The 210,149-nt window shown below is 33.3% G+C and overlaps 6 protein-coding genes across 19 annotated transcripts; 5 read left to right on the forward strand and 1 right to left on the reverse strand.

Annotated features, from left to right (window-relative positions):
* Positions 1-3,484: 3,484 nt before the first annotated feature.
* LOC143239741 (zinc finger MYM-type protein 1-like) lies at positions 3,485-8,574 on the forward strand. 2 transcript variants are annotated; one of them, XM_076481174.1, is made up of 2 exons: positions 3,485-3,629; positions 4,535-8,574. In XM_076481174.1, the coding sequence occupies exon 2, from the start codon at positions 5,664-5,666 to the stop codon at positions 6,144-6,146; it is 483 nt and encodes a 160-aa protein (XP_076337289.1). In that variant the 5' UTR covers positions 3,485-3,629; positions 4,535-5,663; the 3' UTR covers positions 6,147-8,574. The 2 variants fall into 2 exon arrangements, with proteins under 2 accessions (XP_076337289.1, XP_076337290.1); XM_076481175.1 differs by having other exon boundaries at positions 3,488-3,629.
* A 265-nt stretch (positions 8,575-8,839) lies between these two features.
* On the forward strand, positions 8,840-17,270 carry LOC143239740 (uncharacterized). The gene is made up of 2 exons (XM_076481173.1): positions 8,840-13,380; positions 14,152-17,270. Exon 2 carries the CDS (start codon positions 14,176-14,178, stop codon positions 15,199-15,201), a length of 1,026 nt encoding a protein of 341 aa, XP_076337288.1. The 5' UTR covers positions 8,840-13,380; positions 14,152-14,175; the 3' UTR covers positions 15,202-17,270.
* A 2,413-nt stretch (positions 17,271-19,683) lies between these two features.
* On the reverse strand, positions 19,684-104,927 carry LOC143239737 (sodium-independent sulfate anion transporter-like). Of its 10 annotated transcripts, none has more exons than XM_076481167.1 (22): positions 104,803-104,876; positions 99,300-99,367; positions 94,996-95,237; positions 91,997-92,192; positions 71,479-71,564; positions 67,682-67,761; positions 65,981-66,035; positions 62,657-62,747; positions 58,955-59,142; positions 58,250-58,322; positions 56,577-56,621; positions 50,581-50,641; positions 49,989-50,044; positions 44,621-44,761; positions 44,086-44,144; positions 42,704-42,790; positions 42,233-42,338; positions 36,110-36,189; positions 34,524-34,589; positions 25,950-26,037; positions 24,572-24,737; positions 19,684-20,317 (listed from the first exon to the last, which is right to left on the reverse strand). In XM_076481167.1, exons 4-21 carry the CDS (start codon positions 92,169-92,171, stop codon positions 24,592-24,594), a joined length of 1,683 nt encoding a protein of 560 aa, XP_076337282.1. In that variant the 5' UTR covers positions 92,172-92,192; positions 94,996-95,237; positions 99,300-99,367; positions 104,803-104,876; the 3' UTR covers positions 19,684-20,317; positions 24,572-24,591. The 10 variants fall into 10 exon arrangements, 9 of the variants coding, with proteins under 9 accessions (XP_076337282.1, XP_076337281.1, XP_076337280.1 ...); XM_076481166.1 differs by lacking the exon at positions 104,803-104,876 and adding an exon at positions 102,728-104,346; XM_076481165.1 differs by lacking the exon at positions 104,803-104,876 and adding an exon at positions 99,473-99,989.
* LOC143239739 (uncharacterized) lies at positions 100,152-124,086 on the forward strand. 2 transcript variants are annotated; one of them, XM_076481171.1, is made up of 5 exons: positions 100,152-100,390; positions 116,206-116,299; positions 116,653-116,812; positions 117,619-117,774; positions 122,920-124,086. In XM_076481171.1, exons 1-5 carry the CDS (start codon positions 100,152-100,154, stop codon positions 123,324-123,326), a joined length of 1,056 nt encoding a protein of 351 aa, XP_076337286.1. In that variant the 3' UTR covers positions 123,327-124,086. The 2 variants fall into 2 exon arrangements, with proteins under 2 accessions (XP_076337286.1, XP_076337287.1); XM_076481172.1 differs by lacking the exon at positions 100,152-100,390 and adding an exon at positions 112,631-112,891.
* Positions 124,087-140,541: 16,455 nt separating this feature from the next.
* Positions 140,542-161,371, forward strand: LOC143239742 (solute carrier organic anion transporter family member 74D-like). Of its 3 annotated transcripts, XM_076481176.1 has the most exons (9): positions 140,542-141,663; positions 144,118-144,204; positions 146,293-146,478; positions 147,598-147,762; positions 149,225-149,420; positions 149,509-149,656; positions 151,467-151,642; positions 158,269-158,333; positions 160,939-161,371. In XM_076481176.1, exons 1-9 carry the CDS (start codon positions 140,976-140,978, stop codon positions 161,229-161,231), a joined length of 2,004 nt encoding a protein of 667 aa, XP_076337291.1. In that variant the 5' UTR covers positions 140,542-140,975; the 3' UTR covers positions 161,232-161,371. The 3 variants fall into 3 exon arrangements, with proteins under 3 accessions (XP_076337291.1, XP_076337292.1, XP_076337293.1); XM_076481177.1 differs by lacking the exon at positions 147,598-147,762 and having other exon boundaries at positions 140,548-141,663; XM_076481178.1 differs by lacking the exon at positions 158,269-158,333 and having other exon boundaries at positions 140,548-141,663; positions 160,939-161,125.
* Positions 161,372-168,564: 7,193 nt separating this feature from the next.
* Positions 168,565-191,471, forward strand: sta (stubarista 40S ribosomal protein SA). Its single transcript, XM_076481179.1, has 6 exons — positions 168,565-168,720; positions 177,133-177,295; positions 182,449-182,813; positions 183,119-183,247; positions 190,086-190,205; positions 191,241-191,471. Exons 2-6 carry the CDS (start codon positions 177,163-177,165, stop codon positions 191,391-191,393), a joined length of 900 nt encoding a protein of 299 aa, XP_076337294.1. The 5' UTR covers positions 168,565-168,720; positions 177,133-177,162; the 3' UTR covers positions 191,394-191,471.
* The last annotated feature ends 18,678 nt before the right edge of the window (positions 191,472-210,149 follow it).

A 210,149-nucleotide genomic window follows, 5' to 3' on the forward strand; every position in this document is an offset into this window, starting at 1 on the left:
AACATGGTGATTGGTGTTCCGCAAGATATATTAGACAATTAGTATGTTCTGTGTGTAATTGTTATGATATTGGTTGTCATGTAATAAATTCTGACGGAAATATTTACATAAACAAAACGTCCTGTCTTTGATGTATGCTAACTGAAATGCCCCGAGAATACATAGTTAATGTTTAATATGGCTGTATGATAAACTTACACAAATAGTAACAAAGTTTTATTATTGACATTTACATTTTAGGAACGTACAGTTTCATTAAATACACAAAAAAATGTATTTAACTAATACGTGTCAATACATGTTTGCAATTTTGTAAAGTAAACCATCTGTTTTAAGTACATTGTAAATACACAGATTGTAACAATGTAATATAATTGACTTTTATTTTAATAGTATTTTCCCGTGAACATTAAATATATTCTAAATACGTAGATAGTAACAATATCTTATAGTTAAGTTCTATTTTAATAAAAGTTTCCCGTAAATAATAAATATATTGTAATGTCAAACGTTTAAATAGAATAAGACGAAAATTCTAAGTGGACTGAAACACTCTGATAGTTTTCTACCACAATATGTAATAATGAGTAATAAAATAATCATTTAAACATTATGTGAAGAATTGTGTTTATTGACTTTCAAGTTTTAGTAAAACTAATTAAAGTATGGTACATATATGTAGAGTTCATGGTTAAATATATTGTGTAGAGATAGATATTGTAGTATAATCGAGGTCTAACTGAATACATTTAGTGATCTGCAAAAGTGAATATTAATCTTATGTTGAGTGTATTATTAGTTTAATGTAGTGATTCTAGTGACTGATGTCTTGTATGTGATAAACACTGAGTTGTATGATTCATGAAACCAAAAACTTTAATCACGTGGTTTATAATTTATGATCCTTGAACTAGTGAGCCAGTTACTGCAAACTAAACTTGGTTATTCTAATCGTACGGTTTTTCCATCAGTCTTATCAGTAGCAACACTTTGAACAGTGACCATCCTCTCTTCTTAAGTTGTTTGAAGTGTAGGCGATAATGACATCAATATTTCTGTAGCGGTTTTGTATATTCTACGTATGTGAGCACTTAGTGCTCTTTATAATTCTTAAAAGTCTGTGTCCAGATTGTATGCTTGTGAAGTAAAGTTAAACTAAATAAGATCGAAATAGTGTGGGTTCGTCAGTTTTATGAATTTATAATATAATTTAGGGAAAGAATATAAACGATCAACCAAATCTAAGCCACTGTGTGATTTCCTGATAGTTTGAAAGTTCCGATAGTTTAAATAATAGTAATTAGAACATTCAAAAATTTATGTAATCTATACTTTCACAGGATGTGTATTCATTTAAAGGTGATAACTGGCTATATATAAAATGGTCGTACTAACAGTAAGGGATTTATTTATTATATTTAATTGTAGCAAATTGTATTATTAATTTGTAAAATAATAGTTTTAGCTTTATTAAATCTAGATATTTATCATACCTGAAAGTTATGCCAAAGTATATTTGTTAAAATCCTTCAGAAAGTTCTTAAAATAAAAGTAATTAAATATATAAATATGAGAATGTCCACCTTTGTAAAACATGATATAAAATAACGTGTAGAGTATTACGTCAAGTTAATAGGTTGTTCGGAAAATAATGGTGGATTTTAAATTTTAACTGTAATAAGATATAAAAAAATTCAAAAGCAACATTATTAATCAAAATAGGAACCTAATGAATCTATACACTTTTGTTAACGAAAAACAAGATTATTTATACCATAACAACAAAACTCTAAAGTCCTAAAACTTCAAAATTCTTCAAAGTCATTCTTTACTGCTCTGTTATTGAATCTTTTGCCATGTTAAAAGTTATCCAAATGGTTGAGAGAATGGTATTCAGTGGGTAACAAGTCTGGGAAGTAAGGAAGATGAGGCAATGTACAGTGAGTAACAGGTCTTAGGCAGCCCTGGATTGACCATTAAGCAAAACTGTTTGTTTGTTTGTTTGTTTTGAATTTCGCGCATAGCTACTCAAGGATTATCTGCACTAGCCATCCCTAATTTAGCAGTGTAAGGCTAGAGGGAAGACAGCTAGTCGTCACCACCCACCACCAACTCTTGGGCTACTCTTTAACCAGCGAATAGTGGGATTAACCGTCACTTTACAACGCCCAAACGGCTGAAAGGGCGAGCATGTTTGGTTGACGGGGATTCGAACCCATAACCCTCAGATTACGAGTCAAGTGCCTTAACTACCTTGCCATGCCAGGCATTAAACACGCGCTTAGGGCACCAAGGAAAGAGGGCACCACAAAGTTTTTCTCCTAACTATCGTGCCCTTAACTCTTTTACTGCTACACTCAACTTTAGTCGACTTTTGTAATTGTCCTTATCTGCCGTGTTCGACTTTCCTCTGTATTGCTGAAAAACGTTTTCTTTGGCTCAGTAAGTGACTAAAGTTTCGAGAAACTACTAAACTCTGTATCTGAAGTAAGAAGTCGTTGATTTGCGAGTTATTACTGTAAAGAGCAGAACAAAATGTTGATAAAATTTCAGTTAAAAGATGATCGTATGTTATGATGTCTGAACTTGAAGATGAAATATTTTTCTCAATCATTCCTTCTGTTGTGGCTATTTATAAGAAATTATAGACAGTGGAACTGTTTTGTTTTACCTTTTACTGCTTTATTCAGTCATATCCACAGAAAAATGAGAGTATAATACCACAGAAATATAAGTCAAACGAAATGGTGACAGATGTGTACAGAGACGTGAATGGTTTTATGTTTTTATTGGCTTCTGTTTTCATACGTATTATTTTCGTTATTGTTTAGTTTGTTTTAGTTTTATTTACGTTAGCATTGCATTATTCATGTGTGCTTTGTAATATTGTTATAAGTGTATTTCTCACTGAAGCTTTTCTGAGTCGTAATTTTTTTGGCTTCAAACAATTTGCTGTGAAAAAAACCTCCTTTGTGTGTGAGTACATACTTTGAAATTTATTACACTAAGAAGTTTAGAAAGGAATGCCATTGTAGCAATGCCACCGTCCATAGATTACATATAACCTATAAGAGTATTTGGGTATGTATGTGTTCCCTTGTTTTTATCCCCATTCATAAATAGCCAACAAAATTTTGTCGTATATACCACTTTTATCTCCAAAAATGGAAATCACAATTATATTCTCCTTACTTCTTCCTTGATCATATCCTAACGTCTTATAACCCAGCCCGGTCCTTTGGTGATATTTTTTTTATGAGAAACGAACAATCCAAGACAGGAACACAGAGACAACGACGACAAACGTTTAGATGTAATTAAACTATTTTGCGTCCATAAATTCAGATTAGTATGTGCTCTATTACATTTCTGAAAAGCTGGGAACATAATTGACTGATCGGAACAGTTTAACTGCGATAATTCGACTTTTTAGGGCAAATTGCGTAAGACTTCGACGTGTATGAAAATGTAATTCGTAACGTTGTTATGTATACGCTATACTACCAGTAGTAGTACAGTACTGTGGCACCGTGGTCATACGAAGATTTTGTAAAGAACCGACAAATCAACAAAATTAATTTATAATTGTCTGAAAAAATGCATGAATTGAATAAGTTCATGTGAGCGAGGTTAGTACTGAGTACTTGACTTAACGTTAGTGGCCTCAGTTAAAATGTATTAGCATTTAGGCCTAACATTACCGTTGTCTGAGAACCGAGTGACATTAATGTTAGGCCTAAATACTGTAAGTAGTTTGGTGTAAGTGCACTGGAAATGCTACTGTAGCCTGGAATAATGGGACATTCCCAATTTAAGGCAGTCGCTTCGCATTTGCCTTCGCATCCAGGTGTGCAGATAAAGTTTTAGACATATGCCTATTTTGTTGATGTAAGGTATGTTGGCTCATCTAAAGATCCCAGGTCAAAACTGAGCTCAAAGTTGAGATTACAACTCGTTTTACATATACAGTATTTGATTAGTATTAAGGTAATCTAGCCTAGGCCTAACCCAGTATTTTGTAGTTCAATGTGCAGTACAGTTTACAATTGATTATATGGTATGTATATATACCAGTACAGAATGATCACTGTATATAGGCTACTACAGTATGTGTTGTTTATGACAAATTATTTTGGAATACTTTTTGGCTCACAATGGATTTGTATATTACCATTGACATTGCTTCTTGCATACAGCTACCATAGCAATAATCATAATACAACTTTTGCAATGACTGAAAATTAATTTTCCTGAAACAGATTGAAGCCAGTTTCGAATCAATTAGAGACTGGTCTCAAATGGTTTTCAACAAATCAGTAAAGGTATTTATGAATTCATGTTTATGTCCTGATGGACCCAGGTCCCAGGATAACTTTCTTGACAATCTCTGTCTAGCTGTAAAACTAGTGTTTAGTATGTTTGACTATCTTACCAATATTTTTCTTTATGAATAGCAGTGGTTTTTGAATCATTATAACTATGCATGGTCCATATTGTTTTGTGTTTTTTTTATTTTTGTTTCTGTATTTTTCAGACTACAAGATGAAATGTGTTCAATTAAGTGGTGTACAAAAGAGAAAACTGACAAAAAAAGGATTTGGATTTAGTGGCCAAGACTGGAAAGTTGACTAATTTTTTTCGCTTAACTTACACAACATGATCCAGATCAAAACCCATCTCCACCATCACAAGTTACTTGTATTGCATATAACTGACAAGATTGAAGTTGAACCAAGGTCCACACCTACAAGTACAACTTTGTCCACTTCAAGATCAGAACATCATGATGACGTTGAGGTGTCACAGGCTGGTTCAACTGGCACAAGTCTCACAACTGATCTCGCTTTGTCTGTAAATTCTCTTTATCTCTAGTGTTAATGTTGATGCAAGTTGCTCTACAAGACAGTCTGAAGTTGAAATAATTGCTGAAAATGAAAATCTACTGGACTGTGGTAAAATGTTTTCAGTCTACAACAGATGAAAAACTAAAACAAAAGATTCAGGATTGTGGCTTGATTTCTCTGCTGATGATGTGGCTTATTTGGTTGTGGACCCACCAACTGTCAACACTGAAATGGCACATTTGGCAAATCTTGCTGGACTTTCAGTAGTGGCAAACCAATGAGATACTGTTCACAAAAACTGTTCTTTGGGGTAAAAGCCAATGGTGAGCAATACAAGAGAGAGTGGTTATTGTATTCACCATCAACAGGATCAGTTTACTGCTTTGTTTGTGAACTTTTTGCCCCTAAGTTTTCCTAGTATTTTGTTGAAAGAGAAGGATTCAGTGATTGGCAAAATAACATTGTAATTGATCATTAGAAAGAAGCACTACTCACCAAGACTTTATGCTAATATATTTAACTTGCAGACAATGTTTAGGCTTGCAAGAAAAGTTCGAAAAACAAATTAGAGTGCAGTTTACTGGGAACATGTCTTTGAGTGTGTAATAGTTGCTATTTGTACATGCTGAACATGCCCTGACTTTTCGAGAAACAGGTGAAAAATTTGGTTCACTGCAGAATGGGAATTTTTTAGGGCTGCTTGAGCTTGTAAGTCAGTTTGATCCATTTTTAACAGGGCACATTTCAAAATATGTAAATTCTAGAAAAGGAAATTCTTTTTACTTGTCCAAAACCACCTGTGAAGAACTCATTGAACCAATGACTCAGAAGGTCCACATGTTCATTGTTGACAAAGTAAATTCTTCTGGCTATTTTAGCTTGTCAGTTGACTTGATGCCAGATCTATCACATACAGATCAGTTAAGTGTTGTACTTCAATACTTAAAAGATGGGCAGTCTATTGAATGCTTTTTAACCTTTATGGAAGTGAAAAGCCATACTGGTGAGGAAATTGCACACCAGGTATTGCAGTATTTACATGAAGGTTGCAAACTTAATTTTTCAAAATCTAGTGGTCAGTCTTACAACAATGCTGCTAACATGTCTGGGCATTATAAGGGGATGCAGAAAGAGATTTTAGAAGAAAATAAGTTTGCCATTTATGTGCCCTGTGCAGCCCATTCACTAAATCCAGTAGGCCAAAGTGCTGTTGACTGCTCTCAAGTGGCAGTTAGTTTTTCTCTACAATGCAATTGCTCTATACATTTTTTTCAGCTCAACCAGCTGATGGAAAATTCTTAAAGCTTGTCTTGGAAATGAAAATGTGTTAAACTCCCTCTCTGATACCAGATGGGAGGCACAGCAATTTTGAAGTCTTTCTTTAAGATTTTGGAAGCTTTAGAATGTCAAGTTGAAGACCAGTCACAAAAGGGAGACATTAGAAGAGAAGCAGACAATATTACAAATAAAATGCAAGAGCTAGAATTTGTTTTTATATTGATCATTTAGGATGAGATTTTGTAAAAGTTTCATAAAGCAAGTCAAGTTCTGCAAACTAAGAATGTGATCTTAAAAACATGTGAAGATCTGTACAGGTCTTTACTGTACACTTGTACAGTAACTGTAGTTGCTGAGCAACTACACACTTTAAGGGATGACTTTGAAAGATTTGAAGCAGTTGCAAAGGAAATACTACCAGATGTTGATTACATCTCAAACTCGCAAATATGTCAAAAAGAAGGCACTCAATGACAGAAATGCACAAGAAGTATATCTGAATGCCAGAGACAAATTTGGTATCACCATCTTCTGCACAATTGCTGACAAGCCAGAAACCCAGTTGAGAAGAAGAAGAGAGGTGTACAAAGAAATAACAAACAGGTTTTCTTTCTTAAGTGATGTACCAAATGATGTCACTTCAACTGCTGAAACTGAAAGGTACACTCAGTGTTCCCAAAAGTTAATTGATGCTTACCAAGAGGACTTGGATACTAATCTCTACCGAGATTCAGCAGTTTCACTCATACATGCGCTGTAAGTTCAGTGCAGCAAAAATTGTAAAAACCAGATTCAGCCATGCTGTACTTTATAAAATAATTTTAGAAGACAAAATTGAGTGTGCATTTCCAAATGTAGACATTGCATCACGTATATTTTTAACATTAATGGTCACAAATTGCACGGTTGAGCATTTATTTTTTCAACTCAAGCATATTAAAAATCCCAACAGAACAACTGTGCTTCAAGACAGGCTAGACACCTTGTCTTTGCAAAGTATAGAAGCAGATTTGTTATGCCAAATTAGTTTTGAGGACTTGATCAAAGATTTTGCAATTAAAAAAATCTGTAAGAAAACTTTACAAAATTTAAATGAATGTTAAGTAAATAACTTGCTTACAGGGTTTTAAGTTCAAAGTGAAAAATTGTTAACACCAAAGTGAGAATGTTTTTTAATAAAAGGGTTTTGAGTAAATTTTTCATTTTTTTTAACATCAAAGTGTGAATTTGTGATTATTAAGGTGAGAATTTTTAACATGAAAGTGTGAATTTGTTAACATCAAATTCAGAATTGTTAAATCAGAGTGAAAACAAATATACAGTAAAAATAATCATTTCTAAATAAAAGGCCTCAGTTATTGCTTGATTTTGATCCATGCCCATTCTGTTAAATAAATAAAATAAAAATAGTTTTTATTTAATACAGTTGTGGGGTCTGACCTGGAAGAAAACTGAAGAAGGGTTATAAATTTTCAAACTTTTATTTCATTTTCAGCACTTACTGAGGCTTAATGTCTTGTCAGTTAAGCAATGAAGGGGGTGTCATTGTTGGGCTGTGCTTAGAGCATCAGTTACCCTTAATCCGGCTCTTGTCTGGGGAGTAAGGAGGATGAGGCAATGTTTCGTAGCCCAATTTGTTGAGTTTCTTCAGCGTCATTTGAGTAACATGTGACCGAGTATTATCATGAAGCAAGATTAGTCCTCTTCAATGCACTAGTGTTGGCATTTTTTCACACAATTTTTTATTAATTTCTTCCAATTGTTGACAGTAAACCCTCACAGCGATATTCTGACCCTGGTGGAACAAGCTGTAATGAATAATACTGGTCACGGATCATACAGTGACCCTAATCTTCTGTTGGTGAAACTTTAGCTTTGGGAAGTTTTAGACCCTCGTCACGGTTGAGCCATTGCGTAGGCCACTTTCTGTTGTCGTAAAGGATCCACTTTTCATCACAAGTGACAACGCGATCAAGAAATTGGTCATTTCTTTTGAACAAAATCAGCATATAGCACAGTTCAAAACGGCGATTTTTCTGATTTTCATTGAGTTCGTGTGGAACCCAGTTGTCGAGCTTTTTCACTTTTCCAATTTGCTCGAGATGGTCCGAAATTGTGGAAATGCAAACACACAATTCTTGTGTCATTTATCGAACAGTGTGGCGCAGGTTTCTTTCCACAAATATTCTCAGTTGGTCGATTCCAACAGAAAAAGGAAGTCCTCTGCCCTACTTATCTTCAAGACTCGTATCTCCATTACGAAACTTTTGGAACCAACGCCGTACTGTACGTTTGGAGGTGGTTCGTTTGTCCCATTTTTGGTTAATATTGTGACCTGTTTGCAATGCACTGTGACCAATTAGAACGCATGCAAAAAATAATGCGCAACATTTTTCTCCATCATCAATTGTAAGGGTTTGAAATAGTGGAAATAAAGTTTTAGAAAAGAATAGCACTAATGAATGGAAGAAATCTTTAGTTTGTCAATGGTATATATGAAGTCGTAAAACAGACAGGTTTCTTAATCTCTATAAATGATTAAAATTTGATATAAAATTCCGCTATTATTTTTCGAATAACCTGATATAAAGTCAAAGTAGTTAAAGTGTTATTACATAATAAACGTTTTATTGACAGTGTAACTGTTTGTATAAATTCAAGTTAGCAAAGTATGTTTTATTTTATATATTATATCACTGTTTTTAGTATGGTTTAAACCTACAGTTTGGAATGTAGTAGCTGTTCAAAAATGAAGCCACGTGGTCAGTTGCTAGTTAAGTATTATATTATGTACACTTGAGTTTGTGGATTTGGTACCAAAATTTGGGCAAAAATGTCCGACTCAACACTGTATCTTAAAAAAATCTGGAGGCAAGGTTCTTCGCTTTGACCCTTGATCTTTACTCCGTAATCCCGTCCATGCTTTAGTCAAAAACAGACTATATTACCTGGAAGATTTGTTTGTTTTTGAATTTCGCACAAAGATGCTCAAAGATTTCGCACATAAAAATAATTAGGAATTCAGTGATCAGGAAACAAAGCAGTGTTATAAATATCAGAAGAAATGACACCCATGTTTCTTCTATTAATTACATATTTTACTATTCATATCTCGTTATAAAAATTAATGAATGTTTTCTTTAAAAAAAAAGTTTTTTCTGGGAATTATTGCACAGGAGAAGCATAGAGTTTTATCTTTTTTTGGAATTTCGCACAAAGCTACTCGAGGGCTATCTGTGCTAGCAGTCCCTAATTTTGCAGTGTAAGACAAGAGGGAAGGCAGCTAGTCATCACCACCCACCGCCAACTTTTGGGCTACTCTTTTACCAACGAATAGTGGGATTGACCGTCACATTATAACGCCCCCACGGCTGGGAGGGCGAGCATGTTTGGCGCGACGGGGATGCGAACCCGCGACCCTCAGATTACGAGTCGCACGCCTTAACACGCTTGGCCATGCCGGGCCTTTTTCCTGGAAGAAGGAAACATTAAACTTTTGGTGACTTTCAGTCATGAGACACGTCGTTCGAGCGGTCTATCAGATTATTCTAAGAAACTGGTGCCCGCAACTCGAGAATGTGTGTTTTTCATCAAGTTCATTTTAAAGACTTACAATCAACATCTACTAATCTTTTCGTTTAGTTACACAAGGGCTAACTGTCCATAATTTTGAAATTTATAGACTAGGCGGAAACCACTTTCAACGCAACCCTTGCGCTAGTGTAATCGAATATTAGGATCTGACTTTAACTGTTACAGCCCGAAAGAACATCGACCCCTGGGTTTACATTCCAGCATGTTGACCACCAGGTTAGAGCAGGATGTAGGGCATGGACCCCTGGGTTTACATTCCAGCATGTTGACCGCCAGGTTACAACAGAATGTAAGGCATGGACCTCTGGGTTTACATTCCAGCATGTTGACCATCAGGTTACAACAGGATGTAGGGCATGGACCCCTGGGTTTACATTCCAGCATGTTAACCACCAGGTTACGCCTTGTCTTGTGTTCTTAAGAAAAGTGGCAGTCATGTTAAGACAGCTCGCGTCATGTCTATAAAAACAATTCAGACAAATATCTACTTATATTTTATGTACAAATTGACTGTGAAGTAGATTTTATAACACAACACACATCTTACGTGAACCTATGTTTGTTTGTTTTTAATATCGCACAAAGCTACTCGAGGGCTATCTGTGCTAGCCGTCCCTAATTTAGCAGTGTAAGACTAGAGGGAAGGCAGCTAGTCATCACCACCCACCGCCAACTCTTGGGCTACTCTTTTACCAACGAACAATGGAGTTGACCGTCACATTATAACGCCCCCACGGCTGGGAGGGCGAGCATGTTTGGTGCTATCGGGATTCGAACCCACAACCCTCAGATTACGAGTTGAACGCCTTAATTCACCTGGTCATGCCGGGCCATGAATCTATGTAGACTTTATAAAAAAAAATTAACCAAACGCTAATACTTAACAATTGATCAGGGATTCAAAAATTAAAAAACAAACAGATCAGACCATCGCTTTGGGATTACAACTCGTAGACTAGGTTAATGGTGTGGGATTTATAACAACTCTAAATTAAACCACTGTGCAAGATTTATAGCAACATAATATTAGAACAGTGTACTATTTATAACAATAACAATGATAGATCACTGTCTATGATTTATAAAACAATATCAGATCGTTGTGTATGATTTATAGCAATATCATACTACTGAGTATGACTTACAGCAATATCAGAGCACTGTGTACGATGCAAAATCATAGAAGCAGCCATTTTTAGCTTAAAGTGTGAGGGTAAATGAAGTAACAACAAATATCTATTAAATCTATAAAGTAAATGCACATATTAATTATTACTCAAATTGTTATTTTAATTGTTTGTAGTGTATCAAACATCCATATGCAAAGAAAAGCTAAAAAACTATGAAGACATGGTCTAAAGATGTTTTATGACATAACCAGGTTTCATTCGGTCACCTGGACACTTACCCCTTTTCCCCCCCTCCTCCCCGTCGGCTGGCCTGCAAATAACTGAAAAACTGATTAATAGAACGAACTTAATGGTTAATTTGTTAATATAAAACTTGGGGATAAAATATCACACTTTTTCTTGCCTATTGTTAGGGAGAACAGCAATGAGTGCCAGTTCGTTTATTTCTTTCGCTAATTAGGTTGGACTGTTCTTGATAGTAACTATTATTTCCAAGTTGTATATTTTATGGTAGTAACTGATACTTAAGTTGTAACAGTTTTGTTTGGACTAAGCTTCAAGTTATCAACTTATTCTTCTGTCAATGTGATGAGAGTAAATATACCTCAAATGAAAGAAATTAGTTACATCTCAACGTCTCTTAGTAAAATATTTCACAAACCTGTGACAATAGCTCGAGGTGATTTATGACTTTCATATCAGAAATTTTTGTTAATAAACTTGTGTCATAGAACTGAAGAAACATAAAGAAAGCAAAAATTATCAAAATTTCTTAAACTGGTTTATAAAGTGAATTCACTATTTGTTGGAAATGTTTCTAAATTATTTTAAAAATACTAAAACACGCTAGAGAACGATAAGGTACGTTTTCTCAATGGGGCAACAAGTACACTGTGATTGAAGGAAATTTAGCGAGGGTTGGATGTGACCTTGAGCAATTATTGTGTGTTATTCTACGTTTAAAAATGATTGAAAGTGTAACAATGTCTTGAAAATGTTGAGTTCAACATATTATCATGTTTATGTATTGGAACTAAACTTCCAATCGTCGATATATTTGTCCGTTTTAAATTGTGAACTGTCTCTTTCTCACATAATGATTATCAATAATGAATTATGCTGGTTAAATTATGTTTCTTTCAAATGTACATAATCTAAAGAAATTTTCTGGACTCATGAAAACTCATAGGGTATCCAAGATTGTTGTCCAGAATTTCTTACGACAATATAATAAGCATAAATTTTTGGTAGATCATTCTTGAAAGCTCACTTTATTTCTTGCTTATAAAGTTAAATTAATTTAATTTATCCTTATCTTCTGCAAACTATCCTATCGATTAATTGTACTATACATCTTCTATCGTTTATTTGACAAAATTGCATTAAACATCATAAACAACTTGGCAGGTCGTGGGTTTAAACATGTTTGCCCTTTGCACCGTGTGGTTTCAGACGTTTAATGCGTTTGTTTGTTTTTTGTTTCTTTGTTTTTGAATTTTGAACAAAGCTACTCGAGGGCTATCTGTGCTTGCCGTCCCGAATTTAGCAGTGTAAGACTAGAGGGAAGGCAGCTAGTCATCACCATCCACCGCCAACTCTTGGGCTACTCTTTTGCCAACGAATAGTGGGATTGACCGTACGTTATAACGCCCCCACGGCTGAAAGGGCGAGCATGTTTGGTGGACCGGGATTCGAACACGCGACCCTCGGATTACGGGTCGAACGCCTTAACCCACCTGGCCATGCTGGACCTATTTAATGCGTCATAACCGTTTAAAGTAACGAAGTCATACAACATTGTAGAAAAAGTACACGAATTTCATAAATTCACTGGCGTACATAAAGCTATTAAATATTTCTTATTGCCCAAGTAAACAATAATTGACCCCAAGCTGTTAATTTAAACCATCTTAAAAATACAAGGTAACCTATTAAGCTACTGTGTAAAATGCTCTTAAAACTTGTGAAAAAATGTAACATATTTTATAAAACATATATTATAATAAAGCGAGGCTTATTCAGCTGATACATGGACACACACTTACCAAGGAATGTATTGAGCACTAAATCCCTTCACGAGTTTTGATATTAATTTTTGCTAATAATTTGACCTTTAGAAAACGACATATAACGTTATATTCAGAACATAATATTTATGCATAAACAAAATTGTACATTAGTAAAAGTTATTCTTGGATTTTCACACCGAGAAAACTTATCATTTTGTTTAAAAATAAACTGTCATTTGATAGTCAGATGTCGCTCTAAATTCACAAATGATATGTGCGGATTAGATATGTGAATTGAATTTATGATATTAATTACAAAGGTTTCGTTTCATAAGAGTATACTATAATTAAATCGTTCGTGAATAAGAACGTTATTTGTATATTTTACAAAATGAAGGTCTAGAATAAAATTAATCAAGTTCGTGGTGGGCTTGCCCATTTTTATTTTGCTCATCTGGAGAATAAGGCGTAGGCATAATGAGTATTTTTTAGTAGACGTTTCTTCACGCTGAAATCATGCGCATAGTAAGTTCTAACATAAACAGATCTGTAGTTTAGTTTAAGCTGTATTTAGTATGTATACTCCGATATGTAACTGTATATAGGTGTTGCTAACATTGACAGGACCAGCTTCCTGAAAATTTCCAACTTGAAAATGAAATCAGAATAACATAAAATTGAAAATATATTACAAATTCATTTTAATTTAAATATGCTAGGTGTTAGATATCGTTGTGTTCGGGGATAAAGTACGTTTTTAAAAATTAAGATACGCAATGTTAAAACGTAGATTACATTAAAAAATGTTAACTGAAAAATAAAAATGATTTAAACCTAATCTGTTAATTAACTGGACGTATATTAGACTAATATTCCAAACTACCAAAGATAGTTTAACCAATACTGTGAAGACATTGTATAGGTACATTCAGGTTTGCTAGTTGTTATATCGCCAAATGTAACAATGAAATTTTATTTTATATTAAATTATATATCTCCAACAACGTGATAAATTTTAATTGTGCTGTAACTTACCCACTAGGTTCTTCAGTATGACAGAAAAACATGATTCTCAGGCAACGTGAATCTGTTGATTGAAAGAGATGTAGTGTAACTAAATAGAAATATATTTATTAAAACTTGATTGATCCATTATGCTATGATTAGACTGATAGCTTTAGTATTATTTTTGGTAGCATAATATATCTCTCTTGTGGTATATGTTCATATAATGTACTGCTAGGGCTTGGTTTAGTGTATGAGAATTAAGATTGTAACCAAATTGCCATTTTATAGGGGCATTAGTGAGCAGAAACCATAATGCCTCACCATCACTGCTGCGTCATTGGATGTAAAAGTGACAGCCGTTACAACTTTCCTGACCAAAATGGTACACTCCTTAAGTTTTTTGGTATTCCAAATGTAATAACAAGGAAAGATGTCCACAATAAGTGGCTGGAAGTGATAAGAAGACCCAGTCTAAATGTTTCTCGAAATACACGAATCTGTTCTCGACATTTTGTAGATGGAAGACCCACTGTAGAACATCCATTTCCAACTGAGAACCTTGAACCTTCCTCAGAACGTGACATCTGTCTTAACACTACTAATGTTGCACATCCAACAAAATTTGGCCAAAGTTCTACAAAATCTGAAAAACCTAGAGATCATGTTAGCAATGAAGGTTACGAGAACTTTATTGATTCAGCATCTTTGAAGAAACCAAAGCTAGATAATAACTTTGAAACCAACACTTTCCAGTCATTATATGCTGAATTTAAAACTGATGATGACATATATTTTACCCAACCGGTTTTGTGTGAATACAAGTCAACACAAACAGATTCTATAACCAGACAAACACAGTGTAAAAGTATTCAGACAGTGAATGCTCACAGTATAGAGTTTGAGTCAAGAAGCGAAGTCTGTTCGAGCCTTAAAGATACTCAGTCAGTGTTTTCTCCTTTTGTGCAGGTAAAGTTTCCTGTTCCATGTAATGTAACATTTTTGAAAGATGACAGGCACCAGTTTCACTTTTACACTGGTTTTGAAACCTATGCAGAATTTCAAGATTTTATGGAAAAAATATCTCCAAGGTTTGACATTTTTGATTTTCACTCAGACTTTGGAGAGCAAAATGGCCATGAGTTGAGTGAAAATCGCAGCACTAATTTGGTGAAAGAACTCTCTACATTATCACTAGAAAATGCTCTTTTACTGGTTCTAATGGTTAAGAACTTGAGTCTACAGTTCCAAGATGTTGCCAACAGATTTCAAGTGTCTGTATCCACAGTTCAGTATCTAGTAGAAAAGTCAAAATTATTTCTAAACAAACATCTTGCATAAGTTTATGACAAATGTATGAAGCATAAAATATAATTTATAATTTTAAGTGACAATGAGATAAACTAAAAATGTTCCAAATGACAGATGGCACAATATAAAAATTGATTATTTACTTAAGAAACTAGAAGGTTGTATCTTCAATTTTGTAAAAAGTTAAAGAAAAACTGGCCAAATTAGTAACAAGAAACTGAATATGTGAATTTTGTTTGACTTGTGATTTGGCTGTGTCTTATGACTATTATATTTTAACAAGTGAATGTCAGAAAAGATTGAAGTCAAGTGATATTTGGTTCATTTCACAGGTTTTTAAATTTGTTGATAACAGTGTTAGTAATTCTACTTTAATAATGCTTTGTGTTTCCTGTTATGTTATTAAAACAAATGTTATGTGTGTGTTTAATAATGTTTGTTATTCTTTACAGAATTTTTGTACACACACTTCATATTAGTTGGTGTTTTTGTTGGCTAAATTATTATTTGTGACTCAAGTATTTTGTATCTCATTACCAACACTACTATACCTAACAAGTACTGTATAAATTATTTGATTACTTGTATTTTAAACTTTTGCACAGATATTAGATAACTTATTTGATTACGAACCTTGTTACAACTGTATGTGGTTTAACTGAAGTTACGACTTCTAACTGTTCTTTATTGAGTTCACATTTGTTTTATATCAATGTTTAAACCAGCTGTATAGAGTCAATCCATTCAAATATCAGTATTATGAACATTTCTCTGTTCATTATATATACCTAAAGTAGTTGTGTCTTACTTTAATTTATGGTTTGGAAGATTATTCTGAAATATATTCATTTTCTGAGAAATTATTTTAAATTACAAACATTGTGTTTGAGACTGATAAAAATACTATACTTTCTAAACACTACAAGCTGCATGTATGTGTTGAGTGTTTTATTATGTTGTTTATGTATGCTACCCATAAACAACTATTAAAATTGAGATACATGTGTTGGTATGGTTATTAGAGAAGGAAGGTTGGCCCCTTAAAATGAATACTTTTCCAGTTGAGGGGTGGTTGCATGAATTACCTTATTAGTCAATGTAGTCCATCACAGAGACCCATATATCTCCTTCCCTTTATAACCTTTCACTCCATGCTTTTACTGAGAGCCAAACATTGTATCTAAAAGGCCATTTCTAATAAGCTAAAGAATGTGTGGGTTTTAGAAAATAAATGTATTTTCTTTGTTATGTCTGTGGATCAGGGAACCAAAGCTTATCTACAACTGTTTGTAAATATGTTCTCTTCTCCCATATTGGATACATGGGTCATCACAACAAAATGAAGTTCTACATTCAGTTTTATAATTTGTTATGTCATCTTGTAGCCAAAGCCTATCAAATAAGGTTGATTACAGTTTGAAAATAAACCTCTTGTCATTACAACTTGTGTATGTAAGTATGGATCTAAAACTTCATCAAACCTTTGATTATATTAAGTTCTCTTCACTGTTGCCTCATTGTAATGAACCACAGTTACCTTTTTGTCACCTTGGTGATACTGCATACAGACAAACAAGGAGACTATGTAACAAAGACAACAGGCACAGATACTTGTACTGAGTTGTGCATGGGTCTGGCATTGACATTAGTGACTGGCACTTCGTATCAGAGAAGGCTGACAGGTACAGAGAAGAAAGTACCTTTTCTCTACCAAATGTGACTTGTAGGTACCATGAAGGGAACAAGATGTTTCATTATCTCCTACTTATTTATATTCCTCTCCTAGTGGTGCGCACAGCACAGATAGTCCATTGTGTAAATTTTTGTCTTAAAAATAAACTTTATTTATTGAATTACTAAAAGAAAATGATACCATTATAAAGTGAATAAAGATGCTATCATTTGTATTATTTCTGATTTTTTATGTTCATATAAAACTGAATAAACATGAAATATGTAGGTAAATCTGTATTGCCATCAGTTTATTTCTAGATTATTTTATTTATGTTTTTGTTCTTCATAAAGTGATTCATTAACAATATTTTATTCAATGTTTTGGGATTAAATATTTTTATCTCCAAATAAAAATATATGATGAGCTATTTTAAGACATTTTATTGTTCATGTACTATCACTCAAGTATCTTCTGTAATACCTTTAAACATTTACTTGGTAAGGAAGTCCAAAACATGTTGGACCTGTATACAGGAAAACATCATTAGTGTGCCAGAGTTAGTCTATATAAGTGATTAGGTCCTTTTGGATATTTAATGTATATAAGATCCAATGGGAGAATAATGGATTATTCTGTTTCTAATTTCATCTTATTTTTTACATTTTTTTACACAGAACTAAGTCTGCTGTCTTAAACAATTTTAAATTTGCATGTAAAAGAAAGTTGCCTTAGTAAAGATATATTTGATATTCCTTTAAAGAATTCTTTAATGATGAACTACCAGAGTTAGGTTGTGTTCTTTTTCTCTAAAGAATTCTTTAATGATGAACTACCAGAATTAAGTTGTGTTCTTTTCCTCTAAAGAATTCTTTAATGATGAACTACCAAAATTAGGTTGTGTTCTTTTTCTCTAAAGAATGCTTTAATGATGAACTACCAGAGTTAGGTTGTGTTCTTTTTCTCTAAAGAATACTTTAATGATGAACTACCAGAGTTAGGTTGTGTTCTTTTTCTCTAAAGAATTCTTTAATGATGAACTACCAAAATTAGGTTGTGTTCTTTTCCTCTAAAGAATGCTTTAATGATGAACTACCAGTGGTAGGTTTCGTTCATTTTGAAAAACAAACAAACAAAAATAGCAAAATGTTTCCATGATGATATGATTTCATTGATGATTAATAAACATTTTTAATCAACATGTTTATGATATCTTCTCTAATAGTGTATGAAAGTAAAGGAGATCATATATTTTGATTAGAAAACAAAAGTCAACTGTTAAAATGATACACTAGATTTTTCTTCAATACCACATGTTCACTTAATGGCTTTAAATTAAATTTTCACAGCCAATAAAATGTAATGTTATTTTAGTGTTCCCAACCAACAGAGAGTAAAGCACATTACATATATTTGTTGATGAAGATCAGTTTAGTTATTGTTCATGGAATATATGGTTATCCCTGATCAAAATTTAAAATAACTGGATTTTATTGTCTTACAAATAAGAAAAGTTTTTGTCAAAGCTGTCTTTGTCTGGATGATATTTACCCAAACTTCTAACGTGCTAAGGTAAAAGTGTGTGTGTGTGTATGTGTCAAGCAAGATTCTCATAGCCCAAGTGAAAGGGTAAAATGTAATTAACTGTTGATTCAGTAGTTTGTTCTAAGTACCTGGAATAACACAGACACTACAATGTTTCGATCTTCCTAGGTCATTTTAACCCGAAGATGACCTAGGAAGGTTGACACGTTATTCTCTCCTTATCAGTAAAAGTGTTAATACCCATACCAGCCATTCTGAAACACATTTTTATTTCAAGTGGGTTTCTCATCATCAAGAGGTATACTAGAAATACTGTATACTTCATACGAGTAGGAAAGAAAACATGAAACAAGCAAACATAAATAAATCAAATAGTAAATCAAGGTAATTATGTTTATTTGAGCTTGAACTGTATGTGTTGTGGCCAGAGAGGTTCTTTATACATCACAGTGCAGTACATCAACAACCAATTATTGAAGTAATATATACAGGAGCTACATACACCTCTAGTTCTTACAAATAGCATGTAAAGGGAAGGATGATTTTGGTATGAGAATATGTAGAGCTGTACAAAAGCTATATGTAATGTTCATTACAAATTTTGAACTGACAAATTAGATAAGGCAACTGGTTAACAACCAATTCTTGGGCCACTCTTTTCTCAGACCATCATCCTTATAATGCATTCAGAACCCCCAATGTGCAGAATACAATTTTGATTGTTAGGTAATATAACAAGAAATACAAACCCACAAATCAACATTCTGACATGCTAATCGCTGGGCCAAAGTTGCCTTGTAGTAGAAAAAAAATCACCTGGTTGTACACAAAAATATGTGTACCACCTTATCATGGGCTTACCTTCCAGAATAAAAATCTGATCATACCATAAAAGTATTGTCTCACATTATCATGGGCTTACCTTCCAGAATAAAAATCTGATCATACATAAAAGTATGTGTACCACCTCTTTAGATGGGCTAACCTTCCAGGGAATGGATCTAGACACATCAAGAATGATACACTCCGATTATGTGAATAAACTTGAATAGATGTGTTTGAAGCTAGTTGTGGAACGTGGATAGAGGAACACACACGGTTTGGATTCAACCAAAGAGCGGACACTGAACTGGTATCGAATATTACTGTTAAGGACCCATGTGAATATTTAATGTTATATCATTTTTGTTGGAAGTAAACAGATGTCTTGATTACACAGGGCATGAAATTGCTACATAAATCAAAATACTACTGGTTATTTTTTTATGTTGGCTTCTTTTTAAACAAATTACTCATTTTACAAGATCAAAAAATAATTTTATTGATCATAAAAAATCAAACATATCTCAGTATATCTTCACATGGAACACAGGTGAGTTGTGTTTAAATAACAGTTACATCACAGTAAAGAAGATAAAAACAGCAGTGAAAAGAATTATAGATAAAATCAGAAAGGTTCAAATGGATTAAAGTAACATTAGAAAAGAGTGTTACAGTTTAAAAGAACAGATATACACAGTACTTAATCAATTATCTATATTCATATGTATTTTGAGATGTAATAGTTTCCCTGGGAAACATTCACAAATACAGTTATATAACTAACTGACAGTTAGAAGTTTACATCAGAGACACCAACTAATTACCATAAACTTTAGTATTATGATACCATTCTGCCAAGAAAAATATATTTTGTATATAGAAATATATATATTAAAGTTTATTGTCACCTACATTTATTTTTACTTACCATATAAAGTTTAATAATAACATGTATTGGGAACTGATTTAAACCTGAATATATTTAGCACAACTGCTTCTAACGATTAAACTGAAGACTGATCAAATAACTGATTGATAGGTGAGTAGCTGATAAGGCATGGACCCTGAATATTCTTGGATTAATACAAACTATGTAGAAACAGCCCTCTGAAGGAAAAAAGGAAAATGAATTGGTTTAAAAAAAAACTGACTCAACAGAAGAATATATATAATAATTTAACCCTACTCCAAAACATATTACTGGATATGAGATATTATTACTTGATATTTTATTATCTGTCTTCTTAAAAGTATACAATTCTTTAAATGTTGAAACTTTGTTCTTCTCGAGAAATCCTAAATTTAAAAAAAAACCTAACAATCAGATAAAATTAAGTTTAGAAACAGTTTACATGGGAGTGAAGTTGAAGAAAATATCTCTTATGTTACATGTATCCTCCCCACAGTTTAAATATAAATATCTTTTTACAAAACTGTTTATCAATATAAAATGAGATTAAACTATACTTGTATTATTCTAAGTACTGAAATATGAGATTCAACTGGTATTATTGTAAGTAACAGTACTGATATACAATGAGATTCAACTATATTTGTATTATTGTAAGTAACAGTACTGATATTTAATGATATTCAACTATACTGGTATTATTGTAAATTGCAGTTCTGATATATAATGATATTCAACTATACTGGTATTATTGTAAGTTACAGTTCTGATATATAATGATATTCAACTATACTGGTATTATTGTAAGTTACAGTTCTGATATATAATGACATTCAACTATACTGGTATTATTGTAAGTACTGATATATAATGATATTCAACTATACTGGTCTCAGATCAAGCAAGACATGCTGATATCTCTGCCATTATGTTTTTCAAGAAGAAAGGATCAACTACACCAGCTGGTAATTGTCAACGTTCTACCGTCGCACCTTACGCCACTACAAGTCTCTACGTTCATCACTGAAGCCAAGCCAGGGGCAACCATCGAACCTTCCAGGACCTGAATCCTATGCCAGGGTGGAATTCTCATCCAGCCTGCCACTACCACAGACCAAGTTTATCTATGCCAGCCATGGAACACTGAAATTAAAGTAAGTTGTTCCCCAACCAAAAGTCCTGTTAGTCTTTTCTTGGTATTACTCAGGGGCATTGAAATCAAACTAACCACAGAATCTCAAATCCAGGCCAAGTTACATGCTGCACATTGAATTTTATCCAGAAACACTAATCTACCTACATACTTCATGAAGACAGTGACAAAGTCGAAGTACAGTGCTGACTGTATTTTACGTAACAGACATTACTACCACATATTTCACTTTAGAGCCAGATGCCTGCATCGCCGACCTTTCAAATCATGGTCAAACAAAGTGCCCAGACAACCAACGGACAACTACGGAAATACCGCCTAGTCCAGAATCAGCCAGAAAGAACATGAATGCAGATACAAGCAACTCAACCCCGAAAACAACAAGTCCCACTGGTAACAACATGCCAAGATTTAACAATTCAAGGAAGACAAGTGATAGTTCATGCCAGACCTCAGTTCCTGTTTCACGGAATTCAACCACCAGCCACACTCAGACCATTCACAAGACAACTTTCGATGACGTCAGTTCAAACAGAAAAACAGACTACAATCACTTAGAAGAAACAAACGAAAAATTACAAGAAGAAACAAAGCATCTCAAACCAATGAAGAACAATTACATGAAGAAGAACAGCCAGTTGATTCACCACCAAGCTCACGTTTCTCTCTATCACCACTGGGCATCAGGTGTGAATGCAAGTTCAACCTGAAGTTCCTACCTGTTCCACATGACTGCAGCTAGCAGTTTTCCTAGTCACCAGATAACCAGTCACATGTATACCACTGCCACAATCCATGTTTTCTTTTTATTCCTGTTTCTCTTCCCATGCTACTTCTAGGTACGGTCTGGGTAGATGTTTTGGTTTCCAGGCCGTGAAAGTGGGTTTTCTCGGGGTACTCCCGTTTCCCCCCACAGCTAAAATTCTGGCATTGGATCTGTAGATCCCAAACAAGGCAACATTCTTGCCTAGTCCTGAAAGGAGCCGTTTTAGTCAATTTTAAATCAATCTCTACTCAGTGTGTAGTAATTACTAGCTGTCAGGTTATTCTGACCACGGGCTCAGGCCTTGCTCACTTCCCTTATGCTGCCCTCGTCCAGATCTCCCTTCTCTCGTGTCATTTTCATATGCCCCACCTCACTTCTTCTCCTTAAAGAAATTAAAACAAAATAAAGATAAACTTCCATGAAAATTTCAACAATCTTTCACATGAGGGAATGAAGAGGAACCACAACGTTCCTGACCACGCCAGTTGGAGAGAATTCTTCAGACTTCTCTCTCTAAACTAAACCCCTGCTGCGTTCGTTTGCGTTTGCTTGTATTATTCTAAGTAAGAGTACTGATATATAATGAGATTCAACTATACTTGTATTACTGTAAGTAAGAGTACTAATATACAATGAGATTCAACTATACTTGTATTATTGTAAGTAACAGTACTGATATATACTGAGATTCAACTATACGTGTATTATTGTAAGTACTGGTATATACTAATAATGTACTTGTACAGTGACATTATTACAGGTTGTAAAGTGTTGTCTATTCATGTATAACTGCAGTGATATTATTGCAGGTTGTAAACTTGTCTATTCATGTGTAACTACAGTCACATTATTACAGGTTGTAAACTGTTGTCTATTCATGTATATCTACAGTCACATTATTACAGGTTGTAAACTATTGTCTGCTCATGTACATGTACAGTCACACTTATTTAATTTAATAGAGATATATATTAACATGTATATCAATATATATTATTAAATGTATATTAACATGAACATATATTTCAGTTTAACTGATTCAAGTCATCTTTGTTGATATAAGTTGAGGTAAACAATGAACTGTAAGAATTTCACATTTGTTTGTACACATGCAACTTAACCTGGCCACTCTTAGCGTACATGTCACTTAACCTGACCACTGTTAGTATACATGTCACTCAAACTGACCATCATTAGTATATATTATCACTTGACCTGTTCATCATTAGTATACATGCCACTTGACCTGGTCATTGTTAGTATACACGTCACTTGACCTGATCATCATTAGTATATGTCACTTGACCTGATCATCGTTAGTATACGTCACTTGACCTGATCATCGTTAGAATACATCACTTAAACTGACCATTGTTACTATACATGCCGCTTTACCTGATCATTGTCAGTTCATGTCACTTAATGTGACCATTATTAGTACACGTCACTTAACCTTACCATTGTTAGTATATGTCACTTAACCTTACCATTGTCAGTATACGTCATTTAAACTGACCACTGTTAGTATACATAATTTAAACTGACCATTGTTAGTTTACGCAATTTAATCTGACCATTATTGCTATATATTAACTTGACTATGGTTAGTATACATTTGTTAACTTGACCATTGTTAATAAACATATCACTTAAACTGACAATTGTTATTACACATTCACTTAAATTAACCAATTTTATTATACATGTCACTTGACATGATCATTGATAGTATGCATGTCACTTGACCTGATCATCGTTAGTGTACATGTCACTTGACCTGACCATCGTTAGTGTATATGTCACTTGACCTGACCATCGTTAGTGTACATGTCACTTAACCTGACCATTGTTAGTATACATCACTTAATCTGACCATTGATAGTATGCATGTCACTTGACCTGATCATTGATAATATGTATGTCACTTGACCTGATCATTGATAGTGTGCATGTCATGTGACCTGATCATTGATAGTATGCATGTCACTTGACCTGATCATTGATAATATGCATGTCACTTGACCTGATCATTGATAGTGTACGTGTCACTTGACCTGATCATTGATAGTGTACGTGTCACTTGACCTGATCATTGTTAGTATTCATGTTACTTAACCTGACCACTGTTAATATACATGTCCCTGAACCTGACCTTCATTAGTATACATTGTCACTTGACCTCCTCATTGTTAAAATACATATCACTTAACTTGACCATGATTAGTATATGTCACTTAATCTGACCATTGTTGGTATGTATGCTATCTCACCTAACCATCATAGATATACACGTCACATAACCTGACCATTGTCATTATACACATCACTTAACCTGATATGTGTTAGTATATATGCCATTTCATCTAGTATTAAGATGGCTATTATTGCTGTGTTGATTTCTATATGTATTTATAGGGTTATGTTCTTCATGTACATGTAGATTCTATGAACCTGCTATTATGTTTACTGAATAATTTTCATATTTCAGTCTATAATTCAGTTCATTCTTTAATAAGTATAAAGGGTTCTTACTGGAAAAAGAACAAAACTTATCATGGTTCTTCATCATTATCAAACTCTTGTTCTAGTTCTCCAGTACTCATAGAACCACAACAAATAAAGTGAGTCTTCTTGCCATTTCTATCTTCATCTCTGGTGTCAACGTGTTGAACATTTTCAGATTTACTCCTGGTATAACCTATAAGATTAATATTTTCTTTTCTCACATTCTTGCTGGCAAGATACTGCACTGTCTATTACTATATTAACTCATGCTGTATTCTATCTAGACTGTCTATTACTATATTAACTCGTGCTGTATTCTATCTAGACTGTCTATTACTATATTAACTCGTGCTGTACTCTATCTAGAATGTCTATTACTCTATTAACTCATGCTGTACTCTATTTAGATTGTCTATTACTATTTTGGCTCATGCTGTACTCTTTGTAAATATTCTTTTAGTGTATTACATAGTGCTGTAATCTTCCCAAAGAACTTGTGTTTTTACCATAGTTCTAAGTGATCCTAAAGACAAACATTTTACCCAGCATTCCTTATTGATAATTAGAAGTTACGAGATCAAATCACATAATTAAACTATATAATACATCTTGCTATACATATGTACATATCATTATACTATATAATACATCTTGCAATACACACATATATCAAATTATTAAAGTATATAATACATCTTGTTATACATGCATACATTACATTATTAAACTACATAATACTGTTGCTATATACACATACCTAATATTAGTAAACTATATAATACATCTTGCTGTACATACATACATCAGATTATTAAACTACATAATACATCTTGCTATTCATACAAACATCAGGTTATTAAACTACATGATACATCTTGCTATTCATACAAACATCACGTTATTAAACTACATAATACGTCTTGCTATACATATATACATCATGTTATTAAACTACACAATACATCTTGCTATACATACATACATAATATTAAATTACATAATACATCTTGCTGTACATACATACATAATATTATTAAACTACACAATATATCTTACTATATATACATACATCACGTTATTAAACTATAATACATTGTGGTATACATTCATACATGACATTATTAAACTATATAATACATCTTGTTATACATATATACACCACGTTATTAAACTATATAATACATTGTGGTATACATTCATACATGACATTATTAAACTATATAATACATCTTGTTATACATATATATACCATGTTATTAAACTATATAATACATCTTGCTGTACACATGCATATTATCAAACTATGTAATACATCTTGTTATAAATACATCAAATTATTAAACTATATATCTTGTTATACATACATCATATTATAAAAGTATATAATACATTTTGTTAAACATACATTTAATGACATCTTGAATTTGTGCTTCTGATTTACAGTAGTAGAAAACTGATGGCTGTGTTCCTAGAATTGTCCTAGTGAGTGATGGCTGGAAAAGAGAATTTAATTTGTTATAAAAATTCAATATATCAGCTTGTTCAGTCACTAAACAATCACACACTGACTAGCTACATAATAACATTGTACTATGTTACTTTTGCCTGTTCTTTATGTTTGGAAGTAAACAAAAAGCACTGCCTCATTGGCTGTAATGCCACCCACCACTTTGCTGATTACTGTCATGTTCACATTCAGTAGTAGAACATCAGAAGGATATGAGAATAGTTAAAATTATCTCTATTTACTTCAGGTAACAGCTGCTCTTCACCAAAAATAAACACAGACTTTGTTCTCTGAACATCAAGGAAGTCAATGAATTATTAAGTAAAGCTTGATGGTAGAAAAGTATGACTATTACTTGATGATGAGAAACACATTTAAAATAAACCTTAACCTGAAGATAACCTAGGAAGGTCAAAACACTGTTCTCTCATTATCAGTAAAAGTGTTAATACCCATACCAGCCATTCTGAGATACAATGTGACTATTATTTAGTATACATCAAATATTGTTCCTTGCTGGGTCAGCAGAAAGTTTACAAACTTTCAGTGCTAAAACCTTTGATCTGATCCCTGTAGAGGTTGTTTGGTTGGTTTACTTGGCAGCTATTTGTGCAAAACAACTAAAGAACTTGGCTGTTTAGACAAAACAACTGCTGAAAAAAAACACAAGTAAAAACATTATAAAATGTAAAAATTATTTATAGTAAAAAATCAAATAACATACAAAAATCAGGTAAAAAAACCTAAAAAAGTAAAAAGACTAATGGCCATTAAAAATTTAAAAATGCAAGTAATGTGGCAGTGTCATCATTGCCAATGGCATTGTCCAGTGTCAGAGGTAAACTCATGAAGAAAACATCTAAAATGGTGTATCTCATGGTCATGATGATGGCACAACAGTAAAATGTGGGCTGTTGTTATGTGAGTGTCACAAAGGCAACTCATTGGTGGATCAGTCCTGTATATAAAGAAAACAGTAAGTTAAAAACTATGACTAATGTGTAACCTCATAAGGATATCTTCTTCCTTCTGATCATTACAGAAACAAGATGGCCAAAGTAAAACAGAAGGTTTAATCTGAAAAGCTTGTTATCACATTGCTCACTGCAAGTCAACTGGGACCACAGGCATGGCAGACGTACTTAGCTGTAGTGTCAGCAAGCTTGTTTTCACAAATACCAACATGGTCTGGTATCCAGAAAACTGAAGAGAAGTAGCAAATAAAGAAAAATCAGAGAGACAGTTTTGAATATCAAAGATGATAGGATGAGAACAAATGTAAAACAATTTCTGGGCCAGTTGAGAGCTAAGAGAGCTGGTAAAAACAGTATAAATGGTGTACTGAATAGCATCTTGATGATCCAGGAAATGGTATACAACTCAGTAGTGTACACAGAAACTGCATAGGGGATTCTGTAAGAAACCACTGAGCCACAACAACCCATAGCAGAGCCCAAAGATTTAACTGATTTTGACCCATCCTTATAACTGGGAATAGAAGAATAGTTTGAAATATGTTCAGCAAATAAAAGATGGTACTTCCAATCAGGAGTATTTGCCTTCCTCAGATGATTCAAAGAAGGGTCACAGGTAGAGATAGTAATAAGCCATGGTGGGATGGGCCGACCAGTAGAGACAGCACCATCATACAAGAACAGTTGTGTCTGGATACAAAGGCTAAAAAGAAGAATGTCATATCATCTATTTCAAAAGAGCAGAACTCACTGAGGAAGGAAGACAGAATCCCAAATGGGATGCTATGGTATGAATTAGGGTTTGAAGCATACTATCAAGAAAGTTGCAAGCAGTGAATGTAAAGAGGTTTGTGGGGCTCAATGTACAAACCCTGGACTGGAAAAGTGCAGAAAGCCCCTGGGCAGAGCTGAAAATCCAGATGGTTAACAGGATCCAACATCTTCAAGACTGAGGTCCTGACATAACCAAAGACTAGAGCCTCATAATCCAGTTTGGACCAAATGAGGACATGATACATCTTGAGCAGAGAACATCAATCTGTTACCCAAGAGGTGAAAGAGAGGACATGGATGAAGTTCAGTGCTTTCTTACATTTGACACATAGCTGCTTGATGTCAGCTTATGGTCAAAGATAAGTCCCAAGAACATTTGTCTTGGGGAACATGGGAAGAACACCATTACTGAAATGGAGGTTCAGGATCTTGGTGAATACCCTGTGGACAGCAAAAGCATATGCAAAAAGTTTTGGAGAAAGAAAAGGTAAAACCATTTGCTGTGGTCCACTTCAACAAAAGATTGAAGGCAGTCTGAAGCTGCCACTCAAACTTGGGGAAGTCATCAACATAAAGCCCATTTACAACTGTAGGGAGGAGTTGTCCACTAATGGCATTAATCTTCACATTGAAAATTGTGACCTCTAGACACAGCTCTGATGGACTCCAAGTTCCTGTGGAAAAGAATGAGAAAGTGTCCAGTTCACACAAACTTGAAATACCTGGCTCATTAAAAAGTTATAAATAAAAGTAGGTAAATGGCCATGCAACTCTCATAAGTGAAGGTCTCTCAAAATGCCATACTTCCATGTAGTGTTGTAAGCCTTCTCAAGGTAAAATAGTATGAAAGTAAGACATTGTTGCTTGAGAAAGGCTTTCTTGATCAACACTTCATGTCAAATCAGGTGGTCTACAGTGGAGCACTGTTTTTGGAACCCACAATGGGTAGGAAATAGGAGATTGTTTGATTTGAAGAACCAAAGAAGATGAGCATTAACCATCCTCTCTAATACCTTACAGAGAAAGGTCATCAAAACAACTGGATGATACTTGGAGGAGTAGAAGGAATCTCTGAATCCTTCCCAGGCTTAAAAAAAAGGATGACAATAGCTCAACATCAAGCATTTGGAAAAACATTCTCCTACCAAATCTGGTTAAAAACAACCAGAATCATAACGAGAGAGAGAGATCATACAGCATCTCACAGTACATATCATCGGATCCAACCAACGTACTGCCAGATCAATGAAGAACAAGTTTGAGTTCCACCAGTGTAAAGGGGCATTATAGTTGTAGAAACAATTGGCCCAAAATGAAAGAGGCAATCACTTTGCCCAAGATTTGATGGCCAATAAGGCAGAAGAAGAAAGAGAAGAGCTAAATGCCCAGGAAAAGTTCTCACTAAGATAATTGGAGATGCTCCAGGCATCAACAACTTTCTGGCCATCAGAAAACAGGATTAAAAGTTAATGGGAGGTACACTGCCTACTGACCTTCCAAATCTCATCCCATATGATTTTAGAACTGGTGATAGAACAGATGCTAACTGTGAACTTAATCCAAGGTTTCTTCTAGCTTTGATGTCTTACCTGCCTGCTGGAAAGCAGTGTCTTCTCTGCCTTTTGGCTGGCAGGACTCTATCAGGTATGAGAATACCATGGAAAATGTGTTGAGATTCTAGGAACAGATTGAGCAGCTACCTGGACAATACAGTCGGCATACAGACAACAGCAGGATCACATTCTGAGGGAGAAGTAAAAGAGGGCAACTTGGTCTTGTCCAGCTTATACTGAGGCATGCAGATTCCTACAAAATGACAAGAAAATGATTACTGCCTTGTGAGTTACTGTCACCCTATAAGAAATTGAAGGGGAGCAGACAGAGAGATCAATAGTACTAAAAACTGACTAGGCCCTTGAAAAGAAACACCAGTATTGAAGAGAGAAAGGTTGTGATCCAAGAGCATACAACCCCTCCCATCAATATCAGCATCACCCCAGAGGGGATTATGTCCATTAAAGTACTCCAGGATTAAAAAAGTGAGATAGCAACTCTTCAATGAGAGCATCAAAGTCTGACTGATCATAGATCTATCTCTCCAGGAGACAGGTAGAGAAAACAAATAGTGATGGTATGATCCACAGAAACTCAGATGGCTTTGGCCTCCAAGGGTGCATTGAGTGGCAAAGACAGGACAGGCATATGTCGGAAGAACAGAAGTGCTACCCCTTCATGCACTCATTCATCAAGCAACCTGTCATTCCAGTATAAAGAAAACTGCCAAAAGGTGACTGTATCAGCAGGTTTCAGAAATGTTTCCTAAAAGGAAAGACGTGCAGAATGATAAGAATCAATCAAAGCCTTAATGTAATCCACATCAGAACAGAAACCTTGACAGATCAATTGTATTAATGTCTCCATTTTTACTTAGTTGGTGGAGAACCTTTCTGTTTTTGACCACATTGTTTTTCTTTAATAGAAAGAGGTCTGTCAGCCTCCATGAATTCTGTCCTGAGTCATTTTGGCAGATCTCTGTCAGTAGACAAAGATTCCAGTGACTGAGAGCATGAACAAATAATCATTCTACACGTTGGAGCCAAAGAAGGTGGACCCAAGCAAATGCCAGAAGTCAGGACCATAGGAAATGGACCCAGGCAGTCTCTGGAAGGAATGGTGAGGGTGTAGACATGAGTAGACATTGACTTGTCAACTTGCTTATCCAAAGAGGTCAAAAGACTCTTCACATGATTGGAGAACAATTTTGTTGGAAGCATGGAATAATCTGTCTGTACTCCCACTGAAGCATTGGAACTCAGTGCAGCAGAACATGCCCACGATGGAGTTGGGGACAATAACTTTCAAGCCTTGAAGTTAGAAATGCTGTTAATGGTTTTTAAATGCTGTACCTCTTTCTTCTCCACCCACTTAGCGAAAAACAAAAGTAAGAAGGGTGGAAACTACTTCAGTTAACACAGTGTGGTTACAGTTTGAACTCACAGGCATTGTGGTCTTTGAGCACACATCAAAGAACCATGACATAATGCACTTAAATTTCCAAACCACTGGCACTGAAAACATTGGAAATAACAGTTTAGGGACAGGTGGATGTGGTGATGTAAGCATCAAAGTTAAAATGTTGGTGAGCAGCATAATACCTTCCTTGCAAGTGGAGATATGGCACACAGCAGAAATGCATTGGCTAGAGAAACCAGTGAGGATCTCTGACATGGGGATGTTCTTCAAATCTCCCCCAATGATCACTCCTGAGGAGGAATTCAGAGTAGCATGGGGAGTAACCTCAGTGTATATATCCCCAGTAGTCTTAGAATTCAGAGGAGTTCACTACGTTTTGGGGTAGATGTTTCCTACAGGATGTCCCTAGAATATAGCTACTTGATGGACTTGAGAGAGCCATTAAGCTCCTCTAATCCCTTCTCAACAAAAGGGAGACATCTATCCTAAGTATTTGTAAGATAAGGAATAAAGGATTAAAAATTGAGGTAAAGGATCTTATGGTATTGGTGACTATGTAACAGTTATCAATGTGTGGTTGTTCACTTTTAAGGTGTTGTTCTGTTTTTATTCTTTCAAGGATTCAATTATCTATAATAAATAGACGAAAATACAGTGTCCACTGACTCCACCCACCATGGAGTTTTACAAAGTAATGTCAGAGTTTTGTGAGCACTGTATCCAAACATTAGCATCATATATAATGTTCACAACACCCACTGAGAATGCTGAACATTGGTACTTGTTTGACCTTAGCCCAACAGGACTAACTGACTGATCCTGGGAGGGGGAAATCCATCAATAGGAATTCAAGGCCAATGTGGAGTGTTGAGGTTGGACCCCTCAAACCCCAGGATCCTCTCCTCCCTTTCACAAGTCACCATGCACTGCAAACACAACAAGGGAACACCACAGAGAACACAGCAGATAGCTCAATGTGCCTCTGCACTAAAAACAACCAAGTAACTTTAAAAATTATTTTGTGGTAAGCTTAAAGAGGTTGATATCAAACAAACTTAGTTTGATTTGATGCTGAACAAACTATTATTCAGTATTTCATCTAGCAATGAAATGTTAAGAAGATGATGGTGTGGAAATATTCACTTTTGATATTACATAAACCTTAGATTACTAAAACCATAAAACTTGGACTTCTTCTTTGAAAGTCAAAATAAACAAATATTTTCTTTACTTAAATTACATTTAACAGCATCTGCAGCTAGCTACAGTTGTTTCATCAAAGTGAACTGAACAAGGCTCTTTGGTTAATGCAATGAGTGTTTAAGTAATTCATTCAATCAAAACTTGGAACAAATGTTTACATTTTCTTCATAATTTTAACAACTGGTAAAACAGTATTCATAAGAGCAAAAAAAAGAAGAAAGACTTACTACTGAGATAACACATTTCAATACTATTTGGGACTGTAAGTTAATAAAACATAAAAACCAACTAACAACAAAGTTTAAAACAGATGTAGAAAAACAATGTTATTAAATCACAATATTTAAATATTACCATACCAATAGACAACACATGTTGGCATTCTTCAGTATTATATATAAAGTTTTATTTATATGTTTATGACATGTATATTTCTGTGGTCAGTTTCTGAACATATTTCTTCTGATGTTTCTCAACTTTTTGGCACTTTTAAAAGTACATTTGAATGTTTTTCTTCTGAAAAATTTTCTAAAGTATCTGCTTTTTAATTTTATTTCTTGTCTGTATAAACTCTTCAAACCTATGACATATGAAATATATTATTTTATCATATGATTAACTTGAAATTAAAATATACGAAAAAAAAATCTTCCATGATGTTTCAGTTTCTATTCCTTAATAACAAAAACCAGATTAACAGGCCTGGTATGGCCAAGTCAGTTAAGGCGTTCAACTTGTAATCTGAGGGTCGAGTGTTCGAATCCCCATCACACCAAACATGCTTGACCTTTTAGCCGTGGGGGTGTTATAATGTGACAGTCAATCCCACTATTCCTTGGTAAAAGAGTAGCCTAAGAGTTGGTGGTGGGTGGTGATGACTAGCTGCCTTTCCTCTAGTCTTACATTGCTAAATTAGGAAAGGCTAGCGCAGACAGTTCTTGAGTAGCTTTGCATAGAATTCAAAACAAACCAAACCAGATTAACTTTATGAAACAGAACAAATGGAAGGAATAAATGTAGAAGCTTCCAATCTACATAAATAATATAGAGTATTTACAGTTATGGAAGTAATATAGGAATGTTATAGTTATGTAAATAATGTAAAAGTTTTACAAATAAATTTCTAGTAACATAAAGTTTACCTTGATATAGGTAAAGATAATAATTATAAATAAGTTCTAGTAACATAAACTTTACCTTGATATAGGTAAAGATAATAATTATGAATAAGTTCTAGAAACATGAAGTTTTCCATGACATGGGTAAAGATAATAATTATAAGTAAGATCTAGTAACATGAAGTTTACCTTGATATAGATAAAATAATAATTATAAATAAGTTCTAGTATCATAAAGTTTACTTTGATATAACTAAAATAATAATTATAAATAAGTTCTAGTAACATAAAGTTTATTTTGATATAAGTAAAAATAATAATTATAAGAAAGTTATAGTAACATAAATTTTACCCACATATTGGTAAAGATAATAATTATATGTACATTCTAGTAACATGAAGTTTACTTTCAGATGAGTAACGATAATAATTATAAGTTCTAGTAACATAACCTTTACCTTGATATGAGGAAAGATAATAGTTATAAGTACATTCTAGAAACATAAAGTTTACTTTCAAAGGAATAAAGAATAATTATAAGTACATTCTAGAAACATAAAGTTTACTTTCAAAGGAATAAAGAATAATTATAAGTACATTCTAGAAACATAAAGTTTACTTTCAAAGGAATAAAGATAATAATTATAAGTACATTCTAGAAACATAAAGTTTACTTTCAAAGGAGTAAAGATAATAATTATAAGTAAGTAGAAGTAACATAAAGTTTACCTTGAGATGGGTAAAAATAATAATTATAAATAAGTTCTAGTAACATAAACTTTACCTAGGTAAAGATAATAATTATAAAAAAATTCAAGTAACAAAGTTTTCCATGATATAGGTAAAGATAATAATTATAAGTAAGATTAGTAACATGAAGTTTACCTTGATATAGATAAAATAACAATTATGAATAAGTTCTAGTAACATAAAGTTTACTTTGATATAGGTAAAAATAATAATTATAAATAAGTTCTTGTAACATAAAGTTTACTTTGATACAGGTAAAAATAACAATTATAAATAAGTTCTAGTAACATAAATTTTACCCACATATGGATAAAGATAATAATTATATGTACATTCTAGAAACATGAAGTTTACTTTCAGATGAGTAAAGATAATAATTATAAGTTCTTGTAACATAAACTTTACTTAGATGTGGGTAAAGAATGTAATTATAAATAAGTTCTAGTCACATAAAGTTTATCTTGATATGAGTAAAGAAAATAATCATAAATAAATCCTAGTAACATAAAGTTTACCTTGATATGAGTAAAGATAATAATTATAAGTGCATTCTAGAAACATAAAGTTTACTTTCAGAGGAGTAGAGATAATAATTATAAGTAAGTAGAAGTAACATAAAGTTTACCTTTAGATGGGTGAAGATAATAATTATAAGCAAGTTCTAGTAACATAAAGTTTACCTTGAGATGGGTAAAGATAATGATAACACCATGTTTTCTGAAACTTTCAATCACATTCTTTAGCATCTATTCAACAAAGAAAAAAAACAACATAAATAAAAAGCAACATAAATGAATAATTCAAGAAAATGCATTTAGCCACATACTGTTATATCAAATTTTACAAATATGTATGATAGAGAGAGAAAGAGATCACTTAAAGGAAGAGGTTAATATGTATTTTATACGTATAAGTACATATTTTATACATATATATACACACTTTATACACATATATATATATATAAATGCATACTTTATGCATAAAAAATATACTTTATACATACAAACAGATATAAATGCAGTAATATTAATCAATATTTTATAAAATACCAAGAAATTTATAAACTTGATTTATTCATTATACAGTCATGTAATATTTGTAAACTTGATTTATTCATAGCACAGTAATGTAAATATTCTAAACTTGATTTACTCATAGTATAATAATGCAATATTTATAAACTTGATTTATTCATAGTACAATAATATAATATTTCTAAACTTGATTCACTCATAGTATAATAATGTAATATTTATAAACTTGATTTATTCATAGTACAATAATATAATATTTCTAAACTTGATTCACTCATAGTATAATAATGTAATATTTATAAACTTGATTTATTCATAGTACAATAATATAATATTTCTAAACTTGATTCACTCATAGTATAATAATGTAATATTTATAAACTTGATTTATTCATAGTACAATAATGTAATATTTCTAAACTTGATTCACTCATGGTACAGTACTGTAATATTTATTCACAGTACAGTATTGTGAAATTTCTAAAATTTATTTATTCATGTTGCAGTATTTTCAAGTTCTATTCTGATTTATACAGTGTACAGTAGTGTACAATTCCTAAATATGCAATATTTGTAAGTTGTGTGAAACTCAATAAACTTGGTTTATGCTGATTAATATGAAACTCCTAAACCTGAATTATGTGAAATTCACTTTTTATGACTTATTTACAGTGGTATGAAATTAATAAAACTTTAGTAATGGTTTCTATTGTTAGATAGGTTCATTTGGATAATTTGTAAAATTTAATTATAAAGTGTTTTATTCCTTTGAATACAAGTCCTAATATTTACAAATGTTATGGTTTAATATAACTAACAATAGGCTTAATTTTACAAATAACCAATTTCTAGATAAAAACACCATAAACATGTACTTTGTTGCTGCAGAAATTCAAAACTTACAGCTATGATCTATAAATTAACTAACTGATAGTGTCAAATAAGGTGACAAAACCATGGATTGATTATTTGCTAACCACTAGATAACATGCACTATCTCTACCCTAACTTCAGATCATTTGTGACTGTGTGTTCTGAAACCTGAAACAAAATTTCAGATATTAAGCCTCACACTTACCATATGACATCAAATTACCCTGTGGAAAAACAACAATGCAAATATCCAAGAAGAAACATGGTCTACTAAACTACAACACTATGAAATTTGTAAAACTAATGCATTCTGGCCATCTATTATTAATCTTATGTTAACATTCAAGTAATCTCACCAAAGCCATAGTATAATCTATTTCTGTAAGCTGCTTCCCATCTATCACCATTGTGTTTAGACCATCATCAAGTGATGTACCTAAGAAGAGAATTGTACTATAATTAAAAGTTAATTTTTTTCCTTAAAAACAACAACAACAACAACACACACATGGATCCTTGAATTTTATTTTATAATGTTTCATGATGCAAGGGACAAGTGTCTGTAACACCTAATTTAGGTTCACACTAAGATGAGAATACTGAAAATCATATTAGGGTCATATGATTAGTATCTATGCAACTGTCCATTCTTACATTTTATTAACAAGAACTGAACTTAGTTTAGGAGTAAAGTCCTATACATCTAACCCAAAGGAATGTTCCACCCCTGTGTGAAGTGGACCTTGTTTATTTGCTTCATTCTTCCAAACAACATTGATGAGCTGTTGAGCACTCATCACTCCCACTGTTAAGCACCATTTTTTTGTGTAACCAAAATAATATTTTGAAAAATTAGGTCAACATAAGTGAATTAGGAGATGTAAGTTCCCATACTAAGCTAGCAAAGTGAAGAAATATATTTTAATTAAGTATATTCATAAAAAACAAATATTCAACCTTTTAGTTGATACAGCTAGTGAAACTAATATTAAATACAATCACTGACTTGAACATCTAACATATAAACTTAATATAATCCTCCCTAACAACATCAACTGAACAATAAAAGCCAGTTATAAGGCTCTGACAGGGTAACCTTAGGGTATTCTACCATTACAGGTAAATAAACTCATCTTTTAACAGCTTAGCCAGCTAGTAAAACAATAGTATCTACAATGATAACAAAATCTTACAGTGAAGAGTAAACACTTAGTAAATAGGAAACATATTCAACTTAAATGTAATAAAACATAAAATAATCCAACAAATACACTATAAGCTAACTAACTTCAACAGATTTTGTGAACTTATGGTACTAGCAAACAAGAATAAAGTTAAACCCTAAGAACTGGCCAAAAGCTATAATATGATACAATAATAAGACTTAATCAAAGGAGTGACAAATATAACAGCAACCTTAACTAACTGAAAGTTGTGTACCTAAACTAATGATGTAACATTACAGAAAACAATGAACTTGTTTGTTACACAGCTTGTTGTTCATTATTATGTTAAAAAGACATATATACAGCACATATGTAAGATAGAGTGCAGTCAAACCCCCATATTTGTGATATAAAATATATACAGTTATAGTGTAACTGGTTACGGTATTTAATGTTTTTTACAGAGTTTGTATTCCTCTGATGAAACACCAACATGTTTTGGCTTGAAATAGCTGCATGACCCTAGACATCCATAGCACTAGTATGGTTTGTATACTTATTATGCTTCACACAAATGTGTTGGTTTTTGATTTCACGTTCAAACATTCTGCATAGATAATAGGTTTAGAAGGTCTCAAGATTAGGTAAACATTAATAATATATTTGTTGGATCACCCTTATATGTCTGTGTATGGTACGTTTGTCAGTTGAAACTATATGCCTGTGTATAGTACACACATGCCAGTTGGAACACCCTTGTATGTGTCAGTTGCAACTTCCTTTTTGTTTTATGCCACTCAGTATATTTATTTTCTAGCTTGCATGGTTTAAGAACCTCATACCATTTGACCAGATGACAATGGAAGACTTCCAAGATTATTTTCCAGACATTGCACTGGATTCTTTAAATCAACCAACTTTTTGGCCCCATGATCCTCACAAGCAGAAAGAAATAGCAGAGTTGGAAGCTCAGAAACACCAATAACCTAATTATATCATATAGGTGGACTAGAGAAAGTTGTCAACTTGACAGTTAGATTGATATAGTACTTAGCTTGTAGAAGGTTCCATTAGAAAATGTTTGTCTTATGGTGATTCAAGTAACTCTAGTATGGATAATAATAATAATAATAAAGATTTGTATTTTAAATGTTACTTTTGTTTGTGAACCATAGTTCTCAGCATTAATGAAACATTAACAACAGTTGTATAACCTATGAGACTGATAATGGAGTGCAAGTTGTTGATATTCATGTTGAAGGAATTAAGAACATGTGAAATAATGTCAAACTAGTCCAGCTACAAATATGGTCAATAAAATTTAGTTCTGGTATACAAATGTGGTCAAGTGAAACGTTGTTCTGATATACAAATATGGTCAGTGAAATCTAGTAATATACAAATATAGTCAGTGAAATTTAGTTATAAGTATACAAATATGGTCAAGTGAAACTTAATTCTAATGTACAAGTGTTGGAAGTGAAACCTTGTTCTAATGTACAAACCTGGTCAGTGAAACTTTGTTCTAATGTACAAGTATGGTCAGTGACACTTAGTTCTAATGTACAAATATTGTCAGTGACACTTCGTTCTAATATACAAATATTGTCAGTGACACTTAGTTCTAATATACAAATATTGTCAGTGACACTTAGTTCTAGGATACAAGTGTTGTCAATAGGTTGAAACTATTATTGATTAAATTTTGACTGTACAGGTCTTTATAACAAAAATAATTTTCATTAGTTTTGGCCCTCATGAAGTTAATATTATTTTTTATTTACTTCCTCTTGACTTCCTAATACAAAGAGGGATAGATAATATTACATATTTTTAACAGGTTATACAAGTTGAACTCTAAACACCTCCAGAAATGTTTTAGGTAGGAAAGATACTTAAGTTTTAGGAACCTGTGCATGCTTTGCAACAGAAATATGTCTAGGGTCTTGAAGGTTTATGGCTCAAACAGCAGTACTGGTAAAACAATGCATTATAATATTTACATGAAACAGGTATGTTTAATGATTCAGATGACTGGGTTGATTTGATTTCTAAGTACAAAAATACTTGATTATAAGATATCAAAACTTCAACTGCTTGTTTTACCTTGGAAACTTCAGTTCTTGTGTACATTTCTAGTCTTCTGACAGTGGAGTAGATAAAACTTGTATTACTGTCACTTCATTGTTTCAAGTATAAGAAGAGAAAACAGAACCACTTGTGAAATGGGATGATAGCAAAGAGGAAGTCTAGATAAGGATCTTATGATAAATAAATCTTAAATTATTATGTGTGTATAAACATCAAGAATTTTAAAAGCCACAGGAATGTTTTATTCTTTAATGGAGCATTGGGAATATACACTACACCTACCTCATCAGATTCCTAACAGCCATGGTGGAATATACCTAACTGCACACTACACCTAACTCATCATGTTTCTAACAGCCACAGTGGGATATACCTAACTGCACACTACACCTAACTCATCATGTTTCTAACAGCCACAGTGGGATATACCTAACTGCACACTACACCTAACTCATCATGTTTCTAACAGCCACAGTGGGATATACCCAACTACACTTATCTCATCAGGTTTCTAACAGCCACAGTAAAATATACCCAACTAAACACTACACCTAACTCAACATGTTTTTAACAGCAACAGTGGGATATACCCAACTACACCTATCTCATCAGATTTCTATGGTTATTTGTAATCATGTATGGTGTTGATTATACTTGAACAATATATGTTTGTGATTATGATAGACAATTTATCTAAACTTGCATAAATTTGACACTATTGATGTATAGTGGAAATTTAACATACTTATATTTTTCATATGATTCCCATGTGAAAGTTTTGAACTGAAAGTAAAATACACAGAAAACAATGTAATATAATAAGTTGCTTGATGGATTAAAATACTGATTTCTTATTGGTTATAATTAATAGAGTATCTAACCTTCTTATTGCTTACAAATAATACAGTATGAAACATTTCTATTAGTAATATATAATACAATATAGAACCTTTCTACTGACCATAATTAGTTCAGTGTGAAACCTTCCTATTGGTTAAAACTAATACAGCATCTAACCTTCCTATTGGTTATAACTAATACAGTATCTAACTTTCCTATTGCTTATAACTAATACAGTATCTAACCTTCTTATTGGTTATAACTAATACGGTATCTAACCTTACTATTGATTATAACTAATATGGTATCTAACCTTCCTATTGGTTATAACTAAGAGTACCTAACCTTTTTATTGGTTATAAATAATACAGTATGAAACCTTTCTATTGATTATATCTAATACGATATAGAACCTTTCTATTGGTCATAACTAGTTCAGTATGAAACCTTCCTATTGGTTATAATTAATACAGTGTCTAACCTTCCTATTTGTTATAACTAATACAATATAAACCATTCTATTGGTTATAACTAATAGTGTAAAATATTAGAGAAAACTATTGGTAATTTGTGAAAGAGATTATGTGACAGATGGGTGTGGCAAGTGGGTCTGATTTTCTACTTTTTAGTTCTGCAAACAAATAAAATTAAAAACTGTAAGAGTTATACTCTGTCTTTTTACATCTGTATTATAAAGAATAACTTATTTTAAATTCTCAGAGGTGTGGCAAACAAATTAGAGAAAATAATTTTTTCTACCTGTGAGATTTGCATGCTACTAGACTTGAGCTAATCCCCCTCTAAAATCATTTGTTTAACATAAACTGTGTTGATACATGATGATATCAGCATGTGATGGCAACCCTCTACCAACAGGGGCAACACAATATTCTTGCACAATATCTCCCTTTAAGCATTAACGCTCAAAATAATTTCATTCTTATATGAGATAAGAAGAAACTGCACTGGAAGTGGAAAAGAAGGGTGGGAAGGTAGGAAGAGGTGAATATATAATAGAAATACATTTTCAGATAAGAGAGAATGTTACCTTCTGAGATGATATCTTACCTTCACACAGAAACTAGCTAGTGAAGGGACTAGTGTAAACATTAAACCTAAATAAGCTTCCTTCAGGAAGACAGACACCTTATTGGCAGGGACTCCAACTATGGAGAAACCACACCTTGACTTGTCCAGGTTATACTCTTCATCCAGATGACTACAAATGGAAAGACAAGGTAACCCCAAATATTGCAGACATGAACTGGATGTGATCATAATCAACCGAGCACCCTCATGCAAACAATCAGTGAGTTAAAATATGTAGTGCAGTAAGGGCAGGATCAGACTCTATGATGTGTGTACACACTGACTGGACAGACTTTCCATGCAGGAGAAAGGTACATTATCTGTTAAAGAAGTGACCCACACTACATAGGCAGGGTCACCACGACCATATTTCCCACAAATGCAGTACACAATCAGTGAAAAACTCTTCAAGGTCCACCATTTCAGCAGCTAAATACTAATGCAAGAGAATTCATGGTTGGGAAATCTAGAGAAGTGCCCAAATCCCCATCACTGGATATCTGCCAAGAATATCTTTAACAAAAATACTGCAATTAGTAACTAAGAAACTACTTTCAAAAGCTGGCAAGTACAAGACAAACAAGTGATTAGACACTTTCCTGGTACTAGCTTTTACTATAATGATGGTCCATGGAACGGTTTAGATAATTAAGTAAAAAAACCACAAGGGCACTTCTAGTGGCCAGCTCAGCTGTTGCCCTTTCTGTTGCCTCTGGCCTAATGTAGACTTTTGGAAATAAGCATAATCTAGTAAACAATACCAGCCACTTGGTGGGATGTTATGAAAGAGAAAAACATCTTCAAAACATAGTTACACTCTTATGGATGGTGTGTAGATTGAAGAATAGTGACTGGTGGAAGTCAACCTCCACCAGAAGATAAAACAGCCAGATGATAATGTGCCAAGTTTGGTGAAAATTAGATGCATGACAGAGAAAGACAAAGATTGGGTGTCATGAAGTTAGGATGGTGAGGAATAATAAGACATAGAAGACAGACTGACCATTTAAAACTTGAAGTAAGAATACTCACTATTTGGAAAGGCCTTAGTTACTCTGACGAAGAATACTCGTGACCACTTGGAAAGGCCTTAGTTACTCTAACGAAGAATACTCGTGACCACTTGGAAAAGCCTTAGTTACTCTAATACAGAATACTCGTGACTACTTGGAAAGACCTTAGTTACTCATAGAAAGAATACTCACGACTACTTGGAAAGGCCTTAGTTACTATAATAAAGAATACTCATGACTACTTGGAAAGGCCTTAGTTACTATAATAAAGAATACTCACAACTACTTGGAAAGGCCTTAGTTACTCTACTTCTGAAGGATTCAGCTGAAGGAAATAATAATGCACGATCTGGTCTTACAAGGATGTACTTTATTCCCTCAGAAGTCTGTGAAGTAAAATGAACTGCAGTTGATTTTAATGATTAAAGTCCGTAAGTAAAAAAATAACAGCATGTCAAGAAAGCTAAGTTTGCTGGATTCTTACCAATCATTATTATAATATCTTTATTATAACTGATAACATGAATTAAAAATTCAATTTCACTTTCATTAACTGTAATGTTTCTTGAACAATGGGAACAAAAAAAGGCTTCACATTCACAATAAAAATTTGTTACTTTTATTCAAGTAACAACTATGATTACTGAACCAAATGTTCTACACATGCACATTCTGTTCTAAAGCTAAAAGATTCTGATCCAAGGAATTTAAGTTAGGATATTTAAAATATATATTGAAATGTTTTGCTCACCTCTTTTATAGAGATGCTGACTTTTGGTCTTGCAGTTGTATAGAGTAATATAATAATGGCTGTTCCAATGCCTATAATAATTCCATACTTGAAAAAAGAAAGTTTGGTTACTGAAAAAACTCCTATCGACACATTTTCTTTATCAGAACAACACTTTGTTTAGAGGAAACAAAGAAAGCCTGTGAACAAAACTAAAATAATAGCCAGAACAAAACCTCTGTTACATTTGTTTAAATATATATGTAGTTATACAAATATAGTCAGAATAAAACCTTTGTTACACTTGTTTAAATACATATGTATAATTATACAAATATAGCCAGAAGAAAACTTTTGTTACATTTGTTTAAATATATGTATAGTTATTACACAAATATAAGGAATGTTGATACTACACATAATCTGTAGTACATTATATTAAAATATTTGGAATGATGCTACTACACATAAGTTGTAGTACATTATATTAAAATGATTTTGGAGCCTGGTCATATCACTACTGTCCATCCCACTCAAACAACCATGAATCTTAACAAGAGACCTGCAATATAGTTTTGATTGCAAAAAATCTACATCATAAAGCTGTCATGAACAAAGTATACCACTCCTTCCTGCATGGTTTCTATAGTCTTCCAACGTAGGAGAATGATAGTTTGGGATCACACAAAATTCCATAGGTGTCACATAGGTGTCCACTTGATTGTTAAGTCTTGCAATGAATAGTATCAACATCTATTTTACTATCCAGCTGTTCGAGGTATGCAACAATTAAAAGGATATGCTGTTGAAGTACCATCTTTATATTACTTTGATAGCTTTTCCAGATAGATATCCTTTTTGATTATGTTGTGTACTGTTGTCTGGGCAATTGGTTGGATTTTTTAACTGACTGTAATATTCAAAGGTTATCAGCTGTTACACGATGTGTCATTTTACTCACTATGGCTAAAATACGCCTTGCTGTCAGTTTATTTCTGGGTGGTCATGATGCCCCAGATTGATCCAGACACTTTTGTTTCCTAGTGACACATCTTTAAGATCTAAGAGTATATATGAATATTTAGCTGTTACATACCTTTCCAAAAAGAGAAAAATTATCAATGATTTCATACTTCCTACAAACACAAAGAATACCAAAATATAGTTCTGATACATACCATTCCAGTGCAACTTTATATCATCTGATGTTGTCAGACAAATTGCCAATTTTAAAATTCAAAATAGTTTTAATATAATGTATTTAATCCTGTATACACCTTAACATTTTTTACATTAGTTAGTGAACATATGACAGCAATTAACCACTTGGATTATTCCTTAGGATACACTTTTATGCAGTATTTTAAAATTTTATACTATTTCAAATTAGATAAATGACAAACCTCAAGGCCAAATATGAAAGAAAAAATAAAAGTAGATCCCCAAGGAAGAAGATCAGGTTCTAGGAATAAAAACAAATCAAATGTTATTGTTTTACAATCACCAGGTGTTTATACTTCAAATATACCATGTTCTAAACATGAGATAAAAAACGCAAAATTCAAACCTAAATGTTTATTTCATGCACTATTATGTAACTTAAGTTAATTATACATCTTATCTACTGCTACACAAAGGATAACCAATCTTATTTTAGCTTACGTTTCATAGAGTACTTTACAAAGGATAGCTAATCTGGTTTTTAGCTTTGTATTTCATAGAGTACTTTACAAATGATAGCTAACCTGGTTTTTAGCTTAATGCTTCATAGAGTAATTTACAAAGGATAGCTAACCTGGTTTTAGCTTTATGATTCACATACTACTTATAAAGATCAGCTGACTTGGTTTTAGATTGAGAATGTAATCATGGCTACAAACCTCTAATAGCAATATATAATTCATATAAGAATCATGAGAAGTAACCTGGTAAACCTACTGTTGGTTTTCCACATCATCAGCACGTCCTTATAGTGAACCATATAAAGAACAGCTGTAAAGATTATGGCACTCAGTGCAGCACTAGGAATGTACTTGAAGAAAGGAGCCAGTTCAGCAAGGGCAAGGATCACAATTACACCTACAGAAAAAGAAATCTGTCTATATAACTCTGAATACAAATCTTCAAAAAAATATAACATCCACACTGCACTCAGACATGTATAATGATAAATAAATTTCAACAGATTAAATGTAGTTTACATCTTTAGAAGATATCAATCATGGAACTTGAAAAGACTGAATCTACTTTACACACATTTTTATATGAAATTACTCATGGAATTTCATCAGATTTAATGTGGTTTACATCTTTAGATAAAATCAATCATGGAACTTCACCAAATTGAATCTAGTTTACATCTTTAGATGATATCAGTCATGGAACTTCACTAGATTGAATCTAGTTTACATCTTTAGATGATATCAATCATGGAACTTCATCAGATTGAATCTATTTCATATGTTTTGATGATATCAATCATAGAACTTCACCAGATTGAATCTAGTTTACATCTTTAGATAAAATCAGTCATAGAACTTCACCAGATTGAATCTAGTTTACATCTTTAGATGATATCAATCATGGAACTTCACCTGATTGAATCTAGTTTATGTCTTTAAATGATACCAATTATGTAAATTATAAGAGTGAATCTAATTTATATCTTTAGATGATATCAATCATGGAACTTCACCATTAAAGGACACCTGGTCAGGTACCACTTGCTACACAGAAAGACCCATATAATGAGTAAATTAAAAGAAACATGGGCCCCTGAATGGGAAAAAAAGTCTGAATATAAACTTATCCAGTCAAACTAACATTTCAACCTGATGAACAATCATAGGTAAAAACCAAAAACCCAAAGAAGAAATTGCAATATAGTGTAAATAATGGGAGAAAAGGTTTTAGGTGTAGTCCACATGCCCAACTGTAGAATTTCCTCCAACAGCTAACAAAGATGAGGTGCAAAAGAAAAGATGAGTTATTGAATTTGATAAGAAAACACCTGAAATAAATTTCAGGAGAAATAAGACAAAGAGGAATAAGTCAAATGAAGTGAAAATTGAACTCAACTGGCAAATGTAGAAGGAAGATGATCCAAAACAGAAGAAGACTACCAGATGCTAAAGAGTTGGGAACAGGTAAGTTGTGCAGGCAATATAACAATAAAGAGTATGGACTGCACATAGACACCTATCTGGACTGGGACAAGGGTAATGATGAGAGAAAGAAGAAAGGAAAATAGGCAAAATGGAGGAGTTACCCTCTCTAGCTACCAAGGTTTTTGGGAGGATGGAATGATCTGGCCATAAGAGAAGATAGGTAGGATAGTAAAGTTTACACGAACTGTCAATGGCAAATAAATCAGACCTTTGATGTTTACAGGCTAAAAGGAAAATGAAATGTGTTTTAAGAGAAAGGTGGAACATGGAACACAACAAAAGTGGTGCAAATGGAGGTAAAGTGAAGGGAATGGAGGGCCACACGAATATCCCACCCTGGAAGAGTTGACCATTTGAGTGATGATGAATCTGAAAGGAACAGATGGTAATGACAGGGGAAGCAAATACTCAATAATATCGAGAAAAACAAAGAGATATGAGATAAGACAGCCCAATAACTCAAGAGACTGAAGACCAACATCTGAAAAAATATTAGAGAAATTCTGCTACTCAAGCCATGCTAGGCTGGTCATCAGAGAATTCCAGAGTCACAGATCAATTGTGAAACTCTTTACATTTGTGCTGCTATGCCTCCATCAAAGAAGGACATATGGAACAAGTTAAAAGGAAAGTTATTCAATGTGAGAAACCTAGTTTCCTTATGAAGGACCAGATAAAATATAGTCACGAACAGGAAGGATGTAAATGGCTGGATATAGAACTGATGGACCATGAAAGGCTTTTGGACATTAATATGGAAAGTCTACAGACTGCAGACAGGTGACCTAAAACCTCCATGTAACTGACCCATACACCAAGACCCTGAAGGGATGTGGCCATAATAATATGTAAATACAGATAAGGAGGAAGAAGTGGGACACCTGCTGATATATGGTCTTTTTCCAACCACCAATGATCATCCATCTGGGTAGGAGGAAAAGTAATGTCAGCTGACAAGGATCCCAAGCAAGATTCCATTAACTGTGAAGAGCCCACTGAAAGGATCACAAATGTGCACAACCAAGGTGGACCAGTGGTGTTACTGAAAACCATACAAAGCAATAAAATCTCACAAGCAGAAACTTGGAAAACTGAAAGAGTATAACAAACTAACAGTTCCATGGAGAGAAGTCAGAGAAGAGAATGTTGGGCTCAACTGAGATAAGTGTCAAAAACACACCCAAGCAGACAAGGTAATGTGGAGGTTAGAGGAAGGACTTCTCCAACTTCACTAACCAGACCACTCAAGTAATAAGTAGGAGCCAACAAGTATGGCTGGCTGATTCCAGTACCAAATGAACTAGAAGAACCCAGACATCCATATAATAATGAAATTGCAACCCCAGAACATGAAAATAGTGAGCAAAATCTCTGACCACTGGATAGAAACTTTAAGGGGTAAAAGCAAGCCCAAAGAGTAGGGTACAGAACTTATAAACCATCCACTAAAGGATAAATCAAAGATGGACAAGACCATGGTGGTATAGAAATGTGGAGATAATCGTGGCAATGTCCATCTTGGTCATCCATAACCCAGAGTATATGTCCACCATAGGGTTAGAAATTACTATATGGTAAAATATAGCAGTTAAATGAAGGGATTGAGGTGGGACAAATTGATAACAGGTCTCCAATAGTTGATTTTCTTTGGAACAACAAAATGTCTGGAATAAAAACCTGATGAAGCATGTAGAGCAGCTTTGATGGCATGATCAGATAGTAGTACCTGAACTACCTCTGACAGACATTGGATGTTCATGGGATCCCAAGGTATAGGAAACAAAATGGGTAGAGGAAATATAGGAAGTGGGGGGGAGGGGAAACATGGTTATAAAAATTAATGTTCTATGAAAACAAACACCAGTGCTGAAGCAAATCAGCAAACCAAGCTTCCACCATACACGAATCCACAATGAAGTCACAGATATTGTCAGCAATCTGACATGTGTTGTCAAAGAAAACAATGAGATAAAGCATTCGAGAAGAAGGGACAGGTAAAGATTGGGATGGGATATGTTAAAAGTGGCCATACTTGGCTCCAACTGAGAAAAAGATGCAATAAGGTTGCAAAGGGTAGACTGTTCTTGTACTGATGCAACTAATTATTCCAAAGACCTAGAGACTGCAACAAAGATATATCACTACAGAAATGGGGCCATACATAAATCCTGAAGATGATTGTAAAAGGACAAATTAAAGTAATTTCATAACATAAAAAGTTCCAATAACAGAAAAACCACGTGTAAACCAGAGCCAAAGATAAATGAGCCAACATGGAGGAAAGAAGGGAGAGGATGTTCCCAAAATACCCTTCAGGAATTCATTGGAAAGCCTCACAGAGGAGATGGATGGTATAGAAATACTGCAAAAGAGTTGTGAGAGTGAGACAAAGACAAAACAATTAGGCATGGATTAGACTTACAACAGATTCATGGCTGCACACAAAATAGAACATAACATTCCAAACCCCATGGGGGAGGGAGGCAAGGCATGCTAATCACTTAATTATGAGGCACACTTGTCAAAAATTTTGCAAATAACTGTAAAAAGAGGGAAAACAAATAGAATGGGATGATTGGCCATGTACTAAGAAAGGACATGGTTCATTGGAAATATAGGAAAGGGACAAAACATGAAATACTTGAGAGCAAAATAAAAAAATATCATATTAGGCTAAATTGACTCATCAATGGGAGCATAGGAAAGCATGTTAAAATCACGAGGTGGATATAGGTGATCCAAGTCCTTCTCCATCAGAACAAACTCACTTTGTTCAGGAGGAAATGAGGTAATGTTCGGAGACAGAGATGTAATGTTCTATCACCTAGCAAATAAACGTGGATAAATTCCCTGTCAGATCACCTGCACCTGAGGCTTGAGACATAGTGCTAATCTCAGATGTGACTCTTGAAGTGGTAACATTAATTTTAGAATTCATAATGAGAGGAAGAGTCAACCAATAATCAAAAGTATAAATAACAATGCATCTGTAATAAACTTTGAGTTGAGAAACAACCTTAACAAGAACTAGACTTAAAATAAATGAAGACCACTTTCTGAGTATACTAAAGACAAACATGACACTTGAAACTTAAAAAAGGAGCACATCTGAATATAAGCACTGCCAAACATGAAGTAAAAACATACAGATGGATCACATATTCCATGCGAGTAAGTATGTCACACACTTATTGTTGAAGAAGTGACATGATGATTTATGTGAGGCACACGTTGGCATCAATCAATTTCAATAGAGGGAAGTACAAGACTTGTGGCGTGTGTGAAGAAAACAAAATTGCATACAAAGGGTAGCAATGGACAAGAATAGCTAATCTTATGAGTGGGAAGTGCAGTATCAGAATTTGTGCAATCGCTATATGCAGGCCATCTACAGTAGCTGTAGATAATTTAGAACTAATACTATAGACAGAAGGTAGGTACTCAACAACAGCTAATGCTAACTTATGGGCTACTCTTTTAACAACAAAAACTAGGACTGACACATTATAATGTTTCAATGGCTGTAAAAAAGAGGCACGTTCAGTGATGGTATTCAAACTTGCAACCTGCAGACTGTAAGTCAAGTGTTCTAGCTACCTGGCCTTTCTGACTTATGAAAAAGTAACTATTACAGGAACAAATATCTGGATTTACTCATCTTTTACATTTTGGTTTTTCTAAACAATAATTTAATTTCAGTTTGTACACAAATAATCATAATATTTTACTTTTATTGAAGTACATTGAAAAAATGAACACTGATGTATAACAAATAAACACAAATTTATGACAGAAATTCTTACCACTAGATTAACATGCGTTACAAACATATATTAATTTGCAAGAAAGTATCTTTAAAGGTAAGAAAAATTGTAACAATTGGTTAATGTTAAACAATAAAAAAAACTCATATTTGTGGAAAAAAATAAAAGAGAAACATCTTACTTATAGAAACAGTGTAAAAGAAAACAACCATACAAAAATGTATTTGTTAACATATCTTTTATAATCCAATATACACTACAGAAAATAAATAAATCAAATTTTATTTTCTTACTTTATTCTTAAGTTTGTTTTTCAAAGTTATTATATATACATACTAGGGATCTTAAGAAGTCAATATTTTAAAAAAATCTTACCTGTGAATAAACCTCCAAGTGGGGTTCTCACACCACTATTGTTATTTATTGCAGTTCTGAAAAAACAAGTTTAAATAACTGAATATCATAAGAAAAAAGGAGTTAATAAACAACATCCAATAATATTAACTTTTAAGATGTTTCTTGCAAAACAGCTTTCTTGAAGGCACTGAAATGTTACTAACTTGTAAAAGAAAGTATTAATTAATTCTTAAGATACAGAACAATATTTTTTAATAAAGTGAAAATTTTTTCAATCATGAATATTGAGTAGATATTTTAATTTTTCTTTAATATATTATAGGATTTGCAATCACAAGGATATTATTTATACTTCACACGATTAGACAAACAGAAACTTAATAAACAGGTATTGTTGAAACTAACATGTCTCAACAAGCACTGTAGAGGTGGCATTACATCATAACAATAAAACCTGAACCAAATGGATTTTATACAAGACAGTAGGAAGGTTTTAATGAAAGTAAATTACGTTATTTTATGAAACATTTAGAGCATAACCAAAATAATGAATAACAATCTTCGATCCCTTTCTTATAAAGTATTACTCAAAACTGTAGTAGTTCAGTACCTTGAAAAACTTCCAGTTGCAGGATAAGCTGAGACAAAAGATCCCACAACATTACACACACCTGTTAACAATAAAAATAACGTTAAAACAGAAGAACAGGGTACTACATTACACACACTGTTAACAGTAAGAAACAAAACTAAAAAAGAACAGGGTGCCACATTAATCACACCTGCCAAAAGTAAGAAACACAGTTAAAACAGAAAAACAGGGTGCCATATCACACACACTTGATAACAGTAAGAAACATAATCAAAACAGAAGAACAGGGTGCCAAATTACATTCACCTGTTAACAGTAAGAAACATAGTTAAAACAGAAGAACAGGGTGCCAAATTACATTCACCTGTTAACAGTAGGAAATATAGTTAAAACAGAAGAACAGGGTACCATAATACATACACCTGTTAACACTAAAAATATAGTTAAAATAGAAGAACAGGGTACAACATTACACACACCTGTTAACAGTATGAAACACAGATAAAACAGAAGAACAGGGTGCCATATTACACTCATAACACTAACAAGCACACTTAAAAGAGAAGACCAGGGTATCACATTACACACACTTGTAAACAGTTAGAAACATAGTTAAAACAGAAGAATAGGGTGCCACATTACACACATCTATTGAAGTAAGAAACAGTTAAATGAGAACAACAGTGAGCCATATTACACAGACCTGTTAACAGGAAGACATAAAGTTAAAACAGAAAAATAGAGTGCCACATTACACACATCTGTTTACAGTAAAAAACACTGTTAAAACCAAAGAACAGAGTACCATATTACACACAACAGGAAAAACAGAAGAACAGGGTACAACATTACACAAACCTGTTAACAGTAAGAAACATAATTAAATCAGAAGAACAAGGTGCCACATTACACACACCTGTTAACAGGAAGAAACATATTTAAAACAGAAGAACAAGGCGCCCATTACACATACCTGTTAACAGAGAGAAACATATTTAAAACAGAAGAACAGGGGGTCCATTACACACACCTATTAATAGTAATAAACATAGTTAAAACAGAAAAACAAGGTGCCACATTACACACGACTGTTAACAGTAAGATTTGTTGGTTGGTTGATTCGGTGTTTTATGGCACAAAGCAGCTAGGCTATCTGCACCAAACATCTGGTAAAAAGTTTAAAGTAAATTTAGTAAAATTCATAAAAGGAAATTAAGGTAAAACAAAATAAAGTTTAAAAAAACCATAAACAGCATAAAACCAATGTTTATATCTAGTTTACAACGTTAAGAAAAAAACTACAGTAATCCAAGTTGTAAAGGACTTTCCATAGTGTAACTGTAATTATCATAACACACCAGGAAGACTAACAGGTAAGTACAAAAACCACCATAAATCACCTGAAGTTGGCCTTTCCAGTCCTGGTTCCGAGTTATTTGATGTTATGGCCATTTTCAAAAACGAAAGTAATAAAAAGGTTTTAAAAGACGTGTAGCAAAATTATAACAACAACTCGCCAGGATGACTAACGGACAGTTCAAATGGGTATTTCAAACAGTAGTGTTAGTCACCTGGCCTTTCCATTCTTGGTTTCGTGTTATTTAATGTTACAGCCAGTTTCTAATTTCAAATCAAACTAGATGAACTTTGATTTTAAATGGGAGCCACATTAAAAAAAGATCCAATGTATAAATTAAAAACTTAAATGGCATTAAAAAGACTAATGGCCTTTAAAAAACTAAAAACATTACCAAGATGGGCAGTGTCACCATTACCAATAACACTGTGTAACGTTATGGACAAACTTTGGGACAGAACATGTTTAAAATGGTGCCGTCATTGAGAGTCGTAACAACGACAAGAAAGTAAAATGTGGCTTACTGTGATCTAAATGTTACACAAACTACACACTGATGCATCAGTTTCAGATAAAAGAAAACGATAAGTTAAAAAACTGTGACCAATGTGTAGTCTAGTTAGAACAACTTCCTCATTACATACACCTGTTAACAGTAAGAAACATAGTTAAAACAGAAGAACAGGGTGCCACATTACACACACTTGTTAACAGTAAAAATATAATTCAAACAGACAAACAAGGTACCAAATAACATAAACCTGTTAACAGTAAAAGCATAGTTAACATAGAAGAACAGGGTGCCACATTACTCACACCTGTTAACAGTAAATATATAGTTAAAATAGAAGAACAGGGTATATTTTAAAAATCAACTTAGTTATAGAAAATAACGTTCTTCTTAAGACCTTGTTAAAGAATAATGTTTAAAATAACAACATTATAATTATCAAGTATATTCATATAAAGAAATTAAAATTTATTTTAAACATAATTTTTAATTAAACCTGGAAATTAAACTACACACAGATACAATTGAATAAAACAATTATTTGTATTCATAGTTAGGTATCATGTATAAGAGCAAACAATGTCTACAAATAAAGTTTAACAGAATGATGTACAGATATGTCTTTAGTTATTATCAGGTAGAATCATTCAACTGTTGATTTATGGCTGTCTGTATCTACCTTAATGTTTTATAACTTCAACAGTCACATTCTAAAACCTTAATGTTTTATGTATCTCAGAACAGCTGGTATGGGTATTAACACTTTTACTGATAAGCAGAGAACAAAGTTTCAACCTTCCCACATCATCTTCAGGTTAACAAAGAGAGTTTGCAAAGGACTGTACGGACACATGTTAGGGATGACAGTATAAATGGTTACAGGATTGTAGGGGGTGTTTCACTTGGATGTTAGGTTATTAGTTAATATAGTTATAAAAGTGTTCTTTTATACTGGTTTAATTTTGGTTTTAGTTGCTGTGTAAATAGGGCTTCTTTGATTTTGCATTTGTTTATATTTGTTTGCCTTCTTAGTATCTGGGAGTTTTCTATGGTTATGTTGTGTTTATTTGGTTTGGAGTGTTCAAAACAGTATCTTAAACAACCTTTTCATAGAATTTTCACACAAAACTATCAGCATAATTTCACAGAAAAGAAAACTAAAATACAACCTCAAACAAAAAGATATTAATTCAATAAACAACTTAAAACAAGATAACAACAACAAAATTCTAAAAACAGATAAAGGCAATGCTACAGTTATAATGAACACATTCAAAAAATGAACAACATCTTATCAGATACAAACAAATTTAAACTACTAAACAAAAATCCAGCAAAAACACATAAAAACTAGTTAAAATACTACTACAAATGAAAAAAATAACCCAACACAATCTCAGAAACATTTATTCTTACCTACGAAAGACCAACTCATGTACACCACAAGTATACGGTACCACCAAACCTCACAAACCTGATTGTACACTACGACCTACAATTTCAACTTATGAATCATTCAACTATAACCTTGGTAAATATATAGTGTGGACATTTTCTAAATGTGTAACATCAGCTGGCTCGTTTTTTGAAGACTCTTTTAACTTTAAATATATTCTTAATTAACTAAATCATAAAGTTTTAATGGTCAATTCTGATGTAATCTCCCTCTTCACAAAAGTCCCAACAACTGAAGCCTGCAAGACAGCTTTAGAACTTTATATCCAAGACCCCAACCCATTAATACACATACCCAGCAACCAATTAGCAACCCTTACAGAATTCACTACCATTAAAATTAACCTTATGTTCAATAACCAAAACTATCTATAAATAAATAGCCTAAGTATGGAGAATCCAGTGTCACCAGTTCTAGCCAACATTTTTATGACACAGATTGAATCTCAAGTGATCAATTCAGCCTTAAACCCACCACAATACTGGTACAAGTATGCTGATGATACAATTGTTGGATTCATATTTACAGAACACATACTTAACTTTCAATCACAAAACTATGCTCATCTGATAAAATTAATGATGAAATGGACAAAATAAACTTCATTAACATCAACAAATTTCCTCAAAAAACTGTGGAAAAAATTATATATACACACCTAGACCAACAACAATAAATCCCAAGATTCAACAAACTACAAAATCTTATATTGCTGCATATCATATGAAAACATAGCCGACATTTGGAAAAAACTTATAACAAAACAGAACACTTTCAGTAAACACCAAATTTATACAAAACCAGGAACAAAACTAAAGTCCATACTATGTAAAAACTATACTGACAAACACAACACCAACATTATTTATAAAATACAATGTAATAACTGCCATGACTTCTATATTGGAAAAACAAGTAGAAAGATGGAAACCAGATGGTGGAGTCGCACGGGACTGAGTAAAACTTCCAACTTAAGCAGGGTTTTGAGCGGAACGTCATGCTTCCTTGACTCAATGAAAGTAAGACGTTTGTGAATAAAGTTATTATACTGTTTATGCTATATTTATTATAATAAGAACAAAAATAGACATTCAAAATGTATATAAGTACACAGAATCTTAATCAAATTTATTTCAAGAAAGTGTCCAATTTCAACTGTTTCATTTTTTTAATAGGCTTTTTCATGCAATTAAGAGAGAATGCCAATTCTACAGCCTTTTAATGAAGTTCACTTTACCCCTTCATTTTTGCATACAATTTGACAGTGTTAATATAACTTAACACTTGCAATGAAGTAGAAATTTCTATTTCCTCACTATCTTTTCCATTTTGTTCATCTTCTGAATCTCTCAAACTGTTACAATCTTGTGATTCTATTATATATTTTAAATCAATTTCATCAGTTTCTGTTAGAACATTCTTGCCAACGTTCACAAAACTTTTCGCATTCACAGAATCATCTGAATCAATCTTCTCAATCAGAGTTTGGATTTCACTAGAATCATCATAACAAACAACTTCTACACAATCTCCACCATTATCAAGAATAAATCCACAGTTTTAAAAGCACTTTATTATGCTTTCATCTTTTACACATTTGATTGAATGACTTAAAAATACAATTACATTTAACATGTTAATTTTCATAGTAATTTCTGATGCTCTCTTACAGCCATCCATGTTCGCAATAATATGCTGAAGTAAAGATTCCTCGAATATAGCACTTGTCATTACCGCTTTATTATTCGCTTTCCATTCCATAAGAACTTGATTCTTTCTTAACTTGTTGAAACAGCACGGATTTTCACTTTTACCTATTACCCATGGTTTCTCTATTTTACCATCAGCAAATATGACCAAAAGTACAGTCAATGGTTCTTTTGAATAGCAACCAACAGAATAATGACAGCAGAAAAAAAAACAGAATGTATTTAACCAATACTTACTGTAACAAAATGCCAAAAATTTGTTAATATCTAAACTACTTATTAATTAAACAAGAATTTATTAATATTGAAAGAAATTATTAATTAAATAAGAAATTAATATTTAATCAAAAATATTTTTCTGCCTTACTCAGGTTCTATTCCTACTTGTTGATAGATGAGGTAGATGAAAGATAGTTTTCCATCTGCATTATGCAAGTTCTGTCTTTCATAAGAGAAATCTCAAGATAATGCTGGAAAATTTTGATATTTCTGGCTTGTACAGGTTTCCACCCTATGCAGTTTCTAGCTTAGACAGGTTTTACTGTATAAAGAAATGCAAAATCAAAGAAACCCTACTTATAAAGCAACTAAAGCCAAAATTAAACCAATATAGACAAACACATTTATACCTATGCTAATTAAAACCTAATATCCAACTGCAATGCACCCTACAGTCTTGTACCCATTTATACTCTCATCCCTAAGACGTGTCCAGCAACAGTCAGTTGCAAACTCTGAAGATGACCTATGAAGGTCAAAGCATTGTTTTCTCCTTATCAATAAAAGTGTTAATACTCATACCAGCAGTTCTGAGATACATTTTTACTTCTTTTGTTTTCTTGAGAATTTCTTCATGTAGCTAACATCTTAATTTCATATATTCCTTTATAAATATAGCTTATATTTTATTAGGCAAAAATGAACAATACATCCTGGGCTACAGAAAGTCAATATATTATTAAAATCAAGAATATAACTTACCTAAAGCAAACATTTCTTGGGTAGCATCAAGTTTTTTACCTTTAGCTATAGATAGAAAGTATACATCATTGATCCATTTTATAGCATGAAGACAAACAAAAAGTTTTTGAAAATTTATGTGGCACTAGCAATGTTATTTCATGATGTTTATCTGTTAATGTTAATTACTAACTTCATTGTGAGAAACAAAATGGTAATTAATGATGGGACGTAGAGTATGAAATAAAACAATAGGAAATTAGGAATGTGTGGAGATATAACTTGTAATAAAACAATATGAAATTAGGAATGTGTGGAGATATAACTTGTAATAAAACAATATGAAATTAGGAATGTATGGAGATATAACATGTAGTAAAACAATAGGAAATTAAAAATGTGTGGAGATAGAACATGTAACAAAACAATAGGAAACTAAGAATGTGTGTTAGTATATAAAATGGCAAAAATAAAGTGAATTTATGATAAATAAAAGAATCTAAAAATAAGGATCTGAGTTGACCATAAATAAAATATGAAAAATGATAGGAGTTAATCAAGGATACAAGAATTTAATAAGAATGCAAGATGAGCATGAATAAAAGAGAACAGTAAACCTGAAAAGAAGATATAAAGTTGTATTAGGAACAAGTTTAGGGGTGAGTTTCTACATGAGTAAATACAAAAAGGTGAGTGTAAGAACATATAAGAACAGAAGTACAAAACAGTTAACATATCAAGGAAAACCAGAATACTGATGTGCAATAGATTTTTACTCATTTATCCAATAATTATTCATCTAGTATTCTTTAATTTTATTCAGATAACCTAATTCTTGTTTTTAAATAGTTTCATAATTGAAATTTCCAATATTTCTAAAAATTATTAACTTGTAATTTCCAATGGCTCCTAAACGTGTATGCTGAAATTATTAAAATATATAAACCACACATCTGTCTTCACTTTTGAGTTTGTATTAGAAAAACATTTAGGATGAATTTAGTTTTTTTTATCCACATCCAACATACCTGATATGGATCTCAAATCACATAGGATCTTTTAGTTTCAAGATGTATGGTAGTATTTAATTAGTGTATGCTTGCTTTCATATAAAACTGACTGCTAAATCCCAAGATCATAAACAATATTTACAAACACCAGATGGAGATTTATAATATTTCTAAATTATTGGATTCTAATACACAAATACTTAATCTTCAAATACAGAGTATTGGTGCAGAAAATAGTTAGGCCTTTACAATAATCTTCAAAAATAGAGCATTAGTAAACATTTTTTTTTCCTATTATGTTACAGTTGGTGTACTTTCTATACTTTATAAACAACTTTAATCTTATAATGGAGCTTAGAAATGTGTTTCTAAATATATTAATGTAAACACACCACTTTTAATTAAAGTCAACATTCTAAAAATAATTTGTTAAATAATTGGTTTGAATTTCAGTCGTGAATACAAACAATAACATAAACTGAACCTGTTTTGAAAAACCCATTGACTTTTGTTACCTACAACTGACATTTATTGTGATTAATGGAAAAAATCAAGATGTTTGAAAGTAGAAGTTACACATAAATCTCTCATAATTTTCTTCATTACTGACTAATTCACCAAAAACTCTCATCTTTAATTCTACAGAACAAAACTAATTATACAGAAAAGTGGATGATCACTCACAAAAAGCTTTTGCTACAGCTATAGCTTCGAGAAGGGAAAGCAAAGGTACTATGATGATCCCAGACCCAAGATCCTGAAACAACAAAACTATCATAACTAGTTTTTCTAACAGAAAGAGAGAAAACTTTTCAATAACAATTAATGTAACTACATTTAAACTGTGAACTTGTTCATCTATGGAATGAGGACTAACCAAATAACAAAAACACAGATAACAGAGTAAAAATATAATAATAAAAAAAAGATAAGTAATAATATAAACCAATAAAAAATTAAAAGCTTTAGCTAGTTATACAAATATTCAGTCATATGCTGTTTCAGTATTGTAAAAATTTGGAAGTTATTCACGTTTAAAAAAGTCAAAACTGAATAACGACTACATTTTGTGAGTCACCATGACTCCCAGAAGTATATTTGCAGAGAATAAATTCCCAAGATTATCAGTAAGTGAAATCTATAATCCCCTTTTTCTGTCCCCAACTAACCAAAGTGTGTTATGTAATGTTTTTTTATTATTATTTTCTGGAATAAAGTAACATACAGTGTAAGATAACTGAAGAAATAATTACAAATGGTAAAGGCCTTAATTACTCCACTACAAACTGTTAACTTACCTTACAGATCTCTATAGAAACAGTGGAAGATAACTGAATAATTAATTATAAATGGAAGACTTAATTACTTCAGTATGATATGTTAACTTACTTTACAGATGTCTATAAAATTCTTGTGGGTTGTTATATTGTTTGAATTATCACAATAAGTAAAGGCTGGAGGTTGAAATGCTGGTACCCCTGGAGGAACGTCCTGAGTCAACGTGAATGGTGTGTAGTCATGTGCTTTCAGAATGGCCGAGATTCCTCCACAGATTAGAACCAGAAGAGCATTTCTTGCTAGAACAAGTGAAGCAAATTTTTATCATTTCTGAAATTTTCAGAACCCATGAACATTTTACAGACACTTATCAAACACATTTCTAAACTACATTCACTAGCACAATACTGCACAAATATTAAAATTTTGTTTAAAATCCTTGCTTCTAAATATTTATTTTATCTATACAGAGATGAAATTAGTGTATACTGAATTCTTTTTATAACCACTACTCCTCAGTTTTAAGTAGAGAACCACTGTACAAATATGACACAAAAACTGACTACTAGATATTCACATGTTGAGTATTTTGGAATTTCATTTCCACTAACTTGTATTTATAACTTACTTTTAGATATCTGTAAAAAGTACTAGATTTTCATGATGTCTGAGAGTTTTAAACTGAAGAGTAGTGGTTATAAAAAGAATTTTATAATGTTTAACAAAAAAAAACAGTATACAGTAATTTACTCTTACATACAGAAGAACCATAAATAATTAAATGAATATGATGTTTGACCTGGTCTGATTTAGTAAAATATTTAACTGAGAACACTTCAAACAAAGTATGTGATAAAGATATTGAAATACAAAACAATAACTCTAAATAATTTTGTAGAAGTTCAGTGAACAAAGTTTGCTAAACAAAACTTGTTATACATACTGGAACAAATTTTATATGTTGACTTCTCATTTTAATAATATGCATCATCAGTTAGCTAAGACTAAGTGTTTGATGGAATATTTTAACATAACCTTGGTGTTCACCATTAGTTACAAAGACTAAGTGGTTGATGGAGTATTTTAACAAAACCTTGGTGTTCACCATCAGTCAGCTAAGACTAAGTGTTTGATGGAGTATTTTAACAAAACCTTGGTGTTCACCATCAGTTAGCTAAGACTAAGTGTTTGATGGAGTATTTTAACAAAACTTTGGTGTTCACCATCAGTTAGCTAAGACTAAGTGTTTGATGGTATATTTTTAAAAAACTTTGGTGTTCACCATCAGTTAGCTGAGACTAAGTGTTTAATAGAGTATTTTAACATAACCCTAGTGTTCACCATCAGTTAACTACGACTAAGTGTTTGATAAAGTATGAATATTTTAAATGGTATCTTATTAGTATACCATCATATGGTTAGTCCTAATCAACATATGAAGAACTTGTAACTTAAATACAATGTTAAATACTATGAATAATTTTCTTTGTAGAAAGGTTTTAATATTTTTGTTTAATAAATTAAGATAATTGTTAGTAACTAAGTGATATTTTGCAGATCAATAAATTTAATGTTGACTTAACCACTCTATTACTGGAATATCTTTTTATTTCTACACAAGGAATTCACTCATTACTCATTATACATCATCAACTCTGCATGCTCTTTCCTATTTTCCTTAAAATGTATTGACAGATACTCACCTATCCGAAGAACATATAGATAATACCTTGTTCCACTGCTGAAACTTTGTGCACAAATGCCAAGTCTTTCACTGCAACACCTAACATGTGCTGTGCCAGTATATGTTTCAGTCAACATTAGACTATATTCTCTCAACAATGGGAGAGCACTACATTATAACATGCACAGTACTCCCCTTGAGCACCATGTATATATTTAAAGCTCACCTTTAATAAGCCATAACAGACACACCAGAATTGAGGGGAAAAGGGCAGATGGTTCTTTGAAAGATGTTAACTTTCTAAACACTATTCAGAACAGATGGATTCACACCTTGTGAAGATAATGAAAGAATCATTGCAAAGAAAGAAATTTAACTGATGAGAATACAGCAACAGAAAGGGACACTCAAGGAACATATCACCAAATGGGGACTAGTGGCATCCATCATTCAGTTGGAGATCACTTCCATCTCATGCAGGGAATACTTTCTGTCTGGTACAAGTGATATAACATACATCTACAGTCAAAAGAACATCCTGCATTAATCTATGTATGTGTCACATACATAGGTTGGTAGAATTTAATGGCTGCTCAACCAGCCTTTATATTTCAGGAAGTCAGAAAACCATGTACATATAATGTGGCTCAGGCTATAACTCTAATCATACAGTATTGGAGAAATACTCTGGTGAGATATCTGGCAGAATAAGCAAGTGCAGGAATGAATCATTCAAGACCTGAGAAGAATGCAAAGACTTAAAGATTATAAAATAATGCACAAAGAGGGAACAAAACAAATGTTAAGAGTTGAAATGTATACTTTCTTTAGAACCACCAGTAGGAACAATTGAATTATCACAACAGTGAAGGACAAAGGTCAGTGTTACCTAAACCCTATCAAGGACAGAAGAATCAGAACCAAATGCAGGTCAAGGGAACAGCTGAGCTAAGACATCCAAAGAAAAGATATGTTTAACAAATTTATAGAATCAAGAGGTCATAATATCTGGGTTTGGTATGAAGACTGTAACCAATAAAGTTATGTAGGTAATGTTACTAATTGTCATACAAACTCCAGGAGTTATTTAAAATAAATGAGACACTCTTACCGAGAAGAATGAGGAGGTTTCAAAGACTTGAGAAATTCTACTTATAAGGTCTATAAAACTGAATTGATAGGAAGTTGTGATAGTATAATTATTTATTTTGTACAACAGGTCCAGTACATACATGGTACTTAGGTCTTGGCCATTTTTGTATTGAAAAAACAGATTAATTATCCAAACCTGAACAATGGATCAACAAAGGAGAATATTCCTGTAAAAAAACAACGTATCACAGACTGGAACAAAAATATCTTTATGTAATTAAGAGATGAAGTCACATTAAAATAAAAAATCTCATAAGAGAAGAAGAGAAGATACAAACTAAACCAAATTTATTTTTAATTTTCTTGAAATCATAAAAATGATAGTAAGAAAGATAACATTTCAAATGTTAACTAAAAAATAAAAACAAACTTTTATAATTCTTAATGAAAACAAAACATTTTAGTTGGGAAAAAGGAATGGATGGGGGTACTGTGTAAGGGAAAGTTCTGCTCTTGTAATGAAGGTATATATTAACTGCATCATAGATTGAAGGAACACCTAACATGTAAGGGTGAGAGTTTTCTTCAAAGGTTTAGAACTTGAAATAATATGTTTTGGCAGTAGCATGAAGTATTAGCTATCTGTTCTGTAGAGATGTTAGAAGCATCAAATGTTTCCAAATATATTATCAGAGAAAATGTGACAATCTGCTCTCTATTTTAATGAAGGCAATAAGCTTTATGGGCTTTCCACACAAATTCTGAAAGCTAGTTTAAAATTTCTCATATGTCTGTACTGCATAACATGGTGTTCCCGATACACATTGGAAGACAAATATATAACATGGTGTTCCCAATACACATTGGAAGACAAATATATAACACGGTGTTCCCAATACACATTGGAAGACAAATATATAACACGGTGTTCCCAATACACATTGGAAGACAAATATATTTGTAGTGTGAAAAATAAGTATTGATGGCATATCTCTGATGAATGTTGTCTTCTCATAAGGACAGGTATGATGACTAACCTGTAACAATTATCAACCAACTTATTCCCAGCAATTTTCTGACCATGTAAGGCACTGCTATGTCTTCAGGGACTTTTCCATCCTTAAATAGCTTCATTAAGAAACATAAATAAATTATAGAACGAAATACAAAAATCCTCATAGATTCCACAATAAATCTCCCTGCACAAAAGTAAACTTACTTACAAACTTAGATACTGTACAAACAAAATAACATTCTAAATTAGATTTTACTTCATATACGTAAGTACGTGTCACATGCAGAAAAACCTGTACACTTTTATAGGTTACATAAACCACAGGAAAAGTAACATACTTACTAATACAGAATATTTTCAACACACCCAACAATAACCTATTAACTTACACACAACTGAATTCATCAGAGGAAATAAAGATATAAAGTAAGATACTGGAAACTAATAAACAACATTCAGCAAGTGGTGAAGGATTCATAAATAGGTGTTTCCTTATCTTAATGTTAGCTTTTGGTTTCAAGATCTTTACCATATAAACTTCTACCTAACAACTTTAAATACCATCTATATTAGGAGTAGAACATTGTGAACCTATAAAGAATTTCTATAATGAACAACTGAAATATAGTTTAATGTATTACTAAAAATTAATATTCAAGAGGCAAGTAGTAGAGTTTATAATTATTTAGAAATACAAAATAATTTTAAGACAGCTACAAAAGGCATTGTGTATCAATGACATAGGTACAACAAAAATAAATACCAAACTGAAAGGAAAATGTAAAACAAAGGTTAAGCTTAACTTAAGCCAATTTAAGCTAGTGTATCTTATTATAATTGTAGAGTACTCAGGGAAAACTATAATTTTGCTACACTAAATATGTATTTTTAAGAGATACTTTCCTCTTCCACATAAATAACTACTCTTGTGCTGCCCTCTATAGGTAAAAAACAATCAATCAGCACTGAGCATACAAAACGAATGAAGAAAACATATAAGGAGGTGAAGGATGAAGGAGCCAAAATCAATTCATTATACTACTCAGAAAACTACAGATGAAACATTAAAAATCCATACATTATATTATTCAGAGAACTACAGATATGTTAAAAATCCATATATTACAATACTCAGAGAACTACTGATATGTTAAAAAGCTATACGTTGTACTACTAAGAGAACTACAGATATATTAAAAATCCATACATTATATTACTCAGAGAACTACAAATATGTTAATAATCCATATATTACACCACTCAGAGAACTACAGATATGTTAAAAATCTATACATTGTACTACTAAGAGAACTACAGATGATATGTTAAAAATCCATACATTATACTACTAAGAGAACTACAGATGATATGTTAAAAATCGATACATTATAGTACTCAGAGGACTACAGATGATATACTAGAAGTCGTTACATTATACTACCAAGAGAACTATGAATGATATGTTAAAAATCTATACATTGTACTACTAAGAGAACTACAGATGATATGTTAAAAATCCATATATTATACTACTCAGAGAACAACAGATGATATGTTAAAAATCCATACATTATACTACTCAGAGAACTACAGATGATATGTTAAAAATCCATACATTATATTACTCAGAGAACTACAGATGATATATTAAAAATCCATATATTATAGTACTCAAAGAACTACAGATGATATACTAAAAGTCCTTATATTATATTACTAAGAGAACTACAGATGATATGTTAAAAATCCATACATTATATTACTCAGAGAACTACAAATATGTTAATAATCCATATATTACACCACTCAGAGAACTACAGATATGTTAAAAATCTATACATTGTACTACTAAGAGAACTACAGATGATATGTTAAAAATCCATACATTATACTACTAAGAGAACTACAGATGATATGTTAAAAATCGATACATTATAGTACTCAGAGAACTACAGATGATATACTAGAAGTCGTTACATTATACTACCAAGAGAACTACAAATGATATGTTAAACATCCATACATTATACTACTCAGAGAACTACAGATGATATGTTAAAAATCCATATATTATACTACTCAGGCAACAACAGATGATATATTAAAAATCCATATATTATACTACTCAGAGAACTACAGATGATATGTTAAAAATCTGTACATTATAGTACTCAAAGAACTACAGATGATATACTAGAAGTCCTTACATCATATTACTAAGAGAACAACAGATGATATGTTAAAAATCCATACATTATACTACTCAGAGAACTACAGATGATATGTTAAAAATCCATACATCATATTACTAAGAGAACAACAGATGATATGTTAAAAATCTGTACATTATACTACTCAGAGAACTACAGATGATATACTAGAAGTCCTTACATTATACTACTAAGAGAACAACAGATGATATGTTAAAAATCCATACATTATACTACTCAAGAGAACTACAGATGATATGTTAAAAATCCATACATTATACTACTCAGAGAACTACAGACGATATGTTAAAAATCTATACATTATAGTACTCAAAGAACTACAGATGATATACTAGAAGTCCTTACATCATATTACTAAGAGAACAACAGATGATATGTTAAAATTCCATACATTATACTACTCAGAGAACTACATACGATATATAAAAATTAAATTATTGAAAACATCACATTAGTTTAGCACCTTATCCTTCCAAACTTGAAGACCTATATGTCAAAATGTGTGAGCCCTGAAACTTGAGGAGAGACCACACAAAATATCAGTTCATTGGACGATCCATCTTCTGACACATAACTTCTCAAGTGGTAACACAAAATTCATAATGAAAAATGAATAACCAAACATAATAAGTGTCGATTGGAAGAAACAAAAAATATATGTAATGCAATAATAAGTTCTATAAGTATCAATGTAAAATAATTACACTTCATAATAACTTACAAAGTTACAAGTATCACTATTATGTAAAAAAAAGTAAACCTGCTGAGAGAAAGTAGCACAATGATACAAAATAAACACTTAGAAAGAGTACAAACTAAACATTATAACAAAGTGCTGCTAAACAATGACAGTTTGACAGAATTGAATAGAGTGAGTCACATGCATCAAAAATATGTGTTGCACTCTTATTTGTGGAGGGTGATCACATGATGTAAAATTCATTTGAATCAGTCAATTCAAAGATGGATGGCAGCTTCAAGGTTTATGGCATGCAAAAACGTTTTTGCATACATAGGCAGCACTGTACAAGAACAGCTATTTATGTGAGTGGAGGTAATGTATGATATAAGAAAGCTTTGGTCAGATAACACAATAAAAAAGGAATCTATCTTACCCTTATAATGATTAATAAAATCACACAAACAAAGCCCAGTGTCATGTCACCTATGCTGGAATTAAACAATAAAACAGCTTTAAATTTTCTCTGTATGTGTATGTTTCTTCACTTTCATTTACTGCTAAAAGTAATGAATTTATACTGATACTTGTACCACACTATACACATTTTATTTAAAAAATTTAAAACAATTTCAAATAAAGTTTTCACTATGTTAAAATAAACTACTATAATAATTTTACAATCCATAAAAATATAAGAACTGATATACTTAAGAGAATTTATTCATAAAATGACAAATATAATTAACATAAAAAGTAAACATATATTTGACTTGAGTGTATTACTTACCATTATCTTGTATCTATACACTAAAATTATTCATGTATTTTCAGTATTTAAACTACCCCAAAACACAGACAGGTATTGAATGTTTCAAATTACATATAAATAACAGTACATGTCACTTAAAAATGCTAATATTCCTTTCAAACCAACTTATTATTGAGGTATTTTCATAACCATGCTGATTAGTCACAGTTAGTTTGTATGATACTATATCATATAAAAACTAACATTTTTATCACATCTACATATCATGCATTTTAGATAAGACAATTACATTACAATGTTAAATACTTTCTCATGCCCATGAAACAGGTCTATTAGACCAAACAATTTCTCATGTTCACTATGCAGGTATACAAGACCACATTACATAACTACAGGATTTTTCATGTTCGCCAAGCAGGTATACAAGACCACATTACATGACTAAAGGATTTCTCACGTTCACCAAGCAGGTATGCAAGACCACATTACATGACTGAAGGATTTACCATGTTCAGCATGCAGGTATACAAGACCATGCTACATAACTAACGGATTTCTCATGTTCAGCACGCAAGTATACGAGATCACATCACATAACTAAAGGATTTCTCATGTTAATCATGCAGGTATACAAGACCATGCTACATGACTAAAGGATTTCTCATGTTCAGCATGCAAGTATATGAAATCACATCACATGACTAAAGGATTTCTCGTGTTCACCAAGCAGGTATACAAGACAACATTACATGACTGAAGTATTTCTCATGTTCAGCATGCAAGTATATGAGATCACATCACATGACTAAAGGATTTCATGTTCACCATGCAGGTATACAAGACCACATTACAACTGAAGTTTTTTAAAATACTTCAGTGTTTCCGTTATACAAATGTTTATTCTATATCATAAGTAGCTGGGTAAAGGTGGCTATATTCAGCCTACAAACAAGTCCTATAAACTTTGAATATAACTTTAAAGTGAAAACATTTTAAAGACTGAACAAGAATTGTCTGATGGTGGAAACATTTTGGAAATTATAAAATGTTGTGTGAGAATATGCTAAAAACTATTGTATAATGTATGTAAAGTGTATCAAATCTACTTGATAAAACACAATTAGTACAGCTAGACAGAAGTGTTGGACTTTACAAAAATTATATAACACAGACAATCTCTGGAGTTATTAATGCAAGCTATAACTACTAATAGAAGCTACAGTACTTTAATGTGACATAACACAGACAATCTCTGAAGTTACTAATAGAAGCTACAGAGCTTCAGTATGATATCTTTATTTGAATAAATGTGCAGTAAGAAAAAATTGAACTAAAGAACACATTTTAAGTGTTTAATGAACTTACTTGGTGCTGTCAAAGTTATCATAAAACTGATGTAACGTGTCTATGAATCCATCCGAACTAAAATGAAGACCAAAAATACCCTAAAAAGACAACAACAACATGGTAAACATAATTATAAATGGTTTTGTACTAAATAATAGCATGTAAACTTATAGTAATTTTTCAAGTTCTCCAAATGTTCATTCACTGTCTATGATATATAATATTTACACTCAGCAACAAAAGACTATTTCCAAAAACTTTGTTGTTACTCATATATTTTTACAGCTTTGTAAAAGAATAAATACTTGCCTGAAAGTGTTTAAATAAATTACATGACTGTACAATTATATTTTATCTTTTATTAAATAAAACAACTGACTAATGTCCAAGTTAACAACAACTTGCAGGCTACTAATAGGATATGTTAAATAAGCTGCTGGCTTTACACAGGATTCATTACTGATTTTTCACCCTTATAATTATGGTTGTTTCTTAATCATTTCTACCACAAAACCTTCTTCATATAAAAACATTTTAATACAATAAAAATTTTGCATGAAGACAATTTTATGCCACAAGTTTTCTGTGTACATTTTCAGTGTAAGAAAATTAAAACTTCCTTTATAGTACACTACCTTTTCTCACATAGGTAACTAGAATGTCACACTGAATAGGTGAAAGAACTTGTGCAAGGGAAATAAAGAAGTGTCCTTCAAAAGCATCCAAAGAATACTGCTTAAGATGAAACAGTCCAATTCTAAAATTTGATGTGGAAAACCACACCACTTCTGAACTAGGTCTACTCTTTGCCCATCATAGAAAGATGTTGTATATATAGGTACAAAACAAAGAAGCACCTCCAATTTGGAGAGAGTTATGGCTAGAATATGATTCAAACCATGCAATATTTATGAAACTCAATCCCTGAAATTATAGAAGTGAGTAAAATAAAAAGGATTTACCCTTATGTGTAGAGTGGATAATGGACCATACTTGGCAAGTCAACTGCATCCAAAATCTCTGTTGTTGGGAATCTACATCTATGTGGGGGTAGAAAAGAGGATCATACCATATTCACCTCAAGTTCATGAGACTGGAATCTAGTACCCTCCCTCTTCAAAAATGGGGCAAAGCACACATGAATGTGATAAACTGATAGATTGATCTGGGAACCTGATATCCAGTATCAAGTATTTGTCTACATAATGTAAATTATCCCCCTAAAATGTGAAATTAACCAGAACCTCCCCAAGTGTATTAACATCCTCAGGATAAAAAAAAACAGTGAGTGATATCAGAAGGGAAACAACCATAACAATCTGTAATTACATCCACTGTGAAGTAGAACACAAATGGAGTATAGAGGAGAGAGGAGTATAGACATTCATAATATATGTGTGAGGACTTGTATTAATTAGTTCTACTCCAACTTCAAAACATGGCCACTGAAAACTGACATCCATGTGGGGTAGAATGAGAGGTCCAAATTGAAGAGGGGAACTGCAATTTTGAGAACTTACTCTCCTTTGTTTTTATGTTTCATACTGGAGGATATCACATTCTCTACACCAGCAGAACACCACTGCCTTACTCTCAACTGAATATTTTATATTAATTTATGTATTTTGTTTGTATTTCATTAACCCATCCAAGAGAATACTTCCACTATCCTCCATCCTGGCAGCTTGGAACTGGAAAGTTGTAAGGACTGTTAACTCCACTAGAAGAACAGGAGATAAAACATGGTGAAGAGCCCAAAAGAATGAAAATACCCGAGACAGTGCAACGGGAGTCTAAGAAAAAAGCAGACCATAATGATTTATTAATCAAAACTTCCAAGGATGGGCAGCTACCCCCTTCTGCTTTACCCATGTGATCCAAGGGTGATTATGGTCTGAGACTGGTAAACTTATGAAGCAATTCTATCACAAGGATATATCTATAAGTGATATTGTGAAACACCCCATCTATGCAGTGTATTTTGTGTGAACATGGAATTATAAAACACAAGTCAACATGGCTTGACAGTGTGGACTTGATCAGTTAAAAAATACCTGGTCAGCTCACCACAGAACAGAATCCAAACAATGAGAATTAATAAAAGGAAAAATAAGAAAAACATACAACTTACTCTGAGTCTCAGTAAATTTAAATATTCTAGAATGGCTACAGGCAAAAGATTATAACCGAAAAAGAAAGAAAACTGCAATCAAATGCAAGTAGTGAGAAACAAATGTTTTGTGGGTGATCCAATGTCAAATTGAAGAATTAGCACCAAAGGATGATGAATATGAAATGCCAATGAAAAGTTAAGGTGTCATATTTGTTGAGAAGGCACTCAGAAAAAAAAATTACAGGAAGAAGATGAGAAAAAGGAAAAACCCAATCAATAGAAAAACTGAACACAACTGGTGAAGGATGGAGGAGAAAGAACACAAACGGAGGATGGCTGCCTAGGAAAAGAGGTAGGATGTCATGCAGTAATATAACAGAGAAGTGCACATACAGGACATAGACATCCTGTAAAGTGAGAGCTGAATTAAACAAAAAAGCCAACATGGAGGCAACAAGAAATCATAAAAAATTGGAGAATTGGATAAAACATAACATACCTGAGATATCATATCAAAAATGCCATTTTAGGCCTATATAATTCTGCAGGAGGGATAGGAAAAAACATGGCAAAGTCTGGTGGTGTAAAAAGGCTAACAAATCTTCACTGGCCAAAAAATATTTGGCTTGTTCAAGAGAATTACTGGACTACCCTTATAACAATCAATCTTGTAATGCATAATAGAAAAGAAATCCAATGATCGGACTTACTCATCTGCAGCCTATAAAAATAGTTCTAGGGGTATAACATCCAAAGTGGGAACATGAGCCTCAGAATTCATGATAGAAATAGGGAAATGAAACAAAAGTGTTTGAGGTAAAATCTGCAAGTTTAAGAAAAAATTAGGATTGGGAAATTAAGTTAAACTAAAACATTTCTTAAATGTATAATTTAAAAAATTGAAATATGAAAAGCATCAAAAGAAAAATGTCTGAACACAAGTACTGCCAAATAAGAAGGAACAGTTTGATAGAATTGAACAGAGGAAGTCACATGCATTACAAGAGTATCTCACACTCTTATGTGTGGAGGGTTAACAAATGATGATTTGCATGAAAAATGTCTGAACACAAGTACTGCCAAATAAGAAGGAACAGTTTGATAGAATTGAACAGAGGAAGTCACATGCATTACAAGAGTATCTCACACTCTTATGTGTGGAGGGTTAACAAATGATGATTTGCATGAAAAATGTCTGAACACAAGTACTGCCAAATAAGAAGGAACAGTTTGATAGAATTGAACAGAGGAAGTCACATGCATTACAAGAGTATCTCACACTCTTATGTGTGGAGGGTTAACAAATGATGATTTGCATGAAAAATGCACTGAAATCAATCAATTCCTATGGAAAGGAGATAGAAGACTTTTGGCATGCAGAATTTTTTTTGCATATAGAGTGTAGAACTGAACATGAATAGCAATTTATGTGAGAGAAGGGAGTGTACAGAGATGGGAATGTACAGAGAAGGGAAAGGAAGTAACATTTCAAAAGCAGATTCATCCTAACAACAGCTGTAGTGATACAAGAGTTTCAACAGATAACAGGAAGTCGATCAGTAATTAATATCATGACAAGTGAGGCACATTTATAATGTGTATAAAAAGCAAAACCTACACTTATAAACATCAACAACAGATACATACACAAACAAACATATGAATATAATTACACTGAGAGGTATAAACATAGTAAGCTTACCTTCAACTGAGTTATAGCAATTGTTATGGCAGCAGCTGAAGTAAATCCACTAATCACAGGTACAGGTATAAAATTTATTAAAAAACCTGTGAAGAATTTAAAGATTTAATACTGAAAAATAATTATGTATTTTTTGAATTCACAAAATGAAATTGATCACTAAAAATATAGACATAGAAAAATATAACTTTTGGTAGGTTGACTTATGCCATGTTTTTAACAGATTATTACAATATTTGAAATATTTAGGATTCAGAATAGCTTTCCAAAACTAAGTTAAAGAAAAATATATTTGTAAATAAATCTGAAAAAGGTATAGAGATGAAGTCTGTACAGGAAGTCATTTTTAGTATATCAGCTAAAGACCTTTGGTTCTGAATATTCAACTTTCCTTCTTAGATATCACTTGTTCTTTCTTTTAACCCATAAGACAGATGTATTACATGTAGACACCAGACACTTTACAGACTAAACTATTTTAGTATTTCATGTTACAAAACACACACTACTAGATGAAAGAGCTTGGAACTTTCTTAAGGATGCATAGCTTCTACAAAATAAAAGTTTCTTTTATATGTAACAAAGATCACAGTTTTCCTATAATCAGAGCCATATAAGATTTCAGGTCAAACAGAATTTATTCTATAAAATCTAACTCAATGATGAAAAGCTGAATCTCAATGAATACTGAAAATAATCCACCATTTTATTCTTAAGGTACAAATGTTTCTTGCATATTATAAAGTCTAAGGCATTGGTGTTATAACATGCAAATATTTGTAACTTAAGGAAATTACCTCAACACTGATTCATCACATAGAGATAGTCTGGTGTATAAAGGTAGAAAAAAGCCATTTTTTCTTAAAATACTTCTCTGAAATCCTATATCACAAAACTGGTCTGTGTAGTTTGACTAGCCTTCTCAAAATCTGTTAGGACTAGCTTAAGTCTTTACATCACGAATGAATGAATGTGAATAACTGAGGTTATAACTGACTATTATCTACTTACTCCTTGTGTCTATAAGTGTTTTACAGCTCTGGATGTATAAATAATATACCCTTAACTGTGACTAGATTTAAAATATTCCAGTTCTGTGTAATGCTTACCAAGAATATTAACTGTTAAACTGCATAAACATCTCCAGCATGTTTACATGTACATATATACATGTATATACATATCTAACATGTTTACATGTTAAATTGTATAAATGTCTATAACATAGTTACATGTCAAACTGTATAAATGTCTGTAACATATTTACATGTTAAACAGTATAAACATCTATAACATTTACATGTTAAACTGTATGAACATCTATAACATATTCACATGTTAAACTGCATAAACATCTTTTACGTACTTGCATGTTAAACGATACAAACATCTATAACATATTTACATGTCAAACTGTATAAACATCCATGTTTACATGTTAAACTAATATATTGTAGTAGTTCCACAACTCATATAGCAGTTAAGGTAATACATACATGGTGACAATACCATCACTTTATTCTTATAGTAACCCACAGTCTGACTGCTCTAACTGTATCTTAATTTAATATTTAAATATTACTAATTTGAATATTCAAAACACTGTATAGAATTTCTGCTTCTTCTTTATTTGTTTTGGAAACTAAAACCCCTTTCACACTCAACACTTGTAACAGCAACCGCGCATAGTTTTGTAAACTCACTTTTTTAGGTATAACCCTCTGGCACAGACTCTGAATAGGTAAATGTATGTTTAAGCCTGAAGTCATACCTTCTAGCATGGGCCACTGTTTGTTTGTTTTATTTATCTAAGAGTTCACTGACTTGTTTTTGTTCTCCCCCCCCCCCTGGAAAGAGCCATGAACAACATTTGGTCTCTTCCATATAACACAGTGTAAGAACTTCGCTTCTACCTGTACTCCATGAACTCACCACGACTAGTTCCAGCAAGAGACTAAAGTCCTTAAAACTTTCACTGTCTTCTTTCTAGAATCTGTGGTTTATTTTTCAGGCTTGATATATACCTCTTTAGGTCTAAAACTTCACTGTCAGTGTTTTCACAACACTTCTTAAGTTTTCCTTCATTCATTAAATATTAGTTTCCTTCCTTATCTATAACTTCTATGTAGTCAGTCTCTCATGCTCTTTACATTCACATCTTATGTTTCTAATAAATCTACCATAGCTATTGTTGCTGTGTTTCACATACTACCAAGTTCTGTTTCTGTTAACTGCTCTTACAAGAACATCATAAATATCTGGCATCATTGTTTTATAACCTGAAAAGTATCTGTGAAAACCATGAGGAGTAGAATTTTTATCTTGCACAGTTTGAAAGGATAACCAGACCAGAGTTAGAAGTCTCATACAAACCATTTATAAGTCCAAGCCATCTTGTGCTATATGGCTGTTTTATTGTAACTTTAGGTTCACCTAACAGTTTTTGAATACTGTTGATTTTTGAAGTATAATTACTTGACCCACTTGTGAAATAATACAGTGAGTTAAAATTATCTCTAAATGTTGAGAGTGTCCAACTTTCAAATTGAATCTGTGACAGCTAAGTTCAGATGATGGGCAGTACAGTGGGTTTTTTTACTGAAAAAGAGAAGTACTTTATCTGTGCACCAACACCTGTCTTTTCACATGTCATTCTTCACATATCTTCTACATACTGATAAATGTTTCTATTTTGATAAATTAGTGCTTTCATCTATAGTTATAGCATGTCTCTCAGATTGAAGGATTTTTTCAATAAGTGACCTCTGAATAATTTTATTAATACATGACTGTATGTCGTTCATTGTCACCCAACTTTAATTCTTATCGTTGATCCATTCAAATTTTACTGTCATCGTCTGGTATACAGGCTGAATGATTTTCTTTGTCAATATCACTGTCATACGTTTTACTTTTGTCCCCAGATTCCTTCAGTAAACCTTTCTCCACCTGGTAACATTCTCAAGACACCTCATGCCTCTCAATACTGTTTTGAAAGATCCCTCACATGCTTCTCATGTTTTTCTCTACACAAATACCAGTGTCTTACGTATCCCTTCACCAGCCAACATTAACTATGAACGTTTTTTTTCCAAGACTGAAGTATCTTTTTAGGGTTTCTTTATTGTTTGATTTCCAACTTCAGTGCAAGAAACAATGACATCGTTTACAATTTTATGAATGATCTTCGCACTATCTTCAGGTTTTTTGTCTCGAGTGCATTGTGAACTTGTATTTGTCCTATAATTCTTCCTGACCACACAATAAACTATTTATTATACAACACTTTTGTCATCCAGATATAGTGAGTGTTTAAGAAAATTGATAAAAATAATCAAACTTTTGCCAACTCAAATTGTATCAGACTGACTGGTTCTGCTAGAACTGAAGCAGCATGTTGTGTTTACCTGGATAGGAGGAAACTAGCTGTACATACTCGATTAGCTTACATAATTTTATGTCACATAAAGACAGTGAATTTGTATTGGCCAATGTTCAAAGAATTTTATGTACCTAAAAATGATTTTTAATATGTTTTTGAGGGCAAATATGAGTGATTATGCAGTACATAAAAAGATATATATCGACAGTTCTTTCTGATGGCTCAAATCCTTATTTAATTAATATTTTTGTGAAGCTTATTTTATTAAAAGAATGTATGCAATTAACTTGTTATTTATTGAAAAACTACGTACTATAACTACATATAAATTGTTGTCAACCAAAAATCATTAGAAGGTCACAAATCTTTTTCAGCTTTTACTTTACAGCCAGAAGTGATGAACATTGTAATCAACAAAAATTCAAAAAATACTTCAACAAATCTCAGTCAAAGTTAAAACTGATTAGATTTATAAAATACAACTTCTTCATCAGAAATAAAGAAAACTTAAACAATGAAGGAAAATATTTTTAAATGTTTTACAAAACAGAATCTGACAAACATTTCATGGAAATTACACAAAACAAAATAAAATAAAATAGTAAACAAATAAAATTATTTTAAGCAGAAACTAGCTACTGTTCAGTAAGCCCACATTAAGTTTCACACAATTTGGTTAAGTTTTACTACTGTGAGAAGGAAAGAGACTAAGCATATATGAGTGGCACCCCTCAGATCTGGATAGGATTGATATGAATGGCATATCTCATGTCTGGATAGAAGTGATAAGAGTGGCACCCCTCATGTCTAGAAAGGATTAATGCTTGAACTTCACTAACTCTTCTCATAAGATTAGTGTTACTGTTCATTGTTGCCCCTTCCCCTATGTGAAGTTTGGCTTAATGCATATCACAAGCCTTCTGTTTCCCATATTGGAATCAAGTGGTTCCTACAAGTCTTTCATGTAAATCCTAAATGTGTCACCAATCCACCAATAGAAACATAGAAAACTCATTTCATGCACATGATTCCCTCCATGCACCTTTACCAAACTTTCACTTATTATATGGCAGAAGACAGAAGCACTGGAAGAGTGTTGGGAGGAAGGGTGGGAAGTGTGAGTGGAGGGAAGTACCTCTCAGAATTACATTTCCAGGATAGGAAATTTATAACTTCTAACATGGTACTTTCCTCTAATTACAAGATTAGCTAGAATCCCACACTTATTAGAAGGGATTAGTGCAAGGGAAGAACAGATGTATCTCACACAAGTATTTTAAGAATACTCTGTAGATGAGAGAGTGAAATCAGAAGGTCTGAAGGGGAGAATCCCACTGCTTCTGAAGAGGTATACTCTTTGCCAATCCATAAAGAGAGGTGAAAAAGGGTGAAAAAGGATGGAGTAAGGATCATACCATTTTCATTTCAAACTCCAGAAACCAGAGGGAATCTAGAACCACTCTGACCCTAGCACATAACATGAGTTGAGGAATATCTCAATCTGGGAACCTGCCATCGGTACTGAAAGGATGTCTATGTCTACTCCCCCAACAGTGAAACCAATTAAAATCATCCAATAAGCAATAACATCCTTGAAGAAAGGTACACAAGTGGGTAGCACAAGGACAGTTGATTGATTGATTGATTTAGTGTTTTATGGCACAAAGCAGCGAGGCTATCTGCACCAGACATTCGGTAAAAATGTAAAAAAAATAAATAAATAAATGTAGTAATAGACATAAATGGAAATGAAGGTAAAACAAAAAAGTATAAAACCAATGTTGACACCTAGTCTACAATGTTAAGATAGAAGGCAGAGTATAAGAAGTTGTAAGGTATTTACTCTAGCAAAAGGTAATGATCATAACCTGCCAGGAAGACTAACAGGTAAGTTCAAGAACCACCGTCAGTCACCTGAAGTTGGTCTTTCCTGTCCTGGTTCCAGGTTATGTGTCATAGCAACCAGTATCAAAATGTAAAAGAATAGAAGTTTTAAAATATACATAGTAAAATTGTAACAATGAGTAGCCAAATGTCCAGTTAAAAAATAAAGTCAAGTAAATGGAGTAAAATTTGTAAAAGTAAATGAAGGTAAAAACAAAACAGCAATTAAAACAGAAAATGGTGTAAAAACCAATGGTGACATCCAGTCTTCAAAGTTGTAAAATATTTACTCAAGCAAAATGGTAATGATCATAACCCGCCAGGAAGACTAACAGGTAAGTTCAAGAACCACCGTCAATCACCTGAAGTTGGCCCTTCCAGTCCTGGTTCGGGTTATGTGTCATAGCAGCTATTATCAAAATGTAAAAGAATAAAAGTTTTAAAAGACACTCCACAAAATCGTAATAATGAGTAGCCAAATGTCCATTAAAATGATAAAGTCAAGTAAATGGAGTAAAATTTGTAAAAGTAATTGAAGATAAAAGCAAAATGGCAATTAAAACAGAAAATGGCGTAAAAACCAATGTTGACATCCAGTCAACAAAGTTGTAAAGGACTACCTGTTGCAGAATGGTAATGATCATAACCCGCCAGGAGGACTAACAGGTAAGTATAAAAACCACCGTCAGTCACCTGAAGTTGGTCTTTCCACTCCTGGTTCCGGGTTATGAGTCAATATGACCAGTACTAAAAAGTAAAGTAGTAAAAGTGTGAAATGATATGCAGCAAAAGTATAATAACAACTTGCCAGGACGACTAACGAGTAGTTCAAACGGATAGTTCAAACAGTAGCGTTAGTCACCTGAAGTTGGCCTTTCCAGTCCTGGTGTCGAGTTATTTAATGTTATGGCCATTGTCCAATGTCAAATTGAATGAGAGAGATTAAAACTGTAAAAAAAAAACCCACAATTAAAAAGGTGTAATGAATAAATATGCAACACTTAACTGAGATTAAAAAGATTAATGGCCATTAAAAAAATTAAAAACATTATCAAGGTGGACAGAGTCACCATCACCAATAACTCTGTCCAATGTTACAGACTGACCCTGGGAAAAAATATGTTTAAAATATTGCTGTCGTTGAGAATTGTAACGATGGCAAGAAAGTAAAACGTGGCTGATAGTGATTTGAGTGTTACACAAACTACACATTGGCGCATCAGTTCCAGATAAAAGAAAATGATGAGTGAAAAAATTGTGACCAATGCGTAGCCTAGTGAGAACAACTTCCTCCTTCCGAACTTTACGGAAGCTAGATGGCCAAAGTCCAATTTTGGGTTTGATTTGAAAACGTTTGTTGTCGCGTTGCTCACTCCAAGTGGACTGCCAGCTGGCATGGAGCCCGAGCCTTGAAGACAACACTATAGTCCATGTACGGAATAGGCATAGGAGTGATGGTGCTGAAGCAGACATATTTAGCTGCCATGTTTACAAGCTCGTTCCCACGAATACCAACCCGGCCTGGTATCCAGAAAAACTGGATTGAAGTAGCTGCTAATGAGAAATGGGCCAGTCGGTTTCAAATATCAGCGAGAATAGGATGTGAGCTAACGTGTAGCAATTACAAGGCAAGTATAGAACTAAGCGAATCAGTATAAATAGTGCAGTTGAAGTACTGCTCAGCTGCAATATGATCCAGGGCAAGAGATATGGCATACAGTTCAGCAGTGAACACAGAAGCTGTAGAAGGGATTCTGCGCGCAACTACTGACCCATACCAAACCATAGCAGAGCCCACTGAATTACCTGATTTGGAACCATCTGTATAAATGGGAACTGAATGATTGTTTGAAAGATATTCATTGAATAAAAGACGGTACTTCCAATCTGGAGTATCTGCCTTTTTTAGGTGACTGTAAGAAAGGTCACATTTGGGGGCTGTAATAAGCCATGGTGGGATGGGCCGACCTGTGGAATCTGCAATGTTATCCAAGGACAGACCCAATTCATCCAATTGCGCCCGGATGCGAAGGCCAAACGGAGCAATGACAGATCATCTGTTCTAAAAAAGTACTGCCCACCGAGGAAGGAAAACACATTTCCAGGTGGGATGCTTTGGTAAAGAATGAAGTTTCGAAGTATATTGTAAAGATAGTTGCAAACGGCGAAGGTGTAAAGAAGGTTCATGAGATTCAATGTATATACTTTGAACTGGAGAGGTACGGAAAGCCCCAGTGCAAAGTCAAAGTCCTTGGTGATGAATGGGGTCCAGCATCTTTAAGGCCAAGGGTCTGGCAGAGCCATAGACCATTGATCCATAATCGAGTTTCGATCTAATAAGAGCACGATATACATTTAACATTGAACAGCGATCTGCCCCCCAACTGGTAGAAGAGAGAACACGGAGGATGTTCAGTGCTCTTGTGCATTTGACCCGAAGCTGCTTTAAGTGTGGTATAAAGGTCAGTTTACGATCAAAGATAAGCCCCAAGAACTTGGTCTCCAGGACCACTGGCAGCAAAACGTCACCGATATGAAGTTCAGGATCAGGGTGAATACCCTGTCGACGGCAAAAGTGCATGCATACAGTTTTGGAGAGAGAGAAATTAAAGCCGTTCGCCAGAGTCCACTTCCGTACACAATTGAGGGCGGTTTGTAGTTGCCGCTCAATATATCTCATGTTTGACGACTGACATGAGATGTGAAAGTCGTCGACATACAGCCCATTCGCAACAGTGAGAGGGAGTTGTTCAGTGATGGCATTTATCTTTATACTGAAGAGTTTAACACTCAATACACAGCCTTGAGGGACTCCAAGTTCCTGTACAATAGAACGGGAAAGTGTTGAACCCACATGAACTTGAAATCTCCTGTCCATTAAAAAATTTTTAATAAACATGGGTAGATGGCCACGTAACCCATATGTATGGAAGTCTCACAAAACACCATACCTCCATGTTGTGTCGTAAGCCTTCTCTATGTCAAAGAATATTGATACAAGATGTTAGCGGTTTAGAAAGGCTTCTCTGATAGATGTTTCAAGACGAATTAGGTGGTCTGTGGTGGAGTGCTGTTGACGGAACCCACACTGGGTGGGTGAGAGGAGGTTGTTTGATTCAAGGAACCAAACAAGACGAGCATCAACCATCCTTTCTAATGTCTTATAGAGACAGCTCGTCAAAGCAATTGGACGGTAGTTTGAAGGAATCTTGGGATCTTTCCCTGGCTTAGAGAAAGGTAAAATAATAGCCTGGTGCCAGACATCAGGAAAAACATTCTCCTGCCAGATCCAGTTGAAAACAATCAGAAGGACATCAAGAGAAGCAGGAGATAGATGGTGCAGCATGTCATAATGAATATCATCAGGTCCAACAGACGTACTGGCAGACCGATGAAGGGACATTTTTAGTTCCACCAGGGTAAAGGGACAATTATAGTCAAAGAAACAGTCAGTTTGAAAGGAAAGAGGTGATCGCTCTGCCCGAGTCTTGATGGCCAGGAAGGTGGAGGAACAAGCAGAAGTGCTAGATACCCGGCAAAAGCTTTCACCTAGTGTCAGCGATGTTCCGAACATCAGTCACCTCCTGACCATCAGAGAGTAAGATCGAGAGGGGGACAGAATTGTAGTGCCCATTAACCTTTTGAATCCTGTTCCATATGATCTTGGAACTGGTGGTAGAAGATATGCTGGTTGTGAACTTAATCCAAGATTCCTTCTGGCTTTGACGTCTTACCCACCTAGCATGTGCACGGGCCCGTTGGAAAACAACCTGGTTTGAAAGTGTGGGATATCTACAAAAAGTATCCCAGGCCCCCTTTTGAGCCTTCCGTGCTAAGTGGCAAGCAGGATATCGTGTTGAGGTTTTAGGAATACACCGAGCAGCTGCATGTGTAATACAGTCAGTTACCGTTGCTACACAGTCATCTATTGATGGCTGATTTACGATGGCAGGATCAAGTTCTGCGAGAGCAGTGAAAGTGGACCAGTCTGCCTGATACAGCTTCCACCGGGGCACGCGGGTAGGGTGGCATCGACCACGGCCAGTCTCTCTCAAAAGGATCGGAAAATGATCACTGCCTAGTGGATTACTGTCAACCCTCCATGAAAAATGGAAGAATAATGAAGGGGAGCAAACTGAGAGATCAATAGCGGTAAAGGACTAACTAGGTGCATGAAAGTAAGTGGAAGAACCAGTATTGAAAAGAGAAAGATTGTGATCAGAGAGCATCCGCTCTACAGATCAGCCCCTCCCATCAATAATAGCACTTCCCCAGAGGGGATGATGTCCATTAAAATCCCCTAGGATTAGAAATGGAGATGGCAACTGTTCAACGAGAGCATCAAGATCTGATTGATCATATGTCTCTCCAGGGGACAGGTACAGAGAACAAACAGTGATGGTATGACCCAAGGAAACACGGATGGCTACAGCCTCCAAGGGTGTGTTGAGTGACAAAGACAGGGTGGGCACGTGTTGATCAACCAACAGTGCCACCCCTCCATGTACTCGACCATCACACTACCTGTCATTTCTGTACAGAGAAAACTGCCGAATGGAGACAGTATCAGCAGTTTTGAGAAATGTTTCTTGTGAAGAAAGACAAACAGGATGGTAGAAAGCAATCAGCGTTTTAATATCATCCATATTAGAACGTAAACCTCGACAGTTCCATTGTATCAAGGTGGCCATTTTTAAAAACGGGTAGGTGAAGTGGCTGGAGAACCCTTCGGTTTACGACCACGTCTTTTTTCTTTACTGTCTTTAGTCGGAGGAGGTCTATCAACCTCCATGGATCCTGCTCTGGGTCGGGTGGGCAGGTTTTTGTTATTGGAAGAGGAATCCAGTGACTGAGGACGCGAACGAATAATTGTTTTGTCTCTTGTGGTTGGAGAAAAAGATGTATCAGAAGAAATGCCTGTATTTGAAATTGAAGGATGTGGATCTTGAGGTTTGTTGGAAGATATGGGAGGAACAGAGATGGGTGTGGAAGTCGATTCATCAACCTTTTTAACCACGGAGGTCAAAAGGCTTTTCATTTGTTTTGAAAACGATTCTCTTGGACACACAGAGAGATCTGTCTGCACTCCCACTGTAGTTGTGGAATGAAGTGCAGCAGCATATGTCCGAGATGGAGTTGTGGACAGCAATTTCGGAGCCTCAGGATAACTAATGTTATGTGTCGTTTTCAAATGCTGCACCTCTTTTTCCTCCAACCATTTTGGGCAAGAATGAAAGTAAGAGGGGTGAGAACCATTGCAGTTTACGCAATGTGGGTTCATGTCACTGTCATAGGCATTGTGGTCCTTGCCTCCACAAAGAGCACATGTCAGGGAACCACGACAAGATGTCTTTGAGTGGCCGAATCTCTGACATTGGAAACATCGAAGAGGGTTTGGTATGTATGGCCGAACCCTGAAAATGAGATAACCTGCCTTGATGGTGGCAGGTGCACATGGTGAAGTAAATGTTAAAACGAGGGTATTTGTTGGCAGTGTAACTCCATCTTTGCGAGTGGAGATGCACCTCACTGCATAAACTCCTTGAGTGGAGAGACCAGCGAGAATCTCTGACTCGGGAACGTTCTTCAAATCCTTTCAACAATAACTCCTCGTGAAGAATTCAAGGTAGCATGGGGTGTAACCTCAATAGGTATATCCCCAATTGCCTTTGAATTCAAGAGGAGTTCACTGTGTTGGGATGTGGATGTTTCAACCAATTTGTCACTAGATCGAAGTTTCTTTACTGACTTTGGAGAGCCAGCAAGTCCCTCTAGTCCCTTTTGAATAAAAAAAGGGGACATTTGCCCTAAAGGTTTTTCTGAAAGAGAATGTAATATAAGAAAATGAGGTACGTGTGTTACTGATGTTGAAGATTGCTGTTCTGAGTATTCAAGACGTGGTCGCTACCCATTGACTGTTTTTATACAATTTTATTTAAATTTTTTGGAGGATCCATGGGAAAAGGAAAAAATTTCGGTACCCACTGACCCCACCCACCATGGAGCCCTACAAGGGGATGCACTACAAAGTCATGCAAGGACAATGCAGCAATGCCAGGGTTTCGTGAGCACTATACCCAAACACCAGCATCAGGCACAATGTCCACAACACCCGTTGAGAACTTCCAACACTGGTACTTGGTTGACTCTAGCCCAAGTGGACCAGCCGATTGACCCAAGGGGGATCACCCAAAGGCCGCCCGTCTACAGAAATTCGAGGCCAAAGTGGTGTGTTAGGGTTGGACCCCTGAACCACCAGGATCCTCTCCTCCCCTTCATGGGTCGCCACGCACGGCAAACACGTGGGTGGATGTTTAGATCCCAGAGAAGGTAACCAGATAGAACAGAACCTTCCCTGGGAGGTCCCCTCACCATGTACAGGAATCCACACCGAGGGGAGCACAAGGACAGAATAAAAAAAAATTCCCTTTACCCCACTGTGATACATAACACAGGAGAGGCATAATCGAGGGAGGAATATAGATGATATTGAACATATAGAAGTTTTTCTTTTGATTAGTTCATTCTAAATCCAAAAACCAGAGATATGGTACTGACATCCATGTGGGGGTAAGAAGCAGGCTCCCAACTGAAGGGGTGAACTGCATTTCAACATCTCATCTGTGGTAATTGTATAATGCATGCTGGATGACATTACACAATCTACACCAATAGAATACCACAACCACCCTACTCTGTATGGAAAAGTACCGTCTTTCTTTTCCGTGGAACATTCAGCAAGATGCCTTCATGGTTGACCACTCCAACAGTTACTAGTAAGTCACACAGACTCCCATACTTCACTTGAAGAAAGGGAGTGAAAATGCATGAGATAGTTTGGAGGCACATGAGACAGTGCAATAGATGATTATAAAACCCTGTTTTGAAAATCAGGCTGTACCAATTTATTTGATCAAGTTATTGCAGGGATGAACAGCTATACCCTTTTGCTTTTTCTCAGGAAGTCCATGTGTGGTCATCTTCCTGCAATCTTCTGAAAAATTCCATCTCAGCAGTGAGCACTGCAAACCTATGGAATATAAAGCACACTCAACAGGGCTGTACAGTGCAGATTTTTTAATTGTAGTTTACTTGGCCAGGTGCCACTCATTACAGAGTGGGATCAACATACTGAATGTATGAAATACGGGGCCCTGAAATACATGAAAGTATTAATACAGACTTACTCAGTCTTAGAGTCACACCAAAACTTAAAGATCAGCCACTGGTGGAAAGTGAAAATCCTAGGAAACCGAAACTGCAATATGATGTAAATAACAGATGATGAATGTGTTAGGTGTGATACACATGCCTATTTGCAGGATTTTCTCCAATGGCCAATGAAGACAAGAAGTGAAAGAAAAGCTGAGATGTCTAACTTGAGAAGTTACTCTGAGCAAATTCCTGAAGGAAAGAAACAATGAGGAATGAGCCAATTGGGTCAAATGAACCCAACTGATGAGGATAAAAAGTGATAGATCTCTTGATGAATAAGATTGTCATGGGATAAAGAGTTGCTAAAGGGAACCATGGAAGGAAGCCTTGCAGACAACAAAGGACACAGACCAGACACAGAAGCCTATCTAAACTGGGACATGACTATAGATGAGAGACAGAAGGAAAGGAAATAGAGAAAAAGGAGAAGTTACCCTCATGTGTTGCTGAGGTTAATGAGAGGAAAGAATGATCCAGGTAAAGGAGAAGATAGGTACAGTGGTAAAGGTGTGTGTGTGTAATGTCAATAGTGAAGAAATCAAATCATTGTCAACCACAGGTCATAAAGAGAAAGAAATGTGTTTAAAAGAAAAGGTGAAACACAGCACAGAAGGAAAGAGGAAAGTAAGGGAATGGAGAACCACTTTATGATTCCAGTCTCGAAGAGTATGTCATCAGGGAGAACAAAGAATTTAGAAGGAAATGGATTAACATGGTAAGCAAAGGTGAAGCAAAGACTCTATTGTAACAAAAAAGATGAAAGGTATGGGACAAATCTGCCCAATAACTCGAAATTATGGAAACGAAATACCCCTGGTCAAAAAGCCATATCAGAAACTCAAACAAATCAACTACAGTAGGCTGATAAGCTGAAACTCCTGAGAATGGGACCACATGTTAAAGACTTTCCACTTCTCTTAATATACCTTTATGGAAGAATGATGTATGGGCCAAGTCAAAGGGAAAGCTACATAATGACAGAAACCCTCAAAAGGACCAGACAAATGCCAGGCATGAAAGACAGGAACTGTGGGATGTAGAAGCAGGGGCTGCAGTTTATGAAGGGTGGGGAATAACAAAAGAAGTACAGGAGGGTAGTATTGGAGTTGATGCAAACATAAAAACCATGGTTGAGCCAGTAGCTATTAGAAGCACCTGGCATGGAGTTGTATAGATTAAGGAAACTATCCAATGAAACAATCATATAGGAAGATAAATATGTAGGAATTTGTGTGACCAATCTTGGTTTAAGGCATCAACAGCCAAAGCCTGAAAACGAGACACTGGAGGCAAAAACAGGAGTAATTTGTGATTCAGAGAGGTAGCAAATGCATCAATGTGAAGAAAACCTCACTGACTGCATATCTATCAGACACTGACAGGGTCAACAGATAAATCTTGTGAGGGTGGGAAAGACAATCTACCACAAGATAGAAAGCACCCAAAACATGACATCAGATTTTATCAAATGTTGTGCACATTGGCTCCAGGCATTACCTTGGTGATTGATACATACCACCCAAGGCATGTAGATGAAACGCAAAAGCCCTGACCACCTGATAGAAAACATAAAGTACAGAAGCAATTCAGAAGGGTAAAAACTTGTACACCAGCCTATGATGAATGAACCAAAGATATGGACAAAACAATGCTGAGACACAAATATGTAAGTAAGCATTGGTAATGTCCATCTTGATCATCCATAAGCCTGGAGAAAATGCACATCTGAGGGTGAGATATGATTCTATGGTGAAAACAAGGAGGTGAATGAAGCAATTGAGGTGGGACAAATCAATAACACTATGTAACACAAATTTTGTTCCTGGATAGTATGTGTTATTTCTTAATTGCTTATGTTGTAAAAGTACGTAAAATGGCCATTATTCCCTTCAAACTTTGCTTTTGTGACCTGGATAATAAAATTTATAAACTAACCTATTTTCTATGTAAAAACGGGCAAATTTGCACATTTTCATTTACATAAGGTCTGAATAAAACAACATATGAATCAAGATTTATACTAACGTTATACAAAAATGTTTAGAAGTGAGTAGTTTTTCAAGATTTGTGATTGTAATGTATATAACTTTTGGCCTTGTGACTGCCCAAGAAGCTCCAAACCACTGCAACAAAGCTTTTTAATCCTTTCTACTGAGCTTCTTGGGGAATTGCTGCTCTCTTCTGAGGATGGCTGCTTTCTTTTTGGTGGAGTGGGTACAGGGAGCTCAGGGCAGTGTGGCACTGGGCCAATGGATTATGGAAGGTTTGTATACATAATAGCAGATGCATTCTTGCCAGCCCGATGTTTGGAAGGATCCACCGTGCAGACATAACAATTGCTCGAGTGGTCAGTGGGTTCATGTCAAATTTTTGGAATAGCTCTCTTTTCTCCTCTGTACCATCCTTCAAAAGAGCAAAATAAAATTGTTATTATGAAGAATAAATTTATTTCATCCACAACTAATGTGTAAGAGGTTCATGCAAGATATTTTATATGTGATATCTTTTCCATACTATTGGAAATCAAGAGATATTTAAATTTTAAAGGTCTAATATTTGTATAATATAAAATCTTACTAATCAAGCAAGCAAAAGTTGTCCATCTTACCTTCTAGAGTTCTTCTGCAGTGCTCACAAATAAAATGAGGTGCCCAGGGTTTGTCTTGATCCCCAGCAGGTATGCCGAAATATGCCTTGTTGTAGGCTTCACACATTTTAGCAGATGCTGTCACAGAGTACCTTTTTGCTCTTGTCTTGATAAATTGGCCACATTCATAGCAAAATGCATCTGGAGAATGCTTGCAGCTTCTTGATGCCATCTCTGATAAAATTAGATGTATATATGTTCACTTAGGCAGCTAGAACTAAACTGAAGTGGTGACTGGTGAGCCACTGTATTACTATCAAAAGTTCTTGAAAATTCTTGTAAGTTTGAAAAAATTTTCTATCAGTTACTCAGCACTGAATCTACCTGGAATGTTCTAGAAAATGGGTATACTTGAAAATTTCAAATATACCCAGGTCACAAAAGCAAAGTATGAAGAGAAAAATAGTTTTTCCATTTACTTTAGGCATAAGCAATTGGGAAATAACACTTTCTGCCCAGGAACATAAAAAAGTAAAAATTTTGTTACATAGTGTAACAGGTCTTTAGTTCCCAATTTGCAAGGGAACAACAAACAGCAGGAGAAAAAGCCCAGTGGTTGATGGGTAATAGTTTTAATTGCTTGTTGAGTGAAGAGGTCCTGAACCGTCTTTGACAGATGCTGACAAACAACAGGATTCCAAGGTTTTGGGAAGGAAAGAGATACAGTAGACATTTTGAATCTTTCTGACAAACCTGAAGAACCCAAATATTATTGATAAAAGGGAGCCATTGATCGACAAAGGCTGAAAGTTGAGCTCCTACTGGAGTGGAGCTTACTACATAGTCACCTGTACTGTTGGTGATATGATGTGTGTTATAAAGGAAAATAACAAGCTATGACACCTTAAGAAAGGAGGACATGTAAGGGTTGGGAAGAGGAGGGAGGGGAACCATAACAGGTGCCACACTTTGGTTAGCTATAGCTAAAGCAGACAACCAGATGGGAAATGATACTGTTGTTGGATCGACATCACCTGAGATTCTAAAGACTCTTGGATGGTATCCAAAATGAAATGCCATAAAAATAGGGCCATCTTAAATTATTGAGGTCAGGTTTAAGTAAGTAGTCCCTAGATAATACAGCATTCTAACCCGTAAGGTCCATACATCAGAGAGACCATACATGCAATGCCAGAACTTAAAATGAAAAATAAGCCAAAGTGAATATAAAGTGAGAGAAGATGAACCCGAAAACCCTCATGATTTCTGTGAAGAGCCTTGGATAGAAGATGAACATTGGAAAAATACTGCAAAATTGTCATGAGGATAGGACTTTGATGTGAAAACTGGGTATGAGATTCAATGATGAACCCCCAAGTGGGTAAAACAGAATCCAACACTTCTTGGTCGAAATGATGACAGTCTGCATGACAGTAAGTAAGGTCAGACTGAATGAAGCCCATGGGGAAGGAGGCATGCTAACACAGCTATGAGGCAAATTATTCAGCATAGACCTGAGTGTCAGGGGAGAAGGGAAAACCAAAAAGGGTTGAAAAGAATGTTCACATAGTAATGAAGGACATGGGTGGGGGCAAGAAATAAAATACAAAAAAGTCATGGAAGGCTGAATGTAATCCTCAAGAAAGGCATGGGAAGAAACAACAAATCAAGAGGTAGAAACAGCAATCAAAGTCCTCATATGCCTGAACAGGTCAACATGTTGAGGAAGAAGTGGGACAAAGTCTGGAGTTAGAGGTTGACCCATGTAATGTTCAAGTTGAGACACTTGAAGTGGCAACATTAACTTCAGAATTCATACTTCAAGAGTCAACAATATGGTTAATGTATTAAATAAATGAGACAACAATGAGGTAAACTTAGGACAATTCTAAACAAAACTGAGTAGTTTATAAAGTTTAACCACTTTGTGTAGAAACTAGAGTAAAACCTGTCTAAGGCAGAATTGCACAGGACCGAGTAAAATTTCTGGATTATGCAGGTTTTCTGGCTTAGATATACTGAACATGCATTTCCTTAATTATATAATTTATACTTTATACAGAACTTGCTTGACTCAAGAGAAGTAAGATGTTTGTAAATAGTTAATATACTGTTTATGGTATATTTATTAGAATAAGAACAAAAATAGACATTCAAAATATGCATAAGTACACAAAATCTTAATCAAATTTATTTCAAGAAAGTGTCCAATTTCAACTGTTTCATTTTTTAATGGGATTTTTCATGCAATTAAAAGATAATGCCAATTTAACAGCCTTTTAATGAAGTTCACTTTACCCCTTCATTTTTGAATACAATTTGACAGTGTTAATATAACTTAACACTTGCGATGAAGTAGAAATTTCTATTTCCTCACTATCTTTTCCATTTTGTTCATCTTCTGAATCTCTCACACTGTTACCATCTTGTGATTCTATTATAGATTTTCATAAGTTTCTGTTAAAACATTCTTGTCAACGTTCACAAAACTTTCCGCATTCACAGAATCATCTGCATCAATCTTCTCGATCAGAGTCTGGGTTTTACTAGAATCGTCATAATAAACAACTTCTCCACAATCTCCACCATTATCAAGAATAAATCCACAGTTTTGAAAGCACTTTATTATGCATTCATCTTTTACGCATTTGACTGAATGACTTAAAAATGCAATTGTATTTAACACATCAGTTTTCATGGTCACTTCAGATGCTCTCTTACAGTCGTCCATGTTTGCAATAATATGTAGAAGTATCAATTTTCTGTATTTCAGTTTTATATACTGTATAATTCCATTATGTAGTGGCTGTAGGACTGATGTTGTACATGGAGGTAGAAAGACTAAATGAATGTTTAAAAGTTGAACTTTTGGGTGATATATTGCATTATCTAGGAAAAGTAGAATACTCCTATTTTCTTGATCCATTCTTTTGTTTAATTTGTTCAAAAATTCCTCGAATATAGCACTTGTAATCAACACTTTATTATTCACTTTTCCATTCCACAGGAAGTTGATTCTTCCATAAATTTTTGAAACAGCACAGATTTTCACTTTTACCCAATACTCATGATAAATTTTTCCTAAATTTTAAAAATTAGGGAAGATAGGAATTTATTTTTTTGTGAGAGTTATTTAGAGTAGAATCTTGCAATTAAAGTGGACATTTGTGGACATATGTTTCCACAAATCAGGAATCTAATTTAACTGCAAAAATAATAATGACAGAAAAAGAAACAAAATATATTTAATAAATACTTAATGTAACAAAATGTCCGAGAATTTATTAATATTGAAACAAATTATTAATTAAACAAGAATTTATTAATATTTAAAGAAATTATTAATTAAATGAGAAATTAATATTTAATCAAAAACATTTTGCTGTCTTACTCAGGTTCTAATCCTACTTGTTGATAGATGAGGTAGATGAAAAAGTTTTCCGTCTGCATTACGCAGGTTCGGCTATATAGAGGGCCTCTTATGAGAGAAATGTTATGATAATGCTGCAAAATTTTGATATTTCCAGCTTATACAGGTTTCCACCTCATGCAGTTTCTGGCTTAAACAGATTTTACTGTATATCTCAAACTGAAGTTAGGTCAAAAAAGAAACATGTCTGACCACAATCACTGCCAGATGAGAAATGATTGTTCAGAATAGGTGCATAGAGGAAATCATATGCATCATATGAATATACTATGCTCCTATTGGAGGAGCAGTGATGCATGTTGAGTTGCATGAGAGACAAACTAGAATCACTTGATTCCAACGACGTGGAGTATAAGGCTTGTGATATGTGTAAAGAAAACCTTTTGCATACAGGGAGTAGCAATGAATAAGAATGACTAATCTTGTAAGTGAACAGTAATATAATATCAGCAATTGTGAATTCAAAGCTTTGAAAATTTGGAAAGGATTAACTGTGAAACTTTTTTAAAGATAACTAAAATACCTACATTTGACTTCATAATTAATAATTCTTACATCTTTATTGTAAAACTTTTCAATACAGTTTTTGATTTTATGAAACTAAATTTTTATCATTGTTTTGTTAAAAGACTGAAAAATTTTCACTGTAAATTTTCAATAAACAAAACTTCTTTAAAATACCAAAATTAAAAGAAAAATTATGATTGAAATGAATCTTTAAAAACAAATCAGAACTATAATTGTGCAGATGTTAATCTTGTACATCCTTTCTTCTAATATCAATAAGCTAAGTTTTTATCACTTTGTTTGAACTTCTACCTAAATTTCTACTAAACTGGAAGCCACACAGACACAATTAATAAAAAAAAAAGCTTTCACAACATATTAATGAAACATTACTAGTCATATCTGTTGTAAACACACTTCCACAATGTATTGAAATCACTAGCATTCAACACCAAATATAGAGTTAACAACAAAAATACCAAACTGATAACCTACAAAGCAGTGTTTATAGAGACTTATGTTTTGATATTATTCACTATAATGATTATTATTATTAATTGTTATTGTATTTTTCTTAGTCACTCTTCTGGTACAAGGTTTTACACAATCCTCAAGGATGAGTTATATGTAGTTACATCACATTGTGACAACCAAGGTAGAAAAAACGTTATTGGCTAAAATCAACAAAACTACATTTTTATTGAGCTATAAGGTTCATATTCACACACTGTTGTTGTTCCATCCTATTTTGGATTTCTTCTTAGGTGGCTATGAATGCTGTACTATTATCAGAAAAAATTGAGACACTAATGCTTTCATTTATGTTAAAATTTGCTATTATTTTATATGTATAAAGTGATATAAATGTTTTATTGAATAAATTGTAAGTATTAATATTTTGTATTTCACTACATGTCTAGAAGAACATTTAGTTCGTTTACTTTATTTATTGGTTTAATTCTGCCCTCAGGGTGTAAGTTGGATCTAACTGAGCTATCAGAGTTAAGTCCATCTCAGATCCTGTTTACATATTAAGTGACCTGAGACTAACAAGGTCTACAGAAATCATATGTTATTTAGGGCTAATACATACAATAATGTATGTTTTATACAGTTAGATGGCTACAGCAAGGTCTGAAAAGATAGGCTCATACTAGTAACATACCCATAAAACCACTAGTTTTTATTTATTTCACTCATTATTTAATACACCTACATACAAAACTTAAAACTTGTGATTAGACTGAAATCATGTAAGGAACTCACAATAAGTTGCTAATAATTATTAAAAATCATACAGGATCAAACATTAAAAAAGAATGAATAAAACTAGCTGGTTGAACAGGTCCACCTACAAAAGTAATAGCATTTCATTGGATGGTTTTGAATGTAAGTCAGCTATGTAAATGACATTTTTGGGATCTTAAACTTCAATATTTCTTTAACTAAGATTACTCAGGATCATTTATCATTTCACTCTGAACATACTAGAACTGAGATTTTCAAAACCTACCTAAGTTAAACAAACCCATCATCAGCTGGATGCATCCACAAAGAAAGGTAAGCAGCACAGAGTAAGTAACTCCTCCAGTAAGGACATGTTCAGAGGTTATGATAGACATGATGGCAGTAGGTCCTATAGTCAGATCCTTACAACTTCCAAATATGACATACATAAAGCAGCCCATAAAAGCAGTGTACAGTCCATACTGTATTAAAACCAAATATGTCAGTACAAAAGAAGGTATACATATTTATATGGAACACATCTTTTTAAATACAGCCCAAAAAAATTAAATACCGGGTTTCTAGTTTGCTACTTGCTGTTAAGTTAATTTAGCTTGCAACTATTTAACCTGTCAAAGTTACACACTAAATGTATAAAAAATTTAATACTTTCATTGTAGACAATTTCAAAGTTTAGTTAGAAGCAATGAATGCCAAACAGAAACAGAGGTTTATTCTATTTGTTATAGAATATGGAATTGTGACACAACATGTGTCTGTATAATTGTGTACTGGAATGAAGTAATCAGTAGATGTACAAGAAAACTTGTAATCTTTGCTAAATTTCTCGAATCTGAGAATCAAATTATTTATGTATTTACTATAGGTATGAATCATGATAAGCATGAAAGGAATCACCAAAACTGTTTAAACATCGTTTACTTCATGTTTGGGATAAAGTTAATAGTGTGTATGTAAAGCTGCAATAGGTCTGATAAGCTATCTAATTGCTCTTTTTCTCATGTTTATCTACCGAGTTAGGATTGTTTAATCCTAAGTTGAAAATTTCATCACTTATACAGTGAATAACAACAAATATAAAGTAAAAAAATCAGTAACAAGTTGAAAAACAATTTAAACAATACTTTTGTTTTAGTTCACTTACAGATTACATATTACATTTTTACAATTTAAACAATAGTTTTGTTTTAATTCACTTACAGATTATGTATTACATTTTTACAATTTAAACAATAGTTTTGTTTTAGTTTACTTACAGGTTAAGTATTACATTTTTACAATTTAAACAAGTTTTGTTTTAATTCACTTATAGATTACATATTACATTTTTATAATTTAAACAATAGTTTTGTTTTAGTTCACTTACAGATTATGTATTACATTTTTATAAGCTAGAGCATTTACAGTGAGGAAAATTATCCTTTAAAATAGATACAAAATATTTATAATTGGTGATCAACCCATCGTATTTGTTCTACAAAATAATCTTCCTTGCTGTAAAAGCTGAAACTTGGAACATTATAATAATTTAAACAATATTTTATAATCTTATTGTCAGAAAACTTTCAAAAATTTATATTAAATGAAATAAAGAAAGTCCACTATTAGTGGACAGTATTTTGTTTCACACATAATGTGGAATACATTTTTGTACAGTTTCCATACGTAGCAGGATTATCATAACTATAAAGTTCAAAAGTTATAAATAACACCTAATACTACCTTGTTCAGATGTAAAAAAACTAACAAGTTAAAGTGTATTTGTATAATTTAATTGAGTAACATGTAGCAACAGCAAAAACATTATCACAGATGTTTTTCAAAGCTAGAAGTAATCCATACTATAACAGTTATATATGAAAGTACTCAGAATAGGTTTTGTTACATTAAAGTTTTATATACACTGCACAGTTGATATTTGTAATGGACAGCTCCCACATTGTTTCTTGAAAGGTAAGATATTTCATTCTTTCATCTGAAGCTCTCCTTTCTTCAAATTACACAACATTCTATGTCTCAAACCTTTATATTGGAAATGTGAACCAGCTGCAAAATATTTATTTGGGTTCTCACATGTGGTGTCAGAATATAGTAGCTGATATGTGATATCTTCATGTGTACTCTCTGGGGAGAGTAAATCTCCATGTGTAGTTATGTACTAAGTTTTGGATCATTTCATAGCTGACAGACGTGTTTCGGTCTTGAAGAATTCTTGGAAGATTAAGTGTAGTGGGCAAGTTTTATAAAAAGACTAAATCTAAAGGACACTCAGAAAGATGACAGAGCACCTCTTTGACCTTGTTATTACAGAACATACTTGAAAGAAACTGAGATCAGTAGAAGTTTTCAGGATCAAGATTAGCTTTGTGATAAATAAAACCAGTCTGTAGATACTGGAGGCAATGAAACCTGAGTAAAAACAACTACCATCAAATTAAGACAAACTGTCAATGCCACACAAGTGAAGTATTGACACTAACCACATACATATTAGTAACAGCAGTAGAAAATTGTTGGGATACATGAAACTGAAGGCTGAGAATACACCAAAAACTTCCACCTGTACACTACAAGCAAGTTGGAAAAGACCTCCAAGTAAGGAATGTTACAGAAATAGTCATCAGAATGGATTCTGTAGTAAAATGAACAGCACAACTGTAAACAAAAACTATTATTTATGTGGGAAGCAAAGCTTGTACAAATTCCATTGAGGCATATGTAATAAAGTCATATGGATGATGAGAGAGTGGAGAATTATGGATAAGTGACATATATAGCATGCAAATATGTGAAGGACACACAAAAACATTGAGTGACATTTTACTGACAGTATGAGATCTAACTTAAAAAAGGTCTTTAGAATTTAAGACAAGACTTGATATGAGATAGCATACTTGGTGCTACAAATAGAACATTTGATACTATCTGTATTAGATAACCAACTTCATGTTACCAATAGCCAGAGAGAACATTTGATATTAACTGTATTAGATAGCCTACATGATGTTACAAGTAGCTAAAAGGAACATTTGATACTAACTATATGAGAGAAACACTATTTGATACTATAAAATAATCACAAATAATAACTAGTATTAATGGACTGATATTATACAGGCAGATACAAATGTTAACAATGTAACATAGCTTCTTAAGTAACCTAGATACTGACTTAATTGTAATACAATTATATTAAACTATTAAGTTTAATGATTCCCAAGCTTATGTTTTAACCCATCACATGGAAAATAAAACACAACTAACCTGTTGTGGTAGTCCAGCTAATACTGCAAGAGCTAGACCTTGTGGAATAACAGTTAGAGCTACGGTCACACCAGCAATTACATCACCTTTAAGATCAGCCAGTGTATAGCGAGGAAGCCAAGTTGTGACTGGGAGCCTCCGACAAATAGTTCGAACAGAGCAGAACTTTTGTTGACAGTTTATAAAACACTCCTTTACATCAAAGGTGTCATCTTCATCTTCTTCTGACAAAACATCATCCCCTAAAAATATACCTATATTACTATGATAAAGAAACATACATTACAACAAAAGATATACCTATATTATTATGATAAAGAAGCATACATAACAACAAAAAATATACCTACATTAAGCAAAGATACTTAGGTTAATAGAGAAAATATTCGTGTAACTATACTGTATTTCTTGAAAGAGGAAAATTTAGAGAAACTGAAAGGTTAATGCTATACCCATAAACTTTTAAGCAAAAATTTGCAGATTTCATAAGCAGCCTCAATGTAAACATGTGATTCCAATAGTTTCTCCAAGATGTTTCAAACTTTTTTTTACCTTAACGACAAAATGTTTATAATAAAACAGAAAGTAAAAACAACAAAAAAACTATTTCATTCTTTCAGCACATGAATTATTCAAGTAAAATGTACAAAAATAAATATCTTACACACAGTAGCATTATGAATGATAATGCGTATACAGTAGAAATTATGAATTTCAGTGCATTAAAACCTTGAGAAATAAATATATGCTGTAATAAATTCCATACTGCAAAATATTGTGCTTCTCAATACAGTATCTATAAAGAATAACTTATACAAAAGTTTATTTTACTGTGCCTTACATCTATATCACATATCTTTATAACACTTGTCTAAACACCTGTCACGTATATATATTTATAACATGTTTGTCTATACACCTGTGTCAGACATATATTTATAACATGACTGTTCTTACGCCTGTATAACATACATCTTTAGGATACACTTGTCTACACACCTGTCTCATATATTTATAATATGACTGCTCTTACACTTGTGTAACATATATATTTATAATATACTTGTCTATACACCTGTCTCATATATATTTATAACACAACTGTCCTAACACCAGTGTAACATATATCTTTATAATATACTTGTTTATACACCTGTCTCATATATATTTATAACAAAACTGTCCTTACACCTGTGTAACATACATCTTTATAATATACTTCTCTAAACACCTGTCTCATATATATTTATAAAATAACTGTCTTTACATCTGTGTAACATGTATCTTTATAATATAGTTGTCTACACACCTGTCTCATATATTTAAAACACGACTGTCTTTACATCTGTGTAACATGTATCTTTATAATATAGTTGTCTACACACCTGTCTCATATATTTAAAACACGACTGTCCTAACACCTGTGTAACATGTATCTTTATAATATAGTTGTCTATACACCTGTTTCATATATTTAAAACACGACTTCCTAACACCTGTGTAACATGTATCTTTATAATATAGTTGTCTATACACCTGTCTCATATATTTATAACATGACTTTTCTAACACCTGTGTAACATGTATCTTTATAATATAGTTGTCTATACACCTGTGTAACATATTCTTTATAATATACTTGTCTATTCACCTGTCTCATATATATTTATAAAATGACTGTCCTTACACCTGTGTAACATATATCTTTATAATGTCTGTCTTTATACCTGTGCCACATATCTTTATAACACTATTATTAAAAACCTGTACCACATTTATTTATAAGATGATTATTTATACCTGTGTCACATATCTTTATAACATGACTACTTATATCTGTGTCACATATTTTTATAACATGACTACTTGTATCTGTCTCACATATCTATAACATGATTATTTATACATGGGTCACATCTTTATAACATGACTACTTATATCTGTGTCACATATCTATAACATGATTATTTATACCTGTGTCACATCTTTATAACATGACTACTTATATCTGTGTCACATATCTATAACATGACTACTTATATCTGTCTCACATATCTTTAGAAAATACTTTTTTCTCTTTAATAACTTTAATGCCTTAAAAACTTTAGTTAATTAAAATCAACTTTTAATTTAAATTACCCATTTATAGTAAAATTACAAACCACCAAATAATAAGAACAGCTAATTCAATAAATGTTTATTACATTATTACTATCAAAAATTAGAGTAGAATGCACTGATTCATTAGTTGGGTACCCTTTTTATTTATAATATTTTCAGCAAATACATCAATAATATCGCACAAGGTTCAGCCAGATTAACAGATTTAGATTGGATTAAGCACATCTACTCATTTCACAAAATAATAGAAAATTAATGATAAAAGAGACAAAATAATAAATATTGATGTATTAAACATTCCAGTCAATAATGCAAGTAAAAGTAGCAATTAGCAAATAAAGTATATCTTGCAGAGAGCACAAACAATACTTGTGTGATTCAAATACTGTCACTGGCTAAACAAAACAATATTATTATAACCATGAACTACAAACACTAGCAGCTGGATTGAACTATAATAGTATTTTAAAATCATCAACATCTACACCTTAAACACGTTGCACAATATTACAGTCTTTTCAAATAATCCACATCTACACTTCATTTCCTTTGGAAATTGTTTAAGGTAATAGTGAATTATTTTAGATTATTGATGACAACTGGTTTCAACTTCAGCTATTTGAACCTTGAATTACATACATGCATGCAATAATTAAACCTTGCACAAGTGTATTACATTGTATACATACATATTGTACATGTGCATTACACTGTATATATACAGTTCCATAAGTATTTACACATACTGTACAAGTGTATTACACTGTATAGATACAGATTCATCAGCATCTACACACATATTGTATGTATGTATTACACTGTATGTATACAGATTCATCAGTATCTACACACACATTCTACATGTGTATTACATTGTATACATACATATTGTACACATGCATTACACTGTATATACAGATTCATCAGTATCTACACACATATTGTACATGTGTATTACACTGTATACATACAGATTCATCAGTATCCACACACATATTGTACATGTGTATTACACTGTATACATACAGATTCATCAGTATCTACACACATATTCCACTTGTGTATTACACTGTGTATAGGCAGATTCATCAATATCTACACACATATTGTACACATGTATTACACTGTACACATAGAAACTGTACATGTGTACTACACTGTACACATACATATTGTATATGTGTATTACACTGTGTACTTAAAGATTAATAAGTATCTACATATTGTACATGTGTATTCCCCTTTAAATTTATACAGATTCATTATTATCTACACACATACTGTACATGTGTATTACACTGTATACATTCAGATTCATCAGTATCTATACCCATATTGTACTTGTGTAGTACACTGTATATATAAATATTGTACACATGTATTACCCACATATTATACATGTGTATTACATATTATACATACAGATATTTCAGTATCTACATACACGTAGTAAATGTATTACAGTGTATATATACAGATGAATAAGTTTCTACACACATATTGTACATATGTATTACACTGTATACATACAGACTCATCAATATCTATACACATCTTGCACATGGGTATTACACTATATACATACATATTGTACATGTGTATTACACTGTATACATACAGATTCATCAGTATCTACATACATGTTCTACATGTCTACTACACTGTAAACATACAGACTAATCAGTATCTACACACATATTGTATATTTGTATATGTGTATATTTTAAATGTGTATTGCATTGTTTACATACCTATTGTACATGTGTATTACACTGTATACATACAGATTCATCAGTATCTACACACATATTGTATATTTGTATGTGTATATTTTAAATGTGTATTGCATTGTTTACATACATATTGTACATGTGTATTACACTGTATACATACAGACTCATCAGTATCTACACACATATTGTACATGTGTATTACACTGTATACATACAGATTCATCAGTATCTACATACATATTGCACATGTATATTACACTGTATACATACAGATTCATCAGTATCTACATACATATTGTATGTGTGTATTGCACTGTATACATACAGATTCATCAGTATCTACATTCATATTGTACGTGTGTATTACACTGTGTATATATATATATATAGAGAGAGAGAGAGAGATTTATCAATATCTACACACATACCTATTTTAAGAAATTTGTTTACCTTTTCAAATACAGATTTGAAGAAACTTGTACACCTGTGCAGGGAACTGGGAATTCATCTTGTATTAACTATTAACAGGACGTAAGATTGTGATGACCAAGAAAAACAAACAACTTGTTGAAATAAAAAATAAATAAAATATTCACTCAGAAAATTCATGTTTGTATACTAACCATGAGACCCAAGAGGAAATGTTAGTTCAGCAGCTAGTCCACCTTCAGAAAAGCTTTTGTGATACATGGTTAAATTCACAAAATAAATGGTTTAACAAGGTTCTCTCTTTTGATTTTTGAGCACAGTTCAATTATTAGTTTCAATCTGACTGAAAAGTTACATTTAGCAGTCAGATGCACTATGTTGCACCTGAATAACGTGTATTTTGAAGTTTTATCCTTGGCATGAGCACAGAAAACATCCAACTTCTGGCAAGTATTATTTAATACAGTTTCACTTGTACATATAAACCTACTGCTGCATTAAAGTACTACTCCCTACTCAGTTTTACCCCCTACACATGTGTAATAAACAAACACACAGATTAAATAACACTGTTAAGTAACTGGCTGTTAGTGAACTTATGTTAGTGTGACGTCAAATGTGTGCATACCTGACCTGTTCTAGTCAAGTACCTTTTGTTTCACGTATCTAACACAAAGATAAAAAAAAACTTCTTAACACTCAGACAGACAATAGCATCCAGTTTCTGTGCCAAGAGAAAAGCTGACTGATAACATTATTAGAAATCCAAGGACAACAGGACACCACTTACCAGATACTCAAAATAAGAGATAAAGTCTGAATTTTGGCTCTTACATTTGACTAACCCCCTTCTTCTAAAACAGGTCAAACTGCATGTTATGCAAGGCATTAAAATCAGGATATGGAACATCATTAAAAAGGTTCTGGAAGTTTCCTTCTTTCTGTCCTGTTGTAATATTTATTTCTCCATCACTGTGTCTTTTTTTCATACAGCAAAACCATATCAGACTATATGCTATATCCACTGCAGGGAATCAAGCCCCTGATTTTAATGTTGTGGATCCAAAGACTTACCACTATCCCAGCAGAAAATCTCATTCCCAAGTTTTGAGGTAAGACTTAAATAACCTTTCCCTAAAAATGAAATAAATTAACTAAAACAAAGGGATTTTTGGTACAGATGCATTTATATAAAAGTGAATTACTAAAGAGAATTATTTCTTGTTCTACCAATAATTATGATATATAAGACATGCATTTATATGAAAGTGAATTATTTCTTGTTCTATCAGTAATTATAATGCATAACACATGCATCTATATGAAAGTGAATTATTTCTTGTTCTACCAATGATTATAATATACAACACAAGCACCTATATGATCTACCAATAATTATAATATATAACACAAGCATCTATATGAAAGTGAATTATTTCTTGTTCTATCAATGATTATAATATACAACACAAGCACCTATATGATCTACATTCTTCACTGAGTAAAAGAGACAGAATATACTATCAGTTACACTCAATACATTATCTCACTTAAAAAACCATTACTTGTGATCCAAATATTCCATCTAATGAGAAAAACAATGGTTTGGATACTGCCATCAATCATTCTAAAAATAAATTAGTTTTATTAACTAAATACATAAAAATACAATGTTCAGTCTATTTAACAGTTATTTTTGTGGTGAATTTTAGTTGTGGTCAAAGTTTCATATAATATAGTTTATACAATGTCAGGTACACAAGCCATCCACGTTGGCTTCTTTATTAGTTGGTTTCTTCTTTACAAGTCTCTTTGTGTGATAACCTTACCATTTTCCTTACTATCAAGTTTTCTTTTCTGTAACTATATTAAGTGACCTAATTAAATAATAAAAGAATGCTTACAATAGAGTATTTGTGTGGTAACTTATTTTTCTCACATCTGTTTATTCCAAACAATTGTGAAAAGCAGTTAAGATGTCACTAATGAGAATGAAAGCTGATAAAACTTGTCAGTAGAAGTTGAAGCATGTTCTATCATTCCTTATTTTGTCACTAAATGTTGAAGCATGTTCTATCATTCCTTATTTTGTCACTAAATGTTGAAGCATGTTCTATCATTCCTTATTTTGTCAGTAAATGTTGAAGCATGTTCTATCATTCCTTATTTTGTCAGTAAATATTTAAGCATGTTCTATCATTCCTTATTTTGTCAGTAAATATTTAAGCATGTACTATCATTCCTTATTTTGTCACTAAATGTTGAAGCATGTTCTATCATTCCTTATTTTGTCAGTAAATGTTGAAGCATGTTCTATCATTCCTTATTTTGTCAGTAAATATTTAAGCATGTTCTATCATTCCTTATTTTGTCAGTAAATATTTAAGCATGTACTATCATTCCTTATTTTGTCACTAAATGTTAAAGCATGTACCACCACTCCTTATTTTGTCAGTAAATGTTGAAGCATGTACCACCACTCCTTATTTTGTCAGTAGAAGTTGAAGCATGTACCATCATTCCTTATTTTGTCACTAAATGTTGAAGCATGTACCATCATTCCTTATTTTGTCACTAAATGTTGAAGCATGTTCTATCATTCCTTATTTTGTCAGTAAATATTTAAGCATGTTCTATCATTCCTTATTTTGTCAGTAAATATTTAAGCATGTACTATCATTCCTTATTTTGTCACTAAATGTTAAAGCATGTACCATCACTCCTTATTTTGTCAGTAAATGTTGAAGCATGTACCATCATTCCTTATTTTGTCACTAAATGTTGAAGCATGTACCATCATTCCTTATTTTGTCACTAAATGTTGAAGCATGTTCTATCATTCCTTATTTTGTCAGTAAATATTTAAGCATGTACTATCATTCCTTATTTTGTCACTAAATGTTGAAGCATGTACCATCATTCCTTATTTTGTCACTAAATGTTGAAGCATGTACCATCATTCCTTATTTTGTCACTAAATGTTGAAGCATGTACCATCATTCCTTATTTTGTCTGTAAATGTTGAATCATGTACCATCACTCCTTATTTTATCAGTAAATATAGAAGCATGTACCATCATTCCTTACCATGTCAAGAAATGTTGAAGCATATACCAACATTCTTTATCATGGCAAGAAATGTTGAAACATGTACCATCACTCCTTATAGTGAAGCATGTGCCATCATTCCTTACCATGTCAAGAAATGTCAAAGCATGTACCAACATTCTTTATCATGGTAGGAAATGTTAAAGCATGTACCATCATGTCACACTAAATAGCTATTGTACTGACTACATACATAAAGTTTACCATCTAAACTTACAGTACAACAGCCAACACAGTATAATAATTGAGTTTCCATGTTTCTTATTTATACCAACAGTCTATTAAAACTGTTAGCAAGCATACAGTATTCTAGTATTAACAACTAGACTAGGTAATCTTACTTTGATCATTCTAGATGGAATCTTTCACTTGGATATGAACTGTACTTTCTCTCCTTGTCACAGGTATGTCAGAACTAAATCTTACCAAATCAGTCCTAAAATAATTTACATGTCTAACTACATTCTGCACTGAAGCATTTCCTTTAACCTCATTGTGATTTTTGTTTAAAGATTTCGATTCCTTCTGTCCATTCACCATAACTTCTGGCTCATTCAAACTTTTGTACATGTTCATGCCACTGCAGCATCAAGTTGAATAATTTCCTTCATTTTTAAAAATTAACAATCATCTCGGCTAGCCAATTTTTTAACTTCCTTTTATCTAACTATGATCTCTTAAGATCCATCAATATTGTAGATTCTGTCATAACTAATGGAAAATCATAAACTAACTACTCTATTATAAAGGTAGCAGTGTCTAGTTCATATCTCAACTGTGTAGCCTTTATAAACTTTAATGCCCATAAAACTTCCAAGAGCATAGCTCAAATTAACAGTGTAGCAACCTTAGAAACCTCAATCATACCCCACTCTCTTCTTTAGTGAAAGCAAATTTTAACCTACCTCCATATGATAACCCTCCTAAATGTTGTGAGTGTATTAAAGTCTTTGATGGCACTGCCTTACAAAAGGATTTAGATCATTTAATGAGTCAAGCATAAAATGGCAGATGGCTTGTAATAATCACAGATTCAAGTTAATTATAATTTTGATGAGAATAACTTTTAAGTGTTATAGAATGATTTTAATCAGCAATGTACTTTTGCTCATGGTACAATAACATTATTTTTTGTCATATTCATAAAATACTGAACATAACTCTTAAAAAGATTGTAATTTAATTGTGTATGTCACTGATAAGGCCTATTTTGGTGCATTGTGTTCATCTAGGGATCTTTACGTTAGAAAGGTGATTGAATTGTTAGTGTTCAGAAGATATTTGCTAGGATCATTCTTTGGACCTCTGAAATTATTTTATAAATATTGTTGGGAAAGGAGATATATTTCGTTAATACAGTTTTTTTTTATCAGTGTTTGGCCTTTGCATTGCTTTCACTCAGTTGTGAGTTATTTAAATAAGGATGTGTGTTTTCTTATGGCAAAGCCACATCGGGTTATCTGCTCAGCGCACTGAGGTGAAACGAACCCCTGATTTTAACGTTGTAAATCCATAGACATACCGCTGTACTAGCATGAGGCATTTAAATAAGGACTGGATTAGAGGTTAAGTGAATGGTACGGTTTCGATGGAACAACGGGTCCATTGTTGTCCTTATAATGTTATATATTAATCTTATGTTATGTTATATATTAAAAATGTAATCAAATCCCAAGGGTAATCTACGTGAAGCAATTCAAGGCATCAACCATCAAAGACGAGACTTAAATAGCTGTTACTTACACTTCTTGTTATAAACATTTTATTTATAGTTAGTAACGTAATTAATCAGGAAATGTAGTACAGTTATAAGATTAGTAAGTTCTAACGTCACTGTTAGTAATAATAGTAGAAAAGCAATAACACTAACGTTACCACAGTTATTACAATAACAATTAACACTTCAACGGTTAATCCAGACTAAACTTCAAACGTAGTTGTGTTTCTAAGGAAGGCGTTAGGTACAGACATAAAACTTGCGTTTTTCCTTCTTACTTAATATTTCCCCCAATAAATTAAATTTTTAAATTGGGAGAATATTTTTCATTTTCTTATTTGAAAATATTAAGATTATATGATATTCATCAAGAAGCAAAACTGCTACGATATTTTACCTTTAAAAATACATCTATGATGATGTTCTGGAAATTTTGTAATTAAACACAAAGCTACACAATAAGCTATCTGTGCTCTGCTAATAACGGGTCTTGAAACCCGGATTCTAGTATTGTAAGTCGCAGACATACTGGCTGTACCACTGGGGAGCATTATTTTTAATAAATTATAATTTAGAAACTTTAGAAAAGCAGGGTGTATGCGTGTTTTTTCCTCATAGCAAATCCACATCGGGCTATCTGGTGAGTCAACCGAGGTAAATCGAACCCCTGATATTAGCGTTGTAAATCTGTATACTTACCGCTGTAGCAGTGGGGGACAGAAAAGCATGACACATAAGAAAAGTAAATGGTAAAAGCAACTGGTAAAAGCGAAACCATATTATAACAATAAATTTGGATGGTGTAATGATAGTCAGTCATACTATCTGACGTCAAAAAAAAAAAAAAATGTAAATAAACATTTCGAAATCACCGTTATTGTAATGCTGGGTAGGTCAGTCGTAAAGGCTATATTATTTCTCGTTACTCATCAAAAGACATAAATATAATGTTCTTACATATTAGTTAATAAAAATATGAGGGCCTTGTAATATTGGTGCATTTGTTTACCTTTTGTCCTGTGAGATAGTTGTTATGACACTTTTACTTTTTTGTCTGCCAAGGTTCAGTGTTCGAATACCCGTCATTTGAAGTCACTTGTTTTTTTTCAGCTGTGAAGGTGTTATATTGTGTCGGTGAATCTCAGTATTCATTGCTAAAAGAGTATTCCAAGAGTTTGTGGTGGATGATATTGATTAGCTGCCTTTCCTCTAATTTATCTCTTGTAAATTAATGACAGCTATTTGCTGATAGTTCTCGAAAAGTTTTGCGCGAATTTTAAATCGACCTTACTTTTTAAAGTTACATCTGTAAATTGCGGTGGTGGAAAACATTATTTCTTCAACTAATGTTCTTCACATTTTTCTTTACATAGCTTTCATACGCACAATTAGCTAGATGAAAAGGAGGTCACCAGTTTCAATAAAGCTTATATGAACGCCATTTTTGTAAGATGATTTCTGCATCTAGTCTTCCCAGTTACTTGAAGGATAATCATATCTCTTGAATATGTATTTGCTTAAAATTTAGAAGCTGAGATTTACTTTAGTTTTAAAATAAAAAAGGCTACTAATGAAAGTGTACAACAACGAGACGTTCTTGTTTCTATTGTGTAGAAAGTAATTGTTGCATTAATACTCCATCTAAAAATCTAACTCATTATAATGCATCATTATTGACGAAAGTAATGTTTCTAAAGTAATAAGTTATTCCAATAACGCGTTACCCAATTCTAGTTTTGACTTAACACTGAAACGTCGGAAGGAAATCAAAACATAAGAGTACTTAAAAATGTCCCGCCATTCGTACAATAGCCGGAGTTTGGAACTGCTGTTGAGTTAAAGGTAATATAATCACTATAGAGACAGGTTAGAAAAATCCTACTATATAAATCCTTCGGAAACTAAATGACCTTAATTAAACAAAGGCATGACATGGGATAGTCATTATTAGTTGGTCTTATTCTATTACGACCTCCTAGCATGTGATGTGAACAGTGGCCTGTAATAAAAAATAGTAACAATAAAAGAAAAGGGGGAGAAATAAGAGTTGGCTGATTGTATTACCAGTGAATGACAGTTTCCTTAGAAAATTAGTTGGCTGATTGTATTACCAGTGAATGACAGTTTCCTTAGAAAATTAGTTGGCTGATTGTATTACCAGTGAATGACAGTTTCCTTAGAAAATTAGTTGGCTGATTGTATTACCAGTGAATGACAGTTTCCTTAGAAAATTAGTTGGCTGATTGTATTACCAGTGAATGTCAGTTTCCTTAGGAAATTAGTTGACTGATTGTATTACCAGTGAATGACAGTTTCCTTAGAAAATTAGTTGGCTGATTGTATTACCAGTGAATGACAGTTTCCTTAGAAAATTAGTTGGCTGATTGTATTACCAGTGAATGACAGTTTCCTTAGAAAATTAGTTGGCTGATTGTATTACCAGTGAATGTCAGTTTCCTTAGGAATTAGTTGACTGATTGTATTACCAGTGAATGACAGTTTCCTTAGAAAATTAGTTGGCTGATTGTATTACCAGTGAATGACAGTTTCCTTAGAAAATTAGTTGGCTGATTGTATTACCAGTGAATGACAGTTTCCTTAGAAAATTAGTTGGCTGATTGTATTACCAGTGAATGTCAGTTTCCTTAGGAAATTAGTTGACTGATTGTATTACCAGTGAATGACAGTTTCCTTCAAATATAAACTGTTTTTGAATGAAAACAATTTAAATTATATTTTCTACTAAAATTTGATATATAGGTGTACACTTTACACCTGAAAGGTGCTACCACTCTAGGAAGAGTAATCATAGTTCATTTTTTCGTCATCCATAAGGAACAGTTTTTACTTCCCACTGGCTGCAGTTCCTGGTGATATGTTTAACACGTTCGTTTAAGTTACAGGTAGAACACCTACTGTCCTGTACTTTAGTTCTTTCATTCAGTTGTCGAAACAATTCTTTGAGTTCCTCTAAACGTCCACCAGGAGGAGTTCATGTTGAAATTTTCCATACTCAGGTATTATCTACTTTCGAAAATAATAAAGAACAGAAATAATTGGAAACAAGATGATAAATCTAATGGTTTTCTCGACCACTTTTAATGTAAAACCTACGCATATCCAGAACAAACATGAACCTAGAATAGATATTATTGTACTATGGATTATTGAATATCACACGTCCAAGTTCCAAAGACTGGCACTTTACATTAGATCAATAAATTAATACTATTCTAATCATACAATACTATAAATTTCGTTTGTGCTCATAGGATGTTTCCAATTTTATTCATTAATTCCAAACATGCTATCACGTGCTGGATTCACATCTACGGAACACACACTTAGTTTTCAATCACGTTAACTCTATGCACCCTAACATTAAGTTCACTGTGAACAGGAAAAAACTAACAAAATAGTATTTTCAAGGGCCCGGCATGGCCTAGCGCGTAAGGCGTGCGACTCGTAATCCGAGGGTCGCGGGTTCGCGCCCGCGTCGCGCTAAACATGCTCGCCCTCCCAGCCGTGGGGGTGTATAATGTGACGGTCAATCCCACTTTTCGTTGGTAAAAGAGTAGCCCAAGAGTTGGCGGTGGGTGGTGATGACTAGCTGCCTTCCCTCTAGTCTTACACTGCTAAATTAGGGACGGCTAGCACAGATAGCCCTCGAGTAGCTTTGTGCGAAATTTCCAAACAAACAAAACAAACAAACAAACTTAACCTCAAGACCCTATAAACGATTCAAGACAGAAATCTACAGAAAAATCGCCCATACTAGACTATACATTCCCTGGGACCCAACATATGAAACAAAACAAAAACTTAACATATTAAGAAACCAAATAAACACAGCCACAAAACTATGTTCACCTGATAAAATTAATGATGAATTCAACAAAATAAAACAACACTTTATCAACATCAACAAATTTCCTCAAAAAACAGTGGAAAAAAATTATACGCACACACCTAGACCAACAACAAACAAACAACAATAAATCCCAAGATACAACAAACTACAAAACCTTATACTGCTGCGTACCATATGTTCCCGACATGAGCAAAAAAATAACCAATATTTGGATACAAACTTTTTACAAAACGCAAGATTCCAGTAAACACCAAATTTATTCAAAAACCAGGTACAAAACTATGTAAAAATATACTATGTAAAAATTACACTGACAAACACAACACCAACATTATTTATAAAATACAATGTAATAACTGCCATGATTTCTATATTGGAAAAATAAGTTGACAAATGAAAACCAGATTCAAAGAACACAATAAAACAACCACATATTTTTGAACACTGCAAATCAAATAAACATGACATAACCACAGGAAACTCCCAGATACTGAGGTAGGGAAACAAATACAAACAAATGCAAAATCAAAGAAGCCCTACTTACACAGCAACTAAAACCAAAATTAAACCAATACAAAGGAACACCTTTATACCTGTACTATTTAATAATCTTACATCTAAGTGCAACGCCATCTACAATCCTGTACCCGTTTACACTCTTGTCCCTAAGACATGTGCCCAGCAATTGTCAGTTACAAACTCTCTCTTTATTAATCTGAAGATGACCTAAGAATGTCAAAACGTTGTTCTGTACTTTATTTTAATTAAAGTGCTAATACCTATACCAACCGTCTTGAGAATACATTTATACTTATGATCTGGTATAACAAATGAGATAGATAAGTCATCAATTTCCGCAAATATTTAATTTCTCGCATTCCTTCTTTTCATGTTCTAGTATACCCCAGATATCAGTATCTAGTATACCCCAGAGATCAGTATCTAGTATACCCCAGAAATTAGTATCATGTTCCCTCCTATATACTTTATATATTACTGATATGAGACCCTCAGTTCATCTTTTTAAATATGCTTATAATACATCTCTTGCAGCCATCCGTCTGATAATACTTTTCATCAATGAAGCTTTGCAGTCTGTTGTCAGCACATTTTTGGTTTAGAGCCACCGCTTCCGTCAATTATTAATAGCTTCACGACTAGAGCCGCAGTTTTTTTATTCATAACTCCATAAATAGTGTCTTTACCGTAATTCATTCCTATTTAAAGTCTAAAGTGATTATATCTTTTTCACCTCTTGGAAGCAGTTAAATATCTTGGTATTCTTTTCGACAAACACATCATCTGGAAGGCTCAGATGACAATTCTCAACCACTAACTAATATACCTGTTAAATCCATCCCTTGTGTTGTATACTTACAACATCTTTTTTCAATCCTGTTCCACTTAATCACATTACTTGACTTTCTGTTCCCTCCAACTTTTCGTAATGACTCGAGGTTTTAAAATGTTGTGCCAAACTATTTAGTCCACAACACAATAATTCTATAACTATATAAGCTTTTCATTCATTCTCATTTGTCTTCAATATCTATGCATCAAGTACATTCACTGGTATTTTCTCAATCAAAATGTCGTATTTGCCCATTTCTCTCTATGCTTTCTGAGTGTTTTATAAAACCTTACCAAAAGATGATTATTTATTGAACCTTCATATCATGTCACTTCCACTTGATGGTCCTAATTATGACAACTTTCTTCTTTCGAATCTATCTAGAGGTGTGATAAATTGATTGATTACTTACTGAACTACTACTTCCGGTTCCTACACTTCACCAAAGATATGCTCTTACTTCCAGTTATATAATTATTCTTCATGTCACTCACAGCCATATCATTTCCTTCAGGTATTCTCACATAATACTTATATCCTTAACATTACAGTTTCCCCGTCTCTTGACGTCATCTAATGTTCCACCGACCAGCTAGAGCTGGAACGGAATGTCAAAAAAAGCAAAAACAAAACACATCTATGTTGTTTGTATTTAGATGGTTTGATAAGCTCTGTTATATGACTTTCACTTATAACATCTTAGAATCAGAATTACTGAGGCATCCAGGCATGGCATGACTTGGTGGTAAGAGTGCACTTAACAAACAATCTGCAAGTTGCAGGATCTAAACCCGTTGATAAACAAGCTCGCCTTTACGTTGGTTCAGAGTAGCCAAGAGTTGGCGGTGGGTGGCGTTTACCAGCTGCCTTTCCTCTAGTATTTCGCTTCAGAATAAAAGAGGACTAGCTTCCTCGTGCAGCTTTACGTGAAATTCAGAAATCAAAACTAATGTTGTTCTTTTTCATTATTAACGCCGTGGCTGCATGGCCCCCATACCAGGAACAGTAACACCAACTTGCTTATTCACAACACATTTCAAACAACAATTAAAATTAATTCAAATAAAAATGAATAATAATAAATAAATGGTGTTCAAGTAAATGAATAATAATGTGTTATTGATCCTTATCTTTATTCTTACTTATAAATTGTTCATTTCAAATTGATAAACTACAATTCACCAACTTAACCTAGTTCACAATATAACAGTTGTCCACAGATGAATAACGTTCCAATCACTTGTGTAAACGACCCAGATGTCGTGGAATTTTATAAAAGGTCTTGTTCGCACTGGATATAGCAGTACAATGAGGTTGAATTGTTTATAGACAAGTTTCCACTTCCACTTGTAACTTTACTAAAGAAGTACTCATTTATTGATCTGTTACACCGACCGGCATATTTTGTATCAATGTTACTTTGTTGTCGTATCTTAAGAGGTTTAAATGTGTGACCATTTTCACTTTCCCTAATTCCACTGTATGTTTGAGTAGATTTTAAAATATTAAATGTCTTCTGCTATATGTGAAGTTTCCTCACAGAATCTTACCTCCAAATATTCTCAACGATTCTTATTTGTTTTTTGTTTTTGAATTTCGCACAAAGCTACTCGAGGGCTATCTGTGCTAGCCGTCCCTAATTTAGCAGTGTAAGACTAGAGGGAAGGCAGCTAGTCATCACCACCCACCGCCAACTCTTGGGCTACTCGTTTACCAACGAATAGTTGGATTGACCGTCACATTATAACGCCCCACGGCTGAAAGGGCGAGCATGTTTGGCGCTACGGGGATGCGAACCCGCGACCCTCAGCCTACGAGTCGCACGCCTTAACACGCTTCGCCATGCCGGGCCTACATGTATAAGTTATCAAGAAATGTTATCCAAACGAAAATGTTTTCATAGATATGTTTACTGTTCAAGTTGTATTGACTTTATTTATTTCTAAATTCATCAGATAAAATTATATTATTTTATTAACGGACTACTGAATAAAATTTAAATACAGATTGTTGTTTTCTTTCGTTGATTCACTTTAAAAAAAAGCCTTATTGTTTCTTTGTACTTTAAATTTAATATTTATTTCACCGTTTAAATTAGATGCCATGAGGGCGTTATAATGTGTCGGTCAATCGTACTATTCGCTGGTAAAACAGTAGAAGAGCTGGCGGTGGGTTGTTATGATTAGCTGCCTTTCATTTAGTCTTACACTGCTAAATTAGGGACGGCTAGCGCAGATAGCTCTCGTGTAACTTTGCGCAAAATTCAAAACAAACAAAAAAACTTCCCGAGTATTCTCTCTCTCTATTTTAGCAGCTGTTTTGGAATAAGATTGATATTTCTGAGGAAATATTAACTGTCTGTTCAGTTCTTGTAAAAAAAAAAAAAAAAAAGTGAGGAAATATTAACCCCTATGGACGTTGGAAGACTCGACAGATATCCCGAGTATTACCTTTATAGGTAGCCATATGATACATATTAACAACATACAAGGTTGGGCAGAATTTACAATACAGGTGGTAAGCCGTGGTATAACATACGAGATGCACCAAAGAAAGTATTACAAAAACAATTAGAAAAATTAAGAAGGATAACATTACATGCCTCCGTTACGTAATTACATGACCAATTTTTCGCTATAAGATTGTGGAAAACACAGAAAAATAAAAATTGTCTGTTCAGTACTTGTAAAAAAAGAAGAAGAAGAGGCATTCTTATAGCTAAGCCTGTATAAATTGGCCGAAATACGGGGAAGTAACTGTCACAAGAACTGTAAAATTATATTTTGGGGCATCTTAACCAATTATAATTACCTATAGGGGACAAGTTCAACATTTATGTTTCTCAATGTGTGTTGCCTGTATAAAAGTGTTTTTGTACCAAATCCAAGTTGTTTGACCTCTGGTACCACAAAATTCTTTTTAAAAAAATTAAAATACATAGGTGAATTGGACAAAGCTATATCCCTACCAAATTTCAAGTTAGTGTATATGTTACTGTGGCGTATATTCATATGTAAGGTAAATTATCAAATTTAGTAATATTATTTCAATTCAGGTTATATACTGTACGTTCTGTAGTTCATTAAGTAATTTTTGTTTTTCTATCATCTTTAAGAGTTTTCAAAAACGAGCTTCCCAATGGTAAGTCTGAAGGTTTATAAAACTCAAAATCGGATTATAATACATGAGATAGACAGAGCACAGATATCCTTTTGTGTAGCTTTGAACTCAATTAATAACAAATCAAGTACGATTATATCCTCTGCCTCTACTGCCATCTGTAGCATATAACCTGAACTATTATCTATTTCGCTTGCTTCATTGTCTGATACTGCGTTACCATTGGGTAGCAGCGAGGGACGCGATCGACGTCGCAAGGGTGGCCAGTGTAGGCCTACGTGTTGCACTATGGCTGATGTGAACGATTCTACTTTATTGTTCTTTGTAAGAGCTACACCGGCGCAGTGGGATTATGCGCTATCTCTTTATAATGATGTTTTAAACTTGAAAGCTGCCAAGAGGACGAAGAAAAATGGACCAGAGGAATTTATCAACTTAGATACTTGGTAAGTTAAAAACTGCTTGTATAATAGTATACGGTTCATTCAAGGCCTATCGCCTATGTTCAACACGTCAGTTGCTTCGCTTTGTGTGGCGTGTGCTCTGAAGTTACAATCGGTAATCGCGGTATGTCAAAGTGTGAACCACTTTTGAACCTTTCGCGCGAATATTAATTGAAAAGTGTACATCACGTGGTAATCAATAAGTTGTCTGGACGCGCGTGTGTCAAGGTAATATTTGTGCCTCTTTAAAGCCTCAGTGAATCGATGGTGCCGTGGGTGTTACCCGTAGATGTAAGAGCACAACTACGGTGTCATTAGCTTAGCAAATATGATACGCTGTGGTAGTATTTGTGAAATATAAGGATCGTAATTCTTTTCAGTGAAAAAATTATTTGTTGTTTTAACTGAATATCGCAATTTTCGTAAGTAAAATCTCAAATTTATTTGTACTGGTAGTTATTTTAACTTTTAAAAACTTATGAGAGAAAGTAATAAGTTAACCACATTACAAATTAATGTGGTTATATATGTTCCTGTTTCCGATCTGGCTGGATAATATTACATTTGTAGTTATAATCCTAAAAAGTAAAAATCACAATAACTTTGACATGAAGCTTAAAACTAGCACAACCGTCAATCTAACGTATTTAACATTAATTTTAAGTTTGATATTGTTTCACGTGTGCATGAATTAACTTGCTACCAAAAGGTAATTAAAAAAACAATTTTGGTAGATTGAGGTTAGTGACTGAACCGTAACTTGTCATAATAAAAATGAAAACCAATGTGATAAAAAACCAGTCACCCTATGAATATGAAACAGTGACCTTTCACTCTTAAAATTGAAATGACAACTGAAACAAAAGTTAAACCATCTCAAAATGAAGAAACATTAGATCATTAGGCAAACTTTTCTGTTTGTAAGTTTAATTCTAATGAAAACCCACTTTGTCAAAACACAAGTCTCTAACTAAAAATTAAAAAACTCTGTATTCAAGTTTGTAGTTTTACTATTTTTTGTAATTCTTTCACTTAAACAGCCCACCAATTAGATGACTATCAAAATGAAAAATTATTTGTTGATTGCTCTGTTTCCTGAAATATATTCATCTTTCTAAGTACTTTCTTATGACATGAAAATATATTTTACCAGTAGTCTGTCTTTTTTAACATGAATATTCTCACTATAATGAAAGTGCAAGATCTGTTACACATACGAAATGGTAATGCTGCAAGCAGAACCAACACTTCTTCACCCTTAATAAAAATTGGCTTGGTGGTTTTATTTACAGGTATAGTATAGTATAGTCTGGTCTAAATGGTTTTGTATTTTTACATTAATCCTCATGGATCAAGTAAGTTTCTCCTAAAGTTATATACTGAGAATATAAACTTTGTCTGTACTAAAAGTAATTTTTATTACATTGAAACTTTATGTATCCATGAACACCTGTGTGGCTGGCATCACACAAGATCAAACTACAAAGCCACTGAATAGAGTGTTCTTATATGTAAAGAAGCTAATCCACATCTTGTAGGGTACAGTAAAGATACACCTGTGAAAGTCATGTAAATTATAGGTATATGTAGTGTAATGTTTAATTTAATAATCCAGGATAATCTGCTTGTAAAGTAGAGACAGTTATATATGTACTGTAATGTCTGATTTAATAACCCAGTGTAATCTGATTGTTAAAAAGACAGTTCATTTACACATTTCATGGTTTTAGATACATGTTGTTTAAATGTCACTTTTGATTTGACCCACTTATTATTATTAGTGAGTTATGAACTTTTAAATACATTTTTAAACCATAAGGTTTAAATTCAGAATGGTGAAATGTTACTTGAAATGTGTACATACATGTTATGTAGGAGTGAGGACCTTAATTTGTCTGGTTCAAAGGTTAGACATTTATAGTTTAACGTGTCTTTCTGTGATTGTCTTTTCTATGTGTTTTTAGTTAAATAAATGTAAGTTTTATTCTTATTACATCTACATCAAGAGACGTATCATCCTTCTTTTGTTTCTTCTTTTTCTAAGCATTTTTATTTTGTTGGTTGATTGACTTAACTTTGTAAAGCTATAAACTTTGTAGGGTTATAAAGTTATTTAGGCTCTAAACATGGTAGGATTATAAACCTAGTAGCATTATACCTTTGTCCAGTATGTCCAAATGTTTTTTTAAGGATTTTATGGGGCTAAAAATCAAATAACCCAAATGTATATTTGGGGCTCCTGTGTGGTCATATTTACAGTGGTCAAGATGGAGTGGTACAATTGTGAATATTCATGTATTCAACACATTGAAATACCAAAAGTTTCTCATATTTTGAGTCTTTTTAAGGAGGATAGAGCTTATAAAAAAACAACAACATAATTTATGGTTTTGATTAATTACTTGGCTATATTTTGACATTGGGATTTAGTACAAAGATAATTTTCTTCAGGTCCCACATTGACAAACAAAAATGGTAGACTTGCCCATTTTTTTCAAACAAGTATTTCAGCTTGTGTATATTGTAAACAACTTATAGAAATGAATTTTGATTTCCTGTGATATTTGTAGTAAATCACATTTTACTGAATAAAAATCTTTAATAGAGAAAATATCCATAGTATGTGTACATGCATAATGAAGTAAGAATACTTTGGAAGATGTTTTATACTAAAATTTCATGTTATTATTAATGTATGAGATGGGTGTTTGTGTGTATGCTTGCTTCTTATATCTAATAACTATTTGTACTTACCAGCATTCTCCACAAATTAATGTAAGTGTAAAATCAAATATGCTGCATTTTTGTAACACAGAGAGTTGGGTAAAATGTGACATTTCCTTTTAACCTCACTTGATATAAGAGTTTCAGCAAGATACGTGAACAACAATATTAACACACATGGAGCACAGATAGTTAGAGGTCACCAACTGAATATATTTGTGTATTTCTAGGTGTCACGAACAAATGAGATGAATATATCTATGTATTTCTAGGTGTCACGAACACAAGCTGAATATATCTATGTATTTCTAGGTGTCACGAACACAAGCTGAATATATCTATGTATTTCTAGGTGTCACGAACACAAGCTGAATATATCTATGTATTTCTAGGTGTCACGAACACAAGCTGAATATATCTATGTATTTCTAGGTGTCACGAACACAAGCTGAATATATCTATGTATTTATAGGTGTCATGAACACAAGCTGAATGTATCTATGTATTTATAGGTGTTATGAGCACAAGCTGATTTATATCTATGTATTTATAGGTGTCACAAACACAAGCTGAATATATCTGTGTATTTCCAGGTATCACGAACAGCTTCCAAAGATCATACATGCTAGAAAGGACCCTCACATTACCCATGAAGAGTTGGTACAGATAACTAAGTGGAAGCTAATTGTAAGTGTCCTTTCACTTGTCTTTTGATAGCTTAGAAACTAAATACTGTAAATTGAATGTTCATTTACCAAAGATATGTTGTGGTACATATTTTAGTAAAAGTTGTAAACTTGTATAAAAATAGTTGTGTACAAGTTGGTGTCAATGTAAGATGCGTGTACAGGCTGATGTAAATATAAGATATGTGTACAAGATGATGTGAATATAATGTACGTGTTGGTATAAATATAAGGTATGTGTACGTGTTGTGTACAAGTATGCACACAAGCATGTAGACTAAGGTATATAATTCCAGTACATTACACTTGAAGTTAATCTAAAGTAAAGTTTTTATTTAATATCTCATTTTTCAGAGAGGAAAATTTCGCCCTCGCTTAATGGACCTTGTGAGAATCAACACGGAAGCAGCAGTCAAACAGACCAGTAAAAAGGCCTTCCGAAAACTTCCTAATATCTCTAATGCTATTACAGCTCTTACCACTTTGAAGGGAGTTGGTCCAGCCACAGCATCAGGTATGTTCAGCTATAACTGCGCAGGCAACATTACTGTTAGTTTAAACCCAGTCATTAGTATATTCTGTGTCCAGCTAAACTACACAGTCAACATTACTGCTAGTTTAAAGTTTAAACCCAGTTATTGGTGTATTCAATATCCAGCTATAACTGCACAGGCAACATTTTTACTAGTTTAAATCCAGTAGTTAGTGTATTCTATGTCCAGCTATAACTGCATGGCCAGTATTACTGGTAAGTTGTCCACTGTTATTGAAGTATTATATATTCGTACAACAGTCATTGATGTATTCTTAGTTGAGAACAATATTAAATATTTTTACTAACATTTAAAAAGTATTGCAGTTATAAGTTTTATTTGTTGTTAAATTATCTATTTGATTAAATAAACTTGATAATGTGAAAATAATCTTTTGACACAACTTTAAGATATTATTGTAACTGCAGAGGGAAAACTAAGATGTAAGTTGTGTATTTTTATTTTTAACTTAAAAAAATTCAATTTTAACTCAGATTGATTTAATAAAGGTTTTCCACTAGTTCATAGTAAATCTTTAGTAAAAATACTTTATAAAAAAAATCTGCTTTTCTCTGTATGATAGATTGTAATATGTTTTAAAAGCTTGCCAAATTTCATGAAGATACACTTAGTACATTGAGTGTTATCTGTAGTTTTATGGTTACTGGTGAGTCCATATAGAGAGAGTTAATAGGCTCATACTATGTGTGTTAGGACTTTAGTTTTGGTATTTTATGTATTTGAGACCATTTAGTTATTAATGTTTTCCTATTCATTTCTTCTGCAGCCATTTTGGCAGCTGGATACCCTGATCAAGTTGCGTTTATGGCTGATGAAAGTATGTTATCAACACCAGGTGTTGAAGCAATCGATTACACCTTAGCAGAATATTTGAATTACCATGAGCAGATCAAGAAGTGTTGTGATCAACTTAACAAGAAAAGTTAGTATGATATGTCCAACTTATGTTCTGGTTTCATTTGTAAAAAAAAAAATAAAAATACAAAACAGGTCTTCAATATTGTAATAAAAAGAACATTACATTTAACAAGATCTTAAATTATACTTATTATGAAGTATTGATCTAAAGAGATGTTAATTAATAGTGGTAATATATTTCAGCACTGTATGACCATGTTCAATATCAAAATGAAATGTAGACCAAGATGACAGTTAAATAACAGATCCTTCTACACTTTATACTGAACAACAAAGCATATTGGTATTTTTCACAAATAGCCCTCTTATTTGACATTCATTAACACTAAATATGGGCAATCCCGTGTCACAAGTTCTAGCAAACATTTTTATGACACAGATTGAATCTCAAGTAATCTATTCAGCTTTACACCCATCACTATATTGGTACAGATTTGTTGATGATACAATTGCTGGATTCACATCTACATAATGCACACTTTGTTTTTTAAATCACGTTAACTCCATACAGCCCAATATTAAGTTTACCTGTGAACAGGAAAAAGAACTAACCAAATAGCATTTCTTAACAGTTAAAAACAGAAATGCACATAAAAATCACCCATACTGGATTATACATTCCCTTGGACTCAGCACATGAAAGAAAACAAAAACTCAACATATTAAGAAACCAAATAAACACAGCCACAAAACTATGTTCACCTGATAAAATTAATGATGAAATCAACAAAATAAAACACTTCATCAACATCAACAAATTTCTTCAAAACCTGTTGAAACAATTATATGCACACACCTAGACCAACAATAAATCCCAAGATACAACAAACTACAAAACCTTCTACTGCTGCATACCATATGTTCTCAACATCAGCAAAAAAATAATCAACATTTGGAAAAATAAAACATTTTACAAAACACAAGATTCCAGTAAACACCAAATTTAATCAAAAACCAGGTACAAAACTAAAGTCCATACTATGTAAAAATTACACTGACAAACACAACACTAACATAATTTATAAAATACAATTCAACAACTGCCACAACTTCTATACTGGAGAAACAAGCAGAAACAACTAGATTTAAAGAACAAAAAAACACCACACGTTTTTGAACACTGCAAACCAATTACACACAACATAACCATAGAAAACTCCCAGATACTAAGCAGGGAAACAAATATAAACAACTGCAAAATCAAATAAGTCCTACTTACACAACCAAAAGTCAACCAATATAAAGGAACACCTTTATACCTATACTAATTAATAACCTAACTGTAATGCCCTCTAAAATCTGGTACCCATTTATACTCTGTCTCCTAAGACATGCTCAGCAACAGTCAGTTATAAACTCTCTTTGTTAACCTGAAGATGACCTAGGAATGTCAAAATGTTGTTCTTTACTTTATTTTAATAAAAGTTTTAATACACATACCAGCTGTATTGAGATACAGTTTCATCAACCCTATTGCTCTAGATGTCGTTTTTACATTTCTGTCTACATGTGGTGCTGTATTGCATTCAAAATTTAATTAAACCATTTTACTATCACTATATGTCACTGAAATGAATGTTATAGTTTAGGTTATAATTTATATTGTAATTTATGTTATAATTTGAATGTTTGTGTTATTTAACTTTTACTTACTTTGTTTTGAAGGAAATCTTTAACAAATATTTAAACTACAGTTTTTGTGTCATGTGATCCATGGGCTTTGAAACATCTCAACTTTAGCAGTGGTTCACTGTTAGCAACATAATGTGGTAAGGTACATGTGTACATAGACCCTAGTTATGTGATATAAAAAGTATTACAAGTTTTGCAACCCTTGATGGTTGCCACACCCCCCTACTTTACTGTGCCTTGAGATCTAGAACATTCATGTACTTAGTTGAAACAAGTGTACATAATTAGAAAGACTATCAACGGTTAATTTGAAATTGGCATGCAGTTTTCTTCATGTACGTGTAACTGCCATTAGTTTTGTTATCTACTTGATTGTCTATAGCACACATGGTGCTTTTTACCTAAATATGCTATATTAACCTGAAGCTTACTTGAGAAGGTCGAAACATTGTTCTTTACTTTATTAGTAACTGTTAATGCCCATGCCAGCTGTCCTGAGACACATAAATATGCTATAGTTTAGACAGATGGTTACATTGTATTATGTTTGTTTTAAAAATCAAACATGAGTGATTTTTTTATAAGTTTAACTTCTCACCTGGATTGTGAAAGGTGATAAACAAGATAATGTGTACAAGTGCCATCTTGTTTTGGGGATGCATCTCTGCAGAGTCTGCTGAAATACCCTCATAAATTCCTGCAGCTATTAGTTGACATATGGGCATAAATGATAGTAAACAAAGAATTTGAAAGGAAAATTAAAAATATACTATGAAGGAAAAGATAAAATGAAATTATTATGCACAGAAGAAAAATACACTCGTTATTATTCTAATGAATTTCTACAGAGAGTTGAAAATTACATGAATATTTTCTTTCATTTGTTTGTTTTAAACATTTCATCACACTGTATGTTGATGGTAATCGATATTGATACTGAAACATATTTAAAGAGAATATTAATACTAATGGTTAAGTAAAATAAATTCAGAAATAAGGACTGCATTAAAAACAACAAATCTGAACCTCTGGCTAATGTTAGTTTGTTGTAACCAAAACAAAAATAAAAAATGGTGCACTATTTGAAAGGATCCCAGGTTACAGGCTGTAAAGTTGGATATATAATGCACCCTAGGTTTAGGAGGTGTTTGAAAAAGTAGGACCCACATTGTGATGGGGATACACCATATATCAGTCTTATATGAAAGACTTATATCAAATCTTTAAATGGAATTTTGGTGTACAATATGGTAAAATCAGATGTTTGAATGTTATTTATTTGTTCACAATTTCTTAGATATTCTAAAATAGTTTAATTACTTTTTATTATCCAAATTATTATTATTATTTTATTATTGATACCTTCATTAGTATGTTTTTTCTTGTCAAGATTATATTTTTAATTTTATCAGATAAAATTGAATAATTTTTTAAATATAATGGCCAGTTATTTAATAACTGTTCTTGCCAAATTAAAAATAAATCTAATCAGAGATCTATGAAATTTGGGAATAGCAAGTATCAAAGGTAAATCTACATAAGAATTTTGTTTAGGATAAAGTTTATTATAAGCTTTAATTAAATTATTAATTATTGTGTGTTTAGATTGGTTAATGGGTTGAAATGTTTTTAAGTACATAAAACTTCCATTTCAGAAACCATCAAGGTAAATAACATTTAATACAGTTAAGTTTTAACATATATTCATCAATATTGTTTTCAACAGACTGTAGAATATCATTCTTATTACACTTTGTAACTATTTTGTATTTGGATCTTTATTTGAGTATTTCATGCAATATTTAATTTTTTTTTTTTTTATTATAAGTTCCGAGCTACCAGAAACAGTGTTTATAGAAAGTATTGATAAACTGTTTTCATACTCACAAGGTATATTATTAATTTCATCTATATTTAACTTAGTTAAAAATATTTATAATTATATAATAGTGGACCAATTGAAATGTGAAAACTATAAGAGAAATAATATTTTTTATATTTCATATAAAAATCACCTTTCAAGTGTTAGTGCAAATAACTGTAACTACATGAAATAACAATATTTTATTAAAAATAGTAGAAAAAATATCGATGTTTGGTGTTTTACTTTTTTGAAACTACATACTTTTAGAAATATCCTTGTAAAATTTTAAACCATTTCATCCTCCAGTTCAGTAGTTACAGGATTAAAACTAAAGTGTTTAAGAAAATGCTAATAAACATGACAAGATAATTCATTGTTTTAGTTACTTTCAGATATGAGAGAAATGGGTATCACATCTTAAAAGATTTCAGAAAGAAAGACAATATAATAGACTAAAATTAAAGTGAATTGTTAAAACTTAATCAAAATGGTAGTACTGGCAATTAGTGCAATTCTTACCACACGTGGTTACAGATTTATATTTTATAAAGCTTAGTTATATCACTGGTGTATAAGACTAGTTAATGTATGACAGAAATCTTTATATTTATTTGTATATTACTTTTGCATAAACTGGGTACTTTTTTTTTTCTGGCATATTGCTTCATATTACTGTAAAAGATGAGATGAACAAAGCTGTCATTCAAAGTATAAAAGTTATTCTGTGTGGTCATTCATTGATCAAACTTTATGGTTTTCAGCACATTTGGAGTTTTTAAGTTTTATGAGGTTTCTAAGATAATTTCTGAGAAAGATATAAATTTATTGTGAAAGTAGCACATGTTTAGCTTTTTTCTTTACCCTATATACAAGATAAACATTGTAAAAGTGGCATATGAATATGGGGTGAAGAAGAAGGCTAAACAAGAAAAACATTCAGTTGAAAGATTAGAGTAACTTCTAAACAAATGTCCAAGTCACCAGGGGTGTCAAAATAGTTAATATTTAATTGTCTTTTTCAGTAAAACATCTTTTTCAATGATTACCATAGATGTGACAAATATTACTGCAGAACATAAGTAACACAAATATAAATAATATTTATAATTTTTTTTCTAGCAGATATAGATTGTATTTATAACTGTAAATAGAACAATAATGTTTATAATTTTTTCTGTAGTAGATGTAGACCATAGTTATTACTGTAAATACAACAGTAATGTTTATAATATTTTATCTTGTAGCTGTGGATCTTAGTTATTAGTGTACTGTTAAGAACATCAGTATTAGTATATTTACAAATAATCACAAATAAATAACTCACTCTATATTTTATGCAGAATGTAATTTAATTAAATTTAAGGAAAAAATATTAATATGAATAATAATTACCTTGTATAAACCCTGGATTTAGATCCACAAAGCTCTGAAATTCGTGAACCCAACAGACCCCAGCATAATGGTGGTTTGCATTCAGCCTCAAAATATTTTCTTAGTTTTTTGCTGTTATTATGTGGTTATTAGTGTATAATAACCCACTTGGTGCACATCAAAGATTTTTTATAATATATGTTAACTTAGCCTAAACCTAAGTGAAATGCTAATAAAATGTAGAAGTTATTTTTTGTAACAAGAAATTTTAATTCTTGTTAGATCCAGAAGGAAAATGGACTCCCCATAAGGTGGAACTTACCCTGTGGACCCACTACTTGGCACGGGAGCTGAATCCTTCTTTATTGGAAGGAATGCCCAAAGCAGAAGCAGATGATAACCCTGCCACCCCAAATGGTAAGTCCAGTAGTGACCAGGATAATGAACCACTTGATGACCAAACGTCAACTGTTGTCAACAAAGAACAAGAAGACAATTCTGAGGAAACTGGTGAAGATAGCCATGATTCCAAGATCTCATCCACTGACATTTTCAGTACTGGTCCAGAAAAGTCAGGGTATTCAAACCTCGACAATTCCATTTCAAATGATGGAGTTGAAGAAAACACCGAAAACAGTGAGTCTTGCCCATCTGAAGAACCAGCTGTCAAAAAAGTGCGGGTCCAATAGTAGTTGATCTCTTCATACATATGACCTTCCTGTAAGCAGTTTCACTTCAATTTTTCAAGTTTTATCACATAGGTGGAAGATTCATATAAAAAATAATTATCCTCTATATTTTTCTATCCTTCATTTTAGTCAGAACCCCTATTTGTGGGGGACAAGAGTAAACTCTTACAAATGTTAGAAGGATTTGGTTTTATCTTAACCTTCAGTATTTTGAAACATACTGAAAGTAGTTCAACTTATTCTGAAGTAATACTGTGTCTTAAAGAACTAGAATTTATCAGTTAACATGTAGAACATTTTGAAAATAATATCAACTCGAAAAGACTCTTTTTCATCTAGTTCGCTTGTGTTACTTCTGTTCTTTAAAAAAGGTTATTTTGTGATAATCAGGTTTTCATTAAGACTGCTTCACTAAAGGCCGTAAGTGTTCCTTATGCACAGTAATTGACACAAGGCTCTGGGAATCAACAGAAACTGTTTACAGTCAAAAAAAGAAATTCATCAGGACGTACTATCAAACATTCCTGATTTGACATCACTGAGATGTTTTTTTATTATTTCACACTCTGTACTATTGTATCAGTGTTAGTTCATTATCCACATTTCATAACCAAGTGTACGTAAAGTGGTTGGTACCAGTTTGTTTTCTGGTTAAATGAGAAAGAGTTAGAAATATCTTAGCTTCAGTCATTTAGACCAGTGGGCCTGTATCACCCAAAATGAATGAGAAACTGTTAATAAAGGATCTCCCTAAAAGAAATATGGAACTTGATTCCCTAAACAACATTTCTGTTGTCTTATTTAGTTACAGGCTTTATTCTCAAATCAGTTAGGTTTGTATAAAGTAAATATAACTGAACAAAGTCTTATGAATTGTGTTGTTATAATACTTAATGAGGTACATCATGCAAAAAGGGGTTTCCTGCAGTAAAAATTATTTTAATTAAAATAAATAAAAAAAACTTTCTTTGATGTTGTAAAAAGAAAACATCTATATACACCAGTTTCTGTAAACTTTTGGTAAAAAAAATTTTGAAATGATCAGTCTGCTGAAACACGTTCCTGTTTCAATACATATTAAATGTGGATCTGTATCAGGTCTGTAGTTTTGGAGAATTTTGTCTGTAATGAAAAGATCTTAGCTGATTTTGTGAATAAGGCTTGTGATTGGCTACTTTTTCTTTCATTCTGTGCTGTTACCTCTTTTCAAAAATAGTGAAAGAGTTGGACTTCAACTGTATTAATGTTGTGTTTATTCACAGCATTTACTTGTTCCTATAACTTATGACATTCCACAGATACACTTGTTACAGAACTTTAATTGAAGACCATTCACTGATAACTGTACTTTTTAAATTCATAACATGTTGAGTTTAATATTCTGTATGGCCACACTCAGTTGAAATCACTGCTAGAAGCTGTTGACAAATGCTTTCTTTTATTTGAGATATTTGTGGCCACACTCAGATGAAATCATTGCTTGAAGCTGTTGAAAAATGCTTTCTTCAAACTGTTGGAGACATTTGTTGCCACACTCAGATGAAATCACTGCCAGTAGTTGTTGACAAATGCTTTCTTTTATTTGAGATATTTGTGGCCACACTCGGATGAAATCACTGCTTGAAGCTGTTGAAAAATGCTTTCTTCAAATTTTTGGAGATATTTGTGGCCACACTTGGATGAAATCACTGCCAGAAGTTGTTGACAAATGCTTTCTTCTGACTATTGGAGGTAAACAATGCAAACTGAATTCCAGGCATGTTGAAGCACTGTCCAGGATTCCTTCTTTGACTTAGACTGTCTTTGCTGTTTTACTTCATTAAGATTGTCCCTCACACACTGAACTCTATAATGGTCTAAGCCAGTAAGATACTCTTTTTACTATATTGACCATATATTTGGATTCTTAATAGACTAATAAATAGAACTTCTCTCACTAATTTAAATCATTCTTCATAGTAGATGAGTAGAGATCATCAAATTTAACTGTGGTTAAACAGTTTCATACTTGGACACCACCTCCACCATGGTTAATCTTTTACCACCCATAGGATTAACATACTGTTTTTGTTCTCAGACTTTGATCAAAGTACTTTTCTCCACATACAGAATGACCAGTCTTTTGGTTTAAGTATACTTAAGTATTTTCTGTTTGGGAACAAAGGTTCCATTGATGTAGTGCATCTTTCAGCATTTCTTGATGTCATTTGCATCATGCTCTATGGAAGGGTAAATTTTAACATCAGTGGTTTTTTGAAGCTCTGCAGCAAGGAAGCTGCTAGATTTTCATCTACCTCCAAGCAAACTAAATTTAAGGTGCTTAACATCTAATATGAAAATTTTGGGTGGTCTTCTAGGCCCACTTTTGTCAACCATGGTAGCAGTTGTACCTTTTGGCAATTCCAGTTTTTGGTATGTTTCAAAAGTGTTTCACTGACTGAAGCCATGTTCTTAAAATATTTTCATGTCACACTCCATCAGAAACTGATCATTTTGGAATGGTGTTTTCACTTGAAAGTAAAATGGTTGTGTTAGAGTCACAGAATAAAGAAAGGTTGATCTATTTTTTATAAAATAAGTACTTACTCTCACAGTCAATATGATTTTTAATACTTTTATAATAGATAATTAATAAAAGTGTGGAATGCTATTTGATGTTGGATGTCACTATAATAGCCACATCATTACAACATCTGAAAGCTAGATACCCAGTTTTCAGAATATTAATGATTGTCACTATTTATATTCTTACATCACATTTGTTTTATAACTAATTTAAACCATAAACATGATATGGAAGGTATTTAAGTAAGGGTTTCAGGTTGACATTTTTACTCTAGTTTTTATTGACAGATTTTGAACAGAATAGTAATTCTTCACTTACAGTAAAGTATGGGGGTGTGGATGGATTAATACAGTTGAGGAGCCAAGGGTGTTGGGAACTTTCATAAATATCCTGATAACCAGGTTCTGATTCAGTGTGTTATTGTCCTCAAAACAAACTCATTAAGTGGGACATTGACTCTCAAATATACAATTAATGTAGTAGAGACCTATTTGGTACATAAAGAGACTGGTTGAACACTCATAAATAATTTGTAGCCTTTACAGAGTCCTGGTTTGAACATTGTTGAGGCCATGTGGGGTTACATGGATTTTGAAAAAGTTAAATGACAACCAACAATTTGGACAAATTGTACAAAATCCTTGAACAAAGTCCAACAGTCTTTTATTGTATTGTAGAATGAAGATACAGTATAAGGCAAAGAACACAAGAACAAATATTAATGGTTTGTTTGGATATCTGCAAGTAAGGCACTGCTTACAAGATATGTTTGTGTATACCATCAGAATGTTTGGATATCTGCAAGTAAGGCACTGCTTACAAGATATGTTTATGTATACTATCAGAATGTTTGGATATCTGCAAGTAAGGCACTGCTTACAAGATATGTTTATGTATACTATCAGAATGTTTGAATGTATGTAAGAAGAACTGAGATGCTCCTTCCTAGACATGCTGAGCTTGTTACCATGGGAGTATGTGATATTGAGGTAAACCTTGCATGATGTGTTGATATCATTGTTACCATGAGAATGTTTAGATATCTATAAGTGAAGGTTCTGTACAAGACATGCTGATATCCTTGTCATGAGGAGAATATTAGGTTACTGATCTGTAACAAGGACTGAGGTAGTTGTTACAAAATATGTTTATATTCTTGCTACAATGAGAATGTTTGGATATCAGTAAGTGAAGCACTGCTTACAAGATGTGTTTATATTCTTGCTACAGTGAGAATGTTTGGATATCTGTAAGTGAGGCACTGCTTACAAGATATGCATAGATATCTGTAAGTGAGGCACTGCTTTTAAGATATGTTTATATTTTTGCTACAGTGAGAATGTTTGGATATTAGTAAGTGAGGCACTGCTTACAAGATATGTTTATATTATTGCTACAGTGAGAATGTTTGGATATCTGTAAGTGAGGCACTGCTTACAAGATATGTTTATATTCTTGCTACCATAAAAATATTTAGCCACAATATTTTACAAAAACGTTTTTTTTTTTCTTCTAGAATCTATAGAGGGGGGGGGAGTTAAATTTTGTGCTATGACAAATTTAAAAAGACCATTTATTATTTCCCAGAACTACTTATTATTTGAAAGGTTTTCTGTGTAGGTTTTAGTAAACTGATCATATTTAGAGCTATATGATAGCTCCACAGAACTGGATATTAGACAAAAATAGTTATCCGAGAATGTCTTTCAAATTGTTCAAGTTTGTGAGAATGAACACAATTAATAATCTGTATTTAATAACAGAACCTGTACATGTACTCGTTTAGGATTATTAGCTGTTTTAAACCTCTTATTCCACAATTTGAAATGTTGAAACATTGCAACTAAACCTATATAGGAACAGGCTAGGAACAAACTTGATGAATTTATTGATAAACTGGTATGTGAAAACTGCATAAATCTGAATAACTGGCACGTTCCATAAAACTATTTTAAAACAATAATAAGATACATGGTAATTTTTATTCCATTCTTTTCCTCACTCCCTTCAGATTTGTCCTGCAGCTGAGGATTAATTTTAGTTTTAAAACTGATACTATCTATTTAACACATACTGGCCAAGATTTATGTTAATTTTCTCTTGCCATTGCAGATACCTGCATATCACATTTAACAAAGAAATATAACATATTGTTCACATGCCGTGTTTAATGTTCATATCAGTTTCAATTTTACTTCACTGTTAATTGAAATTGACATCATATTATAGAATGATACATAAAAATCTCAAAATTAAAGACTGAATTGAATTAATTAAATCAGATATAAGATGAAACTACAATATTGATACATCAGTTCAATCAGACCCCATACCAGCCATTTTTACATTTATATATTTTTCTCCACAAGTGGGTTTTCTCATCATCACGGATATAACCTAATGTTTTGAGATAACACTGAACCTATTGGTCCATCTTGAGTGTTCTACACTAAATTATATTTAAAAGTCCCCTGCTGGGACAGCAGTAAGCCTTTGGATTTACAATGCTAAAATCAGGGGTTTGATTTCCCTCGGTGGACACAGCAGATAGCCTGATGTGGCTTTACTATAAGAAACTTGTATTAAAAAACAATTTTAAAGCCAACCCTTATCATTCAAATACTTATCCAGCTTTCTCTAAGACTCATTTAATTTACTGTCTCCATAATATCCGAAGGCAACACTTTCCAAAGATCAACAATGCTGTTAGAAAAATAAAACTGTCTTAACTGAACATGACTCCTACCCTGCCAAAATTTTTGTGTCCCCTAGTCCTACTGCTGTAACTGTTAAATATGAAAACCAATGATACATCAATACTATTAATATCCTTACAATATAAACACTTCAATCAGATCCTCTCTAACTTTTCTTTTTTCAAGAGGAAACATTTTGAGAGATTTCAGTCTCTCCTCATATAACAATCCCTCCATCCCAGGCACAACTCTAGTAACTCTAATCTGAGTCCTTTCCAAGAATTCATTGCCTTTCTTAAGGTGAGAAGCACAAGACTGAATACAATATTACAAACGTGGTCTAACCAGTGACCTATAAAATGACATTATAACTTCTTTAAACTTATATTCAATATTTCCGTAGATACAACCTAAAATCCAATTTGTCCTACCACTGACGACAGCGCACTGTTTCAATGGCTTCAGAAACTGATAAACTATTACACTAAAATATCTTTTTTTCATACCACCATTAAGGTTATTCCCATCCACATTATACTTGTGATTCAAATTATGACAACCCACATACATTACCTTCCATTCATTATACTTAAAATTCATCTGCTATTTAGTTGCCCAACTCAGTAAATGATCTAAATCCTTTTGTAAATCATCAGCATCCTCTTCCCAGTGAACAATGCACAAGACCTTAATATTATCTGCAAATTTATGTAAATTATTGACCATTCATTGCTTCATCTATGTCCCTGATTTAATCCAAAAGGAGCAAAGGTCCTAAGACTTAGCCTTGAGGTACCACACTTGTGACATTAATCCAGTTTGACTGAACTCCATTTGTAACAACCCTTTGCTTTCTACCATCCAGCCACTCTTCTATCCAATTTGCTAACTTATCTCTCACACCTATAGAGACAATTTTTCTTAACAAGTCTTTAATGTGGAACCTTGCTAAATGATCTTAAAAATCCAAATACACCAAATCTAAACCCTTTCCTTCATTTACACAAGCAGTAGCCTTTTCAAAGAAGGTCAAAATATTTGTAAGGAAAGATTTTCCTTTGGTGAAACTGTGTTAACTATCCGATAAAATTCTAAACTTTGTTAAATGACTTTGCAAAGCACCCTTTAACAGACATTACTAATTTTTTTTCAATTACTGATGTAAAACTAATGGGTCAATATTATAATTACTGGGACAACTTTTACCGCCTCTTTTGAAGAGAGTAGATATATTAGATAACTTCCAATCCTTTGGTATCTGCCAACTATCCAAGGATTAACACAAAATGTTTGTAGAAGCTTGTGAGTTAAAGTAGTTTTACGTTACACAACTTAAACCCTTTAAACACAGATACCGATCTTCACACTTCTTATATAATAACCTTTGTAAAAATGAAAACAATTAGAACAAAATAAAACCTCGTAGAAAAAACAGTCGTAGTTAAAAACCAAACCCTTTGTGGAATGCATAAAAGAAAAATCGAAACGTGTTAAAATTGAGATGCGACACAAACAAAAATACGCTGTTTAACATAGATGTAAATAAAAACTTAAATTACCAGGTAAAACGTATTTAAGCTGATACATTTATGTGGTAAAATAAAAGAATATCAAACACATTATTAACCACAGCAAATTATGCACAAATGAACCAGTGTCACATTTGTAGTAATTTAATAAAGGTAAAATTAAGAGGTGACCATATTTTTACAAAACTTTTTTTGAAATTCTTTGCTATTCTTTCTGGTTGCACATGGTTCAGCCCTCAGTCATTTGATGGTCGTATATTGGCAGTACTGCTTTAGTAGGTGGATCTTCTGCACTAGTGGAACATTGGTGATGATGATGGATGGTTAATTCATGACTTTTTTTAAGTTGTTCGTGGTCGGTTCATGGCTGTCTGACAATGGAGAGGATCCTTCATTGACTCTCTAAGTCCACACTGTTGACAGTGGTAGAGGTCTGACTGGAAATAAGCTCTTAACATATATATACCTTAGTTCTCATACTCGTGCTATTTTTACAAGCGATAATAGGAGCTATCAGGGCTTCCACCACCATTATTGGTGGTGTTAATCAAGTTTCTTTCATCCGTCATTAGTGTTTTGGCAACCCTTCAGCTGATTTTAGTTTTGGGATGTAGTAGACCTACTAGACGATAATGCCTGGTGTCATCTCCAGATGTAAATGCATGTCTAGTGTTGCCTCTGGATGTAATAGTCTTGTGTAGTGTTGCCTTCAAATGTAGTAGCCCTGCTAGATGTGAGTGACAGTTTGGTGTTGATACAGATGTAGTCATCTTGCCGAATTTGAATGAATAGCTGGTGTTGCTTCAGATGTTGTCGTAGTAGTCTTTCTAGATATGATGAATGTCTAGTGTTGCCACCAGGTGTAACAGTCTTGCCAGATGCAAGTGAAGTCTGGTGTTGCCTCCAGATGTAGTCGTATTACCAGATATGAATGAATGTCTGGCGCTCCAGTTGTAGTAGTCCTGCCAGATGTGAGTGAAAGTCTAGTGTTGCCTCCAGATGTAGTAATTCTGCCAAATGCGAGTGAAAATCTAGTTTTGCCTCCAAATGTAGTAGCCCTACCAGACATAAATTAATGTCTGGTGTTGCCTCCAGACCAAGTAGTCTTGCCAGGTGTGAGTGAACGTGTGGTGTTACTTCCAGATGTTCTACTCTTACCAGGTATGAGTGAATGTCTAGTGTTGTCTCCACATGTAGTAGTCCTACCAGAGGTAAGTACATCTCTGGTATTGTCTTTTGATATAGTAGTTCTGCGAGACGTAAGAACATTTGTGGTCTTGTCTTTGGTCGTAGTACTCCTGCCAGACATTAATCGTGTCTTGTATTGCTTTTGAGTGTAGCAATTTTCCCAGACATGAATGAATGTTTCATGTCGTCTCCAAGTGGTGATGAAACATTAACTGATCACACATCTCAGAAGCAGTCACTGATTGTCTGGACGTTAACCTCAACCCTTGCTTCATTGGTCGTGCTGAAGCTGGCATGTGTATTTTTTGTGGCATATTTCCTGAGGTGGACGTCAACTCGTTTTGTGAAGACTTGGTTTTTGTGGCTAGATTCTTGCCTCGCCTCAGGCTATTTCAAAGCCAACTAAATCTCTTATATCTGATGCTCTGTATACGAGTATATTTACTTGTGCTTCATTCGTTCCCGGCTAGTGAAAGTAATTTTTCTTGAGGTATTCCAGTTCTCCATCCCCTACACACCAAAATTTGCTAGGAATTGGATATACAGATCCAAGCCTTGGCACTTGAAATTACTGAACCGAGGCCCGGCATGGCCAAGTGTGTTAAGACGTGCGAGTTGTAATCTGAGGGTGGCGGGTTCGCATCCCCATCGCGCCAAACATGCTCGCCCATTATAACGCCGTGTGGGCGTTATAATGTTACGGCCAATCCCACTATTCGTTGGTAAAAGAGTAGCCCAAGAGTTGGCGGTGGGTGGTGATGACTAGCTGCCTTCCCTCTAGTCTTACACTGCTAAATTAAGGACGGTTAGCACAGATAGTCCTCGAGTAGCTTTGTGCAAAATTCAAAAACAAACAAACAAAGTTACTGAACCCTATAAGGCTCGTTTGTTGGTATACTTTATCATTTGTCTGTTCTCAACTTGTCTTAAGCTTCATGGAGGTGAGGGAAGATTATTCAGTCTTCTAGCACTCGTGATGATAACTAGTTTTCATCAAAGTAGCTGCCAGTCAGTTTAGTTTGTATCTGATGCCTCGGCCAACATTGCATTTTAATCCATGAGTTCTTCAGGTTAAAAGCTAGGCTATTAATATGATCAGATCCTCGCCTGGTAGGAAATCTTGAGCATGATGAAAGCTTGTTAAATTAGTATGATAGTTATGATAATCCACGTGTATTCTTTATATGGACATTGAACACTGTTAGCAATTCTCTAAACGTGTAGTGGGCCCAGCATGGCCAGGTGGGTTAAGGCGTTCGGCTCGTAATCTGAGGGTCGCGGGTTCGATTCTCGGTCGCACCGAACATGCTTCCCCTTTCTGCCGTAGGAGCGTTATAATGTGACGGTCAGTCCCACTAGTTGTTGGTAAAAGAGTAGCCTAAGAGTTGGCAGTAGGTGGTGATGACTAGCTGCCTTCCCTCTGGTCTTACACTGCTAAATTAGGGACGGCTAGCGCAGATATCCCTCTTGTAGCTTTGCGCCAAAATAAAAAAAAAAAGCAAAAACTAAACGTGTAGCACTAAAACTACACCACTCTATGGCAGCTTGCAAGTATAATATACTGAGAATTTTAGTAGGTCGTATATATACATACACAATAGTGGTTGGAAATCTGCCTTCGTTACAACTACCTAACATTTTACTCTGCATTATGGTTGTAAAAAGGCTTTTCTGTTACTATCCAAGATTCAAACTTAGAGGATACGTGTGACTGTAAACCTGCCTTTGTAATCAGTAACTAAGACTCAAATCTTCGTCAGTTCTAAATATTTGCACGTTTGAATCAATTCTAAGAAGACAATTATTGCTCAAAATAAGCACTGGAAACAGTTAAGTGGTTGGCGTGACGAGCTGTGGATCGAAAGGTGAAATCTGAGCCCCGAGATCATTATATTATAACTAACTGTTATAATTCAACTGTTTTATTAAGAACATACGAATAGGATGTTAGCTACTCGATTTTATTCTGGGAAATAGTTTTAAGAAGAGTCGATAGTTAAAGTGTGAGATGAGAAGCATACCAGCAAAATAAAAAAGTTATATTGCTGCTAAACACACAACTCTTTTCTTACCCAAGAAAACACGTTTATATTTAGTATCCATAATGTAGGTGTCACTTCAGCTGAAACACCAGCTGAGTTCAGATTCTTGAAGCTTCGATTCAAACAGTTAACTTCATAAGACAGATAAAACAATTGAATATTAATGTCAAAGTAAACTTGCATATATAACTCCATGGATAATTTGTCAAGGAATTGAAAACAAAGTACTGACTGATCCAACGCTGGTTATAACTTAAACTGATTCACTTTATTTAACCACTGAAGGCTTGTAACGTTAATACCAGGTTTAAATACCCATAGTTGGTACAGCACAGATAGCTTGGTGTGTAGTTTGTGATTAAAAACAAAACAAAACTTTACTTTCATTGAAAAGCTATCTGTTTCACTTCCCTGTGAACATCATATTTATAATCAACTCCTCGAATTTACCACATAACCTGAGGTACTTTTCTTTAGAACTTTCTACACCTTTGTTATAGAGGTCTTCGTTCTAAACGTCGTACGCGTTCTTGAAAAGATTTAAATTGAAACGTTAAAAACCTCAGTTCATGACAATATTAATAATACTAACTGAAAACAAAATTTGAACTATTACATTTAAACTAGCATTTTATTCAATAAGGTTTAAACCTGTTACTTTAAGAAAAGTTATTTATGAAATTGTTAAATAAACGAACAACATCCAAACACAAAACTCTCCATTTAACCTCATCACACATGACGGCCACGTACTTAACTATTAGTACATAACCTCAAGACGGTTCCTTACTGACCATATAGCCTACCCCCCTCACCATTGGTGCTTACAATGATAGATACTGGATTTCAATACCCGTAGTGGGCAAAGCACAGATAGTATATCCTGCAGCTTTGTTCTTAAACTACAAGCAAACAAACTGGTCGTGTATTTAATACATAACTTCAAGATGGTGTTTTTTATTACCAACCATGTTTGTTTGTTTTGAATTTAACGCAAAGCTACACGAAGGCTATCTGCTCTAGCCGTCCCTAATTTAGCAGTGTAAGACTAGAGGGAAGGTAGCTAGTCATCACCATCTACCGCCAACTCTTGGGCTACTCTTTTACCAACGACTAGTGGGATTGACCGTCACATTATAACGTCCTCACGGCTGAAAGGGCGAGAATGTTTGGTGCGACAGGGATTCAAACACGTGACCCTCGGATTACGATTGGAGTGCCTTACCCACCTGGCCATGCCGGGCCCACTACTAGCCATGTACAGAAATATCAAGTATCATAAAGAACTGTTATTGTAATATGAAATACCTCAGACGTTTCATCAACTCTCTTTACTTTAAAATACCTGATATCATATAGGTGTCAGTATATTACCGAATAGGGCATATGATTACTACAGATTTCTACAGTTAACTATTAAACTGCAAACATATGAAGCATATTAACTTTGAAATCAAAACAATTTAAGCATGGTCAGGTGGGTTAAGACGTTCGACTCATAATCTGAGGGTCGCGGGTTCGAATCCTCGTCGTACCAAACATGCTTTCAGCCGTGGGGCGTTATAATGTGACGGGCAATCTCCCTATTTGTTGGTAAAAAAGTAACCCAAGAGTTGGCGGTGGGTGGTGACGACTAGCTGCCTTTCGTCTAGTCTTACACTGCTAAATTAGGGACGGCTAGCGCAGATAACCCTCGTGTAGCTTTGCGCGAAATTCTAAACAAACATCAAAAGCCAGTATAGTACAATTTCAAGTAAATAAAACATAGTACTAGCGGCTAGCTTGTCAGAAACGACCAGACACGGACTATTCATAGAATAATTATTGGTAAAAATCAGTCAGATTAACATCTTCCAATATATATACTATAATATGCAGAAAGGTTAACAATGTAATAGAAAATAACTTAATTTAAAACCAGTTTAACTTTAAAATTGAATCGATACTTTCACTCTCATGTTAAATTTTATTCACTGAGCTCTAGGCCAGGTAATCCCACACTGTATTTTTAGTTTAGGCTTGTTATACCAACATTTATAAGGTTTCATGGCAGTCCCCTAACGACTCTTTTTTTTACACACGTCATTAAAATCGTACTGGACAGACAGTATTTGAACTATATTATCTGGATAATGTTAAGTATTATAATTTATCTCCGATTTATTACGTTATGTATATTAACTTATTACGATTCCTAATAACCGGAAATTTGAAGTTGAATTTAGAAGTTAGTTGAACGTCAATATATATCAAACTTATGATATTTACCAACAAGATTTGTACACACAATTTTCTTTCTTAACACAAATATATTTTAATATACAAACAATAATACAATTTGTAATAGTCTTTATTACAAATACTGGTTTATATACAAGAGTTTTGCAAACTATACTGAATTTTCTATCTGGTCTAGAACTGAATATTTTAGCGATGGTCCAGGTTCACGACAAGCAGAGTAAATCTGTCTATTTTTGGCTGGTCTCCCACAACTTACAAGCTGACTTTTTACCAATGAAGATATTTAATATCATCGTAGAAATACTCACGTCCGAAGTTAGCTCACTGAAGTTGAACGGTTTATAACGTTTTGAATTTACAAGCATTCGTTGTTAAATTCTGTATTTTACCGATTAATAAGCGTTAATTACAATTATAGTTTCCGAGGGTTTTGGTATACTGACTGTAGCTGACCAATAATGTTATAAAACGTGCTGCGATGGCTTGCTTTCACACTTAATAGGCGAGATTCTCGATAATTTACTTGGTAACAATATTCGAAGATACACTAGTACTTTCGTAAAACATATATTGTTGATTCTTACACCCGCGTATTTTCTACAAGTTTCAAAAAACAGGCGGGACTTGTGCAATACATATCCAAAAATATATGTCACACGCATTAAACTGAAACAAACATAGATATTAAAATAAATGTATAACAGTAAATGCATTACAGTATATACCTTTTGGTTTTTATGACTCCTCCTATTTCAAGAGGCCCGGCATGGCCTAGCGCGTAGGGCGTGCGACTCGTAATCCGAGGGTCGCGGGTTCGCGCCCGCGTCGCGCCAAACATGCTCGACCTCCCAGCCGTGGGGGCGTATAATGTGACGGTCAATCCCACTATTCGTTGGTAAAAGAGTAGCCCAAGAGTTGGCGGTGGGTGGTGATGACTAGCTGCCTTCCCTCTAGTCTTACACTGCTAAATTAGGGACGGCTAGCACAGATAGCCCTCGAGTAGCTTTGTGCGAAATTCCCAAAAAAACAAACAAACCTATTTCAAGAAGTCAAGTGTGACGTAATTCCCAGTGGCTTTTACTTAAGTTAAGATTTTGCGATTGCATACATTGAATTAAGAAATTTATCGCTATCTGTTGCCCTCTGGTAACTAAAATGAAAATTAATTCATTATTTTCATTCATATATAATTCATTATATATCACAGAGACTCTTAATCTCTTAAAGTAGAATTCAGCCATCTATTTTGAGATTTCGTGATTTATTATTTGAAGTTGCTGTATGAACATCATGAATCGGGAGTGGCCCAAAGGATAATGCAAATACGTTTGAAAACGTCCAAGGCTTGAGGCACGTTTTGCTGTTGAATATGTCCGATATTGTCAGTTGTTCCTTCAACTTAGTTTACACAGAACATGTAATAATTATTAAATAAATAATTATAAACTATTAGGCATATGAATATACAAACACTGAAAAAGAAAGCAATAATGGAAAATAATATAAACTAGTTTAAGTATAAATAAAATCAATATATTTCAAGTTGTGGAAATTATGGGAAACATTGTACAGGATTGTACGTGGTGAAGAATATTGCCGATATAACTTTAGAAGTTCCAGAATTAGTACAATAAGTTATTATGGAGACAAAACGTGCACCAGTGGGTAGCGTGCCAAACTGTTTATCAGCGGGTCTAACATTCGTTCTCTTTCAATCATGTCTTTTACAAAGAACAAAGCATTTTGTCAGAACTTCAAATTCAAAAATCAGCAAAAACTGTTAAGTTCAAATTTAACTACCAGTTTTACTCAGATTAAACTTTGTGTTCTAAGTGATTGTGTGTTTGTACTGTGTTTAATTAGACTTTGTGTTGTGATGAGTGTGTGTTTGTATTGTGTATAATTAGACTGTGTTCTGATGAATGTATACTGCATTTAATTAGACTTTGTGTTGTGATGATTGTACGTTTGTACTGCATTTAATTAAACTTTGTATTCTGATGTTTGTGTGTTTATTGAAAAGCTACCTGCGCTTGATTTTCCTCGTTCTAAAATGGCAGATTACCAAGAGGGTAAAAAATCTGTCTCTTCCACTGCCAATTCTGGGACTACTCTTATACCAACGAATAGTGTGATTGACCTTTACGCAATAATGCTCTTAGGACTGACAGAACGAGCCCCTTCAGAGATGATATTTAGTCTCATAACCTGCAGATTGTGAGTGAAGGGCGTTAACCACCAGGTCACGTGAGGCCCTATTCCTATGTGTATATAATTTGTATATTACATAGTTAACTAGTAAATGGCACGCTGGCTTATTATATATATCTCCTCTATAAAACATATGGATACAAAATATACAAAAGTAATAGTGATGTGAATTAATAAGTCATATATATGTTCGTGGAATGTTTCTTTCATAATCTTATGTAATACATGTTTGACAAAACTAATTGTCTTAAGCCTCGTTTGATACTTTTATAGAGTAACTTATGTGTGGTTATTATAATAGAGATCGACAAGGTTTCCAAATAATTTGCGTGCCGAAAATCTACCCTATTGAATTCCTAAGCGAGAAACTGACCATTTAAAGTATTGGTTACGATATATAATGCGCACATATATTAAAAATAAATGATAAACATATTATGCACGTACTTAAATGTTTTTTTCAATCCATTGGATGGCGCTTCATATCAATGGATAGACACGCGACGGTTTCTAAAGGTAAAGTATATACTTTGTTTATAGAAGTATAACATACAGAGTAAGTAAACACAAATATTAAAAATTATTAATTTTAAATCAAGTACAGATCCTGTTACATGCAGTAATTAAACAAGAATTAAAAGCACAATCATAAATTTATAACCTTAATCTCTACATTGGGTGCTTCATACACTAATCTGTATGCCAAAATGAGGATTTAATTTTATAAATTTGTTTGTGAGTTTAATTATTATAAAAGTTATAGCTATCAAGAATATAGTTATACTGAAAGTTTGTAGATGTTGTGTCCATCCCAGGAGCATATAAAAATCGAACAAATAAACAGAAATAAAAAATTAAGAAAAGTAGAGATAATTGGTTATTCGTGGAGTTACTATACGAAGTCTCCAAAACTACTAAATGAACACAAACAAGTGTTACTATTTCGAAGGATTTTAAAACGCTTTTTGATCCCTCTTTTGGTTGATATTGTGATTGTGTTGTATCAGTCATTCTTCAGAAGACCAGCAGTTAGTTTAGGGATTTGCAACACCTAAATACAGGGTTCGATTTTTCGTGATAAATTGTTAATTACACTGTAGTTTCGTACTAAAAGAAACAATAATTAATTGCTACTAACCTTCTCCAGATGACAAGCTATAACTTCAACAGACTTATTCTATTATCTCATGGACGGTCAGCAAATAACGGGAAACTCTCAGATCCCAGGTTTGGACGGATATCTCCCAGGAAACTGTGGCAGTCAAGTGAAAGCGAAGACGAGAGGTTACAGATTTATACAAATAACATGCACGTAATGGTTCATAGAGAATCAATACTCCACTAACACAATACAATGGGCAAGATATCGCGCGCCCTTTCAAGCTTTGAATAGAACGTGTAAGAAACCACCAAGTAAAAATAATGTCGAGTTAAGATATTCACTTTTATAACCCAAGGAAAGAAACTCAGTAAAACAATGGCGAAATGCTTTAATCTTCAAATAAAGCTATCTAGAAAAACATTGAGAACAACAGAGTGCTCTACTTTATAAAGAATACATGACCCTGTAAAAACATTGAGAACCATAGAGTGCTCGACTTAGAGAAAATAAAATACATGAACCTGTGCAAACACACTGTTATAAAGAATACGTAAACCTGTACAAATACACTTTTCTAATAGAATATATGAGCCTGCACAAACACACAGTTCTAATAGAATATATGAACTTGCAGAAACACACAGTTCTAATAGAATATATGAACTTGTACAAACCCAATGTTCTAATAGAATATATGAGCCTGTATAAACACACAGTTCTAAAAGAATATATTAACCTGTACAAACACACTGTTCTAACAGAATATAAGAACCTGTACAAACAGACTGCTCTAATAGAATCTATAAACCTACACAAACACACTGTTCCAATATAATATATGAATCTACACAAACACACAGTTCTAATAGAATATATGAACCTGTACAAACACACTGTTCTAATAAAATATGTGACCCTGTACAAACACAGTTATAATAGAATATACAAACCTGTACAAACACATTGTTCTAATAGAATATATGAACCTGTACAAATATACTGTTCTAATAGAATATATAATCCTGTACGAACACACAATTCTAATAGCATACATGAGTCTGTAAAAACACACTGTTCTAATAGAATATATGAACCTGTACAAACAAGCTGCTCCAATAGAATATATGAACCTACACAAACACACATGAAAGAAACGTTGTACTTACTAAGAGAAATCAAATAGTTTGAAACAGAAAACGTTTCGGTTGTAGTTTGTATCGACTGATGAAGTGTGAAGATAGCTTGAATGTGTTGTGAAATAAACCCTTTTATGAAAGTAAAATGTTACGACAAGTGTATGTAAGTACATTTGTTCTTTTGGTACCCATTAAATCTGTTTCTTCGTTATCAAATTGAAACAAGTGTCTAGAGACATTCCTTACATTCAGAGAAATCCAACACTAAAATGGAAGACGTTTGAGGTTGTGAAAAATAGTTCATGGAGACGTTCAACAAACTAAGAGAAATAAACACTGAAAAGGAAGGGAGTTGAGGAATTCCTAACCCAGTTCCACTCAAAATAAATTCGCTTTGGTTATACGTTCATCAAAGGATAAGTTTTTTATAAATAATTTTTGTAGTGTTTCAAGTGTCATTAAAACCAACCAATTATATGAGAGAAGGATTAGATTAATGACCTTGGGGTTCATAACAGGTCGTCATTTTTGATAACTACTGGTCGATGAAAAGGCTTAGAGATTATATAAAACAAATAACACTAAACAAGTGATTATCAGTGAAGTGAATGTATCCGTTGCACGTACAAACCGCTGATCTATTTTATTAGTTAGACAGACACTTACCCAGAGAGTTGTTAGATATTTTACATTACAGAACGTAGCTGAATCAAAGACACGCGGAAAATATTTGGGTTGTTTTGAAATTCGTTCCGTAGCTTTGTGAAAAGTTATTTACGAATGGAATAGTTCATATGACTGAAAGGAAAACTTGTTGGTTTATTTCTTTTTTAATATTATTAAATCATAAATAATGCTTTAGAACAGTCGTCGAAAGGTGGTTTTACTGTTAAATCATTCCGTGTTCTAAAAGATTTGCTTTCTGTACAAGTAAAGAAATGCCAAAAGAGGAGGTAAGATATTCCGGTCAACGCTTATCGGCTATACATTCTGGTAACGAACAATTACAACGGTTATGGTTAAGCCAAGAAGATGTTTCGTACGCAGGTGAAACTTTGTGCGGTCTCGGAAACTGTAAACCCCATTGGCTTCAGCGTTTCGCTAGCCCCAAGACCTACCTACTGATTTTTAGTTTCGTTAGTTTAACTCAAGGCGCTTACATTACTTACTTTGCGGGCATTTTGTCAACAATCGAAAAGCGTTTCGCTTTCAAAAGTAAGACAGCCGGAATTCTCCTGATAGCCGATAACATCAGTCCAATCATTACAGGTGCACTAGTTGGATTTTATGGTGGTTCTGGACACAGACCGAGATGGTTAGCTGCCGGTATGATATTATCGTCCCTCAGCTGCCTTACTTCCGCCTTGCCTTACATGGTGTTTGGGTCCGGAACTCATCTTCGATCAAAGTCTTCCGATTTTCTCACCGAACCTCAAGCACAGTTCTGTACACTTAAACGATCCCAAGAAGGCTGCACCACGTCGGTAGTATCCGCCACCGTTCCGGCTATCGTTCTGTTGTTTCTGGGTAATTTCTTGCAAGGGTTCGGAGCTATCGCTTTTTATTCCGTGGGAACACCTTATTTGGATGACAACGTCAGAAAAAATGACTCACCTCTATATTTTGGTAGGTTCCTTTATTTTCTATATTTCAGTAGGTTCCTTTATTCTCTATATTTCAGTAGGTTCCTTTATTCTCTATATTTTGGTAGATTCCTTTATTTTCTATATTTCAGTAGGTTCCTTTATTCTCTATGTTTTGACAGGTTCCTTTATTCTCTATATTTTGGTAGGTTCCTTAATTCCTATATTTTGGTAGGTTCCTTTATTTTCTATATTTTGGTAGATTCCTTTATTCTGTATACTTTGGTAGGATCCTTTCCTCTCTATATTTTGGTAGATTCCTTTATTCTCTATATTTTGGTAGGTTCCTTAATTCCTATATTTTGGTAGGTTTCTTTATTCCCTATATTTCGGTAGGTTCCTTTATTCTCTATATTTTGGTAGGTTCCTTTATTCTCTATATTTTGGTAGGGTAGGTTCCTTTATTCTCTATATTTTGGTAGGTTCCTTAATTCCTATATTTTGGTAGGTTCCTTTATTCTCTATATTTTGGTAGGTTCCTTAATTCCTATATTTTGGTAGGTTCCTTTATTCTCTATGTTTTGGTAGGATTCATTAAACAGAAGGAGAGAGAATGTTTTACTAACTCTAGACTTACTGTTGAAGTCTCTCAGGTCACTTTGACTACGAAAAAAGTCACGAAGGTATAAGGTTTTCAAACAAGCTAAATCCAATTTGAAATGGCCTGGCATGACCAAGCGTGTTAAGGCGTTCGACTTGTAATCCGAGGGTCGCGGATTCAAAACCCGATCGCACCAAACATGCTCGCCCTTTCAGCCGTGGGGGCGTTATAATGTGATGGTCAATCCCAATATTCGTTGATAAAAGAGTAGCCCAAGAGTTGGCGGTGGGTGGTGATAACTAGCTGCCTTCCCTCTAGTCTTATACTGCTAAATTAGGGACGGCTAGCGCAGATAGCCCTCAAATAGCTTTGCGCGAAATTCAAAACAAACAAACCATTTTGTAACGTAATTTTATTATGTATTTTACTTTACCATTATAATGTCAGTGTATATATGCATATTATATCATCGCTCCTTTAATGTATATATATATATATATATTAATGAAGCAATACAAACATATCTAATAATATTGTATTTTAAGATAATAAGAAAACGTCAAAGATGAACAAAACTTCTTTAAAGTAACTTAATACCATTATAACTTCAATATATATAGATATCAAAGTGATATGATTTTCGATTTATCTTTTGGGTTTTGTTTGTTTGTTTTTGAATTTCGCACAAAGCTACTCGAGAGCTGTCTGCGCTAGCCGTCCCTAATTTAACAGTGTAAGACTAGGAAGGCAGCTAGTCATCACTACCCACCGCCAACTCTTGGGCTACTCTTTTACCAACGAATAGTGGGATTGATCGCACATTATAACGCCCATACTGCTGAAAGAGCGAGCATGTTTGGCGCAACAGGGATGCGAACCCGCGACCCTCAGATTACGACTCGCACGCCTTAACCCACCTGGCCATACCGGGCCTCGATTTATCTGACTAAGTTAAACAATGCTTCCTTCTTTCTGTCGCTGTTCTAAAATCTTGTATAATTTATATATATTATAGCTGCGAACCTCTGTATTTGTAATAGCTATAATACATTAATTTACCATGATCAAGTGCGTACAGTGATATATATACGTAATAGCTGGAATACATTAATTCACTATCATCAACTGTTTGCAGCGAAATGTATACATATAGGTATAATATATTAATTTACCATCATCAAATGTTTATAGTGATTTTTGTACGTAGTAGCTGTAATACAATAATTTACTACCATCAGGTGTTTACAGTGATATATATACGTATAGTTGTAATACATTAATTTATAATCATCAAGTGTTTACAGTGACATTATATATACGTATAGCTGTAATACATCAATTTACCATCATCATGTGTTTACAGTGATATATATACGTAATAGCTTTAACGCATTAAGTTACCATCATCAAGTGTTTACAGTGATATACACGTAAAAGGACAAAGAAATTATGTTCCAGTTTCCACTGTTGACCAAGGTCTTGAATAAACTGTTAAAATAGAGTGTTGTGTCCAGTCAGCTTGATGATAATACGTGTCTGACTGAAATAAAGGGTGCAGTGTCCAGTCCATATAATTATAACAAATGTGTCTTACTGTTTCGAAAACAACTTGTACAGATTTAAGGGGATGAATCAAAACCATTTATAACAAAGAGGACAACCACGTCCAGCGACGAAATTTCACAAAAACATTTCTTTAAGTCAAGTCTTACACACTTTTTATTAGCAGGTTTATATAGTCATCTTGTGGTTTCTTGTATTACAATATCGGTTTACAGATAAGCATAAATAGTGCTCATCATGGAATCATTGTCTCTTAAAAATAGGGAACCTTTCATTTTTAATTATTAAAATGACAAAGTAAGTGCTCATGGAATTAAGTTTCTGTTTTTCTAGGTACATTGTTTGCTCTACGATTATTTGGTCCTGCCCTTGGATTCCTTCTCTCATCAGCATGTTTAGGAGTTTACGAGAACCCTTGGAGTAAGTAAAAACAGTTAAATGAAAGAGGAAGAAATATTGAAGATAATCAGAATATTAAAATACTATCCAGATATACACAGTGTTTAAAACTGGAGTTAAAGTTTCACAGACCAGTGTGTTATGTATGTTAAGTCGTTATGATCAGTGGAGACTATATGTGGTTTTGAGAGTTTCTGTTACTCAAAAAAAAATCAAGAAATGTGCTATGAATGTTAGCACTGTTTCACTTGTGTTACTGATGTTTTCTGTCTGCGAAAGAAAGAACCAATTTCGCCAAGTGTTTTTAGCCAGTTCTGTGTTGTAATAGTTAAAAACAGTGCAATATGCAAACATCGGTCGGCATACAAACAAGTTGGTGATTTCAGGATTAAATGTCAAAAAACAACATATAGGGTGGCCCGTAAGTCCCTACCCATCCATATATCTTATGTATCTAGTGTATCTGTATGCTGTCTCTCATTCTCGCTGCATAATATTATGCGACGCCATGTTCTGTGAGATATTTTTCAAGTGTAAATGGGCTTACATCGGCCATATTTCTCTGAAACAAAAGAAACAAATTTATAATACATGCGTAATTGAATATTACATATTAACATATGGATGGGTAGGGACTTATGGGCCACCCTGTATATATATATATATATATATGTGTGTGTGTGTGTGTGTCTTAGGTCTACTGTTTTAGTTTTGTTTTTTTATCTTCGCGCAAAGCTACACGAGGGCTATCTGCGCTTAGGTGTACTGAAGCTCCTTCAATCTGTTTAACCCCCGAATGGACAACGATAAGTTTAAAATCTTACGACGCTAAAATCCGAGGTTTGATTCCACGCGGTGGACAAAGCACATATATGGCTTAACTCTAAAAAATAACCAACAATAATCTTGGTGAATAAAGATACAAACAAACGATATCCTTTACATAAACAATGTTTCAATAGACCATCCGTCAGCTGAATAGTGCACCACGTTGAGTTTTAAATTCAAGGTCACAAGGAGAAACTTGTACGTGACAAACTTACATGCATCACGCGATGTGTGGAGAGTAGTCGCTTAGTGCCTACATAATATAGCCAGTTGTATACGAATTAATGTAAGCCTACAAAGAATCAAATCATTCATACAAACTACTCATTAATTTCAAAACTTTACTTCAGAAATTTCTACTCCAAGTAGACATCGATAAGTTTTCGTCTTGTTTTCGCCTGAAATTAGATATTTTTATTGTGTAAATCCATACCTATAATAACTTTAACTCCAAAGTAATGTAACCTAATTTACACATAAATTTCAGTAAAGCGTGGAAATAATTAAGCCTACTTTGTATTTATATATATTTATATATATTTTTGGAATTTTCATGTAAAGATACACAACGACTAAATACGCTTAGATGTCGCTAATTTTGAACTGACAGATTAGAGCGGTGATTCCAAAACTCTTTCAGTTCGGGGCTCCCTTGTTGTGAACAAAACAGTTGGAAGCTCCCGACCTATAACTTTAGCACGATGATTGAAAGAGAGTGACGTAGTAAAAACAATAATATCTTCTCTCGATACACTGTATAATTTAATTAATTCAACATAATGTTTATCAGTTTATTATTTATTTTAAATTAATTCAATATCTTTCTTTTGGGGCCATTTTATTACGATTCCCACTTTGGTAAACACAATAAGGTAGACGGGGCTATAACAATAAGATTTTTTTTTGTGTGTGTGGGAATAATGCTTACAGTTCCTCCAGATATTTAAACATTACCACAGATATTATTATGTTTTTTTATTAAGTTTTATTATTAAGTTTTTTGTGTGGGAATAATGCTCACAGTTCCTCCAGATATTTAAACATTACCACAGATATTATTATGTTTTTTTATTAAGTTTTTTTGTGGGAATAATGCTCACAGTTCCTCCAGATATTTAAACATTACCACAGATATTATTATGTTTTTATTATTAAGTTTTTTTTGTGGGAATAATGCTCACAGTTCCTCCAGATATTTAAACATTACCACAGGTATTATTATGAGTTTTTTACCATAAAAGGGTTAATAATGAAATACATTTATTACTCTATACTGAACAGCTACTCCTGACTTTGGGCCGGAGGATCCACGATGGATAGGGGCTTGGTGGTTAGGATTTGTAGTTTTAGGATGTACGTCAGGTGTTTTGTCACTTCCGCTTTTACTTTTCCCTCGTCATCTGAAGCATAAAGAAGTTATGCCTAGTGAAAGAACAAACGACAGACCGAAGAAGCTGCTCCTGAAAGGTAATGAAATAAAATAAGTGCCACAGAATTCTTCTAAAGACAAATGTGGAAACAGTATATAAAACACGTTTGTCATTTCTATTCACACGATACTCATATTTTATGAAACGTGTTTTAATGGAAATGAGTTTAGTCCTACCCTATTTTTATTTTAGTGAGTTACCAATCTGTATACCTCTGAATGTTGGATTTGGTTTGCACTAATCATTTTTTACTGATTGGTTTCAAACACATCTCATCAAGTTATATTGATAATGTTAAAGACAGAAATTCATCAACGATGTTTGCATTTGTCTTATGTTTGTTGGAAGAAATACTCTTAACTACAGTATTATTGTGTAACTTGGTTAGCAATATAAATATACGCTTTATTAATACTTGTTTATATTCTTCTTCACAAATTATGCAAATCTGTTTACTCTTTAATTTCAAAACACAATTACCTTTACATTAGAAAAGTATCTAAAATGACAGTATGAAAATGATTGTGTCCTAAAGAGGGGCCCGGCATGGTCAGGTGGGTTAAGGCGTTCGACTCGTAATCTGAGAGTCGCGGGTTCGGATCCTCGTCGCACCAAACATGCTCGCCCTTTCAGCCGTGAGGGCGTTATAACTTGACGGTCAATCCCACTATTTGTTGGGAAAAGAGTAGCTTAAGAGTTGGCGGTGGGTGGTGATGACTAACTGCCTTCCCTCTAGTCTTACACTGCTAAATTAGGGACGGCTAGCGCAGATAGTCCTTGTGTAGCTTTGCGTGAAAATCAAAAACATGAACAAACATGTTCTAAAGATAAATTTCTCATATACAGTGACCTCTATCGTATTTGTGCTTAAAGAAATCTAGAACGAGATTGCTCCATAGTTTGAAAATGGAAAACTAAGGGTGTCGTGGTTGTTTTAGGTAACCTTTCTGCAACACACAAAATATAAGTGCTCCAGTAATAAAGAGTACTGAAACCTAAACCTAACTGTATTCAAATTCCATGAATGTTTTATTGTTTAATCCACATAACTCAGGCTCCATGATCAGTTTCGCTTGTCAGTTCTCAAATAATCTACTTGAAACGGAAGTACAAGCTCATAGTTTGTAGTAACCCTTCATCCTGTCAATTTCTCCAGATTTATCACAAGCGCTATTAAGACTGTTCAAGAACCCTATATTTGTGTGGCATGGCCTGGCTGCTAATATGGTTATGATTGGGATATTGGGCTACATGATAACCCTGCCTCGTTACCTGGAAAACCAGTTCCGGAAATCTGCTTCCTCAGCCAGTTTCTACACAGGTGTGTAGAAATCCAGTGTAATTATCTATCTTGAGCCAGTTGGTACACATGTATTTAGAGATCCAGTGTAATTATCTATCTTGAGCCAGTTGGTACACAAGTATGTAGAAATCCAGTGTAATTATCTATCTTGAGCCAGTTGGTACACATGTATTTAGAGATCCAGTGTAATTATCTATCCTGAGCCAGTTGGTACACAGGTATGTAGAGATCCAGTGTAATTATCTATCTTGAGCCAGTTGGTACACATGTATTTAGAGATCCAGTGTAATTATCTATCCTGAGCCAGTTGGTACACAGGTATGTAGAGATCCAGTTTAATTATCTATCTTGAGCCAGTTGGTACACATGTATATAGAGATCCAGTGTAATTATCTATCTTGAGCCAGTTGGTACACAAGTATGTAGAGATACAGTGTAATTATCTATCTTGAGCCAGTTGGTACACATGTATGTAGAGATCCAGTTTAATTATCTATCTTGAGCCAGTTGGTACACAGGTATGTAGAGATCCAATGTAATTATCTGTCTTGAGCCAGTTGGTACACATGTATGTAGAGATCCAGTTTAATTATCTATCTTGAGCCAGTTGGTACACAAGTATGTAGAGATCCAATGTAATTATCTGTCTTGAGCCAGTTGGTACACATGTATATAGAGATCCAGCGTAATTATCTATCTTGAGCCAGTTGGTACACAAGTATGTAGAGATACAGTGTAATTATCTATCTTGAGCCAGTTGGTACACAAGTATGTAGAGATCCAATGTAATTATCTGTCTTGAGCCAGTTGGTACACATGTATGTAGAGATCCAGTTTAGTTCCTGTCCTCAGACAGTTTTCACATAGGTATGTACATATCTTTTTAAATTTTCTTCAGATTGAAATGACTCACTGAAAATTCACCACTTCTTACGTCAAACTGATTTTAAATCCACTGAATAAAAAGGCTAGCACGTGACTGTCACTAACACCTTGAAATAGTTCATGTTGTAGCTATTTGAATGAGACACTTTTATTAAACACACATTTTTATTTTGTAGTGACATATGTGTGAACTCTTTTTTTTCTCGTTTTAACAATGTCAGTTAAACGTTTTCAAAAACGCTCATTGTTTTATGCCCTTTTATTTTAAAACTTCATTCACATAAGTTAATCTATTTTACTTGAAGGGATTCTAGTGAAGTAAAATTCGATGTTTGTTTGGTTTCCAAAAAAATGTCTGTGGACTTACAACGTTAAAAACCGGGTTTCGATACCCGTGGTGGGCAGAGCACAGATAGCCCATTATGTAGCTTTGTGCTTAATTCAAAACAACAAAACAACAAGTTTTCAAAATCCCATTACAAGGATAAGATTTTTTGTTTGTCCTAACAATTTTACTAAAATGATAAACATGTAAATTGGTTTTTGTTTTCTCATAAAGCATTCAGGTGTTTATTTTTACTTTATTCATTTATAGGCACCCTCACTATGTTTACTATGGTTGTGGGTAACGTTGGTGGAGGTGCTGTGATAAAGAAAGTGAAACCTAGTCCTCGTTATCTTACTGGCTACCTTGTAGCTGTTGGAATCATTACTTTGGGTGGACTACTGGCGTCCATGTTCTTGGGGTGTTCATCTTTCTATATGCCAGGAACTACAGTTCTAAATAACCGGTAAGACAAAACAAAATGGTATGTAGATAGTAATAAACAGACACGTTTTGAAATAAACACCTAGAAATGTATGTTTTTTTTGTTTCAGTCTTAACTTGGTCAACCAGTGTAATCAGAACTGCAACTGTACTACGGAAGTATTTGAACCCCTATGCGGCCCCGATAATCGCGCCATCTACTTTTCTCCATGTCACGCAGGATGCACCAGCAACGAGAACTTACAAGACAGAGACTCGGTTAGTTTAACTGCTGTTACGTTACTTTCAGTCGTTTCTTGGTATTTAATATTTGTAGCACTGACGAAAGAATGCATACGTACGTATAATGTATTAGGTGTGCCTATAAAACGGCTCCCTGGTTTTACTTATAGATAAAATGCTCTAAACTTAGTGGCAAAACCTTCTTCTTTAATGTTTTCAGACTAATCAAAATTTTGTTTTCGTTGAACCAGAAGATGAAATATTGTTTTAAAAAATCAAATATTTATTTACTTCGACGACAGCGACGATGTTGTTTATAAACGTAATTTTATTTTATTTTATTTCGTGTTTCAGTTATAAATATTTTTCAAAAGGTAACTGCTTCTCCATAAAAAGCATTTTTCTATCAAAATTCTTCAATCACTGACCTTTGATCTATGACCTATCAGCTACCAGATCAGAAACTTGGATCAGTTTGTCCTCTAAGCCAAGTTTCATTGTTTTATTTTGTTTAGGCCCGGCATGGCCAGGTGGGTTAAGGTGTTCGACTCGTAATCCGAGGGTCGCGTGTTCGAATCCCCGTTGCACCAAACATGCTCGCCCATTCAGCTGTGGGAGCGTTATAATGTGACGATCAATCCCACTCTTCGTTGGTAATAGAGTAGTCCAAGTGATAACTAGCTTCCTTCCCTCTAGTCTTACACTGCTAAATGTATATGCTATGTATATGCTGGTATATGCTAGAAGAAATCAATTTAACAGTACTCCGCTAATAAACTGTAAAAAACAGTGTTTAAAACTATGTGTTAAGTTTTGTTGTCATGGCACGGCATAAAAACGCAGAGAATTACGAATAGCATAGAGAGTTCACATAAATGTTTTACGTGATGCTGGTTGGACTCCAACAAATTACTGCAGACTTGAAGCTCTCCCCAAACATGTCAAGTACAACATAGATCGTGAGACCAAGACAGAAAATAGGAAAGGAAGAGTACAGAACACATAAACTCAGTGATACTGATGTTAAGTATCTTTGTTTGTATAACCTTCAGGACAGAAAGAAGACAGTCACTGATCTCAAGCATGTGGTAAACAACCATATACCAAATGACCAGAAAGTGTACAGATATACAGTATTAAGAAGACCCAACGAGAATGAAATATTCAGTCGTGTAGCAGTTAAAAAACTTTACTTCGATCACCAAATAATGTTAAGAGACTGTTCCCGGTATTATTGTGATGTAATATCACACAAACTACCAATATATTTACCAGGAAATTATGTACAGTTAGCAGAATAAAAATTGTTAAAAATGTTACCAGTATTACCATAGTAATACCACACAAACTACCAGTCTATATTTCACGCTTTGCTAACCCTTGCGTTATGTTCTCTGTGAAATAAATTTACATCAATATAAATATTCAAGCTGGATTTATTAATAAACTTTATTGCATCTCATGAATATTTAAGTTTAGTTCAGAACTTCTCTTGCGGTTTAGTCGTGGCCTAATATTAGTCCTGTAGCTTAGTCCTAAGGAATGTGTGTGCTTTCTTATAGCGAAGCCACATCAGGCTATCTGCTGAGTCTACTGATAAGAACACAAAATGTCAATTAATGATAAAATTTACTATATATATATACACATATATGTTTTAAATTATTTATCATAGGTTAAAATACATTTGTTTAACAATAACAGTAAACTATCAGCCTTAATAAGGTAACTCTGATAGTGAAGTGAATATCTTTAATGAGACACAATCATTGATTAACATACATGTACCTTTGAGCGTAATGGCTGAAACAAATATAAAACATCTTATGCTTTTTCACCTATTTAGATTTACACCAACTGTTCATGTGTACATAATCACAAGAAAGAACTGGTTATTGCTTCTACTACCAGATCTTATTGTCCATTCCATTGTGGTATGTTTGTTCCTTATATCATCATTCTTTGTGTCGCGAAAGTCGTTTCGTCTACAGCGTCAGTTGCGGATACTCTTCTCATCCTCAGGTAAAATAATTATTTGTTGTAATAATTTAACATGTGGTAAAAAAGTCTTACTTTAGTTGCGTATAAGGCCTAGCCTTTTTGTAATAACATATGGTTGTCAGATATTATATCGCTGTATGGTTTATTTTGGATCATTTCTTTAAAACAGTGCTAATTCCTGTACACGTAACGATAAACTTAATTTATCTCTTCAATAACATCGTTATAAGTTAAGTTTGCTGGTAGACCTAACTTTACGTATTACCTTTTCAACAGATATTCCTATGTTAAATTATTATCTCTGACTTCGTGACATTCTTTTCATATTCTGTCGCCTGCTTCTTGAATTCTTCAGTTTTCTTCTTTTTCTTTAGTGTTTCATCATTTTCATCAAATGTTTAATCTAGTTTTAAGCACAGGCCGCCATCTTAAAATTGATACTTAATTTTATTTTTATCAAAACAATCGTATTCTTAACATCAGCTAATTGTTACTATCACTAGGTGGAGTCTTTGGGATTATATAGTAAAAATAACTGTGTAAACGCTAAGATTTTAAAAGTTAGCTTAATTAAAGTTCCTTAATGGCCCTAAATTCCCAGTAGATGATAACACAAGAATTTTACTTACCAAATTATTTTGTGTGTATGTCCGCCATTTCTCATATATCTTATACTATAATGAAATGTAATCTCAGCTTACATAAATATGAAATAGTCAGTGATTCACTAACAGAGTCATAAATCAATCATAAACTGTTCAAACATAAGTCACTTGTTATGGTCAAGGTCGTTTTCTGAACTTTCATAAAACGCAAGTCGTTGTACCATGCTCTTTACATGAAGTTGAAACTCCTTCTGGTCACAAAATAAGACAAGTGTCAAAAATAAGACCACAAACTTTAAAAAGATGGATTCTGATATAGATAGACATTCACACATAAGCTCATACAGAAGTCACTAAGAGTTAATATATTTAATCTGTAATTACGTTAGTATGAGGTAACTGTCACCACATCTGTTGTTGTTGTTGCGTTATTCAGTGAGACGATTTCAAAACATTTAAAACAAGAATATTAGAATTTCATAGAGTAACCAAGTAAACATATTTTTAAACTAATTTTCCTTAATATCGTTCACATTCTACAAAATTCTCGAGTTGTGTTATATACTAAGTTATAGAATTTAGAAAATGTTTTTACCTCTTGGAAAGGGTTTACTAGGACGTATAAATTAGTTTATAAAAACAATCAGTGTCTCAGTTATAACGTTTTACTTACATAATATCGTAAAATACATTTAAAGCAGTAAAATAGCGCTTTTAAAAAAATTTATTTAAATGGATAGTTTAAAATTTTTGGGGGTAAATATTCATGGCTCTGAAAGAAAAAAATTGTACAAGTTGTTAGAAATCATGTAGTCAAAAATAATGTACTTTTGGAGACAAATTGACTCTAATAACTTAAATGACTTAAATATTAAGAGTCGTATAGGATATTTATCATTTTGTACACACAACACAATCGTGAATTTGTATCGTTATTCGATGTTTTGTTGGTTTTTTGAGTAATCTGGTGAGAATATTTCAAAGTTCAGACCTCTTAGACTATAACGAATCTGTTTATTTCCTCATTTAAAGTTTACACAAGCTAGAACACTTATGTAAACTGTCTTAAGTTGTTGTAGGCCCACCTTACGAATTACTTTCAAATCTCACTAACAGTATAGGGCTAACGTAAAATCACATCAACTTATTTGCATAAAGTAAGTATGACAGCTAACAAATTGACTGATTTACTCTACTACCTTCTTGAAAAGCTCATTTGTCTTCTTCATTGTCTTTCAACTTCTCTATTCTTGAATCAGCTATCTCAAATTTATAATGTAGCATCGAATTTACTTAAACACTTAATATTAAATCTACAGATCCTTCTATACTTATCATACAGCCATCGTTTGTATCTTGCAGCTTCCTCTAGCAAACAAATGAATTACAACATTAGAAATACAGCTTAAAAGTAGGTAGGCCTACTTTGCAGTTATACATATTGTATAGTAATATCCAGAATTCGAGCTGCTTGACGTGTGTACTATACATGACCATCACTTAGCTATAATCCTTTAATCATCTTTTCAATTATCATACCACATATTTTTAAAATTCGCAATAAAAAGAATCTTGTATAAACAACAACAATAAAAAACTTAAATAATAACGTTTACGTTGAAAACACCTAAAGAACATCATAAAGGGCAGAATACTGCAACCCAGGTGTAATTTTTGATGAAGAGAATACATTGATTCCATGTAAATTAAATTATTTGAGTCTTTAAAATACGTACGATTAGTGTGCCGTGTGATAACTGGAAAACATCTGCAACGTATATAATCAAACCTCTCGCCGAGGATCGACATAAAAGCGTGTTTTTCATACATCTGGCTATCTGCTGTGTCCACCGAGAGGAATCAAATCCATGATTTTAGCCTTGTATATCCGTAGATTTACCGCCATCCCAGCGGGGAACTCGACATAAGAGAGTCAGCATTTGGATGTGACCTGTATGTCTTCCATATATATTGAATAGGTACATTTGTTGTTAATATTGCTTGACCAGATGGAGATTTAACGTCATGTGACTAGTGCATGACACAAAGTTTCAAGTCATCTTCAAAGTTTTCAAATATATTGAGTAGAACAAACGTAAGTTAGACCATAGTATATTTTATTGATTATTTAGTCTGTTAGTAAGTTACATTGAGTCTGATATAGTGTGATATTACAGTAGATTGTATTTATTGAGTCTGTTAGTAAGATACATTGAGTCTGATATAGTGTGATTTTACAGCAGGTTATCTTTATTATTGAGTCTGTTAGTAAGTTACACTGAGTCTGATATAGTGTAATATTACAGTATATTATAATTATTATTGAGTCTGTTAGTAAGTTACACTGAGTCTGATGTAGTGTAATATTATAGTATATTGTATTTATTATTGGGTCTGATATAGTGTGATATTACAGTATATTGTATTTATTATTGAGTCTGATATAGTGTGATATTACAGTATATTGTATTTATTACACTATGTAACAAAATTTTTACCCTTTCTTGTTTCTGGGCAGAAAGTGTTATTTCCCAATTGCTTATGCTTAAAGTAAATGAAAAAGACCTATTTTTCTCTTCAAATTTTGCTTTTGTGACCTGGGTAATGAAATTTTCAAATTTAACCATTTTCCAGAAAATTCCAGGTAGATTCAGTGCTGAGTAGATGATAAAGAATTTTCTCGAACTTACAAGAATTTTCAAGAACTTTCTAGAATGTTGTAGAACTTACAAGAATATTCTAGAATGTTGTAGAACTTCATTCGTCAATATGGACTCTCTGTCTGCCACAGTATATCCGGTCTGTGCGAAGTAATTGGAATTGCCTGTAACCCGAACAAATGGCACCTCTTCATTAATAGCTCATCCAGAAGCCTCAAAGCTGTGCTGCTCCATAACGTGAATAAGTACCCATCTCTCTCATTGGCTTATTCGGTGCACCTCAAAGAGGAATACAACAGTGTCAAGACTTTGCTAGAAACTATGAAGTATGATGAGTATGGCTCGGAGGTTGTTGGAGACTTCAATATGGTGGCATTCCTGATGGGTCTCCAAGGAGGCTTTACCAAGTTACCCTGTTATCTTTGCCTTTAGAACAGCAGGTACATTACAGCACACTAGAACAGGAAGCACTGGTCACAACGGACTGAGTTCTCTGTGGGGAGGCACAATGTCAAGTGTGAGCCACGAGTCGACCTCCAGAAGGTGTTGTTCCCACCATTGCACATAAAATTGGGTCTTATAAAACAATTTGTCACAGCTCTTGATAAGGAGTCTGCAGCCTTCAGGTACCTTCAAGACTTCTTCCCTAAGCTGTCTGAGGCAAATGTCAAAGCTAGTGTCTTCATTGGACTACAAATAAAGAAGATCCTGGAGTGCACACAATTCCCTAAAAAGCTCAGTAGGAAGGAAAAAAACTTGAGGCAGCTTTGTCGCAGTGGTTCAGAGTTTCTTGAGCAATCACAAGGCTGAAAATTATGTGGAACTGGTTGAGGCTCTGGTGAAGAACTACAGCAAAATGGGCTGCAGGATGTCCCTGAAAGTCCATATCCTTGACACTCATCTTAATAAGTTCAAGGAGAACATGGGAGCATACTCAGAGGAGCAAGGCGAGCAATTCCACCAAGATATACTGGACCTTGAACACCACTATCAAGGAGCGTATAAAGAAAAAATGATGGAAGACCATATTTAGGGGATGATACGTAAAAGTGATTTACGTTACAGTCGCAAATCTTGAAAAACTACTCATTTCTAAACATTTTTGTATAACTTTAGTATAAATACATGGAAATATTGATTCGTTTTTGTTTCATCCAGACCTCATGTAAATTAAAATGTGCAAATTTTCCCGTTTTTTACATAGAAAATAAGTTAATTTCTGAAATTCATTTTCCAGATCGCAAAAGCAAAATTTGAAGAGAATAATGGTCATTTTCTGTACTTTTACAACATAAGCAATTTAGAGATAACACATACTATCCAGGAACAACATTTGTGTTATATAGTATTATTGAGTCTGTTAGTAAGATACAATGTGTCTGATATAGTGTGATATTACAGTATATTGTATTGATTATTGAGTCTGTTAGTAAGTAAGATTGAGTATGAAATAGTGTGATATTACAGTAGATTGTATTTATTATTGAGTCTGTTAGTAAGTTATATTGAGTATGATATAGTGTGATATTACAGTAGATTGTATTTATTATTGAGTCTGTTAGTAAGTAAGATTGAGTATGAAATAGTGTGATATTACAGTAGATTGTATTTATTATTGAGTCTGTTAGTAAGTTACATTGAGTCTGATGTAGTGTGATATTACAGTATATTGTATTGATTATCGAGTCTGTTAGTAAGTTACATTGAGTATGATATAGTGTGATATTACAGTAGATTTTATTTATTATTGAGTTTGTTAGTAAGTTACGTTGACTATGATATAGTGTGATATTACTTGACTGATTTTTTGGCCAGTTAGTTTAGTGCTCTGATTATTATTGAATCTATGTTTCAAAGAAATATAAAAATCATTGATATTTTGTATTGTAAAAGAATTTAGCAACTAGTGAAATAATTGTTTTGGTGTTTAGATGAAGTTAGGCCTACCAATGAAATTAAGGTAACGTGTAAATAAATAAATAACACACTTTTGTTACTGTTAAGTGAACTGGACTTTCATTTTTATACGTTTTTAAATTATCGTGAAGAAAACGCTCCACAACAGTGAGATTAATTTGTTAAAAGTAGGATAGAATCCAGAGTAAAGGTATGGATGACAACACGTACATAACATTAACAAAGTAGAGAAGAACAAAACTCAAGTGAAGTGTGCAAGTGTTTTTGCACCAAGAAATTATGTATAAATATTACAAATGTCATGAACTTTATCAAGCAATATTTAGGAGCTTAATTGGTAAGAACAAGGATAAAACTAGATATATCTGTTTTCTAAAAAGTCAGTTTTAAAGATTATTAGTTTTAGAATATGCAGCAATAATATAAAATATGGGCTATACCTGTTACAATAAGTTTTTTGATACCTGTGACTACTACGATTACCCCATTACCTTATCAAACTATGTAGTTTAGTTTGTCAGTTCACCACCCAGTCAAGACACCTTCAAATTATGATGTTGTCAGTTCACCATCCAATCAAAACACGGAGCTTAGTTTGTCAGTTCACCACCCAATCAAAACACGGAGCTTAGTTTGTCAGTTCACCACCCAATCAAAACACAGAGCTTAGTTTGTCAGTTGACCACCCAGTTAAGATACCTTCAAACTATGATGTTGTCAGTTCACCACCCAATCAAAACAAGGAGATTAGTTTGTCAGTTCACCATCCAATCAAAACACGGAGCTTAGTTTGTCAGTTCACCACCCAATCAAAACACGGAGCTTAGTTTGTCAGTTCACCACCCAATCAAAACACAGAGCTTAGTTTGTCAGTTGACCACCCAGTTAAGATACCTTCAAACTATGATGTTGTCAGTTCACCACCCAATCAAAACAAGGAGATTAGTTTGTCAGTTCATCACTCAATCAAAACACGGAGTTCAGTTTGTGAGTTCAACACCCATTCAAGACACCGTAATGTTATTATGTAAAAGTACGACAGGAGTCATGTTAAGTGCATTTTAAATAACGTCCAAGGTACATGTATGAAGTAGCGAGAAACAAGTTGTTCATTTTTCTACACATGTGAAAGAAATCTCTTAAACGATATTAAATAACATTCCAAGAAGGACTTGTAACAACCAGTAGGCACTGGTGGCCGCCTTACCAAACAAATCTAGAAATTTACAATAATAAACAAGTTTAGGAGTAGAGTGAGGAAGAGGGACAAAACCTAACCTAAAGATGTTGAATACATGAATATACATGTTCAGTTAGTTACACACATGTTCTCTGTGAGATGGTGGACTTTTTGTCTCAAAGCCAGTTAACAGATGAATGAAAATCTTTCTTCTCAACATTCAGTGTCGATTACTGATTTTGTCCTTTTTGTGAAATACATAATTATATTAATTTCATTCTGTAGAAGTGTTGAGCCTGGGGACAAAAGTCTTGCTTGTGGAACATTAGAAGCCCTCTGGAGTGTGGCAGGTGAATTAATTTTAAAGCAAATATGCTACCATAACAAATAATTGAAAAATAAAATATTAATTAAACAATAGATACTATAGTTTCAAGGGTTCGTAAAAGAGAACCAAAACTCGGACGCTTTCGAACAGTTCACGGATTTTCAGGAGTTTAAAATTTTTGCCTGTGTTCAGAATAGTTTATGTATATGCTACTTGTTACAATATCATATTCAAACACTGGCCGACTAAGAATGGCGAAAAAATATTATCCCAGCCATTATTAATAATAATTATTTTAGAGCACAACTTCCTGGACGATTTTTTAATTTATATGTTAGAACAACATTTCTCAGCCATTGGTTAATTGATATTTACAGTGTTATTGTGTGGTTGTAGTTGTTAACTAGAACTTTACAACGTTATTTCCTGCCTGGTGTTGTAACTTAATATTTTAGGTCATTTCCCAGCGATTTTTAATAAACACTTTAGGACGACATTTTCTGATTAGATCATTTAACTGCTTGTGATATACACTGCTGGCTAAAACCTTAAGGCCAATGAACATAAAGAAAAATATGCATTTTGCGTTGTTAGACCCAACCACTTATTTCAGGAGAGCTTCGAAAGATGAAAATAAGAAAAGGGAAAATACAAAAAAATACCTTTTTCAGTATTTAATAGGGAGAATATGAACACTATGAAATTAGCCTAAATACTAACTGGTAAATAGTTTAAGACCAAACTGAAACTAGGCGTTAATCGGTAAACACGCAACGAAATTTAGTTATTTGTGTTCAAGCATTAGTGTTGTCAACATCTCCCACTGATATCTCCTGTGTCACATTGGGTAAAAACATGGCAAAGGCTAAAAAGTTGACAGAGTTTGAACGTAGTAGAATTGTCGAGCTGCAAAAGCAAGGTCTTTCTTAACGTACCATCGCTGGTGAGATTGGGCATTGTAAAACTACTGTTGCAAATATTTTGAAAGACCCTGAGGTATACGGAACGAGAATTTTAAGTGGTTGGCCCAAGAAAATTTCCCCGCGTTGAGCAGAAGGATTCGACGGGTTGTCCGGCAAAACCCCAGCCGATCGTTGAACCAGATTAAGGCCCTTAGAGCGCAGAATGCAGCTCAAGAACAATAAGACGGCATCTACGAGAGAAAGGCTTTAAAAACCGTAAATGTCTTCAAAGGCCACGCCTCCTTCCACACTACGAAACAGTTTAGTTAAACTTTCCTGAGAAACACCAAACATGGAACGTAGAAAAGTGGACGAAGGTTTTGTTCTCTGATGAGAAAAAGTTTAATCTGGATGGTCCAGATGGCTTCCAACGTTACTGGCACGATAAGGATATCCCATCGGAGACATTTTCTACACGACACAATGGAGGAGGTTCCATCATGATTTGGGGTGCTTTCTCCTTCCATGGAAAAATGGAGCTTCAGGTTATAATGGGGCTTCAGACAGCAGTTGGCTACATTGACATGTTGAAGAGAGCATCCTTATTGACTGAAGGCCCTCGCTTGTGTGGAAATGAGTGGATCTTTCAGAAGGATAACGCTGCAATTTACAATACCCGCAGGACAAAAGAATTTTTCATGGTGAATATCGTGTTTCTTTTCGACAATCCAGTGTGTTCACCCGAACTGAAACCCATTGAAAATGTTTCGGGGAGGATAACAATGGAAGTCTATAGAAATGGACGTCAATTCTAAACAGTGTATAATCTTCGTGAAGCCATCTTCACCATTTGGAATAACATTCTAGCCAGCCTTCTGCAAACGCTTATATCGACCATGCCAAAGCGAATGTTTGAAGTTATTCGCTAAGACGGCCGTACAGCTCACTACTAAGATCTCTTGTTAGGCAGTTCTTACACTGTTTTGGATTTCTTTTTGGTATGATCTTAAACTTTTGTCCAGCTAGTATTTAGGCTAATTTCATAGTGTTCATATTTTCCCTATTAAATGCTAAAAAAAGTTTTTATTTTTATTTTCCCTTTTCTTATTTTCATCTTTCGAAGCTCTACTCAAATAAGTGGTTGAGTCTCACAACGAAAAATGCATATTTTTCTTTATGTTCATTGGTCTTAAGATTTTGGCCAGCAGTGTATATATATATAAATATATATATATACCTTCTTTGAGGTTATTGTATTTTTGTTGAGTAGCAAACAGAAGAACTTGTATTCTGAAGAGGATGAGAACGTAGTAGAAGATATATATATATATATGTGAAAAAAATATCGCTCGAATTGCTAGATGTGGTTATTTTGGTCGCTTTATCGGAGGATAAGCAAAATGTTTTTTTTTTACAGTTTTAAAACTATCTAAATTCATAAGAATTGAATTTCCAATATCTTTTATATTTATATCAGTTTTTGTTAGATATTTAAACCCAAACATCCTTGTTTTTCATCAGTTAACAATAAGAGGAACATTTTTAAACAATAAAAGTTTGATTATATTAGTATATAACCAGGATTTGAATTAACTGAACTTCATGTTAACGAAATGTGATTCACTTCTTTAAAATTAACCTTTGACTTAATAACACCACTGTGTTTGTTTAGTCACTAAAATTTAATTACATTTAGTCCGCTCTTCATTTTATAACTGCTTGTAGCTTTTATTCCTTACCCGATGGTGTACGGATCCATCACTGACTCAGCCTGCCTGGTGTGGGAGGAACGATGTGGTGAAACTGGAAACTGTTGGATTTACGATTATGAAAAATTCCGCTACTACCTACATGGCGCCACCTTTGTGTTCTTGGGACTTGGCACCTTCTTTGAGGTTATTGTATTTTTGTTGAGCAGCAGACTGAAGAACTTGTATTCTGAAGAGGATGAGAACGTAGTAGAAAATAATGAAAACAAGGCAAGGAATGAAGATATTTCTTTAACTCAGGAAACCTGAGAAAAAAATCTCAAAACCCTGACCACTTAAAACAAAAATTGGTGAATGTTGTATTGTAATATGTTGTACTTGTTTTTTTTTGTTTTAATTCCATCAAGGAAATCCGTAATGGGTAAAAAAGGACACAAATAAACTTTTGATATAGAAGTAAAATGTTTTTTTTGTACAAAACTGAGTCGTTATTATTACCTCGGGCCATTATATTGTGTGGAAAATAAAGACTGTTGAACTAAGAAATGTGATTTTTGTATAGGGAGACAGAAGTACTGAATCAAGTGTTTCGATAGTAAAACTGAATCTATACTTCAGGACTATTGGCAGAAAAGAACATGCGTTTAACAAGTAACACTTGAAGTAAGAGAAATTGTCTCTTACCTGGTTAGCATTCAATATTACCTTCTGGTTTCACAACATGTATTGACATATAGAATAACTTTATTCTTAATCCACATTCAGTATTACATTCTGGTGTCACAACATGTATTGACATGTAGGATAACTTTATTCTTAATCCACATTCAGTATTACCTTATGGTACTACAGCACATATTGACTTATAGGATAACATTATTCATAATCCATTTTCAGTATTACCTTATGGTACTACAGCACGTACTGACTTATAGGATAATATTATTCTTAACATCAAGAAGTATTCAGTCCATCGACATGAAAGTCTGTCTGAAAGACTTAGCTAGAGGACTAGTGATCCATTCTACACAAACCGAAAACATCAACAAACCAACGGAAAACAACCACCAGAAAGAATACAACTTCGACAGCAATTTCATAGGCAACCAGCAACCTGTCTTTCCAGTTAGAACTGAAAACATCTATTTACCCGAAACACGTCAAAACAGTACTTAAAACAACTTTTTGAAAGAATTCTTACACAAACCCATCAACAAAATTTCATAGAAAAGAAACCTACAAAACAACCTCCCATGAAAAGGTATTCATTCTATAAACAACTTAAAACAGGACAACATCAAATTCAAGAAGTAGGTAAAGACAATGCGATGGTTATAATTAACACAAATGAGTTAATTTAAAGAATGAACAACATATTATCAGATACAGACAAATTTAAACTAATAAACACAACTCCAACAAAAACATATGAAAACCAATTAAACAAAATACTACTGCAAATAAGAAACCAACACAATCTCAAAATAAAAAAAACGTTATTACTACCTTTGCAAGACTGACTCATGCACACCACAACTATACAGTACTCCCAAATCTCACAAACTGATTGTCCACTGCGACCTACAATTTTGATCTATGAATCATTCAACTATAACCTCGGTAAATATATAGCGTGAGCATTTTCTAAATACGTAACATCAGCCTGCTCCTTTTTCAAAGACTGTTGAAACTAAATCTATTTTTAATCAACCAAACCATAAAGCTTTAATGGCCAGTTTTTGTGTAATCTCTCTCTTCACAGAAGTTCCAACAACTGAAACCTATAAGATAGCTTCAGAACTTTATATCCAAGACCTCAACCCATTGATTCACACCTCCAGCAACCCTAATAGAATACACTACCGCCAAAACTAATTTTATGATCAATTACCAAAACTACCAACAAATAAATGGCCTAAGTAAGGGAAATCCCATGCCACCAGTTCTAGGAAACATTTTTATGACACAGAATCTTAAAAGATCACTTCAGCCTCACACTCACCGCATTACTGGCACAGGTATATTGATGATACAATTGCTGGATTCACATCTACAGAGCACACCCTTAATTTTCAACCACATTAACTCTACACATCCTCACGTAGCTCACTTGTGAACACACACAAACTAACAAAATAGCATTTCTTAACCTCAAGAACCTATACACAACTCAAAGCAGAAATCCACAGAAAAATCACCCATATTGGACTATACATTCCCTGGGACTCAGCATATGAAATAAAAATCAACATATTAAGAAATCAAATAAACACAGCCACAAAACTATGCTCATCCGATAAAATTAACGATGAAATCAACAAAATAAAACAACACTTCATCAACAAATTTCTTCAAAAAAAACCATTGAAACAATTATACGCACACGCCTAAATGAACGACAATAAATCCCAAGATACACCAGACAACAAAACCTCACACTGCTACATACCATATGTTCCCGATATCAGCAAAAAATAACCAACATTTGGAAAGAAAACCAGATTCCAGTAAATACCAAATTTATTCAAAAACCAGGTATAGAACTAGAGTGCATACTGTGTTAAGACTACAATGACAAACACAACACCAACATAATTTATAAAATGCAATACAACAACTGCCACATTTTCTAAACTGGAGAAACAAGCAGAAAAATGGAAATCAGTTTCAAAGAACAAAAAAAACACCATACGTTTTTGAACACTGCAAATCAAATAAACACAACACAACTATAGAAAACTCCCAGATACTAAGTCGAGAAACAAATATAAACAAACACAAAATCAAAGAAGCCCTCCTTATACAGCAACTAAAACCAAAATTAAACCAATATAAAGGAACATCTTAATAAGTATACTAATTGATAACCTGACATCTAACTGCATCGCCCCCTACAATATCTTACCCATTTACATTTATACTCTCGTCCCTAAGACGTGCCCAGCACGGTCAGTTGCAAACTATCTTTGTTAACCTTAAGATGACCTAAGGAGATCGAAACGTTGTTCTGTACTTTAATTAACGTTTTAATACCAATACCAACTGTCTTTAGAATATAGAATGAGAATAAAACAAATTGCCTCATGTTTACTGATGCCCTAGGGATGATAGGGCAAACTTATTGAAGCATTTTAAACATATGTGAAATACACTGTTTATTTATTTGATCACTTATAAATTACTATAATAAAACACGCTCATGTGCATTAACTATGTTGTTATCAACTTAACCATAAATCCCTTGACAACTGTATCAGAGCTAGTTACATTTACAATCTTAGTAATTATCTTAACCACTTTAGATTGTTACATATAATGATAGTAAATATCTTAATTACTGTTGGTTGTTACATATAATATTAGTAATTATCTTTATTACTGTACGTTGTTATATATAATGGTAACAAATACCATAGTTACTATAAGTAGTTATATGTAATGTCATTAAATGTCTTAATTAATTTGGATTTTTATATATAATGGTAATAAATATCATAATTACTCTACCACACTTTGTCACCTCTAGTGTTTGTACGTTGAAATGTAACTTTATTTTCATGTACTTAAATTTAGTTCTTGGTTAAATTGTTGTGCCACTAATGTCGCGTGTAATTCTTCCTAGGAACAATAGATAATTAAAATGTATCTTGACCATGATTTTTAACATTCAGTGGGTTTAAATTTTACTTTTACTTGTCGGATTCCGGACAAACCTGAAACAAAGATGATGCGAAAAGGTGTTATAGGAAAGAATATCACGTGTTTTCCCACCAACTTTAGTAATAAAGGAATTATTAAGGATATTTATATCCTTTTTTTTTTATACGGTGTAATCATGAGCGCATGGTTCAGAATGCCACTGAGATTATTTTGTTCTAAAGAAATGAACTGTACAGGAGGGGGAAGAAGTGAGCCTGACCCCTTCAAAATATTATGACCTAAACATCGATACTGAATGATTGAATTCCTAGTTCTGTTCTTAGTTGTTTTTTGTAGCAGATAATATATATTTTATACATGGGAATGTTGATTTAACTTCGCACATTAGTTTAAATAGGGCCACTGTCAACAACATCTTTCAGTGGCCGACTACATGATTTCTGTATGTTACAATCCACGAATTTGTGAAAGAACAACTATGTAATCACATGGCGATGCTATCACAAAAAGGAACCAAGGTTTACTGTACATTTTCATCCTTGGTGCTTGAAAAATCAACACTGTTGTCAAAATTTTAGTTTGACAGAGATCTATATGTAGATAAAAAACAATCTGCCATACATTTTATTAATCTAATAGAGATATTCTCTTTGTTTAAACAAGTGCACACACCATGTGTATGATAATTAAGATTATTTTCAACTTTCTAGTATCGTCCACTTTCTCACAGCTTAAAACTCAGTCAGTTTTCAGATTTTCTTCTCGGCCCTCTCAGTATTAAGCAGACATGTCTTATATTTGTTTGGAGATCAGTTATTTGAGAACATCACGTTGCTTAACCTGTGGCCTGAGGCGTAAATAACTGCCTGGTCTCACAAGAATTTTGGAACCTTGTCAAACGTTTTGTTATTTCTTTCTTTTAAGGCCAGTTGGTTAGGACGCTTGACTCGCAGTCTAAGGGTGGCGAGTTCGAATTCTCTTCACACCAAACATGCTTGCCCTTTCAGCCTTTGAGCCTTCATAATAATGTGATGGTCAATTCCACTATTCGTTTGTAAGAGAGTGGCCCAAGAGTTGGTAGTGGGCGGGGATAACTAGTTGCCTTCCCTTCCCTCTAGTCTTACACTGCTAAATTAGGGTCAGCTAGCACAGATAACCTTCGTGTAGCTTTGAGCAAAATTCAAAACAAACAAACAAACAAACTTTCTTTTGAGTTCAAAATGTATAATCTCCTATCAGTTCAACATTAAGTTCAAGTTTTCTGGAGCTCAGTCAGGTATTTAACCAAACTTTATCACATGAGTAGAGCCATACACTGTACTGAATACAGCAAACCTTTCTATCCAGTCCCATAATCCACTTACCATTAGCTTTAGTGCTATGACCTTTAACTGTAAAGCACTACTGGGACCGTTACTGCTTTCATGTTCCAAAGAAACATTAATAAAATCATATAATTTTCCAGCTTACCAGTAGGCTGATTGATTTTGTTGGCTGGTCTCATAAACTTTGGCAACATAGTTTGTATGCCTATTTACAGGACCCATCCAAAAAAATAAAGTTAGTAAGACCATCTTGAGATTTACCATATTTTCCTTTTTCCTGAGAATCACATTACATGTCTGTACTCAGTACTCTAATTATCACATTAGGATATAACATATTCTTTTAGGTTTTTCATTTAAACTCTCTACTCAAGGAAGAACAACGTGTATTGGATATAGCTTCAGCTTTGGGATGATAACTTCATATAGTATCATATGCGATATCTTTTCCATTGCTAAAGGCTCTGTCGTTAAGGTTGTCACATGTCAAAAGCAATCTTCTCTCCCTACAAGCTTTTCATAATCAATGTAATGTAAGATGACATGTTTATCTATGTTGGTTGGTACACATTTATTACTGATCTTTGTGTTCCTGATCATCCACCTTTTACAAATTGCTGTTTGTCGTGGCTTGGGCATGTCTTGTTGCAGGCTTCTTTCTGGTATATTAATGACGCCCCTAACTGATCCATATTCCTTTGTTTTTCAATTCCAAAAGCAACTAATATTTAGCGCTAAATAAAAATGCTACGTAGGAATGGCTAGTGAACTTGAAAAAAAAAGAAGAAGAAAAAGTCAGGGATTGAAGTAAACATATCACACTTGATCCAGTTTATATGTTTATATGAGAAATAAAATTTCTACATTACTGGCTTCCTCATTGGCAAAACAAACAGAATCAGAATCTGCACTCTTAAAATGTTACTCCATTGTAAAACTCATACAAGTGGTATTCTAAAGCTATCTAAAGGCAAGTATAACGGTGAAACCTGAAATACTATTCAAATTACAAGCTTTCGGTAGACAAAGTGGAGAATTCAGTAACGTATGAATTTTATTTTCCATGTAAATTAAAGACATCTTAGTCTGCTAAGTTATCATTAGCCAGATCAAATGATATGTTCACTTTCATCTCTATTTTGTTTGTTTACTTTTTCAACTTAAGTAGCCAGCTATAAATAGCTTTGTTATTTAGCGATGTTTATGCGAGTTGGCTTTCTAGTAGGGTTCTAGATTTGAGAACTGACGAATTGGGTTTGAACTTGTGCGAACCACAAAATATTCTCCCACTTTATGCTGCGGGTTCGTACGTTATAAGAATGACAGTCAATCAATTAACGTGAATCGCGAATGGCAAAATGCTTCTGATGGGTTTCCTTCTGTCTGTTCAGTTAATACATATTAGGAAGGGCGGCAGAAAAACTCAGTAGTTATTGTTATGAATTTAAAATACAATATAACTGTCATAAACATGATGACATCGCTTTTGTTTGTGCTCTTTGTTATAGACCGTGTTTTCTCAGTTTCAATCTATGCCGAATGTAATTTTGCCATATGACTCTAATCCACATAATCTCCGTCACACCAAACATGCTCGCTCTTTAAGCCTTGGGAGCGTTATAACGTTCGGTCAATCCCATAATTCGTTAGCAAAAAAGTTAGCCCAAGAGTTGGCGGTGGGTGGTGATGACTAGCTGCCTTCCCGCTAGTCTTACACTGCTAAATAAAAGACGGCTAGTGCAGATAGTCCTGGTGTAACTTTGTGCGAATTTCAAAAAAACAAAACAAACAAAGCAACCTGCATACTGAATACAACTTAGTAATTCTATTGACATAATAATAGGCCTGGCATGACCAGGTGGGTTAAGGCGTTCGACTCGTAATCTGAGGGTTGCGGGTTCGATTCTCGGTCGCACCGAACATGCTTCCCTTTTCAGCCATGGGGGCGTTATAATTTGACGATCAATCTCACTATTCGTTGATAAAAGAGTAGCCCAAGAGTTGGCGGTGGGTGGTGATGACTAGCTGCCTTCCGTCTAGTCTTACACTGCTAAATTAGGGACGGCTAGTGCAGATAGTCCTGGTGTAACTTTGTGCGAATTTCAAAAAAACAAAACAAACAAAGCAACCTGCATACTGAATACAACTTAATAATTCTATTGACATAATAATAGGCCTGGCATGACCAGGTGGGTTAAGGCGTTCGACTCGTAATCTGAGGGTTGCGGGTTCGATTCTCGGTCGCACCGAACATGCTTCCCTTTTCAGCCATGGGGGCGTTATAATGTGACGGTCAATCCCACTATTCGTTGGTAAAAGAGTAGCCCAAGAGTTGGCGGTGGGTGGTGATGACTAGCTGCCTTCCGTCTAGTCTTACACTGCTAAATTAGGGACGGCTAGAGCAGATAGCCCTCGAGTAGCTTTGCGCGAAATTCTAAAACAAACAAAGAAACAAACAGGCATAATAATAACATAAGAAACTAACTGTGAAAGTATTAATGCCCACAGCCTGTAAATATGTGTGAAATAGCAAAAAAAAACAAAAAAACAACAACACCGATTCAGGCAACAGTATATTTTATAGGATTCAACATAATTTTTTTAAGATAAGAATAATTATTATTGTAACACAAGTAAAACAAACTTATGGATATTGTATGCATTAATCAATTACTAAAACTAGATTTTTGTATTTATTATTATATTTTATGTTTATTGGTTGAAATAGGCCTGTAATTATACTTCTGTAGACCCCGTCGCTCTAAACTTTCTTTTCAGCTTAGAATTGAACTCCATGTGGCATTTGTGAAATAGTGAGTAGAAAACTGAATTAATGTTCAGTATGTTTTTAAGTTGTTATCAATTGTAACTTATTGAATTTAAAGTTTATGCAATAATTTCGAGTTTTTATTGTTATAAGTGGGATAACTCACTTTTATTTATAGATGCAAGAGAAAATAAGGGAGTCTCTATGTAGTCTAAGCCTAACATAAGAATAAGCATGTAACTGGTATTGGGCCTAATAAAAGTAAATTTATATTTTGTTTGGATCAAGTGCTTGACTTTAGATGGCTAGAATTACTATTTTACTGTTTATGGATTCACTTATAATTTACTTAAGAACCACTTATACGTCTATTACTACGTTTGTGAGTGAGAAATGACAGAATAATCAACATTTAAACGTCATTTTTGGTACTAAATTAGAACTTGGAAGTAGTATATGCATCAGGTCTTGGCCTAATTTGAATGTCATTTCTTCTGTTTTGTAAGCTGCAATATTAAAATACATTTATTAAGTTATTGGAAATTTCAGCTGGTATTGAGGTATACTTGTCATATATTTTTAGTAATAATATTACAACTTGCAGTAAATATTTCATTAGTCCTTAAGTGTTTACCTGGAATTTTTAATATGTGATAATGGCAGTATATATTTCACATCAGTCTGTAAAAAAGGATAAGTATTGTGTTTAGTTTTCATAATTTTTGCTTTTGGTAGTGCATATTTTACTTTGTTTTGTATGTCCTGATTTCTTGGTATATTAAACAAGATAATGATAATTTCAGGATTTATTCCCATTTTATCTAATGTAATTATGTGGCATATACCAAATAAATGTTTTATATTTCACTTTATTGTAAGGAAAAAAAATTTATAGCAGTATTGTAACTCCTTGAAAATAACTTAGGTTTGTAGGTTATATTTGTAATGTATAAGTGCATAGAAAGTATTGGGTAGTGGATGTTTTAAGTCTTATGTAACACTGTAACAAGTATGGATATAAAAATACTTTGCATCTAAAACTGTGCCAAAGTGATCTTTGTATTGAAATCTTAGTTTGTTTTGACAACATGATGACTGTATATTTTTAGGTTTATTCCAATCTTGTCTGTTGCCAGTGGGAGTGCACAAACTGTTCTCATGTTTATGCTAATAAAACTTTGTATAATTTAAAACTAATATGTCAAGACCAGTGGACCTATTATTTAGAAAATCAATGAACTTGGAAATGTATTGTCAGTATACATTTACTTTATAGTAGTAAGAGCTATTTTAATGAATTGTCTGTTACAAACATGGAGAAATAAAGATTTGAAAATCTGTTTTATATGTATGAAGTAATGTCATACCACCATCATCGGGTACCAGATCTTCTGTTATGTTATTTTTATACTTGCAACAATTTTCTTCATCTGGTTTTCTGCAGTTTGAAAGTTTGGTATGAGAGAGAAAACATCTCGTTTTCAACAGTACAGCTTCATTTGTGTCATTTTTTAGTTTCTCATTTGTTTTATATCATTCTTTTCTATCCTGCTTATTTTTGTTATTGTTATTTCTACTTAGTAGCAGGAATAATTTGTTTGGTATCAGTTTTTATTTCATCCTACTCTTGTACAGCATAAACTGTGATGCTCTGATTATCACTGCAAATCTGCAATGCATGTTTAAGATTTTTTTATTATAATCCGTAATATTTACAGTTGTTTTCATTAGAATTCGTAAAGATTTGGTAATAGTATTAATAGATATAAAAACATTTTGTGGAATTAGGCCTAAGTATATATTTATATATTGTGTGATGTTAGTTTATGTATTAGTTGCTACACAATTGTTTAAACAGATTCTATGCTTAATAACGAAAGGTATATACATAAATTTGTCACTGATTAGGAACAAGTGAGATCAGTAAATAACTTGGTTGATTGATGTCTACAAAATAGAATATTTTGTCATTAAGATGTCACTGTTTGCCACTAGACTGTAATTTAAGGATAAGAAACCCGTTGCTCCATTTAAGCTGTCTTGAACTTTTAAAATACGAATTATGAGAAGACTTGTTTTTAAGAACTTTATATTTAAGTAAAAGTCTAGAATTAAATTGAGTTTTAAAGGACACCCCCTGCCTGAATAGTATTTATTGACATATGACTCCCAAATGTCTTATACTCGTGGCACACTGGTCTGACTCTGCACCCAAAAAGTGGATATGCGAGTGTCGCCATGCATATGGGAATTCCCCATTTACTCTACTTTGATGTCCTGTGTTAGGATAATAAGGCCGCGCTTGCCTAAACAAACTTCTCTTACATGATCATGAAAAGCATACTTGATGCTGTACATTTACACTTTCAGGTCACATCATTTGGGAACCACTACATTCTTGTTCATTGTCCTTAGTGTCTTAAAGACAGTCCTTTTTTTACTGATTATAACTGGGTTTCTTCCTGCAAGGGACAGAAAATATTTCTAAGATCAATATTTTTAAGGCTAACTGATCCCTTTGACCTAATATTTGAGTCTGTTATACCCAATAACATGAAAGTAGAACTGAACAGTCAGTTTTATGTGTATATACAAGAAGCCACTTTATATACTCGAGTTTGATGTAGTAAGACAATATTTCTATTCATCATGAGACACTGCAGTCTTTTTACTAGATACAGATCTTTCATAATGAGATATGGCTAACACAATTCTTGAAAGAAACAACAGGTCCATCAGATACACCCTTGTGCAAATTAATTGAAACAAATGGTCATTTTACAATGTTTTCAGCATGGTGGCCATTGTAGGCTTGCTGGACCTGCTGGTTTCCTTTAAGTCATTTTTTCACACAGATGGTGTCATTAGCTGTGTTTTGCAGTATGGTCAACCTATTTTTGGGATATATGATGAAATTTTGAAGAATATTACGTCATTCGAAATTGCATTAGAAGGGCAAGGAGACCAGTAAAAAAAACTTCTTACTAACTCAATGAAGAAAAAAATGGTATCAATGGGAGTCGGAAATGCAAGAACAGTGGAGGAAGGTGTTATTCAGTGACGAGATTCGTTTCTTTGTACAGGGTCAAAGAAGTCTGTATACTCGCAGATCTCCAGGTGAGAAACTTTGAGAATTTCACATCAATCAGTTCATAAAACATCCCTTGAAGAAGATGTTTTCGGGCTTTTTCAGCTACTATGGCATCGGAGGCTTACATATTGTAGAAGATATGATGCGAGGACCACAGTACGTCGAAGTTTTGCAGAGAAGAGTCGTTCCAGAATTGTAAAAGAGAGTTTCAGATGGATCTGGCTCTGTGCCACACATTGAAATTTGTGAAGAGTTTTATAACTACAACGTGAATAAAGGTGCTGGTCTGGCTTGGAAACTCTCCAGACTTAAATCCTATTGAAATCTTTGGGAGATTTGTAAAGAAAGACTGGGAAAAAGACTGTACTACAAAAGATAAGCTAATTGAGGCCATAATTGAGGTGTGGTACTGCAATCCAAAAATTAGTAAAGATTGCAGTCAACTTCTGAACTTGATGCCAAAGCAGATTAATGATCTTCTGAAAAAATAAAGGTGGTGATATCATGTATTAACTTGCAAATAATTTTTGAATTCTCAGAAATAAAATGCAAACAATTGAAAAACATTTTCTGTCTTGTTTCAATTAACTTGCACAAGGGTTTATCAAAGTTACATTCTTTTAAATTAGTTTTTGTAGAGGAAAAGGAAGTAGAATCAATAAAATGAATTTACTGTCTGTAGACAACATTCAGAAAAACAGTCATGATACAGTTAGCTTATCAGAATGTCACAAAATCCATTTGTTAAAGTTTAGAAATGCCCATTTAATCCTTCCATTACAAGTTGGATGGAATTACCCAACTTTTAACCATGAAAGTAATTATACTATAATATTTGAAATTCAGTGTTCATATTTTTAAAGATTTTCTAAATTTTTTTTTCAAATGTTGAATATCCAAAATGAAAAGTAATTTTGATTTTAAGATTAAAAATACTTGTAAAAATGAATCTTCTTTGATGCACATGGAATTTTTATAACCTTTGGATAATTATCAACTGAGTTTTAGTAACAACTATATTTTTCACTACTGTATCTTTGTGGGCCAGTTCTATTTGACCAGCTTTGTAACCTCCAAAAATATATATTTTGTTTTATAATTACTACAGATAACATAAAATCAAAAATATTTAGTCCAAATAGCTCAAATTTCATTACATTATACATTTATATAATTTTTATTATATTGACCTTTCAGCGGTGTCTTGCTAACATTATGGAAATTACAACAATTTAGTACGTGCATTCTTTATGGTATTCAATAATATAAAACTGATCTATTTTGATGACGAGAAACTTACTGGAAGTAAAAATGTATTTTCAAGATGGCTGGTATGAGTATTAAAACTTTAATTAAAATAAAGCACTGGACAATGTTTTGACCTTTTTAGGTCATCTTCAGGTTAACAAAGTGTGTATGTTCTTTGTTAATGTGAAGATGACCTGAGAAGGTTAAATATTGTTCAGTTTTAATACCCACACCACCCGCCTTGAGAAAACTGATCTTTACAAAGTGACATCTTGTATTTTAGAAAGCATTTTTAAAATATTGACATTTCAATTATTATATGTATGTATTTACATTACTATTTACAAGAAAACTTTTGTAAACTTTTCTTAGAACAGTAAAGAAGTATAGCAAACTGTTATCTCTTCTAGCTACAAACTTTGTATTTATTAGCTGTTTGCTGAGGGTTGCTGAGCCCATTGTGGATGATAAAGAATGAAATAAGTTTCTAAGGATTTTTTAATTACGTTTGAAATAACCAGAAATCATAAATACTACATTAGTACCACAGAATTATAGTATAATTTATCAAGCTTAGTAACTAAACTGTATTTGGGTCTAAAACAATATGAAATTTCAAGCAGACTAAAGACTTAAATTACCAGTTTGAAGATTTATATCAAAAGAACAGCATGATGTCATAACAGTTGAAAATGGCTGAGAAAGAAGTCATTGAGGGAACATTCTAAGTTTTCATTTGGTTGGTTATAAACATGTTACAGACAGAAGTGTATATAAGGGACTCTTTTCATAATTTGGAAAGAGGCTAGTTGGGCCACTGTGTTTGGTTCAGTACATAAGCAAATGGGAAAGATTGGTTCTTATTTTATATTCTAGATTGCCAGTATCGGTAGGTTGAGATCTTAATTTGTTAAGTTATTATTATATAGACTTTGTATTTGGACATCACAAATATCTATCTTACAATCAATTGTATTTAACTTAGAGGCTGTAGAACAAAGTATGGTTTCAGCAACTTCAGTAGTATGTTGTTTTCTAGGTTTTGAGCTAGAAATACGCTCTTAATACAAAAATATAAGTTGTGGGAGAAATGATAATTAGGGTTAGCAGCTTGGGTTTTTATATTGTTACATGCAATAAATGATGACATCAAATCAGGATTCACATATTGAATATTTCAATTACAGTGGAAAGAAAATTGTTAAACTTGATGGGATAAAATATTTCATATACCAGTCTGAAAATGGCAGCCTTTAAAATAACATGAACAAAGTTTGTCATTACACACCTACTTTTTAGTTCACAAGGAATTGTTGATTTGTCTTCTGTGTGTTTCTAAAATACTGACCCCAAAATATTCAGTACAGAACCTACTAAAAATGTTGAGGATCAGAGGTAGGTATAATTGAACCCAAATATATTTTAACTTGTACATCTGATACACAAATTTGTCTACATATTTGCATACATTAAGTATTTGCACTATAACTTTTGAAACAGCACATGTATCTTTACAAAAGTTGATACTTTCAGTAAAGATTACAAGAATTTTGTACACAAAAATCAGATTTTTAACAAGATGTTTTCACTAAAGTTTTTTTAGGTTTGTGTGTGTTTGTATGTATGTGTGTGTGTGTGTATATATATATATATATATATAAAGTATAAAATACTAAAGCCCTAAACCAAATTACATTAACATGAATTTAAAAAAAAATTTAATTTTTAGAATACTGCACATTAAAGGGGGGGGATCTTTAAAGTATAAGCTCCATTGTGGGATTATAGAATGTATCCTAGGTTTTGGAGGTGGCTGAAGAAATAGGACCCACATTGCAGTAGAGATACACTGTATCATTTTTTTTAATCATTTCACTAAAATTTATTCAATGTATGTGAATGTATGTGAATGGTCATTGACTATGTAGCACCTTTCATTGCATTGTTCAGATGTTTTATATTGCTGCTAATGTAATAAAATGTAACAGTAAAAGATATCTCACATGTCCTGTTCTAAATACTTTTTATCCTGTTACTTATAGTTACTAAAAAAAAAAAAAAAGACTGATAGATGGTGTATTCCCACCATAATGTTGTTTTTATAAAGCTTTTATTAATAAGTTTAAAATTTATTTCTTACTAAAAAGTTTGACAATTTAATTCGTGAATCATTTTCTTATGAGCAGCAGTTACTGAACAGTGTTATATAAACTATGAAATTATTAAAAATGAGATTGTTACTGTTTTGATAACCTCACCAGTCAGGTAACCCTATTATTGCAGGTCAAAGGTCATGTCATGTTGTTGACTTGCATTTAGAAATTATTCAACTACTATTTTATGAATTTGTTGGTACATTTGGTATCAAACTCTAGATTACAATTTATATTTTTATATTGTACATTATTTAATTTCTTAATTCAAAACTAGCATAAATTGTTGTGTGTCACGTGGTATGTTGAATACAGGATTGGTTCAGTTTAGATGTTTATGGTGTGAAAATATAGTTTAGTTTTGTATGAATTAGGAACTCAATTTACTGATATTTAAAAGCTAAAATATAAACTATCTTTACTACATAATATCAGTAATGTACTGAATCAGCAGTTGCACTGCTTACATCCTTTGATTTTTGGAAACAGTACTTTATATACACTTAATTTTATATTCTATAGAATATTATTAATTCTATAGAATCTGAGAATGTTCAACAAGCTGTTCTCTCAGTCATTTTGAAACGTGTCATTTCTTTCTTTTGAGACAAACCTTCGTGTTGGTAAGTTGAGTTTTTTAGTCTGTTTTAAGTTTCAATTTTTACCCATATACAGCTCTTTTACTAAACTAGATAAAATGGTTTTCTGTGGTATCAGTAGTAATTTATAATTTGTTTGGTTATTCAAATATCTATATAAAACCTTAATTTCACATCCTTCACATGTGAAATTTTAAAAGAATTAACAAACCACGACAACAAGCAGCAACTGAGTGCAAAGGTTGTAACTGGAAGAGATAATTATTTGTTTAGCATTTTAATTTACTGTTCTATGTTTTAAGGAAAATAAGTTTAAAATCTTATTTTGTAAATAATAATAAGGCATATTCATGCATAAAGTATTATAACTGTAGTATATATTACAAAACTAGTATACTAAAACACAGCCAACACAGGGAAGACTTAAGGTCAGTTTTATATTACTGGGTATGATAGCACGAGTGTATGTGTGCCATGTCATTGTAACTTCTTAGCCAGCAATGGCAGAAAGGTCAGTCTAACAAAATAATATATATAATATGGCATTCCACAAAAAAATTACAAGAAATTATTTAATTAAAATAACTTACTAATTAACTTAAAAACTTTATTTTGCTTATAAAAGCTTTGTAATGTTTACTAATAACCTGCTAAATTTTGTAACCATATACCTACATTATTAAAAATAAATCAAAGAATAATTATTTGCATGGATACCTTCGTGGTTATGAACTGAATGGGTTCTACCTGACCTGTAATGAAAGGATTGAAAGACATTGCCATGAAAATTATCAATTCATTTAGTGTTTTTAAATATTACTATGTAATCAGAATATTGCAAGTTTCAAGCACAAAGCTTTATAATAGGTTGCTGTATTTTATTTGATTTATTACTATATCTTGGGTGATTTAAGGGACTTGTTTTCTTTCTCTCTCTCTTTTTTTATTTTTTGACAACCAAATGGAGTAATGGTAACACAGCTGCTTGTACATACAGTTAGAACACTGTACTAAGTAATTAGTAAATACTACTGACTGTCTGCATTTATTCCCAACTTTTTTTTTCACTAGCAAAGACCTTGTCTTGATGACCCTTTCTCTAGCAAATCTTATTTGTTAATGACTGACTCCCTAGCAAAGCCCATATTTTTAAAACTAGGAAGGTCTGTGTTTGGGGCTGTTTCTTGCAAGCTTGGTATCTTTCCAGTTTTGTTGCTAGTAAAATTCTTGTCTGCATCGTTTAATTTGTCCACAAGTTATTTATAATAGAACTGTCACAGGTGTTCAAGTGGCTATTCTGTATTCTTTATTTATAAGTAATATATAACTTACCAATTTTTGTACACAATGTGTTATCTTTTTCAAAGGTTGTCCGTCGTAACTCTTGGTCAGCAATAATGTCTGGAGGTCTCAGTGTCTTAGCTCTTCAACAGGATGATGTTACAAAGTTTCTTGCTTGCAGTACACATATTGGGACCAATAATCTTGACTACCAGATGGAGCTGTATGTCTTTAAGAGACGTTCTGATGGTATGTATGCATGGAGTACTAGGCTACACAATTTCTTTTATATTAATATTAGGTTGAGGTGATAGAAGGTTATATTTTACTTTTAAATATAAATTTTGGATTTATAAAAGAAATTTAACAATTCAGTCCACTCATAAAAGTGCAAATGAATGTAGTAAAAGATGGTTGAAATGGCTAATGCTTTATAGGTGGTTAAATTTAGCAATGATTAACCTTTTTGAAACAGGTCATGGGTAAAAGATTTTGGCTTGGATTCAGTATTTTATTGGACCACAATTTCATGAATTTGTGTCAATATATTGAGAATCAAATTGTAGATTATAATTCAAACTTTAACATTATATATGATAATTCAAGTAAATATTAAAGGAACCCACTTATAGATTTTAGTGTCACATTGTATGCTGAATGCAGAACTGGTTAAAATTAGATGTATTGTACAAGCTAGAAATATTAAGGTAGAATATAAAATAAGAATCTCATATTTTATTTTGCTGAAATATGTCTTATGTACTGAATCAAACACAGTGGGCCCTCTTCAGCTCTTACTATAATATATGACATGAATAACCAATCAACAGCTTAAAATGTCCCATTAGTGGTTTTCTCAGCCATTTTATTCTGTGAAACAAGGTTTCAAGGAAGTTGGGTTGGTCATTAGTTTGCTTGAAGTTTCATATTTTTTGGACCAAAGTATTCCATAGTTACTAAGTTTTGCTAGCCTCTATGTGAAAAATTTTAAAAGGCATAGCAACCCATATCCAGTAGTAACCAAGTTAAAAGGTTGTACCTAGAAGAGATAATTGTTTGCTTTACTCTTTATTTATTGTTCTATAATTTAAGAGAAATAAGATTCACAGCATATTTCTAAATAGTAATAATTTTATACGTATATAGTGTATAATAATTTATGTTACTGTATAATGTAAAGTACTAGTCCACCACAACACAGCCAAGACCAGGTCAGTTTTATATTATTGGATACAGTAACATGAATGCACATGCATTGCATCAGTTTTGTGATGTTAACTGGGAACAATATGATAAAAAGAAATGTTAGATATATATAAGTATGTAATGTTACGAGACTTAAGTCACTTCGTGTAAACATTTGTATTTTTGTATTAAAATATGTGGTCATTCTATCATGAAAAAGTTATTTCTAATTTTTTATGATGGTTGAGGTCATTCAGTTGATAGACCATACATTGGGTATAGAAAATAAAAAATGTAAAGTCTAAAGAAAACAAATAGATGAAATGTATTTTGGATGTTTTAGAGATTACACAAATATTTCAGATTTTTGGGATAAACCAGTTTTTAACCATGACATGAAATCACTTTGTACTTGGACTAGTGACCAAAGATGCTCACTGTTTTAACAAACAAGTCTTTATTAAAATTTACTTTTTGTATACAAAAAAACTTGTAATCTTTACTAAACATCTGTCAGATTTTAAGATATATACCTACAGTATCAAAAGATAAAGCATGAATACTTAACCTGTACAAATGTGTATTCAATCATGTGTATATTATACGAAGCCCATTGTGTAAGGTGTACTAGATAAATCTAGGGTTTATGGTCTTGTCTGTGTTTTTAGCATAGAAATATAAAAACCACCTGATAAACCACAAAAAGATAAGCTACCCAGTAAACTAAGTGCTTTGTGAGCAAATAGTTTATGAAGACTGAAAAATGGTTGTCAGATATCTAGCAGCCTGTCACTGTATGGAATATTGCTGAGGCAATTTGCTTTCCCTGTGAAACTGGAATAGGTTGGGACTGAACTACCAAGCACAAAGATAGAGGAGTAGAATGGATCTAATTTTCCAACTATGAATAAACAGGAATAGGTTTGGACTAATGAACTGATAACTTGTGTAATCTCAGTCGTTGTAACAGACTCTCATAAGGCTTAGCTTAATCCTTACAGGTGTGAGAAAACAATATATGTAAAGTATCAAAGTTTAAGTACAAATAGTGATTTCAACTATTTCAGCAGCTCTTATTTGGACCTGACATTTTGTCATTTATAAAATTTGCAAAGAAAAATAATTAAACTGTGAACACATTTGTTTTATTATTATAATTACCCCAAAAGAAGTTTATATGTACCTAAAAGTATTATCCCTTGAGGATGTAATTATTAGTTTACTTTCCTTAGGACAAAAGTTGTATATTCAGTAATAAAAATGTTTAATTTGTCCAAAGGTGTTGTTTATGAAATTGGCATTTAGTTATGTTGTAATTCATTGTTGGACCTTGATTTGCCTGTTCTTTACGGTTAGTTGATAAGATTCAAACATCTGTTATTGGTAATAACTTGATTCAACACTTCTCTCTTGCCAGTGGTGTTGTGTTTTTATTTGGTTTGCTTTAAATATAGGTAATGCATGAATATTAATATGTATAACAGGCTTATGAAGGTACCCTTATGGTACAAACAAAACACCATTATTATTGGTGATGTGAGTGTATAGTAAGGCAGTATTGTGGAATTCGTATAAGTGTTATTTAAGTAATTAAAAATAGTTTTGTTTTTTCTTATACTCATGTAGAACAACTTTCATTTATGGTCAAACTATAAATGAACCTTTCATGAATGTTTGATTGAGCAGATAATGGCTGGTTACATGAGCATAGAGTGGTGTGAAAGAAATTTATGGTTTTGAGGGAAAGAGAAGTCCTAGTTCAGCAGAGAACAGTAACAGATATTAAAGTTTAAAAGGCTTAGGAACAAATGAAGATATGGGATTTATATATATAGTTAATTTTGTGTTTGAAGATGTTTAATGTTAAATCATATTTGTGTTAATTCCAGCAGTTTTCTTTTGTGATAAGATGTTGGTTAAGCTCAGTTCACTAAATATTAAGTTTATCAAAGTTAACAATGTATGAAGAAATGAATTTATAATTTACTGATAAAAAAATACTAGATATAAATTGATTTTAACTAAGAATACTCTTATCTTGTTTTTTATTTATGGTCAGAGTTAATGGTTGTTGTCAGCAAAGTGTCAGGGTAGATATTAGTGATAGTTGAAATTGATTAATTATATATAAAATGGAACTTTCCAATCAGTGTTAAAAATATTGAAATTCTAAAAGAAAATGTATTCATTGTTTCTTTACTATCATGGGTCAAAGACCATGCCATTGCATTTGTTGACTTGCATTCAAAATTTTATTCAACCACTATTTTATAAATGTATGTCAGTAAGTTTGGTATAAAATTGTCATTATGATTCAAATATTAGTCTTATACATTAGTTAATTTCTTAATTTAAAACTAAATATTAAAAGAACAGACCAAAATATTGTTTTTTGTGTCACATGGCGTAATGAATGGAGCATTGGTTCATTTTATGTTTGTGATGTTAACAAAGAAAGTATAGTTTATAAATAAGGTCCTCAAGTAGTGATATTAACAAGCTATATGTAAAATGAGAATCTTCCATTTCTTTTTTTTTTAAATATTAATGTATTTGTGGGGTCAACTAAGGTGACCCTGCCAAATTACATGTTTATAACGAAATGCAGATTCAGAATGTTTGTTTCTCTAGTGGCTCTATCAGCCCCTCTAAAGTATTTGCATTTAAATTCTCTTTTCATGCTAGGTTCCAAGGTAAGGTTGTTTTTTAGTCCTAAGTACAGCTTAGTTACTACAATTGATAAATTGTTGTGAAATTCTATGGTATTGACAGTTTTTTGTTATTCAACTGCATATATAAAATCTTTTAAAATTTTTGTTCCACACTTCACATGCAACATTTGATAGGCTTTAGCAACCTGTGACAGGCAGCAAGTACAAAGTTCATAACTAGAAGAGATAATAGTTTATCATAATTTTTTATTTACAGTACTGTTCTTTTAAGAAGAATAATGTTTAGAACTTACCTGTAAATAGTAATAATGTGTGTATATTAATGTGTATTATACACACACATAATGTATAATAATTGAAATGACTATTTTACACCAAAACACAGGTTACTTTAAATACAAGATGTCTGTTTTATATTCTTGGAGGCCCAGCATTAAGAATGGCTAGTGCATATAGTTCTCATGTAGCTTTGCATAAAATTCAAAACAAACCAGACCAGTTATATTCTTAGATACAGTGACATAAGTGCTTGTGTTTTGTCAATGCAACTTCTGTAATTTTAGCAAGGCACAAGTGGAAGATCAATACAATAAAAATAATGTATACATAAATAAATGTATAATGTTATGTGATTTAAGCTATTTAGATTAAACTTTTGTGCTTTGGTGTCACAATTTGTAGTAACTCTAGAGCAAGAAAAAAGCATATAATTTTTCCTAACCTTTTATGGAGGTTACATAGTTGGTCAAATTGACAGACCCTACATAGTTATGGTAGAGAAAGACAAATTACAGTCTTATTGAAAATGAAAAGCATTTGAAATGTATTTAAGAGGTTTTTAAGAGACTACACAAATATTTGAGGTTTGGGGGAGAAAGAATAGTTTTTTTAGACTTAACACGAAAATTTCTTTGCACTTGGACTAGTAATGACATAATGGATATTTTCACAAAAAATCTTAAGTAAAAATATTTTAAATTTGTTTTTGTGTGTAATAGACTAGAAATTATTACTAAAAGTCTACTAAATTGTGTGGAGATGAACATACTGCATCAAAAGTTATAGAATAAATACTTGTGTAACTTATATACCAGGTATGTGCTGAAAGTGTGAGTGTTTGACAAATGCTTATAATTTTTAACATAAACAGTGATAAAAACAGTTCACTGAAGACAGTTTTATGCCAAATCTAGATAGTATTTACTTAGGGTTTACCTAAATTTTTGTGCAATAATCAATTATTTCCAATGTAAGAAGGAAAAATTCAAGGGATATTGGGGATAACACCTGGTTCAGAATGGGCTCAACTGTGTATCTACCTGTTTTTTATTTTTAAGCACAATGGCATGAAAACAGTTTTGTCATTTTTTTTCTGGTTACACAGTGTGCAGTTGTTTTAAAAGTACTTAGTATTCCTTTAGTTGTTAAGACATGGACACTGTTCATGTAATTGACTCTATTGTTACCATGCTGTACTTTTGTTTTATATTTAATGTCTCTTGTGCTGTTTTGAAGGTCTAATCTCTAAAATATTAATCTTTGCAGGTGTTCATCTGATAAACCTAAAGAAAACATGGGAGAAACTTCTGCTTGCTGCTCGAGCCATTGTTGCCATAGAAAATCCTGCCGACATCTGTGTTATTTCTGCACGACCTTATGGTCAGAGAGCTGTTCTTAAATTTGCAGCAGCAACCGGTTCAACTCCTATTGCCGGGCGATTCACCCCAGGAACATTCACCAATCAGATTCAAGCTGCTTTCAGAGAACCCCGCCTTCTTGTTGTAACTGATCCCCGAGTTGATCACCAGCCTGTGACAGAAGCATCCTATGTGAACATTCCTGTTATTGCCTTCTGTAATACAGATTCACCTATGAGATATGTTGATATTGCTATACCATGTAATAATAAGGTAATTATATATTACAGTGTTGTTGAAATTGCTACACCATGTAACGATGAGGTAATTACATATTACAATGAAGTCAGTCAGTCAGAGCCTTAAGCTGAAATTTTTAACTTTGTAGTAGTTTGATAACAAGCTTTAAAACCTTCAACTAAGTGTGGTAATAACCTGTATGAAATTTTGTGGCAGTGGGTTAAAGAGGTTGGTTATGTGAAACTGTATAGGAGTACTATTCTGTGACAACAACACATTTTTATTTCTTTTTGACAAGGTATAAAAATGTGAATAATTTTGTCTTTAACTTGTTTAAGGGCCCTCACTCTATTGGCTTGATGTGGTGGATGCTAGCCCGAGAAGTGTTGAGGATGAGAGGTACCATTAGCCGTGCCATCAAGTGGGACGTCATGGTAGATCTGTACTTCTACCGTGACCCTGAAGAGGTGATGTTTATAGTTTTTGTGAAATATGTTTTTGTGTTTCTGCTGTTTATGTCTGAGTGTAAAATATACATATCTGTTAAGTGTTCTAATACATTAAATTAGATTCCATAGTTTATCAGTACATCCTCTGTCTTTTCATATTTCTTCACCATTACTTCAACCCCTTTTTGTGAATTGTAAGTAAACTTTGTTGTCAGATCCTGATGTTCACTGTATGTTTTCTGTGACTAAATTAAACTAAAACTTTTGAATTACTTTAACTTGTGAATGAAAACTAAAAATGCTAAAATTTTGTTTCTTTATGATTCTAGAGTCACTTCTATAAACAACATTACTGGTATTTTTAGATATAAATGAACTTTCATCTTATCTCTTTCAAGCTTTTACTACTGAGAGTATGGAAATGGCTGTAAATTCACTTAACTCTTTAACAGTGGGCTCATGTAACTTGTATAAATCAAGCCACAAATTTACATAAACAATACCAATTGTAACTCATTTCTTAACATATCCCAAAATCTGGTAAGATTTTGTTAAAATTTACAAGTATCTTGCATACAAAGAATGGCATTTGTTTTCACTAAAGACTTTTTTTTTTTATCTGTTATTTTCATTCAACCTCTTAACAGTGCAAGATGACTTTCATTTTAAGTTAAAAATACTTTTCTTTATCTTATAGTTTTAATACTTCATGTGCACATAATCTCTAGATCCCCCTAAAAGAATTTCAAAATTTTTAAGGTAATTGTTTATATTTTCTCAACCGTATCGCTAACTCTAGTTATTATCTTCAGTGTACAATGTAATGAAATAGTTGAGAAATGGGAAAAAAATACATTCCTTTTTCCAGGAGGGGGGTTGTTATGGTTGAGAGGTCCAATTCCAACACACCAGTTTGGCTTTGAATTTCTGTAGACAGGCAATGTTGGGGTTGCCCCCCAGGGTCAAGAGACTAGGATTAACCGACTACCAGTGTTGGACATTATCAGCAGGTGTTATAGACATTGTGTCTGATACTGGTGTTCAGCTATAGTGCTCATTAAACCCTGGCATTACTGCATTGTCCTTGCTTGGCATTGTTGTGCATCCCTTAGTAGGGCTCCATGGTGGGTGGAGTCAGTGGGCACTGTAATGTACCATTTCTATTTTGGATACCCCCATTTATGAAAAATACATGAAAATATAAAAAGACCACACATGGACAACTCTGTTGTACAGTCTAATTATCCATTCCTTATCTGAGAAATCATTAGGGCAAATGTCCCCCTTTTTTATTCAGAAGAGATTAGAGGGGTTTGCTGGCTCCCCTAAGTCAGTAAAGAAATTGTGCTCTGGAGACATTTTGGGAGAAACATCTTCACCACAACATACCAAACTCCTCTTGAAATTAAAAGCCATTGGGGCTTTTACCCATAAAGGTAACTGGCATGCAACTTTGAATTCTTCCAGAGGAGTTATAGTTGAGAGTGATTTAAAGAACATTCCGAGTCGGTTATCTTCACTGGTTTCTCCAGCCAAGGCATTTTTGAGGTGCATTAGATCTTTGCTTACAAAGACGGAATTATGGTGCGTACTAATGTTCCAATATTGATGTTTACATCACTATGTCCTCCTGCCACAGTCAAAGCAATGCATTCCTAACCCTCAGAAGTTTCCAACATCAATGGTTCAGTCACTTGAAAACATCATGTAGTTTTTTAACATGTGCTTGTTATGTTGGCAAAGACCACGATGCTTACAAGTGAAAACTAGAACTACGCTGTGTTAAATGTAGTGGTCCACACCCCTCTTACTCTAGTTCTTGCTCTAAATGGGTGGAAGAAAAAGAGATGCAACACTTGAAGACTATAAATAATATCTTATACAGAGGTTTGGAAATTATTGTACCCCACTCCATCAGGAACATGCTGCTGCACTCGGTTCTACTGTCAGAGTGGAAGTGTAGACATATCTCTCTGTGCCTCCAGCACAGTCAGTTTCTAAACATTTGAAGTCTGTTGCTCTCCATAGTTAAGAGTTGATGAGTCTATGTCTGCTTCCATCTCTGTCTCTGCCACTCCTTCCAGTGACTGCCTGGTTTCACTTCCCTTGGCTTTGGGTGTTTTTTCAGATTCATTCTCTTCTGCAGCTCCAAGGAGTAAAATGACCATTTATTCACACCCTTAGTCACTGGAATCTTTGTGCACAGGCAGAGACCTGCCTACTTGACCCAGGGCAGGATTCATGGAGGCCGATAGGCCTTTGTCCAATAAATGAAAAAAATATGGTCAAAAACATAAGGGTTCCCTGCCCACCCTCTCCTCCACATAAATAAAAATGACCATTTTGATCCAGTGGAACTGTCAAGGTTTTAATTCAAATATAGAAGACATTGAGGATTTGATTAATTCTTACCATCATGTGTGTGTCTCCTTGCAGGTAAAGTTTCTGAAATGTGTTAGTACAATCTCCCTTCAGCAGTTTTCTTTGTACAGAAATGACAGGTTGTGTGATGGATAAGTGCATGTTGTGGTGACACTTCTGGTTGATTAATGTGTGTCCACCCTGTTTATGCTACTCGATACACTCTTGGAGGCTGTAGCCATCCATGTTTCCTTGAGTCATGCCATCATTGATTGTTCTTTCTGTCTCCTAGAGAGATCTGTGATCAGTTAGACCTTGATGCTTTTGTTGAACAGTTGCCATCTCCCTTTTTAATCCTGGATGATGTTAATAGACATAATCCCCTCTGGGGTGGTGCTTATATTGATGGTGGAGGGGTCATTCCATATAGCATATGCTTTTGAATCACAGCCTATCTCTCTTTAGTACTAGATTTATACTTACTTTCATGTGCGTAGTCAGTCTTTTACTGTTACTGATCTCTATATTCTCCCGTGTACTTTTCTTGCAGTGTTGACAGTAACCCATGGGACAGTGATCATTTTCCTATCATTTCAAGAGAGACTGGGCATGGTTGATGCCACATGATCTGTGTTATCAATGTGAGTTGGACCAGGTCAACTGGCACACTTCTACTACTCTCTCAGAACTTAATTCTGACATTGTCTGTTAACCATTGATAGCTGACTGAGTGGTAGCACTGACTGACTGTATTGTCCAAGCAGCTGCTTGGTGTATTCCTAAAATTTTAACATGTTTTCCACAGTACCCTCATCCTTGGTGGAATCCTACCCGCTATGTGGCAACAAAAGCTCAAAAATGGGTTTGGAATACCTTTGGTAGGTATCCCACACTCTTAAACCACATTGCATTTCAGCATGCCCATGTGTGTGCTTGGTATGTCAGATGTCAAAGCCAGAAAGAATCCTGGATAAAATGCACCTCTAGCATTTCTTATACCACCAGTTCCAATATCATGGGACAAGGTTTGAGGACAGTATACTTCTACCCTTTTATAAATCTTGTTTTCTGATGGCCAGAAAGTTGATGATGCTCAGGGTATTGCTAGTAGTCTCGGGAAAAGCTTTTCTCATACAGCTAGCATTTCTGCTTCATCCCTCACCTTCTTAGCCATCAAGAGACAGGCAGTGTGATCACCTCTTTGACTATAATCACCCCTTTATGCTGGTGGTATTCAAGCTTGCTCTTCATCAGTCTAGCAGTACATCAGTTGTACTCAATGATATTCATTATAAGATGATGCACTATCTCTTCTGCTGTTCTTTTGGTTGTATTTAATTGGATCTGGCAGGAGAATGTTTTTCCTGGTGCCTGGTTCCATACTAGTGTTTTTTCTTTTCCTAATCCTGGGAAGGTTCCAAAGATTCCTTCAAACTAATGTCCAATTGCTTTGTCAAGTTGTCTTTGTAAGATCTTGGAGAGAATGATTAATGCTTGTCTTGTTTGGTTCCTTAAATCAAACAACCTCCTCAAACCCACTCAGTGTGGGTTCTGACAACAGCACTCCACCATAGACCACCTGATTTGACTTGAAACATCAATTAGGGAAGCCTTTCTGAAGCAACAATATCTTTTTTCTGTATTTATTGACCTTGAGAAAGTTTGGTACATTGTGAAGGTATGGCATCTTGTGAGACCTTCTCTTGTAGAGGTTGTGTGGCCATTTACCCATTTTTATTAAACATTTTTTTAATGAACTGGGAATTTCAAGTCTGTGTGGGTTTGACACTTTCCTCCTCTTTCCCACAGGAACTTGGAGACCCTCAGGGCTGTGTCTTGAGTGTTACACTTTTCATTATAAAGATTAATGCCATCAGTGGACACTCTACTTACAGTTGCAAATGGTCTCTACACCAACGACTTTCACATTTCGTTTAAGTCATTGAGTATGAGGTTTACTGAATAGCAGCCACAGACTGCCCTTAATTGCTTATTGAAGTGGACCACAACAAACATTTTTACTTTTTCTGACTCTAGAACTGTTTGTGTGCATTTCTGCCACCAGTGGGGTATTTGCCCAGATCCTGAGCTCCATTTTGAAGAAGTTGCTTCCCATGATCCCTGAGGTAAAGATCTTGGGGCTTATCTTTTATTCCACAGATCAAGCAGCTATGTGTCAACTGTACAAGGGCCCTGAATATCCTCCATGACCTCCCTTCCACCTCTTTGGGAGCAGATAGATATTCTATGCTAAAAATCTATTGTGCCCTTAATCGATCAAAACTGGACTATGGGTCTCTGGACCATGGCTCTACCAGGACCTCAGCCTTGAAGATGTTGGGCACTGTTCACCATCTGAGGCTTTGGCTCTGCACTTCTTCATTCCAGCATTTGCACACTGAGTCTCAAGAACCTCCTTCTATACCTTTGCCATTTGCAAATGTCTTTAATGTATGCTTCAAAACTTTGATATTTACCAAAGCATTACACAGGGGATTGTGGTATCCTTCATCAGTAGGCCATGCTTTTTCAGAATAGATAGAGTACTGTTTCTTTTGGCTGTCTCAACTGATCATCCTATCCCACCATAGCTTGAGTCATCTGAAGAAGGTTGATATCCCAATATGAAGTATCTTCTGTTTGCTGAACATCTTTCAAACCTACCTTCCATTTATACAGATTGTTTGATATCAGGTGACTGTGTGCAGTCTGCCATGGTTTGTTGTAGTTTGGTTGTACACAGGGTCCCCTCTTCAGTTTCTGTGTTCACTGCTAAATTGTACACCATTTCTCTTGCCCTAGATCACATAGAAACAATGCAGTATACGAACTGTACTATTTATACTGACTTGCTTAGCTCTCTGTTGGTCCTGGAATTGCTTCACGTTTGTTCTCACCCTTTTCTTGTTGATATTCAAAAGTGACTGTCCTATTTACTTCCATCCAGTTTTTCTGGATACCAGGCCACATTGGTATTTGCAGGAATGAACTCGCTGACATTGCAACTAAATCTGTTTGCTCTGATACTATAACCCTCGTGCATGTCTCGTACATGGACTTTAGTCCTGTATTGAAGGCTGGACTCCATGTCATTTGGCAATTAGCTTGGAGTGAGGAATGTGATATGTTTTACCAGATCAAACCTACTGCTCTTTGGCTATCTTGCTTCCATAATGAGGAAGTTATTCTGGCTAGGCTACACATTGGTCACAGTTTTTAACTCATCGCTTTCATTTATCTGGTACTGATTCACTAATATGTGGTCTGTGTGACACTCGGGCCACAATAGCTCAGATTTTGTTATGATCGAGACCAACAGCACCACATTACACACATTTTTACCACAAGAGTTCCCCTTGATCTTGGACAGTGTCATTGGCGATGGTGACAATGTCCACCTCAGTTGTAATTTAAAATTTTAAGGACCGTTGGTCTTTTTAGCAGTATTTAAGATTTTAATTTGAAAATTGGACTATGTTTTAACATTATTCCTTTTTACATATTTTAATGACTGTGTTTTTAATGGCTGTTTAGCACAGATAACCCAGTTGCTTTGTGCCAATAAATGCTAAATAACCAACCAATGTCTCTTAATTTTTTAAAGATTTTCACTTTATTGGATTTATAATTTCATGTCTTTTCCTTTATTTTCATTTCTTGTCCTTGAACTTTTATTTGTCTTGACACAAGTCAGTGATGACTTTGTTTTTGTCACATATGCACTCCTTTGAAAAATGTTTATGCACCACGTAATAATGTTAATTTAGATAACTGATACAAGGTATTATGTATACTTTAAAAAATATTTAAACCATTCAGTTATGTATTTTAAAACATAATTAACCCAACTATGAAAGTAAAACTGAGACCTAAATACAAATTAAATTGTATCTAACATATTTAAGTGAGAAACAACCATAAGTGTTGTAGCTGAACATGCAGTCAACAATACTGTTGTAAGTTGCATGTAATCCATGAAGACAATTGCAAGCCTAGTTTAAAATGAGGTCTTTTCAATAAATATATACATGTTTATGTAACATCTGCATGCAGGCTGCAAAGTTCAAACAAATTTGTTGTTTTTGGACATGGCATCTCTCAGGGGTTTGAAAAGTTTATTACTTGTTTCAGCTGCATTCATTCGGAGAACCTTGAAGTATATGAACCAAAAGGTTAGGTAGGCATCTTGTACAATCGAGTGTACAGCTGTAGTCAGAAGTGGGTAGCTACCATTAGGTCTGTAAATGTGGTGTACAGCTGTAGTCAGAAGTGGGTAGCTACCATTAGGTCTGTAAATGTGGTGTACAGCTGTAGTCAGAAGTGGGTGGCTACCATTAGATCAGTAAATGTGCTTTTGGAGTTGCTATGTGTTTGAAATAGGCATATTGCTCTTACATTAATATCTTTGTTATGTTGGTCTACATAAGTTGTAACTAGTCATTAAAGAGGAATGACTATGCTAGACTGGGTTAAATAGATAGTTATTCACCTGTAGGCTGAGAAAGAAGAACAGGCCCAAGTACAGGAAGAAAAGGTTCCAAAGGAAGCTGCAGAAACGCAGGCAGAACAGTGGGGTGGTGGTGATGTCGGCATTCCTCAGCCAGACGTTGAAGAGGTGATGCTTTTTTATTTAAACAACTATAATTATACCTTCAATAACATATAAAAATATTTATGTAGCAAGATTGAGAGTTTTGATTTGCTCAACAACTTTCTTTCCTAGATTTGTTTAATGGTAAGTTTTTATTACACTTCACATGCAAGCTCCAGCCTGTTTATTGTATTTTCAGAACTTAATAGGTTCAACCATATATAATGACAATGTTACTTACTTCACTGATGTTTCCAATGAGTAACAAATCTTACCTGACATTCAGGGTCAGTGTGGGTTTTTATTAGTTAGTTTACTGTTTTAAATTGTGTACAGTTATAAATAATTTAATGTTGTTCACATTAATAGTAAGGTATTGTGTACGTGTGTTGTGGTTACGTGGTACTGTAGAAACTCTTTATTGTACTAGAATGCTTCATTAGTCCTAAATAATTCTGTGATTTATCAATTAACTTACACAAATATTAATTTTTCACCAATGCCCTAAATTATTTAAATATGAGTATTCATTATGAAATGTGATTTATAGATTTTTTTCCACTAGTCATCACATTATGTAAAGGTGGATAACATTTATCAAGTACAAGTGAATCAAGTGGTATGTTCATTACACGCTGCTCAAAGTTGTTTATCATTTTTAGCACAAGATAACTTCCTAGTTTCATCATTTTTAAGGAGTTTCCTGAGCGTCCTTCCATGTAGTAATTTATGTATGGCACTTTCAACTTCAACTGTTTTATAACCTTCCTGGCCCGTAAAACATTTTAGTATCTTTCAGCTAGTTGGTTTTAGGTACAGGGTGTTTGGAAAGCCACTGTGCACTTGTATATTTATTAACAGACATGTTCAATATATAATACAGGAGGTAAATATGAATGACAATTATAAACAATGTTGAAAGTGACCCCCGTTGGCATCAATACAGGCCTGGATCCTTCTTATTTTGTTTTTAAACACCGCTATCAGTGATATATATTTAGTGACATATTCAACTTTATAGCTTAAAATGGAAATGTGTGACTTTATATTTCACAACAGTGGGGAGCCGAGCCAATACCAGTGATGGGCACTCCTGTTACAGCCCCAGCTCCCACTGAAGATTGGTCAGCCGTGACTGACGATTGGTCCGCAGCATCCACTGGAGGTACACCTGCAGCCTGGGGAGGAAGTGGAGCCGACAATTGGGATTGAAGATGTTTCTTCATCATCTCTTGAATATTAAATTGTTTATGTAATTGGAAGATTGAAGATTAAAAATAAAGCCTGAAAGTTTGGTGGTTTTTTTCCTACATGAAATTTAGGTAACTTATCTCTCTTAGATTTCTTCAATAAATAAACATTTTGTGTATATGTACATTATAGTTAAAAACTACCGTATTATATGCATGAGTTTCATGGGAAAATACTGTCAAGTTGAAATATAGTTTTAAACGTTTAGTAGTGAGAACATGAAGTATTAAGTTATTCATATACAAGTGTACATTTAATCAGTTTCAGAGAATCGTAAATATTTGGAATTCCCTTAAATACTACTACGGCAAATGTACCAGTTAGTGTGAGTTTCGGGCTCGCTGTCTGAGAGAGGAAATATTTGTTGGGTTTTTCTGAACCCTTGAAGTTAACAGCAACATGCTAGTTTGTGATGTTAAAATGGAAGATAATTCTAAATACGATAAAATCATAAAAACATCTGACTGAATTATGCAAGTGTAATAAGTGTAACGGTATGCATCATACACAGTCTCAGCATAACTACTACTATTATACGCTAGTCACCATGTTCAGTTTAGGTGATGCATATAGAGTAATTGTTTAGAATTATCAGCCTACTCCTTTCCTGCGAATAGGTGTCAGATATCAATCTACATTGGAAGACACGTGAACTAGAACTTTAACCCATAAGACAGCTGGTTTTGAAATAAATATTTAAACACAATTGATTTAAAAAACGGGAAAAATAAATTTTAAAGAAGATCATTGTTTATTGTTATGTACCGATTAAGAGCTAAAAACATATTAAAAAACGACTCTAAATCGTGTTTAAGACGTAAAGGTTACCTTGGAAATGTGCCACCCAAAGGCCCGGCATGGCCAAGCGTGTTAAGGCGTGCACTCGTAATTCGAGGGTCGCGGGTTTGCATCCCCGTCGCGTCAATCTTGCTCGCCCTTTCAGCCGTGGGGGCGTTATAAAGTTACGATCAATTCCACTATTCGTTGGTAAAAGAGTAGCCCAAGAGTTGGCGGTGGGTGGTGATGACTAGCTGCCTTCGCTCCAGTCTTACACTACTAAATTAGGGACGGCTAGCACAGATAGCCCTCAAAATAGCTGTGTGAAATGTAACAAACGAACAAGCCACCCAAAGAAAGCTTTGCTTCAGATTATATACTGACGTTCCTTTTCAAGATTGTGTGCGTTTATATTGAATAACATGAAATTTAACCTTCGAAAAATTATTCTCAGATCAAGAATGATTAACGAACCGGATCATATTTTATAGTGTGGTGAGGAGTCTCGACCTTGATGTAGTCTCTAAAAATTTTGTACAAATCCTATCACAGTTTTGTGGTGAAGAAAAACCCATTTGAAAAAAAAAATGTTTTTTTTTTCTGGATAGTTGGTATGGGTATTAAAATTTTAAAGTACAGAGCAATGTTTTGACTTTTTTAGGTCATCTTTGTTAACCTATTTTAATTAAACTTCTAAACTCGTATGAGCCGTCTTTAGAATACACCCATCACATTCTATCTCATATTGACTTATTTACTGTAGATGTTTCGTTGGTCTGTTTTGGAGCAACGCGCGCGAAACACAAGACACACATACAAGCACGTGTTTGGAATATCCCTTCATAAAACGACGTACACTATCCTGAACAAAGTCAAGATACCTAAACACTCATTCAGTAAGGAATATCATAAGTAAACTGGGGCGTAACAAGGCGTTTCGGGATGGGACATAATAATGGAAATCTTTTTACCTTACTGTTTTGAAAGAGTAATATTCAGATAATGTATAACACTGTTTAATAAATATACATGATGGAAATGAAAGTTTATTTTTGTTCGCTAGAACTGAAATAATTTTGTTTTTGAATTTCGCGCAAAGGTACACGAGGGCTATCTGCGCTATCCGCCCCTAATTTAGCAGTGTAAGATGAGGCAGCTAGTCACACCGTCAGCTCTTGGGCTTCTCTTTTACCAACGAATAGTGGGATTGACAGTAAATTGTAACGTCTACACGGCTGAAAGGGCGATCATGTTTGGTGCGACAGGAATTCGAACCCGCGACCCTCATATTACGAGTCGAACACCTTAATGCTAATAATTTTGTTATGAAAGATCCATATCTATGATATTTATAGGAAATTAATTAATACGTTTTTATATTTTAATTAAATTTGAAAAAACTAAAATTTTGTGAAGGTCATACCCCCTTCTGACCCTCCCATGGTGACGCTTTTGCAAGTAAATTAAATACGATGGACAGCTATTCATACTTTCATCATAAAAATGTGAGGCACCATTTACTGACCCCTTACGATCAGACTTAGATATGATAGATTCTTCTAATAATGCTACACCCTTTTGTAAATGAATTGAAACAAATGGTCGTTTTACAATATTTTTAGCATGGCGGACGGTGTAGGCTTTATGGACCCGCTGATTTCCTTTAATAGTCATTTTTCACAGACGGCATCATTAGCTGTGTTTTGCAGTAAGGTCAATCTATTTTTGGGATATATGACGAAATTTTGAGGAATATTACGCCATTCGAAATTGCGTTAGAAGGGCAAGGAAACCAGTCAAAAACAACTTACCAACTCAGTGAAGAAAAAACTGTATCACTGGGGTCTGAAATACAAGAATTTGACGCAAGAACAATGGAGGAAGGTGTCATTCAGTGACGAGACTCATTTCTTCGAACAGGGTCAAAGAAGTCTGCATGTTCGCAGATCTTCAGGTGAGAAACTTTGAGAATCTCACATAAATCAGTTCGTAAAACATCCCTTGAAGAATATGTTTTCAGGCTTTTTTAGCTACTATGGCATCGGAGTCTTACATATCGTAGAAGGTATGATGCGAGGACCACAGTACATCGAAGTTTTGCAGAGAAGAGTCGTTCCAGAATTGAAAAAGAGATTTCCAGATGGATCTGGCATTTTTCAGCAAGATCTGGCTCTGTGCCACACATCGAAACTTGTGAAGAATTTTATGACTACAATGCAAATAAAGGTGCTGGACTAGCCTGGAAACACTGGACCTAAATCATAGAGAAAATCTTTCGTCTTTTCCCCAGTCTTTCTTTACGAATCGCCGAAAGATTTTCTATATGATTTAAGTCCAGAGAGAGAGCGAATCATTAATCCGCTTTGGCATCGAGTCCACGAGCTGACTGCAATCTTTACTAATTTTTGGATCGCGGATTAATGATCTTCTGAGAAAGGAAGGCGGTCATATCATGTATTAATTTGTGAGTAATTTTTGGGGTCTCGGAAATAAAACGCAAAAAATTGAAAAAATCGTAATTTTCCGTCTTGTTTCAATTAATTTACACAATGGTGTATGTATAGTAATTTGTCCAGATTGTAGATGGCGTCGTTTGTAGGCCGATGCGTATGTTAAGGGGTGTGACACGTATTGCATTTAATTTTAGTGTGTTTCTGAATGACGCTTTTCATAATACCTTTATTACTGAGTGGCGCATAAATTAGCAACAATTTATTATTGAAAAATAGTTAAATGTATAATTTGTTTTCATTTTATCACGTTTCAAGAATCGAGGCAAGAGAAATTCACGCGAAAGGAGAAAAATGGTGATTTGTTGGAGACTAAATGAACTCTTGTTGATGAATAGAAAAAGTAAAATGATTGTTATCGATGGTAAACTGTAATCAATTGAAAATAAAACTATATTAAAATGAACGAATTTTATTAAAACAAAACATTAATACAGAGAAAATTCTGTAGTATACACTTACACCCAAGGGTAGAAACAACAAGCAGCTGTAATATATCCTTACATCAAAGTGTAAAAACAACCAAAAGTTGTAGTATATCCTGACATCAAAGTGTAGAAACAACCAACAGCTATAGTATATCCTTACATCACAGCGTAGAAACTGTGGTGTATCCTTGCATCGAAGGGTATAAACAACCAACAACTGTAGTGCATCCTTACATTCGGCCTGGCATGGCCAAGCGCGTAAGGCGTGCGACTCGTAATCTGAGGGTCGCGGGTTCGCGCCCGCGTCGCGCTAAACATGCTCGCCCTCCCAGCCGTGGGGGTGTATAATGTGACGGTCAATCCCACTATTCGTTGGTAAAAGAGTAGCCCAAGAGTTGGCGGTGGGTGGTGATGACTAGCTGCCTTCCCTCTAGTCTTACACTGCTAAATTAGGGACGGCTAGCACAGATAGCCCTCGAGTAGCTTTGTGCGAAATTCCAAAACAAAACAAACAAAACAAAACAAGCATCCTTACATCGAAGAGTATAAATAACCAACAACTTTAGCTGTGTCTACTACTCTCAATCGAGAAAAAGGAGAAAAATACAAAAATATATATATATATATATATGAAAATACAAAAAAAAATTTAAAAAAATTAAATGAAGAAAAAAAAACAAGAGAAATAAAAAAAACAAAAAAAACTTCTTGTTTGTCCATGCATGGACTGAGCCCTGAAATGGGCCTGAGTATGATGTTATACTTTTACTCTGGCCCAAAACCTAAAAAAAAACCCTAAAGACAGACGCTATAATCGTTCGGAAGGGAGGAAGAGGTCAAATGTACCTGACCCTCCTGGGTATTTAACAACATCAATACTCAAATACCGACACAGTGAATGGAAGATCTTAGTTGTCAGGTAAGTCTAGATGGAGGTCTTTGTTTTGTGTCTATTACATTGCTCTCATGTTTCTTGTTTTTATCTTCCATTCTTTGTGCAGTTAGTGGTTGTTTTGAATTTCGCGCAAAACTACACAAGGGCTATCTCCGCTAACCATTACTAATTTAGCATTGTAATACTACAGGGAAGGCAGCTAGTCATCACCACCCACTGCCAAATCTTGGGCTATTCTTTTACCAACGAATACTGGGATTGATTGTCCTCTATAATGCCTCCACGGATGAAAGGGCTAGCATGTTTGATGTAATAGGGATTCGAACCCGCGACTGTCAGATTACGAGTCTAATGCCTTAACCATCTAGCCATGCTGGGCTCTGCAGTTAGTGAATAACAATAAAAAGAAGTGTGAGAGCAGCTTCTTGACAAAAGGAACTCAGTTTGATGATAAAGTGTTTTACTTCATTGTCTGTGTCGTAAAGTAGTTAGTGCCCAATGACAACTGTCTTTCTTGAGTAATTCCTTGTCAGAAGAGTAACAATGGAACATTAGTTATCTTGGAACCTTCTTGGATCTTTTGTTATTGTTTTGTACACAATTACACGAATGTTTGTTTCTGTTCTGCTTCTGACAGCGTTAGTAACAAGCTGAACATATTTTGTTTTTTCTGTTGTCTTTGTCTCACGCCAGTTAAACATGTTCCCGCTCTTCTTTTCTTTTCGTCTTAGTAGGTGTATGCTACAGGTTTAGAAAACAGGCAGTTTCGGCATGGCCAGGTGGTTAGTGCGCTCGACTTGTAATTCTAGGGTCGTGGATTCAAATCCCCGTCACACCAAACATGCTCGCCCTTCTGTAATGGAGGCGTTATAATGTGACGACTGATCCCGCTATTCGTTGGTAAAAAAAAGTAGTCCAAGTGGGTGGTGATGACTAGCTGCTTTCTCTCTTGTCGTGCATTGCTAAATTAGGGGTGACTAGCGCAGATATCCCTCGTGTACCTTTGCGCAAAAATTCAAAACAAGAAAACAATGCTTATTTTAATTTTAATTAGTGAAGGCCTATTAAGTAAACCTATTTAACTGAGAAGGTTAATGGAGCTATCTGTTAGGCTCAGTTTTGGTTTAGAGGCCATAGTGGTCTGAGAATCCCAAACTTTTAAGAGCTCGTTCATCACAAGCCCAGAAAAGATTAGTTTATTTACAATGAGTTTTGGCTTGTTGGTTCCCACCCAGGTATTCTTTATGTCTTACATTGTTGGTTCTCATTCATGTATTCTTTATAGACTACGTTGTTCGTTTTCACCTAGGTATTCTTTATGGGTCACTTATTGCAAAAACGGTTTTCACTTAATGTTGTGCAGAATAAAGAATGATCTATTTTTAATCATAGTAAACATTCACTTGTTCCTCGAGCTGAAGAGACCTCTATTACACTTACAACTTCCTTGTAAGACCTATATTACACTTAAAACTTCCTTATAAGACCTATATTACACTTAAACTTTTTTTATAGGACCTTTATTACATTTCCTTATCCAGATGATGAATATCTGTATTTAAGACTTCTAGTAGCATATCTCAGTTAAACCTCAACCACACGACATGTACATGTTTTTAGAATTTCTTTTTGTTCTAGTAGTTTTCTCCCATTTAAAGACAAGGTTTAAACATTTCCTTTGTTGTCTACAAATATATCTATCCTTTGAGCTCTAAAGGTTATATTAGTTGAATTATTAGAGACTTTCTCTAATTATAGCCAATTAGGGTATTCAGGCACACTTAAGACGAATGTTCTAACAAGCTGATCTGATATTCTGTTCTGTGTTTTAATGAACGGATACTTAGAATTTAGTAATCTAAGGCATAGTGAATAATTCAGTTTCTTAGAATTTAAGAACTAGTTAGTCTCTTTACTACTAATACCTTATTTTAGTAATTATTTAACAGTTGATTGGCTGTTAACAGTTAATATACATATGTTATGTAAATTGAGTTAATAAATTTAAATGATATAAGAGGAATATAACATTCAGCATATAATCATGGATTGTTGCAATAAACACTAAATCACCAGAGTTTGTTTTGAGTATTTCTAGAGAGAAGGTGGAAGAAGTCTATAGAAATATTGTGAATGTTAAGCTTGGTACGTGTAGAGATCTCGATAACTAGAAGTTGAAAAAGTAATATCTTAGATATCCGAAACGATGTTATAGTGTTATATAACAACAAGAAGATAACGAAACCTTGGTTATAAAAAAACAACAAGATATTTGAAATGATGGTATAAAGTGATATATAAAATAAAATACCTTAAGCGATTGTAAAGTGAATAATACTTGGATAACAGACGATGAGAGATAAATTAATGTGCTAGGCCTTTCTTTCTTTATTATTTTATTTCCAAGTGTTTCTCTTCACGTCTTGAGGGTCTACAACCTTTTCTAGAAAGTATACCAAGTTCACTCACTAACGCCAAGGATACTAGATTAAAATCATTGATTATTCTGTCGGCTAAATGTGATGAGATCTAAGAAACTACATCATGTACACAACACATTTTGTGAGAATATGTAATTAAAATCATGAATAGTTTTCTTATTTAAAAAAGCTAGTGTCAAAATTAAGATTTGAGATCATATTTGAGCAGAACTCGTCGAGTTTATTCTAAAAACTTACAGCTTTACATATTTTTCTGCTATCTAATAGAAGATAAAATAATGTAACAACATTTCAGGGGGGCACTTTTTTTTTTGCCTATCCCCTGTAGCTCTACGAATTGTTTAATATCTTGGTTTGTTCTTTTCTTACAATGTTGTTACAATAAATCAGGAGCTTTACATAAAATTATCGTAAAGTAATTTTAGTGTCTGTACACAGAATAAGTGACCATTTGTTAAGAATAAATATAAAAGTTATTTTAAGAAAATAGTTGAAGAAGTCGTCTGGAGAAGATAACACGAGCTATGTTATGGAGATTAATACAGTTCTACGGTCTTACAGGCACCAAACGTTGTTGACATAATACACGCGCAGTATGGATATTTTTAGATGGTGCTACTTATTTTTCACCCAATAGTTTTTGGAGCTCTCTATTCAAAATAAATTTGAAACCCGTCCTAAGCTCTTTAAAACTCAGCTAGTGCATACCTTATATGGAAGGCCCCAGCCTTCAGAAGGTGCCATTTCCACAGGCCGGTTAGACCGTGAATCACAGACGAATCATTTATGCACTTCCTTCACCATGTTTAACTCTCAACCATCACACACGCAGTGGATATGTTAGATCTAATTCTCAACCGTTACAAACGCAGTAGATAAGATAGGTTTAACTCTCTACCATTACACATAACAGTGAATACGTTATACATTACATATGCTATTATCTTGCCCACCATAACAGTATTATCAGCTTTTTACGTTTATTTCTAAATTTAGGAGAGTTCAATAATAATTATGAAGTTATTATGAATGTGGTATAAACCCACGTGATGGTGAATCTTGTATTTAAAAAATTAGAGATCTTTATTGGATTAGAAACCTAATTACTTCAAATTTAACATTTTTTCCATACAAAATTGAGATGTTTAAATGATATTTTAGAAAAGAAAGAGAGTCAAAATATTAGACTAATTTATTCATATTTAAGTTTCACTTAACTGATATAATCTTAAACCTGAATCATAAACTAGTATCTTTCATGCTTTACTAATGAATATGTTTCTTCTAAACTACCAACAATGAACAAAGGCGATGTGCTATCTGAATAATTTATTTTAATAAATAATCTAATACATCGAATTTTTATAATTTTTTCACTGAAACAAAATATAATTGGATTTATTACTTTCACATAGTTTAATTTCTTCGAAATTAAATAGCGACCCCTAATACGGTACTTTTAGCAGAAACATAAGACTTTATGCAAAAAGGGACGAGACTTAGAAATGCTATCATTAAGTATGCACCATTATGTGGTTAAACATCATTTTCATAAAACTTCATTAGTATTTTTGAATAGTTGGCTTGGATTATTAATTTAATTATAATCTAGAGGAGACTGTATGAAAGAGAAACTCGTGGCTATTGTCAAATTAGCATAAAAATACACAAACTACAAGAGTAATGTTTGTTTGTTTTGAATTTCGCGCAAAACTACATTCGGGCTATCTGCGTTAGCCGTCAATAATTTAGCAATGCAAAATTAGAGGAAAGGCAGCTGATCATTACCACCCGCCACCACTTCTTACGCTACTCTTTTAACAACGAGTACTGGGATTCACCGTTCCTGATAATACCTCCAAGGCTGAAAGGGCTAGTATATTATGTGTAATAGGGATTCGAACCTGGGACTATTAGTGTACGATTCCAGTGCCTTAACCACCCAGCCATACTGGGCACCACGTGTAACGAGTTGTGAGAGTATTTTGAAGATTAGACCTTTTACTATATAAAATGAGCTACTTCTGTTAGTTAAGGATAGCTGGAAGTTTGAAGAAATATGCAGTCTTGTTTAATTTATGGAATGTTCATCGAACTTAAACAAATACCGAGTCCAAACTTCATCACACTAAACTTTGTATCAGGTAAAAACACACTTTAGAAAGATCCGCAAGATGTGGGAAAGTAATGAAGAAAAGTGTTCAAAATAACGTGTATGATAAACTTCATATGAATTTACAACTTTATGAATTTGTTAAAGAAAGTTAATAAATAAATTTATTATACGTTTGTCAATGAAAGTTAGCAAGTAGTTTATAATAAATATATTAAGGAAAGTTAACGAGTAAGTTTATTATAAGTGTGTTAAAGAACGTTAACAAGTAAGTTTAATATAAATCTGTTAAAGAAAGCTAAGAAGTTTATTATAAATATGCTAAGAAGTAAGTTTATTTAATGTCTGTTAAAGAAAGCTAATTAGTAAGTTTATTATAAGTATGTTAAACAAAGTTAACAAGTACGTTTATTGCAAATTTGTGTAAGAAAGTTAAGAAGTAAATGTATTGTAAGTTTGTTAAAGAAAGTTAAGAAGTAAATTTATTATAATTTTTAATGAAACCTAAGAAGTAAGTTTATTATAATTTTGTTAAAGAAAGCTAACAAGTAAGTTTTTTATAAGTATGTCAAAGAACTTTAACGAGTAAGTGCTTTATAATATGTCAAAGAACGTTAACGAGTAAGTTTATTATAAATATGTTAACAAGAGCTAATAAGGAAGTGTATTACAAATATGTTAAAGAAAGTCAATAATTAGGCTTATTATAAGTTTGTTAAAGAGCTAACAAGTAAGTTTATTACAAGTTTGTTAAAGAAAGCTGAGAGGTAAGTTTATTGTAAGTTTGTTTAATAAAATTAACAAGTAACTTTACTGTAAGTTTGTTTTAGGAAGTTAACAAGCTTATTATAAGTTTGGGAAAGAAAGCAGAGAGGTAAGTTTATTGTAAGTTTGTTTAATAAAGTTAACAAGTAACTTTACTGTAAATTTGCTTTAGAAAGTTAATAAGTTAGTTTATTATAAGTTTGGGAAAGAAAGCAGAGAGGTAAGTTTATTGTAAGTTCGTTTAATAAAGTTAACAAGTAACTTTACTGTAAATTTGCTTTAGAAAGTTAATAAGTTAGTTTATTATAAGTTTGGGAAAGAAAGCAGAGAGGTAAGTTTATTGTAAGTTTGTTTAATAAAGTTAACAAGTAACTTTACTGTAAATTTGCTTTAGAAAGTTAATAAGTTAGTTTATTATAAGTTTGGGAAAGAAAGCAGAGAGGTAAGTTTATTGCAAGTTTGTTAAAGAAATTTAAGAAATAAATTAATTGTTTGTTAAAGAAAGTTGTCAATAAGTTTATTATAAATATGTCAAAGAAAGCTAAAAAGTAAATTTATAATACGTTTGTTAAAGAAAGGTAACAAGTAAGTTTATTATATATATGTTAAAAAAGCTAACAAGTAAGTTTATTATAACTACAAAGTTAACAAGTAAGTTTATTCTAAGTTTGTTAATGAAACCTAAGAAGTAAGTTTATGATACGTTTGTTAAAGAAAGTTAATAAGTAAGTTTACTATAAGTTTGTAAAGGAAAGCTAACAAGTAAATTTATAATACGTTTGTAAAAGAAAGCTAACAATTATGTTTATTATAAACTTGGTAAAGAAAGATAACAAGCAAGTTCATTATAAGTTTGTAAAAGAAAGTTAACTAGTGAGTTTATTATTAGTTTCTTAAAGAAAGTTAACAAGTAAGTTTATTACACTTTGTTAAAGAAACCTAACAAGTATGTTCATTATAAGTTTGTTGAAGGAAGCAAAAAAGTAAGTTTATTTTATATTTATTAAAGAAAGCTAACAAGTAAGTTAAATATATAAATATGTTAAGGGAAGCGAACAGAAAATTTATGTTTGTTAAAGAACGCTATAAAGTAAGTCTATTATAAGTTTGTTAAAGAAATTAACAAGTAAGTTTATTATAAGTTTGTTAAAGAAAACCGAGAGGCAAGTTTATTAAAAATAAGTTAAAGAAAGTTAACAAGTAAGTTTATTATAACTAAGAAAGTTAACAAGTGTATCATTTTGTTATTGAAATCTAAAAGGTAAGTTTCTTATAAATATGTTAAAAAGAGCTAATAAGGAAGTTTATTATAAATATGTTAAATAAAGTCAATTAAGTTAATTAAGTTAAGGAGTAAATTTATTATAAATATGTTAAAAAAGCTAACAAGAAAGTTTATTATAAGTTTGCAAAAAAAGCTAACAAGTAAGTTTATTATAAGTTTGTAAAAGTGAAAGAAAGATAACAAGTATGTTTATTATAAGTTTAAGAAAGTAAACAAGTAAGTTTATTGTCAGTTTGTTAAAGAAACCTAAGAAGTAAGTTTATAATAAGTTTTTAAAGAGAGCTATCAAGTAGGTTGATTATACGTTTCTAAATGAAAGTTAAGAAAAATTTATTATACGTTTGTTAAAGAATGTTAAGAAGTAAGTTTATCGCAACTTTTTTAAAGAAAGTCAACAAGTAAGTTTATTATAATTTTGTTAAAGAAAATTAACAAGGATGTTCATTATAATTTCTTAAAAAGCTAACAAGTATGTTTATTATATGTTTCTTAAAAAAGCTAACAAATAAGTTTATTATAAATACGTTAAAAAGGTGACAAGTAAGTATATCATAAATATGTTAAAGAAAGCTAACAAGTATATTTATTATATGTTTGTCAAAGAATGCTAACAACTAAGTTTATTATAAATATGCTAAGAAGTTGATTATAAATATGTTAAAAACTAACAAGTATACCATAAATATGTTAAAGAAAGCTAACAAGTAAGTTAATTATAACTAAGAAAGTTAACCAGTATGTTTATTATAACTAAGAAAGTTAACACGTAAGTTTATTGTAAGTTTGTAAGAGAAAGTTAATTAGTAAGTTTATCATTAGTTTGTTAAAGAAAGTTAACAAGTTTATTATACTTTTGTTAAAGAAACCTTACAAGTATGTTAATTATAAGTTTTGTAAAAAAACCTAACAAGTATGTTCAATATAAGTTTGTTAAAGAAATCTAAGAAGTATGTTCATTATAAATTTGTTAAAGAAAGCTAACAAGTAAATTAATTAAAAGTATGTTAAATAAAATAATGAAGTATGTTAAAAGAAGCTAACAAGTAAGTTTATTTTATCTTTGTCAAAAAAACCTAAGAAGTTTATTATAAGTATGTTAAATGAAGCTAAGAAGTAAGTTTACTATAAGTTTCTTAAGGAAAGCTAACAAGTAAGTTTATTGTGAGTTTGGGAAAGAAAGCTGAAAGGTAAGTTTATTGTAAGTTTGTTACAGAAAGCTAACAAATCAATTTATTGTTTGTTAAAGAAAGTTGACAATAAGTTTATAAGAAATATGTTAAAATAGCTAACAAGTTTATCATAAATATGATAAAAAGCAAGTTTATTATAAATATGTTAAAGAAAGCTAACAAGTAAGTTTATTATAAGTTTGTAAAAGAAAGATAACAAGTAAGTTTATTATAAGTTTAAGGAAGTAAACAAGTAAGTTTATTGTCAGTTTGTTAAAGAAACTTAAGAAGTAAGTTTATAATAAGTTTTTAAAGAGAGCTATCAAGTAGGTTGCTTATACGTTTCTAAATGAAAGTTAAGAAAAATTTATTATACGTTTGTTAAAGAATGTTAAGAAGTAAGTTTATCGCAACTTTTTAAAAGAAAGTCAACAAGTAAGTTTATTATAATTTTGTGTAAGAAAATTAACAAGGATGTTCATTATAATTTCTTAAAAAGCTAACAAGTAAGTTTATTATAAGTTTGTTAAAGAAAGTTAACAAGTAAGTTTATTATAAATATGTCAAAGAAATCTAACAAGTAAATTCATCATATGTTTGTCAAAGAAAGGCAACAATTAAGTTTATTATAAGTTTGTTAAAAAGCTAACAAGTAAGTTTATAATAAGTTTGTGAAAGAAAGCTGAGAGGTGAGTTTATTGTAAGTTTGTAAAAGAAATCTAACAAATAAATTTATTGTAAGTTTCTTAAAGAAAGTTGACATGTGAGTTTATTATAAATATGTTAATGAAAGCTTACAAATAAGTTTATTGTAAGTTTGTTAAGGAATGCTAACAATTTAGTTTATTATAGATATGTTAAAATAAGCTAACAAGTAAGTTTATTATAAGTTTGTGAAAGAAAGCTGAGAGGTAAGTTTATTGTAAGTTTGTAAAAAAAATCTAACAAATAAGTTTATTGTAAGTTTGTAAAAAAAAATCTAACAAATAAGTTTATTGTAAGTTTCTTAAAGAAAGTTGACAAGTAAGGTTATTATAAACATGTTAGTGAAAGTTAACAAATAAGTTCATTATAAGTTTGTTAAAGAAAGCTAACAATTAAGTTTATTATAAATATGTTAAAGGAAGTTAACAGGTAAATTTATTATAAGTGTGTTAAAGAACGTTAACAAATAAGTTTATGATAAGTTTGTTAAAGAAAGTTAACAAGTGAGTTTATTATAAATATGTTAAAGAAAGCTAAGAAGTAAGTTTATTATAGATATGTTAAAGAAAGGAAACAAGTAAGTTGATCATAAATATGTTAAGGGAAGCTAACAAGTGATTTTATTAGAAGTTTGTTAATGAGAGCTAGCAAATAATTTTATTGTAAGTATGTAAAGGAAAGTGAACAAGTAAGTTTATTATAAGTTGGTAGACAGCTTCTTATTAATTATATGTTGTAAGTTCATTAGATTGTCTTACTAGAAAACACCTTCACGTATACATGATGTCTGAGTTGGCCTGAATATTCACGTTCAACGTTTTTGTTGAGGCTTGCCAAGCTACATGAAGGAACATATCCACTCTGGCAATCGCGGGAATCGAACCCTATTTGTCGAGATTTAAGTCGGTGATCTTTCCGCAGAAAATGAAAAGTGGAAACCAAAAACACTGAGGTAGGGGAAGTTGTGTACGGGAATATCGTCGAGATGGTTCAGCCTGTATTATGTTGTGGGGGAGAGTTGTGTACGGGAATATCGTCGAGATGGTTCAGCCTGTATTATGTTGTGGGGGAGAGTTGTGTACGGGAATATCGTCGAGATGGTTCAGCCTGTATTATGTTGTGGGGGAGAGTTGTATACGGAAATATCGTCGAGATGGTTCAGCCTGTATTATGTTGTGGGGGAGAGTTGTGTATGGGTATATCGTCGAGATGGTTCAGCCTGTATTATGTTGTGGGGGAGAGTTGTGTACGGGAATATCGTCGAGATGGTTCAGCCTGTATTATGTTGTGGGGGAGAGTTGTGTATGGGTATATCGTTGAGGTAGTTCAGCCTATATTATGTTGGGGAAAATTTTGTACAGGTATATCGTTGAGATGGTTCAGCCTGTATTATGTTGGGGGTTTGTGTACGTGTATATTGTTGAGATGGGTGAGCTTATAGTTGTTTGGACAGCGCGCTAAAACTTGAATGTCCGTGGACCTAAGAGCAACGTTGTTTTTTTTTAATATGTATGTTGTCACCCGGACCGATTTAAAGTTGAGAGTTTGAATGTCAGAAAAAGTCTTAATATCAGATCAACAGTTTGAATTAACACTTTACTCATAGCGTTAATGAAATGTGCATGATTCATTGTATAATCTTATTACATTCCTTTCTCTATCGACTATTGTTACATTCAATACAAGAGCTTCTTGGAGAGTTCTGGTTATACTCGAAACCAGGTATTCCCTTCTCAATACAAGAATTTAACCTACTACAATATTGGAGCGTAAAGCTAGTATATATTGACCTGAAACAATCTCAGGTTTAAGGAACAGTGTGTGAAACACTAAAGTTTGAGAAATTATCACCATGGTAACTCTCTGGATATTTTAATTTATTTAGCATAATGGTATAAAAAGGTTACTCGAGAAACTGTCAGTATTTTCTATGGTTAAAACTCTGTATTATCGATACGTAACTTGAATATTGCAATATATTCACCTACTTATGGCGAGGGTATTACAATCAAATCGGTGTCGGTCTGTCTGTTTTTCTGTGCCAGTATCTTAAAAACTAAAAGAAGGAAGGTTGTTCCTCTCTAAATGTGGTGCAGATTCATTTCCAGAACCGGATTCTGAATTAGTTTGAAATATTTTTGTAATGGAATTTTCGTTCTTTTGGGTTAATAAAGTGTGATTGTGTTTTATACGAACATTTAAACTTGTGACTTTAATCAAACTACGCAAAACGATTCGATCGTTAATAATTGTGAGGGTTTTCTGAGTTGGTAAAATTTCACGTTATATAATATCAACAATAGAAACATTAATAAAATTTATCATATCTTGTATATTTGATTTTAAATTAATATTGATTGTCAATAAATATCTTGAACAGTTAAATTCACACATGATAAAATATTTATGGACATATACAAATACAAAACAATAATATAAATTTCCAGATATCATGATAATTACGGAATTACAGGATATAATAATAATAATAAATTTCAGATTGTTCACATTCACTGCATTAATGGACTGTAGTGTGGTTACTCGTTAAATATTGTAGTAACGCAGGAAAACAGATTTTTACAGGGGCTCATATAACAAAATTTTTCACATGTTTAGCTTGTGAGTAAAGTTTAAGGCTATCCAAGAATAACGTCTTTACTCTCACAGTACAAATAATGACTTTTGGTGAGTACGGGTTAGTGACATCCAAGAATTACTTCTCTAGTCTCAAACCAGGTACCTCGACTTCTGGTGAGTACAAGTTATTGACATCCAAGAATTACTTCTCTAGTTTCAAACCAGGTACCTCGACTTCTGGTGAATACAAGTTATTGAAATCCAAGAATTACTTCTCTAGTTTCAGAACAGATACTTCGATTTCTGGTGAATACAAGTTACTGACATCCAAGAATTACTTCTCTAGTCTCAGACCAAGTATCTCTGGATGACATTAAAATACGAATACAAAGAATATGATAAAGATATCGGATCTATATAGTACAGGCAACAATAAATATTATATTCTGATTGTTATTTCAGCAATATATGATAGGAAATCCATTCGTAATTACATATTTTATTAGTATATGAGAATTATTTACATAGATATTAAATACCGTTACCAGTGTATTATGTTCTTTATACTAACACTGCTAGTAGACCGACACTGGCAGCCAAGTGCGACGTGATCGCTCTAAATTTAGAAAGTAACCCGCAAATAATATGAGGCTTTCTTCCGTCAAGCAACATTCCAGTAAAGTGAACCTATTCAAGGAACATGTGTTTCTAGCATCTTAATAATGGCTGCCGAAGAGAATGTAGCTATCACAATAGGCACAAAACAACACTAAAGGTCTTTATATTAAGTGTGAGAAAGTTAAACAACAATAAAAAAAATTCTCAAATTCAAATTATCTGTCTTGGGGCATTAATAGCATGTATTAATGTATACAACATACCTTAAAATGTCATCGGTTCACTGACTGTTTGCTGTGTTTAATCGATAAAAGACAATGAATATCGTACGTGAAGACATCTGAGGTTAACTTTCTTCTGTACTAGAACCAAGATAAAAAGATCATGGTATAAATAAGTTAAGTAAAGATCCCGAGATTAAACCCTTTTTTAAAATTCCAAACATAAGGTAAGAAAGAGCAACAAAATATGGAGTATTTGTTAGCAGCTGTTTGATATTGGAGGTAGTAAGGCATGTCAGTATTTGATAGCAGTTGTTTGATATTGGAGGTAGTAAGGCATGTCAGTATTTGTTAGCAGCTGTTTTATATTGGAGGTAGTAAGGCATGTCAGTATTTGTTAGCAGCTGTTTGATATTGGAGGTAGTAAGGAATGTCAGTATTTGTTAGCAGCTGTTTGATATTGGAGATAGTAAGGCATGTCAGTATTTGTTAGCAGCTGTTTGATATTGGAGGTAGTAAGGCATGTCAGTATTTGTTAGCAGCTATTTGATATTGGAGATAATAAGGCATGTCAGTATTTGTTAGCAGCTATTTGATATTGGAGGTAGTAAGGCATGTCAGTATTTGTTAGCAGCTGTTTGATATTGGAGATAGCAAGGCATGTCACTATTTGTTAGCAGCTGTTTGATATTGGAGGTAGTAAGGCATGTCAGTATTTGTTAGCAGCTGTTTGATATTGGAGGTAGTAAGGCATGTCAGTATTTGTTAGCAGCTGTTTGATATTGGAGGTAGTAAGGCATGCCAGTATTTGTTAGCAGCTGTTTTATATTGGATATAATAAGACATGCCAATATTTGTTAGCAGCTGTTTTATATTGGAAATAGTAAGGCATGTCAGTATTTGTTAGCAGCTGTTTTATATTGGAGATAATAAGACATGTCAGTATTTGTTAGCAGCTGTTTGATATTGGAGGTAGTAAGGTATGTCAGTATTTGTTAGCAGCTGTTTGATATTGGAGATAGCAAGGCATGTCACTATTTGTTAGCAGCTGTTTGATATTGGAGATAATAAGACATGTCAGTATTTGTTAGCAGCTGTTTGATATTGGAGATAGTAAGGCATGTCAGTATTTGTTAGCAGCTGTTTGATATTGGAGGTAGTAAGGCATGTCAGTATTTGTTAGCAGCTATTTGATATTGGAGATAATAAGGCATGTCAGTATTTGTTAGCAGCTATTTGATATTGGAGGTAGTAAGGCATGTCAGTATTTGTTAGCAGCTGTTTGATATTGGAGATAGCAAGGCATGTCACTATTTGTTAGCAGCTGTTTGATATTGGAGGTAGTAAGGCATGTCAGTATTTGTTAGCAGCTGTTTGATATTGGAGGTAGTAAGGCATGTCAGTATTTGTTAGCAGCTGTTTGATATTGGAGGTAGTAAGGCATGCCAGTATTTGTTAGCAGCTGTTTTATATTGGATATAATAAGACATGCCAATATTTGTTAGCAGCTGTTTTATATTGGAAATAGTAAGGCATGTCAGTATTTGTTAGCAGCTGTTTTATATTGGAGATAGTAAGGCATGTCAGTATTTGTTAGCAGCTGTTTGATATTGGAGGTAGTAAGGTATGTCAGTATTTGTTAGCAGCTGTTTGATATTGGAGATAGCAAGGCATGTCACTATTTGTTAGCAGCTGTTTGATATTGGAGATAATAAGACATGTCAGTATTTGTTAGCAGCTGTTTTATATTGGAGGTAATAAGGCATGTCAGTATTTGTTAGCAGCTGTTTTATATTGGAGGTAGTAAGGCATGTCAGTATTTGTTAGCAGCTGTTTTATATTGGAGGTAGTAAGGCATGTCAGTATTTGTTAGCAGCTGTTTGATATTGGAGGTAGTAAGGAATGTCAGTATTTGTTAGCAGCTGTTTGATATTGGAGGTAGTAAGGAATGCCAGTATTTGTTAGCAGCTGTTTCATATTGGAGGTAGTAAGGAATGTCAGTATTTGTTAGCAGCTGTTTGATATTGGAGGTAGTAAAAAATGCCAGTATTTGTTTGCAGATGTTTGATATTGGAGATAGTAAGGCATGTCAGTATTTGTTAGCAGCTGTTTGATATTGGAGGTAGTAAGGCATGTCAGTATTTGTTAGCAGCTATTTGATATTGGAGATAATAAGGCATGTCAGTAATTGTTAGCAGCTGTTTGATATTGGA

This window comes from Tachypleus tridentatus, chromosome 13, assembly GCF_004210375.1.
Source record: "Tachypleus tridentatus isolate NWPU-2018 chromosome 13, ASM421037v1, whole genome shotgun sequence".
In the NCBI taxonomy this organism is placed as follows: domain Eukaryota; kingdom Metazoa; phylum Arthropoda; class Merostomata; order Xiphosura; family Limulidae; genus Tachypleus; species Tachypleus tridentatus.

Coding starts and splice junctions, on each gene's coding strand:
- LOC143239741 (XM_076481174.1), top strand. CDS start 5,664: ATGACTCAGAAGGTCCACATGTTCATTGTTGACAAAGTAAATTCTTCT.
- LOC143239740 (XM_076481173.1), top strand. CDS start 14,176: ATGCCTCACCATCACTGCTGCGTCATTGGATGTAAAAGTGACAGCCGT.
- LOC143239739 (XM_076481171.1), top strand. CDS start 100,152: ATGTTATGCAAGGCATTAAAATCAGGATATGGAACATCATTAAAAAGG. Junction 100,391..116,205: donor TCTCATTCCCAAGTTTTGAG/GTAAGACTTAAA, acceptor GTGTATTTCCAG/GTATCACGAACAGCTTCCAA. Junction 116,813..117,618: donor TGGTCCAGCCACAGCATCAG/GTATGTTCAGCT, acceptor TTTCTTCTGCAG/CCATTTTGGCAGCTGGATAC.
- LOC143239737 (XM_076481161.1), bottom strand. CDS start 104,732: ATGTGGATTTGCTATGAGGAAAAAACACGCATACACCCTGCTTTTCTA. Junction 59,143..62,656: donor TTGGTTGATAATTGTTACAG/GTTAGTCATCAT, acceptor CACTTGTTCTAG/CAAGAAATGCTCTTCTGGTT. Junction 50,045..50,580: donor GCAACTGGAAGTTTTTCAAG/GTACTGAACTAC, acceptor TTGTTTTTTCAG/AACTGCAATAAATAACAATA.
- LOC143239742 (XM_076481176.1), top strand. CDS start 140,976: ATGCCAAAAGAGGAGGTAAGATATTCCGGTCAACGCTTATCGGCTATA. Junction 151,643..158,268: donor GATACTCTTCTCATCCTCAG/GTAAAATAATTA, acceptor TTCATTCTGTAG/AAGTGTTGAGCCTGGGGACA. Junction 158,334..160,938: donor AGCCCTCTGGAGTGTGGCAG/GTGAATTAATTT, acceptor AACTGCTTGTAG/CTTTTATTCCTTACCCGATG.
- sta (XM_076481179.1), top strand. CDS start 177,163: ATGTCTGGAGGTCTCAGTGTCTTAGCTCTTCAACAGGATGATGTTACA. Junction 177,296..182,448: donor CTTTAAGAGACGTTCTGATG/GTATGTATGCAT, acceptor TAATCTTTGCAG/GTGTTCATCTGATAAACCTA. Junction 190,206..191,240: donor CTCAGCCAGACGTTGAAGAG/GTGATGCTTTTT, acceptor ATTTCACAACAG/TGGGGAGCCGAGCCAATACC.